Here is a 288,358-nt window from a genome sequence, read left to right as displayed (position 1 = left end):
ATCTTGGGGTTTCCCCTTTGCCTGGGCAACGGGGAAACCCCATCTTCGGCTCCTCGCTGCTGCCGCGCTGCGGAGCAGATCAGCTGTTGGGTGGCTGAAGGAACCTTCCCTGGGTCTTCCCCGGGTCTTCCCCGCCGCCCACACGCAAACTCCACCATCTGCGCATGTGCGGCCATGGAAAAAGGGGCGCGCATGCGCAGATGGTGTTTTTACTTCTGCACCACTACATCCCGAAATATCGATTATCGCGAGGGGTCTTGGAACGGAACCCTCGTGATAATCGGGGGATCACTGTATTAGATTTGTTTTGCTATAATATTGTTTTTATTTTTGTTGTGAGCTGCCCCGAGTCTTCGGAGAGGGGCGGCATACAAATCTAATAAATTGTTGTTATTATTATTATTATTAAAAAGCATTATGTGAAAACTTCAATTGATCGAATTGTATGAAGGGAAGAAAAAGTTAAAGCATATGGAAGATTGCAACCTGGTGTACAGGAGAGACATGACATGAGTTAATTCATAAAATAAAAATTTAAAAATACATTGTATGTGAAACAAGAGGTTGCCCATCCTCTCCCTTTCAGGTGGGCGTGGCTTGGTGATCAGGTGTCTGGTGGGCTTGGCCAACTTGTAAAACGTGGTGACTCACTTAACAATGCTCTTGCTTAGCAAACAAATTTTTGGTTCAATTATGGTCGTATATCCTTCTTTCTTTCTTTGTATTTTCTTTCTTTTTCTGTCCTTCCTACGATCTTTTTTTCTTTCCTTTCTCTTTTTTTCTGTCTTCCTTCCTACCTACCATCTTTTTTTCTCTTCTTTTCCTTCCTCCCTACCATATTTTTCTTTTTCTTTCCTTTTTTCTTCTTTTTTCCTCCCTCATTCCCTTTTCTTTCTTTCCATTTCTTTTTTTCCTTCTCTTTCTCATGCAGTAGAAAGTTACCACCCGTCCCCAAGGCAAATATTTTGTGACAGCAGCTATGAGATGCTTGCAAAGTTCCAAAATACTCACCTACTCCCAAGACAGGGGATTCCTGACATAGAGTTTATGGCTTATAAAACACTTCCATGTGGGCAGGTATATCTGGAGGAGGGAGTGAGGGCGTCCCTGAATGTGTGAATGCATGAGAAACACCCATGCCTTTTCCAATCTTCTATCTTTCTCTTTCTCTCTTCTCGGCAGTGGGAGAAAGAGAGGTGTGGCCGATTGTCTCGTTCACGGCAACATGAGGCAGATGCGCTGGAAGAAGCGTGATGTAGTGGGGCCGGGGCAGCATAGTCTATTTTTGCCTTCTCTTGCCCCATTCTCCATCCCGTAGGGCTGCGCATCCCCCCCACCAATCCTCCGTACAAACTGCCTGCCCTCTATCTACAAATGCAGAGCCCTGCAGGGAGATCTCAAGAGAGGGTGATGCTGTAGAAAAAGCCGCCATCCATCCGTGCCTCTTGTGCCAGCTCTGTGGGACTTGGGCTCCAAAGCAGCCCACTGGCTTACAACTCGGTGCCGTAGGCCGACATGAGTGGAAGGCATCCTTTTCTGGAACATCCCCGTCCCTTCTTTGGATCGCCCTGCAAGTGGGAGGGGCTCCACCTTTGCAGAAACAGGACATGTGCAGTAGTCCCGGGACATCAGCTTGCCCTTCCACCATCCCTCTCAGCCTCTGCACCAAGGGCTTCCTACTACCCATTGGCCAGGCCAGATGCCGAGCTTGGAAGGCAAGCAGGCATGGAGACAGCTGGGAAGGCCACCAAGCAGGGTAGGGCTGCGGGAAAAGGGGTAGGCTGCTATCTCCCTTTCCCACCACCAACATGTTTTCCTGCTTTCCACATGGCCTCCTACCGTCTCCCGGCTGCCCTCCTTGCCTTAGTACCCCCTAAATCATCCCCTACAGGGGGCAGTATCGCCCACTTTGGGAACCACTGATGTAATAGATCTGAATTAAGAGAGTTAATTTTGTGGAATGAAGCTGAATACAGACAGGAAAGTAGAAATATATGAATTGTTATGAATTAAAAGATATGTCAAAGATTATCAATGGGATGATTGTGGGTTGATGCTCAGGAATGGCTTTATTGGAAATATTTGTGAAAAAGTTGTGCAATACTGAGTTAATGCAATCGACATGAAAAATATTCTAATAGGTAATGTGAATGATGAGAAATGCAAGTAGAGAAGTGTGGCAATTTTAAGCCATTTAGAAACATCTTGGCGAATATCTACTTAAACACGATTTTCTTTATGCTTAAACCTAAAAAAAGGTGTAAGCATAAAGGAGTAAACACACAGCAAATCTGAAAGCCGATTGAATAGTTGAATGTGATGAAAACCATGTTCCCCCGACAAAGTTTCCCCATAAGGCCAATCTGGTTTTTCACTGTATATTTCTGCAACCCAACAAGACCGACACAGACTTCAGAGGATGATCAGAACTGCAGAAAAAACAATGGCTGCCAACCTGCCTTCCATTGAGGACCTATATACTACACGAGTCAAAAAGAGGGTGGGGAAAATTTACTGACCCCTCACATCCTAGACACAAACTGTTACCCTCAAATTGTCGCTACAGAGCACTGCACACCAAGACAACTAGACACAACAACAGTTTTCCCCCGAACGCCATCACTCTACTAAACAAATAATTCCCTCAACAGTCAGACTTTTTACTAAATCTGCACTTCTATTTCTACTAGTTTTTCTCTCTCTCATCATTCCTATCATCCTTTTCCTCCCACTTAGGACTGCATGACTGTAACTTGTTGCTTGTATCCTAAGAGTTTTATTAATATTGATTGTTTCTTCATTGCTTATTTGACCCCATGACAATCGTTAAGTGTTGTACCACATGATTCTTGACAAATGCACCAAGACAAATTCCTTGTGTGTCCAATCACACTTGGCCAATAAAATTCTATTCTATTCTATATGCTGAAATAATCCTCCCAATAATCCCCCCCCAGCTACTTTCTGGGGAAAGGGGGGGGGATGTGCTGAGAGCTGCTCTTTTTGCAGTCTTTTGTCTGGGAGAGAGCAAGCAAGAGGCGGGTGCCCACATACCCCGCGGAATTGGCTCAACTTCTCTGGCCTGTTTCTGGCGGCATTTTGAAATGCACTCCTGCTTGTGAGGCAACGAGGTAGGGATCGAGGCTCACCTTTTCTTCCTCCCAGGCAGGAGCGCATTTCCTGAAAGGAGACCGGTCAGGTACAGCAAGCTCACAAGCGCAGGGCTTAGGCAACAGTTGGGGACATCCAGCCTGTCCCTGTCGCCGTGCATACAGCGGCTGAGACTTTCTGGCATGTTCCGTAGTGAGCCATGTGCTGGCCTGGAGCTGCTGCTGCTGCATCAAAGGTTCTGGCGTATCGCAACTCTTGGGCACTCGCTGCTTCTGCCTCTGCAGGTACTGATGTTGCAGAGGCCTGCAGTCAGCTAGAGTGCCTGGCCGCAGGTTAACAATTGTCGCTCCTTTGGCTCTGCCTCCTGCCCCCCCTCGCCAGTTCGGGCCATTCATCCTCCACCTGCCTTCCCCGCGTCCTTCAGGTGGAGGATGCAGGCAAGGGCTGTGTATGGGAATCCCCAGAAAGAACAGCTATCCAGCGCACTCACCTCTCACTTGCTTTCTCTGAGGAACGCAACGGAGCTACAAGTCCCAGGTAGGACACGCATCTCATGGCCCACCCCACTCCACCTTATCTGCCACACCCCACCATGAGACGCATGTCCTATCTGGAGCTTGTAGCTCCATGGCATTCCTGATTGTTGTGTCCACTGACTCTCCTCCACCTCCGGCTCTTAAGCAAAGCAGAAGGGGGAGGAAACTTTCACGGGCTGCCTTCCCTTCTCTCTCTCTTGGCAGTGGGGGGAAGAGTGCACGTAAGACACAGCTCTCAAGGAACCTTTTGGCTGCATGCTGCATACAAGAAATCTTTCTCTCTTCCAAACTCTGTCAGAAATGAGTGTCATGAGATTCATCGCGCCTGCACAGCCTTTTGGAGCGAAAGGGGAGGAAGATTTCTTGGTGCAGCCAAAAGGTTCCTTGTCGTGGTGTTGTGTCTTATGTGCATTCTCTCCCCCCGCCCCCTGGCGAGAGAGAGGGGGGTAGGTTTGGAAGAGACAAGGAAGTGCATGCACAGCTGCTTTTGTTGCTGAGCCCAGCTAGAAGTTTGGCTCGGCTTCCTCAGGCAGCCTAAAATTGATTCTTCCTCCCTGGCTTGTTCGCCATCACGGATCTATAAGATCTTGAAGCTAGATTGGTTAGGTACATGAACATACAATAAATATTTACACTAACTGAGATCAAGACGTGAAAACAAAGCTAGCCTGCAAATTGTATAAAATTCTATTATACAGTTGACCGTTTAACCTTTATTGAATTATTTGTTCAGTCTGTGTTTTTTTTAATTTTTTAAATATAAAAAATAACATTCAAAACAAATATATCTGCTGAATACGTCCTCAAAATAATACACGTAATATAAAATACTCCAATCTGTATTCCACTGATATCTTCAGGTGCTATCATGGATTTCCCCTTCTTCCTCAGAAGAATTTTCCTTAATCATGTCTTCGTTAGATGTATTGATTTCTAAAGGGGGAAAAATATACAGTATATATATTTATACAGTTTTTGTTATTTACCCAATTTAGTTGCATCTGCCACTAATGTGCCTATCTATAAGCACATTTTATTTGCTATAAAATTATAGTCCTCAAAATGAGGTAGTCCTCATTTAGCAAGTGCCTTGTACAACAACGCTTCAAAGTTACAAGGGGTGATGAAAAAGTTACGTTGGGATCCATCCTTACATATAAGCCCTTCTTAGGTCTGTGAAACAAAGGAAAGCTGAAGTAGCATCATAAGCACAGTCACTGTTTCATTTAGCGACCACTTCACTTAACCACTGAGTTGCTTGTTCCAAATTGTGTTTGGTAAATTAGGACTACCTGTAAAAACATTGCTAACAATAAAGAAAAAGGTTCCGTTATCCTCTGATCAATTAAGATAGTTTCAAACCTGTAATTTAGGGGAGCATTTAATTAATTAATTAGATTTCTATGACACCCTTTTCCTCAGACTCAGGGTGGCTTACAACAAATGAAATACAAAACATGTAGAAATCTAAAGTTAAAATACATTTCTAAAACCCCAATTTCTTGAAACCAATCATCCACATTCATTCTATCGTACATATAAATTCATTCATCGGCCACGGCTAGATGTTAAACTTTGTGGCCGTGCCGGCAAAGATGAGTTTTTAAGGCCCTTTAAACATTTCTTAAAACTAAGTAGGGAACAGAAGAAAAAACCAGAATGAACTATACAACGAATTTGGATCAGCTAAATAATAATTGTGCACTAGCCCCTCTGGCAACATTTATTTATTTATTTATTTATTTATTTATTTAGATTTGTATGCCACCCCTCTCCTTATGCCCCCTCCCTGCCCTATCCCCCTTGATCTATATTGCATCCCCGCCATACTTTTCAGGTACCCCCCGCTGACTCTATCCATTGCGCACCCTTCCCAATCCTTGTCACACTTCTTGTGCACTCCCTTCTTCCCTCCACTACATGGCAGCCTGCTGGCTTTAGACTTGCAATTTCCTGCAGTCTTCCCCACTGATTTTGCCCGTGGAAAGCTTGCAGGAAAAAAGTCAATGAGGAAACTGCAGGGAAGGCTTGGGTAAGTCTCCCCCACCTGTACATCATTCCCCAGTCCCCCTACATTCACGCTGGCCACTCACAGATTTTCCTGCACTGTCCTGACCCACAGGACATCCATGCGCACTTCTCCAACCTGTGCTGTACCCTTGCTACACTTCCCAGGCTTTTGAAAACTTGCAGGGACATCAGCGATCACAACGGAGTTTAGACTTCCCAATGAATTGTGGAATACTGTAAAGTAATCTGCTCTGGCTTGTGGGAAGCCACCACAACTTTTCAAAATTTCAGTCCCAAGATTTTAGACACATTATGAAAGCAAGCCACTTAAAACTAGCTTGGTCCAAAAATTGTTGCTCTATGATGCACTGTTTTGCTCAATTGAAAATTAGACACACAGGAGTTTTAGCAGTCGATAAATACTATATGTTAGTGATGGCAAACTGTTTTTTCGTCGGGTGCCAAAAGAGCAAATGCCCAAACCCATAATTCAATACCTTGGGAGGGCAAAAACAACCCCCCCCCCCCCCGAAGGCTGGAAATGGCATGCTTCCCACCTTTTGGTGGGTCCAGTAGGCTCATGTTTAGCCCTCTCCAGGCTCCAAAGGCTTCCCTGGAGCCGGGGAGAGTAAAAATGCTCTCCCCTCATCCTCGTGGAGGCTGTCTGGAAGCCAAAAATGCCCTCCCAGAGCCTCTGTGCGAGCCAAAAATCAGCTGGCTGGCACACACATGCGCGTTGGAGCTGAGCTAGGGAAACGGCTCGTGTGCTAGCTGATATGGCTCGTGTGCTATATGGCCACAGGTTCACCATCATTGCTATATGTCAACCCCATCCCAAAATCAAATCTTTGCCAAATGTCCCTAATTATTGACAGCAGTTCCTTAAGAGCTGATTTCTAGGGACCCACTCATCCTCTATTCCCGTTATGGTGGACCTGTGGCATGCAGAGCCCTCTGTGGGCAAGTGTGCTGTCTCCAGCTGTTCTTTTAGTTTCTGGCGTGCACATGAGCACTGGCCAGCTGGTTTTGCGGGTCCAGCAGCATTGGAAAATGGTCAAAATCCAGTCCATTTCTGGGCCTTTTTCCAAGCCATTTTCAGGCTGTTTTTGAGCCATTTTCAATCTCAAAACAGCCTGGAAAACAGCTGGAAAACTGAAAACAGTCTGAAGAAAGAGCCAGAAACAGCCCAAAAACATCCTGGAAAAAGACCTAGAAGATGGCCTAAAAAACAGGCACGTGCATGCTGTCCAGTTGGTCTTCAGATTTCCGGTGCTCCGGCACACGCACATACGCAGGCGTTTTGGTTTGGGCACTCGGTGCCAAAAAGGTTTGCCATCACTGCTCTACTCTATGCATCAGAATGCTTCTGGAACTGCCAGAAGGTAATAACACCAAAGTAGTGGTAGATATTTTGTGACCTTGGTCAGGCTCCATGAAAAGGATATCTATTTTTGATAAAGATCAGCATACCTTTTTAAATTTGATTTAAGTTCCAAAAAAATATTATACAAATATTATACATATTATCCATGTATGCTGGAAAGGTATGGGCAGACGTCCTGAGAGATATAGTTATGACATTTAGGACAAAAACTAAATACAATTACTATGCCAAAGAAAACCTGGTATTTCCTTTTACTGCAATTTATTCAGATAATCTGATATTTGGTGTCTGAACTCAGGCTTTAATGTCAAAAACCTCTGTGACGTGAATCCTAATGATTGGAATTTCATAATCACATTGAATTTCAATGTTAGCCCCAGATGGAAGGGTAATTTGGATCATTATTCAGAAAATGACCTTCCATTCATTTGAGATTGATATTTGTCTATTTAGTCTCCTGGAATTCTGTCTGCTCAAGAAATGGAAGCTGTAAAGGCTTGCTGAAAAAGATTAAATATGTTGATCTGATATTACCTCAGAAACGCTTTTCTTTTCTTACTATATATTCTACTGGCAGAAAAATGCCTGGAAATAAAAATATGATATCGCTTCTTGGCAGTGATTTTATAAACTACCTTGCCTAATTTCAAAGTGGTTTAGCTACAGAAGCCTTGAAATCTTGGAATACAAAAAAAAAGGGAGAAGACTTGATCAGAGTGGCTTTAAAATGTTTATCTAGTTCAGGAAAGATAAGCATTTTGAATTTCATGGCCCAATCAGAATCAATTCTGTTCTCTATTTACATTATTTCCTGATTCTTCTTGCAGTGAGGCATGTATAAAATATACACTTCTGTTTCAAGAGATGGAGAAGCTCTGATCTCTGTGCAGAATCTTTGTAGAATAAAATCAAAGGACCTAGGACTGTGATGGAGCCATATGTGCTGGCACACAAGCCATTGGTCAGCTCCAATGTACATGTGCATACTGGCCAGCTGATTTTCGGCTCATGTGGAGGGCTCTGGGAGGATTTTGGCCTCCAGAGGGATGGGGGAGGGCAGTTTTGGCCCTCTCCGGGCTCCAGGGAAACCTCTGGAGCATGGGGAAGGCAAAAAATGGGCCTACTGGGAGTCGGGGAGCGGGTGAGAGGTCGTGTGGACATGCGCAGTGGTAGCGGGGGGTTGTGCATATGCAGTGGGCATGGTGCATGGGTAGCATTGAATTATGGGTGTAGGCATGTGTATGTGCACAATAGCGCGCACACACACACTTTTGGCACCTGAGGTAAAAAAAGGTTCGCCATCACTGACCTAGAGTATAGTTGTACATATGGGTAGTCCTTGACTTTTGACCACAATTGAGCTAATCTAATGCTAATCAAGAAAGTTGTTAAGTGAGTTTTGCCCCATTTTACATTTATTGCCCGTTAAATGAATCTGGCTTCTCCATTGACTTTGCTTGCAGAAGGTCTCAAAAGGTGATCAAATGATCCCAGGACACTGGAAACATCATAAACACATGACATTTGCCAAGCATCTGAACTTTGATAATGCAATCTTGGGGATGCTGCAACAATTGTTAAGTGTGAAAAGCAGGCATATGTTACTTTTTTCAGTGCTGTGAAAACTTCGAACTGTGACTAAATGAATGGTTGTAATTCAAGGACTACCTGTAAATAAAATGGAGAACCTGAAAAAAAACCTAAATAAATTTGATGTGAACATGAAGGTAAGTCTTTATGACATTGTGTCGATTATTTGCAGCAGAACAAAATTATGTTTTCTCATCTGAGTTTCCAATAATGAAGGCATAAAAGAATGCACATTATCAGAATGATAAATTATTCAGAGATACTGTAAAAATAAAAACCTTCCCTTTTGTTTTTCTAAAATGATTTATGGAACAGCTGAATAATTGCTTCCAAAAATCTGACGGGAGCTTCAGCTTCCATGCTAATCTTAAATAAGGCTTTCTAGAAGTGTTTAGAGAAAATGGAGCATTTCAAAAGAATTAACTTAAATTATGCACTTCACCACATAATCAGATAACTCTATTCTTTTTGGCCACTATGGAGGCTACATATCCACTTCAAGGGGAAGGATGTCTACTGTGAAAAAAGCAAACTGGCCAGGACAGTTGCGGAATAGAAACTTTTTGAGCATGCCTTTCCTTTTTATTTTCCCCCTAACCTAAGGAGTGATAGAGAACAATTATTTAAAGGGGTTCAGGGCTCTGCCTGTCACCAGAAAAATCTTTTGAAAACCAAACGGAAACTTGGTTTGGGGGCAGAATTCTCCAAAAGAAAGACTGAGTTGAAAATGGGCCAGGTCTGTTCAAGTGCTGGAGGAAAAAAAAAAATCAAAACCATCTTCTAATGCAGTCTTACGGGAGAAAAAAATGGCCCAGCATATTGGAATGTTGCCAGTTCATTCATTCTAAGCCCCCTCCTCCCCACCCAAGTCATGTCACTCAAAGGAGAGCTATTATACAGAAGTCAAACCCAGCAATGCTTTCCCTGTTCCTTTGTCTAAAGAACACTCACCCACTCACTCACCCACCTACCCACCCACCCAGTCTGTGTGTGTGTCTGTCTGTGTGTCTGTCTGTGTGTCTGTCTGTCTGTGTGTCTGTCTGTCTGTCTGTCTGTCTGTCTGTCTGTCTGTCTGTCTGTCTATCTATCTATCTATCTATCTATCTATCTAATTTAATTTAATTTAATTTAATTTAATTTAATTTAATTTATATGCTGCCCAACTTCCAGAGGACTCTGGGCGGTTTTCAACAAAGAAGCAACATCTAAAAGAAACAATTTAAAAAGACAGTTTAAAAACCATTAATAAAATCATGCATTTCTTTTGTGGCCAGATCTAAATGATGTAACATTTGATCAATGGCCCCAGGTCTTTCCGGCTTTCCGGAAGGCCAGGAGGGTGGGGTCAGTGCAGATCTCAGGAAGTAGCTGGTTCCAGAGAGCTGGTGCCACCCCAGAGGAGAAGGCCAATCCTATGGGCCCTTATCGGTCTACCTTAATAGGACTATAGGTAAACACAGGCTTTCAAAGCAAAAATGAAACTGGCTGTTTGTTTTTTACTGCAAGGAGGTAAGTCAATTACCTTTGTGGCAAAAAGTGAGAAATTACGACATGACTGTTTCACTGCAAGTATTAAGAAAGAAACATATGCAATTTTTATAACAGCTAATAATACAATTTTGTCAGGTGGTATTGCATTAAGGCTTTTCTCAGATTTCTAATTCATGCAGAAAACTGTTGAGTCCTGACATCTTTGCACATTTTAATATTTCAACATAATGCTGTGGAATAGGAGCCAAAGCTATTATAATCAGGACTGCCTAATGCCTGGCTGTTGATGTCATAGTGGGTTCACTCATTTCCTCATGTGCTCATCACCCGGCTCCATGTGCATTCCAGATTACCCCTATTCTCCTTTCACAGCATTATTAACTCTTCTCAAACGAGGTCAAGTAATTTTACACGCAGAGAGGAATCCACACCCCCTAATAAGGCCCTTATTTTACTGAAGCAGAACTAATGAAAAACTTACAGAGAATTATGAGCACTGAGAAGCAGAATAAAAACTAGAATGTCACCAACATCTGTATAATTCTACTAAGAAACATCTTCATAACTAGACACCAGAAATGTACTGGATTGATCCGAAAAAGAAAGGCATACAAGGGCTTTTTTTTTTTGAAGCGAGTCAGGTGGGTTTTTTTTTTAAATGCATGGATATCAAGAATAAAAAGATTGGTTTTTCTGTACAATTTATTATTTCAGCTGGATAGCAACACAAGTGGGGTTCAGCATCCAAACCAAATTTAACTCTCCCTTATCTTCTGCTGCCAAATAATTTATGAGAATTCAGAGATTCACCATATGCTGGCAGCAGTTGAAATGACTGAGCTTCCCCTAAAATATATTTGCTGTTAAATTTTTCACAGTTAATCAAGAATTGTCCTTAAAGCTTACTGGAAATCTCTTATAGTTAGCATAACTTTTATCTTTTTAGTGCCTTTGCATCTTCTTCTTTACTCTGAATATCTGTGCTGATTAGATAGATATTAGGCTGTACCATTTTCTTCCTTTGCATAGTGGTATTTCACCTTTATTCCATAAGGCCAGAAGTGTATTTCAGGAAAACAATGAAAAATCCATAAAATTTACTCAATCCTATCAAATTCATAAACAATTTGCTGATCTTTTCTGGTGCTCTTCAGTCACCTTGGAATATACACCTTATTTTTTGGACTATAAGATACACCTAGTTTTTTGGGAGGAATACAAGAGGGAAAAAATCTGCCTCTGCCTCCCAGCAATCTGTCTCCTTGAAGCAAACAGCAAACATCCTGGTCAACTTCGGCAAAGCCTGATTTAGCATAAGCATCTGATTTAGCACAATCAGATTATTGGATTGAATACTGACTATCTGCTGTTCAAGGCTGTGGGGGTTGCTACCGCCCATTGCCACTGCCACTATCACCGCCTCCACGTGTCCCATTTTTGGCCTCTGCATGCCTTGTTTTCAGCCTCTACACGCCCCATTTTTGGCCCATTCCAGGTGGCTGAGATAGGCGGCAGAACTACCTGGAATGGGCCAAAAATGGGGTGCGTGGAGGTCGAAAATGGGGTGCATAGAGGTGACAGCAGCGATGTATAGTGGTGGCGATTCCTGCAACCTGGAACAGCTGTTGCTCATGCTAAATCAGGCTGTGCTGAAGCTGACCAGACTGTTTGCTGCAAGGAGGCAAATTGCTGGGAGGCAGAAGTCAGCGGATGGGGGTTGGCAGGTGGGGTTTCAGCAACATTAGATGTATAAGACGTACAGACATTTCTATCCACTTTTTTGGGTGGTGGTGGAAAAAGTGCATCTTATACACTGAAAAATAAATGAACTCTTTAGCAAGTCAAGACTGCTTATTTCTTTGTGTCCTAGCCCCATGACTCACAAACTGTGCTCTATGGTGAGTTGGAGCACTGAGGAAAATTCACAGGGGTGCAACAGAATAGCCTATAAAATTCAATTACTTAGAAATTAGAACTGTAATATCTTGGTATATTTCCCACAAAATAATGAGCAAATAGGGGGGAAATGTTCTGGTAAGTTATTGCAACAATTAAGTTACATTTATGCAGAAAGAATAAACATACCATATTTTGGAGTATAAGACGCACCTTAGTTTTAGGGAAAGAAAATAGGAGAAAGAAAATCTACCAACCAGATATTCATCTGGCTATCATCCTTAGTCTGGTCAGCTTCAGCACATCATTTTAGTCCCTGGTTAGGGCTAGAAAAAAACTTTGCAGTAGCAGTGACAACAAGCCTGCAAGTTGGGAAGATTCTTAGCACTTTGTTAGCGCTGGGGAAAAAAGGTGTCATTCGGAGTATAAGACACACCCAAAATTTCAGCTGCTTGGGGGGGGGAGGTGCATCATATACTCCAAAAATGCGGTATATGCCAATCATGTATTTACTGTACATGATGATGATGATATTCATAGACAACTAGCTAACTACATGTTTTATTCACTGCATCAGATATTATTTAGAAAATGAAAGAAATACCTCTGTTTACATTCTGGCCAAGAATCACCATATCTGTTGTGAGTTTTCGTAATACCACATGCAGGGTTGGATATTCAATGACAACTTTTCCTTTCAAATTGTCTACAAGGCTTTTATTGGCATCCAATTCTTGATACCTTTTGTAAAAAATAATAAGCATAGTAAGTATTATATAGAGATTTGATTATTCCAACATAAACAATATGACCTTTTTCGAGGAACAAATATTCACTTGTTCTCCATCAAGTGTCAGCCTTAAAAAAAGTTTACAGGTTTGCTGACCAACCTTCAGCTTTCTAGGACATGTGAAAATATGTTTAGTACTTTGGTGAGTTGCTTTCCAAGACATATTTTAAGGCAGTGCTAATTCACCTAATAATCCATAGAGAGGCGTGTATTTCAGACTATCAATGGAAATTCCCTAAAACTTATTCAAATATGAGGTAATAAGAAATCTCTTACAGCTCAACATTCTGTTGCAATGTGCAATTCCATATTGTTGGCCTTTATAAACAATCCATTTTTAGGATGTTCCAACATTTTTTTTTTCTTTTCCAGCTACAGGAATACCTAATTTGGGCTTTGCTTATGATGTTGAAATAGCTTAGCTATGTAGCATTGTCTGAAAGAAAGGGGAAGGGAGGGAGGCTTACAACTATTTTATTTAACATTTCTTTAGTAAAGAGAATGTCTTTGAGTAAATATGTGTCATATTTCAGATTTCAGGCCACAAAGCCTTAATAACTGGATTTTAATTTTGAAAAATGTCTCTCTCTCTATTTTTTAGGATTTTTCAAATAGCAAGAAATTTTTTAGCATTTTTATTATAATTCATGCCAAATTTCAATTCACTTAGATGAAAATATCTTGAAATAGTAGGCTATTTCTTTCTGACCACGATGTAGAGATGTTCCAATATTTAGTTTTTGTTTAAAACAAAAAATTGGAAAGTAATTTAGGTGATAAAGTCCAATCCCACTGCCCAGTGCAGGAATAAAATCGATTTGTGTGCATAAAAAAACATACATCCATATGATTGTATAGCTAACATAACAAATAATTTAGCCATTTTAAAATACAGAACATTTATTTATTGATTTGATATTACAGATTTTATAGGCTGTCTAACACAGAAGACTCTGGGTAAATTGCAATATGCTAAAATGATAAGCAGCAGTAGAAATCAAAATGATAAAAATAACAGTTTAAAGACACCCCCCATTTATGTAATTTCATTTCATTTCTAGAGCTTATTGAATCTAATAGCTCACCATTATTGGCAGCTTATCGGATCTTAACAGCCCACCAAATAAGAAAAATTAATCTTTATGACTTTGATTCTGTTAGGTCTAATCCCTTGAATATCGAAGCAAAATGAATGTTACTGCCTTAAAAAAAATTGCATGGTGGCCATACAGCTGAAAACATCTTTTAAAAAGGTTTTATCCCTTTATCTCACTGGATTTTCTAGAGATAGATGGACCCATGTTATATATACCATTAGAGAAGCAGAAAGAAGATGTGATAATTATCTCAGTATTAAATAGCTCTTTCAATTTCCCAATAATGATCTAGCAATATTCAGCAAAACATTCTATGCACCAAATTTTGAAAGTTTAATTAATATACAATAAGGTTCACAGAACACTGTTACAAAGCAAAATCATACTGCTGGGAAGAATTAATGGTTGTTTCTGGAAGCAGAATTTAAATTGCAACAGTGTAACTTAGTTTAATCCTGAATTTCTTGTACTAGCAACTGCAAAGAAAAATTACACGTACAGTATTTGTGTTTTTTGGAATTATCCAAATGACTTGGATCTAACACCAATTCCATATACCAGGTACCTCCCCCCTACACCGGATGATGAACAGCATTAAGTAAACAATAGAATATTTCTAAATAATTGTAATAATTTGCATTTAGCCACTTTTTTTTTTACAATTACCAATGTATAAAATAGTACACTTCAGAATAAGCTTTGTATAGGAAAATAATGAGAATGCCAATGCCCCAAACTCCAAATGAACAGACATACATTCCTAAGTAAAATTATAATTATTAAATGACTACCATGCTTTTAAAATCATTGTGGGAGCAGAGTGACTGAGGGATCCAGAAGGCTCCAGGTTGTCCCTTTCAATGTCAAATATGCAATTACCCTAATCTGGACTTTCATAGAATTCCTTAACAGTAACGACAGGGCATAGGTTAGTATTTTTGATAAAGTTCACAGAGTTAGGCTTTAATGGTCCAAATTCAATTAAAATACAGTAATGCAACTTGCATTTCCTGGTTTGGAAAGAAAGAACTTTATGCAAGAGTTACTTCCTTTCACTCCAACTTCAATCATTATGAAAATAATTTTGTTTTATTTATTTTTACCTCAAGTAATTATGACCAGTTCTTCCTAAACCCATTTTTTTAAAAAAAGGATAAGAATATTTTAAATTCAAAGAGCACTTTCATAACATTTGGAACAGCATATGAGGAGAAACATATTTACTGATTTATTTACAGTGCTTTAATACAAAGTACGGCGGTACCTTTCCACTGGCAAGAATCTCCATGCATTCTTTTCTGGTTAAGCAAACATTTACCACCAAAAGGCTAAAGTCATTCACATGCCACAATACACTTTCCATTATCTCATGTTTTAGACAAAACATCCTTAGCGTCCAGCTTGGCAGAGCATAAAACATTTGTACTTTAAACTATTTTATGATAGTAAATTATTCAAGTGTTAAATCACCAAGGCCTAGTTTTAAGTAAACTTCATTGGTTGACAGACAGGGACAACCAATTCTGGCTAATACCCAAACCTTTGGAAGAGTGTGAAGCACTAAAGAATTATAAGAGAAAAGTGTTTCCTTACAGTAATGTCACTAACTAAACTTATTGCCCTGTTTTGTTTTTAATTCCTTGGTTACCCCTCTTTCCACTAAAAGATACTACAGTATTCTGTTTCCTTGCAATATAAATGTATTCAGCACTTAAACAAGCCTTGAAATATCTTGTTTATTCAATTTATCATTAATTATACCTCAGACTTTCAACACAGCTAAAACAACTATTTATTTATTTATTTATTTATTTATTTGATTTATATGCCGCCCTTTTCTGAAAACTTGCGGCGGCTCACAGGATACAATGTAAAACGAAGCGTACAAAACAAATCTAATAAGTTTAAAAACCACAGCTAAAACCCAATATGTTAAAATCAGTCAACCAATTCAATCAATAAGCCTAGGTTAGGTGTTTCAAAGTAAACTATAGGGATGACAATGTCAGATTTGACCGTTTTTCATAATAGAAGAAAATGCCTCCACCTATTCACAAAGATTTTATAACAAAGCTTTATCTCGTACATTATTGTTGACATCTAATTTCCATGATCAGCGGGAAGGAAGTGATAAAAGGAAGCTAAGAAAAGACCAGAAAGTTATATATTAATCTTTACCTAATCATGTTTGGCTAAACATGACAATGGCTCAAAAGATAGGATGCAACAAGAATTTACTGCTGTACTCTTTAGTCTTGTGCTAGCCCATTTGACTCACAGCTTTGTCCTTGTTTTCTTTTAAAGCTATTGCTTCCTTCTCTCTGATGCCCCCCCCCCTCAAAAAAGCAGGTTACCATCTGCTCTGTCTCTTTCAACCTGGGTTTTTAAAGCTTCTTAATCTTCTCCCAATTTGACAGACAATTTTCTGAGATATATGAAAGATTCAAAGGTGTTGTTTAGCTCACTTCAATCTCTCCTAATTTTAGTTTTCACACTACCCATGGTAACAAAGGTGCATACATTAGTTTCTAATATTTTACTATATAGACCAGTGATTGTTCAAGAGGGTCGGGGCCGCCACAGAGAAGGCTCTTCCCCTGGGCCCCGCCAAACGACATTGTTTAGTCGACGGGACCCGGAGAAGGCCAACTCTGTGGGACCTAACTGGTCGCTGGGATTTAATGCCTGGGGAGGGTGAAAACAGCTTCCCCCACCCCCCGGAGGCCCTCTGGAAGCTGGAAACGGCCTGTTTCCCAACTTCTAGTGGTCCCAGTAGGCTTGTGTTTCACCCTCCCCAGGTTCCAAAGGCTTCCCTAGAGCTGAGGGAGGGTAAAAACGCTCTCCCACATCCTGCCGGAGGCTCTCTGGAAGTCAAAAACACCCTCCCAGAGCCTCTGTGCGAGTCAAAAATCAGCTGGCCGGCACACACATGCATGTTGGAGCTGAGTTAGGGCAACAGCTCATGTGCCAGCAGATATGGCTCCGCCTGCCACCTGTGGCACCCGTGCCATAGGTTCACCATCACTGATATAAATGATGCTTTTCTAGTAAATTTTAAAAATACATATCCTGCCTCCTGTCATAATGATAAATAGGTAATTATTTTAAAAATAGTTTTAATGAAGCTAAGACTCTGAGCTTGTCGCTCAGAAAGGTCGGAAGTTCGAATCAGCAGTGTTGCTTAATGGAGAGAGCTCCCATTACACCTGTACCAGCTTCTGCCAACCTAGCATGTAAAACTGCAAGTAGAAAAATAGGGACCTCCTATGGTGGGAAGGTAATAGTGTTCTGTGTGCCTTTGGCATTTAGTCATGCTGGTCACATGGCCATGGAGACGTCTTTGGCTTTAAAATGGAGATAAGCACCGCCCTCTAGGAACAACTAGCATATACTGCATGTGCGAGGGGAACCTTTACCTTACTAATGAAGTTTTTAGTGACTACAGTAAAAACAAATCCAAAACAAGCCACAAGAAAAAAGGAAAATTCAAGGTGCCTGGGCGGGGGAGGGGGGAGAGTAGAAAGGAAGTAAAAAGTAAACACAATGGTAAAGAAGTAGCGTCCAAACTTCAGCATACCAACCATAAGCTAATATAGCTTATATTTCAACCCATTTTATAATTACAATAACAGACCCTTTCTTCCCATAGCCTAACTTTTATCTATCAACTCATACATTATCATCTTTTCAATGCTATGTCAATAATAGGTCCAGTAGATGTTACTAGAAAGATTATACAAATTAGCGATAGCACTAGCATTTAGACTTCACAGGGCTTTACAGCCCACTCTAAGCGATTTACAGAGAGTAAGCATATTGTCCCCAACAATCTGAGTCCTCATTTTACCGACCTTGGAAGGATGGAAGGCTGAATCAATCTTGAGCCTACTGAGATTCGATCTGCCAAACTGCTGGCAGCCGGTGATCAGCAGAAGTAGCTTGCAGTACGGTACCCTAACCACTGTACCACTTATCAGGCTCTTGTTATTTAGCTCTGATCAAATAGCACAACTTTAAATTCTTCTTCTTTTTTGCTCATCACAAGCCTTTCCAATGGCACTGCAGGATTTCATCTTTCATCAATATTTGGCATTCAACAGTAGACTGTGATAGATAATAAAGATAAAAATCTTATGGAGTTGCTTTTTATCTCGCAGAATATTCAGATGAATATTAAGTATTTGTTTATTTCCTTACTTGCTATATTTTTATCTCAGTTTTGCCTTAGGAATTCAAGGCAGCATACAAAATTCTTACAATTCTTCCCTCAAATAGCCACTATAACCCTTTGAGTAGGTCAGGGTGAGAGAAAATTACTGCTCAAAGCCACTCAATGATCTTCCATAACTTTATTTATTTATTTGATTTTTTTTTTATGCCGCCCTTCTAGTTAGACTCAGGGCGGCTTACAACAGTTTAGCAATAGCACTTTTTAACAGAGCCAGCATATTGCCCCCACAATCCGGGTCCTCATTTTACCCACCTCGGAAGGATGGAACCTTGAGGCGGTGATGAGATTTGAACCGCTGACCTGGAGATCTAGCAGTCAGCTTTAGTGGCCTGCAGTACTGCACTTTACTCACTGCGCCACCTCGGCTCAATATGAATATGAAGAAGGCGAATGAACTTGTGTCTCTCTAGTGCAAGGATTATAATCGTATTACACTGGCAGTCAAAAGCAGTGCATTGCTAATAGAATATGGTCTAGTAACAATTATGTAGAATATATGTATTCATTTCATGAAGTAGGAGGGTAGAAGGAACAAAGAATGTGTGTGTGTGTGTGTGTGTATTACAATTCCTTTCATGTATTAATTCAGAGGAGCTGCATTACAGCAGAGATAATAACTAACAGATGGACATTCATTCCAAAGTGGTGAACAAACCTTCCTTGTGGTTATGATTTCTGAACTAGAATACATCAAGATTTACTCCTCAGTTGTACAGCAAGGGAAAAAATTACACACTGGAGTGTAAATTTAGTTTATACAATTTATTTGAAATTTTGGGTTTATGTTTGTCTCAATACTAATTTAATAATTCAGAGAGGAAGAATTAAGATTGTCAATCATTTTCAAGATGATTTGTAAAGAACACCGGCACCTGAATGATTCCCATAATAATCCCCATAAAACCCTAAATAAATTGCAATTTCCTGAAAACACAGACACTTTGTCAACTGAATTATCAACTGTTCCCCTCAGCTAACCTCTTTAACCACTTCCATACTTCTCAACGGAAGATGTAAATCGATACAATTTTTTTTTTGGGGGGGGGGGGGATCATGTAAGTTATCTTCACTGTTAAACAATTCATTTCTGTCATATAGTATATATTACCATAATCTGAAGAAAGGCACTTTTAAACTCTCTTTTATAAAGGATTGTGCATATGTTTATAATGCAGTAAACCATGAACTTAGTATTTTATTTAGGTAAAGGACAACATTTCTTAAGAAAAAGGTTCCCATACAAGTACTATATCTAGATTTGTAGACATTTGTAGAACAGATGTGTGTTGTAAAACATGCCATGAATGTATTCTTAAAACATGAAAGTAGTTGGCTATGCTACTTCAGCGACTGTTTAACCCAATTTCCGACACACAAATACACTTTGAACATTTAAAAAATGTGACCCAGAGAAGGAAAATGTTGAGACTTGGCTTTGACTATCGTAACCACAGTGGCTTGAAAATTCAGTTACAGAAAACCATCCTAAAACATTCATTTATGCAATAATTCCATATTTAAAATTGCTGAAGACAATTAAAATTAAGGCACCTCAAATATGTTCCTTTTACAATTATAAGGACAAGATATTTTAAAAGGAAAAATAATAAAAAAAGAAAGAACTGATCCTCCTGGAAAGATGTTGCTCAATAAGGAGGCCATGTTTTGAGTTTCAAAGGTTGTACAATACATATGGGAGAGACAAACCTATTAAGATTGACTTACTTTCTTCACTTGCTACTTGCCAGGTAAACAAAAGATCCTTCTCTGAAATTACTACTTATGGTAAGCAGCATATCGCAATTGTATTCTGAATTAAGTGCAACTTCTGACAATATTCAGAATTAGGCTCAGAGGGATTGATGACAATAATTTAATATGGATATCAGTGAAACATATCTTTTTATAAATGTGTCATTCTTTTTCAGAAAATTTGGGGGGGGGATTTTTGCAATGAATGGCTACCACTAAGGAGCTTAATATTCAAGAGTAACACTGAATCTAAAGATATACAAACTTAGTCTTAACATGGAATAGAATTCCATGAAATGATTGAAAATTAACTGCCAATTATACTACCAGTCAGATTTTCAACAGGTTGTTAATCATATATTTGTTGTTCATTGACTCAAGAATTGCTTATCATATGCCTTAACATGGCTGCTTGGGTTACACATGACATAAGCCTTTCAGGCATACAACACAGTGCAAATAGACAAGTTACTACAAACCAGAATGAAACTATACCAAACTGCTGACTGTCCTTTTTTACATCAAGATTTTAAACTCATTGCTACTTTTCCCCAACCTTCCCACATTACAGCTGATTCCTTACAACTTCCCTTCTTGATGCACCAAAGGGTGGGGAGGGATAAAGTTTAATGCAAGGTGCAAAGTACAGAAATGTGACCGGATTTACCTGCAAGACATACTGTATGTACTTAGATAGTAGCAATTCAGGCTACTATTGAGAAACTTGAAAAGGATGAAAATAACTCAGGCCATCTGCTACCTTGTTGTAAAACACAGAACTATAAAAACTACAATGAATTTTAAAAGTCACTGACCAGGAACAGGTAGAGGCAGCAAGGCTAGGAGCAAAAGTTAGAAGAAGGAAGGATAAACAGTACAGCATCCAATATATGTATTTTAGAGCTGGGATCTCCAACCTTGGTAACTTTAAGACTTGTGGAGTTCCAACTCCCAGAATTCCTCAGCCAGGAATTCTGGGAGTTGGAAGTCCACAAGTCTTAAAGTTGCCAACGTTGGAGATTCCTGTTTTAGAAACATAGAAACATAGAAGTCTGACGGCAGAAAAAGACCTCATGGTCCATCTAGTCTGCCCTTATACTATTTTCTGTATTTTATCTTAGGATGGATATATGTTTATCCCAGGCATGTTTAAATTCAGTTACTGTGAATTTATCTACCACATCTGCTGGAAGTTTGTTCCAAGGATCTACTACTCTTTCAGTAAAATAATATTTTCTCATGTTGCTTTTGATCTTTCCCCCAACTAACTTCAGATTGTGTCCCCTTGTTCTTGTGTTCACTTTCCTATTAAAACACTTCCCTCCTGGACCTTATTTAACCCTTTAACATATTTAAATGTTTCGATCATGTCCCCCCTTTTCCTTCTGTCCTCCAGACTATACAGATTGAGTTCATTAAGTCTTAGAGAGTAAGACAAGAGTCCATGGACAAGTTCATTCAGAAGCCAATGAGATAATAAAGAATAGCACCAAGAATACTATTTCATTCATTAAAGGTTGTTTTAATGAATGCAGCAGGGCAATGGGACTGAAATTCAGGAATGCATACAGTAGGAAAATATGCGAAACTGAGACACAATAGGAGGAAATTCAGCAAGTTAGGAAATCCCAGAAAACAACTATCAATTATTCATACATATCTCTTCTCAATGTAATAATACATGATAGGGCTTGCAGAGACCATAAAGAATTTTAAAAAGTAATGGGAAACAAAAAGGAATAGAGAAGGTTCACATCTTCTTAGGAAAAGTTAAAATGATTGAATGGATAGACTGGAATTAATTATTCTAAAAGGCAATAACACTAATAGAAAAAAAAAAAAATGCATTCCAAGCTAACTTGTTTTCAGCTGGATATGTTCAATTTTGTTTTGCATTTACTAAAACCAAGTACAGTGGTACCTCTACCTACAAATGCCTCTACTTACCAACTTTTCTAGATAAGAACCGGGTGTTCAATTTTTTTTTGCCTCTTCTCAAGAACCATTTTCCACTTACAAACCGGAGTCTCCGAAACTGTAACTGGAAAAGGAAGGGAGAAGCCTCTGTGGGGCCTCTCTAGGAATCTCCAGGGAGGAAACAGGGCCTCCACCCTCCCTGTGGTTTCCCCAATTGCACACATTATTTGCTTTTACATGGATTCCTATGGGAAAAATTGCTCCTTCTTACAAACTTTTCTACTTAAGAACTTGGTCACAAAATGAATTAAGTTTGTAAATAGAGGTACCACCGTATGGTATTACACTAAGGCTTTTTAGCACAGAAGCATTTTCCAATCTGGCAATTTCCATAAATTCTGGTTTGACAATAACCAGCATTCCCATCCAAGATAGTTGAAACCTCTGGAGGTCGTAGTACCAATAGTAGATTAAGAAAGGAAGAAACTAAGTTAAGAAAGGCACTATTAGGGCAGCGGTCGTGAGGATTCAGTCAAACCTGTTGGGCCTGCCCACCCATCCCTATTCTATGTTATCCATTTATAACTTGGCTAGCCTAGTTGCGTTCTGCACCACCCTGCTGTTTTCACTGGAGCTACCTGAGCTGGTTAGGAGCCTGTTTGAAGTTCCATTTCTCTCCCAAACTCCCAAACCTGCGTGCAAGTGAAGTGAGTACACATGCACTCCCAACCAGCGAACCCCTTGTTAAAGAAAGTGCAACCCATCTCTGTATTAGGACATAAAGTATAGTTTTTGATTATTCCAGTCTTTATTATTGCTGTATGCTCTGAATAATCAGTAGGACAAAACTTTTGCACATGTGGTTACATAACCTAAAACTGCCGTGAAGTACATTTGAGGTATGACATCACCACTGACTAACACAAATGTCTTGGAAACACTCCTTTAGTTAGAAGTCCACAATTTTTAATTTGTGCAGCTGGCTATCACTATTCCAAACATATATACATAGCAAAGAAAATTGTTTTGTTTGAATGCTGTAGCCTTAGCAATTCCTTATAGCTTTAAGTTTTATTTAAAAGTTCTACTGATGTTTGCTAAAGAATACATTCAGATCTTATCCAGAAGCAAGGCAAGATAAATTAATTCACACTTTGCTTTCACACAGATGTCTTTAAATTATAGTTTTAACACCCTTCAGTTATGGTTTTGGAATTTAAAACAGGGTGGAAATGGTATCAAAGACAGCACTATAAACATACCGATTAATCAATCATTGTCAAATAATTCATTATAGCAAAAGAGTCTCTAGAACAGTGGTTCTCAACCTTTCTGATGCCACAACTGCTTAATACAGCTCCTCATGTTGTGGTGACCCCCAACCATAAGTCTAGCGCCAATTCTCCCACCAGAGCTTTAAGCTGATTGGCAGAAAGGTTAGAGGGACACCCCCACTGGAAACGCCTGATTGGTTGGATTGTAAAAATACGTTCCAATAGAAGTTTAGTTCCTAACACCATGGGAATTTTGTCTTTTCCCTTGGTTTTAGGCGACCCCTGTGAAACAGTCGTTTGACCCCCAAAGGTTGAGAACCACTGCTCTAGAACTACACGTTTTCTATTTAGGAGTAGTTGGGTCTTACTGATTTATTTAGCTACTCAGAACTTTAGCTGAAAAAAAAATCTGACACAATGGCTTCGGCAGCTGGCAAATTCATGCAGACAAGCTTAGGTCTATACCACGAACTCCAAACCTGCAAGTGGTACATTTCACTCCACCTACCTATGTGCCCTTTTCTCACTCCCAAATAAAATCTTCTAGGTGGATTTTAATTTAGATAAGATAGATATAGAAATAGTCTGATGTCTTTGCCAAATTATACGTATGATGAATTATGAGAATATAAAACCGATGCATTAGAAACTGTGTACCTTTTATGATGAAACAGGGTGGGAAAATAAATCAAATATATCAAGTATTGCATAAATTTTAGTTATTTGAGACAAGGACATTTAAAAGAACAAAATCTCTTTATTCAAAGTGCTGTTAGGCCATGTATTCATCTTACCTGGGAAATGTTCCTTCGTGAATAAAAGTCTTCAATTAATATACAATAGATTACATTAAAAAAAATCTTAAGTTCCACATTCCCATAAGGTTTTTGCATTCTTACAAAGTTTTTATTTGCTGATTGCCTGCCAAAAAGCCACTCACTTTTGAAAACAAACATATTCCAAACGCTCTGCCAATGAAAGAAGGTCAAGCCTCTCATGACAAGGTCAGGAGAACAATTCTAGTTCATTTCTGTCAGTAAAAGATAAACAAGAGGGATTCCCTTTTGGCAAAGAGAAGTGAAAATACTTTCTGCAGGTTCACTTGGACAGTAGCACACAAAATTCCTACCTCAAAACGGAGAAAGAAACGATTCAAAGTATTGATCCCAGTCCCAATTATTCTTCCACTTTTATCAGTTCAAATTCTACAATGTCTATATACATGTAGCATTTATCTTCTTACAGGTATACACTGAAGATAGCTTAAAAGGTGTGGGGCTCATATGAACTTTAAAAAAAAATCTGTCCCAGAGTCATGGTAGAATCAGCTTGGTACAAAACAATTCTTGAAATTTTTAATTATTTATATGCTAATAAGTAATTGCTTGTAAAAAAAAGACTATTTTGTTTTATTGTCAACCATTTGCCGTTTCAATTTCCCTTTTCAGAATATGAGGGATTTTGAACTAGTGCTGGGAACTCTCAGGTTTGGAAAAAAAAATTACTGGCATGTACTCACTAGACCAGGAGTGTCAAACTCGATTGCATTAAGGCAGTGATTTTCAACCTTTTTTGAGCCGCGGCACATTTTTTACATTTACGAAACCCTGGGGCACATTGAGCGGGGTGGGTGGGGGGTGGCTAAAAAAAGTTTGGACAAAAAAATTCTCTCTCTCTTCCTCCCTTTTGCTTTATTTCTCTCTCCCTCCCTCTTTCTCTCCCTTCCTTCCTTCCTCTATCTTTCTCTCTCTCCATCTCTTTCTTTCTCTTCCTTCCTTCCCCTCTTTTTTGCTCTCTTTCTCTCTCCCTCCCTACCTCCCTCTATGTCTTTCTCTCTCTCCTTCCCTCCCTCTTTCTATCTCTTGCTTTCTTTCTTTCTCTCTCTCTTGTTCTTTCTCTCTCTCTCGCTCTTTCTCTCTCTTGCTTTCTTTCTCTCTTTCTCTCTTTCTTGCTTGCTTTCTCTCTCTCTTGTTTCTTTCTTTCTCTCTTTCTTTCTTTCTCTCTCTCTTTCTCTCTCTGAGCTTCGCGGCACACCTGATCAGGTCTCGTGGCACACTAGTGTGCCGTGGCACACTGGTTGAAAAACACTGCATTAAGGGACTCATCAGGGTTGTGTTTGACCTTGGGAGGCTGGGGTAGGTGTGGCCAGCTTGTCACCACTCATGTCAGGGGCGCCTATTGTGGCCCGAGTGCCCTGCCAGAGAAAATGGGCTCCCGGCTTTCGTTTTCAGCTGCAACAGCCTCTTGCAACCCACTTCCGGTGAAAATGGCAGACACATGGTGGGCTAATCCTTCCCTGTTTCCAGGGAGGCTCCGCAAACCAGATCTAAGTACCCTGTGGGCCGGATCTGGTCTCCGGGCCTTTTGAGTTTGACACCCATGAACTAGAATATATGTTAAGGTATTTAAATTTAAGAGATGCCAGCTGTAAAGCTGATGCAACTGTAAAACCGATGCAATGAAGACGGCTCAGCATTAATTTTGCCAGTTTTAGACTATGATGGTTTTTACCCCATTTAGCGGTAATATTTATATAAAGTAGCTAGGAGATGGCATATTTTCCTTGAGTATTCTCATTCTCTTCTTGTGTCCGGTATTTATTGCTGAGTTCTCCGTATAGAATCAAGAAGATTGCTTGTAAGGTATTTTCCTACCACGTATATATCTATATATATCTTGTATATAAACCACTGTTAATGTCTAAGGCTCTGAGTGCTGAGTTTTGCTCAATTCTAAAAATCCTTCTTTTTTCTCTTTTTGGGAGATTTTTTTTCCTGAATTTATCAGCAAAGAACAGCCTTGATTTCTAAGTAATCTAGCAAACTTTTTTATCTGATGGTATTTAGATAAGTATTGTTGGTACACTGTCCTTTGAAAATTAGATACAGTGATCCCTCGATTATCGCGAGGGTTCCGTTCCAAGACCCCTCGCGATAATCGATTTTTCGCGATGTAGGGTTGCGGAAGTAAAAACACCATCTGCGCATGCGCGCCCTTTTTTCATGGCCGCGCATGCGCAGATGGTGGAGTTTGCGTGGGCGGCGGGGAAGACCCAGGGAAGGTTCCTTCGGCCGCCCAGCAGCTGATCTGCTCGGCAGCGCAGCGAGGAGCCGAATTGGGGTTTCCCCTTTGCGTGGGCGGCGGGGCAACCCCGATCTTCGTCTGCTCGCTGCTGCTGCGACCGCCCAGCATCTGATCTGCTCGGCAGCGCAGCAGCAGCGAGCAGACGAAGATCGGGGTTTCCCCGCCGCCCACGCAAAGGGGAAACCCCGATTCGGCTCCTCGCTGCGCTGCCGAGCAGATCAGCTGCTGGGCGGCCGAAGGAACCTTTCCTGGGTCTTCCTCGCTGATGCCCCCGCTCGCCTGTCCGCCCACCCACTGCCCGCCGCCCGCCAGCAAGAGGGGGAGATAGAGAAAGAGAGAGAAGGAAAGAAAGAGATGAGAGAGGAAGGAAGGAAGAGAGTGTGAGAGAGGAAGAAGCAAGATAGAGAAAGAGAGAGAAAGGAAGATGAGAAAGGAAGGAAGAGGGTGACGTCATCGGGTGGGAAAAATCGCGATATAGCGTTTCGCGAAGAACGAGATCGCGAAAATCGAGGGATCACTGTATATTTTTTTTGTAGGCTATATCCACACAGGTGTGTAGATATGGTGACTAGCACGGTTGGATTCACATGGATATATGAATTAATAAGCCCTATCCAGCATGGGTATGCAAATCATCCATTCCCCAGCTTTCCAAATGTTTTGGAAAGCAATTCAGCTATTACAGTGGGATAAATACAGGATGTCCTATTTCAGGATTAGAATGTCCTATGTTAGAACATTTTTGCATGCCTTAAATATCCAGGGGTGACAGGAAAACAAAACAAAATCCAGATTAAAATTCAGAATATTCAAGTACCAGAACTCATTTTGTAGTTTTTAGTAATTTCCTTGTTTAGATGCAGAAAATGAGATGTGTATCTGAATGTAAATACTACGGTACCTACTGCTAGCATTCCACTTTTGATATTCAAGATGCCAATCTACAATCTTGTGCAATCTAAGGAAACATAAGGTATCTTATATATAGTACAATGGCAAATGGAAAGAACGAGCACTGTTTGTTGAATGCATTTAATGACTGGTTTTCACTCAAGAATGTAATGGATTCTTACTAACTTAGCACATTAAAATATATTAAAATACATAAGAAAGTATATCACTGAGCCAATGAGGCAGAACAGGCTCTCAGCATAAAATGGAAATACTGATAGCATCTTCTATAAAAAAAGAGAAATATGAATAAGGTTCCTTTTTAGCTATTCATAGCTTTGTAGCAATACAAAACCTGTGTAATTCTTTAAAAAATACTGTAAATAAATATGTAGTTCTTACAAGTTTCCTCAACAGATTAGTTTCAAAATTGCAGGTGGCTTAACTATCACTAAGTATTTACAGAATTCTATGATGGTAAGGTTCATTAAATTCAATACTTAATGACACATTAATTGCAAAATTGAAGAATGCCCACTACTTAATAACTGTGTCAGGGTTCCAAATAGCATCCAAAACTGAATCAGAGTCCAAGGCAAAGCATTCCTCAAAGTTCCAATTTATTAATAGAACTATGTTAGCACATCTGGGAGAAACCCAAATCTGAAGTCCCAGAGGTTTCTCCAGCCAGTTGAAAGTAAAAGCTCTTGTCCTCACACCCCAAGTCCATCAAATTGACCAATCTTTATCTGCCAACTTGGCAGAAACTCCCATCTCCTTCCATGCAGGTGCAAGAGTGCAAAGACAAAGGATGACCTTGACAATCTAGAAGGAATTTGTTATGGCTACATGCAGACATCCCCTGTGCAATTACCCCTCCCAAATTTCCACAGCAAAGAATACATTTTAAAATAGCATAAAGTGTGGCAGACCAAAGACCCTAACTAAAATGACTTCAGCCTGACAAATTGGTCATTTAGTGGGAGACAAAGCCAATACAGTGGAACCCCGACTTACGAGTTTAATTGGTTCCGGAAGGAGGCTCGCACGTCGAACAGCTCGTATGTCGAAACATTGTTTCCCATAGGAAACAATGTAAAAGCGATTAATGCGTGCAAGCCCGAGGGCTGAGGGGAAAAGACGTCGGCTGAAGCGGGGGAAGTTGGCCAGGAGTCAGCAAAGAAGCCCCGCGTGTGTTTTAAAACATCGGAGCCGGCATGGGGAGGCTTTTAATCAGCCCCCGAGCCCCCAACCCGGACTCCGGGGTTGATTGAGAGCCTCCCCATGCCGGCTCCGATGTTTTTAAAAGACACGCGCGGCTTTTCTGCTGCCTCCTGGCGAACTTCCCCGCTTTAGGAGGCAGCAGAAAAGCCGCGCGTGTCTTTTAAAACATCGGAGCCGGCATGGGGAGGCTCTCAATCAACCCCCGAGTCCGGGTTCGGGGCTCGGAGGCTGATTAAAAGCCTCCCCATGCCGGCTCCGATGTTTTAAGTGTGTTTTAAAACATCGGAGCCGGCATGGGGAGGCTTTTAATCAGCCCCCGAGCCCCCAACCCGGACTCCGGGGTTGATTAAAAGCCTCCCCATGCCGGCTCCGATGTTTTAAAAGACACGCGCGGCTTTTCTGCTGCCTCCTGGCGAACTTCCCCGCTTTAGGAGGCAGCGGAAAAGCCGCGCGTGTCTTTTAAAACATCGGAGCCGGCATGGGGAGGCTCTCAATCAACCCCCGAGTCCGGGTTCGGAGGCTGATTAAAAGCCTCCCCATGCCGGCTCCGATGTTTTAAGTGTGTTTTAAAACATCGGAGCCGGCATGGGGAGGCTTTTAATCAGCCTCCGAGCCCCGAACCCGGACTCGGGGGTTGATTGAGAGCCTCCCCATGCCGGCTCCGATGTTTTAAAAGACACGCGCGGCTTTTCTGCTGCCTCCTGGCGAACTTCCCCGCTTTAGGAGGCAGCGGAAAAGCCGCGCGTGTCTTTTAAAACATCGGAGCCGGCATGGGGAGGCTTTTAATCAGCCCCCGAGCCCCGAACCCGGACTCGGGGGTTGATTGAGAGCCTCCCCATGCCGGCTCCGATGTTTTAAAAGACACGCGCGGCTTTTCCGCTGCCTCCTGGCGAACTTCCCCGCTTTAGGAGGCAGCGGAAAAGCCGCGCGTGTGTTTTAAAACATCGGAGCCGGCATGGGGAGGCTCTCAATCAACCCCCAAGTCCGGGTTCGGGGCTCGGAGGCTGATTAAAAGCCTCCCCATGCCGGCTCCGATGTTTTAAGTGTGTTTTAAAACATCGGAGCCGGCATGGGGAGGCTTTTAATCAGCCTCTGAGCCCCGAACCCGGACTCGGGGGTTGATTGACAGCCTCCCCATGCCGGCTCCGATGTTTTAAAAGACACGCGCGGCTTTTCTGCTGCCTCCTGGCGAACTTCCCCGCTTTAGGAGGCAGCGGAAAAGCCGCGCGTGTCTTTTAAAACATCGGAGCCGGCATGGGGAGGCTTTTAATCAGCCCCCGAGCCCCGAACCCGGACTCGGGGGTTGATTGAGAGCCTCCCCATGCCGGCTCCGATGTTTTAAAAGACACGCGCGGCTTTTCCGCTGCCTCCTGGCGAACTTCCCCGCTTTAGGAGGCAGCGGAAAAGCCACGCGTGTGTTTTAAAACATCGGAGCCGGCATGGGGAGGCTTTTAATCAGCCCCCGAGCCCCGAACCCGGACTCGGGGGTTGATTGAGAGCCTCCCCATGCCGGCTCCGATGTTTTAAAAGACACGCGCGGCTTTTCTGCTGCCTCCTGGCGAACTTCCCCGCTTTAGGAGGCAGCGGAAAAGCCGCTTATTTTTTCTTGCTTATTTTTTCCCGCCACTCGCAGCGAAAGTGCCCCGGTTTTTTTGCCGCCCCCCCCCCCCCCCGCCCGCCTCTCGCAGCAAGTGCTTGTCCGGGCGTTTTTTTTTGCCCCCTCCCCCCCGCCCGCCTCGCAGCAAGTGCTTGTCCGGGCGTTTTTTTTGCCGCCCCCCCCCGCCCGCCTCTCGCAGCAAGTGCTTGTCCGGGCGTTTTTTTTTGCCCCCCCCCCCCCCGCCCGCCTCGCAGCAAGTGCTTGTCCGGGCGTTTTTTTTGCCCCCTCCCCCCCGCCCGCCTCGCAGCAAGTGCTTGTCCGGGCGTTTTTTTTGCCGCCCCCCCCCCCCGCCCGCCTCTCGCAGCAAGTGCTTGTCCGGGCGTTTTTTTTGCCCCCCCCCCGCCCGCCTCGCAGCAAGTGCTTGTCCGGGCGTTTTTTTTGCCGCCCCCCCCCGCCCGCTTCTGCACCCCCAGCAGAAGCCAAGGACTCACCAAGAGCTGGATACTGAGAAGAGCCGGCCTGGCTTGCTTTGCTTCCGAGCTGATGCAGAGCCGAATAAAGCGTCACGCCCCCCTGATGCTTTTGGCGGCAAAAGAGCCCAGCATCGCTTCGGAAGCCGCCGAAAGCGTCAGAGGGGCGTGACGCTTTATTCGGCTCTGCATCAGCTCGGAAGCAAAGCAAGCCAGGCCGGCTCTTCTCGGCTCGTATCCCGAATGGAAGCTCGTGAGTCGAACAAAAATTTCTCTACTCTCCCAGCTCGTATCTCGAGTAGCTCGTAAGTAGAGCTGCTCGTATGTCGGGGTTCCACTGTACCACTGACAGAACTGAAATCAAACTAAGTTATAACAAATACCTTTGGGAACAAAAGGGTATGACACAAGTTAGTTCTGAAAGAAAACTCTGAAACTATGCTTATATTGCACTTTCTCACCAGAGAAACATCGTGGAAAAGATTATAGTAGGAGTAGAAATTTGAAGATTGTAAAAGACTGATGAAAACTATTACCAGTTTAAAAAATGATTTTTTAAATACAGTGGTACCTCTACCTATGAATGCCTATACTTGCGAACTTTTCTAGATACCAACCGGGCATTCAAGATTTTTTTGCCTCTTCTTACGAACCATTTTCCACTTACGAACACAAGCCGGGAAAAATTCCCCCTTTAATCCCGACCATCTCGGGCTTTTCTGGGCTGCCGGAGGAGCCTTTTGGTGGCACTTATAGAGGAAGAGAAGTAGAAGGAAGAAAGGGGGACAAGGAGGAAGGAAGGCAGCCGAGGAAGAGCGCTCGCCTTCTTTCCAGCCATGCACGCCAGTGAAGGCAAGTGAGCAAGCGACCAGCGGAGGGAGAGCAGGGTGGGGGTGTCGTTCGGACGCCGGTGGAGGAGGAAGAGAAAGAAAGGAGGAGGAGGAAGAGGATAAAGGGAAGAGAAAGAGGAGAAGAAGACAGGAAGAGGAGAAGAAAGAGGAAAGGAATCCTGTAACCAACTTCCTCTTCCCAAAGCCCCGTTCTTCCTTCCCCAAGCTGTGCCAGCCCTCACTCACCTTCACTGGCGTGCTGTTCCCCAACTGTATCTTCTGGAGGGCTGCAGGGCAGCGCTGGCACAGCTTGGGGAAGGAAGGAAGGAAGGGGTTTTGGGAAGGGGGAGGAAAGGTTGGTTGCAGGATTCCTTTCCTCCTCTTCCTCCCCTTCTCCTTCTCTTCCTCCTCCCTTTCTCCTCTTCCTTCTCCTCTTCCTCCCACTCCTCATTTCTTTCTCTTCCTCCTTCACCTCTGCTGTCTCCCCCCCCCCGCTTCCTCCCCCCACCCCCAAACAAGGATCAGAATGTCGGCGGTAATAAGGCAAAAGGGGTGACTTTTGGGATGGGCTTGCACACATTATTTGCTTTTACATTGATTTCTATGGGAAAAATTGCTTCTACTTACAAACGTTTCTACTTAAGAACCCAGTCATGGAACGAATTAAGTTCATAAGTAGAGGTACCGCTGTATTGGTAATAGTTCACACTGGCATATAGTGACTGGAAATCTTCAAGACAGATTTGGCAATGAAAGAAAAAATAAACTCCAGTACTATGGTTCAGCTATCCAAAAGAAGATAAAATTAGCAGTTAGCTAAGAACTAGCTCAATAGTTAGAATTAGTAATGATATTTAGGTCTGTAAAACACAAAATAAGGAAATACACTTCACAAAAAATATGTGTGGGCCTAAGAAATATCAAGATGTGGTACAAGCCAACACTTTAGTCATCATTCCTAACAGACAGGAAGCAGCAGGTAAAGCTAGGCAAAAATCACATCAGATACCTGTACAATTAGCACAGCCCCCCCCCCCCCACCCCGCTGTGTGCTCTCACTTCTCTTCTCTCTATATACCAATGAATACATATCAAATGATCCATCTGTTAAAGTACTGAAGCTTGCAGATGAAACAACAGTGATTGGCCTCATTTAAGACAACAATGAAACCGCATACAGATGGCAGGGTTGAACAACTAGCCTCATGGTGCAACCAGAACAATCTGGAATTGAACGCACTCAAAACCGTAGAAATGGTGGTAGACTTTAGGAGAAACCATCCCAACCTAAAGCCTCAAAAGAGGAAGAAATAGCAAAATCTGTAAAGAAGGGGGATAAAACCTTCTTCAGATATATTAGTGATAGGAAGAAGAAAAACTGCAGCATCACAAAGCTTAGTACCGGGAATAATACATACATTGATGGGAATAAGGAGATCGCTGACCATTTCAATAGCTACTTCTGTTCAGTTTTCTCAAAAGACACCTTACAAAATAATAATAATACTATAGAGGGATATAGCATTGCTTCCAGCTGTACGGATTCAGCTCCAGTGATCTTAGAAGCCGATGTCTTAGAAGAACTTGAAAGATTAAAGATAAATAAGGCAATGGGTCCAGATGGCATCCACCCCAGAGTTCTTAAAGAACTCAGATCTATCATTGCTACCCCCCTGACTGATTTGTTTAACAAATCCCTGTTAACAGGAGATGTTCCTGAGGATTGGAGAATGGCCAGTGTTGTGCCTATCCACAAGAAGGGCAGTAGAGAAGAAGCTGGTAACTACAGGCCAGTTAGCTTGACATCAGTTGTAGTTAAAATGATGGAGACTCTACTCAAAAAGAGGATAAATCAGCATCTAAAAAACAATAACTTATTGGACCCAAATCAGCATGGCTTTACTGAAGGCAAATCGTGTCAGACTAATCTCATTGAGTTCTTTGACTATGTCACAAAGGTGTTGGATCAAGGTGGTGCCGTGGATATTGCCTATCTGGACTTCAGCAAAGCCTTTGATACGGTTCCACATAAAGAGCTGATAGATAAATTAGTGAAGATTGGACTTAATCCCTGGATAGTTCAGTGGATTTCAAGCTGGCTGAAGCATAGACATCAGAGAGTTATTGTTAATGGCGAGTATTCTGAGCAGAGTCAGGTTACAAGCGGTGTGCCACAAGGGTCTGTTCTGGGTCCTATTCTTTTTAATATGTTTGTGAGTGACATAGGGGAAGGTTTGGTAGGGAAGGTTTGCCTATTTGCCGATGACTCTAAAGTGTGCAATAGGGTTGATATTCCTGGAGGGGTCTGTAATATGGTAAATGATTTAGCGTTACTAGATAAATGGTCAAAGCAATGGAAACTGCAGTTTAATGTTTCCAAATGTAAAATAATGCACTTGGGGAAAAGGAATCCTAAATCTGAGTATTGCATTGGCAGTTCTGTGTTAGCAAAAACTTCAGAAGAGAAGGATTTAGGGGTAGTGATTTCTGACAGTCTCAAAATGGGTGAACAGTGTGGTCGGGCGGTAGGAAAGGCAAGTAGGATGCTTGGCTGCATAGCTAGGGGTATAACAAGCAGGAAGAGGGAGATTGTGATCCCCTTATATAGAGCGCTGGTGAGACCACATTTGGAGTACTGTGTTCAGTTCTGGAGACCTCACCTACAAAAAGATATTGACAAAATTGAACGGGTCCAAAGACGGGCTACAAGAATGGTGGAAGGTCTTAAGTATAAAACGTATCAGGAAAGACTGAATGAACTCAATCTGTATAGTCTGGAAGACAGAAGGAAAAGGGGGGACATGATCGAAACATTTAAATATGTTAAAGGGTTAAATAGGGTTCAGGAGGGAAGTGTTTTTAACAGGAAAGTGAACACAAGAACAAGGGGACACAATCTGAAGTTAGTTGGGGGAAAGATCAAAGGCAACATGAGAAAATATTATTTTACTGAAAGAGTAGTAGATCCTTGGAACAAACTTCCAGCAGACGTGGTTGGGAAATCCACAGTAACTGAATTTAAACATGCCTGGGATAAACATATATCCATCCTAAGATAAAATACAGGAAATAGTAAAAGGGCAGACTAGATGGACCAAGAGGTCTTTTTCTGCCGTCAGTCTTCTATGTTTCTATGTTTCTAACCTGCCACCTCCTAGAATATTGAACAACACAGTACCAACAGTAGAGACCTTCAAATTTCTAAGTTCTATCATATCTCAAGACCTAAAATGGTCACCTAACATCAAAAAGCACAACAAAGAATGTTCTTTCTGTGCCAACTCAGGAAGCTCAAACTGCCCAAAGAGCTGCTGATACAGAGGAATCATTGAGTCTGTTATCTGCACCTCTGTAACTGTCTGGTTTGGTTCCGCAACCCAACAAGACAGACACAGGCTTCAGAGGCTAATCAGAACTGCAGAAAAAACAATTACTGCCAACCTGCTTTCCACAGAGGCCCTGTATACTTCATGAGTCAAAAACAGGGCCGTGAAAATATTTACAGACCCCTTGCATCCTAGACATAAATTGTTTCAACTCCTACCCTCAAAACATCACTATAGAGAACTGCACACCAAGATGAGACACAAGAACAGCTTTTTCCTGAATGCCATCACTCTGCTAAACAAATACTTCTCTCATCACTGTCAAACTATTCACTAAGGCTGCATTACTATTACTATTAGTTTTTCTCATTGTTCCTATCACCTATCTTCTCCCACTTATGACTGTATGACTGTAACTTGCATCCTTACGATTTATATTAATATTGTTTCTTGACTGCTTATTTGAACCCTATGACAATCATTAAGTGTTGTACTTCATGATTTTTGACAAATGTATATTTTCTTTTATGTACACTGAAAGCATATGCACCAAAGAAAAATTCCTTGTGTGTCCAATTACATTTGGCTAATAAAGAATTCTATTCTATTCTATTCTATTTCTATTCTATTCATCATACAAAAGAACTTAAGTTCAATATTACTCCTTCACTGATATCGTATTATAAGTGCTCGTATAACATCTCTGAAGGAATATTGGAAACCATACACATATAAGAAATAGTGCATAGGAAAGTTTATTCAGGTATCAAACAGCCTTATTAATTACTTGAGATTCATGATGAGGTAAATATATATATTAGCCCAAACACATGTTCTATTGATTACGAGAATTTCTTTTACTTTTCTGGAAAGTCACTTGAGAAAATAAGATGATGTAGTTCCTTAACCAGATTGAATTATTTGGCAATTGGTCCTTCCCTTCCCTTACTAGGAAAAGCAATAATCCTACCGTATGAAATAATTACTAAGGCATTCCAAGCATATTCTGTTGGACAAAAGGATTAATTCTGACAAAGACAAATAGCTCTATTTAGCAGGAATTTAAGAAACTGCAAACGTAATCAAGGAACAGTAGTGTATTCTTCCTGCTCTGAACTGTTAATTATTAAGATACTTGTAACTCTCATGCAACCCTTATCTGCACAATCAAGTATCTTCCCTTCCCTTTGACCATATCCTTATGAAACATTAGTCTTCTAGACCAGTGATTTTCAACCTTTTTTGAGCCGCGGCACATTTTTTACATTTACAAAATCCTGGGGCACACCGCCAACCAAAATTGCACAAAATGACACTCTAACGCAGTACATATTATACATATAGTTAATAATATAGTTTCTAAATGTATTTACACTCACTTAGTGTGAAACCTGGGCCTATTTCAATGAACACAAAAGGGATATCCTGGCAGGGATGGTAGTTTGGGGACCCATGTTTAATTTCCCCACGGCGCACCTGACCATGTCTCACGGCACACTAGTTGAAAAACACCGTTCTAGACAATCTATGCAACAAATGAAGGGAGGTGCAGTTCATGAAAGAATTTAATAAACACATTTAATAAAATGTGTTAACTGTAGTTAAAAAGGCACTGCAAAATTGCTTCTGATTTCTATGCCAATTAGGAGTAATATAGCAACTTCACCATTTCTTCTAAAATCTGCCTGCTGTCTTTGAAACCTCCATATCTCTTTTCCTTTTGCCTGACAATGAATTAGTTTTTTCTAATGCTGCACATTTTGATTGTGAGGATGAGTAAGATGAATCATTTGTGGTTTTTCCCAATCTCGGGAATCATTTATGAATTTTGCCCTCTATCTCAGACAAAGAAAAAGGGGAAAGGGAGATAAAAAGAGAAAATGCTCTATGAATAGATGGCACTTTTATAGATTGAATTTATTTGTCATCTGTCAAACAAATTTGCTTCTAAAATGTTGATTGTGTTTTAATGCAGAGGTGCCCAATTCCTGTGCCACTTGCATGGAAAACAACCTCTCTCCCCAACCAAGACCCACCAAGCTAGAAAGACCACTGTTTTAATGTGTTCTGTGTTCTTAACTATCAGTCAGTTTCAAAAAAAGAACAGAGAAGCTGCAAAAACTATTGTTTTTAACCAGAGGACTATTAAACTCATTTCTGAACTGCGTAAACAATTTCTGAGATGACCCAATATGTTCAATAACATCATCCTCACCCCCACCCCCACCATCCATTTTCCATGGAAAAAGAAAATATTATAATTGACCAAAAGGAACTTCCAAAACTATGGATGGAAGAAGGAAGTAATTTATTCTCTAGTCTACTCTAGCATAGACCAAGGTGAAGAGAAAATAAGTTTCTTTCACCATCCACTACAACCAGAAATACATTTTCTGGATACATGGAGTTGACTTACACTGATTAAGACCGTGTGTGTGTGTGTGTTTGTGATTTTTTTTGTCGAGTAACCCCGGTATACCCAAATATGGGAAGAGCATACAGCTTCCTTTTTGCCTATATACTGTATATACTTATTAATATGAGGGTCGCCCAGAAAGCAAAGCACCATGTTTTTTTTCTCAGCCTACAGTAATGGTACAAATGCAAAACTTCAGATATACATTATTTGAATTGTCAGGAGTGCATGTGTAAATTTTGCGTTTCTTCAGACAGATAGCGTAGCTGCAGCAGTGTTTTGAAATGACGTCTGTAAGTGATGTACCTTACAGTGTGCCCCTATTGAATTTCTCACTGTTGGGAACATTTGCAAACATTTGTGTATAGTTTATGAAGAATCTCAGTCGACAGAAGTACGCTCAGTCGTGGGGCACAGAGGGTGAGGCTATTAGAAGAATAGAACAGAAGAACAGAGGGTGAGGCCATTAGAACAAGGAGTGGTACTGACAGGACATACATGCCCTTGTGTCTAGCTGGAGGAAGGCCACAGAATGGGGCGGAGATTACGTAGAAAAATAGAGAGTGTAGAACAAAAATCATTCTTTCTTATGTGTAAGTATCATTGTGTTCAATAAATAATTGTTGAAGAAAAAATGTGGTGCATTACTTTCTGGGTGACCCTCGTATATAAGATTTGCAGTCATCTTTATTTTTTTTAAAAATAGTTCCACACAAGTGCTTTTTCAAACCCAACCTAGAGTCCCAGGTGGTTTATGTATTCTGCAGAACCTGTAGACCTCCTTTGAAATGTTACAATTTTGAAGAAAGAAAAAATTAAGTTTATACAGTCCTGAATTTCTCTCTCTCTACAAAATCCAATCTCTAATAGAAACATAGAAGTCTGACGGCAGAAAAAGACCTCATGGTCCACCTAGTCTGCCCTTATACTATTTTCTGTATTTTATCTTAGGATGGATATATGTTTATCCCAGGCATGTTTAAATTCAGTTACTGTGGATTTATCTACCACGTCTGCTGGAAGTTTGTTCCAAGGATCTACTACTCTTTCAGTAAAATAATATTTTCTCATGTTGCTTTTGATCTTTCCCCCAACTAACTTCAGATTGTGTCCCCTTGTTCTTGTGTTCACTTTCCTATTAAAAACACTTCCCTCCTGGACCTTATTTAACCCTTTAATATATTTAAATGTTTCGATTATGTCCCCCCTTTTCCTTCTGTCCTCCAGACTATACAGATTGAGTTCATTAAGTCTTTCCTGATACGTTTTATGCTTAAGACCTTCCACCAGACCATTAAGACCATTCCATCATTCATTGTTCCCTTTAATAACAGTAAGATTAAAATTCTTACCTGATAGAATTATTTGGCCTATTTTCTACTTTCATCAAAATTTGTATGTCTGACTGGGGAGATATTGTATAGATTTTTAATCTGCAATAAAAATGTAACATTTAAGAAATCTTATCACATAACCAAAAATACACTTTACAAAATTGTTGATTCAGCAAGAGAAACCAACTGAAAAAATAATAATATATTGTACTAATGTACTGAAATAATAGAAATAATAGAACATACAACTATTTTGTAAAAGAAAATACCTTTGCTGCTTGACAGGATCAGATTCTTGAGGATCAATATAAGTCTTCAAAATATCACACAATGGTTTATCATCTGGTACCCTTTGTCCAGAAATACAAATTATGAGTGAAGATATTCATAGGAATATATAAATCAGTTAGCATCACATTAATATGTACTGTATGTAGTTGTATTAATTACTCTTTTTTAGCTAGTTAAGGTTCATTCAGAGATATATACAAAACATTTAGGAATTCATATCCAAGACACCAAAAAGACTGTCCAAAAAGTTTTTTCTTTCCAATTATTCATTCAAAACTGAAAAAAATCTTTCATATGTTTAAATTTTAAATAAGTTTTAATAGTACATCCATCTTCCTGTTGTATATTCTGGTCTAGATAAGAAGTAGATGCTTGAGGGATGATATTTAATATTTACATACCAAAATTGTATAATAATGAGTACAACCATGTAAGAAATATGTAAAATAAGACCAGGTTCTTAAGTAGAAAAGTAAGTAGAAGCAATTTTTTCCCATAGGAATCAATGAAAAAGCAAATAATGTGTGCAAACCCATTAGGAAAGAAATAAAAGCTCGGAATTTGGGTGGGAGGAGGAGGAGGAAGAAGAGGAGGAGGACAGTCGCTGCTGAAGGAAGAAGGTGAGTTGACAGGAATAAATAAAAAATCCAAAACTTTAAGGCTTAAAAAAAAAGAGGGGGGGACTCTGAGGCGGCGAGGATGAGCATACGCCTCCCATACACCCGGCGCGAGGCTGCCTCCCGTACACTGCACCAGAGAGAGGAACCCCGGGGGAATGGCAGTAAACTGGCCGGGCCTTTGTGCCGCTCTCAAATTTCCTGGGAAATTTTTCCGGGCTTGGGTTCTTAAGTAGAAAATGGTTCTTAAGAAGAGGCAAAAAAATCTTGAACACCCGGTTCTACTCTAGAAAAGTTCTTAAGTAGAGGCATTCTTAAGTAGAGGTACCACTGTACTTTCTCTATTTAAAGCTTCCAAGATTACACAGCTAGAAATACCGTGTTTCCCCGATAGTAAGGCAGTGTCTTACTTTCTTTTTACCCCAAAAAGCCCCACTGTGTCTTACTTTGGGGGTATGTCTTATATTGTCCCGGGCACCGGGGTCGGCTCATCTTCGGGCAGCCTGGTGCCAGCTTTCTCTTTCCGCGGCGGCGGCGGCAGGCTCCGGAGGGAGCTCGGGTGGTGGCGAGAAGACGGGATTCCGGGTGCCGAGCGCCACCTGCCCGCCGTTCACGCCAAGGACAGGCAGCCCCAGTTCCAGCGCCTCGGCCTGCTCGCCCAGCGGGGAGAGCAAAGGCGGCGGCGGGAGTAGCAGAGGCGAGGCGGAGAAGAAAGAAGCGGCGGATAGCTGGCGAGGCGCCGGCTAGAGGGCTGGACTCCGCCGCTTTGCCGCCGCTCCCGCCGCCAGCTTTGCTGGGGTCGAGCGCCACGCCCGGCGGCAGGAACTGCGGGGGGTAGCCGGCGTACGCTCCGGCTAACGAGCCCTTGCCGCAGCTATCTGCCGCTTCTTTCTTCTCCGCCTTGCCTCCGCTACTCCCGCCGCCGCCTTTGCCTCTTGCCCGGCGGGGAGAAGTACAGAAGGGCCGGGTGTGCCACGTAGATGGCAAAGAGCCCCACTGCCAGCCCCGTCAGCGAGCTGCGCCTCGGCAGCATCGCTCCCCAAGACTAGCACCGCGGCCGCCACCGGCATCGACCACCCCGCCACGGAGAGCAGCGTACGACACCGAGCGCTCCGAATCCCGGGGCCGTTGCCCGAGACGAGCGCGATCACCTCCCCGGCCGCTTCGCTTCTTCGGATCTCCCTTCTTTCGGCAACGGAAACGGAGGCGGGCCGCGCGGAGAGTGCTGGGAAATGTAGTCTCTTAGAGAACAACGGCATATCATGGCGAACGCGTGCAGGAGTAAGCTGGCTGCAACGCGAGCGCTAGAAGTACATCAGCAAGGTAACAGGAATGCTAACCTTAACAAGCTACCGTGTTTCCCCGAAAGTAAGACATATGTCTTACTTTAGGGGTATGGCTTATATTAGCCAACCCCCCTGAAACCCCCCATGTCTTACAATCGGGGGGGGGTCTTACTATCGGGGAAACACGGTAGGTAAGATATGTAATTTTAAAACAGCTCAAATGTAATATCCCAATAGTTTATTCAGAAACTGATGCATTCTTTCCAAACAAAACCCAAATGTAATTGTAAAATATAATCCAGCAATTATTTAAAACAAATAATTTAATTGCATAATTATTTAAACTTCATGTGAAAGTAAGTTTGCTGGCAAGTTTGTATGAATACCTTTGTTCTGTGAATTTAGCATGACTCTGAGGAAATATGAGCTTCAAGTGCCAATAGAATTTTTGTTCCCTGAAAATAAGAAAACAGAGAAAATTCAAAACTAGTAAGAAGTAGGAGAAACCTGTCCAAGTCTTAAATTGTTCCCACTTCAGATTTATTTACACAACCAAAATATAACCCAACAGGCAGGAAAATCAAGTACTACCCTATGACTCCAAGTGCAAAGTTTCTTCCACATTTTAGTATGGCTTAAACTTAACTGCTGCTTTCATTGTATTTAAGAATTGATGTTTCTATTCCTAGTCCATGTATATGTATACCTGTTTCCCTGAAAATAAAACAGGACTTTATATTTTTTTGAATCACGAAATATGGCCTTGAATTATTGAAGGGGAGGTGTTATTATTTTGAGGGTGCAGTAGCTGGTGAATGTGGGACTGGATATCCCATTGCCACCGCCTCCCCTCCCTGTTCTTGGCGCTGGCTGAGTGGCTCGCCCTCCAGTACCGCCTTGTGCACAAACTGCAGGTCTCCCGTGAGCTTCATCATACAGCACAGCTGGGGTTCTGCTACCATTCGTGTATGCAACAGCACAAGCCTTGCAGAGTCCTGCTCCACAAGGCAATGGTGGTGGTGTGACAAGTCTCAGAGACCTGGGACATGTTTATTTATTTATTCAATTTTTATGCCGCCCTTCTCCTTAGACTCAGGGCGGCTTACAACATGTTAGCAATAGTACTTTTTAACAGAGCTAGGCTATTGCCCCCACAATTTGGGTCCTCATTTTACCCACCTCGGAAGGATGGAAGGCTGAGTCAACCTTGAGCCGGTGCTGAGATTTTAACCGCTGACCTTCAGATCTATAGTCAGCTTCAGTGGCCTGCAGTACAGCACTCTACCTGCTGTGCCACCCCGGCGTGTGTCCTCTATCCATCTATCTTCTTCAGCTCCAGGGTGATAGGATTAAGACCTTCACTCTTAGGACATGATAGGATTAATCCTCTACCCATCTCAGCAATGGTACCTGGGAAGATTGCATCAGCCAAACCTGGGACGCAGAACAGCCCTACATCCCTCCCAGCATGCCCTGGGGAGTCTGACAGCCAATGGGATACATTTCTGTACAGGAACAGGAAACTCTGAGGTGGGGCTCAACAGAGGGTATAAAACAGGCAATCTCAGCATCTCAGGCCCTTTTCTCTTCACCCAACATCTGGAATCATGTGATCCACCTTTTCTGTTCAGGAGCTCGTGCCATGTCCTTCTGTCCTCCATTAGACCTTCTTTCCAAGCAACTTCCACAAATCCAGTGTCTTTTTCCCCACTTGGAAGTGGACCCACAATATCCCTTACAACCGTGATGAAAAATCTATGGCATGCGTGCCAGAGGTGGCACATGGAGATATACCAAATAGCCAGCTGATTTTCGGCCTTCGGAAAGGCCATTTCACCCCCTGGAAGCTTCCTTGAAGTCCCGAAGTACAAAAAAACCACCCAACGGGCAAACCAGAAGTAAATGGACTGTTGTGCTGTTTTTTGTACTCCGGGGCTTTAGGAAGCCTTCTGTGAAGGCTCCAGAGTACGAAAAGCAGCACAACATGCAAATCAGAAGTCCGTTTTCCAGAACTTCCGTTTTACCTGTTTTTTCACTGTCACAGGCTTCAGTGAGGCCTATGCATATGTGCAGAGATGGAGGGGGGGATTGTGCGCATGCGTGGGAGAGGAAATGCATGTGGGCACGTGCGCACATGCGAGCATATGCACACATACACTTTTGGCATACGAACCAAAAAGTTTTGCCACCACTGCTTTTCAACAACTTGATGCTTTCATTCTATTAACGCACAGGAAAACTGTCTCCAGAAATTCTTAGCATTATGCAATTTTGTCAGTAATATTAGAGCCACAATAACTAAATTTCAGCAGTAAGGATGGGAATATAGGAAAACCCCCCATAGAAACATATTTTATAGAAACATATTTTTCATTTTCGAGATATTTATAAACTAGACATTAAATCAGGGATGTAGCTCTGCAGATGTTTAATGCTTCCAGTCATGAGTCGGGGGCGAATAATGTATGAAAGGCTTTACACAGCCTACATCTGATAATATAAATTCTGGTTTAAACTGTAGAATCTTTCAAAAGTGAATGTTGACATCCTGTAGTAGCTCTTCCTTTCAAGGGCTTTGTGGGCATTAGTGAAGCATGTGTGGATTATCACACAGAAAGACAAGAGGGGGAAACATTCAGGAAACATCCAGAGGATGCAGTGACTAATACTTGGGGGAGAGAAGTTTGGCTTGGGTTTTACCCTTTATGAAGTTTCCTTTGGAATGTATGTTTCACCCGATTTGTTTTGTTTTTTGCCTAGCGCCACAGTCTCCATTTTTCTCAGAAGAAATTTGGCATGATGGAAAAAAGTAAAATAAATTGAGCATTTCTTTACCCAGGAAACTTAATTAGGCCATTACAATTCACAAAATTATGGAACAAATTTAGCTGTTTTTAAAGTAAGAACAATTATAAAATTATTTGGCCCAAAGAAAAAAAGAGATGAAAACATGTGGAAACTTTAACCAGAAATTATCTATGTCATTTATTTTTATTTACATAGACAGCAGCTTAAGTAAGAGTTAAGTCATAGTAATTGCGAATGGGGTTATTCTTTTCAATTACTAATCGGTTGATGTAAGCATGAATCATAAGTTCACTGAACCTAAGCAGTTTACATGCTAAGCTTCTTTCTTTCAGCCAACTTGATTGTGTGTTTTCTGGGAACTCTATGACATTGCAAAAGCTCTATCTACCTACCTACCTAGATTTATAGGCCGCTTTTCTCCTCGCGAACTTAGGGCAGCTATTGTGGTTCATTAAGACAACAATGAAATTATAGAAATGGGAAGCCATAATAATACTCAAACATAAACTCAATCCTTAATTCTATTTAAAAAAAAAGGACCATTAAAAAAATGGCAACATTTTTCAAGTGACATGACTGAGGACTCAGAAACTTGTTGCTGTATATTTAAGAAGTATTTCACAGTATTTCTGTGGACTCTGCCAATGGAAACCAATGGGGAGTAGCTGCTCAGGGCGAAATAAGCAATGAGTAAAGTGACTTCCATCCCTAATTCCAATTCATCAAAACTTATTATTAAACAAACTTATATGGCTGGCCAACTCCCACATGGTGACTACAAGCAGCGTGTCAACCTCAAAACGACTTTCTCATGCTTCGTTTTTTGCTTGTCATTCATGAGTGGGAGGAAGTTTGGGGGAACTTAGGAATGTGATGCCTCAGCTACTAGTCAAAACCTGCGAACCAAGGCCATGTCAATGGACACCTGTTGGAACTGAACGGGAAACTGTTGGCCCATATGACCTTAAAAAAGTCATATGGGGGGGAAATCCCATTCTTTTAACTATCCCTAAGCGCGGGAACTATTTAGAGCTAGCTTCCACCTTTCTAGGTGCCAAGATGATGACCTCAATAAAGGGTTTCTAGAACCTGAACAAAGTATCAGCATCCCAACTTCCTGGAGTACTCGGAACGAGGACAGAGCATACAGCAGTAAAAAGCCACAATTACTTCAAGTCCCCCCAAAACATTATCTTTTATGTTGTTCTAAGATTCAGTAACCCTCGTTCAGCCTCACTAAGTGATTATGGGGCATGACAAACTTTCAAAAATCTTTTCATTTTGTTAACACTACAATCCCTGGAGTATAAATATGATAGGTGAAATTCCAAGACCATAATCATTATTAGAGGGGCCCCATATCAGTTTTGCATGTGACTTGTGTTTTTGGCCATAGAGAGTTTTTCCCAGAGAGAGGGGTGGATTAGAGACCGTACAGCTCATAGCTGGATGGGAGAGGTGGGAAAGAGGTTCAGGGTAGCCACGTCCTAGAACCTCTTGGAATATACCTAGTAGATTAGGTTATAGCTTGAGTCGAGCAAGGTTCTATTCATTACACATAAGCGAAAAGTATTGAATCCAACTGTGTCATTTCTGAGCTCAGGCCTGACATCAAACTTGCCAAATTCGTGGTATAACCGTCTAACCTATTAGATATATCTTGAGAGGTTCTAAGGCAGTGATGGCAAACCTATGGCATGGGTGACACAGGTGGCGTGCAGAGCCATATCTGAGGGCACGCAAGGCATTGCCCTATGGCAACTCCAGCATGCATGCGTGCGTGCGCTGGCCATCTGATTTTCGGCCTTCTTTTCGGTTGTTTTCATTCTCCAGGCTTCACAAAGAAAGCCTCCTGATCCCTGGGGATTGTGAAAAATGGCCCAAAGGGCCAACTGGAATTCTGGAATCTTCAGCGAGGCTTGTGCACATGCGTGGAGTGCAGCATGAGGGTTGCGCGCATTCGCAGGGTGAAGGGCAGTGATGGCCTGCTACTGGAATGGTCAAGTGCTTCGCTCTGGTAGCGATTTTTGGGATATGCATGCAGCTGTGCGTCACCGACATGCGCATGAAATTTGGCTTCTGCACATGTGTAGCACGTGAACTCTCATGTGAAGACGCTCGTGCGATTGAGATTTCTGTGATTTTCACTCATTTTTTGCTTCTGCGCAGGTATGGAAGTAAAAATATCTGAGAAAATTGCTGAAAGCTCGTGCGTGCATCCTCACACTGTGCATGCGCACAAGTCAAATCTCACGCCAATGGGTGCCTGCATGTCCACTGGTTGCGTGCGCACCCACAATGGCCTCCAAGAGTGCATTGGTGCTGCCAAAGACGACAGTCCTTTGCCGGTGAAGGGCATTGCATTATAGGTTTGGGCATGTGCCCACACACTATTGGTATCCAAGTCAAAGATGTTTTACCATCACTGTTCTAAGGTATGGCTACCCTGAACTCTTCCTCCTCCTCCCCATTTCAGCTTAGAAATGTACAATCTCTTAATCTGGACCTCTCTCTGGGTAAAACTGTTTCCTCTTGCTTCTTTAGGTGCACATTTGTACCAGAGTATTGAACAGAGGAAACGTAGTATTAAAAAAATGTTAATAAAGATTTGTCGTCTCTCTTCAACAACCTGTCCCCCAACTGCCATGTTTCTACCAGGATACTGAGTTTGTCAAGTTCTTTTAGATTGTAACATTCTGATGAGGAAATTAGTTTATTATTTCAACCTGTTTTGGGGCAATGTGAACAACAATGGTTCAAATTGTATATCAAAACAGCTATGAAGCCTGATTAGATCTAGTTACATAACATTCTGATATAATTAGACATAAGTCAGATTTTTTTTCTTTTTAGCAATCAACACTACTATTTTAGGAATTGATCAATTTTTTTCTACTAAAGCAGCATCTGAAATAAATATTTAAAAGATTTTAAGTTGCACAGATTATTGCAAAACCTTTTAGAAGTGATTACCTTATTGCTACAATGATCTGTATTAACTCACTGAATTGGATCAGAACAGTATTTGACCCATGTCGCTGAAAACAGGAGCAAGATCGGTACATTTTTATTATAAAATTTACATTTTGGGAGGCAAATTTTAATATGACACTCTCTTTGGTCACTAAAGTTGGGTTTTTTGGCACATTTTTGTGATTACTTAGAGCATAGAAGTATATTGTCCAGTATATTAATTTCTTCTTGCAAATGCCTTAGAGTAACACGAAATATTTGCAAGAGAGCCATCTATTGGTTTCCAGAATTATAGCCAATTTAGTCTTTGCAAGAAACAAAGAGCCTCGTGCATAGGCTTTTGTGGATCACCTTCAATTTCATCAACTGAAAGAAAGGTTATTAAAACAGACTGTGCTATGGTGACAGATTCCAAGATATTTAATAATTTATTATTTGTATTTATATGCTTCCTACTTCAAAGAGGAATCAAGGCGAGACATTATTTATAGATAAACAAATATAGCTCTCTATTGTTAACACAAAAGCTCTTCCTCCTATCTTTGTCCATCATAACTTTTTTTATTTTTTTCTCCAACACAAAGTTAAAAACAACACATAGTTCCCTCCTATCTAATTCACAATTATAGTCAATGAAGTTGTTGGCTGAAAAATCATCTTTCTTTTCTATCATTCTCTGAAATAAATCTAGAAAGCTTATATCATTCTGTTATTAATATCTTGATGTAATTATTACAAGATTAAATGCATACATAGACAGTACACACCGAGGAAGCAACATAAATATAAATCAGTCAAAGGGGAAGCATATTCAGAATGACAAAAAGCAATCAGAACCCCTGTGGGTCAATGAGGAAAATAATTCAAATGTTACAGCCAAATGATGTCTTTATTCATATGAGGATGAATCAAGAAACCCTTTCAGACTCATGTTGTGAGGCTGTGCACCAAGTTGGTAAATGGCAGAATATATCAGACATTGCAATGAATTTTATCGCTTGCTCGCCTTAAAGACACTCATATGCAGAAGCCATAATTAGAAGGAAGGGTTTTGCTAAGCTAACATCCAAGCTAAGAACAGCTAGAAACTTACTTATTGCTATAGAATGTAGAATTCTCTCGTCTCTTTGTGAAGCCAATTGGTAAAGTTTGTAGGCAGATCTTGCACCTCCGAGCTCGGTTTCTCAGAAAGTTTACCTGATGGAAGATAGAAGTTTTCAAATGACAAGCATAAGAATTATTTTAAAATATGAACTACGTACTTTAAATAATTATTTTGACAAACTGTGGGTTAGAACTACAATGGTGCCTCTAGTTATGAACTTAATTCATTCCGTGACCAGGTTCGTAAGAAGAAAAGTTAGGTAGAGGTACCACTGCATTAGGCTTCAAGCTCAAGACCCCCCCCCCTTTTTTTTTGAGAATCATGGAATCTTTTGCATTCATTTAGTTTGTCATCATGTCTAAACCTTGTTTAAATAAGCCATGTTGAAAATTAAGCTTAAATGTTAGTCACTAACATCTCCTCATGGCCCAACTATATTTGTTCTTACATGCTTATTTTTTTAAACAGTAAACTATAATTGAATGTTATTTTGAAACAGATGTATTATGTTTCACAGAATAGATGAGACACTAAAAATCACTTATTTGCATTCAAGAATATGTGGGGCTCAAACACTAACGGCAAACAAGATTGGAAACATATCCAGATATGTACTGCCTATCTGGGTGCATAAGGCAAAACATAGCAAGTCTCCTATACAAATAAAAAACAAACCCTTGAAAACTTATTGCTATGTTGCTATAATTGCATTTCTAAATGAAAAATTTCCATTTTGCCACTGTCATTCCCATAAGCTGTCTTTAATCAACTACACTGACGTTTTACTTGTGCCTTCAATGTATTAGGTAGTGCTCCAAATAGATGCTTCCAAGTGAAACCAAACAGCTTAACGATTTCCCTTTTTACATTCATTTAGCCTAATCATTCTGCAGACACATTTCCTGCTGTTCCCATGCAGCAATTATCAAAGGAAAAAAGAAGGTGGAAAAAACATATTTCAAACTATAAAATGGTTCTTCCATGGGACAATGCTTTCTGCTAAGTTCTTGTGCATCACTTGTTTTATGCAGAATGTGGGGTCATTTATAACTCTAGAATTTTACAACTGCAGCATGAAAATATGCTCCATTAGCTCCTTCAAGGACATGCTAATAATTTCTGTGATTTCTCTTTGCTTTCCTTTCTATTCCTTCAAACTTAACAAAGATAATAAGGGCTTCCAAGCAGGGATATATGTAGTCCTTCACTTATGACTGGCCACTTAGCGACTGTTCAAAGTTGCAATCAACCTGAATAAGGGGACGTATGACTTATGATCTGGATTTGAAATTCCAATGGTCAGGCTTTCTTCATAGTCATGTGCCCAATCTTTGGGTTCTGGGCAATACAACTGCATTATGGTTGTTTGCAATGCCATGCAGTCATGTGGCTGTGTTTTACAAAGATTTTGCTAAAAACTTACAAATCGATTACTTTTGGGTTTATGAGAAATAGCATCTCGAGCAGCCCGGTCAGTCATTCTCCCTCCATCTTCTAGAAACCGATAGTCTGAAGAAGAAAATCAAGGAAAAGATAAGGAGACATTATACTCCCGGGGTAGGGACGGTCTTAATTAGGACTAATTTTGTGGGTGGGGCTTCATTTGATCACATGTGCTCAAAAAAAAGATAGGGCTCTTTTCAAGATGTATCATCTTTTTGGAGAAACACGATAATATTCAAACACATTTCATCTCTATTTTCAACTGTGATTGAAATATGCTATGCATATCTCTATATGAGCTAGGATTATTTTTCAGTTAAGAAATATACTTACTTTGCCTCATTTCAGTCCAAAACATTCTCAACCTATCTTTGTATTCTATTGTGTTTATTTTATGATACTAGGACAAACTACACTATTAGTACAGTAAAAAAAAGAGCTTAGTATTGGCAGAGTAGCAAGTGTTTATTAAATAAACCAGTTTTAATTTTATAATTCTTATACTTTAAAAAGCAAGCAAATTACATAGCACTGCACTAGTCTAGATCATTGCTTGTTCCAAGTCCTACAGTACACCGAGTAGTTTTATTGGACTAATACTCTTACCACTTAGAAGAGTTAAGTTGCTGAACTCATTCACTGAAACAAAGGCAGCCTTTTCTCTGATTCCATTACAGCTGTATAAAGTTTTATGCTTTTTTACACAAGCCAAACTGAAAGCACAAAAGCAAAGAAACACTGTTATTTTATTTTCAGCATCTAAGTTTTTTTTAAAAAAAAAATCTTTGGTTTATACCTACCTGCATGAATATTTCATACATCGAGGGCATCTGTATTTTGCTATTTCTTTATTACAGAGTTCACATCTAAAAAAAAGAAAGAAATTTGAGATGCGACACTTATAGGTAAACAGCACAGAGAAAAGTCTCTAGAAAGGGGAACACTGGAAAAGACAAACTAATGAAGAAAAATTATCAGAACTTTTCACTTCTGTTTAAGCGCAAATTCCCATCAACAGCCTTGCCTATCTCCCCAAAACTGATTTATTACAAATTAATAAACTCTCTCAGGATGTCTTTGCAATGACAGCATTCCAAATGCATTTCCTGCAAAAGGTGTTAAAATAGTGCTACTGATAATCTGAGCCCCTTTTGAAGCTTCCAATGAGAATCAGCACAACAGGGTTCCACATCCTACTAATGGTCGCTTTCAAAATTCTGTCTTATCGTTTGTCAGCAGCATCCTGGTAAATGTTGCTTTGTCATTTCTTGCCAGTAGAAGCAACTAAACAATAGAAATTCTTTCCCATGGTTTGTTTAGCATGACATGTAATTGAGTAACTTGGACTGGTGCCCCCATCAGCTACAGATGATGCATCAGAGCTCCAATTGGCACATCATACTAAATCAAAAATACACAAACTTGAAGATCAGCACTTTGTGATCTGTTCTACAATCAGCTCCTGGCTGGATCTTGTAATTGATGGCACACCTATATTAATTTTTTTTAAAAAATCAAACCCTAATGGTGGGTTTCTGCATCACAAGAAATCAACGTGAGCCTAGGCATTGGGATGCCACTATTCTAAAAATCTGTATTTTTTTAAAACACCGAATTCACGTGATTTTGTGTCTTCCTATTTTAAACAGTATCTGATTACCATATTTTTTGGATTATAAGACGTAACTGACTATAAGACTCCCCTAAATTTTGAAGAGGCAAACAACAAAAAAGTTTTTGACCTCTATGAACCCCATTTTTGGGATTTTTAAAGCCTTTTTTCTGCCACTTTTTGAGGCTTTTTCTGCCTCAAACTCAGCCCCCAAACCCTCAAAAACGGGCTGAAAAAGGCATTAAAATGTCCCAGAAAAAGCCCCCAAAACAGACTGGGAAAAGGCCAAAAAAGAGCCAAAATGGGACTTGTGAAGCCCAAAAAATACCTGTGGGGGAGCAGGGCTTTAGCAATATTCAGTCTATAAGATGCAGATATTTTCACCCCCTTTTGGAAGACAAAAACAATGTGTCTTATAGTATAAAAAATACGGTACTTAAAAATACAACAAATTCTAGATGGCTACAGAGAGGTACAATAACTCTAATTTCTTGGAACCATCTAAATTTTCCAGTTTTTGCAGCCTAGATACGGTAGCCTTTCCCCTCCTTGTTATATATCTATCATCTTCTAACTCTCTGACAGATGATCACTAATTTTTTACTTATTATGTAATTACATTAGAGTTCCATTTAATTAAACATGATTTTTGAAAGTCTAAATGTATAAATGGCCAAACAAATATTTCAGAGCAAAATAAGCTTAATCCCTTTCTTTTATGCATTGCTTTATCAGAGCATGATGATTTTGTTTATTGGCGCTAACTCAATTTTTAATTTTAGTTGCTGTGGGGTTTTTCCTTTCAGAAAGGCCAAGTGTCAGGTTGCTGACGTAGGCTTAATTTAACAGTAAATTCTGAGAAACCATTTTTAGATATAGGGAGAACAGGACATCTTCAGGATTGTCACTATAGAAGCAGGGACAGTCCTAAAAACGTCCTGTTCTTCTTCATATCTATAAATGGATTAAATGGATTAATTGAATTTCTGTTGTTAAATGAGATATTTGTTAAGTGAGTTTTATGAGTTGTCTTGCCATAGCTGTTGAGCAAAACACGGCAACTGTTAAACGTTAGTGACATAGTAGTTAAGTGAATCTGGCTTTCCTATTGACTTTGCTTCTCAGGTGACAAAAGGTGATCACAATGACCCCAGGACACAGCAACTATCATAGATAAGAACCACTTGCCAAGCATCTGAATTTTGATCATGTGACCATAGGGATGCTGCAAAGATCAAAACAGTGAAAAATGGTCATAAACTGTTTTTTTCAGCACTGTAGTAACTTTCAGTGGTCACTAAACAAATTGTTGTAAGTTGAGGCCTATCTTACATAGCCAAGTTTTTAAAGCTTTGTGAAAAGCCAATAGGGTCATTATATTTGAATATTCTAAGTCAGGGGTCTCTAACCTTGGCAACTTTAAGACTTGTGGGCTTTAACTCCCAGAATTCCTCAGCCAGCAACGCTCAGCCAAAAACTTTAAGATTTGTGGAGTTGAAATCCACAAGTCTTAAAGTGGCCAAGATTGGAGATCCCTGTTTTTAAGTGAATAACCTAAGGGTTTAATCCAACTAGCACAATCATTCTATACTTAATATGGAGAGCTGATTTCTTGAAATAAAGCGAGATCTACTTCCCTCTATAACTGTCTGGTTTGATTTTGCAACCCAACAAGAAGACATAGACTTCAGAGGATAATCAGAATTGCAGAAAAAAACAATTACCTGCCTTCCATTGAGGACCTGTATACTGAGTCAAAAAGAGGGCTGTGAAAATATTTATAGACCTCTCACATCCTGGATATAAACTGTTTAAAATCCTACCCTCAAAATGAGGCTATAAAGCACTGCACACCAGAACAACTAGCCACAATAACAGTTTTTTCTCAGATGCCATCACTCTTCTAAACAAATAATTCCCTCAACACTGTCAAACTATTTATTAGCTCTGCACTACTATTACTATTAAGTTTTCTTATCATTCCTATCACCCATCTCCTCCCAACTTATGACTGTATGACTGTAACTTGTTGTTATTGATTGTTTCCTCATTGCTTATTTGACCCCTATGACAATCAATAAGTGTTGTACCTCATGATTCTTGACAAATGTATCTTTTTCTTTTATGTACACTGAGAGCATATGCGTCAAAGACAAATTCCTTGTGTGTCCAATCACACTTGTCCAATGAAGAATGCCTTGCTAATTCTATGCTATTCTACTCTTTCAGGGAAATATTCAAAACAAGACGCAACTCCCGCCTCCCACAACTGGCTTATAATAGCAGCAGAGCAGCCAAAGCGAAGCTACAATTGAAAGGTCCCACGCCTGGAAACTTAAGAGTCACGAGGTTTGTTTCTCCACCCTCCATGCAGGGATAGGCAAAATTGGTTCGTTTATGACTTGTGGACTTCAACTCCCAGAATTCCTGAGCCAATCATGCTAGCTCAGGAATTCTGGGAGTTGAAGTCCACAAGTGATAGAAGAGACAACTTTGCCTTACCCTTGCCATCGGGATTGCCCCGAATTTCCGTCTGAATAGCTCGGGCCGCGCCGTCCGGCGAAGCAAAGTCGTCCAGCCGGGCTGTGGCGAAAAAGAAGTTCGGAGGAAAGGGAAAATGAGGCCGGGGCCTACCTCTGCAGCGACATCTTCCGCTGAAGAATCTCCTCCGCCCCACTCGGAGCGGCTCCCGTAGCGGCGCTCGCCATGCTTGACGCGCTTGTCTTTGCAGCCTAGACTGGCGCGACGCGGCTCGCGGGAGCTCGAGACACCGCCCCCTAGCGACCGCGCGAGAAAGAAGCCCCGCCCTTCGAGGGCTCTGCGCGAGTTTTAGGGTTGCTTAGCCCCCGGGCTGAGATTGTTTGGAAGCGGGAGCGAAGGTTGTGGGAATGGGGAATCGTTCCTGACAGACCCGTTGTGTAGGGAAAAGTAATGGAGGAGTGCAAATTGGGTACTCTGGGGTGGAGCTCCATCTTCGCTACCCCACTGTGACCCCCCACCCCCGTCCGTACCCCTGACTGTAGGCAGAGAAGAGACTAACGTGTAGTAATGGTATTGGTCTATTGCTTCCTGTGTAGCTTGCCCTGCCAGTGTTGGTGAGTGTGGTGTATTATTGGCAGAAAAACAATAAGTCAATATCCATGAAATCAGTAATCAAACAGGAAGAATAACAGTTGGAAGGGATCTTGGAGATCTTCTAGTCCAACCTGCTGCTCAAGCAAGAGACCACAGCACCACCCTCATTAATATTTCAGAATACTCTAATGCCACCAACGTGAACATGTGAAATAATGTAATTCACCAACTGATGGACCATTATATCCAATGATGTAAAATTATTTGTATAATTGCAGAAGTCTTTCCAGAGTAGGAATAATATGACGTGGTTCCATCGTGTCTCCTAATTTTAAATAAACATAGCAATAACAAAATGAAGATTTCTATGTATTTAGGGGATAAGGTTTTTTTTTCTGGAACAAGAAATTTAGAACTATTAAAAATTATCTATCTATCTATCTATCTATCTATCTATCTATCTATCTATCTATCTATCTATCTATCTATCTATCTATCTATCTCAGTGTTTCCCAACCTTTTTGGAGCCGCGGCACATTTTTCATATTTTCAAAATCCTGGGGAACATTTGGGGGGGGGGGGCGCTAAAAAAAGTTTGGATAAAAAAAATCTCTCTTCCTCCCTTTCGCTCTATTTCTCTCTCCCTCTTTCTCTCTTCCTTCCTTCTTCTCTTTCTGCCTCCTTCCTCTCTCATCTCTCTTTCCTTCCTCTCCCTCCCTTTCTCTTTCCTTTCTCTCCCTTTCTGTCTATCCTTTCTATCTCTCACCCCTTCTCCCTCTTTCATTCCCTTTCTCTCCCTCCCTTTCTCTCATTCCTTTCTCTCCCTCTTTCCTTTCTATCTCTTTCTTTTTCTCCCTCCTTCATATCTTCTTTCTCTCCCCCCTTCCTCCCTCTTTCCTTTCTCCCCCTCCCTTTCTCTTCCTTTTTCTCTATCCTTTCTACTTCTTACTCTTTCTTTCTCTCCCTCCTTCATTCAATTTTCTCTCCCTCCCTTTCTCTCTTTCCTTTCTCTCCCTCCCTTGTTCTCCCCTGGGGCTGCCTGTGCCTGCCCTGCACCACCCAACACGGACGGACAGCCCCCGGTCGTCGGTTCGTCGCCCCCCCCCCCCCACACGGAGGGAGATCAGCCACTGGAGGGAAATCGGGCTGGAGGGGGCGGCGAATCCACCTCCCCACTCGGGTGGAGGGAAATCGGGCTGGCGGGGGCGGCGAATCCACCTCCCCACTCGGGTGGAGGGAGATCGGGCTGGCGAGGGCGGTGGATCCGCGTCCCCAGCCGCGCGGAGGGAAATCGGGCAGGCGGGCGGGTGGCCGCGGCTCCCTGCGCGCCCCTGGAAAAGAGTGCATGGGGGGGCATTTTGGGGTGCGTTGGCGTGCACAGCCTACAGGGAACGGTGCCCGGGGCCGCTGCAGCCGGCAGCCTGTTTCCGCTGCCAGTGCCCTCCCGCCGGGCCCCAAAGGACACTTGCCGCCGACGCCATTGAAGGCGGGAAAAAGGCACGAAGAATGAAGCTCTCCTTCTTCCTGCCTTCCTTCTTTGGGGCGCAGCAGGAGAGCGCCAGAAACCGCGGCATCGGGCAGGAGCCGGGAAGTCGGAGGCACCGGCAGCTCCCCGCCCAGCTGGAGCTGTCGCAGCACACCGGTTGGGAAACGCTGATCTATCTATCTATCTATCTATCTATCTATCTATCTATCTATCTATCTATCTATCTATCTATCTATCTATCTATCTATCTAGCTAGCTAGCTATCTAGCTATCTATCTATCTATCTGATCTATCGATCTAATCAGAAAAATCCACTCACACGTTAAACCTGAAATCTCCAGAACCGTAAAGCCTACAAATTTAAAATTCACCACATGTTGTTCTTGGCTTCTAGGTGCTCACTAAGAAAGGATTTTTCAAAATGACCATTGGAGCATGAATATTTCTTATATTATTATTAAAAAGCTTTGATGTTAAGTAGTTCTACTCCCCCTACCCACCTGAAAATAAATGTGATCCAAATGAACAGTTGAACTAAGCCACACCCAGGCTCCTTCCTATCTCCTTGTTCACACAGCAAATGCTGTTTGACTTTTCAAACCCCCTTCAACTCTCTCACATGCTAACAGGACTCTAGCCAGATGAATAGTAATGGATGCTGGTAGGCAGAGACAGATTCCCCCCATCCTTATTTTCCTCCACAGTTCAGACAAATCTGTTCCTTCTACTGTAACATGGGTCACATAGTTTCCTAGCAAAGCACGGGTATCCACTAGTATTTTATAAATCACCAAAATCTTGTGATAAATGAAAACTAAATAAGGATATATTTGGCTAGTAAAAGTTTTTTTAAAAAGTTTACAAAAGTTTTATATTTAAAATTATAACAAATGAACGTTGAACAACAAATCTTTGATTCTATATCATCCATATATATATATAGCAGGACTAATCAACTTGTGCTTTCCCCCTCTAATTAGTCCCTGTGGATCCAATAAAGCAGTTGCTCTAGATTTGCAAGTGATCAGGCTGCGTATAGTAGAAGTGCACCTATGAATTCATGGGTAACGATGTCTGAAAAAGTAGGAAATCAGAGAAACTGGTGTAAAGATGTGTTTCCTTTCTGTGGTCAAAAAGATACTCTAAACCTTTAATCTTTCCCACTGCTTGAAGTTATACATTCTAGATTTTATTCTGCTGGCCATTACTATTTAGTAAAATGTTTCAGATTAATGCTGCAGTAAGCTTATTTAAATGGATAGTGTCATAATAAATCTATCCCATCCCATGTAAGATAAGCAAAATTGGCATATTTTCTTTGAAGGGTATCTCATATTTATATAAACTTTGTTAAAAAGCATTTATGAGAAGTTATAGTTAGGATTATGAAGATAAATTATTTTGGCACAAAAGCACAACATTTCCAAAGTGACTTATTTAAGAGTATAATTTAATAGCCATTTAAATATATGCTGTATTAAGATTTTCAACAGTTACAAAATATTTACACAAGATAGAATTATAGATTGCCCTGGAAAGTTAACATCTTTAAAGATCATTGTACGTAGTCCTTCTACAAGTACAAAATCCTGTTCTTTTTATAAGCACCAGATATGTCTGTCCCATCCATTTCATGTTACAGACAGAAATATTTTCAAAACAAGATTTCCACATAAATTAATGTTTTCAGTCATCATGAACGATGTGATCAAATATTTTTAAGACACAATTTTACAATGAAGAGTTCCTTTGATGTAACCAGCACATACAGCCTAAAAAAAAGTAAAGAAAATAACCCACTTTATGTTATATATGGAGCGCCAGGCCACACAAACAGAAAACACAAAAGAGGTAGTGGATCATCTGTGAAGATGTTTGTGTCCGAAAAGGACCATCATTCAACTAAAGTGTTTAAGGGATTTTTATGGTGGCGTAACTCATTGTCAGTATAACATAAGCTATTGCACATTTGGGAGCATAAACCATACTGCTCCTTTTTACTGCATTCTTCCATCTTTCTTTAAGGTGTCCTGGACAGTGCTATTAATAAAATCAAGAAGAATTTCCATATATGTATATTCTTTGGTTCAGAGAATATCATAAAAAGCACCAACCAAAAATTAAATATTTTATTAATGTTGTCAAAAGTTTCCTTTTGAAGCCATTTCTCCTTCATAGGAGGAAGTCTTTTTCTTCCTGAGATACTTTAAGAAAGCACCAGCATGTTGCTGTACAATTGTCCCACAGTTTTGTAGTTATTTTTTCTGTCCTGTATATGGCGATAGGAGGAGGTTTCCTCAAAATTCTAGAGAAAGCACACCAAGCCACTTTCTATGTATCGTTGTTGTCCATGATCAAGATGAGAAAATGGATGAACCTGAACAACCGGAAGTTGATTGGTGTCTTGAGTGTGGAAAAAAAATTGGGTTTTATGCCAGTTGCTGTCCTGAATCTGCAATAAAAGAAAACTTAAAATCATACAAGATTTTAATTCTGCATAATCTTTACAGGGGAAATCAAGAAAGCTGCAATAGTTATCATGAAGGTTATGCAGATGGTCTGTGCATAAACTATTTTGGAAAGGGTGTTTTAACAAAATATCTATTTTAAATATTTTGATCTGACCTGCAAATAAGTTTTTATTTAATTACAAAGTAAAATGTTGTTAATGGATGGGAGAAAAGAATTGGACAAAGTTGGACAGACAATTGGACAGAGCTATTCCAAGTTTCCATGCATTGCCATGAGCATTTTAATTTAAAACACAACAAGTTTTATTTTTAAAACATTATTTTATGATTGTCTTCATCTTGAGTATATATACATAATAGCAATAGGCGTTCATAGCAATTATGAATTTGGGCAGAAATAACTATGAGCTGGTGTAAAAGAATCAGATCTGCATTCTTGCTCATCTCTTGTTCCTTTATAGAATTAGAGTGCAAATGTCTAAAAAAGTTTTGAATATATAACAGACAATGGAATCCTAATAGATCTTGCACATTGGAATCAATCCGTCAAACATAGACTGCAAAAATTAAGCAGTACAACATGTTAGGCTTCTGTTTAAAAATATCCAGATTTTAAATCATATATAATCCCTAGTGTTAATCTCAGTTTTTATGATTTTCTAAATTCATTTTCATCTATAATATAGATATTTAACATTTTTAGTTGGATGTCCATATTGTTTGTGGCCAAAATGCATATATGAAGAAAATTGGAAAATATTCTGTGTATTACATTTTCAGTAATGACTACTGTACATATGTCTTACCATGCATTCATCCATAAGAACTTTTGGCTCAAGCAGTGTGTTTGCTTAAAAAATATCACCATTCCATCCTTTGAAGATCAGGGAAGGTTTCTGATCATGTAGTTCATTAGTTTTCCACACTGGGGTATTTAGGCAATGAACTGTAATAGTGTGGGTTGCTTCTGAACTAAGTAAATGAAGGAAGTTCATCTGTACTTTTCCAATGCTAAATTCCAACTATTTAACAAAAATAAACAATATTATAGAAAATATGGTAGCAGTTCATAACCACAAATCATACTGACAGTTTAGATGTATTTAATATATAACTGTTCATTAAAAATTCCATTGCAATAACAAACTATTGGGTATTTAATCTGTTAAATTGTTCAGGCGCCATAAGCATATTCCTTCCTTTTCTTACAAAACTGGATTTACACAATATAAATATGAGGAGGAAGATTACATAATGGGGATGGAAAAAACAACACTGCATACTTTGCTTTTCAAATTATTGTTTCCATATGGACCTTATTTAGGCCCTTACTTTGACATTTGGCTTGAATTTCTAATGGTTCTTCAACTACAAAGCCATCAATTCCAGGTCTAGAACAATACTGAGAATCAGACTTTATTTTTTTAAAGGCCATTTTCATCTTGTTTTTCCTCTTTGTTTCCACTGAGTTCAGTAAATGTTTTAGGAAATGTAATACAGGGAACAAAAATTATTAAATAATCATACCACTATACTAGAAACGAATAAGGTATTGTTCTCCTTGAAGCATGATAAGGCCCTTATCTAATCTTGCCAATTTTTAATAATTATCTGTAAATTATTTCTGAATAAGAATGAATAGGGCTGAGGGGTTATGCATTGACGTAATTGCTGATCAGTATACTATAAATCATAGCTTGCCTCTTTTTTCTTTAAACATTTAGCTAAGAACATGTATACTCATGATTAAATATTGCAAAAAGCCCTTATTACATAATTTCCTATGTGTTAGCTGTCTCTACCTATGAGAACTAGGTTCATTTGTTTTGTAAATATGCAAAAGGGAAGATATTTGTAATGATTGGGTAGCCAAATTCCACAGAAAAATCCCAACTCTTATAAATAAATAAAACTGAAGACAAGTGTATGGTTGTTGTATACAAGGGTATGGTTGCAGAAATGATCTACCTTTGTGACAGATACAGGAGATAAACATGTCTGGCCACCAGCAGTGAAGTTGCAGAAAACCTCAAAAGCATCTGAAGGGCACCCAATATTTGGATCAATCCAATATTTTCCTGTCAGTTGAGAAAATAAAAGGCAGACAAATTCTAAAATATGTGAAAAACATGTGAAAACCCTAGTTTCTTAAGTCTTCAGTCTTAATTTTTCTTCTGCCCATATATATTTTCAGATTCCAAAAATAGGGGAGAAAGAAAAGAGCTAGATATACAGTTAGTCTTTGATTACCAACTATTCAATGACCAAAGTGAAACGGATGTCCATGTGCCGCCTCTATGTTGGTTGAGGCAGGCAGGATTCCCTTGAGTACCATTTGTTGGGGGTAAAGGGAAAGGGGGGGGGGTTGCCTTCTCTTTCTGCTAAAGATCCCTGTGTACAATTGGTTGGCCACTGTGTGACACAGAATGCTGGACTCGATGGGCTTTGGCCTGATTTAGCATGGCTGTTCTTATGTTCTAAAGTTGCAATGGCCCGGCACTGAACAAAAAGTACTTAAAACTGGTTTTCAAAATTCCAGCCATCACAGTATTCCCCCAGTTACGTGTTTGTGATTTGGGTGCTTGGCAACCAGCTCTCACTTAGAATGGTTGCAGTGTCCTGTGGTCATATGATAGTCAATTGCCACCTTTCCTATCAACTTCCTACAACCAGAGTAGGGGTTTGTGGGAGCTTTTTAAAAATATATATTATGGGGTTTTCTTGTTCTGATTGTTTAAACATCTGAACTAAATCAGACTCTGAGTATTCCTCAAAGCTCCAATTTATTTCCGGAGACATTCTGGCACCTATACAGGGAAACCTGAATCTGAGTTTCCCACTCTGTTGAAAGTTCACATCCCTTGTCCCTCACCCACAAACTTGTCACATTGCCCAGTCAGATTGTGCCAGCATGGCCAGTCCTTTCCTCATTTCCAGCCCTGGTGATTGCCTCACAACTTGTTTTAGTAAGTCTTCCCTGCATACCACACCCTCCTCTTCTTGATCTCTGCTCTTGGACACATCCACATTCTCCTCCCCTCAACACTGCACTTGCACTATCCTTCCCTTGACCTTCCTCTGTTTGCATTCATCTGTGGGTCTCTTGCTGCTCCTTAATAACCTATGCATGGTTCTTGATGTTTCAAAGACAACTGGCCTGGATTGTTGTCGCCAAGCAATGTGATCATGTGACATAGCGTTGTACAGCCATAGTGTTTAGTGATGGCAGGCCATGGCCTAATTTGCTGCGGTAACCTGAGGACTATCTATAACTATACTGTGGCTCAACTAGCTCTAATTGAGTTGTGAGAAAAAGATGTAGATTAGATTAGATTAGATTTATCGGATTTATATGCCGCCCCTCTCCGCAAACTCGGGGCGGCTCACAACAAGGTAAAAAACAATACATAATAACAAATCCAATACCCACCAATCCAATTACAATTTAAGCTAAAAAATTCATAAAAAACAACCCCAGCATAGAAAAACAAAAAAACCAAGCACACAATCAATCTAACCGCCCCGAGTTTGCGGAGAGGGGCGGCATATAAATCCAATAAATCTAATCTAAATCTAATCTAACACCAAAACAACATGGGCAAGGGGGAGATCTTTCAGTTCCCCCATGCCTGACAGCAGAGGTGAGTTTTAAGAAGTTTGCGAAAGGCAAGGAGGGTGGGGGCAATCCTAATCTCAGGGGGGAGCTGGTTCCAGAGGGTCGGAGCCGCCACATTGAAGGCTCTTCCCCTGGGTCCCGCCAGACGGCATTGTTTAGTCGACGGGACCCGGAGAAGGCCAACTTTGTGGGACCGAACCGGTCGCTGGGATTCGTGCGGCAGAAGGCGGTCCCGGGGATATTCTGATTCGGTGCCATGAAGGGCTTTATAGGTCATAACCAACACTTTGAATTGTGACCGGAAACTGATCGGCAACCAATGCAGACTGCGGAGTGTTGGAGTGATATGGGCATATTTAGAGAAGCCCATAATTGCTCTCGCAGCTGCATTCTGCACGATCTGAAGTTTCCGAACACTTCTCAAAGGTAGTCCCAGTAGTCGAGCCTCGAGGTGATGAGGGCATGAGTGACTGTGAGCACTGACTCCCGGTCCAAATAGGGCCGCAACTGGCGCACCAGGCGAACCAGGGCAAATGCCCCCCTCGCCACAGCTGAAAGATGTTTCTCTAATGTGAGCTGTGGGTCGAGGAGGACGCCCAAGTTGCGGACCCTCTCTGAGGGGGTCAATAATCCCCCCAGGGTAATGGAAGGACAGATACAATTGTCCTTGGGAGGCAAGACCCACAGCCACTCCGTCTTGTCTGGATTGAGTTTGAGTTTGTTGACACCCATCCAGGCCCTAACAGCCTCCAGGCACCGGCACATCACTTCCACTGCTTCGTTGACTGGACATGGGGTGGAGATGTATAACTGGGTATCATCGGCGTATTGATGATACCTCACCCCATGTCCTTGGATGATCTCGCCCAGAGGTTTCATGTAGATATTAAATAGCAGGGGGGAGAGGACCGACCCCTGAGGCACACCACAAGGGAGAAACCTCGAGGTCGACCTCTGACCCCCCACTAACACCGACTGCGACCGACCGGAAAGGTAGGAGGAGAACCACTGGAGAACAGTGCCTCCCACTGCCAACCCCTCCAGCCAATGCAGAAGGATACCATGGTTGATGGTATCGAAAGCCGCTGAGAGGTCAAGGAGCACCAGGACAGAGGACAAGGCCCTGTCCCGGGCCCGCGAGAGATCATCCATCAACGCGACCAAAGCAGTTTCCGTGCTGTAGCCGGGCCTGAATCCAGACTGTTGAGGACCTAGATAATCGGCTTCTTCCAAGGACCGCTGGAGTTGAAGAGCCACCACCTTCTCAACAACCTTCCCCATAAAGGGAAGGTTGGAGTCTGGACGGTAGTTATTAAGCACGGCTGGGTCCAGGGAAGGCTTCTTGAGGAGGGGGTGCACAAGTGCCTCCTTATAAAGGGCCGGAAAGGACCCCCTCCCCAAGGAGGCGTTGACAATCTCCTGGACCCAGCTCCGTGTCACCTCCCGACTGGCCGAAACCAGCCAAGAGGGACACGGATCCAGTAAACAGGTGGCGGAACTCACAGCTCCAATGGCCTTGTCCACTTCATCAGGTGTCACCAAGTCAAACTCCTCCCAGACAGATGGACAAAGACGTTTAGCCCCAGTCACCTCGACTGACTCGTTGTCAGTCGACTCTGTTTTACAATTGGAGTCGAGGTCCGCCCGGATCCGAGCGATTTTATCAGCGAAAAACGTGTTAAAATCCTCAGCACTGCTCTGCAAGGGCTCCCCAACTCCTCCCTGATTAAGAAGGGAGCGGGTTACCCTAAACAGAGTGGCCGGGCGGGATTCCGCTGATGCAATCAAAGCGGCATGATACGCGCATCTTGCCGCCTTGAGCGCCACTTTGTAAGTCTTAATATGAGCTCTTACAAGTGTTCGATCGGATTCAGATGTAAGGACTATATACTATTCTTTTTTGGGGGGTAATTATTATTTCCTGTAACTGTAGTCAAAGATACTACAAATATCTTGTGTTAATAATGAGAATATTTTTTATTTGTGTGTTTGATTCCATATTTAACAACATTGGCAAAATAATTCATACAATTATAGAATTGGAAATTTTGAGAACAGAAGAGTCCTTTGGATTTACAAGGCCAAAGATCTTAGGCCAGCTAGATGATAGGTGGTATATACTGTGTATATCTTTTACAGAATAAACTTTGCATGTACAAGCTATGCAATTTTGGCCATAGCATCTGAAATGAAATAATATATGAATCTAATGCAAAATATTTCTATAATAAAAAAAACAAGAGTTCAGTTGCTGTGGATCTTTGAAATCAAATAATTTCTGAATTCTAAACAAAGCAAATGCTGTATAAAGTTTACGACTTATTTAATTTTTAATGTTATTGGAAACTTACCATTAGACACTTTACGTTCACAGTTGAGCAAATCTCTACAGATACGTGCTGGATTATCTCGGGTTCCCAATGGGTTTTTGATGCTATAGAGTAAATTGCTCAGATAATGTAATGTTTTGAATATTTTGGCACTGTGGTCTAAGAATGTCACTTCAGTGTTCTGATAATTCTGCAAAGGAAAAAAAATAAAATTTGTATTATTGCAAAGAAATGTCATGGTCAATTATCAATCTAAACACTGAAACTTTGGATTTTCTGATAAGATAACTATCTCTCAAAGTGATTTAATTTGGCTCCCTCCAAGGAGGAAACATGAAGATTAACCTAAGTAGTTCCTTCCATTTTTATAATTCTATGATTTTGTCATATCATGTTTGGTTCCAATCCCTTTTTAATCCTTTTATATATTAAAGTGTCCTAATGCTATAAAATTTCCTTATGAGATGAGGTCATGTCATCTCTTTTTTTGTTTGTTTACACCAGCATTTTGACTAAAAGGCTTGTATATCCTTTTCTAGTTTGCCATTCAATGCTTTTCACCTCAAATTAATTTATTTGGAAATCTGTAATAAAATAAAGCCTTTAAAATTATGCATATCTTGAAATGATTATTTTAATGTGTATAATTTATCAATTTCAATGTGCAAATATTTTACCTCCAATTCTAAGGCAGCATTTGATTCAAGCAAGGCTTGAATAGTGGCACTCATGTCTATTTGTTTCTGCATAAAATCAAAATGTTTCTTATTAGTAATATAATTGTCCAGAAATGCAAAAATCAATCACATAGCTCTTTCTACATAATTAAGAACAGTTATTAAATATGCAAGGACACCAAAATCTCATTATATTATTTACATTTGATGCTTTAAGTAAGGTCCAGAGCACTCAAGAAAATTTGCAGTGCTGAACTGCAAAAGCTACAGGAAAGTGCTTGAGATATTGAAATAATGATGGGAAACTATAAAAATGGGAAATTTTATTTCATAAGAATAATTATTTCAAATACAGGATAAGCAAAAGAAATTTATATTTTTCATCATTCAAGTATTGTGATATATCTACATGCGCATAAACACAGCAATTTTATAAAAGTAACAAGAAATATGAAAAACAAGAAATGGTATCACTAATCATAGATATATTTTGAAGAGGCAATTTGTGTAGTGACTGTACATTTCCTTGATTTAAATCAGTCTTATTTCCAAGATGATTTGCAGATATGCTGTTCTACATGTTATCTGTACAATGATCATATTTATTTATTTATTAAATTTATTTGTCACCCATATCATATCAAAAGGACTCTGGGTGGCTTTTAAGGTAATGAAAATGGAAGCAGAACTGTAGCAGGATTAAATCATTTCCATTTAAAGGGTGACTGAAGAGAAAAGCTTCGAAGGTTAGGTTTGTTATTCTAATAAATAAATAGAACTTACTCTTGGTCCAGGTGCTCCTGGTGGACCCTAGATATAAAAGGGAAAAAGAGAGTTTACAACATTTTATATTACATAAATTGGGCGATATACAATCATGTCTTTTGATAATACTTTGATTCCTTACAGGCAGACCTGGACGACCGCGGGGTCCTTGAGGGCCCTGAATAAAAAAAGAGATAACAAAAATGTCTCAGTAAGATTACTTTAAATCTTCATTTATTACTTTATAATTAAATGTAACTCAATTAAAATATTAAGCTAAATGTAAAAGAGATGAATTAAATAGGAGCTATATTTGTGACTAATTCAAAGATTTTCAATACACTGTAGGCCATTTATCTAAGTTCCTAAAAGTACTATGTATTTATAAAGCTATTCTGTACCATTGTTTTTAAATCTACAATCCCTTCTAAAAGATGGCAACCCAATACGATTGGATAAGTAATATTATTTTATTTTTCTTTCTTTGTATATATTTACAATTGATTAATTAAATTGTACCAGAGACTCAGGCAGCAAGCAGTTTGTATAACTCCTAGTCAGTTGAAATGTTACTCTAAAACAGTGATGGCAAACCTTTTTTCCCTCAGGTGCCGAAAGAGGATGGACGTGTGCTATCGTGCATGCACAAGTGCCCACACCCATAATTCAATGCCTGGGGAAGATGAAAACAGCTTGCCCCACCTCCCAGAGGCCCTCTGGAGGCCGGAAATGTCCTGTTTCCCAACTTCTGGTGGGCTCAGTAGGCTCGTGTTTCACCCTCCCCAGGCTCCAAAGGCTTCCCTAGAGCTGGGAGAGGGTAAAAACGCTCTCCCCCATCCCCCCGGAGGCTCTCTGGAAGCCAAAAACACCCTCCCAGAGCCTCTGTGTGAGCCAAAAATCAGCTGGCCAGCACACACATGCATGTTGGAGCTGATCTAGGGCAACAGCTCGCATGCCAGCAGATATGGCTCCGTGTGCTACCTGTGGCACCTGTGCCATCGCCATCACTGCTCTAAAACAATACCATGCATAGATAGATAGAGCTAATCCTTCCACCACCACACCCAAACATTCGGTCGGAACCTATGAAGATTCTTGGATGAAAAGCGAAATGTCTTCCTCAAGGAAAAAACATAGTCCAGTTGCCTTTTGAAAAATCACTTTTGACATCACTAGTATGCCATGTGTATGTCAAAACAGGATGCCTTTAAACGATTTGTCTTTCCTTTTAAAACTAGCTCTTTCTTCAAGAGCTGAAAGTAGCTGACATGAAGCTTTCTTTTAATATTTCACCCAGAAAATCAGTTGTGAGGTCAGGATGAGAAAGAGCAAGGGACCTTTTTCAAAAGCTGAGCTCTAGGGTCAGAGAAGGAACTGAACCTGGTTTTCTTTGTTTGCATTAATTTTGCATTAATCCCAAAATTTTCCCATCTCTAAAATGTAAGAAAAAAATAACTCTAGAAGGCATTATTAATTGATTGTTTGCCATTAATTCAGTGTGAACTCATGACTCATGAACAAATAGATTTTTCTCATGACAATGTGTTACTAATCTGGTCCTTGAGGTCTCCCAATGGTATACTCATAGCCATTGGTAATGGGGAAGGTATATGGGAATGTTGTGCTATAAGGATGATAAGGGAAATAAACAAATTTCAGAGTAACTACTAAATTATTCTGAAATCAGCCCTTATGCCAACTATTCCTTTTTAGTGAAGTGCTAAGATGACAGGGTAGAAAGATACAATTTTCCTCTTAAAATGTAAGGTGAAAGGGAAAAAAAGGTGATCCTGAGGTAAAAATATGTTTGCAACCAATAGATGTAATAACAGGCTTCTTTCAATGTATTTTATTAGCTTAGCAGAGCTATATATTTTTTTTTAAAAGGCATAAACTTAGTAGAATACTTAATAATATAAAATGTGGAACGTGCAGGAATCTAGAGACTCCATTGATGAATGTTCTTATTTTTCAAATTCCAACATCAGACTGCTGCATGCATTAACCTAAGATTAGAAATATTTTCCTGCTATGTGCAGGATTGCTTTTATAAATCTGTTTAAATTCTGCAAGGACCAAAATAAAAATTGTTGGCAAAAGAATTAAATATGAATTTTAATTTTCAATATAATTATGAAGATAATAATACTTCAATTTCATTCGATTGTCCCAGAGATGCTTTTTCAAAAGCCAACTGGATTTTCTTTGTTTTTCCTTGGAGACATTTCACTTTTCATCCAAGAAACTTCTTCAGTTCAGAATAAATGAACTCAGAAATGAAGAAGCTCCTTGGATAAGAAAAAGGTGCTGAAAAAGCATATTTCGGACAACCATAATCTGAATGACTGAAAATTTCCATACACAACTCATTTGATTGTTAGCACAAAAGCCTACAATTTTTTTCATATGCTTCTATCGGCAGCAAATATGCTTTACTTTAATTGTGTTACATTCTTTTTATTATGATAGGTAGGTAGACAGACAGACAGACAGACAGACAGATAGATAGATTCTGGGCCTAGAGTAAATAATCTCAGTTCCTCAATATGGCTGACTTGTGGAAGTGCAAATTGCTTTCATTCTCACCCTACATGAGAAATGTTCTTTGATTTCCTATCAATTCATAAAAAATAAAAGGAAACTGTTTAGAAAATATTTTTCTGCACCACTTTAAGAAAATAAAGCTTGTTCAAAAGTAAATAACAAAAGGATCTAGGAAAGATGCCAATCTTTCCCCCGACCCACAGAATAATACAATCAGATGTACAACGGAACTGAATGAAATTCTCTTAATGGTTTTCAACATAATAGGAAATAAAAGTTTCTGCTCTTGTGAAGGCTAAACTAATTGCTTTGTGCTGCCAAGAATTTATGTGTAATTCTTCTCTGACAAGTATCATGCAAAGAATGTCAAGATGGAAGAAAGCATCTAATTGCCATGACCAGAAGATTAAATCATACTGATGCTGATTTTCCCCTGCAGCTCACTGGAAATACCATTAGCACAAAGTTAGGAGTTTATGTCAGAGTAAATACACTACAAAAATATCTTTAGACACTGAATACAATAAAATGAAATCCCTAAAGCTCCAATCCCAAATGGGTGTAGTAAAAAGAAATACAACTGACAATAATGGGCTTAAGCCATAGGACAGTCTGGTATCATCTAGACTAGAAAATAATAAAAGTCTGTGCTGACCAATTGGCCCCCATCTTCACCCAAATCTTCAACAAATCACTAGAGGTGTGTATGTTCCTTCTTGCTTCAAATGCTCTACTATCATCCCAGTGCTGAAGAAGTCCTCCATCAAGGGACCGAATGACTACAAACCAGTTGCTCTAACATCTGTAGTTATGAAAACCTTTGAAAGGCTAGTGATGTCCCACTTGAAAACCATCATGGCTCCACTGCAATTTGCATATAAAGCAAATAGATCGACAGATGATGCTTTAATATAGCTCTGCACTACATGCTACAACATACCAGGCATTCTTAAAACTAAACTAAATCAGTTACCAGTACCTGAACACACTTGTAAGTGTATCACAAGCTTCCTAACAGACAGGAAGCAGCAGGTGAAGCTAGGCAAAATCACATCAGATACTTGTACAATTAGTACAGCCCCCCCCCCCCAGGCTGTGTACCCTCACCAATTCTCTTCTCTCTCTTGACTGCATGTCAAACAATCCATCTGTTAAACTACTGAAGTTTGCAGATAATACAATAATGATTGGTCCCACTCAAGACAACAATGAAACTGCATACAGACGGGAGGTTGAATAACTAGCCTTGTGGCGCGACTGGAACAATCTGGAACTGAACACATTCAAAACTGTAGAAATGGTAGTAGGCTTTAGGAGAAAACTTCCCACCCTACCACCTATTACTATACTAGACAACACAGTATCATTAGTAGAGACCTTCAAATTTCTAGGTTCTATCATATCTCAAGACCTAAAATGGTCACCTAACATCAAAAATGTCAACAAAAAAGCACAAAAAAGAATGTTCTGCACCAACTCAGGAAGCTCAAACTTCCCAACTGCTGATACAGTTCTACAAAGGAATCATTGAGCCTGTTATCTGCACCTCTATAACTGTCTGGTTTGATTCTGCAACCCAACAAGACAGACACAGACTTCATAGAATAATCAGAACTGCAGAAAAAACCTCCCTTCCATTGAGGACCTGTATACTGTATGAGTCAAAAAGAGGGCTGTGAAAATATTTATGGACCCCTTGCATCCTGGACACAAATTGTTTCAACTCCTATCCTCAAAACTTCGCTATGGAGCACTGCATACCAAGACAACTAAATACAACAAACAGTTTTTTCCTGAATACCATCACTCCACTAAACAAATAATTCGCTCACCACTGTTAAACTACTCACTAAGGCTGCATTACTATTACTACTAGTTTTTATCATTGTTCCTATCACCCATCTCCTCCCACTCATGACTGTATGACTGTAATTTGTTGCTTGTATCCTTACGATTTATATTAACATTGATTGTTCCCTGATTGTTTCCTTATTTGAGCCCTATAACAATGATTAAGAGGTGTACCTCATGATTTTTGACAAATGTATATTCGGTATATATTTTATGTACAGTACACTGAGAGCATATGCATCAAAGACAAATGTCTTGTGTGTCCAATCACACTTGGCCAATAAAGAATTCTATTCTGTTTTGTTCTGTTCTTTTCTACTCTACTCTACTCTATTTTAGTATTTACAGGATCAGTGCTTGTTTTGAAAGTTCCATGAGTCTGAACATGATTAAGATTTCTAGTTTTCTCTTGCATGCGAAAAACATTATTGATCATATCTAATATCTGAGAGGCAATCCCTTAAGGAAAGTTTAAAATGAGCTTGTGATATATGGGTTTAAAAATCAGAAAGGATAGTACAGTATATGTAAAGAACAAAATTATGATGTAATTTTAAAAGAGATATAGATTACAATACAAATGTATTTATGAACAGTATCAAAAATATTGGAACCTGTTTTTATCTTTTGATATTTTCTTTTTCCATTTCCATCCTTATTTATATTAGTCATTCTTTTAGTTTCTTGTTAATATTTGTATTGTTTTTTTTCTTAAAACTTCTTCAGTAAAAAGCATATTAAACAATAATATATTAAAAGCATGAAAAGGTTGCTTTGTTGTCAACTAATTATCAACTTCCAACATTTAGAATTGAAGGTGACAGATGTGACATATGAAATATATGCATTATTTGTCCATAAAAGATATAATAATAATAATAAACAGATACAAATAAAGTTACTTCATCGGGGTTGGCCTAAAATATTGGGATAGGTACCAAGCATATGCTGCTTTCCTACTGATATGCATTCCAAAATTCTTTGCAATTTAGTCGTGCGCGTATTCCAATGATAACTCACCCTTTCTTCTAAGAGGTCATGTAGGGATCTTGCCTCATTTTATCCCCATGACTTTGAGCTAGCTTGGAGTGAGACTGAATAATAAAATTGGCCACAAATTACCCAATTCGCTGCATAGTCCAACACCTTCTATGCTGTTCTATATTGGCTTGTAGCACACTGCACACATTTTGATGATTAGCAGGGTTTCATTGTTATCCCAGCAAATGGCTTACATTTTGTGCACTGTTGCATTACTCTTAATCTTTAGATTGAGTGATTTAAAATACTGCAATCAGTCAATGATTAAACCATCTTTGTCCAGTAAAATCATTGCAGTAAGGGACATAATAAGTATTGGAATTAAAGCCAGAATTTTTACTTTTACTTTTTTAATGGTTTCAGCTAAGAAAGCTGAGAAATGAAAGTTTATTGAGACCAAAAAAATGTAATTTTCTACATTAGGGATATTTAATTTTTAAGGTTTTCTAAACAAAGGAGGAGCCACTTACATATTCATGGGAATTAGGCAGAATGTAGCATTTTAGATTATTCCTGCATAAATAGAAACACATTTTCCATTCCCAAAGCTAGTGAGTTATTAGCAGGAAGGCCTACAACTCATAGAGTACATGCTTTATGCAAGATCCAATCTGGGTCAGTAAACGGGACCAGAGGTTTTTGCTCCTGAGCTTTCAGACTCATACTGGAGCCCATCTTCAGGGAACTTCTCTCTAGCAGAGTGTGGGGCATTCATAGTTCCTGTTGTAAGGCTTTTTAGATGTTCAAATATAGATGGGCTCCTTTGGCCCTGGTGACTAACCCAGATTGGATCCTGCAATATTATCCTGGGACATGTATATTCTTCTTCATACATGCTTTATCCTCAAAAGGACCCAGAGTCTGTCAGTTTTAGGAATGAATAAAAAACTCCTGTCCAAAAATCTATAGCTGCTACTAATATATTCACCTAAGAACCAATAGTCTGACTTTGTACAAGTTATTCTACATTTCCTATGTTTCTTTCTTTTCATGAGTTTCAAAATGTAAACAAAAACCAAAAAAACACCTCAGCTCCATCTCTCTGATTTTTCTAAACAAGAATAAGTGAATTTTATTGGCCTGGCTAATATGCTCTGATAGAAACGGGATTGTTCTGTATTCTTTTGCACAGGACACATCATCACCAGGAAGTATAGATAAGACATTTTCAACTATTCAACTATAGTACCTGGATATTGGATACATATTTCATTCAGAGTTGATAATGACTGTAACAATATATATAAAGCCAGCCAACAAGCCAACCACCCAGCTATTCAGTGGTAAATAACTCAGTCCAAACTTTTTGTTTAAAAATTTGCTCACAATCAGTGAAAGGCTACCATACTAATAACATGCATACCACCTGTTGTGCATCACTCTAATTTTTGCTTTGGTGAGCCAACACTACTAGACAGGAGGCCATGTACTAGTATAAAGTATCAGCCAGCCAAGAGACAATTTAGAACCACAACATTATAATACAATCTGAAAACATCTTTCAATGCTTTGCTCATCACCCTTACATATATCCCTAATCCTCTCCACAAAGAATGAGTACTGTTTTTACTTACAATTTCACCTCTGGATCCCTTTTCTCCTCTGTGTCCCTGAGAAAAAAATGGAATTAAATTAATATTTCATGTCAGCCATCATTCAATCATACTGAGATGTACTGATATCTAAGCACTTAGATGAATAAATACATCAATAATAATTCTGCTGTATGAATATTCACAGAAAGGCATTTACTTTTTTACTGAATGAAAATTAAAAACTTTGTAAAAAGTTAGCACATTATACTATAGTTCAACTAATTAAAACTAGCTACGAATTTACATTGCATTTTTTAAAAAATAAACCTTTCTGTTTTAGTTTCCATGTACAGTACCATATTTTTTCAGAGTATAAGATGTATCTTTTTCCCCTCTAAAAGAGGCTAAAAATTGGAATGTGTCTTATACTCAGAATGTAGCTTTCACTAAGCTTTTTTCCAGCCTTAACAAGATGCTAACAAGTTAAGCGATCTTTCATGCTTTGCTAGAAAAGCGATCTTCCCTTTCCTTGTCTTTTACAAAGCTGCTCCCTCTTGTCACAGGTGGGCTTCTGTGCTTTAGAAGCTCCTTTTCAGTCCTAATGCCAGTAAAAGTATCTTCCCTGCTTTGCTAGCAAGCAATCTTCCACCTTTCCCCCCCCCAGTCCTAACGAAGTGCTAACCAGCGAAGCAATCTTCCGTGCTTTACTTGCAAAACAATCTTCCCTTTGCCTGCTTTTCCCATCTTTGAAGAGAGAGAGGTAAGGCAAGTGTTTTAGAAACTGTTTTTTATCTCCAACCAGAGGATAAAAAGCAAGCACATATGCTCAGCAAACTAATGCATTGAAGCTGTCAGAATAAGCACTAGCCAGATGAATACCTGGTTAGGCAAATTATTTTTCCCCTATTTTCTTCTCCAAAAACTAAGGTGCATCTTATACAACCATTTATGAAATTTCCATTTATTTCAACTTTTAAAATCAATATTCCTTAGCATCAAAAATGTTTGTGTACTAAGAACAACATATCTTAGGAAAAACAAAGAAAGCATTACATATAAGAATAAACAACAAAGGCAGATTTCAAATTGTGATGAGCTGCACTTACAGGTCTGCCAGCTGGCCCAACAGCACCGTCATAACCTGCAGGGCCTTTGTTTCCCTGAAAACCAAAAGGAAAATAATTTGTAGACCAATAACTGAATGCAAATCTTCTTATGTAAATGTCATGTTATGTCATACTTTTATTTGCATTCCATAACCAAGCGTATAATAATTTTAAACTATTTTCTGGGTACAAATAAATGTACAACATAAATTTAGTTTATCTCATTTTTATTTTCATATTTTGCTTTGCATTTCAGAGAGGCATTTATGAAATTTTAAATAATGTACTAAAAGTAAAAGAATTTGACTTCTGTTTATTTAAAGCAGCGAGCAAGTATTAAATTTCATGTATACATTTTGTGTTTAGATTAGCAGAAATCTCATCTAGTATACTACAAGCTGTAATTTAAGTAAATAAGTAACATTACCACTATTTTTTTCTAATGAAGTTATATTGCTTTACCAAGCAAAAATAATACAATTTTATAAAGTTATTTTGATTATTTCTTTCACTCAAATATTTTTGCTTGAATGGAAAGACAAAGATATGTACTGTACTTTATTAGGTTATTGCTGTCTAACTATTTTCCTCTAAAATGAATTTTAAAAAAACCACAAATTAAAAAATCAGTAAAACAATTCTGAAGTAAATGTATAAAACCAATAATAAAAACTAACATTAGTCATACTGTAATAAAGCTTTAAAGCCTATATATAAATATTCAAGGAGGAGGTCAAGTTTATTTTGTGCAGGAGGAAAAGATTGGTCTATATAAGGAAAATCTTTTTCCCCCTTAATGATATATTTATTACTAATAATTGTTTGGGAAAGGCTCAAAGTTATATAGCAACATAGCTTAGACTTATATACTGCTCTATAGTGCTTTATAGAACTCTCTGAGCAGTTTACAACTTCAGCATATTGCCCCATATGTGAGGTCAACAGTGGATAGTCTAAGAGTAAAATTTTTGGTGATGAAACTACAGAGTCAGGTAATGAATTTCAGGCATTAACTATTCAATTGCTGAAGTATTTTCTACAATCAAGTTTGGAGCAGTTTACTTTGAATTTGTATTGGTTGTGTGCTTGTGTATTGTTGTGTTTGAAGCTGAAGTAGTTGTTGACAGGAAGGATGTTGTAGCAGATGATTTTATGAGCTAAGCTTAGGTCATGTCGAAGGTGATGTAGTTCTAAGCTTTCTAAGCCTAGGATTTCCAGACTGGTTGCATAAGATATTCTGTTGCGAGTAGAGGAGTGGAGGGTTCTTCTGGTAAAGTATCTCTGGACACTTTCTAATGTATTTATGTCCAAAATGTGCTGTGGGTTCCAGACAGATGTGCTGTATTCAAGCATTGATCTGGTGAAAGTTTTGTATGCTCTGGTTAGTAGTGTGATATTACCAGAGCGGAAGCTACAGGTTAACAACTCCTGAAGCCTTTTTGGTGATGTTGTTGCAGTGGGCTGTAGGTCATTTGGTATGAGTATTCTAAGGTCTTTTACAAAGTGTGGGTTGTCTGCAAGGTCTTGTCTATTCAGCTTGTATTTGGTGTTCTGATTCTTTTTGCAAATATGTAGGACAGAGCATTTGTTGGTTGAGATTTGTAGTTGCAGGATGTTTGACCATTCTGACACAAAGTCAAAGTCTTTTTGGCAGGTAGCAGTGTTATCGATGGGGCTGAAGAGTTTTACCTCATCGGCGAAAAGAACACAGTTGCTTGTAATGTGATCGCAAAGGTCCTTTATATAGAGTATGAAGAGTGTTGGTCCTAGTATGCTGCCTTGGGGTACACTGCTATTAACAGGAACAGGATTAGATAGGGAGTTCCCTATTTTGACCACTTATTGTCTGTTTGATAGGAACACAGTTATCCAGTCATGTAAAGGTCCAGAGATGCCGTAGGATTTCAGTTTTAGAAGTAGTTTATTGTGAACCACTGAGTCGAAGGCTTTACAGAAGTCCATGTAAATTGCATCTATTGATTTGCCCTGATCAAGATGGATAGTCCATATGTTTTTCCAGTATAGGAGTTGCAGGTTACAGGATAATTTTTTTCTGAAACCAAATTGTTTGTTAGAGAGTAGGTTGTTAGTTTCTAAGTGGAGGGTAATGGATAGGTTTATGATTGATTCTATGACTTTGCATGTGACGCAGCATAGAGAGATTGATCTGTAGTTTTCTATTAGAGTGGGATCTCCTTTTTTGAAGATGGCTAGCTGACCTTGGCTAGTGACCATAGGTTTGGTAGGGAACTTGTCCTGAAGAATTTTTCAAAAATTATGCTTAGTGGTTCAGCTATGGCTGTGGAGAGCTTTTTTATGAAGTATACACATAGTCCATCAGGCCTGATTGATAGAAAAGGTTTTAGGCCATGTAGTGCTTTTTCAACGTTGTGAAGTCTATTTGTGTTAAATCGTTGTGATTATTTGTGGTACGACAAGGGAATTTGGGGCATGAGTCGTTGCTGTTTACAAAGATTGAGACAAACAATGTGTTGAAGAGGTTAGCTTTGACTGTTTCTTGTAGCATTGTTTGTTGTTGGGTCCTTTTAGTGGCGGGATAGGTCTCAAGTCCTTGAGTTTGTTATTTACAACAAATACAGACTTAATACGAGTCTGTTTTTTCACTATTATCTTTATCACTCACAGCTGCCGAGGGGAGAAGAGGAAGGGAACAGAGGTCAAAAGCAGCGTGGCTTAGTTAGCTTCAGTCAACTATATCAGTTCTGATCTCCTGGACTTTGCCGAAGAAAGGGTTACTAGATCTAAGATGGCAGTAGGGGCAGCAGGAGTGGCGGTACCAGCCAGCCGTATTGTAGCGATGCACTGGATGTTTTACTCACGGATTTCACCATTCTGATCCCCTGGACTTTACCAAAGAATGGATCTCCATGGTTCCGGGCAGTGGTGGGCAGTGATAATTGTTTCCTGATGAATGGAATTAGATTTGGGACTTACTTCATGTACAGATTTGCTAAGATGTTCTCCTATTTATGTCTGAGCTCAATAGCAGAAAGGAGAAGCTTCTCAAGACAGATGGACCTCTTTATGTTTACATCAACTGATTCAGGAGCGTCCTTTTATTGGACTAACTCCTGAATGCCAATCAACCTCCTGCTTCTTCACAGTCTTACAAAACCTACACCTGAGACAATAATGGCAAGTGGAGTTTGACTTGTGAGGAACACTCTCATGTGGTATCTGCAAAAATTAAACTCTGATGGTATAGAAGGAAAACCTGAAACTTTAAGTCATGCTAAACTATCTAGAAAACATACAATCAGATTCAAAAGATAAAACTTATATACCTATATCTTATCCATATCAAAGACAGCAACTTTAGCAATTTATCTTAAAACCTGGGGATGAGGTTCAGGTACCCATGATTTTAAAATAACTGTGATTGTTTATTTTGGTTTTAAGCATACCGAGGATAGCTTTATCTGAATGTTTTTTCACTTTTCTTTGGAGAGTCTCAACTCTGATCAGCAGGCGCTCTCAGGACCAGAAGTTGCCCATTGAAAAGCCTTGATCAGCTGTCTAAAATATTACAACTTTTTAAAAAATATAGTAGACATTGCCATCTGGTGGCCAAAACTAATGTTTGTTTTTTTTCAAATATGAAATTAGGTCAGCTATTTAGATTCTACACAGGGGTTGCCACCAAACCTGGCAACTTTAAGACTTGTGGACTTCAACTCCCAGAATTCTCCAGCCAGAATTCTGAGAGTTGAAGTTTAGAAGTCTTAAAGTTGCCAGGTTTGAAGACCTCTGTTCTACAAGAAGAGGATATTTGTAGCTCGTGGAGTCCTCAGTGTTCTATGAGCTTGACAAAATCCAGAAAGTGGTTGAGAATTCCTGGAAGCCTGGAACTCTGACCAATCAGCCATCAACAAGCACATAAGCAACATTTACATATCATTCATAAGGGACAAACAAAAAATATATCAGCTCAACAATCATGCAGTAAACAATAAACCTGATCAAGGATTTACTGACTCAGATAATAAAACCGTAAACAACTACCTAATCCAGGAACTATCAAGAAGAAAACACTCCCACTAATGCTCACTGGGCAAATTACTACATATAGAGAGTAAAACCAGGGGTGGGCTACTGCCTGGACAGGGGGGAACTCAGTGGTGTAGCAAAAATGGAGCTCCATCTCAGAGCACCCAATTTGCACTGAAAGATGTTGAAAGAAAATGCAGGGCTTCCTGCATAAAGCCACGCCCATTAGTAAAACTTTTGGCAGCCCTTCACTGAGTAAACCCCATTCCCTTCTAGCACTGAAGATATATTCTAGTTGAAAAATGCAACATCTGCAAGGAAACAACCAAGCTAAGAGAGCACTAAGGCTCTACTAAGATATTTTAGTCAACTACAGCAAGAGCAATCACCATAGGTCCATCTTGCATTAAGAACACTTGAGCTCATGCAAGGCTTTGGCAGAGCAAAGCTGCAATATGATAGACAACAGCTTTGGCATTTGATTTGTGTCACTGCAGCTAATTAAGTTGTTTATCTTGATTTTAGATATGTATTGATATTTATTTATTTATTTATTCCTTCCTTCCTTCCTTCAATTTTTATGCCGCCCTTCTTCTTAGACTCAGGGTGGCTTACAACATGTTAGCAATAGCACTTTTTAACAGAACCAGCATATTGCCCCCACAATCTGGGTCCTCATTTTAACCACCTTGGAAGGATGGAAGGCTGAGTCAACCTTGAGCCGGTGATGAGATTTGATATGTATAGATATGACTGTAACCTACTTACAATTGACTGCCCTGGTGTGATAGCTGTAAACAAACAAATAAGTCTTGATATTCATATAAATAGGTAAGAACTACTTACTATTTCACCTATTGGGCCTTTGGGTCCCAAAATTCCAATTAAGCCATAATCACCATCAGGGCCCTAAAAATACAACACAACACTATTTATTTGTGAGTTTCTATTTATTTATCATATGCACAACAATAGGATAAAAACCAGAGATATAAAAACAACACATACATACACACACACACACACATACACATTATATTATTCAGTGGCCTCATGTACATGTTAAAAAAAGATGAAAAAGCCCTGAGCCCCCACACAGTATGGGCCCAAGAAGTGGACTTCTCATTCCATGTAATCTTTGATCTTCCATTTAATTCCATATGTCATAAAAGATGTTTAATATTTATTTAAACTGGTCGCAAAGAAACCACATACCTTGGGTCCTGGAAATCCTTGAAATCCCATCAAACCTTGATCTCCAAATTCTCCCTGTAATATTTTTAGACAAAAGGATTAATAATTTGGAATGACATCTTAATAGATACTTTACGTACCACAGCAGATACATACAGCGAGTCCTTTCTGGCCAGGAAGTCCTGGTGGGCCTTGATCACCTTGTGTACCTGGAAGTCCTCTTCTACCTTGCTTTCCTGGATGTCCCCGAAGCCCTTGTTCACCCTGCAGCAAGCCACAATAAGAATGAATACATATTCTCCAAGAAAGAAAGGAAGCCACCAGCCTTCACAGCTATACTAGACAGGAAACGGACCAGATGAGCTACTTCTACTCTGCTATAAACTACATTAACAGAATCTTGCAAGACTAAAATTTGTACTTATTTTGTATATGATTATGTCTATACATATACTTGCTATCTTGTATGTGTTTGACAAACAAATCTCCCACAATTTCCTTTACAACCTGAGAAGTTAGGGAGGGTCCCTTTTGTGCTTCTTTCTGCAGTCATTATGCAGTTATGGGTTGTATAGTCTCTTATCTGATCACTGTTCCCTAGGTTACAGGTTCAAGTCCCAGTATCTTTCTCGCATACCATTACATTACCAAAGAATCTTCTGTTATTAATAAAAGCAATTAAAATAATTTTTAAAAGTTTATGCACAACTTGGTTTTTACTGTATTATTTCATAAGCCACTCCATATCATATTGGAGTGTCTTATAAATGTATTTATTTTATTTAGTATGTTTAGTATATCCTTCTGAGGTGGGTAAAATGAGAACCCGGATTGTGGGGACAATATGCTGGCTCTGTTAAAAAATACTATTGTTAACATGTTGTAAGCCATCTGGAGTCTAAGGAGAAAGGCAGCATAAATATATATATGTCACATGTTTTTTTGCTGAATTTGAAAATTAAGGGAGACTAGGATAGATCTATTTCGGCCTTATTTTGGCCTCATCAGCTAGCCATACCTACTGGGACTTGAACCTGTAACCTTTGCCTTGTATGGCAGAGAATTATCCTCTGGGCTACAGTATCCAATCCCTTCAGCTCATATTCCCTTCATATATATGGCATACAACACAACAGCAGTTGCAAACTCCATAAAACATTAAAAAAACCACCAAAGTACCTTTAGTCCTGGGAGACCAGGGCTTCCTGGCACACCTGGTAAACCTTTTGGTCCATGACTCCCAGGATATCCTGCCATTCCAGCTATTCCTGGGCTTCCTCTAGTACCCTTGACAAACAAAAGGCAGTTAAACAGAGTCCCTTAAGTCAGCCATCCCCATTTGTTTTTTAAGCAGAGGACAAATACAAGTTTTAATATATTCAGAATAACCACTATTATTTTACATATAAATTTGACTAGCCATAATCACACACTGTGATGCTATACTCCTGAAATAATCATGCCATTACAATAAGTACCACATACAAAGATGATGCTAGCTAAAGTATCAGATATGATAGCATAAATAATGCAGCATAAATGAAATCTAACTCCATAACTAAATTCTAATTCAGAAATCACTCACCACATTTCGCAAAACTGCAAACATCAATATCAAAGTAACTACCTATACTGGTCAGAAATTCCACCAATATAACAAGATAAAGGTGGCTCCAATTAAGACAAAAAGGAGTTCTTGAAGATGACCATCTATTTTATTGGGAAAATGTTGTGAACATACGGAAGGCACTGCTTGTATTCCCATTGAAGCACATTCTGTTTCTACATTTATTTATTTATTTATTATTTGGATTTGTATGCCGCCCCTCTCCGAAGACTCGGGGCGGCTCACAACAAGTGAAAAACAATCCAATACATAATCCAATTAATTAAAATATTTAAAAATTTTAAAAAAAACCTATACTAACATACACACACACAAGCATACCATGTATAAATTCAACGTGCCCAGGGGGAGATGTTTAGTTTCCCCATGCCTGACGGCAAAGGTGGGTTTTGAGGAGTTTACGGAAGGCAGGAAGAGTAGGGGCAGTTCTGATCTCCGGGGGGAGTTGGTTCCAGAGAGTCGGTGCCGCCACAGAGAAGGCTCTCCCCCTGGGGCCCGCCAACCGACATTGTTTAGTTGACGGGACCCGGAGGAGGCCCACTCTGTGGGACCTAATCGGTCGCTGGGATTCATGCGGCAGAAGGCGGTCTCGGAGATATTCTGGTCCGATGCCATGAAGGGCTTTAAAGGTCATAACCAACACTTTGAATTGTGACCGGAAACTGATCGGCAGCCAGTGCAGACTGCGGAGTGATGGTGAAACATGGGCATACCTGGGTAAGCCCATGACTGCTCTCGCAGCTGCATTCTGCACGATCTGAAGTTTCCGAACACTTTTCAAAGGTAGCCCCATGTAGAGAGCATTACAGTAGTCGAACCTCGAGGTGATGAGGGCATGAGTGACTGTGAGCAGTCCCGGTCCAGATAGGGCCGCAACTGGTGCACCAGGCGAACCTGGGCAAACGCCCCCCTCGCCACAGCTGAAAGATGGTTCTCTAATGTGAGCTGTGGATTGAGGAGGACGCCCAAGTTGCGGACCCTCTCTGAGGGGGTCAATAATTCCCCCCCCCCAGGGTAATGGACGGACAGATGGGATTGTCCTTGGGAGGCAAAACCCACAGCCACTCCGTCTTATCCGGGTTGAGCTTGAGTCTGTTGACACCCATCCAGGCCCCAACAGCCTCCAGGCACCGGCACATCACTTCTACCGCTTCGTTGACTGGGCATGGGGTGGAGATGTAAAGCTGGGTATCATCGGCAAATTGATGATACCTCACCCCATGTCCTTGGATGATCTCACCCAGTGGTTTCATGTAGATGTTAAATAGCAAGGGGGAGAGGACCGACCCCTGAGGTACTCCACAAGGGAGAGACCTCGAAGTCGACCTCTGACCCCCCACTAACACCGACTGCGACCGGCCAGAGAGGTAGGAGGAGAACCACTGAAGCACAGTGCCTCCCACCCCCAACCCCTCCAACCGGTGCAGAAGGATACCATGGTCGATGGTATCGAAAGCTGCTGAGAGATCGAGGAGCACCAGGACAGAGGATAAACCCCTGTCCCGGGCCCGCCAGAGATCATCCATCAACGCGACCAAAGCAGTTTCCGTGCTGTAACCGGGCCTGAAGCCCGACTGCTGGGGACCTAGATAATTGGTTTCTTCCAAGGACCGCTGGAGCAGGAGTGCCACCACCTTCTCGACAACCTTCCCCATAAAGGGAAGGTTGGAGACTGGACGATAGTTGTTGAGTACGGCTGGGTCCAGGGAAGGCTTCTTGAGGAGGGGGCACACAAGCGCTTCTTTATAGAGTGTTGGAAAAATTCCCCTCCCCAAGGAAGCGTTGGTAATCTCCTGGGCCCAGCTCCGTGTCACCTCCCTGCCGGCCGAGACCAACCAGGAGGGACACGGATCCAGTAGACAGGTGGCGGAACTCACAGCTCCAATGGCCTTGTCCACTTCATCAGGTGTCACCAGATCAAACTCTTCCCAGACAGGTGGACAAGTATGTGCCCCAGTCACCTCGACTGACTCATTGTCAGTCGACTCTGTTTTACAATTGGAGTCGAGATCAACATAGGTTGATCTTATGCTACAATATAAAGTAAGTAAAGAGATGGAACTTGCATTAGTGAATTTTTGACAAAGTTCCTTCCCAAAGGAAAATGGCTGGCATTATTTGAGTGGGAAGTGATATCTGTAGCAAAATACTGACATTCTATTCTTGTCTAAAGTTTGCTAGTGCACATTACTGATGATGCAATTTTTAAAGACCTACGCCATCAACATCAGAATAAAATTAGTTCAACTGTTACTCACAGGAAGGCCCTGTTGTCCAGGTAACCCTGCTTTTCCAGGATTGCCAGGTACACCTTCTGGTCCAGGGTTGCCAGCTACACCTTTCTGACCAACAGGACCGGGTTCACTCTGAAATAAATGTGAATTCTATTTGAGAGGCCCACACCATCTAGACCAGATGTTGTCAACCTTTCTAATTCTGCGACCCTGTAATACAGTTCCTCATGTTGTGGTTATCCTCGACCATAACATTATTTTCGTTGCTACTTCATAACTGTAATTTTGCTACTGTTATGAATTATAATGTAGATATCTAATATGCAGGATATATTTTCATGTTACAAATTGAACATAATTAAAGCATAGTGATTAATCACAAAAACTATATATATATTTATATATTGGATGCATTAAGTCACTATAGTTTCTGGACCTGGTGAGTTATTATTTTTTTGTTTGTGGATTCGGACATTGTAATTTCCTCATTTAGAATTTCTTTTTCCATTTCAGCTATCTGTTCTATATTTGTGTCTTGCAGATATTTTTGTACATCCTTTTCTTTTCTTTTATTTCATCTTTACTATATAAGTTGCCATAATATTGGATTATAGTATTTTTTTCTCTATTCCTAATAATAAAATAATATAAACTAAACATATCTATATCTATATTAGTAACTACTTAAAGTAGAATCACTTGATTGATCAATTTACTCACAGGCATTCCAGGTTTCCCGGGCTGACCACTTGATCCTTTTTTGCCAGTACCACCCTATAAATTTCAAAATATTCATGAGCTCACCAACAAAATCTATCACTTAGGATTCTGAATTTTTCCACCATATTTTTTATTGTTTATTTATAAAATTTATAGGCTACACATCTGACCTGTGAGACTTACAGTGATAAAAAATAAAACTATATAAACTAAAAACAGAAGTAATATAAAATATAGAACATCACAGGCCAATTAAAAGATGACAGGATGGGAGCAGGATGGGGAGGATGTGGGATTCATTGTTAAGCAATCAAACGTCCACCTCCACTGTGACAATCCCCCACAGGGCAGAGAAGGCTCTTCTCCTGGATCCCCCCAGTCAGAATATTACGCTAATGGGGTCCATAGCCCAATAAGAGGAAGGGATGGCCAATCCCAGTGGGATGAGATGGCCCCTCAAGTAGCCTAGACCCATACCATGGACCCATACCATGAGGGGCTTTAAAGGTGATTACCAACACTTGAATTGCATTTGAAAGTAGACTGGCAACCAATGCAGTTCATGGAACAGTGGTGTTACATGAGCCATTCTTAGGGACCCAAGAACTACCGATGTCACCGCATTCTGTAACACCTGTAGCTTCCGAATGCTATCTATAGCCCCATGTAGAGTGCTACTTTCACCAGTCTATCCATAAAATGATTAAGGTCGGAATGATGGAGTTCATTCTTGGCACTACTTCAAGATTATGAACTGACTACATATTCTTTAAGATGTTTGTCCATTTACCACAAAACATTTTTCTATTGAGAGACATGCTATTGAGCTATAAAGACATGCAGCTTAATAAAATGTGTTTTTTTCAGTCTCAGATTGTGACATATCTTCAGAATACAATTCTACTGAAGCAAAAGTCAGTTTAAAGTGGGAGTTTGAGAGTACAATTGTCATTATAAGAGCAAACACAGTATCATTACTTAAAAATCAATTGAAGTATTATTTAGAAATTAATTGCTTAGATTTTTTTCATTGGAATTTGCCCAATAGACCAAGCAGAGATGAATTATGCTACAATCCATATTTTCTCTCCAAACAGAATCAAGTGTATATTTACTGTAGTCATGATCCAGAGAACACCAGTGCCTTGTAAGATTACAGATAATGCTTAGCAATAGCAAGAGCCGAGGTGGCGCAGCAGGTAGAATGCTGTACTACAAGCTGACTGTAAATCTGTAGGTCAGTGGTTCAAATCTCATCACCAGCTCAAGGTTGACTCAGCCTTCCATCCTTCTAAGGTGGGTAAAATGAGGACCCAGATTGTGGGGGCAATATGCTGGCTCTGTTAAAAAGTGCTATTGCTAACATGTTATAGGCCGCTCTGAGTCTAAGGAGAAGGGTGGCATAGAAATCGAATGAATAAATAAATAAATAAATAAATAAATAAATAGCACTTAGACTTATTTTTCCATTGTCAATCCTTTTCACTTTTCTTCTTGCTTTAGCTACACTCGAATATTAACATTTGATCTGTATTGCCACTGGTTTTGTCTCTGTTGGCTCAGCCCCATCCCATACTCTGACCTAGGCACTTCTTTCCTAGATACCTTTTCCTGGCTCTAAGCAGGATATCACTGATGATAGTATTCAGCCTGTGGCAGTTCAAAAAAAAATGTGGTGGCAGTGCTCTATCTAGGTAAGGGGTGTCTTTTTTATTTATCCAGTCACATGGATTCATGGAGATAACTTGAGTACATGGGGAAATGAATGTGTGTGAGTTATTATGCAAATGATGCCATAATTCATTTTTTTCATTTTGACATCATCACCGCTTATTTTGGATGTAGCTGAACTCAGTAGCTTCATCAATACCGTTTATATCACCCTACCCTTTTGGGATGAAAATAGACTTACAACATAGCAATAAAAATAACAAATAAAGTGCCATATTTTTCAGAGCATTCGCACCTTAGTTTCTGTCTACCAGGTATTCATCTGCCTAGCCTCTTCAATCGGGTCAGCTTCAGCGCATAAGTTCATTGGTTTTGAGTGTGCATGCTTTTTATCCCCTGGTTGGGGATAAAAAACAGCTTCTAAAGCACAGCTGATCTTTGGAGAGGAAGCAATGAAAACAGCAGGCGAAGCGCGGAAGATCACTTCACTCGCTAGCGCCTTGTTACGGCTAGAAAAAAGTTTCGAAAAAGCTACATGCACCCAAATTTTCAGACTCTTTTTTGGGGAGGGATATGTCTTATACTATGAAAAATATGGTATTTATAGTTTTAAAAGCAGGGGTCTCCAACCCCTGGGCTGGGGACGAGTACTGGGCTGTGGCCCATAGAGAATCTGGCTACACAATTAGCAGGGCAAATGTGCAAAGCTTTATTTGCACAGGGTTAGATTATGTGCATAAAAACATTCCCTGCCCTCCCCCTTCCTCTGCTCTTACTCCCGCCACCTGTCTGCAGAGCCAAAAAGATTGAGGATTGCTGCTTTAAATCATTGAATAACTTTAATTTTGAACTTTTTTCCTAAATTTTTCTACTTTCTACTTACTTGAGATCCTCTTTCTCCTTTTGGTCCTTGCTCACCCTGTTCACCTGGCTCACCCTTTGAGAGAAGAAAACAGTGATATGGATAATGTTTGTATCATATCTAACCTGAGGATAAATGCAGATTTTCTCACTTTCATTTGGGGGGGGGGGGGGGATGCAGAATTACAATGTAATTTATTAAAGACTTACTGGGGGCCCTTGTTGTCCAATAGCACCTCTAAGTCCTGGGAGTCCTGTGTGACCCTAGAAACAAGAGAACCTATTCTTGATTAAGGAAGTCTTCATTTCTTTCAAGAGTGTAAATTCTAAAATGCTAAGTCTTGCTTTAATTAACTGATGGCGCAAGAAAACAGCACCTCACTGAGATAATTTTCATATATATATCTATGTTACAAGAGAAGGGTAGAAATACAAATCAAAAGGCAAATAATGCCATTCAAAGGGGGTGTTACAAATACATACACACATAAACATATTCTTTGATGTAGTATGTTAAGATCTATTTACACAAACACACACACACTCTTCTTAAAAATCTTGTATGCCATTTTTGCTTGTTTATAAGTCTAAAATCTATTCTCCTAGATGCCTTGTGGTATCTGTAAGATCTTGCTGCTTTTTATTAAATGGATGGAAGCCCCTTTGTGGCATATTCTCTGCACTCTTTAGCTGTAAGGGTGATGTGAAATCCAAGCCTGTTCCTAGTCTAAGTTCTGTAGGATGCTAACATGAATATGATATTAGTTATCAAAACAAAAACAAAGAAGTTTTAACCTTATTTATTTCCCAGTGCCCAAATCTTTTTATTTATTTTCCAAGTTTTCATTCTGATAAACTGATCCTGAATTTCCTTTAGGGTTTAGTTTTTATGTACAATTAGTTCTTATGCTTTCCATTTCCCCCCCCAAATAATCAATGTTTGTCCTGATTTTATTTTTAAGAGATGTTCAGATATGTGTACAAGAGAGTCATGTTGCTGTAAGTTCACTACAAGTAGCATGTACATAAACACCAAAATAATTTTTACCATGTAACCTATGTCACCAGGTTCTCCTCTCTCTCCCCGTTCACCAGTCGGACCCTAGAGAAATAACCATAAAGAATCCAGACTGTTTAAAATTTCATTTGAAATACAGTTACTGCATTTTTTTTTTTTACAAAATATCATATCTCAGGGGAGAAAGGAAGGAAAAACAAGATGTTAGCAAATTCCAAAACACTGCAAAGCATCAGTGAAATTTAATTTGTTATTAGTTCTACAGAGCTGAAAGAATATATAACCACACGAGTTAAAGTGCTGTCTAAAAATACTTAGGTTTTGAATCATTCATGCTTAAAACCTAAACATTTCAAACTGTAAAGCAGAACTGGTTAGAGTTTTTACAGTAGATGCTAGAAAGTTTAAGGAAATGACTCCTCATAATAAAAATTTGAATTTACATAGAATGTTAAAGCAACTACTTAAGTGATTCACACTATTTCATACAATATATTTTGGCTGTCTAACATCTTTATATACAGAGTACTATTATGCTTTCATATGGATGGTCAAAACCTTAAATGGATTAGTTAAATCTGTCCATGCATTTATTAGTTCCTACATCAGTGAGATAGCTCCTATCTCTTCAGTGTTTTCCTTTATTATTTTCAATCCAGATTGAAAATTAACCCAGTGTATAACTAATATTACTATTAACCTCTTAACCATAGTCTAAGAACCAGGAATTCCATCAATAGGGTGTAGTGCAAGCATATACATGCAAATTGTATCTGTTTATACAATGTTGACTATAATTTTCTGGCTAAAGAAAGACCTACTGGTTCACCTAGGGGCCCAGGTGGTCCTAGCATTGAGCTGTCTTCCCCAGGGTAACCCTATAAGGAAAATAAAATCAGTCATTTATTAATCATGAAGTCTATTTTTTGTAAAATACATAAATTATGCATACTTTCTTTAATACATGTCATAAACTATTGTGCAATTTATATAATGGGTTGAGTTTGTGACAGCAATCTTCAACATAATGAGTTCGTAACTCTTTGTTTTGAAGAACTATGAAGTTACACAAACAGTTAGCTACAATACAATTATATGTACAGTATGTCTTTTTGAAAGTAAATCTCATTAAGATTGATGAAACTTACTCTCAGTAGCATACAACAATATACATTTTATAATTTGTCAAGTCCTTTGATGTAGAATGTTAAAATCTATTTACACTATTAATAAAAAAGTCATAACTTAGGTTTTTTTTAACATTGATTAAATGTATTTTGTATTTATTTGTGAAATTTATATGCTGTCCAAAATAACTGGCTTACAAAATAACGACGGTTAATAAAAATACTGTAATTGCCTTATACATTAGATACAAATATTTTCAGCAACAGCTGTTTTAGTTAGCTAAATGCTAGCTTTCAGTCTCCAATGCTAAATCTTTGTAAGCAGAAAAACCAAACTTTTGATTCAGAGTTCATATGCTTTCCAAGTAAAGCTGCTTATCATTAACGTCAACATGTTCAGGTAAATTCATATGTTCACCCCTTCAACAAGCCGCACTCTTTGAAGCTACACTTTCTCTTTTAATGTGGGGATCTTATCAAAGATCCATAAAAATTTATGAAGTTTTTAAAAGGTAGGAATTCCATATGCAACCTGGAAATAACATGGCTCCTCGCTGCTGCGGCGCTGCCAAGCAGATCAGCTGCTGGGCGGCCGAAGAAACCTTCCCTGGGTCTTCCCCGCCGCCCACGCAAAGGGGAAACCCCGATCTTCGGCTCCTCACTGCTGCCCGCCCGCCGCCCGCCCGCCGCTCGCTCGCCCATCCGCCGCTCGCCCGCCCGCCGCTCGCCCGCCCGCCACTCGCCCGCCCGCCGCTCGAGAGCAAGAGGGGGAGAGATATAGAAAGAGAGAGAAGGAAAGAAAGAGATGAGAGAGGGAGGAAGAGAGTGTGAGAGAGGAAGAAGCAAGATAGAGAAAGAGAGAGAGAAAGAAAGATGAGAAAGGAAGAGAGTGACGTCATCGGGTGGGAAAATCGCGATATAGCGTTTCGCGAAGATCGAGATCGCGAAAATCGAGGGATCACTGTACTACCTTTTGAGGGCAATATGGTCTAAAACTGTGGTTTTCAACCTTTTCTTGAACATGACCCCCTTTAAATCCTTTTTGGGTCCATGGACCATGTCTATGGACCCCCAAGACTTAAGACTTAATTTCAAGCCTTCATAGACCCCATCTAACATCACAGTCCCCAGGGGTCTGTGGGCCACAGATTGAAAATCACTGGTGTAAAGATATTGAAAAATCCCTTTAAAGCTATTATAAAGTATTGTTATAGAGCTAGTCTGATGTGGTGGAGAGCCTGAGTTCTAGTCTTGCTTTGGGCATGAAACCAGATAAATGACCTTGTGCCAGTCACTTTCTGTCAGCCCTAGGAAGCAGTCAATGGCAAATCAGTTCTGAAAATCTTGCCCAGAAAACTGAGGGATTTGTCCAAGCAGTTTCTGAGAATCTGACATGATTGAATGGAGAAAAAGCAAACAAATCTTAATTTAGAAAAGTTTAAATGTAATAGTTTCTACTAATATAGCACCTAACAACAGGGGTATCATGAGAAATTGAATACTGATGACCAAGCCTATTTATTACTTTGCAAGACAAATAAAGACAACAATCTATTCACCCTGCAGTTGGGTACCCTCCTAAGACTTCATGGGCAGTAGCTACACAGCCAGATAAAGTTGACAGCTTTAGACTTCCACTGCTGTAGTGAATGATTAAATGATTAAATTTATCGATTTCTTCAGTTTGTATTTTTAATGAAATGAGAAAAATTAAGGCTCATGCAACAATACAGACAATATCTGTGAATCTTCATAGTTGCTAGCCAACAGAAAAATGCCAGTTTCATCTTCTCCTTACTTTCTCTCCTTTGGGTCCTGAAGGGCCAAGTGCTCCTGGTGGACCTTGGTGACCCTAAGAAAAATATGTGTCATGCAATATCTGCAGTTAAAAAGAAAAACACAACTAACAAAAGAAAAGTAACAAAATACTTTTCTGCATAGAGTGATAAAAAGTAATCATGATTTGTATAATCAGAGTTGCCTTGTGGTGAGACAGGAGACAAATACATTTCATTAATAAAGAAAATAAATTTACCTGGACAGATTTCCCCCCAGCGGCTGATGGAAACTGAGCAATTGGCATGAAATTATTGATATTTTATAGTTATATTTATCTGTTTACTTATTCAATTTATATAGCTGCCTATCTCACCAAGAAAGCCACTTGGGGATGCACAAAAAATGAAATAATAAATACTTAAAACTGTCATAATTATTAATTATTAAAACATTAAAACCATAAAAAGGATTTAAAAAACCGAACAAGAAGAAATATCAGAGAAAAGGATATTAATGACTATGGAGCCACCTAACTAGTTCATCCATTCCTTGGAGAACCTAGGCCTGCTGGCCTAACCAGGACTTAAGGGATTTGGGGAACTCGGAAAAGATGAGGCCACCCTCACCTCAGTGGAGAAAAATTCCACAGCACAGATGCCACAGTAGAAAAGTCCCACCACCTAGGCCCTGACAAATCTAGCTCCCTTGCCAATAATGATGAGAGTTTAAAAAAAATCTAAACATTTCTGAGAAATATTCTGAAAAATTATAACATGATCTATAATATCCAGAGCTATTTTCAAATGAATACACTTATAATTGTTGAAAGCCAGAGGTGGGTTCCTTCTGGTTCGGACCAATTCTATAGAACCAGTAGTAACATGGAGGCCTGGGTTGCTAGAACTGGAAGTGAGCCAGGCCTGCCACGCCCCCAAATTAAGGGGTGCGCATAAGTACACCGGAGTGCCTTCCGTCCCCTATCCTAATGTTTCTCTTTTACTAGTAACGTATATATAAATATTATATCTTTGTATACCACCAATACATACTTGACAATAAAATAAAATAAAATAAAATAAATGGCTCTCTCGGTGGTGCTATTGGCGGCGCCATCTTGGTTTTCGCTTCTGTGCATGCACAACTTTGTTTTAGCACTGCGCCCGCCTGCCTGCAGCCCCACTGAGCGAATCAGTAGCAATTAAAACCAGAAACCATCCCTGTTGAAAGTCATAGATGCTTGAAAAAGTATGGACTTTTTAGCACTCTCAAGAAATTTAAGAAATACGGAACCAATAAACAGTAGCCAATAGCCGACTGTCAATACATCAATCAACCAATAGGAAGGCACCTGAAGATGGGTTCCAGCACAAGTCTGAAAGCTCGGAAAAGTAAAACTCTAGTCCTTGGGACTGACCCAATTTGGATCTTGCAACATTATCCTGGGACATGTATATTTGCTTTCATTCATTAGATAACAATTATCATAAAATTAATAGAATAGCTGGATATACTAATGAACACATTTCAGAAAGGTATCATACCACATAACCTGGAATTCCTGGTTTTCCTGCTGCTCCCATTGCTCCTAAATGTCCCTGTACAAGGAGAAGTAGCAATAAACACATTTTAATACTTCAATAATTTTATTAGCCAAGCTATCAGTTCACATAGTATTTCTAATTGGAAATACTCACAAACATGGAAATAGAGTTAAGCACATTACCTACTGGAAGTAATACATTTGAAATATGCTTAATCCTGCTTAAAATCATAATAATTCTTTTAAAAAAGTAATGCAAAACAAGCTTATAATATATTAAATAAATATAACTGAATCAGAATATAACATATATATAAGGGGGAAATCTGATAGTTTTGTCCCTTAAAAAAGTGCATAAAATAATGCAGACATGTAAATATCCATGACCAGTTTAAAAATCAATTCTAAAAATGTGCTATTGAACATAAGCATTCAATTTCAGGATACAATATTTCAGATATAAACAATCCTGATATATATACATAAGTGAAGCACATATAATAAATTAGCCCAGTAAAATATTTGTCTGCTTTTAAATATTTCAGTGAACCCATGAGAAAAAATTCAGATTTTTTTTCTAAAATGAGCCACATGGACTTAAAAAAAATCAGGGCAGTTGAAGGCCTGAAACATGTCAATCGTGTGATAGGACAAGAAGATACAGTGAGCAAATGCAAGTTAGTAAACTCAAGAGAGGAAGTTTTATTGTCTACTCAGAATCCGCCTTTCTGTTTCAGCCTCACCACTTTAAGTAGCTGTTAATAGAAGGAAACGAAATATATATACATATATGCATACATACATACATACATACATACATACATACATACATATATACATATAAAGATAGCACTGGATATGACCATAATGCTACCTGCCCATTATGATCATGATAGTCATAAAGCAGATCAACACATGACCAACTTGATTTATAATCTTTTTCTTTGTAGCAGGCATTAAGCAAATCACCATGGTCATTACAGTTGTTAACTGAATGTTGTGGTTATGTGAAGCCATGTTTTCTATAGGGTGTTTTTGCTGAAAACTGGAAGTCAATGCTGGGTCTTGGCAAAAATGTTATAAATCATGTTCATATGACTGCAGGACAAACAGACACAGCCATGCAGAGTCACTTTGGATAGTGAGATTGGTGGCATATAAATTTAGTAAATAAGAAAATGTGGGTAAATTGCTGAATGCCCCAAATGCATTAATGTAACTGCGGGGGAGGGGGAAAGTTAGAACTTTAGAACTGGGTAATAAGATTATTTTGGGGATAAATTTGTCTTAACTTTGACTGGTCACTAAGTGACAAGTTGTAAGTTAAGGATGACCTTTTCAAATTGTAGTTCCTTAGGAAGAAATCAAATATAGTTTAGATAGAATGGATAAATAGAATGAATTAACCTGTCATATAGAGATATAGTGATACCTTGTCTTACGAACTTAATTGGTTCCAGGATGAGGTTCGTAAGGTGAAAAGTTCGTAAGATGAAACAATGTTTCCCATAGGAATCAATGGAAAAGAGATTAATGCGTGCAAGCCCAAAATTTATCCCTTTTGCCAGCTGAAGTGCCCATTTTTGCGCTGCTGGGATTCCCCTGAGGCTCCCCTCCATGGGAAACCCCACCTCCAGACTTCCGTGTTTTTGCGATGCTGCAGGGTAATCCCAGCAGGGGAATCCCAGCATCGCAAAAACACGGACGTCCTCGAAACCCCACCTCTGGACTTCGGTGTTTTTGTGATGCTGCGATTTTGCTGAGGTTCCCTTCGCTGGGAAACCCTACCTCCGGACTTCCGTTGCCAGCAAAGCACCCGTTTTTGCGATGACTATATAGCAAGTAAATAGTACAGATTAACAGTACAGATTTTGAAAGTGGCTTCTAGATAATAATATAAAAATTGTTACTTACAAATAAATTACTCAGCATTCTCACCCATTTTGTCTACATATCAAGAAAGGCGATCAACGGGGATAACTTGTTAAATTATATATGATAGTTTTTTATGGATGCTGTGAATTTTAGATAACTCACAAATCCAGACAAACCAGTCAGCTTTAAACAGGCTCTTCACTTGCATCAAAGTTCATATAAAACTACAGAGGATTGTAAAGTTTAAATTAATACTATACCAACCACTGGTCCTCTAGTTCCTCTTGAACCCTTTGGACCAATTTGCCCAGGCTTTCCAGGTTCACCCACAGCTCCAATTTCTCCTGGGAAACCTTGTTGACCCTTTTCTCCCTATTTGGGAGGAGAATAAAATGGACAAAAACATTACACCAATATAGGTATAGGTAGTTACTATGATCACAACTGAGACCAGAATCCATTAATTGGGGAATTATATGACTGGTGCTCAATGACCGCAATCTTGGTACTTAAAGTTGTGGGTAATTTTGTGGATTATTAAATGGACAGAGAATCAGGTAAAGAGCAATGGGTGCCCTGGGGTGGGATGGGGTAGGACCTGGGAGGCCTAATGCAAGCTATGCACAAGTGTTTCCACTCAGAAACTGAAAATCCTTCATGTGCAAACAAGCAGACAAGATTTCAGCTCTGTGCAAGCAAGGAAGGAACTGAACACCTTCAGCAGGCAGTTATTTCCTCCAGCGACGAGAGGGAGTTCTTGGCAGCAGCAATAGAGCTTGCTTGACTTTCTATGAAAGCTGTCAGAGAAGACTAAAAATGGTGAACACATGATTGTGGACTAGTCATAAGTGAGAACAGGTTTCCAGGCATCCAGATCACAATTACTTGACCATGAGGGTTGGGAGCATTGATACAATGTTTTGCAATGGTCAGAAGTGCTTTGCAGGTCTCAAAGCACTCCTTCTGCGGCCATTGTTAATTTGAACTGTTGTTAAGCGAATAATGTAAGTCAAAGGCTATCTGCAATAACAAAAATTATTTGTTATTCTATTTTTAAAATCGAGCGGCATGGTGGCCTAATGGTGAAGACACTCAGAAATTTAAGAGTTCAAACCTAGGTAGCAGAAGATATTTTTCTTTCAGGGCGCAAAGAAGAAATATCTGCTGCGAACTCCATGTAGGTGTTAGGAATATGGCAAGTAAATGCTCAGCTCCATCCAGTTGCCTCAACTCTTTCCCAAATTAAGGGATTACAGGGTCATAAAAAGAAAAAAAAATTCTTGAAACTAGTACTTTTTTCTTTTTACGACCCTGTAATCCCTCAATTCAGGGTAGAATCAGGGTGACAGAATGGAGCTGAATATTTACTAGTTGGATGCCCTTCCTGATGCCTATGTGGACTTTGTAGCAGATATTTTCTCTTTGCACCTCAGAGAGAAGCATCTGCTACTGCCTAAGATTGAATTCTCAAACTTCCAAATGAAAGTGAGTGTCTTCACTATTAGGCCACCACGCCACTCTATTCTTAAAATGAATAACATTTATTAATATTGAATCATTAATGTAAAATAATTTGTTTTCTGCCCAAATTCAAGATAAAAGAGGAAGACCACTTACTTTCTTTCCTGGACGACCCCTTTGACCTGGACCTCCTTGAGTTCCCTCAGGACCCTACAGTAGTTAACATAAAGGGAAATAAATCTGATGCAACATTTGTAGATTTACTCTATCCAGAGTTAAAGGTGAAGAGTTATCAAAATGAGACACTTGGTCTTGCCAGATTTTTCATGAATAACTTCATCCGTCAGTTTTGTGTAGATATTAAATAGAACTTGAGAGAGTTGAGCCTTTAAATACCCTCCCCTATTAGAGAGGTCTCTTTCCCCCACTCACATAAACTGGAAGGAGTCTCAGAAAAAACAACCACTCCAGAACAATGCTGCCCATTTCAAGCCCCCAAAGTCAGTCCAGAAGGTTATCATGGTCAATGGCATCAAACGTTACTGAGGGATCTTAGAAAGGCAGAGATAGATGCATCATCCTTCTCTTGAGCCTTTCGGAGTCTTCGACAAGTGCAACAATACAACATCAGTATATTAACTCAGTTAGAATCCTAACTGGAAAGGGTCCAGATAATCCATTTTGCCAGAAGTTGTCCACTCATCATCTTCTTCATATCACTGGGATGTAAAGGACTAAGTGAGAGAAAATACGAATCTGAAAACATGGATGTATATTCAAGTGAATGATTTGCAGGGTTTGAGAGTTATTGCTTATCTGAACAGGAAACTCTTCTTGTAATAGATCAGGTTCATACCTTGGGAGACTTCAAAGACAATGGTATGAGATAAGCTTATCTTGCTAGAACAAAGAGACCAGTGTTGGTGATTGAGGCCCCTTTGGTGGAGTATCCTTGAAGATAGTTTGGAAAGTAGAATCAGTGGTAAGTGGGTGCTTCCAAAACGATAGTATCATCTCTAAATTGAAATGGTTTTTCTAAGCTTACTCCAAGCTTCTTACTGTGGCTTATAAAGTCCTATGCAAATCTGTCCAATTATTTGCAGTACTGTAGTGCTAATTCCACTCAGATCATCTTTTCCCCACCTTTTATGCGGTAAGATCTGTCAAACTAGTGCCCTGCGGGCCAGATACCTCACGTGCAGGCCATGCCCCCTGGCTCCTCAAAGGCAAAACGCATCTCAATATGTCACAATCTGGCCAGTGACTTGGTCAAGTTTGATACCCATGATCTAGTCTATAACTATCAAGTGCTGAAGCTGTGTTGGAAAGGTTTAGAAACATTTCTTTTTACCCAGACTTTTTAGATGCCCTTTTTAAAGTTGGAGTTTGTTATTTTTATTCTGACTCATTATTTGGTAGAGCCAAAACTAGGAAGAACATTTTTAAACACATGCGAGCATATGTACATAGACACCAGATTGATTTACTTATCTTTCCCACTGAAACAATATAAAGTAGTCTTTGAAGGAGCAGATGACTATTGTCTTTCTGCATTTCCATGAATCCAATAAAATTGATCTCTCTCAATGCCAAACAGTTACTGCCTAAAACTGGATCCATACTTCCTGAATAAATATATTCATACTTGTCTGCCCTTTCCCAACCATATGGCAGCATCCATTCCACACAGTAAAAAAACCGCACTGAAAATCTCATATTTCATCTTAGGAATTTTTAAAAGCTATGTTGATAACTTTTCGATTACTTGCAATTCAAACTGTATTCCATTTCTGACCCGTATCACAAGATTTTCATGGCTATATATAATTTTTAATCACACAAAAACTAATGACTGTCATGTTAGAAAAAACAAATACTGCAGAAAATAATAATAATAAAAATGTTTCCAGCAGACCCATTTTTCTAAACAATTAATGACTGGGTTGGAGTTGATAGTTGCTTCATAAGAAAACTCTGCTATTAAACGTCTTTGCTACAATAATAAATAAACAAATAAACAAAGTATGCAGCTAGATAAGGGTGGTTTTTTTAAAAAAGTTTTTCTCTGCAATAGTTTATTCAAAGAAAGCACAGCAGAATGTTTCTGGTTTTTATTAAACTGTGTCATGTTATGAGATATCAGCCAAACTTACTGACAAATTAGATGAGGTACCACTTCAACAGCTACAAATCAGAAGGCTGGTTGTTAAAAATCAAATGGAAAATACAGGATTTTTTTCCTGGACCACAACTTTGGCTTATTAAGAATATGGGAGGGGAAAAAGTTTTGGGCCCTACAGCGGTCCCATTCAATTGCTTTGTCTCCCAATACAAAGTCGGCATAAGTCATCTATAGCTAGCGTATGCCCTAATAGAACCTGGACTTACTGTTGTATGTCATGATGATCATAAATCAAGACACCTATGTGATCAACTAGGTTTTACAACATATTTTGCAGCAGTCATTAAATGAATGTAAGGGTCGTTAAGTGAATATTGCATTGTCTGCGATGTACAATTGGTGGGCCACTGTGTGACACAGAATGCTGGACTCGATGGGCTTTGGACCGATTCGGCATGGCTCTCCTTAAGTTCTTATGTTCCTATGGATAGCTTTTGTTGGAAACCAGAAGTAAATGCTGTTAAAAAACATATGCCACAAATAATAGCAAATGTAAGCTGGTTGCAGAGCACACAAAATGCAATCATGTGACATGGTGGGAGGAGAGCAAACATTGGAACTTCAAATCCTAGTTGCAAATGCTTTTATTGGGGGTGGGATGTCCATCATAACTTTAAACATTTGCTAATCTGGTCATAAGTTGAGGACTATCTATACTGAAAACCAATGGTGGGTTCTAAGTTACCTCGCTGCCGATTTGCTTCCTTTCACACGCAAGTAAAATAATAATAATAATAATAATAATAATAATAATAATAATATTAATAATATTAATAATATTAATAATGAGGATGATGATGCCCAAAACAAGGTGGCAATGCACGCACAGTGCCATAAATTCAATTTTGCACTTGTGCAGAAGAAAAAAAATTCAAAAAAAGATGGCGGCACCCATAGACCAACACCGACCAAACCAGATCGGTGATAACATTGTGACGTCACTAGCAGGTTGCTACCAGTTTGGGCAAACCAATCCGAACTAGGCGGAACCCAACTCTGCTGAAAACCCACCACAGGTTACCCACTATTTGAATCTACATCCAGAAGATTTCCTCACCCAACTCCAACATGTTTTAAGCCACTAAGATACAATTTCTAATTGTTTAACTAGTGTTTCATTTAATTTAACCCTAAATCTATTAATTTGTTATATCCTGACTTTTCTCCAGATTAGAACAAAAAAGGGCAAATGGCCAAAAGACACTCATGACTTCCATGGCTAAGAATGGACTGAAACCTGTTTCCAAGGTATAATTTTTATAATAACATTATTTTTATAACATTTTTCCATTTGGGAAATAGTGGAATAGTATGGACCAGCTCTCAAAAAATAATACCAAAAGACAAATCAAGGAGACAATTTTTTGTGTATAAAGACGCCCTTAAGCCAACATCATTCTTTATTATGGAAAGTTTTATTTTGAATACTATCTTAGATAGGTTTTTTTTGGGGGGGGGGGTGTTGTTGCTGCACATAATTGTTAAGAATTGATCCTTTATAATGTCTGTGTTTGTGCATATATCTTTTCTCATATCATTACTGTTCACATTTAATTTTACTATGTTTTTCATTTTCCATATATCCTGTGTCTGGGTTTTTTAAATTATTCCCTGAGAATAAGGGTAAGGTATGTTTTCAACCAACAAACCAATCAATAATATTTCACAAAAATTAGAAATGGACCATAATTGATACAGTTTGTAGACAGAATCATTATTTGTAATCACTCTGGCTTTTTCTTTATAATAGAAAATATAAGGCGTACTTACGCATCATGTTATGTAACATAATACAATGATGACATACCATATTTTTTGGACTATAAGATGCACCTTTTCCAAAAAAAAGAGGCTGAAAATTTGTGTGCATCCTATACTCCAAATGTAGTTTTCGTCAAAGCTTTTTTTTCCTAACAAGGTGATAACAATCTTCCCAGGTCTTCCCGGCTTACAGGCTTGTTTTCATTGCTACTCCCTCCAAAAAAGGTATTTTCAGCTAAAGTTTTTTTTCACCTAATGAGTGAGGTGCTAACAATCTTTCCGGCTTGCAGGAATTTTTCATTGCTACTCCAAAGTTTTTTTCTAGCCCTAAAATTTTGAAGGCTTGTTTTCATTGCTACTCCTTCCGAAGATGATTTTTTTCCAGCCCTAACCAGGAGATAAAATAACATGCTGAAGCTGGCCAGACTAAGGACACTAGTCAGATAAATAGTTGGTAGTTATATCCCCCCCCCACTATTTTCCTCCCCCAAAATTAAGATGAATCTTATACCCCGCTGCATCTTACTTATACTTCGAAAAATACGGTAAGTACTAATTATTATTATTATTATTATTTATTAGATTTGTATGCCGCCCCTCTCCACAGACTCGGGGCAGCTCACAACAGTGATAAAAACAGTATATAATGACAAATCTAATATTAAAAGTCTATCATAATAAATCTAACATTAAAAGTCTAAAAAACCCCATTGTTTAAAAATCATACATACAACATACCATACATAAAACTACATAGGCAAGGGGAGCTATCTCAGTTCCCCCATGCCTGACGGCAGAGGTGGGTTTTAAGGAGGTTTACGAAAGGCAAGGAAGGTGGGGGCAATCCTAGTCTCTGGGGGGAGCTGGTTCCAGAGGGTTGGGCCACCACAGAGAAGGCTCTCCCCATGGGTCCCGCCAGCCGACATTGTTTAGTCGACGGGACCCGGAGAAGGCCAACTCTGTGAGACCTAAATGGCTGCTGGGATTCGTGCGGCAGAAGGCGGTCTCGCAGATATTCTGGTCCGGTGCCTTGAAGGGCTTTATAGGTCATAACCAACACTTTGAATTGTGACCGGAAACTGATTGGCAACCAATGCAGATTGCGGAGTGTTGGTGTAACATGGGCATACCTAGGGAAGCCCATGATTGCTCTCGCAGTTGCATTCTGCACGATCTGGAGTTTCCGAACACTCTTCAAAGGTAGCCCCATGTAGAGAGCGTTACAGTAGTCGAACCTCGAGGTGATGAGGGCATGAGTGACTGTGAGCAGTGACTCCCGATCCAAATAGGGCTGCAACTGGTGCACCAGGTGAACCTGGGCAAACGCCCCCCTCGTCATAGCCGAAAGATGGTGCTCTAATGTCAGCTGTGGATCGAGGAGGACGCCCAAGTTGCGAACCCTCTCCGAGGGGGTCAATAATCCCCCCCTCAGGGTGATGGATGGACAGATGGAATTGTCCTTGGGAGGCAAAACCCACAGCCACTCCATCTTATCAGGGTTGAGTTTGAGTCTGTTGACACCCATCCAGACCCCAACAGCCTCCAGGCACTGGCACATCACTTCCACTGCTTCGTTGACTAGACATGGGGTGGAGATGTACAGCTGGGTATCATCGGCATATTAATGAAACCTCACCCCATGTCCTTGGATGATCTCACTAATGCTTCTTACATAAAGAAAAATCCTTATTGTGAAGGCCAAAAATTGCCTGGAGGAGATATGATAAAACAATCAGTTCAAGACTTTTAAAAACCCATTTAAAGCCCTACTTAAAATTTTGAGGCCTAACACTTCATTTGTCTGCCTACATCAGATTCCATGCATATGTTGAGTGTGACAGATTCAATCAGAAATGCAAAACCAAGAAAACTGGAACAGCAATATGAATGCTCCTGTTTTATATCTCAAATCATTATATGACCTATATAAGTGTTGAAAATAATCCATTCCATGTTCTTACTACTATGCCAGAAAATAAAATTATTCATTGCTGTTTGAAGAGAGAACCCCATCCAAAGACAGAGTTCAACTGGAATCAGAATTCATAGTATTAGTCATGCCTTTCAAATCTTTTAAGGACAATTTTCTCTGGGTAAGGGTGGCGTTTACTTGAATGTAATGTTTCAAATATCTTTTTCCATTATCTTTTGTCGTGAAAAATATTTTTGTATTATTCAGATCATGATTTATTTCTCCAATTTCATTCTTCCAGATAACGCTGCAACTTTCATAGTGACCATATTATGTGATATATTCCTATAAGTACTGTGGCATCAATTTAGTAGCGCAATTGACTTCACAGCTTATGTACAGTGTACATTTATTTATGAACTTTGGGACGCAGCTGGGCAAAATATTAAATCTAAGATTCTTCAGAACAATTGGGTTTATATTTCTGTGAAACCTATAAAAATTTTTGAATTTACTTACTGGAATGCCTCTGATTCCAGGTTCACCTGGAGGGCCAGTAAGACCTGGAATTCCTATTTTTCCTTTTTCACCATCTTCTCCAGGAAGGCCAGGGTCTCCTAAACTGCCCTAAAGCATAGATATAAATAAAAAGCATCAAGTAGGATGGCATTAAATTATTGAATATTACAATTATGCAACAAAGGCTTGTTAAAATGTTTTCTTTGGATAGGTCTAGAATAGGGATAATAATAATAATAATAATAATAATAATAATAATAATAATAATAATAATAATTTATTAGATTTGTATGCTGCCCCTCTCCGATAAGAACTAATATGTATATATATAAAAAGCATGACATCAAAAACACCATTTCCATATAATGTATCTGCAAAATGTTCTTTAGTTTTGCTGTACCTTTGATTGCAAAAGCCTTTTTCCAAAATGCTTCAAAACTGTCAATAGGTAGCTAATTTGCACATAAACAGCTCAGGTAACTTAAAATGTTAGGAAAGAAATAGGTGCAATGCTCTAGGAATATCTTATGTGGTAGAAGTTTAATAATGTTAGGGAAGGAAATGCAATACAATACAGTACAAATAAATAATGGAACTTGTAGGCGACTAGAGGATAAATTAGAAAATGAAAAGAATGCTTTTCTGCCTTTTCTTTTCTTACGTTTCAAAAAGCAAGAAGTTGGCTAGAGTAGCACCTTGGGCCATGAAAGTTCTGATGAAGGTCACTTTAAACAACTTTTAATTTAATGTTTAATTTATTTATAAGGCCATGATTTTTAAAATATTATTCTGTGGGGTTTTGGTAATAGCAAAATCACCTCCAATTAATAAAATAAAAGAGGGGGGGGGAATCTGCTTATAGAGACAAATCCAATCTAAAAGCATAAAATAGGATAGTGTAAGACAGGATTGAATAGGGTAGGGTAGGATCGGGTAGGGCAGAGTAGGATAGGATAGGATTCTTTATAGGTGGGAAAGCAAATAAAAAAGTTATTACAACATGTGAGTTTCAGGGACTTTCTTATAGTTTTTGGGATTTGGCAAGTTGTTGGAAACAAATAAGTACCTTAAGTTTTGAAAATACCAACTAGTCTGGATTTTAAAAGACGTTCTGGAAGTCTATTAGCTGTCAAAATAAAGACAGGGCACTACTGTGGAATGTGGAAAATATTTGGGTGAAACCATTACCCTTTAACCCAGTGTTTCTCAACTTCAGCCACTTGAAGTTATTTGGATTTCATCTCCCAAAATTCCTAGCTGAAAATAAACTCAGACAAACCTGCCTTAAGTTTATTTCCATTTACCTGTTAAAATAGTCTTTTGAACAGTTGTCTGTGTATTCACATGCAGGATTTCTCCCACCCATAGCGAGGTGTTTTAACCCTGAACCCTGCCTACAAACTCCAGCGCAGATGTGTCATTTTAAATTAAGACAAGAAGATTCAGGAGAACATGAACAGCCCATTCATGCATAAAGCCTGCGCACTTCACAAAAACTGTTAAAAATCAGGATGGGTGAGTTTCATAAGGCATCAAGGATTATAGCTCATGGTTCCTAAACAATAAAGTTCATCTTAAAGCTGGGTTCATTATTTAAGCTTGCCTTAATTTAAAAAAGCCACCTATGGGTAATTTGTAAAGTTTTGCTATCCTGAATTTTTTTACCTACCCATGTAAGAAAGAAAAGCAAATAAAAGTAAGTTTATGAAAAATAATTTGATTTGTGGACAGTATCTTTAAATTTCCTCCTGAAAACCTATAGAGATCCTATTACTTGCTAGAAATACTGAAACAATGATTTGTAGACCTTATCTTCCTTTTTCCAAGTGAGGTATAATTTACTTTATGTAAGTTTTTCATAAACTTATTTTAATTTGTTTCCAGGTATAGCGACACATCTTTATCTTTTAGCTGTTTCATAATAGGATACAGAACTAGCCTGGGCTCAGAAACTGAATAGGGTTGGGTGTGGTTATTAGCTGAATGGGCCCATAAAATAGATTAGGAAGTTCAAAAACATCTTAGAGCAGTGGTTCTTAACCTGGGGGTTGGGACCCCTTTGGGGGTCAAACGATCATTTCACAGGGGTTGCCTAAGACCATTGGAAAAGACAAATTTCCCATGGTGTTAGGAACTAAAGCTTCTATTCTGGCGCTTTGGAATATATTTTTTACAATCCAATCAATCAGATGTTTACAGTGAGGGTGTCCCTCTTACCTGCCTGCCAATCAGCTTAAATCTCTGTTTGGAGAATTGGGGCTAGACTTATGGTTGGGGGGCGGGCACCACAACATGAGGAACTGTATTAAGAGGTCGTGGCATTAGAAAGGTTGAGAAGAACCGTTGTACCTACCTGAACGGTCTTCTCGATGCTCTGGAAGGAGAGTCCAGGATGGTTAACCCTCAATCCTATTGGTAGAGACTGAGTTATAAATTAATAAATTAACATGTTAATTAGGCACCGCCCCTTGCCTGCCCCCAAGGGCTCAGTTTCAAAAAACGAAGTCATTATAATTCAACACAATTTTATTGAACCCTTATCAAACACAACCAGCTAAAAACTGCAAACCCAATCCCTTGAATCAAACGATTGCTTGGGCGGGTCTGGACTCTCCTTCCAGAGCATCGAGAAGACCGTTCAGGTAGGTACAACGGTTCTTCTCCACTGCTTCTGGAAGGAGAGTCCAGGATGGGATATACCCCAGTTCTAGTCCAAGGGTGGGAGAGTGCAGATTCAGGGATCAACAGTAGAAGAACAAACCCTCTGCAAAACCCTTCTCCCAAACGAAGCCTCAGCTGAGGCGTACATGTCCAGTTTATAATGCCGGATAAATGTAGAAGGAGCAGTCCACGTTGCTGCCCGGCATATGTCCTCAGCCGAAGCCTGCGTCCTCCAGGCTGCTGATGTGGCCGCGCTGCGAGTGGAATGAGCAGTAATCCCTTGAGGGAGAGTGTGAGGGGTAGTTCCGTAAGCCTCAGCAATACACTCTCGGATCCAACGACTGATTGACCTGGGAGAAACCCCAAGCCCCGATTTAGTCTGTGAGAAAGAGATGAACAACCTTTCAGACCGTCTAAATGACTCTGTCCTTCTAATATATATCTTGACCGCTCTCCTGACATCCAGTTTGTGCCACCGGAGCTCTAACGGATGGTTCCCATGCGTACAAAAGTCAGGTAACACTATCTCTTGTTTCCTGTGAAACAGGGAATTGATTTTAGGTATAAATGTTGGATCTAGCCTTAAAACCAGTCTGTCAGGGTAAAATATACAAAGATCTGGACGTATAGAGAGGGCTGATATGTCCGAAACCCTTCTAGCCGATGTAATCGCGACCAAGAAGGCCGTTTTAATAGTAAGGAGCCTAAGTGCTATGGACCTTAATGGTTCAAATGGTGGACCGGTCAATGCCTTTAGCACTAACGAAAGGTCCCATGATGGGAAGCGATGAATTGTTGGGGGATTAGTATTCGCAGCACCTTTAAGAAAGTCCTTTATCCAAGGATGGAAAGATAAGGACCTAAACTCTCCCGTTCTAATAACAGTTGACAGAGCTGCGACCTGCCTCCTGAGGGTATTCGGAGCTAAACCCCGCTTCAAACCTGCCTGGAGGAACCCCAATACCTGTAACACTGAAGCTGACTCCAAGTCCATGCTGTTCTCCTGACAGAATTTACAGAAGGCCGACCAGGTAGCCTGGTATATTCTTGAGGTAGATGGCCTCCTAGCTGCCTGCATTGTTGAAATAATGTCATCAGGCAAGTTATGTTCTCTCAATCTGCCCCGCTCAATCTCCAGACGGTCAACTGGAACCACTGGGGTTCCGGATGTTGAACTGATCCTTGGCTGAGGGATATTCTCGTGTCCGGAATCCTCCATGGCGGGGAGACTGAGAGGGACACTAGGTCCGAAAACCACGGTCTGCGCGGCCAGTACGGGGCCACCAGAATCACTTCTGCCTTCTCCTGCAAAATCTTGTTGACGACCCTTTGCAGAATCTTTGTCGGCGGGTAGGCATAGAGGAGACCCTGTGGCCAACTGGAAATTAAGGCATCGACCCCCTCCGCATTGTGCGAGGGGTAGCAGGTATAGTATCTGGGGAGTTGCGCATTGTTGTGCGTTGCGAACATGTCCACCAGAGGCGTGCCGAAGCGCTCCGTGATCATCTGGAACAGTTGCGAGTCCAGCTTCCATTCCGTTGGGTCGAGCGTGGTTCTGCTCAGCCAATCGGCCTGAGTGTTGTCCACTCCTGCGATATGCTCTGCTGATAACGATTGCAGATTCCTCTCGGCCCAGGTGAAGAGGGCTGAAGCCTCCTGCATGAGGCGTCGTGACCTGGTACCCCCCTGATGGTTGAGGTAGGCTTTGGTCGCGACATTGTCCGTCAAGACTAATACATGTTTGTTCTGTACTAGAAGGGTGAAGTGTTGGAGTGCCAGAAAGACTGCCCTTAGTTCTAAAAGATTGATGTTCACCGGGTTGAGGTCCTCCGTGGACCATAGTCCTTGTGCGCATTGTTGACCGATATGCGCTCCCCAACCCGATAAGCTGGCATCCGTCGTCAGTGTGAGTAAGTCGTGAGTGCGAAACGACAGCCCTCGGTACAAGGCTGGGGAGGCCCACCATGCCAGGGAATCTTTGACATCCCTTGGCAGGCGGACTCGCACATTGGAATGGCTTGTCCTGACCTTCTGTGCCGGTAGTAGAAACCATTGAAGGCTTCGGATGTGGTGTCTGGCCCATGGAATGATCCCTATGCAGGAGACCAGAGTTCCTAGAACCTTGGACAAGAAGGCCATGGACGACTTCCTGTCCCTCTGAAGGGAGGAAATGAGCGAAATGATGTTCTTCCGCCTGTCTTGGGAAAGGTACACCGTACATGAGGTCGTGTCGATGATGGAGCCCAGGTGTAGGAGCGTGGTAGATGGAATCAACTGGCTCTTGGGCACATTGATGGTGAAGCCGTGCTCCGTCAAGGTCCTCATCGTTAGGGCGAGATCCTGCTGGGCCTGGGCCTGAGATTTGGACAGGATCACAATATCGTCCAAATAGGCCATCAGGCGCACTGATTGTGCACGTAGGCTCGCCGTGATGACATCCAACAGTTTGGTGAAGGTTCTTGGCGCCGATGAGAGGCCGAATGGCATGGCCTTGTACTGATAATGGACGCCTTCGACGCAGAAACGCAGAAACCTTCGGTGAGGTGGGTAAATTGGCACATGCAGGTACGCCTCCTTCAGGTCCAGTGATGTTAAAAGGTCCTGGGGGCGGACTGCCGCTAGGATGGTTTGCAACGAATGCATCCTGAATTTCCTGTACAGAATGTACAGATTTAACTGCTTCAAATTCAGGATCAAACGGCAACCTCCCGACGACTTTGGAACTGTGAAGATCATGGAATAGAAACCGGTCCCCCTGGCGTGCTGTGGAACCGGCTCTATAGCGTGAATATGCAACAGATGTTGTATTTCTTGAAACAGTTCCCTCTTTTTGGTTGTATTCCTTGGTGTCGGGCACTGGAGGAAACGGTTGGGTGGGGGCTGAAGGAACTCCAACCTTAGGCCTCCAGACACCGTGGCTATTGCCCACCTGTCCGAGGAAGTGGCACGCCAGTAGGCACTGTAGAGGCGAAGCTTCCCCCCTAGCGGTTGATTGCTGGCGAAGTCATTTGGGGCGCTTGAAGCCTCTCTGGCTTGTACCTCTAAAAGGGCGTCGAGCCTGCTGATAGCCTCTGGTTCTATCCTGGAAGCCGGCCCGGTCATTCCGAAAGGAAGAGGCTTGGGTGAAACGTCCCTGAGAATATGGCCTCTGGGTCTGACCTGTTCCGGAAGAATTGTCCTGTTGTAAGGCGTAGACCTCCTGTCCTGCCGTCTGTTGGACCTGGGCAGGACCTTCCGTTTGTCCTTATCCTCGACAAGGACCTTATCGAGAACTTCTCCAAACAGATCAGCTCCGCGGAAGGGAGAGGAAGCCAGGCGCCACTTCGACTTAGTGTCAGCTGGCCAGCTCCTAAGCCACAATAAACGTCTTGAGGACAAGTTGGTGGACATCCCCCTTGCTGAAAATTTTGCAGAGTGGAGAGTGGCATCCGCCGAGAACTCCGCTGCGGCCAACAGCTTACTTAAGTCCTGCCGCATCCTGCCATCCTCCGGTCCAAGGCGGGACATCATTTCCTCAATCCAAACGATGGACGCTCGATTGAAAAAAGAAGCAGCGGCCGCTGCCCGAAATGCCCAGCCGGACATGGAATGTGACTTCCTTATGAGGATCTCTGCCTTCCTGTCTTCCGGCTTCAAATTGTCCCCCGATTCCGCTGGAACCATGGCATTTGACACCAGATTTACCACTGGATGATCAATTGGGGGAAACTGAAGAAGATTCTCCACCTCTTCATCAAATGAATACAGCTTGCGTTCCAGCATTGATGGGCCTTGAGCAGCCGCTGGATGTTGCCATGGCCTTTTTGCGTTTTGAATAAAAATATCTGATGCCGGAATGTGGTCTGTTTCAGGCTGAGGTTCTTTGAGCAATGTAGTTGATCTGGGTGTCTCTGCGGGCTTTGCGATCCCCGGCAGGTCCACCGCTTGTTTGGCCTTGTGTAGCAGTGTGCGAAACAAGGCGGGTTTAAAGAGTCCTGGAATAGTTGGTTGCTCAGGTAAAGTCTCATCGTCAGAGAAGTCGTAGTCCTTTTCACTACCCTCCTGCCAGGATGGTTCCTCTGATAACCCCATACCTGAAAGGGGCGGTGCAGACCACAAATTCCGTTTTTGAGATTGATCTGGCTGTTGATGACATTGCTGCACCCCTGTTGCTATGCCTTGTGAATAGGCATTATTAACCAATTCTTGGACAGCTGGTGACAGGTCCTGCCAAGTACTAGGCTGAGATCTGAGCCCAGCAGCAGTAGGGGTGAATGTAGCTGAAGGCCCTGCCTTGGCTTGGGGTGAAAAACCCCACAGAGGCCTGGATAAAGTTGCAGAACTTGGCCCACTCAGGGGATGATGAGCCTGCTGGATGGCCTGGCGATCTGGGGACCAATCCCTTCCCGGTAGGAAACCCTCTGGAGCCACAGAATTGGGAGTCAAGTGCCCTGGTAATGGTGCAGGGCTTGGAGACCTTCCAGAGGCTAGAGAAGGAGCGTGGAGAGCTGACTCCAAACGTTGCTCCAACGCCAGGATACGTTTTTCAGCCTCCCTGAATGCTGAAGTGGATGGGCCCTGAGAAGACTTGGGCTTAGATTTCCCCTTGTCCTTAGCCTTGGGGGGAGGGGCTGATGACACTGCTTGCTCCCCACCAACTGTTAATTGATCCATGGTACTCACAGAACCGATCAAACTCAATGAATTAGAAGAAAACAGCCGAGTGCTTGCCTATGTGATATACACGAAGCTTTTCCACAGAATGCAGCAAAAAAATGGCTGCCTACTGCTGACGAGACCTTGCTCGTCGCTCCGCCCCCTCAGGCGATAATACGTCACTGACAGGCCTATGAAGGCCCAAAGGACGGAGGGGGGGGTGGTTTCCCGCCTAAACGGGTGCAACCGTTGCCTGCCCCAAAATGGCGGCCGCGAGTAAATGGGGCGGTAATATGCGTCGCCCTTGCCCCATCAGTGAGGAAACTGGCTTTCAGGAGAAACCTTAGGTCCCCGAGCCACAGTAAGGCCAGCCGCCGCGACATCCTCCCTGGCACAAAGGAGTTATTCCACCGGCAATCCCAGGGGACTGTGCCCCGAGTGCGCGCGCGCGTAAAACAAATAAGCCGGCAATATGCTCGGCAGCGGCGGCGGCTTCGGCGGCGGCGGCTTCGGCGGCGGCTCGGCGGCGGCGGCTTCGGCAGCGGCTTAGGAGGCCTTTTCCTCTGCCGCCGAACATATGGCCAGAATCGGCTGTCATTCTTGCTGAGCCGCCTCGATTTCCTCCGCTTTTCTTCTGTTGAGGGGAGAAAGATCTCTCTGGGCGACTCCCCTTCAGCCTCCCAGTGAGGGGGACGGACCCCCTCACCTTCGGCTGCAGCCGGGTCTGGCCACGGAGGCCAGTGACCCATGGCTGAAAACCCCCTTCATAAAACTGTACCCGCTGAGGGAAGAGGTTTCCCGGGGGAAAATGATGGGGGTGTTGCCCACGGAGGGCAAAGACCCCGTCCTGTCTGGCAGTTCCTGAAAAACAAGAAAGACAAAGAAAACAGGTTAATCAAAGAATTTACACATGTAATTAACTTTATTCTAAATACTTTTACTACACAACAAACTCATATGTCTCTCCAAAGACTGAGTTTTTGAAACTGAGCCCTTGGGGGCAGGCAAGGGGCGGTGCCTAATTAACATGTTAATTTATTAATTTATAACTCAGTCTCTACCAATAGGATTGAGGGTTAACCATCCTGGACTCTCCTTCCAGAAGCAGTGGAGAACCACTGTCTTAGAGGAACATAGTGACAAATCACTTCTCTATGGTTTAGTTTTATCCAACCAGAAGCTGAATTCAATTTGAGTGTTTCTACAAGAAATATACTATCAATAAATCCACAGACTATTTTAAATATATTCCATAATATGAGAACCTGAGAACATGCAATGCCAATGCAGCAGAAATGTTATGCACTGACTTTAAAAGATAATTTAAATTTAGGAATCAGAATAAAATGCTTTTTTCCCCTCATGTAAGTGTAAATTCTGATTTTAAAAAGTACCTTTAATCCATCTTTTCCTTGAACACCATCTTCTCCTGGTGATCCTCGAATACCCTAAGTTTCAGAAGAAATATCAAAATGCTATTATTACCAAAAAATCTTGTGTATTCAAACTCAAGCAAAAGTACATTATCTCAGCAAAGCAGCAAATAGATCAGAGTAAAACAGTGAAAGATACAGCAGTTTTATTAGTGGTGTTTGAAATCACATATAGGACCAGTATACAAGGATTTGTTGGATAGTACTAGATGTTGTTACTGTCACAGATATTTCTTTTTCTTTACCCTTGGTCACTCTGGCCCTTCCAAATATACTGAGATGCTGAAATGCATGCATTTGCAATGATTCATGATTAGCTTTTTTCTCAATTTAAACATGGTTCTGTTTTAATACTGAAGGACACAGCAGCTGTCATAAGCAAGAAGTTATCTGAAAGTGATATAAACCAAGCTGCACTGAACAAACAACCAGAATGAATGCTGCATGACAGGGAGATGTAGATTTAGGCTTCCTGATATTGGAGTGAATGTCTGTACAGAAAGGTACAGGAAGATAAACTGGATTTCAACTTTAAAAGAAGGGCTTAACAGACACTAAATAAATGGTACATTTCTATAGCACTACCTCATACTTTTAAATGCATAAGTTTGATTTGAAAAGGAGTATCTTCATGCAAGCAAATATTCTTTTCACCTTTCTAAAACAGTTTAGCATTCTGGAGTTGATTAGTTTCATGACAATAAACCACAGATATACTCAAATATCTCTTAGTTGGCTTCCATTATATTATCTAGTGGGTAGTTGTTACTGTATGTATTATTTATAAACTCAGTTCACATTAGAATATCATATTATTGCCCTCACTAAAAATTTAACTGCTGTGTCTTTTTGAAAAAGACAACATATTGATCTAAAGAATCAGGAGCTTGCAACCCTTTGGGATTCAAGCACAATCTGAAGTTGTGAGAGCACCACAATTTAACTGAAAGACATTGAAAGAAAATGCAGGGCATCCTGCATAAGCCACGCTCACAGTGTGGTAGTAAAAATTTTGGTAGCCCTTCACTGCCTAAGACACTGGAAAAGGCAAAACTCCAATGGTGTTAGGAACTAAAGTTTCTATTCTGGTGCCTTGGAACATATTTTTACAATCCAACCAATCAGGCATTTACAGTAGGGGTGTCCTTCTGACCTTCCTGCCAATCAGCTTAAAGTTCAACATCTTTCAGTGAAATTGGGTGCTCTGGGGTGTATCTCCATTTTCTCTACCCCACTGCGTTCCCCCTGTCCGGGCAATAGTCCAACCCTGGTCTTAGGCGACTCCTGTGAAATGGTTGTTCGACCCCCAAAGGGGTCTCAACTCCCAGATTGAGAACCACTGATCTATAACATCTCACAACTTCAGATTGTTCTTGAATGGTGCTAGATTTATGATTGGGGGTCCCCACAACACGAGGAACTGTATTATGGGGTCATGGCATTAGAAAGGTTGAGAACGATAAACATTGAAATGGCTATGAAACTGGAGGCTTACCCATTCGCAAGATCACTGTCATAGTTACGTAATCATTTACAAGCCACTAATTTATCAGACCTGTTGTGCTCTGTAGAACCTCCCTCTTGGAGGATGATCAGTTCCATTCTTGCTTACCTTTTAATTTTCTGGTAGCGCATTTCAAAACAAAATATTCTTTATAATATTAAAAAACTGTGATTTGACTTCATATAGGAATACATAAGCATGCTATTAAAAATCATTATAAAAATATGAAAAAGATAGCTGCCAATTCCAAGTGTCCACCTGGGTTATTGCTAATGTTCTGACTTCAAGTTGTTATCTATTCTTTGAGTACTATTGATTTACTCAGTAGTTGCAAATGTATATGCAGAAAGAAATTGAGACTATTAGAGGAGGCTGACTATCATGTTCAACATGAAAAATCTAACTTCAGAAAAACATATGTTGCAACTCTTATAATTCAGACTATCTTGATCTATTGTCACTTTGTATCTATAGTAGACCTATTTGCTATTGTTTCAGAGTGAAAGACACAAAATAATAAAAGTTACAAAATGACAGATGTTGATTGTTATGAGAAAAAAAAATCCTTTCTTGCAGCAATAGTTGTTCAATAGTGGAACCAATTAACCAGAGAAGTGATCATATCCCTTTCACTGGATGAGTTTAAATCAAGGCCATACATCTGGATACTTTAACTTAGCCTGAATGCTAAGTTCAAGAATCCTGACCAACTGTTTGATTCTATATTAATAGAAGTTTACAAACCTTTAAGCTACATAATTAAAAACATGCTATGTCTTATGAAAAGAAGTGCTAGGAATGACATGGCAGCTTGCTGAGGGTTCGCAGGCGTTTGGGAAAACCTCTAGTTAATATTCTGTGCAGTTCAGAGAACTCCCAAATCCCACTCCTGGCTGGTCCCGCCCACCCCTCTTCTTTCCTCCCAGGACTCTCCATGCAGGCTGTTTGGATGTAGGTAAGTGTAGGGCGCATGTGCAAATTGTGGGTGTTCCATCACTGGGGATTTTAAAGAAAAGATTGAAAAGCCACTTGTCTGAAATGGTGTAAGGTCTCCAACTGGTTGGCTTAGAAGACCTCCAAGGTCCCTTCCAACTCTGTTATTCTTTCTTTCTCTATCTTTAAAAAATTATTTAATCAAACATGATATTGATAGTTTTCCAGATATAGCAAAGAAGCCTTTTCATCTCTCACCTGCTTTCCTAATTTACATAGCCCTTTTACATTTACAATATAATTCTGACCCTAGCAACAAAATATGCTACAATATTCAGTACTTACTCTTACACCTGGTTCACCTGGTGCTCCAATATTTCCAACTGGTCCAGGATCTCCCTGTTACATGCAACAGAAATATCAAGTGAATCTTATTCTGATCAACAGAACAAAACACTAAGTTTGCTACAGTAGTTATCTAATGTTTGCTCTTTATAAAACAAACTCATTTCTGAAATATAAATTAAATTAAATAAATTAACCTTTATGTTGTTTTTTTCACCACAAATAAAGTGGAAATAGAAAAGCAGTTTTTCTGCAAATACAAATGTCAAGTATAGTGGAAAGATAAAAATGTCTCATTCTTAACTAAGCCAGACACCAGATAATTAACATAGCAGAATTGAAATGAATGATGACAGAACTCTATGTTTACAAAGATGAAGCAATGAGAGGAACAAGAAATTTGCTAGTTCCTGAAGACCCACACTTGAATCCTTCTTGCCTGCCTTTCATTCTTGTGAAGCTTGGAGTGCCTACTCTAATTCCAGAAAGGACTCTAGTCATGAACCATTTGTTGACTGGAAAGAGAAGCTGGGAAGGCTTGAGTAGTGGGTAGCTATGAGTTAGAAAAGACTTGGACTTTTCTTCTCTGAATCCATATTTTCCAGTGTCACCAGGCTTCCTGTATATCTGTATCTACCTAAGTGTGACTCCTACCATGGGTCTTTGGTGCTCTCAGAGCTTGGTTGTTTTCTTGCAGGTGTTACATTACTCAACTATATAACATCATCAATGCACCAATGACTACTACCTTGTTTTGGATTCCACTTCCCCATCCCTATTATAAAAGTTTTTGAGTTATTTATTCTATGGATAGGAATTTGAAAATGTTGTAAGCAGTGAAGAGAAACCAGAAGTGTCACAGTGCTAATGGCTGGAAAATAATGGGGTCCGAGGAGCTCCATGAAAATCCAGACTGACAAATGGTGGTGGTGGGGTGTTTTCAGACTGGAACAATCTTGTAGGGACAGTGAGAAGGAGAGGCATCTCAGACAACTAAGAAAACAGGCAAGTTCCTCAACAGGTCAGAGACAGAGCTTCGGACTGGGGGCGGGAGGAGGCAACCGGACTACGTTTTTGTGCAGGAGCGGTGTCTGAATGGAGTGTTGGAACCAATGAGTAATTGGCCAACTCACAGGTAAAAGAAAATTTCGAATTTGAATATTAAAAGGTGTCCCAGAGGTGAAATTAGTGGATAATTGGCAATTGGGAAATTCTCTGGATGGTTAAAGACAAAACTGAGATTAAAACACTAAAGCCCAAGAAGGTTACTACATTTTAACAATTGAATTTGGAGAAATTTAAAAATGAAAGAAACAAAAGAAAAGAATCTGAAGAAAAATATTTTTATGTGGATTTAAAGTATTTTTGAGAGTTTTAATAAACAGCTGATTTGAGAATATTGTGGATTGGACGGAGCCATCTGCTGGTGGAAAAAGAGCATTGCAATACTAGATGGAAGACAGAAGAGAGCACAGCTGTGTAATTTCATCTTGACTATTGAAAGGTAATTTGGAAACTGAGAACTTTTAAGGAGTGTTTGTTTTTCTACATTGCTTGGCTTCAATTGTTTATGACTGTGGAACACAATAAACCTTTGACAGAATGAAATGAACGTTAGAATCTGAAAATTAAAAGAGATGATACGGACTTTAAATTTTAATTAAAGGTGATGTAAAAAGTTTAAAAAAACTTGTTACATTGGTAACACGCAGTTGTGAATGTATGAGGAATTATTTAAGATGTTAAAAACATGTGTAAAATTTTAAAAGGTAATAATCAATCAGAAATTTGTTGGATTATATAGAGCAGGAAATAGGAGAGAAGGTAGTAAAAGAGAATATAAATGAGGAACAAGAAAATAATATTGAAGAAGGGGCTGAAAGCAAAAAAAGTCTGATGATTTCACTGGGATTTACAGTGGCACAAAAAAAGAGTAGACAGAGGGGAATGTCTCTCAAAAAAGAATCAATCAAAGGGTAAAGAGGGAAATAATGGGAAGAGACCAGGGGAAATTGTGGGGAGAACCACTCGAACAATATATTCAAGAGCGAAAAAAAGGACTCAGGAGAAAAGATATAAGAAACATGAAAAGAAAAGAAAAAGAAGCTAAGTGAATCGGATAAAAGGAGAGATCTAAAGAAAATGGTTAAAGAGGGAAAGGTGTTGCATTGTGCGTAACAAAATAAATCAGAAGCTTCACAAATGACTGCATTTGCTGATTCAAATAACCTTTTATAAGGTTATAACAAAAGATTTCTATAATATCACGTTTTTTCACAGACCACATGGCAAGAGATGTTTTCACCACAAAGTACTGGCTAAACCACACCCTTCTTCTTCTTCAGTCTCTGGACATGCTCATTCAACATGATTGGCTCACTGAGTCACCAGACAAGATTCATTGACCAACCATGTTTTGATTGGCTCTCCCGGCGAGGAACAAATCTCAATAAAAGGTTAGTGGAAAGGAGGAAGGATAATAGGGATTAAGGAAATTGAATCAATATTATTAATTTTGCATAGTTGATCAAGTTAAAGGATTTTTAAATTGGATTTGAATATGATGATATATATTGTTTATAGCAAAACAGATTAGCAGAAAAAGCGGGATGGGAAATTTAAAATATTATTAATTGTAGATAGTCAATTAAGTTAAAGTTTTAATGCAAAATTTGAATATGATGATGTATATTGTTGATAGTAGAATACAACAGCAGATGGAATGTGAAAAGGTAATTTGGTTTAATTTTAAAGATAATTTAAATTAAGAGATGAGGTTGAAATGTAGTGGGATAGGAAATTTGAGAAATATATGTGATAATGGAGGAATAAGACAACTAATTGATGTTATTGTAAGAGATTGGATTTAGGATGACTAGTAATATTACTTATGTATTAAGAAAAAAAAATTGAGATAAAGAAATATACTATTATGGCCAAAATGGAAAACAGAGATAGGATGTAAAATGGATTATGTATATGAAAAGATATGTAAAAACAATCTGGACAACACTTTGTTCATAAAATATGTATGTTTGGGGAGGGTGGGAAGGACAAAAAAATTGTAATAAAATTGATTTTTTAAAAATAAAAGAAAATGTTGTAAGCAGCTTTCATATGTTGTAACCTGCATTAAAAATGGCTAACTTTAATCATGGGGGAAAATTTTTAAGGGTTAACTTCTCCTGAATTATTTTATTTGTTTTATATGAACAACAGTTTTAGGATAGATCTCCTATATACATATAAATAAAATCTTGCTTGTTTATAAAACTTTTACTGAAATTACGATTGTTTTTTAATGCATGTTTAATTATAATTAACATTTAATTCAAAGTATATTCTGATGCTAGCAATTATGTTTAGTATAAATATTATACATACACATTCCATCTCTCTATCCTATGCTCACTTCTATCTTTGCTTGGAAACTACAAGCTAAGTCGAAGAGAGGGGTTAAGAGGAGGTCTAGCTTGGAGTCATTGCACAGCTGCAAGATGCATAAGATTGAACCCTGATCCCCAAGATACATGAAGCTTTATGTGGTTGTTCCCAGGGAAGGCAAACAATCTTTGAGATTCTTGTAACATAAATGGTAGATAAATTGCTGACTATAATTATTCACAAGTGGCTCTGATTGCTTGCACCTGACAATATCAGTTCCCTTAATACCAGATTATTTTTCCCTTTTTGTTTTGTTTTCCTACAAACTTCTAACTAATGAGCTGTGGTGGCTGGAGTGCAGTACTGCAGGCTATTTCTGCTGACTTCTGGCTGCCTGCAACCTGGCAGTTCAAATCTCACCAGGATCAACATAGAGTCAGCCTTTCATCCTTCCTAGGTGGGTAAAATGAGGATCCAAATTGTTGAGGGCAATATGCTGACTGCATAAACCGCTTACAGAGGGCTGTAAAGCACTGTAAAGCGGTATGTAAGTCTAAGTGGTATTGCTAATATATATGCTCACCAGGGGTGGGTTCTAACTTACTTCGCTGATGGTTTGCTTCTTTCCGCGCCATGTGGGCGCACGCACATGCGCAGAAAGTAAAAAGCTGCTCTGTGTGTGTGTAGAAGGGAAAAACAAGAGAGAGATGATTTGGGGGGGTGGCCAGCTAGCTATCGCTCATAAATTCCCACTACTGGTGCTAGAGAACCAGTTTGAACTGGGAGGAACCCACCTCTGATGCTCACCTATTTTATAAAATTACTCATGATTTATACATGAGTAGTGCAGAAATGACATCATCAAACAGGACAAAATGAACTGAAACATCATGATTTACTTTCAGACAGAATGCTTCCAGTGGAAATAATAAATATTTCACGTATAATAAAATGAAAAGTATCACCATGAAATATCTCAAATATATATGTAGAGAAATAGCTGCCTGTTTTTCCTCATCATTCAAACTGCACCCCAACAAAATTATTCCAACAATCACCTTTGTGCCTGGTTCTCCTGATGGTCCTGGCTCTCCCTCTGGGCCAGGTGGTCCCTGCATTGAAAACATATAAATGAAGTTATCCGTTGTCCAGCACTAAATGCTTTCCAACATGATGAAGCTCACTAGGAGGTTCACAGGACTTTTAAAAAAAAGTCTTATTGGGGTGATGAATGAGATACTTGTTGTATAATATCTTATTCTACTATGGTGCAAGATCCCATTTTTAAATTCCTCAATATTTTTTATTTTAATGCAGCAGGATCTTCAGTTTTTCTTGTCTACATCATTTGCTGAGATAAAGGACTCACCTCAAAGCCAGCTTCACCTACAGGACCAACATCACCTTGTTCTCCCCTCGGTCCCTTGTATCAAACAAAAATGTATGTGAGCAATGCATTGTTATTATAAAAAAACCCCACTTTTATACCAATACTGTACTGTACAATAACATCAGTTGGCCAGGTTTTTGAAGATATTTTTTTCTCACAGCTGGATATTTCCTTTTTCCAGGTTCTATTACTTCTGAGAGTACAATAATTTAATATGGTCCTCACTCTTAAAGAGGATTTGCTGCAACAATCCAATCATCATCTGACAATGGAATATTTATCAAGGCTTACTAGGCGTAACATTACATTTGAACCTTCGAAACAAGTAGCTCCATATTCAGTAACATGCTCACAGCACAAGTTTAGAGACATGACACAGTTGTATTACAGAGAAGAATGTCGTTGTATACAAGTAGAACCTCTACTCTCACATAACTCAATCTATCTGTATATCTCTATGATCTAGGGTTTAACTTCTAGGCTTTCCTCCTGACTTTTAAAGACAAAAACTTGACCATTCTCTGCAGATTAGGTGGAATCCATTCAGTGATGATTTTATAATTTTATATGATCTGCAAATTGTCTTGCCAACTTCCTTCATTCTTTACACCTTTCATGGAAAGTATATAACTTTGGAGATTTATAGACTTCTGGACTACAGTACAAGACATAATTAAAGATAAGAATTGTCTCATGGTAAGGCTCTGAAATATTTTTCAGAAGCTCATGAAAGGAGATAAGTTATTAAAAAAATCTCAGTCATGTTTGATAGAGTAGCCTTAGCATGAAAGCTGATGTCTACTAAACTTGAGGTTTCTGAATGCCTTGAAATTTCCAGTTTTGGAGTCCACAACACTGTTTCTGATACCATTTACAGTATATCAGCAAAACCCAGGAACTCTGCTAGATAACTGTGGCAATATCTATGTAATGTTCTCTGGGATCAAATGCTAAGCAGACTCACACATGGCTTGTTCTTACATTGGAGGCTCTATGGGTGTACTAGCCTGGATTTTAAAAAATCCCAAAGTTAGCAGAAGCCTACCATTTCCATAGTATCTCAAAAATTGGTGACTGCAGACATGGGCATATCTCTGTAATCACCAGGAGCTGACCTTGATTTAAAGGAGACTACCTTTAGTTTAATATATTGATTTTATTTCAAATTTCATACTCTTTTTGTTTCATGCTCTATAATTTCAACCAGCTTTTGTTAAATACATATGAAAGAGCCTGAATCTTGGTTTTGTTTTAATGGGTAAATTAAATTCTGACAACAGAGTCTCTAATTTTTAATGGAGAAAAGAAAAACATGCACAGTAGGACAAATAAATGTGGCACAGAATTCTTAATCTAGGTAATGGTTTATATCTGTAAATCTGTAAATTTATGTAAAGTATTAATTATCTTACACAAGCAAAACAATCATTTGAAATATCAAACCAATTATTCTTAATATAGTACTGACATATAATGAAAAATGCTTGCATTTTAAAACTGTTTCAGTAGTTTTTCTCATGTTAACAGCAAAAAAAGTGAAATTTTTTTTGAAATTAAAAGTCAGTAGAGATATGTACTTTTTTCTACTGGTCTCCTCTTAGATTGGTTTGAACAATTAGCAGATAATACTTGCCACCTGCCACCAACAACTAATAGTCTTTTTGTCTAGCCTAGAAAATTTAGATGCTTCAAACACTGCTTATTTTGTCATAAAGACTGTTTTGCAAGCTGCCACTCAATTTATATCAGTGATTTTCAAACTTGGCAACATTAAGATGCATGGACTATATAACTCCCAGAATTCCCCGTGCTGGCTGGGGGATTGTGGAAGTTGAAATCAATACAATTTAAAGTTGCCTACTTTGGAAAAATACTGACTTAAATAATCAGCTGAAATTCATTGTCAGTTTTGTATTTATATTTATATTAACTGGCAGGTGAGCTGTTGCTCAGAAAAACAGTTTACTTTCTATTCAACTTCTTAGAAACTTAATAAAAAGTTACATAATCTATCTCAGACTAAATTAAATATACAATCACACCAGCTAACTACAGTAATCTGAGTAAATCCTCAACTGATCTTGGACAGCATATATTTGTGAACTGATAAAATTGCAGCACAGAAGATACGTGTTTTATTATTTATACTTGATATAAATGTACTACAGTTGGGTAATCATTTGGGAATAAAAAAGGGAGTACCGTATGGGTTCTCTATAACCACTATCTGAAAAGATGAGGCAAAAGCTGAACAGAAAATGCCAGAAAAAGAATTTTTAAAAAATTGAATGCTAAATATCCTCTCTTAACCACTTTTATGATTTTCAGACTTTAATGGACACATTTAAAGAAATGAAGAAAAAATACTTTATTCTGTAGAAGAGAGACTTACTAAGAGTCACACAGTTTCAACCTAAATATAAAAGTGTTTCTTTAATATAACTTTAATTGCAATATAACAAGACACGTTTTCCAAGAAATTATATTTCACATTTCAAATGAAAGGAAATGAAATGAAATCAACTTACTGGTTCACCCGTAGGACCTCCATCTCCTATACTTCCAGGAAGGCCAGGCAAACCCTAAAAACACAAAACCAAAAAGCTACTTAAATTTTACATCAAAACTTCATAAATTGATCAAAATGCAATTCATAAAACATCTTCAATGACATTTTTTTAATACAATAATTTTATTTCTACAATATAAGGACTTGTGACTGGCTGATTTATGAATTAGTAAATTTTTCATTTTGGTGAGCTGCATCCTAAATCATATTTGAAAAGTTAAGATATACAAACTAAAGATAAAATCTTTTCCTTATCTGTGAAATAAACTACAATGAATGCAATGATGCTTACTTTGTTGTAGTTATATGAAGACATACTAAAAAATATATATGAAAAATGGCAGATAACCAGGGGTGAGCTGCTAGCCGGAACGTCTAATTGGGCTCACCTCTGCGGCTCTGGAAGTACTGTGAGTTTGAGTGGAATTACGCTTCTACACTCATGCAGGTAGCAAAATCACACACGGAGACACAGATGCGCCCATGTTCCGGCAAGGTTTTTTGCTTCCGCGCATGCAGAACACATTTCCACACACAAATCAGAACACATTTATTTTTAATGTCAATTTTTAAAAAATTACTTACATTAACAATTAAAAAATGTAACATAATGGTTGTGTTCATATGGTCCACCTGGCTAGGGAAGTTAGTTTTAACCCCAAACAACTGTATGATTATTTCAGTGAAAACTAGACTAGCTTCTAATAGAGGTCCTCTTCATTTAGTGACCACAATTGGGACTGGCAATTTGGCCATTAAACAAAGTGGTTGCTTTAAAATGAAACTGTGACTGTGCTCATGATCTTACTTCAGCTTTCATTTGCTTTATAAACCTGCACAAGTTGTAAATGTGAGGTTTGGTTGCAAAGTTACTTTTTCATCACCATCGCAAATCTTTCTAAATAAGGCAGTCATTAAACAAGACTTACTTGTATTTGCATGATACTTTAAATTTCAGCTTACATTAGGTGATCTCAACTACTATAAACTCAATGTATTATGTGAGAAGCAGAATGGAATTATAAAAAAATAAATCTTCCACTGATGCAGGAAGGCTACCTTTGAAGAGTGTTCGAAAACTTCAGATCGTCCAAAATGCAGTCTCACAAGCAGTTATGGGCCTTCCAAGGCATACCCATATTTCACCATCACTCTGCAGACTGCAGTGGCTGTCAATTAGTTTCTGGACACAATTCAAAGTGTTGGTTATGACCTACAAATCCCTACATGGCATCTCCTGTTCTGGTTTAAGGCTCATACAGGTAATAATTGGAATAAATGATTGCTCAATGCATCTCATCATAAAAACACAACTTCTTTATTTCTCCTTATTCTTTTCAACGTTGCATGCAGCGTTTTCTTTCCTCCTCTTCATCCTTAGCAATTAAGTAGATTAGCTTGGGAGTAACATAAAAACCATTCCACAAGTCATTCTAAATTTATCGGCTACTCAGGGCCAGCCAGAAGTCATAAAAGGAGGCAAATAAATCACACAATGATTAGCTTACGCTCCGGAGCTTGTCATGGACGCCCCCATCTTAGAAATACAAGATTGATGAAATCAGCTTCTCTTCTGTTTCACACCCGTACGTGAGGTAATTGATTAATTAATCCCTCCTTCTTATATCTCCTCCCCCTTTCTTCTAAGCATTTTTGAATGCATCTAAAACGAGCATCTCTCCATCTCCTATCTTCCCCATTTGATTCATCTGAACTCATGTGAATATCATTAGCTCTGTGGTCTTTATTAACTGTGCCCTCTGTGGCTAAATCTGGCAAATTTACGATCTGTAAATCTCCCCCCTCCTCTGAGTCTAAAAATTCCTCAAGCTGTAAGGAAGTATACACAACACTTCTGAGACCGCCTTCTGCCACGCGAATCCCAGCACCCGTTCAAGTCCCACAGAGTTGGCCTCCTCAGGGTCCCGTCAACCAGAAAATGTCATTTGGTGGGGCCCAGGGGAAGAGTCTTCTCTGTGGAGGCCGCAGCCCTCTGGAACCAGCTCCCCCTGGATATTCGCACTGCCCCCACCATCCTTGCCTTCTGAAAATTTTAAAGACCTTTTTATGCCACCAGGCATGGGGCCATTAGATCTTAGACCCCGCCCAATGAGTGTTTTAGTGTATTTATGGAGTGAATGGTGATGAATGTTTTTTTAAATTATATTGGAGTTTTTAAGTTCTTTTAGTCACATTAATTGGATTTCTTGAGATGCATACTGTTTTGTACTTTTTGATATGTTGTGAGCCCCCCGAGTCCTTGGAGAGGGGCGGCATACAAATCCAATCAATCAACCAACCAACCAACCAACCAACCAACCAACCAACCAACCAACAAATAAGAACTTACTGGTGCTCCTGGAGTGCCTCTTCCTCCAGGGATTCCAGATTTTCCCTGTATAAACACAAAGAAGGTAATGTGTCCATTCTATTTCAAAAATATTGTCACAATTGATGCCTTAAATATGAATGTTAAAAAAATGCCACATACAATGAGACCAGGAATGCCTTTTTTCCCAGCATCACCAACTTCTCCCTGGGAAAAAGGAATCAATAGGGTTATTTTAATGTACACTGTATTCAAATATGACAATTTTTCTTCTAAATCCCAAATTATTGACATTCTTTTTAGTGCAAATTATTGGGAAATTTGTCATCAACCACAGGCACAAATGCAGGTACTATTTATTCCTTTTTATACCACTTCCTAGAAAAAATGTCAAAGAAACTCACTAAAATTAAACGATCACTTAGTCAAAATTACAATGAGGTCAGTCTTTATCTTAATCTAGGTGATGAAATGAAGACACTATAAGACACCAAGGAGGAAATGGCATAACATATAACTCAGAGACAAAGAATCAAGTTCCCAATAAAAGAAAGGTTATATGGTACTGTACTTCACGCATCTAACAGCAACATGGATCATTTTGGGGACAAAGGTAAAAAAAGTTAAGTTTACCTTGATACCTTCTGTCCCTTGTTCTCCCAGAGGACCATCTTGGCCTCGTGGTCCCTTATGAATTAAAACAAAAAACAATCAGGAATGATGCAACTGTTCATGTGTATGCATCTAAGGATTCACAAGACAAAACTGAAGCACAAAATCTGTAACTGTTGCCATGATAATTCATAGAATTTAATTGGATCCAAATGAGGACATTTTGTAATTTTTTCCCCTATCACTTACTACATTTTCCCACACACATGCATACAGAATTCATTGGGGATTTTTAAAAAAATTGTATGAGATAATAAACATCCTCAGTCACCACCTTTGAATAAAAACTTGAAAAATCTGTCTCTCTGCAAATTTTGTCAACCCTACTAGACTCCTTTTTTTCTTGTCCATTACTTTTCTATTTGACCTATGAACACAATCACCTTAAGATCCGTCCTCCAAGATATAAATTGTTAGAGTGCAATTCATTTCTAGAAGTTCACAATTAATTGTTCAAACTATTTCTCAAGATCTTTTCTTTTTCCAATAAGTAGACTATAATGAGACTGATTTTTCACAGCCTTTAGCTACCTTAACTCTGTAAGAGAATAGGGATGTGTTATACATAAACGATCAATTTCGAAGTAAAATTATTCTCACTTCTGAGTGAGGAAATGGCAAACTAGATGTCTCCATAGGGTGGGAAATGAAATGTGGGCAGGAGTGACAGACAATGACAAGCCCAGTCTAATAGAACCTCTCGAGATAAAGGAGAGGATGAGGGATTGCCCAATTGTGCTCAGGACAGCAACTCCTTGTAAGGAGACCAGAGACCAGTTGTTTCCCATGGATTTCAGTGCCAGAAGATGAAGAAAGATACTAAGCTCTCAACCACACTTTTAAGAAAACTAGATTAATTAATCCTAATACATTTCAAAAATATTTGAAAAGCATTTAACGTTGAAAGAGAAATTCAAAGCAACAAGCATGAAAAACCATCTTGTGAGTTAATCTTTGTTCCAATACAAAGGACAAACTAATAGCTTAAATAATGTAAAGAAATTGAAATAAATGGCAAAAAAATATATAAGAAGGTCTTAATTTAAGAAAGTTGCAAATGAATTCAAGGACCAGAGAATTTTGGGATATTAGGACTTTGCTAAAGGGTTTGGCAAATAATAAAACAGTATTTTTAGGGTAATATAAATTGTTTAGTCTATTGGAAAATAAATTATAGAACCTGGAGGTTTTGCAGTTTTAGAAATAAAGCACCACACGAGAGTAACAATTAAAATCAGGAAAAAGTAGAAAGGGAAAAAAAGAGACAAGCCTGTTTTCTGTGGTTCCCATAAAATGACAGAAAATGGACATATAGATATTTCAGGAAGTTTTTGAAAAATAGAATCAGAAACTAAGAGCTACAATGTTAGTACCAATGCTTGCTGATATGGATTATTTACAAAAGGTTTTTAAAAAGAAATGAAAGATGTGAAGGATAGTATTCTGGAAGACTGATAAATGAATGGGATAAATGACAATCACCTGATGCAGAAATACTAGAAAATAAAGAATTTTTTGGATTGTAAGACATATATGACAGTCCAAATGGAAATACAAATAATAAGCCAAGATATCTGGATAATTTTACTGGATTTAAAAATGAAGGTTATTAAAAACCTAAAAAACCTTGATGGCAGAAAGAAAAATTGAAGGGAGATTAAATTCTATGAGAGCATCTCAATGAATTAAAGACTAAGATTATTGATTTGATCATGATTAAAATAAGACATATCCTTATAAAATTCTGTGACTCCCTTAGGATCATTTTGCTAACATTTGGATAGGAAGGTTAATTATTTATGGGTTTGTGAATGGATAAGCGATAGATTATGGGAAAGATGTGAACTGTGTATGAATTGTGGATGGAGTGGAAAAACAATTAATTTTGTTTATACCTGTTGCAATGATCAGAAATCTCTTATTTAAACATTGTTTTTCTCCCCTTTTTCTTTTTTCTTCTTTGCACATCTATCTATCTACCTACCTACCTACCTACCTACCACAGAGAGAGAGAGAGAGAGAGGGAGAGAGAGACACACAGAGAGAGAGAGAGAATACTTGAGGTCATAAACATACTACTTACTCTTTGACCTTTAGAACCCTGCAGTCCAGGAGGTCCTCGTGCTCCTGGAGGGCCCTAAATAATAAGTAAGAATGTAATACATATTTATCATAGAGCAGTAGCAGTATCATATTTTGTTACCAACTTCCTTCCCAAAAGGTCACTCATTTTTCTCCTTATTGCCCTTTTCTGAAATTTCCCTGAAGTAGGCTAAAATTTCTCTTCAGCCATTCAGCAGTTTTAAAATTAATCTACCCTAGTCCCAGTCCAATACTCTATCAATTGCATCATAATTGTAGATACGGAAAAGTAAAGTTGCATGAGAGACAAATTATTATATTAGCAACTTGAAACAGGTAACATATCAGTCATGGCATTACTTTCTGACAGATAGGACTTAAAAAGATAAATTAACAGACATATATGCTCACATAGGTACATGTTAGATTATCTGACCTCTATGTCAAAAAACAAAAATCACTGGACTAGATTCACTGGGAATTATGTGGAGATTTCACTATGACAAGAGAAGTGATTCATGATCACTCACCTTTCTTTCCTGCTGCTATACATAATGTTCCAAAAAGTCGTACTTTCCCCCATAATAGTTTTATAGCTTATAGGGAAAGACTGCAAATCAATTTCTCAATTTCAGAAATTAAGCCTGGTTTAAATATCTTATTTTGAAGTCACTGGGTATAAAAGCTTTCCAAGGTTAGACTCATGCCTTTAATATTCCTTACTTTGGGCTGAATAATTTTTCTCTAAAGTTACACTGCCTATTAATAGACTTAAGATTAAAAATTAATAGATATTTGACTCATGTAGAGATGCACAAAAATATAATATTTTATACTTACAGGTAGCCCCTGTGGCCCTATATCACCAGGGCCCCCTGGTGGACCTGGGTATCCCTGAAATAGAAGTAAATATAATATGGCTGATGCATGGATACATTGTTACATTTGTTCTGAGCCGTGTACAGAATTCTTATGTACTTTATTAGTGAAGAAAACTTTTACTGGGAAGCCCAGCAAGCTGATTTTCTTAGAGAGGCTTATATGTATATGCATTTGTATATACAGTATAATTGATTTTTTTTAATGGAAAATAATGATTTTCCATTAAAAAAAATGAAATATATATACAAATGCAAATACATATAAGCCTCTAAGAAGTAGTATTCAAGTAGTAGTATTTAAGTAATAACAATACTAGTTCTGCAGAAATATATCTGTGTGGTCAAAGAATATGCCTTTGATCTAACTTCCAGATTATGTTTCGGAGAATTTTATAACATCTTGTTCACTATTTCAAGCTATCTTTTTCAGATACTTTCCTCCTCAAACAGAAGTTTCAAAGTCCTAGCTTCAAAATATTTTTGCTTGATTTTCAGTGAGTAACCAAAGCTACATTTTTGCTGTAAAACTATTTCTTTAAAATAGTTAATTCAATTAACATGATAAGCAAAAACTACTGTTGAAAAATAATACTGAGTTTCAAATATTTAAGAAAGATGAATAATATTAAGCCCAATACCTACAATCTTTGATGGAATAGATACTCATTTTTCTTACAGACTGTTTCATACAAATGTCTCTACATGTAAACAGGATTACCTTTACTTTAATATTTAGTAAAGGCAGGAATTTTCCAGTAACTATTTAAGTATATACTTTCTACTTAAGATTTGTTAATGTAAGATAAATAAATAAAATTAGGCAATAGTTTATGACATAATCCTGGATTTACTTACCACGACACCTTTTTCTCCAGGAGGGCCCACTGGGCCTGGATTACCTCTGTCTCCCTTAAAAATAAATAAACAGATACATACATACATACATACATACATACATACATACATACATACATACATACATACATACATACTGTTCATACATATAGTAGTTTATTTGATTTTTGACAGTAGAACTGCATACCCAGTTTTGAAATATGTTTAATAATGAAAATACAACTTGTATACCTAAATAAATATTCAGTATGGTGGTGTGAGTGAGTAGTAACTCCTGATTCTAGGGTTATTCCTAAGCTTCTCCAGGAATGGAAAACAAAACCAGTAGGAGCTAAGTATTGTAGCTACATTTATGCCTACATGTGAACCGTTTTCCTTTCTCCATTAATGGATTTATCACTAGAGTCCCCTACCCCCCCCCCCCATTCTGGGATGAATATATATGATTCAAAACAGGTTTTAATTAATCCAGAAAGGACAAGATGAATGCTTTCTTCCCCATGAAAACCATACTATTGATTGTCATTAAAAAATTGGGATCCTAACAGACTGTGTGACTTTCAACCCAATTGTATCATTTGATGACAGATTCTATCAATCGTCTGCTTGGCACATATTCATTCCATTTAAAAAAATCTGCTGCAGTTTTATTATCAAGTAACATTTTTCCAAGCAACTTGAGTAACTTTTACTGTTTTGCATGATTAAATTCCAACACAGATTTAGAGAATAAACATGCTGTTATGTTTACATATGAAATAAAAATTAGAATAATGCAAACTTTCCCAACTAGAAAATGAGTACATTTGTAAAAAAAAACTACAAAATCTAGTAGTCTATAATAGACTTCCATCATGACAAATAATCGTAGCTCATACTGAACAAAATTTAGAACACTAGTTGTAAAGCACAGTATGGGTACATATTACTTGTGCTACTCTTGTTACATTAATTATCTGCTAGGATCTTACAGTATACCTTCTCACCAGGTCCCCCAGAAAGTCCAATTTCACCAGGTGAGCCAATAGGTCCCTAAAGAGCAGGAGAAATGGAAAAGCAAATATTTATTTGTTTGTTGATTGATTGATTGATTGATTGCATTTATTTGCCGCTCACTCCAAATGGACTCTGAACGGCTAACAGGTATAAATACGATATAATAAGTAAAAAATCGATGAAAACATCACTAAAATCACATGTATTATAAAACCATACTTGCAACAATCAGTAACCTATCATTTATAGTCAATGTTTATTTGCAATAGCATTTAGATTTATTTACCACACATAGCGCTTAATAGCACTCTATGGGCAGTTTATAATCTAAGAATTATTTGCATATGCCAACAACCTGGTCCCTCATTTGCCTGCAATACTGCACTTTATTATGCCATTAGGGATCTTATAATTAATCTCAGAAACGTTTATTTATATATATGACCATATGCAAATATGAGTCCAGTCAAATTCTATGAAATATCTGGAAACATCTGTAGACAACCTATGTCAAATGTTCACAATTTATTGTACACCTGTTAAGGAGTGTGCAGAACCCTTGAATTATCAAGGACATGCACAGAAGAAAACTAGGATTCCAGCAGATATCCAGGAGATATGAGTAATTATTCAGTCATCCAAAACAGATACATTAAAGTTTATGAAATAATGTTTACTTTAGAAATAGCACAGTAAAATTAAACAGTCCAATCATTCACAGTCAAATCAGTCAATATATACAATAATACAATAATAAGATTACACGACTGTCTTTGTCTTACATATCACACATACATTACAGCTTACAAACACATCAGACTATCATCAAACACACAGAGCTTACTATATCAGTCACAGTGAATCAGCAGAAAGAGCATAGAGCAGAGAGAGAGAGAATCATGCTTTCTGGCTCCCTCCTATGGCAATTTGCAACACTAGCTCTTAAAGCTATAGTACTTCAATACATACAACTATTCATTGTTAGCTTGTTTATATATTGCAAACCCAACTGTTTTGTACATAGTGCTAACAACACCATATATTCCACTTTTTAGTTATATGAAGGCACAAATGTTGCTTTTGCAAATCACCAAAAATCTTAACACCATTGCCTGCAAATTTTAAATAATATTTTTAAGGATTCTTAAGAACTAGAAAAAACAATATATATACAGAATCCTTAAAATTACACAGCTCTGATTGCACTAATATGCATATTTATAATATGAACCTTCTCTATTGGCATTACAATTATGTTTAAAGATTATAAAGCTATTCTCATTATTGCCATTCAGAATGATACAATTGTCCTTAGAACTTGTTCAAAACTTCCTTTTCTTTCTTCCTATTTGGCTGCTACCCATTCAGCAGAGTTCTGATGAGATATACATTTGAGGATCTGCCTTTAGTGATCAAGCTGCTGGCCTAATTATTATGAATCAGATATCCTGAAGGATTAAATCACAATGTCAGTGCAGTAAATACTTGGAACTTGGCATTATAATTACGGTACATCTATCTTGGTGAGTTCTTATTTTCATTTTAAAATGTGTGAAAACTCTAAAATGATTCTGCATTCAGCTTCAGGACTTTTGTATCAGGCAGTTCCAATCTTATAGGCTTCAAATGTTTTCACGGAACAGTTCAAAGAGCTTTTCCCATGGTAAATATGGTGGATGCTAAAGAAATTTAAATATGATATGATTACCAGTGCTTAAGACCAAATTGTACTCCTCTGTTAAATTTTGTCAATTCCCATGCATGCTAGAAGGCCTCTGGCATAATTGCATCACTTTTTAAATACAAATTAAAACTAAAAATAATATATTCAAATAAAGAAAAGAAACAACATAGAAGAATGTCTACATAAAATGTTATCTGTATAATATTAAAAAAACCAATTAGAAGCAAAAAAAAATATTCTTGGGACACATGGGTCAAAATCAGGAACTGAGAAGCAACCTTCTAATGCCATCACAAAGAAACAAATAAAATTGAGGATCCCCCAGGCATGAAGAAAGAAAAGTGTGAATATATGAAACTGGAAAACAGCTTATCCTAAGTCAATATCCTAAATAATGAGCTGTTTCCTTCTATTTTGTGGCAGGAGACCAATGAGCTGAAAATAGCCTTCCCTAGGCCAATAGATGTCAGATGTAGGAATTATAGCTGCAATAACTCTTCAGCCAGCATGGGAATTATGCTGCAGAGTCAATAATCCAATTGAAGTATCACGCTAGAGAGACTACTGAAAGACTGAACCCAAAAATTGTCCTAAATAATGAGCTGTTTCCTTTAATTTTATGGCAGAGGACTAGTAAACTGAAGTGTCAGATTACTGTTTAAGATTATTTTTTAACATCTACATTATAGACAAGAGTATGTTAACAATATCTCTTCTTTTCCTCTTGTGTAGAAGAAGAAAGCAATTTGATAGTTATTATTTCACAATCCTGTATAGCAGCTGTGGGCCACTATGGCAACTTCAGGATCTGTGGAAAATTCCTGAGCCAGCATGGACAATTTCAGATATTTGTCTTTCTAACAATAGTCAACATCATGGTACTGACAGGTTTATTTATGGCCCTTTAATGTGATATAATGCAATATCTCAGAAAATTGCAATATTTAATATCCACAAATTGTGTAGATTGAAGTGACATTTATGTAATCAGTTATCTGGTAAATGTTTACCACTTTGGCAATGAGTTCGAATGCTTATAATTATAATAATATCCCTTTTATCAACCAGATTATTTTTAGGGCTGAAAGAATATAACATTCTGATCTTATTTTTTTAATATTTAAAAACATTTTTGTTTTGATTTATATTCAGCGATAGAAAAGTTTTGCTTATAATATAATGTTGTTTAAAAGTTTTGGCAGTTAATATTTTTAAAATGTTAAACTTAGCTGTGCACGCCAGCATACAGTAGCTCAGAGAGAAGCATTTTCCCCAGTTTTTTAAAAAGTGTTTTTCTTGGCATCACTTCTAAAAAAACCATTTTCTCTCATTTGTTGTACAAATTTGCTCTATGGAACTCTTTTTATTCTAATTAAATTAACTAAATATTATATATGTAGATCTCCTGATTCTGTATGAACCCCCTAATTGTACCAGCAGGATAAAACCCCATTTCAATTGTAAGATGTTAACCAAAGTAATGCATTACCAATATGTTAAATTAAAATTGTTTCTTCAATTGAGAAAACCCCTTGACTGTGTTTCATGTCAACAACCAAAAATATAATTTATTTAGTAGGATCTTAAATACCAGATCCTTCTAAACAGATATGAGGAATTTTTACCATATGAACAGATTTCAGAAAAAGGAATTATAGTCAAATGCACAATATCTGTAGCACCTTCCAACAAAAGGATTGAGATTTTTCATGTATTAAATAATCTGTGTGAAGATTTAAATAAGAACTAAGGCACTGAGAAATTATACATTTGTTTTATTATTGTTTTTATTTAAAATTTCTTGCAATTCTTGACTGAAAATGAACAGCAGAGGATTTGCCATAGAACCTCATTATTTTCACAAACCATGGTTTCTTAGGTCAGGCAAATGAGGGATTAGAGAAACCTAGATTAAAACTAAAAGTGTTTTATTTAGGAACATTAAATTTTAACAAACCTAATTGCTTCTTGATATTAATGACTGCTATTATCTTTAATGAGATGTATACTAAATTTTCTTCAGTAAAGGGAGTAAATAGAGACTACAGATGTATTTTTATATAGGAAGGTGAAAAGTAGTTCTTCTGTGTATAAACTGATGGGATATATAAATATTAAATTTAATATTAACATGTAATAATATATTATTTAATATTTAATAAATATTAAATAAATACTGTAAACGTCTCTAGAGACTAAAAAGAACATAATAAATCTTTAATAAAACTATTTTCGGAATGAGTGCTTTTTAATTCATTACATTAATTAGGACTAAGCAGTAATCTGGTTTCAAAGTGGAAAAGTTGATTCAAATATTCAGAACATGATGGTACTCACGTAACAACTATGTAAAAAACCTCTAACAAAAAGACATGTTTCATTTAAAGATATGTAGAGTGTGAATCCATATAGCTTATTAATTTTATCTCCGGCCTTATTATATCCAGCAAGCATAGAAGCTACTTTGAAGATGGGCAGTAATGATAACATCATTTAAAATCTTATATAATTGTAAAAATTACTTATGGTACCCTTGGAATAATTTTTCAGCTTATTGAGTACCTATGCACAATATATTAAGGCAACCAAACTGCTTAACCGGCATTCGTGTGCTTCCATCCTATACTGCTTCTGCATAATACCATGACTTTAATATGATTAGATGTCCTATTCAAATCCATAGGGACTGCCATTTCCGATTAGCAAAATACAAAGTTTGAAAACATCACATTCCAGTTTATTAAGACCAGAAATGAAGCACACCAAATTTGGAATCTACCCTTAGCAACAGGAAAGTTAAAAATCATGAAGGCTGATTGGAATAAAGGTGACAGCTAAGGCATTCCTTTAACTTAATCTTAGCTGGATTAACATGTGGTATGAACCAGGTCATTCAACTCTATGATAAAACTGTATTACATTCATTAACATAGACTATTGCTAGTTTAATATCACAAAAAATATTTCTAATTTTGGTACTATATAATACTCTTTATTCAAAAGCCATTTACAATAATAACTTTTCAGCAAAAAGGTTTTTATCTCTCTCTCTCTCTAGAAAAAAAGGATTAATAATATAAGTGGGATGCATTCCTTTTGGGGTACACTATTAATCCATCTTCTGAATGAATGTAGTGATGCATTCATATCTAAGATCTTCGATGCCTCACTAATATGTGGACATACAGCACAGAGGAATTCTAAGAAACCCCATGTCCATTCAAATACAGATGAACATTCCAAGAAGATAATTTACACCTGCATTCTGAAACCTGAGGCTAACCAATTAGGCAATGCCAAAAGCTTTATATAAGTGAAAACAGAGTTAGTATGTATGATTTCAATGTCAGTTTTCATATCAGTGTTTCTCTAATCTTATAGTATATATCAGTGATGGCAAACCTTTTCCCCCTCGGGTGCTAGTGCAGATGCGTGAGTGCCCACACCCATAATTCAACACCTGGGGAGGGCGAAAACAACTTCCCCCACACCCCGGAAGCCTTCTGGAGGCTGGAAATGGCCTGTTTCCCAACTTCTTGTGGGCCCAGTAGGCTCCCTCCCCAGGCTCCAAAATCTGCATGCCACCTGTTGCACCTGTGCTATAGATTCGCCATCACTGGTATATGTCTCTGTATTTTTATTTCTAGTTAGATTTTGCATTTCAAGACAACATAAGAGACAAAAGAGTTTTATAGGATTTTAACGATGGAAATATGTATTCATTGAATAACCTGTACAAATTGTGTTCTAATTTCTATGGTGAAAAATGTATTTCATTGAACAGGGTGATATAATGAAATTAAAACCAATATACTGTAAAGAGTGTTCCATCCAGTGTTTCCACTGGGTTCACACACATGCATTTATTTTTCTCACTTTAGTGCAAATTATATGAACTCTAATTTCTTATCTGTGAATATTAAACAAAGTTTGAATATTACTGAGGAGGATATGGAATTCCGCAAAGATGCAGCTGAATTTTGATAGGAATATCAAGCTTCAATTAAATTAATAGCATATCTAAACTAAGGAATTATAGAAGAATTAAATTGCCTCCATGTAGAAATAGAAAATAGTATACTCTTACTGTTTCACCAGTTTTCCCAAGAACTCCTTGGTCTCCTGTTTCTCCCTGTTATTTTAAAAATATAAGACTTTATTTTAAATACAGAAATTTAAATATTATCCATGTATATATAAATTACAATGTTTTCTGTACTCCAGAGCATTTTTATCAACAGTTAGAAAAAGATTATTTGCTTTTCTAAAATCTTTCCACGTAACATATTAACTCAAATCTTTTTCACAGTCTCACCTTTCCCTGAAGGGCTGAAATGTCATTTATTGTCTTTTATCTGCTAATAATTCTTGCACTTTTTTGCCAGTATTATTTCTGCTTTTCTCTACAACTATGCACAAACCAACCATTTACCATTGCTCAGAATCCCTCTGTGAGGGAGATGGGTGATGTCTAAATTTGACATCAAATTTGAAAAATTCAAATTCTGACTATTTTTAATTTAACAAGAGAAAATATCAGAAATAATTTTAAGTCATACCTTCAGGCCTTCTAGTCCTGGTTCACCTGCAAAACCTTTCCTTCCAGGTTTCCCCTATATTAAAACAAAGAAGTTCACTTTTTAAAGCTTTTAAATAAAGATTAAATCACTGACAATTAGAGTTGCATTGTGCTTGATACAACCCAATAGAGTGACTGTGGGAAAAATATATGCCATCTGTATATATAAAGTCCTTTTGCTTTTTCTTTCAACAAAAACAACTAGAGAAAAATTGCAGTTATATATTTTAAGCATTTCACCCTTGGCATTAACGTTTGGACCAAATTTGCACCAAAGTAGGATTTCAAAATATGTTTTGATATGGTTGAAGAAATTAAGACATTAGATAATATGCTCTTAAATGTTGAATAATCTCCAGAGTTTATACCACAATCTTTCGACTCATTCTTGTTTTGTCTATTTCTCTTTCTCAGCATTTTAAATCTTGCACCTTACTCGCCTTAATTAAAAAGTAGATAATGATTTCAAAATAGATTATTTTTTTAACTGAAAGTCATGGGCTTTCTCTTTAATTTCTCAGAAATTAAAAAAAAATTAAAAAATTAAAAAATTAAAAAGAAATTAAAAAAAAATTAAAAAAAATCACTGTTAGCCTTTCAAAGGTAAGTGGATAGAATTTATTATAAAACATTTAAGTTTTGTTTGATATTCCTAATTATAAGAAATTAGGTTCATTTAACTGACAATGGGAGCAGATGCACATACATGGACTAAATGTTTCCAAAAATAACACTACTATTAATCTGAAAAGAGAGATCATGGAAAGCCACAGCAGTGAAGGAATCAAATTTTTTTCCAACTTCACAAATGAACAAACATCCATTACACTAAATAAAATCTCACTTCAGTTACTGCTTTACATGTCTCAAATTCATTCATTTTTCAAAAATATAAATTGTTTTATATTAACCTTTAAAAAATGAAACATTTTAATAGGCAATCCTTCTTAGTCACATTTGGGGATTCCAAGAACACAGATTAACTGTAGTCCATACTGTATGTAGTTCATAAAGATTAATTGTAGTCCTTTTTTTTTAACCTGACAGAAGCCTCAAATAGGAAAATACTAAAAAGTAAATGTTTAAGCCTGAACTAAAATTCATTTTGTGTCCTTAAGAAAATCCCTTTGTAATTAATTATGTTTATTTCTTTTAATATTTCTAAATATTTAAGAATGTAACAATATAAATGAGTGGAGAAAAAGTAACTCCAGTTAAGGAAAACATCTTTTAGATAAATGGAAACTCATTCGTATATGAGAAGCTATATTAAAATGTCAGTATTTTAAACCTGGACTGAAATTCATTTTGTGTCCTTGAAAATATCCCTCTGTGATGAATTATCTATTTTTCTTTTAAGTATTTAAAAGTATTTAAGTATTTAGTATCTAAGTATTTAGGATCATTTGAAATGTAACAATATAAATTAACAGAGTAAGGTAACAAAGAAAAAATAAGAAAAACATCTATTATTTAGTTTTATAAAATATCAGGAAAAACATACGTAAGAAAAATAAGTAATTCTATGCCAGGGACAACTAAATTCTACAGTACAAATAAATTTATATACTGTCTTAATAAATTAAATTGCACAACTTTCTTTGAGAAAGAATCTGAGTTCCAGCTGAGAGCATTTCAGTCATGGGCAGGAAGAAGGGAAGAGAACTTGAGAAGAATATTGATAATTAAGTCAATTGGGATAGTTATTTATAAAATTATATGCTTTTTGAAACATAAATGAATATGAAAATAATAGGATAGCAGGTTACCAGGAATACATACTGGTAATATTTTTACAAAATGTATAGTTCACAGTAAGATAGGAAATCCTAAGAGGAAAACTGGGCTGAATATATTTAATAAAGTAAATAAAAGTAAAATCAGTGAAACATATAATTATATTCTATTCTATAACAGACTAGGTAAGCCAATTTCCTGTGAATAATTTAGATTGCAAATACTAGTAGTCAAAAATTCTAAGATTAAGAAGTAAGAAATTATGGAAGTTAAGCATAACATCTAGTCCTGCAAAAACACCTGATATATTTAAAAAATGAAAACCAGAACAAATTGATTTGATATCAGTTTGAAGGAAGGACTTCAAAAGTACTTTACAAAAAACTCAGGAATTAATTTTACAACGGTAACAAGATCCGAAATGCAGTGATTCTGTATTTAATGTTTAAAATAATTTCATATACCATGACGAGGCAATCTTCTGCAGTAATTTGTATATTGCATGCAGAGAACATTTTTGCAACAACATCGAAAAAAATACACGCCATCTAAAATGTGAGAAAAAAGGTGCTTAGTCTGTTGCAGGACTGTAGATGTGGTAAATGTCACAGAAGGGACCCTCCCTAGTTTGTTGGGCTCTAGAGATTTATTTATTTATTTATTTATTTATTGGATTTGTATGCCGCCCCTCTCCAGAGACTCGGGGCGGCTAACAGCGACAATAAAACAGTGTACAATAGTAATTTGGTATTGATGATTAAAAATCAATTAATATAAAAACCAAACATACATACATACATACATACATACATACCATGCATAGAATTGTAAAGGCCTAGGGGGAAAGAGGATCTCAATTCCCCCATGCCTGGTGGCAGAGGTGGGTTTTAAGTTGTTTACGAAAGGCAAGGAGGGTGGGGGCCGTTCTAATCTCTGGGGGGAGTTGGTTCCAGAGGGCTGGGGCCGCCACAGAGAAGGCTCTTCCCCTGGGTCCCGCCAGGCGACATTGCTTAGTTGACGGGACCCGGAGAAGATCCACTCTGTGGGACCTAACTGGTCGCTGGGATTCATGCAGCAGAAGGCGGTCCCTGAGGTAATCTGGTCCGGTGCCATGAAGGGCTTTATAGGTCATAACCAACACTTTGAATTGTGACCGTAAACTGATCGGCAACCAATGAAATTTCAGACTTGTAAGATTTTGTTAATGTAATTTTACAATAAAGTAGATTCATGGGCACCACAGTGATTAGACTGTGGGTTAGTGATTAGTGATTAGACTTCGTATTTCAAGATCCCGACTGCAGGCTCATTCCTGCTCATGGCCACTGCTACGTGCCTAACTGGATCAAGGTTGACTTGGCCTTCCATCCTTTTCACTACTTACCCTTGGTCCAGTTACTCCAATTGGCCCAATAGGTCCTTCTTCTCCCTAAAGCAAAAGACAGGCAATAATTTTTTCTTGAATATTGCATTTACTGTAGATATATTTGTAATGTAACACTGAACATCTTAATGAAATTATGTATTTACTTAAATTTAAGAGATTACAGAATAATAATTAACTCATAAGTATATACAGTGGTACCTCAAGATACGAACCCCTCGTCTTACGAACAACCCGAGATACGAACCCGGGGTTCAGAAAAATTTTGCCTCTTCTTACGAACTTTTTTCGTGTTACGAACGGCAAACCCGAACTTCCGGGTTTGGCATTCCGGAGGCTGCTGGGAAGCCCCGCAGCCCGGCTGTCATCTTTTAAAACAGCCAGGGGGCTTCCCAGTTGCCTCCCGGAGCCAAACCCGGAAGTTCGGGTTTGGCGTTCAGGTTGGAAAGGCTGCTGGGAAGCCACCCGGCTGTTTTAAAATGCGACAGCCGGGCTGCGGGGCTTCTCGGCGGCAGCGCCAGTCAAGCGAGGCAAGGCGGGGAATGTTGGGGGAGTGAAGGAAATTTAAACAGATTACGAAAAGCTCGGTGGTGGTGACTGCACTCCTTTTAGAAAAACGCCTCCACGGGGGCTGGGCTGGGTATTTTCCTGGAAGGAATGCCATCCACCACCGAGCTTTTCGTAATCTGTTTAAATTTCCTTCACTCCCCCAACATTCCCCGCCTTGCCTCGCTTGACTGGCCAGAGGACATGACATTCACTGCCTCCCGTGCCTCCTTTGGCTTTGCGATTGGACGTGCCTCCCGCCGCTCTGCCCAATCACAAAGCCGAAGGAGGCACGGGAGGCGGTGAATGTCATGTCCTCTGGCCAGTCAAGCGAGGCAAGGCGGGGAATGTTGGGGGAGTGAAGGAAATTTCAACAGATTACGAAAAGCTCGGTGGTGGATGGCATTCCTTCCAGGAAAACGCCCAGCCCAGCCCCCGTGACTGGCCAAAGGACATGACATTCACCGCCTCCCGTGCCTCCTTTGGCTTTGCGATTGGGCAGAGCGGCGGGAGGCGCGTCCATAGGCTTGGTCGGGTCGCCGCAGCACCCTCCCTTCGCCAACCCTTTGGCGGTCACCGGTGGGCTTAGGGTGCCTCGGCACCGACTTCGCTGCCCCTTCCTGAGCCCAGCCCCGTGACATTCGCTTTCCTCCCGCCCGCAGCCGACTGATCGTGGGCTCCTTCGCAACCTCGGAGAGCTTCCTGGTTTTCGTGAGCTTTCATGCCCTGGAAGCTCTCCGAGGTTGCGAAGGAGCCCACGATCAGTCGGCTGCGGGTGGGAGGAAGGCAAATCCCCCGTGGGCTCCGTTACACCTTCCCTTCCAGCCAGGCCATGCTGGCGGCAGCGGAACAATCGCCTTCCTCCCGCCCGCAGCCAACTGACCGTGGGCTCCTTCCCGAGCTCCCTTCCTGAGCCTCCCGTTTTCTCTCCCCCCCCTCGCCCCTTCGCCTCCCTGTGTTCCTAGGAGAAGTGCTGGGGATTGAGGCAAGACAGACCTTCTGCTCCTCACCAGCACTTCTCCTAGGAACACAGGGGGGCGAAGGGGCGAGGGGGCGGAGAGAAAACGGGAGGCTCAGCATTCCGTCAGCCGCAGCGCTGGCTGTCAACTTTTCTTTTTAAAACTGGGCAGGAGCTGACTTGCCTCCCCAGTGTTAAAAAGAAAAGTTGACAGCCAGCGCTGCGACTGACGGAATGCTGAGCCTCCCGTTTTCTCTTCCCCCCCCTCGCCCCTTCGCCTCCCTGTGTTCCTAGGAGAAGTGCTGGGGATTGAGGCAAGACAGACCTTCTGCTCCTCACCAGCACTTCTCCTAGGAACACAGTGGGGCGAAGGGGTGAGGGGGCGGAGAGAGAACGGGAAGCTCAGCATTCCGTCAGCCGCAGCGCTGGCTGTCAACTTTTCTTTTTAAAACTGGGCAGGAGCTGACTTGCCTCCCCAGTGCTAAAAAGAAAAGTTGACAGCCAGCGCTGCGACTGACGGAATGCTGAGCCTCCCGTTCTCCCCCCCCCACCTCGCCCCTTCCGGTTTCGGCGTTCGGGAGACCGCTGGGTTCCCAGCTGTCTCCGAACGCCAAACACCAAAGCCCCGCGTTCGGTTTCAGGAGACAGCTGGGAAGCGGCGCGGCTCTTTTAAAAGATGACAGCCGGCCTGGGGGGCTTCCCAGCACCCCCGAACCCTGTGCTGGGAAGCCCCCCAGGCCGGCTGTCACCTTTTAAAACAGCCGCGCCGCTTCCCAGCAGTCGCGGAAAGCCGTTTTTTTGCGGGGGTTTTTTGCGGGGGTTTTTTGCGGGGGTTTTTTGCGGGGGTTTTTTTGTTTCCTATGGGAAACAATGTTTTGTCTTACGAACCTTTTGTCTTACGAACCTCCCCCCGGCACCAATTAAGTTCGTATCTTAAGGTACCACTGTATTTATAAAGGAGTAAATCTCAATGGATTCAGTAGGATTTATTTCTGGTAGAAACATGTAATATTTCTTCCTGCATCAATAGTTGCAAATTCAGGTACATAATAGTACATGTCTAAATCTACTTAATTTGACATTAATTAATTGTAAATTGGATTTTTAGGTAAACTTCAATGAATTCAGTTTTAAAAGAAAAGATGCCTCCTTTTTCTGATAGATTTTCTCTTAATAGATGGACATTAAAATATACAATCAGCAACACAACTTTTATTTAATTTACACATTAATATATTTCTTCTATAGAATGTAAAACATAGTCCTTCCCAGTGTGTGTAAGATACCAGATTTGGTTCATTTAACATTACGTATACAGGTGCCACAAAAACAAGTAAGTTATTGGTGGGTCACAGTTTATATTTCACATTTATTGGAGAGAAATTTAGTAACTTTTCAAGTTAAAAATAAGATCAATCATAGAGAGCTGATCCTAGTTCCATTGTTCTTTTGAGAGAACAATCACCTTACCTCAACTCCTTTGGGACCAGGTGGACCAACAGGACCTCTATCACCTAAAAAGCCCTAAGTAACACAAATCATAAAATTAATGATCCACCATACTATGGCAGAAAGCATAGAGTATGATGATTAAAGGGTAAGAAACGTAGCTTTAATTGATTTCTTCACTTTATGTTGCAATTGTTTCTCTTAAGGAAGCCTTAACTATTAAATCAATAGCCATTTGAGCTTCTCTGTAAAAGTACAATATGCATATGTACACGTGCATTCCAATTATCTGCTAAAAGCTCACAAGGGAAAATTACTTAAATGGAGATTAAACTGTAATCATTTCCTGCTTAAACCATTAATCTTGGATTAGGCATATGCATTAATTTTTATTTTTCATAATGCAGGTGGGAAAACAGCTGCAAAGGGCGGATTCTGATTATAAAAACAGCAACAGATAAAGGATTAATCATCTCCCACTAGCAGCACTTCAGCAATAACATTTGAAGTCAAGACTGTATATCATAAATAAGTAGGCTGAGCAATCACAGATGTTTTAGCATCCTATAACAGTTAGGCTTAAATGAAATTACATTTTCTTTATTTTTATTTCTTTTTCACTTTTCTACAACTGTTTTCTATTTTCCATATCTTAAAATTTGTATTGTTTTTACTCTATGGAAAAAACTTTAATAAGAATTATAGATGTAGGGATGGGTGCACTGATGGATGATGGATGGATATAGTCTAAAAAACAGGAAGGTATACAATCTTGTCCCACTCCTTTGCCAACCTGGAACCAGCATTTGACTAAATTCTGTCCGTATTGTATTTTCCTGACCTGTATAAAACTTTGTCAAGAGGACCATAAAATATTCTGGGGTCCCCATTTTCCTAAGTAGATGTTACAGTTTAACCTGATTTATATGCGTTTTTATAATCACTGAAACTAATGGAAAATGATCAGTTGAAATGGATTGTTTTTTCACTTAACCAATGAGCTATCCTTTATTCTTTCTGCTTCACAACGCTTATTTTAATAAATGTCTGAATAACTTAACTGCTACCTCTGTGAAAGTTTCTACACTCACATGTGAACTGAAAAGTAAACACCATGATATTCAATGGTTCATTTTTTTTTCATAAGATGTAGTATCTCCGAATAGAAATATCTCTCTGTGACACTAGTGGCATGAAGTGAATTAAATTAAATTAAATTAAATGTTCACCACATAACAGAGATGGAAGAAAGTAGGAAACTCTGATTACTGCATAATCCAAGCAATGTAGATAGCATCTCATCTGTAGACGGGTCTTTTGGCTCTAGCAGAGATTTAAATAGTTTTTATACAACTCAGAATGCATTGACTCAATGTTTGGATATTATAAAATGGAAAAATCAAATCACTTCTATCCATTTACATTAGAAACTTTATTAGTTCTATTACAAAGTTAATTGGGAACTTATATAACATTGTGGTGCATATACTGCATGTGTCATTTGTAGAAATTTGGAAAGAAAATCAACAATCATTTAACAGAAGTTCAAAGCTAGAAGCATCTTTCTGTTCTTGACTAGTACCCATTCAATCACTAAATCTATATTTTAGTGGAAATTATTTAATAAGATTTTATTTCAAGCACTCTTCTGTCAGTCTCAATTCATAAATAAATATATTTTAAAAGAAGTGAAAGGTGTATTGCATTGGTAACAAAAAAAATAGATGCATTATTTATAGAATGTTTTGTAATTATTACAAAGGTTGCTTTTCTTCTTTTTTGATAATTTAAAATAGGAATAAAATGAAATGCCCTGCTTGGAAAATAACACACAGGAGTTTTTAAAACATTATTTTCTTGAATGAGAGAAAATGGCTGGCCCAAGGTTATCCAGCTGCCTTTATACCAAAGTGGAACTAGATATTCTAGCATTGCTTTTTGTTTATCCCACATTTGTCCTTCTTTCACTGAGCCACGATGGTGCAGTGGTTAGAATGCAGCACTACAGGATACTTCTGCTGACTACTGGCTGCCTGCAATTTGGCAATTCAAATCTCAACAGGCTCAAGTTTGACTCATCCTTCCATCCTTCCAAGGAAGGTAAAATGAGGACCCAGATTGTTGTGGGCAATATGCTGACTCTGTAAACCACTTAGAGAGGGCTCTAAAGCACAGTGAAGCGGTATATAAGTCTAAATGCTAGTGCTAATCCTTCACTTCAGTCAGCCAGATAAATCAAATGATGCTAATAGATATTCATCAATTTGATACATGTAGCATAACCAAGTACTTCAGAACGCACACACAATAGATTTGACTATACAATACCAACTAAATTATTTACACAGCCTTTTTCATCCACTCCACCGAGCAAATGGATCGCTGTCTCGGTTTCTGCTACAAGCGGAAGAAAGGAAATCTTGCAGCAATTTCCCAGATCACCGATATGATGCACAAACCTGTAACAATGACCAGAGCCCCTCTTTGCCCTTCTAAAATTTCTTGATTTCTAAAATAGTGCCTTTAACCACTGCATCTAACTGGTTCCCTGACGTAGAGAACCAGTAGAAAAAGCTATCTGTAGATCCACATGCTCAATTCCAATCTATAGTAGATCTATGAGTACCCAGATTCCCAGACCTCTAACACTGAAAAGAGTTTGTAGAAACCGTCTGCAACAAAGTTACCAAACATTTAAAGTATGTTAATGGCATGCTTTGAATGAATTACAGTAATCTAATTGTTAAGATATACAATCCTAATTCCACAAAGTTTGTTACAGAATCTGTAAGATGCTTCATTATGATATTGCTCTTGATATAGAAATCAAGAGATATTAAGCACAATTGGGGGGGAAGGGAACAGATAAAGCCCAAATAATATTTTAACAATTAAATAAATTATAATACATTAGAGGATTGATCATAAAAGAGCTAAACAGTTTCCCAAATGTTCTTTAGAAGGTGAATTGGGAACTGGAAAGACAATGATGGAAAGAAAATGTCATTATGAAATTGTCTCCATGCCAAGACTCAATATTAGTGTTAATATAAAAGGCTTTGTCATGCTTTCCTGGCAGCTAGAGTATATTTATATATAAATTTCAAGGGAGAAGAATTAGGGGAAAAAAGAGTTTAGCAAGACAGTCTTCCAAGAAAAAAAGAAACTCCACAAAATCTCAGTCAGTACGTGACATCTGGGAGCACTGAAGCTGAACAATTTCAGTTTCACAAAGGCCTGGGCTCATCTGATTATGGACTCTGCAAAAGCTTTTCCATTTAGGTAATGCTCATCCCAAATGTAAGCCACCAATTTTCTCTAATTAAAGAACATATCCCCCATTTACGAGAGCCAAAATGTTACATAGAAAAGACTCATCCTTGCATCCAATACAAATTTCAGCTTCCAGCTAAATAATCAGCATTCTGACCATGATCTTTGATTAACAATCAACCAGCATAGCAGGATTTGGGAAAGGATATTGAATATTTAGTTGGGAACTAAATATTCTGTCACATCCAGAGGCAATAGCAAATTGTCTACTAAATGTATAGTTGGAATAGTACTGAAGCAGAGGTGGGTTCCTACCAGCTCTAACTGGTTCTTTAGAACCATTAGTAAACTGGTGATGACCTGTGGTGGGCAGAAGCCAGTGCGGTCAGCTGCTCGGTCTCGATAGGAAATTCCGTGATGTGCACACAGCTGCATGTCTCTGGTGCACACATGGAAGCCCCTGAAACCTTGTGTGAGGACGCTCGTGCAAGCGGGATTTGGGCTATTTTCACCAATGTTTTGCTTCTGCGCAGAAACAAAAATATTGGCAAAAATCAGCAGAATCTTGCTCACGCACACGTCCTCACGTGAGATTTTACTTGCTGTGCGTGCGCAGAGGCCAACTTTCACACCAACGGGCTTGTACGCGCCCACCAGATGCATGTGCCCCCCTGGGGGCATCGGAGGGCGCACTGGTAGTGCCAAAGATGAGTGGCCCTTCTCTGGTGATGACATCATGGAGCCGGTTCTGTCAGTGTCGGTCCATGGGTGCTGCCATCTTGTTTTTGGCTTCTGTGCTAATTTTGGCACTGCACATGCGCGCCCTTGCCCCTGTAGTGTGGCAATGCGGTGTGCAATTCACACAAAGCCACGCAGCATGGGAGGAAGTGAACCGGCAGCAAGATAAATTAGAACCCACCACTGTACTGAAGGGTCTATAATTCATAAGATAGTCTCCTCATGATGCAAATGGGTTTGTAGAAAAAAACAGTAAAAGGTAGCAAAAATTTCCAAAATAACAATGAGTCTTATTGAACATTATAAGTTATCTTTTCCTCCCAGCAATGTTTGTACAGTCTTTTTAAACGCAACACTCTTTAGATCAAGGTCTCAAACCCAGGCCACTTTAAGACTTGTGTACTTCAACTCCCAGAATTCCTCAGCACCTCACCTCAGCAAAGCTGGCTGAGAAATTCTGGGCGTTGAAGTCCACAAGCCTTAAAGAGGCCCGGGTTTGAGACCTCTGCTTTAGATGTACTGGCATATAACTCATATCATAGCTTCATAGCTGGGTAGCCTAGCAACCTACAATGGGGGGGTTGTACTCCAACACATTTGGAAGGAAGTGACTTAGATAATAGTAGTCTAACAAGATCCATCTGCTGCTTTTTCCCATATTATATAAAGATCAGCAATTTTGCAATTTCTTTAAAGTTGATTTCTCAACTCCGTTGAAGCAACTCTTTCTCAACTCCTTTGAAGTAGCAAAAAGATTTTAAAATCAGTAAAACATGCTTCTACGATTTTACTTGCTGCATTTAATTACAAAGAATTTATAATCAAATTCCACCTTGATTTTATTCTTACCTTGGGCCCCTCTGGACCATTTGGACCTGGTATACCAATATCTCCTGGAAAACCCTAGGCCCAAATAAATAAACAAAGAAATGCAATTACCATTTCATTGAAAAACTTAAGGAAAACTGAGACCTTAGTTTTCTATTATTTCCCTTTTGTTTATCTGCAATGCAAATAGTGAGGGAAAAATCCACCAGTTTTATTGTAGAAAAGCATCCGATCAATCTTGTAATGCTCCAGATGCTGACCTGCAGTTTCTCTGAGTGACAGTAATGTATGGGCCATTGTGGTTACAGATTTCTTGGGTTCACACATCCAAGGTCCTTTTTTAGTAACTTCTTCTCACTAACTGATAATTGGCTACATCAAATATTGCATTTAAATCCCTGATTATAACATCTCTCTATGATTTAGAAAGTAATTTAGTATTAACACATCTCCTAATTACATTAAACTCTACCCAAGAGATTTTGATGCTACTAAAAAAAAGTTTATTAAAAAGTTTTATCCGAAAGTAGAATTGCAAAATGTGGCAACTGGGCTATATGTAATCTTCAGTCACCAGATATGTCTTTTTTTTAAGGGAATATGTCTTATTTCCTAAAGTGCATTATTCCCATGGTATTTGTAATTACTAAAATTTCAGTCTGGCAACCATGCAGAATAAAATCCTATCTTGGAAACAACAAGAATTCTAATGAATTAAGGTTATATTAATATATCATATACTATGATATAGGTATATGAAAATCACAATATCTTTATAAATATTCATATATTGATTGGTTCGTACAATCAGTAAACTAGTAATAGATACTATGCCTATAGTATATAAAAAATACCTAACACATATTATTACAACACAATAATTACAAAGCTTGCAACACTTCATCAGAACTTCCAAATATGTCAGTATAAAATACAGCACAGTTGTAAAGGAAACCTTTTTGGAACTAAATAACACAACTTAGCTAATGACTCATGTTGAGAGACCTGCACTTCATTATTCCTAACTTTTATTCATATCAAACATCACTTCCCTACATAATTCTAGACTTCTTTTGTATGCAAAACATATGGCAGAAGACTTCCATATGGTTTATTGTCCTAAGGGGATTCTGTGCTCAATTACAAATCAAAACGATTTACAGATCAAATGAAGTTCATGTTGAAAATAAAAACTGTTATTTTATTTTCTTTTTTACTCTAAGAGCATTCTGGAGAGAAAAGCTTCCCAAAGAAACAAGAAGTTTGTACAATGCAATAGAGGGGCCTCCACGCTAAAAGAGAAAAATGGCTTAAAGATACGGTGTGTTTTATCTGAGATACGGTGTGTTCTATCTGACGAGGGAATAGTTCTCACAAGCAGTTTTGGGACAATTACTACTACCAGAGAGTTTAACAACAGAACATTTATAATAACAGAGACATAAAGCTAGTTTCACAAAACTCATCTGAATTACAAATAATACAATGGCTTAAAATATTTTTAGTTTCAAAAGCATTTTTAAATAAACTTTAAGAGAGTCTGGGAATATTTAATTTTCTTCCTTCAAACAGCTGTCCATCAATATTATCTTAAAAACACTTCCAAAAAATATCCATAACATTACATATCAGCCAGTTCTTTGAGAAACATAAACCCTCTAAACCTGTTCAGACACATTAAATTAGTTTTGTCTTTCTGACCCATGATATGTTTTGCTGCACATAAGCAACTTAGTTCTATTTACTGCTCATGAAATAAATCTAGATCTTATATTCAGAAGTATATTTTGGCTGTATTTTAGCCATACCATAACAATAAAATTGTACTGTATTAGTCACATCAGCCCTGTACAATTTCAATAAATATATTCACATTTCCTGGTGGCAGATACTGAACAATAATTTATTCAGAAAGTGAAATCAATGAGAACAATTGATTTATTATATTTAAAATTATCCTGAAATTAGTTCCCAAGAAATTTTCAATGCAGACTTAGGTCTGTTTATTTATTACTAATATTTTACTAATCAATTAATGATATTAATACAGGTTAAGCCTCACTTTCTGATTGTCTCATTTTAATGAACACTCAACGTTATGACAAAAAAGCTTTGTGACCAATAGTCACACTTACAATGTTACATGGTTATATGATCGCCATTTATTTATTTATTAGATTTGTATGCCATGCAACTGGGGCACATTTAAAAACATTGCTGCATCTCATAATCACATGCTCACAATTTGTGTGTTTCACTTACAACAAGCAGAATTAATAGAGAAGATAGAAGTAAAATTGTAAAGTTATGGTTAATGGTGTTTCACTTAATGACAACGGTGTCTTGCTTAACCAAAGGGAAGAGAAATTGTTAAGCTCATTGCGGTTATGTGATGTTTTGCTTAGTGACTACAGTACTTAGTGAAAGACTTGAAAGTCCCAATTTGGTCAGTAAGTAAGGACTGTCTGTATGCAAGTTTGAAAGATTGTAGCTTGTCAATTACCTCTGGTCCAGGCGGGCCCAATGGTCCTTGAGGTCCTGCATCTCCTATTTGTCCCTAAAATTAGAACCTATATTATGAATCCATGTTTTTCTTAAGAAGTACAGAAAATGAATTAATATGTTATATAATAATGTGCATTTGAATCGTGTTGATTTTAATAAGAAAATTATTTGACTTTTGGAAATTACTGCTGGATTAGCAAGAAAAAATTACAAAGAGTATTAGTAGTGGTAATAATACATTTTAAAATAATAATATTATAGTATATTATATTATAAAAAATAAATGTTTTAATTACATATGTCATGATTAAATTTAAGATTGTACATATATAGATGAATTTGAAACCAATAAACTAATTTTGTTGGATTAAAACATTCCAGAGAAGGTCTGATTTGTCAATAAGAATTGACACCAACCGGAAGGCACATGACCAATCAATTTGATTAAAATTGACTTATAAAAATTGATTTTCAAAATCCATTACCAAAAGCCAAATCATGAAATATTAAGGTTGCCTGTTTTGTTAAGTGGCTGTGCTATGGGTCCAAAGGTAAGATGGGCTCAGGAAAAGTATTATATGATCTGTCCTCAAAGGTACGACTACCGCAACCCGAGCAGTCATGTGTTCACAATTCAAGAGCTTGGCAACCGGTTTCCATTTACAACAATTGCAGTGTCTTGCAATCATGTGATCATGATTTATAATCTTCCAAGTTGGCTTCTAACAAGCAAAGTCAATTGGAGGAACCAGATTTACTTAATAAATGTGTAATTCACTTTATGACTGCAATGATTTGCTTAGCAACTGAAACAATTTGCTTAATGATCATGGTAATAATGATCAATAAAATCAGGTCCAGTCATTATGACTTGCTGAACAATCTCACTGCTCAGGGACTATGGTGGAGTGTAGTCCAGATTCTCTGGAGGGAGGAAGTGAATTCCAAAGAATATAACAGACAACGAAGTTTCAATAATTTAGGTGGGAAGAAGAGGATCAAATCAGTTATTACCTAGACCAGTGATGGCGAACCTTTTTTTTTGTTTGTGTGCAAAAAGGGGGTATGTGGGTGTGCTAGCATGTGTGCGCATGCACACATCCCTTCCCTCCCCCCATGCCTGCATGCCCCCCCTGGGTACACACACACATGCCAACAGGCCTTTCTAAAACCGTATTGGTATGAACCCACTGATTTTTGGCAATTTTTTTTGCGGCGTCTCCGTGTCAGAAGACGCCCTCCCGCCCCGCCCTCATCTTAATGCTGACCTTTAAACTTCCTCTGAAGCACAGCTGGGGGCTTCTTCCACACAGAGACGCCAGAAAAAAAATTGCCAAAAACCAGTATATACAGTACAGCTCTATCCTCTCCCCGCTGTTAGGTTAAAAAAAAAAGCCCAAGCAGAAAAACCGGAAGTGCATTTTTCTATACTTCCTGTTTGTCTGTTGAGGGAGTTTTTGTCTCTGGAGCTTCAGGGAAAGTTCCCTAAAGTGTCTGGAGGAGGAAACAATTCAAAAATCAACTGGCATGTGCACTGGAGCTGAAACACAGAAAAGTCTCACATGCCCTCCCATATGGCTCCGCATTCCACCTGTGGCATGCATGCCATAGGTTCTCCATCATGGTCCTAGACATTTTCAGAGTATATGATAGTGCAAGGACTGGTAATTCACTATTAATTTGGCAATATAATGTCTATATGAACAATAAAGGAAAATGCTTAGAAGTAATTCTGCATGTTTTTCTTGGTTTTTAAGTCTGAAAGTGACTAAAATTCCAGTCTTAACTAAGGACTACCTGTTTTGTCATCATTTTCCATTTATGAAACCTTATGCAGTAATAAAATTGATTAATGCATAAAATGGAACAAAGGTTTTCATTGCAGAACTAAAATGATTTCCTAGGTTCTTCCCCACTTATTTTCTGTACTGCTGTGGTTGTAATAAATTATTTTTAAACGTTTTCCAAATTTTCAACATTCCTTCTAAGAGATGTGTATAGTTATTTATACATATATAATGTAATTCAACATGACAAATATTATAACAATCAGAATTTCACAAGTACTGATTAGGAAAGACATTTAAAAACTCTTACATAAATTCAGTTCATCAACTTACAGATTTAATCCTTTGCGTGTTATTTACATTTCTTTTATGATATATGCCTGGTAAGATTCAGTTTGCAACAGTGACCCCTCGATTTTCGCGATCTCGATCTTCGCGAAACGCTATATCGCGATTTTTCAGAAAATATTAATTAAAAAATACTCCAAGTTTTTTTTGCTATTTTTCCCCACCCGATGACGTCACTCTCTTCCTTCCTTTCTCATCTTTCTTTCTCTCTCTTTCTCTATCTTGCTCCTTCTTCTCTCACACTCTCTTCCTCCCTCTCTCATCTCTTTCTTTCCTTCTCTCTCTTTCTCTATCTCTCCCCCTCTTGCTCTCGAGCGGCGAGCGAGCGGCCGGGCGAAGGGCGGGCGAAGGGCGGGCGAGCGGCGAGCGAGCTGACATTCTTCATCAGCGGGGGCAGAATTGCACAAGCGTTTTGTTGAGGGAAATTGCCTCAGTTTTAAACGCGAGGCTGCAAAAGAGGGAAGCCTCCGGCGCACCGTTTCCTAAACCGCGCACGCACGGAGGCGCCGGAACACCCGGGTGGCTCCGAAGCCGAGGCGCCCAGGAACCCACCCATCAACCCAGAGGGCCCAAGAAACCCGGCCCGCTTAGGCCGCTCAGCGGAGAGGCCAGCGCAGCCGAGGCGCTGCGGGGAGCCGCCTCCACCTCCGCTACTACTACTACTCCCGCCGCCGTCCCCTCCCAGCCAGGCAACACGAAGCAGCAATGCGGCTCACCAGGCTCGGTCCCTCTGGCACTCGCCGGGGTACGCCTGAGGGGGCTCCCTGAGGAAAGCGCGGAGAGAGAGAGAGAGAGAGAGGCAGGCGCGCTTTCAGCTGCCACCCCCTTAAAATCTCTTCTGCACGGAACGACCCTCCTCTGAGAGGAGGAGGCGCAACTCTTTCCCTGCCAGCGACACCCCCATTTCCCCGAGGCGGCTCCCCTCTTCTTTCTCCCACCCCCTTCGAGCCGAACGGCCGAGCCGCCCCCTTCTTCTAGTTTAAAGAGAAAGCAGAAGACATTATTACAGCCCAACTTCGGATCAGTTCTTCGCTGCCCCCTTCCCATTCTTCCTTCCCCTGCTCTAGGGAACCGCACACCCCTCATTCAAGGAGCAGCAGACAACCAGACAGACGCCTGTCTCCCTCCCTTTTCGGGTGCCTGTCTCCCTCCCTTTTCGGGTGCGGAGCCCCTCAAGTTGCCTCACGGGGAGGCGGCGGGAGAAGGAGAACTCCGGCTAAGCCAGGCTGTCTCTCTCTCTCTCCCCCGTTTCCGTCTTCCCGGCATCAGTGCCTTCGCCTTCCTCCCCCGACAGCGCCGCGCGCAAGCTCGGGTTATCCGACAGCCGGGAGCATCCCTCTTACTACCCACCTCTGAAATAAAAGTGAGCGAGCGGCCGGGCGAACGGCGGGTGGGCGGGTGCCTACGGGGAACGTGGTGGATCGGGCGGGCGGGCGGTAGCAGCGAGGGCGCCGGAGGCGCTGGGGGGGCAGGGGCAGCCAAAAATGGTGTTTTTACTTCCGCGCCGCTACATCACGAAAAATCGATTATCGCGAGGGGTCTTGGAACGTAACCCTCGCGATACTCGAGGGATCACTGTATTCTTGATTACCAACGTGCCAATAAAGTGATTCCAACTAAATATTTAAATCCAAAGCCATTAAAACATACCAAGGGTCCTGGTTTTCCTCTATTTCCTGGAAGCCCTGGCAAACCAACATCACCCTTTGGAAAAAAAGAAGAGAGTTGGAAGTTGCTAAAATTAAAATAACATGAATAATGGCATTCTGCCATTAAAAACAGAAGGAAAGTGATGCTATTGTTCTTTCTAAAGAGTATTTTTATTCAGTCCTTTCATTTGAAAATCACAGTTCAGGAAAATATAATGATTGCTTTGGTTTTTTCATAGATACTTACTTTTACAAATATATAAATGGAATCTAAATAAAATAAGATTTTGATATTTCCTTTTTTAAAGATTTGTTTATTTTTTATTTATTTAGCCTGTCATACATGTACAAGATAACAGGTAAACATGAATATGAACACAGTAAATAGATAAGGATAATGGGGATAGTAGGCAGGCTGATGCGCTTATGCATGACCCTTACAGACCTCTTAGGAATGGAGTGAGGTCCACAGAAGACAGTTTAAGATTGAAGCTATGGGGGTTTGATGAAGTAACAACGGAGTCAGGTAGAGCATTCTGTTGTGGCGCATCTGCATCTTGCACAGCTGGTCACAGATCCTGAGGATTGAGAGATGGTTGTGGCGCAGTACCATAGGCCCATGTACCTGGCACCTGAATCCAATAGCGAAGAGATCGGAGAGAATGTGGTGTCAGAGGCTGAAAGCCAACGAGGGCCTGCTGCACCTCCCAAGGTGCACAAAGTGACTCGGGAGAAGAGCTGCACTTCTTGATGCTAGGGCACGCAGAATGCTAGAAGGCAGGAATGGTTAAGCCAGAGGAGGTCTCTGCATGAATAGATCTGTAGAACAATTGGCCACGCCCTTAGACTATACAAGGCTTAATCACAGCATGATTCAGTGCGGAACTCAACTTTTGTGTTGCTACAAGCTGTCCGCTCGGACTTCTCTCTTGGATATTATGTTTCAATGATGATTTACAAACTGGCAAGTTGGATTAATTATCTGCGGGCTTCCTGCCAACTCAGAGTAAGTCTGTGAATGAGATCTGTGTGATCAAAGAAATGAGTCTGTTTGTTTTGGTTTCTGCTTGGACTCTGGGCCATTGTGGGAATGCTAATGAGCAGCTGGCACCCAACAAACTTATTTGCTGAAGTCGTATTTTCTGCTATGGAGTTTAGAATGGTTTACCTTGAGTTTGTATCTATTGTGTGCTCGTGTATTATTGTGGTTGATCCCTTGGTAGGGATAAAACTAATTTAATGCAAACATTTTAAAGCAAAGAAAAATACTTTTAGCTCCCCTTCTGCTCTTACTTAACTCTATTCTGTTAAAGGGACAGATATACTGTAGGTCGGAGTAATAAATAGCTGGATTGGAGTGCGTGATTTCTCTCTCCCTTATTATGTCATTCTTAGAAAAAAATCAGATCATATTAATCTAACCCTGTTTTTCTTTTCCTTTCATACATCCTCCAAGAGAACCCAGGACATAGAGATTTTAGGTTATATCTATAGTGTACTGTTTCTAAATATGCCCATTTCATTAGAAAAGGTGCAAGGTAGGCATATGATAGGAGGTATTATGCAAGATAAATTTACTTCTAAGAAACTGGTACTATGTGTCCCCATAGTAGCTATTTGTGGATGGTATTTCCTTCATTCAGCAGTGTTTTTGCAATAATGCCAATAATTTTTTTTTAAGTGCTCAGGTCAAAAAACCTGAGATCCATGGATATTTTAATCATTAATTAATTAATTACATCACAGTAATCAGAATGATAAAAGTGAAAAGTCCAAAAGATTTCATGTTCTTCTTCTTGATGTTTATCATCTTTAAAACCACTGTGGGTCAACAATTTTAGTGATGATGTGGATGATCTGTTTCAGAAACATGCCTCTAAGTGTCATGGTGCTTCAACATGAATTTGAGTCATTCTCTAGTCCTTCCTTTGCTATCCACTGACTTTAAGCAGTTGCCAATATCAATAGGTCCCAAAGCAGCCAGTCGCCACTTATTCAATCCTTGCCACCAGCTGATTGGATGCCAGGAACAGAGAGAAATGGAAAGCATAAATGAGTTAGGGCCCTCCTTTCTTCTCTTGCACCATACAATCTTCAGGTTTCTGGGAAACAAAGTTAGAAGGCACTGAAGTGGCTAAAACTTTCCTAAATTTCATAGTCCCAGCATTCTGTAAGATAGCCCATTTGGCCTTGTTTCAATAATTGTTACCCTATGCCAGTGATGGCAAACCTTTTTTTGGCTTGGGTGTCAAAAGGGTGTGTGTGTGCGTGCACTATCATTTGTGTGCATGTGCCCACATCCATAATGCCATGCCCTCCCCCTGTACATGCACACAATTCCCCCGCGTCTCTCCATTCCTCCCCCCTCCCCCCCATGCATGTGCACAGGTCTTACTGAAGCTTCTGGTAGGCCTGTTGGGCCGTTTTTCATCATTCACAGGCTTCATGTGGCATGCATGCCATAGGTTCGCCATCACTGCCCAACACTTTCCAATTGCACCCAATTGTAGGTTACAGACACAATATAGACGATTATAGCACTCATGAATCAATAACTTGTATGTTTGGTTTTTATAATAAGGGGTTTTTTCTAGTTATTTTAGTATTGGATTGCATTGTTACATGCTGTTTTTATCATTGTTGTTAGCCGCCCCGAGTCTACAGAGAGGGGAGGCATACAAATCCAATGAATGAATGAATGAATGAATGAATGAATGAATGAATGAATGAATAAATAAACAAACTTGATGAGACTGAAACAATGAACATTACAGAGTACATATTGTACATATTTCCTGAAGCCTGAAGATGACAAAAAAACAGCTCAAAGGCCCATTTTTAAACTTCCAGTTGACCCAATGGGCTGTTTTTCGCCATCCCCAGGCTTCAGGAAGCTCTCCTGAAGCCTGGGGAGAGAGAAAATGGCTGAAAAAGCCAAAAATCAGCTGGCCAGCATGCCCATACGCACTGGAGCTGACACAGGGCAACATCTCATGTGCCCTCAAATATGGCTCCACGTGTCATTTGTGGCATGCATGCCATAGGTTTGCCATCACTTCTCAACACTTTCCAATTGCACCCAAATGTAGGTTACAGACACTATATAGACGATTATAGCACTCATGAATCAATAACTTGATAAGACTGAAACAATGAACATTGCAGAGTACATAGTCTCAAAATGGGTGAGCAGTGTGGTCAGGCGGTAGGAAAAGCAAGTAGGATTCTTTGCTGCATAGCTAGAGGTATAACAAGCAGGAAGAGGGAGATCCCGCTATATAGAGCGCTGGTGAGACCACATTTGGAATGGTGGAAGGTCTTAAGCATAAAACGCATCAGGAAAGACTTAATGAACTCAATCTGTATATTCTGGAGGACAGAAGGAAAAGGGGGGACATGATCGAAACATTTAAATATGTCAAAGGGTTAAATAAGGTTCAGAAGGAAGTGTTTTTAATAGGAATGTGAACACAAGAACAAGGGGACACAATCTGAAGTTAATTGGGGGAAAGATCAAAAGCAACATGAGAAAATATTATTTCACTGAAAGAGTAGTAGATCCTTGGAACAAACTTCCAGCAGACGTGGTTGGTAAATCCACAGTAACTGAATTTAAACATGCCTGGGATAAACATATATCCATCCTAAGATAAAATACAGAAAATAGTATAAGGGCAGACTAGATGGATCATGAGGTCTTTTTCTGCCGTCAGTCTTCTATATTGTAAAGTTTATATAAATTTTACAAAATGAAGTTCTTTTGAATTTACCTTGTCTCCTAGATACCCCACCTCTCCTTGCTCTCCTGTAATGCCTTGCTCACCCTACAAAGGCATGATAGGATATAATTTTATCAATACATTATTATATTACAGTACATTCAAAAATATAAGGGAGTTCTAAATAAGACATTTTATAACATTTAATGAACACAGAAATAATATGCTTGCTATTATTTTAGAACAGGGGTCTCCAACCTTGGCAACTTTAAGACTTGTGGACTTCAACTCCCAGAAATCCTCAGCCAGGTTGGAGAATGGAGATCCCTGATTTAGAGACTAATATATTGTCCTGGTCTCTCGTGCGCACTCTCTTTCTCTCTCTTTCCCTCTATCTCTTTCTGTCTACATTTATTTCTGTATCTGTGTATGTGCCTATATAAAACATCAGTGTCCCTAATAATTAAAGCAGCAAATAAAACAGATAATTTTAAGCATAAAAATTTTAATTCTAGATGTGATCAGCAACTTTTGGCAAATAAAATTCAGATATTTTACTAAAAAGGTTCTTAGAGATAAGATTCAAGGCTTTATTTTTTTTATATAATGAAATGATTTAAATCACCTTATCACCTTTCAATCCAGGTTGCCCCTTACTCCCTGGAAGACCCTATGGAAAACAAAGAAAAATTGCATTTTAAGGCTCTTTGACTGATTACAGTAGCAACAGGGCTTTGCAATAGCTCTACAGTACTGTACCAAAGGTCCAGGAATCCCAGGAAGTCCAGATGGTCCAGCTTTTCCCACAATACCCTAAAATATAATGAATAAAACAAATAAACCCCAAAACAAATTAGCGGAAACTTCCTTGCATTATTTTGAGGGGATACTCTCATACTTCACAGGTTTGCTCCCCCCCCCCCCGATCCATACTGAATTATCCTAAAGTTAATTTAGAAGAGAATATCTCTAGTTCAGAGTTGAGTCCTTGGTAGTCTTGAGTGTGATGGTTTGCTTACATATGTTACATACTAGGGAACGAAATAATATCAGTATCCCCTCTTGAAAAAGCACCTTTGGGGCTTGTGTGTGTGTGTGTGTGTGTGTGTGTGTGTGTGTGTGTGTGTGTTTGTTTGGATTTGTATGCCGCCCCTCTCCGAGGACTCGGGGCGGCACACAGCATATACAGAAAAACAAGAATAATAGCAATCCAATTCATACATTAAAAAACAGTCTTTAAAATTCTAATTAAAATATCATTAGTATCATTCATTCAACAATCAAACTAAAGCATTCATTGGTCAGGGTGGAAGATCTAAGGAACCCCAGGCCTGGCGGCAAAGGTGAGTTTTTAAACTCTTCCGGAAGGCGAGGAGGGTGGGGGCAGTGCAAATCTTCGGAGGGAGCTGATTCCAGAGGGCCGGGCCCCCCACAGAGAAGGCTCTTCCCCTGGGTCCCGCCAGCCGACATTGTTTGGTCGACGGGACCCTAAGGAGACCAACTCTGTGGGACCCCACCAGTTGTTGGGATTCGTGCGGCAGAAGGCGGTCTCAGAGATAATCTGTTCCTATGCCATGTACCATGACCTGGATAACTGAGAATCTCATAGACATTTTAGCTATGCACTTTGGGGTGAACACCTTTCTAATGCGCCAAGAGTATGAATGGATTTCCAGAAAAACTGCAGACTATAGGAAACATTTGCACTTCAGTTTGAGATGCAGATCACAGACTCATCCCCAACATCCTGTGCCTGTCTTCAACAGTGAAGGGACACAGCACAGAAAATTTTCTGCAGAAAGCACAGCTTCAACTTTTCAATGACTCAAGTGACCCTGAGGACACAGGCCAATCTCCAAGTGGTCTCAACAATTCTGTAAAATGCAAATAACCAGCGGCCTGCAAGGAATATAAATCCTTCCATTCCCCATTAGCTGAAGAAGCTCCTTGGATGAGAAGCAAAATGTCATCCAGTTCAAAAGTCCAATCGCCTTTTCAAAAAGCACCTTTGAGATACTCACCCTTACGTTTGGCCCAACTACAATTTTAATAACCTTACTTTCTAACCCTCATCCAACCCTTCTAGTCCAACCCCTTGCTTGAGCAGGAAATTCTATACCATTCCAGATATGTTGAATGATAGCTGACACTTCTTCCAGCTTGATGGGAAGCCATACAGTCAGAACATTATTATTATTATTTAATTGTTTGACAAATTTGTCCATATAGTCATATGGTATACGGTTCTTATTTATACAGGTCTTGCTGAAAATTATGCAATTTTAATAAGACAGAGGGCCTTAATCACTGGAACAGCTGGACAGAAACCCAGCTTTATAATATGTATGCATTATAGTAAACTTAAATGGCCAAGATTCAAATTAGTGATTAAGTCTAAATAGCCAAACAACTGCATGAAATTATAGAAAATATCTTTATAGAATTATGTAAATAACTATCATTTGAATATAACATGTACCTATACCAAATTGTAGGAATATTTCACCTAAGCTTAAGAAGAGCGTCCTCAACCATTTATACTCACTCTAAGTCCAGGAAATCCAGGAGGACCAACGCCACCAACATTTCCCTTTGAAAAAGTTAAATTATGACATTGAAAATAAATACATTTTTTCATAGATGAATCAAATAAACACAGAAACAATCCATTGCATTGTTAAAGAGTTGTACCCTATTATCTACAAATGCTTCATTTCCTTCTGTGTCTTGTCAGAAATGCATTTTCTGACAAGACACAATACATTTTTATTTCCTTAAGTTCAAAGGGAACGTTTGATTGGCATGGCAGATAACACTCTAGATTTAAGAAGTAAAATGGGGGGGAGGAGGGTTGTCGTGTCATACCTCTGCAAGCCCTCAGCAATTTTTTAAAATGCAAAACAAACAGAAAAAAGCCACATGTATGACCCCATTAATATCTGAAATTCTTTTTAAAAAATTTCTCTACAAATTCCATTTATATATCAATACACACATACCTTAAGATATATCAATAACATAAATATACAGTACATACATTTTATATCAATCAATCATAAGTCAGTGTCTTATTTTGCACCTATTTTTATCTTATTCTTCAGCCTGCCTTTCACACTCCCCTCCTTCTACTTTCATCTCCCCTCCTATCTTCTTACTCCTTCTTTCCTCCTCACCCTTTACTCCATCTTCACTCCAGTTTCTACTTCCATCTACTTCTTCTCCTCTCCCTTCACTTTCTACTTGCTCTTCTTCCCTCTTTTACCCCCTCTTTTTCATTCTGAAACATCTGGATAACATCTGAAATTCTGAAGGGGGAAAAAGTTACAAACTAGGTTACATTTTGTACCCTAAAGTTTGTTTTATTAAGCAGGTTTTGATGTACGGATTAAGATCCTGGCCTAGCAACTGAAAAATTGGCTGAATGACTTTGGACCAGCCACTCTCTCACTACTTCTACCTCTTTCTCCCTCTCCCTCTCCCTCAGACCTACCTACCTCATAGGATTATTGTGAGGAAAATGAAAAAGGAAGAAGTATTAAGTATGTTTGCCGCTGTAATAAAGACAGATAAAAATCTAATAAATAAATAAATAAAATCCACTTACAGGGCTTCCATCAGGACCAGGAGGGCCCCTGCTTCCAAAGTCACCTGCCAATCCCTGGTTAAAACAGCAACAGAGTATTGTAATATTAATAAAAAAATTATCTGGTAATAATTATATTCTTATTCTCTGGCATCTTTTTTTTTCAGGAGAATGTTGTTTTTATTCCAGCAGCTTCCCATAAAATCTGACATGCATGAATGGTCATGCAACTCACTAACATTTGTATCATCCAACATGAAATGCTTTTTACCGTAACTGGTTTGAAGTTTAGCTGCTGCTTAAGTATATTTTTTAAAAATTAGGGTTAGCCATATAACCAGCCATACATTTATGCATTTCAAAGCAGCTTCAGGATGAAACTCTTAATATGCTTGATTCATTACAGTAACTTAATGGCCGAAGGGATGTGATAGCTCAATGAATAAAGACACTGAGCTTGTCAGCTGGAAAATTCGAGACCTAGCTCCATACAACACAGTGAGCTCCAGTAGTGGGTTCTCTATTGGTATGGTAGAGGATAGTCCACCAGTAGAGAACGCTGCACTTCATGTGCAGCTTCAGTTCTCTTGTGTGCGTGCATGTGTGTTCCACCATATATCGAACTGCCAAACTGCTGACCTTTCTGATTGGCAAGCTCAATGTCTTAGCCACTGAGCCACCTAGTCAGGCTACAGCAGTGGTGAGATTCAGATTTTTTTACTACAGGTTGTGTGGGCATGGCAGGGAAGGATACTGTAAAATATCCATTCCCTCCCCACTCCAGGGGAAGGTTACTGCAAAATCCCCATTTCCTCCTGATCAGCTGGGAATCGGGAGGCAGAAATATATTTGGGGGGGGGGGGGGGGGGAGCAGTCAGACATGGTATTTACCACTTCTCCAAACTACTCAAAATTTCTGCTGCTGGTTCTCCAGAACTGGTCAGAACCTGCTGAAATCCACCTCTGCTACAGCCACCTAAGTCAGGTAACAGTGTTCTGTGTGCCTTGGCATATAGCCATGCTGGCAACATGACTAGGGATGTCTCTTTGGACCACACTGGTTCCCTCAGCTAAGAAACTGAGATGAGCACCACGCTCTAGAGTGAGACAAGACTGGACATGGGAAACCTTTATCTTTAACTTAATGAAGCATTCAGACAACAGCCATCCTTTAGCCAAATAATACATTCTGGCTGGGCAAGTCTATCTTTTGGTAGCTGAGAAGTAGTTCTAGCATTTCTGGCAGACCTGAGTGCTGTGGTTGCTGTGGTGGTCATGGGACTGACGATGATTCAAAATAGGTGGAATTATATCTAAATAGCCAGACTTGGAATTTGCTGGGAGACATCTGCTTTTTATTTCAACACTAGCAGCAGTGCTGAAGTGCAGAGGTCCTATAGTCTTTAGTTGCTTATCTTTTATTTAGCACACTTTCAAAAGCATGGATATTGTGTAAGATGGGCCAATTCCTCATCTCCAAAGTAATGGAGACAGGTAATCCCCAGGTAATGTCCATTCATTCAGCAATCATTCAAAGTTACAATGGTAGTGAACAGGTGGCATTTACAACCACTTGTTCTCGAAATTCTAGATAGCCCAGCACCTACATAGTCACATGATTATGATCCAGGTGCTTGATAACCGGTTCACACTTATGACAGTTGCCTCATCCCATGGTCACATGATCACCAAAATTCACCTACCTAAAGAAACATCGAAAAACCAAGAGAACCCATTTAACATGGTTCTAAAGCTAGCCAGGTTACAGTGACTTACAGCTCTCCTGCCACTCAAACAAACCAGGAGGAAGAATTTCAAGGTTATTCAAGTCTTTTATAGAATGTTAATCAAATACAATATAAGCATCTTCCTACTATAGCAGAAAACCCAGAATGCAGGTTTACAACAGATAACAAAATAGGAGCAAAAGTGTGAAGACCACTACACACTCATGCTTTGAAATCTATCGCAGCAGCTTTTATATATAAATTTTTGTTAATCTAGAAAGCTGACACTTTTACTGTGGAAAGAGGAAAGAGATAAAAGGGCATCCTTTCCTTGAATCTGCTACTTAGCTAAAAGCATAAATTGTCTAAAGCGTTTGAATCACTGAAAACACAGGGACAGTTTTTGAGTATAGTGATAAAGATTGATTTTGAAAGCACTGCCAATTTGCATTCATTGAATAGGAAATCTGTGTCCATGGGAGCAAGGGTTAAAATAGTACCAAAAATATCAAGTAATTTCACCAGTTGTACTTCAGGGTCAGTGTTCTCTCTGGCTGGCTGACACTAATATATCAAGGCAATACTTTGATTATAAAAATTAACTCATTTAAAAAAGCTAAGAAAGCAATGTTCCGTTCCCCAAACAGCCACAATTAATTCCACATGTCCAAATGCTTGCTATGTAACTTCACAAGCACACACAAACCCACATATATTACACACTCGCACATAAATTACTGTTAGAATAATTTACAATTGTTTGAGGAAGTTAAATGCCACCAACTTTAATGCTGCTACCCAAGAAAGAAGCCTATTCACATTTTACTATCATGTTTCACAGAAAATAAGACTGAGTCTTATTTTCTGTTAGACTTGAAAATAAGCATTTGGGTTTATTTTTGAGGTGGTCTCACTCTTTTTGAGGTGCAGCAGATCAAAATCAGTGAGTTGGGCACATGGAGGATGCACCGTCGCCTACATTCCGAACCTTCAACATTCGGGGTGGAGCCTCCCCAAAAAAGGGAAAAAGCAAAGCAGCTGGCTGCGGAGTTGCCAGCTTCAGGGAAGCGGTCCAACTCGCAGAAACGCTGCACCCAGAAAGAGAAGGGTAAAAGCAGTATTTGCACTGCCCCAAGAGGCCAGCAGGCTGCAGCTTGCCCCCCTGCGCCTGCGCCACTATTCATGCTGGCCATTCCCCCCACAGGGTTTATTTTTGGGGTAGGGGAAATATTAGGTCCATCCCCCCAAAAATATGGTTGGGCTTATTATTGGTGTGGACCGTGTTTTCAGAGAAACACAGCAGAAGTAATAATGCATTGTTTTTGTAATTACAGCAAAAAGGTAATGCAGAACAAAGAACATTTAAGCTGCAATAGGGAAACCAGATCTGGGCTACAAAAATCTGAACAACTCATTAGTTGGCAGCATTGAGTTACAGCTTTCTGCTGCCATCCAGAATTTTGGAAAACTTACGTTGTAATCCACTAATTTATCTGCAGGAAGCACTATCACTAGTTAGCGTTCCGGCTTCAGAAGACAGCTGCAAAGCGGCGCGCGTGTTTTAAAACGTCAGAGCCGGCCTGGGGGGCTCGGGGGCTTCCTCCCGAGCCCCCCAGGCCGGCTCTGACGTTTTAAAACACGCGCGCCGCTTTGCAGCTGTCTTCTGAAACCGAACGCGGAAGTTAGCGTTCCGGCTTCAGGAGACAGCTGCGAAGTGGCGCGCGTGTTTTAAAACGTGGCAGCCAGCCTGGGGGGCTCGGGGGCTTCCCCCCGAGCCCCCCAGGCTGGCTCTGACGTTTTAAAACACGCGCGCCGCTTTGCAGCTGTCTTCTGAAGCCGGAACGTGGAAGTTAGCGTTCCGGCTTCAGAAGACAGCTGCAAAGCGGCGCGCGTGTTTTAAAACGTCAGAGCCGGCCTGGGGGGCTCGGGGGGAAGCCCCCGAGCCCCCCAGGCCGGCTGCCACGTTTTAAAACACGCGCGCCGCTTCGCAGCTGTATCTGAACGCTAACTTCCGCGTTCGGCGGCAGCGGTTTTTTTTGTTGTTGCACGGATTAATTGACTTTACATTGTTTCCTATGGGAAACAATGTTTCGTCATACGAGCGTTCTGACTTATGAGCCTCCTTCCGGAACCAATTAGTCTCGTAAGTCGGGGTTCTACTGTATGTAGAAATAAATCTAACCTGAATATACTGAGCTGTCAACAGTGAAGGGCTACCAAAAATTATACTACCACACTTTGGGCGTGGCTTATGCAGGACACACTGCATTTTCTTTCAACATCTTTCAGTGCAACATCTTTGGGTGTTCTGGGGTGCTCTGGGGTGGAGCTCCACTGCATTCCCCCCCCCCGTCCAGGCAGTAGCCCACTCCTGGCTGTCAATCAATACATACTATGAAATAAATGTTTGCCACTTACTATTCTCCCCTTTATACCTCTTTTTCCATGTAAGCCTGGAATACCCTGAAAAAAATAATAAAATTTAAATTTTCAATAGAAGTTTTACAGGTTTACTTAGATATAGTTTGCTATCATTGTTCCTTCATTTTATTATTGTTTGTGATTATTCATCATTATCATTACCATTACTAAACCAGAGTTACACTTAATTTCTTTCAACAATAATAGTTTCAGTTGAGCAAATATGACTCAAATTACTCACAATTGTTTACACAAGTGTTGATCACTTTTTCATTTTGCCCATTTTGGACTGTTAATGATATTCAAGACGGCATTTTTGAAGCTCATTCTTAATTCTTAAGATTTACCCAACTCACTGTTTAGTCAATAGCCATACTGTGCAAAGTAACTCAGGACATCAAAGATACTCTTAGAAATAAGATCACAAGGCATCCCATTTGTATCAGATTAAACAATTATATGGCTCATGATGATTTATTTAATTAGATTTACACTTCAATAAGGATTATGGCAGAGGAGTCTTTCAGAGAAGAGAAGCTTCTTCATATGAGTTGGCTCTAAATTGTTGAAAGCTTTAAAAGAATTGAAGTCTGAATTGATCTGGAAACAGATTGGCAAACATGGGTGGCAACACAATGGCATTATAATATAACTATTACAGCCAGTTCAAATAATAAATCTATCTCAGGGGTCCCCAAACTTGTCAACTTCAACACTTGTAGACTTCAGCTCCCAGAATTCTCCAGCCAGCTATGATGGCTGGAGAATTCTGGGAGTTGAAGTCCACAAGGTTGCCAAGTTTGAAGACCTCTGATCTATCTGTTCATTTTATACACCTTTTATTTTATATACATTTCATTCAGACTGTTTCCATGCACAGTGAAATCATTCAACAGAGTGTCACGCAGCGCCCTCTCCGGCATCCCAGCTCAGCTCCGCTGTGTATGTACACACCTCCCGCTAGACAAATAATTTTCGGATCTCTGTCTCACATTTGTGGGGGGTGGGGCACATGTGGGAGGTGCATGCGCATGTATGGGGCAGGAGTTGCATATGCATTTCCGTGGGATCGTGTGTGCATGCACAGCAGGTGAGGGGAGTGGTGGTGGGGGTCATATGCATTGCATTATAGCAATTACATCTTTCGGCACACAATGACAAAAAGGTCACTGCTATATTCTATAAAACCTACTCTTTCTCCCTCAGGTCCAGGACTCCCAGCCACTCCCGGAGATCCAATGAAACCCTTTGGAATTATAAATAAGAAAAAGAAGAACATGAGAAACCTCTTCCCGAACACATTATATACAACTTTTAAGCTTACCAACACAACTAAAACATAAATTTAATGACTTCTGCGGTCCCAGTTGTTCCCAGAATGTTTGGAAGAGGTCTAAGTGGTCCAGAATGTCAGGCAAGCTGTGCTGCTGAGATGAGTTTTTAAAAACTGAGATGCATTGTTTATCCTGGACATCATGGTTTATTGTTGTAGCTGTTGTTTATGCATTGCTCAAATTCACTCTTGCATGATAGGCAGGCATGTAAAATAAATACGTAAATGGCCCAGATATTTTTGCTTGATTAGCAGATTCACTATTCAGGGTGACAGTTAACTCTACATTTGGGGAAATGTACAGGCACAAAAAGTCATTTTCCCTAATAAGTGCCTGCCCTGTAGCTTGAATTTTAAATTGGGGAAAGATGTGATAACAGGCTTTATGTCAGAGACCCAGAAGTCTGTCCTCAACTTATGACTGCAGTAGAGCTTGCCTTTCATAATAGTAAGTTGTGATGGTCATAAAGGAGGTCACCACATATCAAACCAATTTTATGATCTTTTTACAGTAGTTGTTAAGTAAACACCACAGTAAACCAATTATTCACACTGGGCTCGTTTTGCAAACAAAAAACAAAAAAAGAGAAGGTTTTGGCCAAAACATTGTAAAACATGGTGATTTGACTATGGGATGCTGCAAATGGCTATAAAAGTGGACCTATTGCTGAGCACACAAAATGTAGTCATGTGACTAAGGGGGGGGGGGTTCATAACTTGAGAACTTGGTGAAAAGTAGTCTATAAATCAAGGACTATCTGTACAGTGATCCCTCGATTTTCGCGGCTTCAAACTTCGCAAAACACTATACCACGGTTTTTCAAAAAATATTAATTAAAAAATACTCCACGGTTTTTTTGCTATACCACGGTTTTTCCCACCCGATGACATCATACGTCATCACCAAGAGTCACTTCTCTGTCTCTTTCTCTTTCTTTCCTGTCATTCTCTGCTTCAATCATTTTCTCATTTCTCTTTTTTTCTCCCCTTTTTTCTATCATTTCTCTCTCTCTTCCTTCCACTCTTCGCTCTCTCTCTTTCTTCCTCTCTCTCACTCTCTTCCTTCCTTTCTCATCTTTCTTTCTCTCTCTCTTTCTCTATCTTGCTTCTTCCTCTCTCACACTCTCTTCCTCCCTCTTCCTCCCTCGAGCGAGCGGCCGGGCGAGCGGCGAGCGAGTGGCCGGGTGGGCAGGCGAACGGCGGGCGGGCGAATGGCGGGCGGGCGGGTGCTGGGGGGGACATTCAAAGCAATCTTTGTCGGCTTCCGCACTTTCGTCGCTCCCCGCCTCCACCTGCAAGCCCTTGCGCAGCCATGGAAAAAGGGAGCGCATGCGCAGATGGTGTTTTTACTTCCGCGCCGCTATATCGCGGAAAATCGATTATCACGGGAGGTCTTGGAACGTAACCCCCGCGATAATCGAGGGATCACTGTACTTCTGATTTTACTTGACTTTAGAGGCAGAGTCTGAATAATGTCATCTAGACCAGTGGTTCCCAACCTTTTTTTGGTCATGCCCCACCCAAGCATCTCTAAAACCTGATGCCCCCCCCCATGACATATAATTTTAACTATTCAAAAAGTGAACTACTATACATGAAGAGGAAGCCTAAAAGACAACTAACACTGTCTAAACAAGGTTCCAATTGCCCCCATTAAAAATCAAATTGCCCCCCTGTGGAGCGTGGGCCCCACGTTGGGAACCAGGGATCTAAGCACACCTTTATTTATGTAGTCTTCTGATATAAAACTATGGTAGTATATCAGGATTGACTATAAACCCAATATCTCAGACACAAAAAGGTTTCCATGAACAAATTGGACACAATGAAGATGAGAATAAAAGCCATACATTAATGAAACTCATTTTATGATTCAGAATCAATCAGTGAGTAGAGAAAGAATGACTCTGCATGAACTATCTCTAGCTCTTTAAATTATTAATTTAATAATATTTAATTAAATCATTAAATTATTGAGCAAATAAAGCCATGAATATAATGCTTACTTACTCTTACACCTTTAGGGCCTGGGTTACCTTCAGGTCCTGGTAAACCCTAGCACAAAAACATGTCTTTTATATTATTTTTCAAGCAAGAAAACAATACATATAAAAGATGTCAAATTTAATTTAATTTATTTGATCTATATGCAGCTTACCACAATAAAATAATACAACGGTACAATAAAAGGTCAAATATAAAAACAATAAAAACAATAAAATCCCGATAAAACTAATCAATAAAAACCCCTAAACTGCACTATGCAAAGTTATATAAACTTATTAATTTGTAATTAATTGGTAACATACTTTTTGAAATCATGTCTCTGAAAGTCAACATTTGGTACATATAATATGGCTCTCAGAGGGCTTGTAAAAGATACATAATTCCTTTGGTATGGGTACTATTTCCTTTTTTGCTATAGTCAAATATACATGAAAATTGCACTCTTACTTCAATAAAATATTTGGCTTAGTAGGATTTTACAAGAATTTTTAATAAACTTAAACTTGGATGTGAATCCATATATTTCCCAATCAATATAATTCCAGCATCCCCATCCCAAATCTTTTAAATTCATGTTCCTTAATAATAGCTAACATATTGCTATTGAGTTGTGGAAACAACTATGAAACAGTATTATAAAGTTTTAATTCTGTATGTCCATCACAATAGTTTATTATTTAACTATTGCTAGAGAACAGGGGTGAAATGCTCCCGGTTCACTCATACCTGTGGGTCGTCGCAGAAAGGGAGTGCAGAGCTCCGCCCACATGCTGCCATTTGGGGGGTTTTACCCTCTGCGCATATTCAAAGTGTTCTGTGCATGCACAGAGGGTAAAAGAACCCAAATGGTGGCGACTGGAAGGGTGGGCGGAGCCTTGCGCTCCCTTCGCACCCGGCTCTCTGACAACCCACAGGCAAGAGCAAACCAGGAGCATTTCACCTCTGCTACAGAAACCAAAAACAAAGCTGAAACTAATCTGGGTATCTGAATGAGAAAACTTTGTGCCTTATTTTATAATGAATCCAGACATTCCTTACTTATCCTTATTTTTAAAAATGTCCTGTTCCTCTCTATAAAGATCAGCTGGAAGCTAATTTCCGGACTTTTTTCTTACCCTTGAGGACAGAGCTCTGATGGACTCTAAATATACTTAAGGTTGTTTTTGCAGAACCATAACAAAGACATCACCCAATAAGGCAGCTGTTAATTCCTATGCATTTGTCTCTCGTCTTCTATTCATTGCACTTTTTTTAGTTCATCACTGATATTACTGAAAAAGTAAAAATCACTCCAGTGCTAATTCTTATTTCTTAAATTCTTTTTGTTAAATAGCTACTGTACGCCTGTGTCAAATCAGCACTGATTTCTGATATATATGTATTGAAGACTACAACTCTGATATACCTTTTCCATTTTAAAACTAGAAAGGTTTTGGGTTTTTTAGAATGAAATCTTGATCAGTAAGAGCAAGGTTTTCCTTCAACTGTACTGTTCTGCATAACCTAGTGAATAGAAAAGTGTCTACTGCGTAGTTTTTAAGTTCTGGACTGAAGTCTCTGTTTGTGAAAAGGAAATTTTATGAGACTTCTATAGTTTATTAGAGAGAAAGTTCATTGTTTTGTGAAAAATACAGCCCTTGAGAACAGATTTTTTTTTTTTAAATAGTGTGGATTCAGGATTCTCTTCTTCCATTAAACAAACCTGTTTTAGATTAAGTGACCAGCATTCTGACTAACATTTTGCTTAAGAGAAGTGCCTAAAGTTAATTATCGTTAATATTCCACTCAGCTTCTGGAAATGTTATTATGATAATAACTTCCTCCAATCAGAATGATTATCTGAAGCTGAAAAAATAGGATGCTCCTCCAATGACTTTGAAGCTGAAAAAAATAGGATGCTCCTCCAATGACAATTATAGGATATTCTGGCTTTATCAATCATTCACAAGTTTTACATACCACCTGGCCTTGAGACTATCTAACAAGCCAGGAATTTGCCAATAGCGGTGGGATGGAATTCCTGACTTGGCCTAACCTTATTCTTGCTTGCTCTTCACAAAGCTCAAATCATAGATCATGCAGTATCACCTTGGTTTATGATTCCGATATTTTGGGGTAGCTATAAACTAGGAATGCCAGTACAAATAATATAAAGAGCTGTGGCAGCGTAGTGACTAAACTGCAGCATTGCAGACAAACTCTTTCCACAGCCTGTAGTTCGATATGATGGGATTCAAGGTGACTTAATTTTCTATCCTTCCAAGGTCAATAAAATGAAGACCCAGATAATTGGGAATTATATACAAATAATACTTCTCCATTGTAAGCCATTGAAAGAGTTCTCTAAAGAACAGTAGGGGCAGTATATAAGCCTAAATGCTGTTGCTATAAAGCGTTAATTGTGGGTGGAATGAGCCAAATACAAGCAATGGATGCCCCAGCCAGTACTCTAGAATTCTGACTAATGTTTCTTCTAAAAATGCATCCTGTTTGTTTCTTTGATCATTAGATATAATATCCAATATTTCTATTATAGGATTAATTCTATAAGAACCCTATTCTTTTTGATATGTGCAATAAGTATATTTTTGAAACAAACTATACAAATTAAATAGGATACAACAAATTAAATGAGAGAGGTATATCTTGATGTATTTTTAAAAATTATTATTTCTGGTAATTTAGGTTTCAAGTACAGTTACTGCACCTGCCTGCCAGGGTAACCAAGAGCCCCAGAGTTGCCCATCATTCCTAGAATTCCCTAAATTGGGAAGAAAAAAAATACAATTTAATCATCTATGTAAGTATGAACTATTCATTACAAGTCCAGTCTTCATTTAAGCATACACTAATGGAAAATGTAACTCAAAAGCAGTGAGGAAAAGAGCATGGGCATTTTGTGGGGTATTGAAAAATAGATAAGCCTAGAAACGTTTGGACTAAAGTATAGGGGGAAAATAAAATAAAATATATTTCTTCTTTAAAGAAAGGAGAAGGATTTGTAAAGCAGAGTGCACAAACTAATGCTGACTATGGCTATAGGACCGCTACTTAGATTGAAATGAAAGTAGCAATGGGTTGTAATAGCAACTGAATGCTATTAATTTCAACTCTCGTCAAATATCCTAATGAAATAATCCCAAACATGAGGCTAATGCCTATTTTTAGTGACACAAAAGTCTCTGGAGAGTTGGAGTAATGACAGATTTATGAATAGTGATATAGTTATAATTCTTCTAGTTTTCTTAGAGATTTACTTAGTACATTATTTTTACATAAATTCTATTATTCCAAAAGAACAATTGGACATTTTAGTAATTTGCAAATGTTTTTAAATGTAATGAATTAACATATGTTTTTGTAGTTGAAATCAACAAAAAATCTGTAACAGTTGAAGATGTTTTCATTTAAAAAAAAAATACTATGAAACTTTACCGTCTTCTGAATCATAAATATCTAAGCATTTTAGTAGTGATGTACAGTGGTCCCTCGATCATCGCGAGGGTTCCGTTCCAGGACCCCTCGCGATGATCGATTTTTCGCGAAGTAGCGGTGCGGAAGTAAAAACACCATCTGCGCATGCGCAGATGGTGTTTTTACTTCCACCGCAGCAGCGAGGAGCCGAAGATTGGGGTTTCCCCGCCGCCTCGCTGCTGCCGCTTATCCGCACGCGCGCCGCCGGGGCTTCCCCCACCCACCCGGTTAGTGTTGTTGCTTCCCAGCTGGGAAGCGGGCCTCGCGCGCGCGCCGCCGGGGCTTCCCCCACCCACCCGGTTAGTGCTGTTGCTTCCCAGCTGGGAAGCGGGCCTCGCGCGCGCGCCGCAGGGGCTTCCCCCACCCACCCGGTTAGTGCTGTTGCTTCCCAGCTGGGAAGCGGGCCTCGCGCGCGCGCCGCAGGGGCTTCCCCCACCCACCCGGTTAGTGCTGTTGCTTCCCAGCTGGGAAGCGGGCCTCGCGCGCGCGCCGCAGGGGCTTCCCCCACCCACCCGGTTAGTGCTGTTGCTTCCCAGCTGGGAAGCGGGCCTCGCGCGCGCGCCGCAGGGGCTTCCCCCACCCACCCGGTTAGTGCTGTTGCTTCCCAGCTGGGAAGCGGGCCTCGCGCGCGCGCCGCAGGGGCTTCCCCCACCCACCCGGTTAGTGCTGTTGCTTCCCAGCTGGGAAGCGGGCCTCGCGCGCGCGCCGCCGGGGCTTCCCCCACCCACCCGGTTAGTGCTGTTGCTTCCCAGCTGGGAAGCGGGCCTCGCGCGCGCGCCGCCGGGGCTTCCCCCACCCACCCGGTTAGTGCTGTTGCTTCCCAGCTGGGAAGCGGGCCTCGCGCGCGCGCCGCAGGGGCTTCCCCCACCCACCCGGTTAGTGCTGTTGCTTCCCAGCTGGGAAGCGGGCCTCGCGCGCGCGCCGCAGGGGCTTCCCCCACCCACCCGGTTAGTGCTGTTGCTTCCCAGCTGGGAAGCGGGCCTCGCGCGCGCGCCGCCGGGGCTTCCCCCACCCACCCGGTTAGTGTTGTTGCTTCCCAGCTGGGAAGCGGGCCTCGCGCGCGCGCCGCAGGGGCTTCCCCCACCCACCCGGTTAGTGCTGTTGCTTCCCAGCTGGGAAGCGGGCCTCGCGCGCGCGCCGCAGGGGCTTCCCCCACCCACCCGGTTAGTGCTGTTGCTTCCCAGCTGGGAAGCGGGCCTCGCGCGCGCGCCGCAGGGGCTTCCCCCACCCACCCGGTTAGTGCTGTTGCTTCCCAGCTGGGAAGCGGGCCTCGCGCGCGCGCCGCAGGGGCTTCCCCCACCCACCCGGTTAGTGCTGTTGCTTCCCAGCTGGGAAGCGGGCCCCGCGCGCGCGCCCACGCCTTTGCTCGCGCCACTTACCGGGCAAGAGGGGGAAGACCCAGGGGAAGCCGCTCAGCCCGGTGGGGAAACTCCACCATCTACGCATGCGTGGCCATAGAAAAAAAGGCCACGCATGCGCAGATGGTGTTGTTTACTTCCGGGTTGAAAACTCGCGATATAGCGTTTAGCGAACATCGAGATCGCGAAACTCGAGGGATCACTGTATCTCTACAGCTCACCGCTTTTTGAAATGTATTTGAACATTAGTAGCTTGGGTTGTTAGTTATGTTATTGGTTTGAGCTCCAAGCTTGGAGATTTGGTTGCAAACGTTTCATCCTCATTCAAGGAAACATCTTCAGTGCGCTTTGGATTGTGCTTGTCTGGGGAAGTACTGTACTGACCTTTAAATTTATTTATTCATTTATTCATTCGTTCATTCGTTCATTCATTCAATCAATCAATCAATCAATCAATCAATTTCTAGGCCATTCTTCTGCAGAGATTCAGGGCAGCTTACAACATAAAGAATAAATACATAGACAAAGCACAGTACCTTTCTGAGTCCTAGTCTGATTTCAGATTGTGTTAATGTCTGGCTGTAGTTGCTGAGTCATAGTCCTTGGTTTTAAGTGCCATCTGTGTGATGTAAATTAGTGCTAGTGTTGTTGTTTAGATGCTTCTGATGATGTCATCGTCTGGTTTCAGGTTGATTTAAGCCAAGGTGGCACAGTGGTTAGAAAGCAGTAGTGCAGGATACTTCTGCTGACTGCTGGGTTGACTGCAGTTTGGCATTTCGAATTTCACCTGGCTCAGGGTTGACTCAGCCTTCCATCCTTCCAATGTTGGTAAAATCAGGACCCAGATTGATGGGGCAATAGGCTGACACCGTAAACTGCTTAGAGAAGGCTTTAGAAGCACTGTGAAGCAGTATATAAAACCATACAGCTCGCCTGTATGGAACCCACATTGCATATCTGACATCAACACAATTGAGAGAGTCCAGAAATATTTCACAAGAAGAGTCCTTCACTCCTTTTCTCACAACAAAATACCATACTCCACCAGACTTGAAAGTCTTGGTTTAGACAACTTACAACTCCGTCGTCTCCATTCCGACTTAATTATAGTTCATAAAATCATATACCAAAATGTCCTACCTGTTAACAACTACTTCACCTTCAACCACAACAACACATGAGCATGAAATCGATTTAAACTAAATGTCAACTGCTCCAAACTTGACTGCAAAAAATACGACTTCAGCAACAGAGTAATCAATGCCTGGAATGCACTACCTGATTCTGTGGTTTCTACTCCTAACCCCAAAACCTTTAACCTTAGACTATCTACAATTGACCTCTCCCCCTTTCTAAAAGGTCTGTAAGGGGCGTGCATAAGCGTACCACTGTGCCTACTGTCCCTGTCTTCTTTTGTTACTTTTTATCATTACTTATCTAATGTTTTATTTGTACAAATTATCACCCTATAATTGTTTCACAAAATAAAATAAAATAAAATAAAAAATAAAAATAAATGTTAGTGCTATTTGATCGGCTGTGTGTGATATGGCCTGATTTCTTATGATCAGTCAAGTTATAACTTTAGTTTGCAGTGTGGCTCTTCGTTGGCCTTTAAGTACTGCCTTTAGGATCGTGGTTGATGTTGTTCTTTCATTCTAAGTGGTCAGGTTGATGTCAATGTGTCTGTTTATTGATTTATTGGTGGGAAATAAGGCTTCCAAGAATTTACTTTCTTTCCTTGACTTTGCCTGGGTTACAACAGTTGTAAGTTTCACTTGGAACAAAAGAACAACATCAACCATGATCTCAAAGGCAGCATTTTAAAGACCAACGAACAGCTGTGCTGCAAATAAAGTTATAACTCAACAAATCACAAGAAATCGGACCACATCACACACAGCAGATCAAATCAACCCAAAACTAGACTATGATATCTTCAGAAGACATATAAACAACAACAACAACAACACTAATTTACATCACACAGATAGTACTTAGGGACTATGACTCAGCAACTACATCCAGAAAGGTATTTAAAGGCCAGTGCTCTCCCAGACAAGCACAATCCAAAGCGCACTGAAGAGGTCTCTTCCAATGGGGACAAAACGTTTGCAACCAAATTTCCAAGCTTGGAGCTTAAACCAACAACATCACTGCTTTTTATTTTGATTAGCAAGAGTTGTCCAATATGTGAGATTTTAATTGGTGTGCAGGATTAAACATTGGCCGGTATTCACACAAAATACATTTGACAACCAGCCAAGCAAGCATGAGGAGCTTATTAAATATTTGGGGTTAATACATGGCATATCAAATCATGATTGTTTTACTTACTTGCTCCCCTTGTATCCCTCTTGGTCCTGGATATCCCATTAAACCCTGCAGGTATTAAAAAAAAACAACAACAAATGTTGTACTGAAGTCTAAAACAATCCCATATGTCCCCATATAAACAGAAGCAAGTGCAATTCTTTTTTAAAAAAACTCTCCCATGAGAATTTTGCCAAGTTTAGTTTTTAGACTTGGCAAAATTTAGCAACATGAAGTACGGACAGAAAATATTACTGATATATATAGAGAGAAATCCTTATCTCAGTATAATTACTTACTAAAATTTCTAATATGTCACCTGGAAGATATCAAATATAGATTTGTTTTATGTAACACATTATACAAACATAATACAAATTATACATTTATAATTATTCAAATTCGTATATAGATAAAGTAGTTTTCCAAACCCAAATATTTTGCAGAGCATCTTGAGAAGCTAATTTGATTATAGTTGATACAATCTCCACAGAGATGTAAGAATTTAGCTAGAAAAAGAAATTTGCTAAAAAAAATTTATAGGCTAAAATAAATATTTTGTTCTTATTTCAATAGAAACATCTCAGTTAAGATAGCTAATGTGAACTTTTTGGATAACTTACAATAATTTTGTTTTGCATGTTTGACCAGAAAGTTTTGGGGAAATTTCTAATTAAACATGCTGTATATTATGGGAAATATACTCTACACTGTTATCGGGCAAATCAAATAATATGGAGTATATTAACTGGTGAAAGTGTAGTGTAATGGTTAAGGTGCGGGACCAGATGTGAACAACTACAAGTTCCCTTAGGAATAGCTGGGTGACTGCTCAGTTTTAGCCTGGAAACGAAGAAACAACCGTCTATAACCCACATTGTGTGAGCGTAGATAATTAGATTAGATTTATTGGATTTATATGCCGCCCCTCTCCGCAAACTCGGGGCGGCTCACAACAGGGTAAAAACAGTACATAAGGTAATTGCAACAGAAATATAAAAAGGATAGCCACCGCAAGATCACAACACACATTTAACCATTTTCCCAGCCCCTACAGAAGGCCATCTTGAAATCATGCATGTGTACAGTTTGATCTGGAGGAGAGTATTTTGAAAGCATCTGAAAATATTATATTACCATCTTTTGGATATTTTTGGCAAAATGAATAGTGATAGTAACTTGACAATACAGAGGTAAATAGTTACTTGTTTCTTAAAATTCTGTATCAATAAAATAAGGAAGGAATGAAGCAAGGGGTTATCTGAAGAGCAGGTGCAAATCCTTCACACATAAAGTAGGTCTGAACATAAACAGGCATTCTTGCGGTTCCTAAATTAATATTCTTCCAGTGTCCATCAGCACATTTCACTTCCTAATTGGCTACAAAAAAGAGATCTAACTCTTTTTTTGTGGTAGTTGTTCTAAAGGGTTTTAAAGCTAACAATGGAAGAACATGCTAGTGATAATTTCTCTACAAAGGTATAGACATTGCAACTGATAGAGATCCTTGCTTATCAGGCAGATGAAATACTTTTATGTGGCCTGCCCCATTTTTTTGAGCTTTTAAGAGAAGTGTTGGGCTAGTTACTGATGATTTCAGAGATGTATACAAATGAGGAAAAAAATTGACAAAATGAACAGAATTCATTCTAGTCATTGTATAACTATAATTTCATGCAGCTTTTTTGAAAAACATGTGTGCTTATAATTTGTTTTAATTACAGGTAGTTCTTGACTTACATTCATTTAGTTCTGAGTTACAGGGGCATTTTAAAAAGTGACTTAACAACTGGCTCTCATATTTACAACCATGGCAGCCTTGTCAAGTCATGTGACTTGACAATGTGGTTGCTTGGCAACTGGCATGCACTTACAATGATTGTGGTGTGTAGGGGGGCTCATGTGTTCGCTATTTGTAATTTTCCAATCTGGCTTCAAACACGCAATAGAAAAAACTGGATTCCCTTAACCATTGCAGTGATTAGTTTAAGAACCATGACAAAAAAGGTGATAAAGTCGGACACAGCTGACTTAGCAGTCTTGCTTAGCAATGGAAATTCTGTCCTCAATTATAGTTGTAAGCCAAGGACTACCTGTATTAGGCTGAATTTTGGAATTATAATGCTTCTATGGAGATTCTCAGTCATCCAGGTCATGGTTGTCCCAAAAGTGCTTTTTCAGGAGACAAAAAAAAAATAGCCAGAAAGCTTGCCTTATATTTATTTCTCATCCAAGAAGTTTCTTCAGCTCTGACTGGATGGTGGGGAACAGAAAAATTATTATTCACCGCAGACAGTTGGTAATTTGCAACCTTTTAGCAGAGTCGTTAACGCACTGTGCTATCCACAAGGCTTATAAATCCTTCCATTCCCCACCATCCAGTCAGAGCTGAAGAGCTTCTTGGATAAGAATTGAAACATGTTCAAAGAAAAAACAAGAAAAGTCCAGTTGCCTCCTAAAAAAGTCCCTTTGGTATAATGCTTTTTAAAATTTTTCCCCTGGAATAAATTAAATAGTAGTCAAATATAAGGCAAGTTTTCTCGCTATTGTTTAAACCCCATTTAAACCCCATTGAAAAAAACTTTAGAATCTAAAAATTTTAGTATATTCTTTTCTGAATTAAACTTTGGCTATAAATACAATAAATGCAATTTCACATTTGCCTGCAATGTGTAATAATTTTCAGATGAAGCATGCTCATGTGTCATATCTTGTTTACATCACTGGTGAATCTAACATGATATTATTATTGTTCTATTATTCTTGTTCTCTAGAATACACTCCAGAAGACACAATAATATATTACATGTTAAACCCATTGTTTGTCTTAATTAACAGCCTCTGCATATTTTAAAAATTTGGTTGGCAATTCTTCAAATTAATTAGCTATCCTTTAAAAAACACCATGCTTGACATTTTGTACAAGTAAAATATCATTTGACTGTTATTTCCAATTATATAAAAACATATGCCTTCCACATATTCTATTCATTTACAGTAGTTACTTCACATTTAGATTTTCTCTTGCTCAGATCTCCGGAGTGAATGGCTTGGAATAACACAGGGGTCTTGCTGTGGGATCACAAGCTCCTTATACAGAAACCTCAACAGCTGTCTGGATCCCAATTAAAATTTGAACTGAATTTACCTCTCTGAAATCCACTTTGCTATATTAATACATTTTTTCTGTCTCTCTTCTTACATACACGTTTGTTTGAAAGCAACAAAAACTATATACTATAACTGTTCACTGCTGGTGCACCCTCATATGCAGAAGATACAAAGTTGGAATAGTCATTATGAATAAGCTAGGCCCGTGATGGTGAATCTATGGCATGTGTGCCACAGGTAGCACACAGCACCATATCTGCTGGCACACAAGCTGTTGCCCTAGCTCAGTTCAAGCACGCATGAGCATGCCAGCTAGCTGATTTTCGGCTTCCGCAGAGGTTCTGCAAGGATGTTTCTGGCTTCCAGAAGGCCTCTGGGAGGGAAGACATTTTTGCCAAGGGAGGGCAAAAAACAAAATGGCAGCGCAGGGGAGTTGTGCATACATGCGGGGCAGTGCAGGGGTGGCGGTGTCACGATCGCATGCACAGGGGTGTGTGGTGCAAGGGGGGCACTGAATTATAGGCGCGTGTGCACTTTTGGCACCTGAGGGGGAAAAAGTTCGCCATCATTGAACTAGACCATCTAGGAAGGAAAAGAACAAATTTGATGGAATTGCAGATTTTGTGGGGCTTATTTGTGGAAAACAAGTTTACTACTCCCACTCTGCCTGGATATAAGCTGACAGTCAGCTTTATCCTAATCAAGCCCAAAACATGTTCTGACAAGGTTCCAGCACAGCGTTCAGAAGACTGATAGGTTTTGCTTTGACAAGATGGCTGTCAGCTTGCTCAGGCAAGATGGGAACAAGTTCTAACAGCAATCTTTCTTTCAACGCACAAACAATATCTAATCCTTTGGTGCACAAAACTGGATCAGTGACTGAACTTGTTTCAACTCTGCCTAAACAAGCTGACATCAAAATAAGGATTAGTTGCTACTAAAAAAAACATGCAGCCATGAAAAATAAATTTGGAACAAAAAATGAGAATATCTTCCTCAAAAATAAAGAAGGAATGATCCAAAAAAAGTTTATTCTTATTTAAAATACGTTTTTTAGATTGGGTTGCTTTATTGTGTTTTTTTCAGTGAAAGGTCAACTTTATAAAGCTGCAAATTTATTTGGAAATAAAAATATAACAATTTATTTCTTGTTCAACCTTTATTCATGAGGGTGGCTTTGTTGTCAAACAATTCATTTATATTTTAGAGGCTTATGACATCACAAAGTTTTAAATCTCTTATATAGACCCATACATCTTGGTTTTTTTTAAAGGTTGGGTTTTTAAAACATACAATGCCAAAATCAAACAAATTACATTATAGCTTCACAAAATGTTGGTCATGCAATAAATCTTAACATCACATACATATTGTAATGCCTGCCTGTATCGAATTCATTTGACTGCAGAAGGACGGAACTGAATGGATGAATTGAACCCATATTCAGTGATAAAATCTGATAAACAATCAAACAACGTAATCCTAACCTCAGGCAGATAGATTTTGATGTCATGGAAGTATCGCAAATTGTAATTTTTAAAATTTGTTATTATAGTATTTTACAAAAACATTTTGTAAAGGTTTGTGATTCAATCCAAAGCAAGAAAGTCAGGTTTAAATAATTAGCTCTGAATTAGAGGCAGGCAGTCTGTGGAGATTCATCGAGGTCATGGTTGTCCCAAAGGTGCTTTTTTAGGAGGCAACTGGACGCTGTGGGTTTTCTGTGAAGACGTTTCGGTTCTCATCCAAGGAGCTGAAGAAGCTTCTTGGATGAGAAGTGAAATGTCTTCAAAGAAAAACCAGAAAGTCCACTTGCCTCTTGAAAAAGCACCTTTGGGACAGAGGTAGGCTGGTTTGGATGTCCTCAATGTACGGACAGAGAGTTCTTACGAGGGCAATTAGAACCAGAATTTTTTATTGTGACATTTGATTTCCCAGAACAATCTGCATTTAACATTAATCAGTTTTTTGTTGTCTCTAGCTTGACAAATATTAAACATTGTTTAAGGATATGAATAACTTTATGAATTTTAGGCACCTGTAGCACAACAAGGAATCCTCAATCTAACTATTGTATTGGCAGTTCTGTGTTAGCAAATACTTCAAAAGAAAAGGATTTAGGCGTAGTGATTTCTGACAGTCTCAAAATGGGTGAACAGTGCAGTCAGGCAGTAGGGAAAGCAAGTAGGATGCTTGGCTGCATAGCTAGAGGTATAACAAGCAGGAAGAGGGAGATTATGATCCCGCTATATAGAATGCTGGTGAGACCACATTTGGAACACTGTGTTCAGTTCTGGAGACCTCACCTACAAAAAGATATTGACAAAATTGAACGGGTCCAAAGACGGGCTACAAGAATGGTGGAAGGTCTTAAGTATAAAACGTATCAGGAAAGACTTAATGAACTCAATCTGTATAGTCTGGAGGACAGAAGGAAAAGGGGGGACATGATCGAAACATTTAAATATATTAAAGGGTTAAATAAGGTCCAGGAGGGAAGTGTTTTTAATAGGAAAGTGAACACAAGAACAAGGGGACACAATCTGAGGTTAGTTGGGGGAAAGATCAAAAGCAACATGAGAAAATATTATTTTACTGAAAGAGTAGTAGATCCTTGGAACAAACTTCCAGCAGACGTGGTAGATAAAACCACAGTAACTGAATTTAAACATGCCTGGGATAAACATATATCCATCCTAAGATAAAATACAGAAAATAGTATAAGGGCAGACTAGATGGACCATGGGGTCTTTTTCTGCCGTCAGACTTCTATGTTTCTATGTTTCTATATCTGGATTCATAGTTACTTCTTTTTTAAAAAAGGGATCAACCTAAACTTTCAAACTGAGCCCTGTTTTATCTTGGTGGAACCTGGGCTATTAATTTATTAGAATTATTAAGAATGTTGGACCTCCTAATATATGGACTTAAAAAAATAAAGTACAACCAAGCATACAATTTTATACAAAGAATATTGGCACAATAATTCAAGATTTGGTGCTTTTTTTCAGCCGATGAAAAAAGTTCCACTAATGAACAATGTTAAAGTAATATTTAATTTCTGGCCAAACATATTCATTTCTTCCCTTCTCAACTGCAAAGGCTGTTTTCTATTTACTGTATTTTTTGGAGGATAAAACACAGCTTTTTCCTTCCTAAAAGAGGCTTAAAATTCAGGTGCGTCTTATATTCTGAATGTAGCTTTTTTCAAAGCATTTTTCCCCAGACCTAACTAGGTGCTAACAATCTTCCCAGCTCTTACCTTGCAGATTCTTTCATTGTTGCTCTCTGCAAAGAATATTTTCAAGCCCTAAGTCTTTGCAGGGTTTTTTTCAACTTATTGCTCCGAATAAATTTCTTTTCAGCTCTAACCAGGTGGTAATGATTTTCCAAGCTCTTACTGGTTTGCAAGCTCTTTGTTACTCTCTCCAAATAATAGTTTATCAATGAAGGAAAATATTTGTAACTCAGGGCTGAAAAAGGGGGTCTTTATTTCAGCTCTGAGCTACAAGCTTGTTTGTTTTCTTTCAGACATTTCATTACTCAAGCTAGGTAACATCATCAGTGCTACTAAAATTGTTTATATCCGTTGAGCATCAGAGATGGTGTGGCTAGCATGTTAACCGGTAGGAAGACATAAATAATACTAAGGTCGCCTAGATAGCTTTATGAAAACATTTTGTCATTTACATTATAATAATTTAATTAATAATTTATTAGACTTGTATGCCACCCCTCTCCGAAGACTCGTATATTTGTCTTTTTCTTTTTCTTGGCTTTCCAATAATATACAAACTATGGCACCTTTACCACAGCTCCACAACAAGCTGCCAATGCTTTTTGAAAAGCCCAGCATGTACTGTGTCGCTTATATGCCAAGTAAAATTGCAATACCCATGATGAAAGCTGCAAAGCTCTATATTTCACACAATTGGATTCATAAGAGAGAGAGATTTGGCTACATAATGTAATTGTAACACAGGAGGCATTATGCAAATGAATATGTTTGATCTTTAAAATGAAAGAGGAAATCAAATTTCCAAAGTACTTTTTTTGTACAGACTTGCAGCTTATTATATGAATGTTAAATAATTACCAGTACGTAATGCTTGTTCAGGTTCCCTAAGAATCTCTTGGCAGTTTATAAATATTAGATACTGAATTAGCCTAATCAACTCTGATCTCTCTAATAGATTTGGTAAAATTCTCTGCACCAAATCATAACTCAGAAGAAACACAGTACAATCTCAACCTATATACTATTTATTTCTTACATAAAATATGCTTAATTTCCTACAAATAGCAGAATTCCAGTCAAAGAAGGAGCACCTCAATTGCCACAAAATTACAATTAATTTGTAAATTGCTATAGTTTCCAAGGCATCCAAATGTTGGTATTCAAGTAATTTATATTCTTGTAACAGGGCTTTTCTTGGAAATTCTTTAAAAACAGATTCATGTAAACAATGTTTTACAGTGCTGGAGTCTTATTGGCTATTGAAAACTTTGTTTCCTACATTTTCAGTACCAAGAGAGTGGCTCTGATGATCAATTGCAACCTCAGATTCTGAAATTTGTAATAAATTCTTTTTACACATGAGTATTATTTGTAATTATGAATCTTAATAATGAACTACAAACACACATACAAAAAATAATAATCTTACCTTTTCACCTCTGAGGCCCTCCATGCCAGGTAGCCCTGTTAGTCCTGCATCACCCTATAAATTTAGTATAACGTTAACGTAGCATGATACCAGATCAAAGAATGACCATATACTTTAGAAAGACTCTGTTCCTCACAGACCTCAAATTAATGCAATATGACCCATCATCATCATGGCATTCAGTGAAGGGCTGCAAACATTTTTACTACCACATTGTGGACATGGCTTATTTTGTGGATGTGGCTTATGGGCCATGTGACCAGGTGAGAGTTGCTTGACGATCATGTGATGGGGGATGGCTTAAAGGTCACGTAACTGGCTTAAAGGTGGCCAACTTGACATCACTTGACGTCACTGGGTTAGGGTGCCTGGCCTCTCCTCACCTCAAAGAGATACAATTTCCTTATTTACTATTACCGAACATCCAAAATATATTATTTAATTCTATGTTTATATGTACACATATTTTATTTATTTATTATTATTTATTATTTGGATTTGTATGCCGCCCCTCTCCGAAGACTCGGGGCGGCTCACAACAAGTGAAAAACAATCCAATACAATCCAATTAATTAAAATATTATAAATTTAAGAAAATCCCCTATACTAACATACACACATACAAGCATACCATATATAACTTCAACGTGCCCAGGGGGAGATGTTTAGTTTCCCCATGCCTGACGGCAAAGGTGGGTTTTGAGGAGTTTACGGAAGGCAGGAAGAGTAGGGGCAGTCCTGATCTCCGGGGGGAGTTGGTTCCAGAGGGCCGGTGCCGCCACAGAGAAGGCTCTCCCCCTGGGGCCCGCCAACCGGCATTGTTTAGTTGACGGGACCTGGAGGAGGCCCACTCTGTGGGACCTAATCGGTCGCTGGGATTCGTGCGGCAGAAGGCGGTCTCGGAGATATTCTGGTCCAGTGCCATGAAGGGCTTTAAAGGTCATAACCAACACTTTGAATTGTGACCGGAAACTGATCGGCAGCCAATGCAGACTGCGGAGTGATGGTGAAACATGGGCATACCTGGGTAAGCCCATGACTGCTCTCGCAGCTGCATTCTGCACGATCTGAAGTTTCCGAACACTTTTCAAAGGTAGCCCCATGTAGAGAGCATTACAGTAGTCGAACCTCGAGGTGATGAGGGCATGAGTGACTGTGAGTAATGAGTCCCGGTCCAGATAGGGCCGCAACTGGTGCACCAGGCGAACCTGGGCAAACGCCCCCCTCGCCACAGCTGAAAGGTGGTTCTCTAATGTGAGCTGTGGATCGAGGAGGACGCCCAAGTTGCGGACCCTCTCTGAGGGGGTCAATGATTCCCCCCCCAGGGTAATGGACGGACAGATGGGATTGTCCTTGGGAGGCAAAACCCACAGCCACTCCGTCTTATCCGGGTTGAGCTTGAGTCTGTTGACACCCATCCAGGCCCCAACAGCCTCCAGGCACCGGCACATCACTTCCACCGCTTCGTTGACTGGGCAATATGTACATACATATTACACACAGGCACACAGAAATATACATTATATACTATATAAACTGTATGTGCATATACATATACAGACACGCACGCACAACTCTTCTAAAATTATACATATTTAACCTCATTTACTGCAATAGGAAAAACATACCCAGGAAAAAAAGGGGGGGAAAGAAAAAAAAATTCAAACTTTTTCTACTGGTTCTGCATACCTGACCATACCTGTAGGAGCCTATCACTAATAGCATTGTTTCTACCATTATCAGATTTCAGTGACTTTAAGCCAAAGATTCAGAGAATCTCCTGCAGAACTTTGTGTGAACAGTTTAGTTTAGTTTAGTTTAATTGGATTTGTATGCCGCCCCTCTGCGAGTACTCGGGGCGGCTCACAGCATATAAAAAAGGCATAATAATACAATTGATCGAATTAATATAATTAAAAATCTTTTAAAATTCTAACTTTAAAACATTCATTAACATTCACTCAATAAAACAGCAGTGAACTAGCAAGGATTCCTGATTTTGATAGTACAGCAATAATATTTGTATGCCACCCCGAGTCTTCGGAGAGGGGTGGCATACAAATCTAATATTATATTATTATTATTATTATTATTATTATTATTATTATTATTATTATTATTATGTCAGTACAACACAGCAAACGAGATCACTATGCTGGATTTCGTATTTCATCTTCCCAAGCACCTAGGACTGTGTGATGTAGCGGTGAATTATGTTTGCCGATCCCAGTAAAGTGGCCTTTTGCAATTGACAGATGGAGATTTTGTCAATTCCGATGGTTTTCAAATGTCCACTGAGATCCTTTGGTACTGCGCCCAGAGTCGTTGATGATTATTATTATTATTATTATTATTATTATTATTATTATTATTATTATTATGCCTTGCTGTTCTTAAATTTATATTTCCGAAAGAAATAAAAACCTGGAGTGAATTTTTGTGGATTAATTATAAACTCTGCTAAGTGTTGGTATTAAGAACGAAGTCCAGGAAACAGAAACATTTAAATCTAAACACAGGTAGGTAGCTGATCCTTGCGGAATTTGGGATGTACATTTAACACAGATTATTTTTTTTTTAAATTAAATAGCATCATGCCTGATTTTGATGGTAAACCACCAGGAAATACAATGGCAGCACACTGAAAATATACTGAAGGAAATGATGTGAACTCCATATTATCTACAAGAAAGCTACACAGACATGTCCATGAAATCATCAGGAATTAATCTGAATTCAAAAGAGATGATACCATTTACATATTACTCTTTTGCATAAAACTCTGGATAGTGAATCTTATAATAACAATAAAATTGCAAGGTGATCCCAGTTAGATTACCTTGCCTAGTGTGTGTATCAATAGCACAATCTTCAATAAATAGAGACAGTCATAGAATATTTTTAACCTTTTTTTCAAATGCAAAACATAGAATATCCGTTTTTATTCATCTTTCTGTTAGTTTTCAACTTAGTAATGTCAATCAAAAGAACCTGCATATGTACTAAAGAAGTCTTTCAAAAAAACCTAATTGGTGAAATAGATTGTTTCCAAACGAAAGTGAACAACAATGCAAGAGCACATTATATGGGCCAATGTGGCATTCTGAGATCCATATTTTCAGCAATTAGGCAAACCCATCATTTTATTACCCCTTTTGTTTGTGTATTGTGAGTCACCCTCCCCACTAAAGATCAACTGCTTTGATCATTTTGACGAAAGCAGGGAATTTCTGTTGATGCCCATGCTTTAACAAGAAAATGTTTGTATCTCTGCAAACTACAATTTCATTTGCCTACATAATCATTCCTCCTCTAATTTTAAATTGATCACAAAAACATTAATCATAAAGTAGAAATAAGAGTATGATAAATATTTCTATTAGATAGCTCTAGATTATAAATCATTTACTTTTTCTCCACGCTTTGCTCGTCCTGGAGAAAATCCTGGATCACCTTTGGGGCCCTGGGATAACAAAATTAAATTAATATATGGGACATAGGTATCATTGCTAAAATCACTTAGAAGAGAATATGTTATTTAGGAGAAGGCTATATAGATTCAATGAAATATACAAAATAACACTTTAATTAAGTGAATAATTTACATTATATATTGGAGATATTAACATGCAAAACATTATCTCTTCTAGGAATTTGTATAAGTGACTTAGATCTAGAAAGAGAAAAAAACAGTTTAAATAGTCTAGTAGGTATATTTTAGAAATATCTGGTAGTTTAAAGTATATAATTCAAAAAGGACAAATTAAATTACCACCATCTTATTCCAATAAAAAGACACTATTGTTCAAAGCTACATCCAAAAATATCCCCAATAACTCATAATAATCTCCTTTCTTAAGTTCCTTTCCTCTTATTCTAATACAGTGGTACCTCGGTTCTCGACCACAATCCGTTCCAGAAGTGTGGTTGAGAACCGATTTGGTTGAGAACCGAATTAATTTATCCCATAGGAAATAATGGAAATGGATTTAATTGGTTCCCAGCCCATTGACGTGCTGGGAACCAATTAAATCTACAGTATTTCCTCTATTTCCTATGGGATAAGGATCTGAGGGGACGGGGTGAGAGGGAATGGGAGTCGGAATCCTGACACGCCCCTCCTGGCCGCCCTCTTAACAGCCTCCCAGTCTCTACCTTGTAACTGCTCCAAGCTGCAGGAAGGGTAGGGCTGGCTGCAATACTGGGTGTTTTGGGGGGCTCCTTTCCTCAGCGGTTCAGTTCGGTACCTCCAGGCAGCTGCACCAACTTTTTCCTTCCCGGCAGCGACGGCTCCGGCGGCTTACCTTCATCACATGACGTTCCTGACGCTGCTCCTCCTCGTAGGGAAGCCGCCGGAGCCGTCGCTGCCGGGAAGGAAAAAGTTGGTGCAGCTACCTGGAGGTACCGAACTGAACCGCTGAGGAAAGGAGCCCCCCGAAGCTGCCGGTATTGCAGCCAGCCCTACCCTTCCTGCAGCTTGGAGCAGTTACAAGGTAGAGACTGGGAGGCTGTTAAGAGGGCGGCCAGGAGGGGTGTGTCGGGATTCCGACTCCCATTCCTTCTGACCTTGTCCCCTCAGATCTTACATTTTGGATAGTAAACAAAATTTTCTGTTCAGTATCCGAATTTTTGTTTGGATACCGAAGCAAATTTTTGCAGAAAAATTTGGTTGAAATCCGAAATGTATGAAAACCGAGGCGTTTGAGAACCGAGGTACCAGTGTATCTGTTTTATCCTTATTTCTTTTCCTTAAATTTCCTCCTAATTTTCTTTTCTGCATTTATTCGGCTTTAGCTTAGTTTGATCCAATTTAACAAACCTCTGAGGCAACGACAGAGAAAGCTTCAAAATTTTATCACCCAACCTCAAGTGAGAAGGCTTGTAATGAACAACTCCACTTGACTTCAAGATTCTTTTGGGACAATTTCCAAAAATTTCATAGAATAGATGTTAAGTTCTCATGGGTGTTATTAGCATACTGTTTTAAATATTTTTACTTAGTTTGAGAGGTAGGCAAATGGTTTATTTGTTTGATTAATTTTGGCATGTGTGGGTATGGCGCCCAGCACCCACTGCCCCATTCCCAGGCACACCAACCTGGCTGCCCAGCACTATCTTCCAGATAGGAGGATGAAGCTGAGAGGAGCCAGGGCAGGGGAGGCGCAGGCTGCTGCAGTGCCCAGGAGGGTGGGTGGGCAAGTGAACTAAGAGGAGTGAAGTGGAGGGCAGTGAGGACCTGGCCGGCAGGAAATGAAGGAAAGAGCGTGCAAGGTGCAGACGAAATACCTGTTGGCTTTTAGTAGTTATCCTGCCTTGATTTTGAGTCAGGTCAAGGCCACATACAGGAGACTCTGGATTATCTAACATTTTTGGCTATTTGACTATCAGCCCACCTGTTTATGTCGGATAATCAAGACTCTACTGTACTATCAATTACTGAATTATTTCAAAATTTTACCACACTAAGTTTGTTCAGAATCTGTAATGTGTGGAACATTTCTTCATTTCCCTTTTCTTAATGACCGTTAAATGATACAATATTAACCCATGTATCAATATTAACCCATTTTTCAATCTTATCTGTTTTTTCTAAAACTTGAAGAGGTGGAATTTTTATTATTTCTTTTTTTACAAGCAGGCATTAATAAGAGATTAAGTATTAGGTGTTCTGAGAGCCCACAGAACATTTAAGCTTGGGATTCATAAAATAAATTTCTTTTGGCTGCTTGCTCAAACTTGTTGGTGACTATTGATGTAGGCTGACATGATCTTGGTAAAAACAACTGTTCATGCTAATTAGAGAAGCTGATGAAGTTCTACTGCGCATAACTTTGAAAGGATTAAACCTGTCTTGAAAGTGATGGAAGTTCTACTAATTCTTAAATTATTCTCTGGCTCCAATTGAAGAATTGCCATTTCTCCGGCCTCACTAGGTATCAAAATTATATTTTTACTTCCTTACACTGAACAGGAGAAGATTAAGAAGCTTAAAGTGTAGGAACAAGGAACCACTCCTTGTCAAAACTTTATTCACTACATTTGCTGCTGCAGTATTCTCCTCCTTGAATCAATCTTCTTTTTCAACTTTCAGGAGAACGTGCAAAAAAACAACCACCACCAAAATCTAAATTTCCAAATAACCCAAATATCACTAATCCAGATTCATATTCTCTATTTGTTGTTCTAAATACTTATAGTACACTCAAAAATTATACTGTACATGTCTTACATTAACCCGTGCAAAGCTTATCTAAAATATTTAAATGACCAGGAACAGTTTTTAACACCTGTCACCCAAAGGAACTATATTAGAACAAATGGCTGTAGTAGTTTTTATCCTGTAACTCATGTATCAAGGAGCTCTAACTAAATTTGAGTTGAAGGTTTTTCAGAATTCCATACGGCTGTCTAGACTAGAGCAATCTAAATAGTTTCTGCTTCTGCAGCTCCCTTTTAAATTGCCTACTGGGTTTGACTCTATCAAAGTACAGTATTTTACCCTTTAGGTAACAAAGCTTAGGAAGTTGCTAAACAAATAAAAGAGGAACGCTGAGGCAAGACTTTTATTTCAGTATTCAAATATTTTCTTTGAATAATGCATGCATGAAAATAAAATTAAAAATGGCTGTTTGTTCACCCATACCTTTTAAAGCATAAACCACCTTTTAAATAATGGCTTTGCTTTCCCAGATAGTCCTCACTTAAGAACCACAACTGGGATGAGTAAATTTAGTTACTAAGCAATGAAGTTTTTAAGTGGAAAATGATGGGCACACTATATTATTTCCTCTTTAGTTGTTCAGCAAACAGATGTGGTTGCTAAGTGAAAAATCACCATTATAATATTAATGTGTAGCATACCTTTGAACCAGGCAAACCTGGTAGCCCAGGATTTCCATGTGGGCCTGGAATACCCTATGGAAAATATAAAATACATAATTACAAAGAACAGTAAGAATAAAACTTCATTTGTACAAGGACACTTCTTAGGGATTATTAACCTCTTTATGTTGGGTGTCATGAACATTGGTCTAAGGAAATTATTCAGGAACAAAACTTAGTTTAAAATTTGTGCTCCCCCCCCCCAAAAAAAATCCGAAACAAAACAGGGAATGTATTAGGAATAGATTCAAGAGAGGCTTCTCCCTGGCAGTCTCAGTTCCTGTCTTTAATTGAATCCCACCAAGTGGCTAGGTAAGAATTGACCCCAATCCAAGCCATTCCCAGCTTGGTCCCTCCCAGCTCCAAACCTCAATAAGATAAGGGACTGCCTCCCCTTCAACTCCCCCTACTCACCTACAGTCTCTCTTCCCTATAACTGTCCTTTTGGCTGCCCTGTGCCAAAATCCCTCCACCACCTCTCAAGTAATCTTCACCTTTTTAGAACTGACTAGATGCACCTGTCTTGACCCTTGTGAGACAGCTTCTGCTCATTCCAGATCCTCTTTCCAAGACTGTGCACAGCCTTGTCCAAATCCGGATGCAGCATTCTCACAATGCTTTGGAAAGCTTCATAACCTTGCAAGGAAGCCATACATTATTTGGGCAAAGGCATGTGCGATTTGGACAGAGGCATCTGTGTGGCTTTGGGAAGAAAGTCTGGCTTGGATAGCAGCTTTCAGTACCACAATAAGCCACATTGCATGCAACTCTTTAACATTAGGAAGAAGAAGATAGGAAAGGTCAGCAGGGTACAGCAGGACTGCAAAAGGACCAGTGGAGCATAGATCGAAGGTTCAGTGAAGTGCAGAGTGGCAAAACTAGCAGGACAGCAGGACCAGCATAGGTGGCAGAAAGATAAGGGGGGGGGAGTATTCCTAAGTATAGGACAGCTGCCAGGTGCCTGAATTTTGAACATATGACTGCAGTGGCATTGTAACAGCCATAACGTCAGGGACTGGGCATAACTTCGGAGAGGGGCGGCATACAAATCTAAGTAATAAATAAATAAATAAATAAATAAAATAAACTACCACCTATTCACTGCCACATAGCTCTGAACAGTAACTGAGTAGCTGTAGTTCTATTTTTTCTGTTTCTGATTTAGACAACTTTGAGGGGCTGGCAATTTCACACTATGAGATTTTCTTCTCTACACCCTACAAACTGAAGGCTTTACCAATCAATATAGAGAATAAGTCATTCAGCATTTCAAATACTGATTTAAAGTTATTTCTGTGCTGCTTCAATCAAATTGAGTAGCACATAGAAAAAATCCATACAAAACATATCTGGTACAAAAAATAAAAAATAACAATACAAAGAAAACTGAGTAAACTAACTTTAATTCAATGAAGAATATCTTCATTAACACAATAAATGGAACATCTGAGTAATCAAGTAGCAAGGCTACAAAGAAGCAAACAGTAAAATCCCACTCTATCAATTAACATGATTGATCTTTTTCCTAAAATAAATTTGAGTTTTCAACTTTTCCAAATATTGAGCTGTAAAACTAGTTTTTGCTTTGTCCGGTACTGTAGCAAATGACCTGACAATTCCAGCTTTGCCAACAAGGATATTTTTTTATGATGTATTGTTGGATTATCATTTCTTCAATACTCAGTCAATCTTGCTAACATCAGAGTCCTAATCTAAAATATCTGGAGAGCACTAGAGAAGATAAACATTTAGGAAATTTGATAGTGGGATTTGGGAAAAGCTGAAACTGCTAAGGAAGGTGACTCCGGAATTATGATTGAAAGGAAACTTTCAATCATATGTTGCCAATGTAAAAAGCAATCTTCCTACTTGAAATCATTTGATAGTAAACTGAAAATAAAATAGCCAATATAATAAGACTTTCATACAAAACTATTATGTGACCGCAGGCTTGGAATTCTGGGTAGAGTTCTAATTATCCCACCTCAGAAAGGATATTGACAAGATAGAAAAACAGCATATAATGCAATCAAAGTGATTATAGGGTTAAATTAGGTCCCGGACCAAGAAATTATCATGAAACAAAGGTGAGTGAAGGAAGAGCTCATACAGGTACAGGTATATAAAATAAGACATAAACTCAAATATACAAACATATACAGTGTTTCCACTAAATGGTGAAGAACTACAGCCATAAAGTAGAATATTCCTTCTCTGACCTTATATGTTATTAGCCACTAATTTTGACAGATTAAAAGGAAATTGGAGAAATCCTTGAGTCTCAAAGACTAGTAGTAGTATGGCTACATTTGGAATCATAGCCAGCAATAGAACAGGAAAAAAACACACTGCCCTCCTCTGTGTTGAGAATCTTGAAAGCATCCTGTTGGCATAATGAGTCACAGGATGCCATTTGACAAAGAGAGACTAAACAATATATTCATCACATATTTTTCTCAGCTAAAACATGGGTGGTTTTAGTTATATTGACCACATCGGATATACACTGTGTAAAAATAGAGATTTCCTCCCCCTTTTTCAGAGAAGGGGATGGAAATCATGTAAGACATCCTACACAGAGACATGACAAAACGTAACGGCTACGTCTTCCTACTATAAAAACTCAAGAGTATATGGATAGTTATACCATTCTGACAGACCCCTAAAACATGGAGGAGGCAAGTATTGTGGCTCCTACTAGAATGGAGATTCGTGGTTGAAAAAAGGTATTCTTTTTATGAAAAGAGATAGGGCGGAATGCCTGTATCATATTTTTCAGAATATTAAAGACTTATTTAGATATGTTTAAAGGCATAAATATAGTCCTCAACGTACAACAGTAATTCAGTCCAAAATTACTGTTGCTAAGTGAATCAATGCAGTTGTTAAGTTAGTAACAATTTTTGCTCCATTTTAGAACCTTTCTTGTCACAGTTGTTAAGTGAATCATTGCAGTTGTTAAGTAAGTAAAACGGTTGTTAAATGAATCTGGCTTCCCTACTGGTTTTGCTTGCTTGTCCCAGGACACTGCAACTGAGATAAATATGAGTCAGTTCCAAGCACCTGAATTTTTATCATGGAAATGCTGCAACAGTTGTTAGAGTGGAAAATTGTGGTAAGTCACCTTTTTCAGTGACATTGTAACTTCAAAGAGTCACTAAATAAACTATGATTTGAGGACTACCTATATCCCAGCGGCCGGTCAGGGACCATGGGGTTGGCCTTCTCCAGGTCCCGTCTGTCAGACAATGACATCTGGTGGGGCCTAGGGGAAGAGCCTTCTCTATGGCTCCTCCCGGCCCTTTGAAAGTAGCTCCCCCCAGAGATTTGTATTTCCTCAACTCTCTCTGCCTTCCGCAAAGCTTTGAAGATCCATCTTTGCCACCAGGCTTGAAGCCATTGAAACTGACATCTTGTCCCACTCAATGAATGAATGTCGAATGTGTGATGTGTGAATCTGCTTAGTTTTAACTGTGGATTTTTAGAATATTGTTTTTATGTAGATTTCTAATATGCTGCATGCCACCCTGAGTCTCAGGAGAAGAGCAGCATAGCAATCGAATAAACAAACAAACAAACAAACAAAGAAAGAAATATATTCCTTTCTGCATGGCTAATTAATGAAAACAATACAAAATCAATTCCATGTGCTTTTACTAATCAAAGCCAATATAGCAACACTTCATTTGCAAACATAGGTTTCATGCATAAGTTACTTATCAGGAATGAATTTTGTATTCAAAGGAATTCAGTATAAATGTCATTATTTTTGTGATTTTGAAATATAGCCCTATCATTTCTGTTAGCATTTCTATTCATACATAACATTAAACAAGAGTTATACATTATTGCCAGATTTGTCTTAATGGACTTGCTGACATTTTACATGAAGCCGTAACGGGTGGATTGAAACAACTTCCTTAAGTATACTGTTTGTCACTTGACAACTTGTCACTTGACCAGTGATATAAAATTAGTTTTACAGAGTGGGTGGGAAATAATAAACGGACACTGTAGAAATTTCTCTTTCTTCGATTGGTAAAAAGACATGCCAATTTTTCAATCATCTGACAGGGAAGACTTTTGCATGCTGTCTGCCAACACATATGGAATCTGCATCAATGCAGTTAACTTTAATATAAGCCAGGCTAACATGTTTTTGATGAGTTAGCTTTTGTTCATCATAACATGCCAGAAATTCCTTAATGTCTCAACCAATGTTTAACAGAAAAAAGCTAAAATCTGTTGGCATATTATTATGTAAATATTATTAACATATATCTAACTGACAAACAAAAAATACAACATGGGTGAACAATAAAATTTATAATAACCAACAGGTAAATTCTGGATTTCAGATATTTATCTTATAGAAATTTTGTTAATTTAAATATATATATATACTGCTCAAAAAAATAAAAGGAACACTTAAACAAAATATAACACCAAGTAAATCAAACTTCTGTGAAATCAAACTGTCCACTTAGGAAGCAACACTGATTGACAATCATTTTCACATGTTGTCAGCACATTCAACTTTGTACATAACAAAGTATTCTATGAGAATATTTCATTCATTCAAATCTAGGATGTGTTATTTGAGTGTTCCCCTTTTTTTGAGCAGTGTATATAAGTGTGCATTATTACACTCCTGAATACAATTCATTGCTGTACCAAGAGACAGAAATTCCTTGTAGTCATATCATATTGTTACTACACTAAAAGAGTAAAGAGGCATTATATGATTGCAACTTTAACAGTATCTTCACTGTTGGCAGTTTTATGCTTAAGGGTTTAGTGGCCATGACCTAGAGAACACATTTCTCAATGTTTTACCAGCAACTAAAGGAAATATGATGTTTAAACCACAGTCACTAAACCCTGAGTTCAACATTGTTGAAGAGATATCAGCAGTGAAAGCCACACCAATTTCTTTACGGCTTTCTGCTTTCTACCATCAAGATGTAAAATTCTAGGAAGTCCATTCTACCTCACTCTAAAAAGGAAATAAACTTAGACACTGAGCTTCAGAGACATATTTATGAGAGGAATGGGGGAAAAAATTGAAGATGAGCAAAATGTAGCCCAATATATTTTTTGTAATCACATTAGTTCAAAGTTTACATTCAGTTGCAGACAGTGTAAAACACAATGCACTGCTTAATTTAAAACATTTCATTTTTTATGCATTAAGACAGTTCGGAAAGAAGTACGGTAGTCTATTTGGTTTTGAAAAGGTGTATTTATGGAAACAGATATCTATCTCTTACTCACTCTTGGGCCTCGCTTTCCTGCTGGGCCAGGTAATCCTGGAGGACCCAGGGGTCCCTAAAGAGAAATGAAAAAAAAAATACAAATGAACACAAAAATCCAGCATAGAAATGGCAATCTTAAATTATGTCTTTCAGAAATTGAAATTATTCATTAGTTTAGTTTCCCTACCTACAATAGATTGACTAAGCACATAGGATTTTTGAAATTGAAAAAAAATGCTTACTGGTACATTAAATACCACAATGACTAACATGTGTCTTAGAAGAACAGCAACAGTGGTGAAATGGCTCAGGTAGTAACTTGCAATGAAACCCAATACTTATTAATATAAAATAGCAGTTCAAGCAGAAAACTTCAGTTAATGACCACTGCAACCTGGTTTGGATTGTAACGAAGTCATCAAGGCTTGAAAATAAGGAAATATAAATATATTGATAGCCGTCGGTCTTGCATCTATTTATTTGTACTGGAATAATATAAAAAGGAGAAGATCATGTAAACTGCAATCCAATAGCCTTTATGACAGCCATCTATATTCATGGCTGTTTGGTTAAGCCAAGATAACTTTCTAGCAGATAAACAGTCTTAGGATGGGTTGGCCAACTTTGGAACATTTCTTAATTTTATACATATCCTTATTGAAAAATGCACTTAATAAAATTAGAAATGCTTTTGAATTCCTACAGATACAGAGAGGGGATCAAATGTATAAACTGTCTAATCATTAGTGATGGGTGAACCGAACTCGCACAATTCAGGTCCGTACCGAATTTTACGGTGTTTGGTATCCCGGGCCCGAACCCGAAGTTTTAAAAAAAACCATGCCAAAGTTCGGGTTCAGGTTCAGGCAACGTGGCGAAGCAGCGAACCAATGGACAGTCTTCTTCTTACCTGAAGCCATGCGGTCTCCAGACATCAAGGTAAATGAAAGGCTGGCATTGGACATATGTCCTGCTGACCACTCATTGGCCAGCAGTATGCATGGCTTGCATTGGTCGCCAAGGATACCTGACCTGCCTCTATAAAAGGCAGCACCTTGCTGTCCAGCCCCATTGTAAGAGATACCAGCTAGCGAGGGAACGTCTGTGTTACTTTTACTGAGAGGGAGAGATAGATTAGCTTTCACTTTGTTTCTGCTACAAAGAAAGAGAGACCTCAAAGACTCTTCATACAAGTTGAAGAGACCAGAAAACTTTGGTGAGTAATGCATCGGGGCAGGGAAGGGCAGGGCTGAAGAAGAAAAAGACAGGGGGAGGCAGGGGGCCAGTTGCTCTCTGCTACACTTCCACTTTTACATTTTTAAAACTTTTTTCCTTTCATTCATTTTGTGTACAAATGCATGGAAGGGCACAACAATATTAATTTGTGGGGGGTTTGGGGGTTATTTATTTCTCTAGCCTATACTTCCACTTTCAAATTTTTAAACCATTTTTTCCCATTCATTCATTTTGTGTATAAATGCATTTTAGGGAACAACAATATTACTTTGGGGGTATTTTTGCAGTTATTTTATCTATCCTATTCCTATATTTCAAATTTCAAATTTTTAAACCATTTTTCCCATTCATTCATTTTAATTGTGTGCGGCAAGACTGCCACTCAGTAAGCCAAAAAAAAAAGGTTGCTGAGTCTGAACAAGCCTGCTGTTCCTGTCTGAAGAAAAGGTCTTCAGTGCGGTCTGGGGTCTTTCTAGTCTTGGAAAGCAACACCTGCTTCCAGGGCGAAAGCTATTTCCTGTATCCAGAGGGAGGGGGACTTGTCCAATGTGCAGATTGGTTGGGTGGAAAAAGTTTATGTAGGAGTGATAAATCGAGCCATTTCAGTAATTACAAAGTACAATGGCTCACACGTTGAAGGCCACCCTGACTCTTTTGAGAATCACGGAATAATAATCAAATAAATAAATAAATACATAAAAAGAGGTGGACGGACACTTTTGTCTCGCTACTGACCGCTGGCACTCATACTTTTGGGTCCACCTCTGGGCCACTTTCTTTCAATTTCTTTCTGTGCATTTCCTTTTTTTCTATCTATAACAAAAGCCACTAGAGCTCTGTCAATTTATTTTTGGGTAAAACAAGGGCCAATTCCTATCTCTGCATCTCTTTCTTTTATCTAATCTGAAGCCTCTAGTGCTCTCTGAAATTTAATTTTGGGTCAAACACGGGGCGACTTCATATATCTGTGATTTTGATGTTTTTCTGTCTAATGCAAAGGGTCTACTGCTGCCTGGGCATTTAAGTTTTACAAGGCATTTTTTCTCTAATTCTAGTTCCACCTGAACGCCGCACCTTCATCTGTTCCTTGGACCAGTGTCACCGCAGGCCTTCAAACATGAAGAAAGCCGCGAAAAAGGGACATGTCCATGCTGCTGCTGCTGGTGATGGAGCTGGTGCTGCAGGGGCAGGTAGAGGGCGTGTAACATCTGCGTCTCCTACCCCTTCCTCTGGTGCAAGCAGGCGCCGGGGTTTGATGCAAGAAGTTGGAGATAACATGGCATGCAGCGCTACCTTTTCCTTGGTATTGCCTTCTACACACTCCACCACATCTGTGTGTTCACTGCCTGAGTCATCACCCCTCTCCAAAGCAGCAAGGCTGTCTCACCCAGAAGCAGCGGAGTCTTTAATGCTGTTCTCTGAAACTTGCAACTGGGATGCCATGGGGCGTCCACCTGCCCAATCCGCAGTTGCAGACCTTGGGCTTCCGGATAGCCAGGAGCTTCTGCTGGAGAAAGAGAAGGTGTCCATGGCATCATAGGGGAAGACCACGATCGATGACAATGAGACCCAGATCCCCGCTCCTGCAGCTTACTGCAATGTAGTCTGAGAAGGAGGCTAGCGGGGAGGAGTCGGTGGAAGAAGATGACGAGGTGCCAGATCCCACGTGGACCGAAGGCCGACAGAGTTCAGAGGAGAAAGAGTCTGTGGTAGTCCCACAGCCCCAGGCAGCCAGCAGAAGCAGAGGGAGAAGGCTGCAAACCCTCAGCGCTGAGTATGCTGGTACCCACCGTGTCCAGGGGCCGAGCACGCCTCATGTGTCACAAAGAATCTCACCAGCGTGGCATTTTTTCAAGCAGGTAGCAGAAGACAAGAAAAAGGTTGTTTGCAATCTCTACCACCAGTCCCTGAAGCGAGGGAGAGATCTTAATAATCTCAGCACCAGCTGCATGACCAGGCACCTGATTTCAAAACATGACCTTCGGTGGGGACAATACCTTAAAAGTATTCAAATGCCTGGGTCTTCCTCTTCTGCTGTGGCTGCCTCGGCCATTGCCAATGCCCCCCCCAACAACAAGATCACCTGTCTGTCCCCAAAGGGACAATGATGGATCATCAACAACATCGCCACCAACAGCAGCACCGGCACCAACAGCAGCAGCACCACCGGCAGCAGCACCACCATCACCAAGCATGTCTACACCGTCCCAGGGAAGCATTCATCAGCTGTCCATCTCTCAAAGTTTTGAGAGAAAGCGGAGGTTTGGGCCATCCCACCCACGAGCCCTGGCGCTAAATGCCAGCATTTCACAGCTGCTTGCATTTGAAATGCTACCCTACCGCCTGGTTGAGACACCAAGTTTCAGGAAATTTCTTAAATTGGCTGTCCCACAATACTCCGTTCCCAGCCGCTATTACTTTTCACGCAAGGCCATCCCTGCCCTGCACCAACATGTAGTGGAGAAAATTTGGTGTGCACTGCAAAATGCTGTCAGTTCCCGTGTCCACCTCACCACTGACATGTGGACCAGCAAACATTGCCAGGGATGGTACATCTCTCTCACTGCCCACTGGGTGAATGTAGTGGCGGCCGAGAATGAGGCGAGAAGCAGTTCAGCGCATATCCTTCCACCACCCAGGATTACTGGACATCAGTCGATGCCTGCTGTTGCCTCCTGCTCCTACTCTGCTTCCCCGTCTTCTTCCTCCACATCCAGTAAGCGCAGCCCGGCAAACTCCTACTTCAGAACAGCCATGGGTAAATGGCAGCACGCGGTGCTGAAACTCATCTGCTTGGGCGAGAGACCACACATCACCCAGGAGCTATGGACCGGCATCCAGGGGCAGACAGATGAGTGGTTGTTGCCGCTGAACCTGAAGCCAGGGAAGGTGGTGTGCGACAACGGGCGGAACCTTGTGGCAGCCTTGGGCCGAGAGGGGTTGACGCACATCCCTTGCATGGCGCATGTGGACAATCTGGTGGTGCAGAAGTTCCTGGCCAATTATCCGGGCATGTCAGCACTGCTGGGTAAAGTGCGTGCGGTGTGCGTGCACTTTCGACGTTCCCACCCTGCTGCTGCTCGCCTATCTTTCCTGCAGAGGAACTTTGGCCTTCCCACCCACCGCCTCATCTGCGATTTGTCAACCAGGTGGAATTCCACGCTGCATATGCTTAAAAGGGTGTGTGAGCAACAGCAGGCAATAGTGGATTACCAGTTTCATAACCCCCAGTCAAGTAGAAGTGCAGATCCACAGCACTTTACCCCCAATGAGTTAGCCTCCATGAGGGACATTTGTTCCGTCCTGAATGGCTTCCAGTATGTCACGAATATGGTCAGCGCTGACAATTCCGTCGTCAGTGCTACCATCCCCATGGTTTGCCTACTGGAAAAACCCCTTCAGGCCATGCAGGTTGTGCGACAGGAGGAAACAGAGTGGCAGGCGGAACAGGAGGAGCAAGTGGAAGAAGGCCCATTTTCCAAGCAAATCCATGTCTCGCAGGGTGGGGGGGCTGTGCCGACAGCAGCCAGGAACTCTGCTGTCCAGCAAGCGTAGAGTTTTGGGGCAGGAGGAGGAGGAGGACTTGCAGCAGGGCGGCCCCCAGTGCAGCTCACCGGCACCAATGGACCATGGCTGGAGGGGGGAGCAGGAGGAAGAGGAGGAGGAGGAGAGACCTATTGCTGAAAACATTGCTTTGACTCCGGGCAGCCTGGCTCACATGAGCCACTACATGCTCCAGTGCCTGCGGAATGACCCCAGGGTAGCCTGCATCCTCAACTCGGCCAGTTACTGGGTGGCCGCCCTGCTGGATCCCCGTTATAAGGACCGCATCACCTCCTTCATACCAGCACCCGAGCGGGAGCACAGAATACATGAGTACAAGCGTGCGCTCGTGGACACACTATTGGAAGAGTTCCCACAGCAATTGGAGTGCCCAGTGGTGGCACACAGAGTAGGAGTAGGAGCAGGACGCAGTCAGCAACACAGCGGGAACACTGGCAGCACCGCAGGGGGGGGTCATTGGAAGACATTGCAAATATCTATGAGACCATATTCAATATCCACACAGATGCACCACCCTTGGATGTGATGTCCCATAGCAGAAGGCATCACGTGACCCGCATGGTGGACGAATACCTGTCCATGCTCATGATGGTTCTTAGCAATGCCTCCACCAACTTCAATTTTTGGGTAGGAAAATTGAACATGTGGCCAGAGCTTGCCTTCTATGCCCTGGAAGTGCTGGCCTGCCCTGCGGCAAGCGTCCTGTCAGAGCATGTGTTCAGCACTGCAGAAGGGGTCATCACTGACAGAAGGATCCGCCTATCCACAGTCAATGTGGACATACTGACCTTTCTTAAAATGAATCAGGCATGGCTCACAGAGGACGTTGCTGTGCCACCACCTGAGTGAGTGGTTAGAGCGTTCGCTACCACCAACACCAATACCACCCTCACAGTTGTAAAATTCAAGTTATGTATGTATATATATATAGTCAGTTATATTTTTTGGGTGAAAGTTTGAGTATAGTTTGTGTTTGACTAAAGTTTGTGTTCAATAAACCTATTTTTTGCACAGATTTGTTCTGGATAGGGTCTTCCTTCCAAGTTGTGTGACCTATTGAAAATCTTTGATATCCATGTGTATTTTCATGGGGAAACTTTTAGTGTGTCCTGAGTTCAAATCCAGTCAATGGCTGTACTGTGCACCTGGCCAGGAAGAAAAAATTTCTTTTGGAAAAATGGTTGCAGGGAGCCTAAATGCAGGGAGTCTTTGGAGAGGGGCAGCATACAACTCTAATAAAGTATAAACTATGTCCCCTCCCAGAACTGTCACCATTTGTAAATCTGAAATATGCAGACTTATAGTAATGGGATGTAATGGTCTGGTTTGGGTTTGGCAAACATAGTTTGTGTTCTCTCTCCACCAGTTGCAATTTGCCATTGTGCCACTCTTGTCCAGTGTGCAAAGCCATCCAGCCATGGCAACAGAACAAGAGAAAGAGGAGGTGTCCAGGGCATCATCTAGAAAGGATGATGATGAGACTCAGATCACCGATCCTGCAGCTTACTGCAATGTAGAGTCTGAGAGTAAGGCTAGCATGGAGGAGTCGGTGGAAGAAGATACCAGGGGTGATGACAAGGTGCTAGATCACTAGTGGACTGAAAACCCTCAGTGATCAGTTTGCTGTTATTACTGCCCACAGCAGCCAGTGACCCAGCGCGCCACATAGCGCATGCCCTCCAATCACACAGGATTGCTGTGCAAAATCTGGTGAGTGGCTGCTGTTGCCTCCTCCTGCTACTCTGCGTCCCCGTTAACCCTGCTGCAAATTTAACTTGTGGGCAACCACAGGGCTGCCTTCCGCGGCTCTATTTTTTAAAAGTTCAAAGTTTGGTTCAAGTTCGGGTTCGGTGACGTCACCCGAATTTTTTGCAAAGTTCGCCCAAATCCGCCAAACCCGAACTTTGTTGGGTTCACCCATCACTACTAATCATTTCTAGAATACCTACAGAAATTACAAGAAGCCTGAAAAACACTCATCATTTCTATTGGAAAGAAGGCCATCAGTTAGCCAAAAGATCACTGTAACAGCTGGCAAATAGGCAGGACACCAAATAAACAAGCTAAGCTATAAAAGTATTTAGGGATAGTTGTTCAAAAAAAGAGGGACTCTGAGGCGGTGAGGAGGAGCATGCGCCTCCCTCCATTCGCCCCTTACTGACCTCTTAGGAACCTGGAGATATGAATCCCTCCATTCGCTCTGGGCTACCAAAGCCTCCTTAAGCGCCACTGAAAGGCTCCTCTGGCAGACCAGAAAAGCCTGAGATGGCTGGGATTAAAGGGAGAATGGCAGGAAACTGGCCAGGCCACTCTCAAATTTCCTGGGAAATTTTTCCGGGCTCAGGTTCTTAAGTAGAAAATGGTTCTTAAAAAGAGGCAAAAAAATCTTGAACACCTGGTTATTATCTAGAAAAGTTCTTAAGTAGAAAAGTTCTTAAGTAGAGGCATTCTTAGGTAGAGGTACCATTGTACTAAGTTAAGCCAGAATTCTGCTGGAATAGTTGAAATAAACAACTGAAACTCATTTTGCGGTTGATTTAATTCCCAAATAAGCAAGGAATTATTTGGCACCTAATCATGGAGGGAAACCTACAGAGTGTCTGGCATATATTTTATTCAAAACATACTATGAAAAGAGCTTTATAAATACTTAAAATTTATTGTTCAGATACATCTAGCATTATACATTCCCATAGCCAGTGGACATATTTCAGGTCTTTTCACCAGTGTAAGGATTGTGTTCCCCTCATATTTTTTCTGGGACAAAAATCATTTTTTGGAATATAAGATACCAATATAGAGATTTTTTTAGTTTCTGGTTTTGCACTGAACAATTAAAATTCATAATTATTGATGTACATGCTAAATATTCCACAATGGATTTTTTGGTCCAATACTGATGCAACTTTACTTTATAACACCTTATGATGTGATACCTCTGAAAACCGAAGCTGAAAAACAATTTTGGACAGTAACTTACTTGAACCACAAACATACAAGAAACCACTATAAGAATTCCATTACATAAAATGTTTGTTGTATCTGCATATTGAAAAGGTTCTGTTCCTCAGATGTATCCATGCAGACACATATATACACACATATAAAGATACATGAAGCATCCCTCATGACTACTATGATAAATATTCTAAAGTTTTGTTTGTGCAGAATGGAAAAGGAATACAAAATAAAAGCTCATTATGGAACAAACAAAATGTTTAAAAGTTATGATACTTATGTAGTTAGTTACTTACTAAACATATCTAAATTATATTAAAGTAATCAAAATATCTCTACCAAGGCATGTCCCAACTTTTGAGTAGCCCATTGAAGTTTCTGAACTATAATGTATAGCTTACTGTATCATATGAATTAACTTACTGTGGTTTATTCAATTATATATGGTTAAAAGAAACCATAGTTTGGCATTGTATGTAAAACCAGTCACAGAATCTTATGGCACCAAAGAGACTGACAACTTAAAAATACACAGATTTAAAAGCCATATAAAATAACAAACCTAATGAAAAGAATACAGTTGAAAGCAGCCTATATCAGTTACAATAACATCAGTAGTTCACGGAACAAAAATATATTTAGATGATCAAACACTAGCTACGTATATATGTTCATATAACATGCTAACCCATAATCAGCTTAACTTTGTTTTATGGACTAAATCAAAATTAGCTGTGGTCACACAACTATGGTTCGCAAACCACTCTTCTTTCCGTCCCTCAGGAGAAATGTTTTTTGCACTACCTATGCATTTTTTGCTATTAGAGATATCACCTACAATCTCTTGACTTCCTCCCAGGTGCACAGCCTTAGAAGCTTGCTTAATTTTTTTTTGTCCTCTTCCCTTTTTAAAAAAATTCTCTTTTATTTCCTCTTTTACAGTAATAACTGGATTTTATTTGGCTTTTTCCTTCTCAACAGCAAAGTTTAAAAAAGAGATTTCGTCCAAGCAATGACAGAAGTCTTGCCCCAACCTTCTAGCTACAAAAATAAAGTTAGGCCTTTCTTGTCAGTTACTTCTTTAATGACTGAGAAGAAAAAAGATCTAAAAGGTTTCAGAAGATTAATTTGTCAGCAGCGGTGGGCTAGGAGCCAGAATGCTAATTTGTGCTCGCTGTTGCGGCTCATAAGTTCTTGCGGGACCAGCGCGATTTTGCTGCTGCACCTGTGAAGATAGCAAAATTGCGCATGGAGCCGCAGGTAAAACCTCGCTGAAACATGGGCATAATTTTGCTGCCTCCACAGGTGTAGCAGCAAAATCGCGCTGGTCCCGCAAGAACTTACGAGCCGCCGTGGCGAGCGCAATTTAGCATTCCGGCTTGTAGCCCATCGCTGTTTGTCAGCATTAGTTCCCCAGATATCCAATAATCAGGTGCGCTAAATCTGGTCTGAAATTATTTTGTTGCTTTAATTCTGGCACCATTTACAAGTAGGCTACATTCTTCTTGCTTTTGAATTTCATTTCTTCAGCCTTTTGGATGAGAAGCGAAACATCTTCAAGGAAAAACAAAGATTGTCTAGTTGCCTTTTGTAAAAACACTTTTGGGATAACTATGGCCTGGATTATTAAGAATCTCCATAGACATGAGGCTGGATCATTTTAGATTTTTTCTAAAGTATCAGTTTTCCAGGAAGGTGTGTGCATTTATGAGCAAACAGTATTGTGTCCTATCCCCCCCCCCCCCAAATATTATTCCAGATATTATGCCCCATAGGAAGCTTTAAAGAAGTATGAATCTATAAACATATTAGGTAGGAATTCAGGAGATGAGTTGAAAAATTCCCATTTTGCTTTCATGTAAAGAATATTTCCCTGGCCTAATCCATTCCATATTCACAATATACGTCTACCATCACAAAGTGAACTAAGCCTGAGAAGTAGAATGGATTCAGAAACTTTTATTACTTGAACATTGGAAACAAGGGGGAAACAATCTAATCCAGTTTTACTTAGCCTTGTGATCTCCAAACTCTAATAATTTTAGAGGCCAGCAGTCCCTACATTTGGTCCTTCATGCTATATATGTATATCTAGAATTTCCAGGAAATTTATCTACAACAAAATATTCATTGTTATAAAATACCAAAAGCCCAGGTTATTGCTCATATTCTCACTATTAGCATAGAAAACTGAAATTACAGAAAGTGCCTGCATTATAATAACCTTGGTAAATCCCTGTAATGTGACCTGAGAATTCTTATATTTTACAAGATATCATAAATGAAAGCCACTTACCACCTGTCCAGGATCTCCTTTAGGCCCCTTAAGATTTTCCATGTCAAGTAGTCTCTCCCATTCTTCATAATCATAAGCATAATAATCAGCATCAAATTCATAATTGCCTTCTGCATTATAAATGTCATCAGTCTGAACTGTATGCTCATCCCACGAGCTAAACCGGTTAACTAAAGGTTCAGAATGAAAATCCTCATACAATGTTGTATTTAAAAACTGATGCATATCCATTAGTTCATATAAATATGGCTTTGATGTATTTTTCATATGTTTGGCATTAGGCTGCTTTGTGGAAAACAGCAAACTGGAATTCACTTTTATTTTTATATTTTCTGCCATAGAGTCCGTATGATTTAAGGTTAATTTTGTGAGAGGCAAGGAATCCCCTTTCCTTTTGCTGACATATTGTTGATGTTCTTTGGAGACAGTCACAATTTGCTCATCATTTGGTTCTAAGGAGGCAGTAATATTCCCTAAGTGGAGAGGAATCAAGGAAGAAGTTGTGTCCATCAATTCTTTGACCGATGCTGACTTACTGACATGAAGATTTAGTGTATCTTTTCTTTTACTTAATGGTTGAGTTACTTCATCCAACAGTTTGCTTGAGTCCGCCTCGCTTGGAGAAATTGTATGAGATCGGAATGTATCAGCTTGGCGGCACTGTAGTTTCACATACTTACAATAGTTTGTCAAGGCTTGTGCGGAGGGGATAATATCCAGCTGACATAACACACCTTCAAATTTGACTGACTGGGGGTTCATTCTTCCTAAGGTAAATAAGCTATGTGAATCAAACTGTACTTTGGAAAGAATCTCCTTGCTGAAGTGTTTCCTTCCACATTTAGTATAAAGGGAGACAGATTTTTCTGTAACATCAATAGCAAATGTGTGCCATTGCTCGTCGTGAACCCGATAATCAAAGTATACAGAGTGCTTCCCTCCAGTGTGCACCATTATCTTCCTTGGTAGCAACTGTATACCAAACTGCAGTCTATTTTTATTCCTAATACTGAACAGAAAGGCATTGTTTACACTGTAAGAGCGTAAGCTAATTAGAATGGCAAAATTGGAACCTAAAGCTGCTGCTCCCACTTGAGAGACGGGAACTTCAATGGCTGTTTGAGTGGATAAAAGAACTCCAAATGAAGTTAGGTGAATCCCTTGAGGTGATGAAGCCCGTGACAAATCTATCGTAGAACCTGTTGTTGGATGATGCGTTGCTTGCCCATTTAGGCCTAAATGATGGAGAACATCTATGCCTAGAATAGAAAGAAAAGGAGGTAAGAAAAATAACGCTTGCTTAAATTCACTCCTGCAGTTTATAGCAATTTTTGCAAATTGCTGCACCAGTTTCATTTAGGACACCTAAAAATGGCACTGTTCAGTAAAATTCAAATCTGTCAAATGCAGGTTTGTAACAGGGCTGATTCCCACCAACATAGGAAATAAGAATTGTGCAGATACTAGTATCAACACGCATCAGTTGTGTATGACATAACTTTAGAAAATGAGATAATAGGCTCTTACATGGGCTTGCATCCCACTATAATGTTATTTCCAGATGGCTGACCATGACTATGACCTTTAGATGAGGATAATAATTCCCCTAATGACTGCCAGAAGAAAAGCTGTGTTAAGACCGCTGCAGCAAAAACAAGAGCCTTAAATTTGAATCAATATTAAACCACAAATCTTTATAAATTAGAGTTTACTTCAGTAGAAGCAACAAACCATTCAATTTATTTCCCAACAAGCTTTACACTGATTTCCCCCCTCTAATTTTAAACTTTTTAAATGGGATAACTTATCCCATTCATTTCCACAAATTTTGTAAATTGTGCTAGTTTTCGATCTATACTTTTATCAAGCTTCCTTATTGATAAAATCTATATTTGAGAAATAGGAATTTAGGTAGTCAATTGATAACAGAAGATTAAATTTGAACAAATAGTAACCAACAATGATTTTGACAGATTTTAACATTGCTAATCATAAACCTTAGGAAATTGTCTGATTTTGTGCAAAGTGAATATGTATATATTATATTTTGAAGTTTTAAGTATTCCTCTTTATACCACTAGTAAATTTAAGATGTTTCCCAAAAAATAGATTTGTCTATCTCTCCGAAGCAAACTAAATAAAATTCAAACTTTGTTTTTTTCAGTTATTGAAATGTTAATTAAAGTCAATGCCAAGCAAAGTACTTTTCCTTTGTGATGCATCTACATTTAAAAAAGCATAACAAGCTCTGAATCTGTCCCTTTTTATGATATCAGCTGTCTCGATGCTGTTACACTAGAACAAATGCCAGCTTTGAAGTTCAAAATCACTGCCTATATAAAATAATTGTTGCTGTTGCTGTTGCTGTTGTTGTTGTTGTTGTTGTTATTATTATTATTCCCTTGAAAAGTTTCAGATCTGCTTCCAGGTATTCTGCCCCTCTATTGATAGTTCTCTGGTCATCCCATTTCTAACCTTCATTGCACATGTGGATTCCTACCGATTCGGAATGATTCACTAGAACCGGTAGCAGGAATTTCCCCCCCGCTCGCCAAATCGGCAGCAGCAGCCAGCTGGACATACCCCCGAACCGGACTTCTGGCTTGAAATCTCTCCACTGGGGCCAAATGCATGTCAAAATAATTTTCTGCGCATGCGCAAAACCTCCTGTGCATATGTAAACCACTTTAACCTGGGAGTGATGGGGACACACATGTGAGTGTAGTGCGTGCCTGTGTGCAAAACACACACTTCCCCCGCAACCCTGAACAGGTAGGGAAGGTAAGTAAAACCCACCCCTGCCATATTGGTAAGAACCCTTTATCAAAACATACATTCCAGGATAGATTTTCTTTCCCCCTTCCACTCTACGTTCATACATCAGCTTGACTTGACAATGTTTTGGAGGGACAAGGAAGTGGAAATCCTAAGTGCCCATCACCAAAAATCTCAGATGTCTCTCTCCGTTCATATAGGATGACAACAGAAGCTGAAAACGTTACACAATCTCAAAAGGAAGTAGTCAATGTTTTTAAGTACAAGATGAGCAGAGAAAGGAAGTTGAACTCATTGTCATGCCTGGTTTGTTTTGATACATCAAAACCTATGTGGAATGGGGAGGTTGTGAAGAAGTCCCACAAATTATGCAAAGCTACTTATTAAAACCACATTAAGACTTAGCATCCAATCCTGTGAGTTATGATAGTTTAATAATAATTCATAGGCTCAATAAACAATTTAGCCTGAAAAGTAATTTGCAAAATTACTTCTTACAGTCAGGCCAGGAATTTCAGAACATACCATTTTAGCTTTTTTATACTAAAATTATGAAAAATCAATTATTCATCAGTATTTACAAGTTGAAGCAAAAGCCAAAACTGAATAAACAGAAGGATTTCCACAATCTTTTCCAAAAAATTCAGCCTAATTTCTGAATTTGACTTTCTTCTGTTTACCAAAGATATTACTAGCAAATGTTAAGTACTGAAAGAATGGGGAGATGGCATTATATTTTTTCCAATTCCTTGGGATGTTTAGGCATAAAATAAATCAATTTAAGCCTTATTTCGTGAAAATTACATCATGCTGTAATTCAAAGCGTCATTTTTCCCTTATTGGAAAAAAACAGATTAGAAATAAAGCCTGGAAACTAACAACATAATAATGTTTTAGCTTCCTATTTTTCAGCGGGGCCTCATATTTATCACAGGAAGCCAATTTGATGCTAAGCCATTAGGCCAGAAACCAAGAGACTGTAAATTCTAGCCCTGTTTTAGACACAAAGCCTGCTGGATGACCTTGTGCTTGTCACTTTCCCTTTGCCCTAGGAAGGAGACAATGGCAAAATGCTTCTGAAAAAACTGGTCAAATTGCAGGACTTGTACAGACAATATTTCAGAATTGGACATGCATAAAAGAAAGAAATCTCACAGGATTTTCAGAGTTTGAGGGACAAATCACTAGATAGGAAATTTCTGAGTGGAAAATAAGCACCTTTTACTTTATTTTATTCAGTGCTCTGAAAAAAATAGAATGTGGATTAGACAATCTTGGGGGTTTTTTTATTTCTATGGTAGTAGTAAGCTTGGTATCTTAGCAATTGTTTACTTCTTTTTAACCCTCTTTCACAACCTAAACTTACAGCTAGGAAGTTATAACCACTCATTCATGCCTTCTTCAAATTTCCCCTCTAAATATAATACTGTTTTTGTTTTCTTTTTGGTTTGGTTTGTTTGTTTTTGTGCCAATGAGTCAGTGTTGACTACTGGCAACTGTCTGGACTAAGTCTCATTGGTTTCACTGGCAAGATTTCAAAACTGGTTTATTTATCACCCACTTCCTAAGACTGAGAGAAAGTAACTGGTCCAAGGTAATACAGTTGGCTTTGTGCCTAAAGCAGGACCAGAATTCACAATCTCCCAGTTTCTAGTCTGGTGCTTAATCCACTACATCAAACCAGTTCTCTATAATAATTCTCTTAGAAGATGTTTTTTTAAAAAATAGATGCTTTTAGAACATATAATCCAGTCCAGGTGCTTTGACTTTTTAAAAAAAAATAAATCCATTAAGGATCTATTCTTTTTCTTTTCTCTGCATAGATGTTGGCATCTGACTTCATTTACTCTCTACATTAAAAAGAACAAAAAAACTCAAAGGAGATTTGCAACAAATATTTATGGTTTGTCGTCTTGAAAATGACTTGTTTCAACTTCAGACGACTAATGCTTTCTTCCTTGTTTGCTTGCAGACTTCATTAATCATTTTCTTACAGCGTGGGGGATAAGGGTAACTTTGCTGTGTTTTATCCCCCTGACACATCATTGCCAAGGAAGCATAGTTAGAAAAGCCAACAAACTTTTCTTCCCCCTATAGATACCACATGTCTTCAATTTATTCTATATTTTAAGTGAGTTTCTGTTCTAAGAAGCTGAAGAGAAGCTAATATCAGACAAGCCAGACAATAAATATCTTTAGATTATCTCATCTCAAAGCTCGGGGTAAGCAATGCTGTTTGAATGTATCATAGATACATCTAATGCTCAAAGAGTAAATACATAACACAAAGGCTCCAATAAACTAGATCTATATTTGGGCTTTGCGTTTAGGTTTCTTAAGCAAGAGTTTCACTATAAGCATAAACAACACTGCTCCAATTTTTTTTCTTAACTAAACAAATCGATTGTTTATACCCAAATCCAAAAACAGCTCTTTAGAGCCTAGATACATCTTCTGAGTATATTAATGATTTGCAACTATGAAAAAATCCTTAGAAGATGATCCAGTTAACTCCAAAGTCAATAGGCCTGAAAATGAGTACATTTTGCACCTATCAAATTATGCTCATCCAAAACAAAATACATGATGCTTTAACACAATATGTGAATTTACTAATCTCTCAACCTAACTCACTTTGCAGGATTGTTGGAAAGCAAGTATCAGGTACAAAAAAATCAAATCCACACCTGAAGGTACAATTACTGTAAATTCATTTATTGTTAAACAGTCTGCACTAATCAGCTAGTGATTAGCTCCTGCTTGGAGTTAGATAAGAGTTCATAGAATTCAAGGGGAGCTTGGACTTAGTCTGCTTGTGGCTATATAGAGATTCCAGGCTGATCCCCATTTTAACTCCACCTCTAGGTGTTGCCACTTCTACAGTAAGATAGAAGAAAATGCCACATAAATATTTCCTTGGGCTTCTTTGAGAAAAGAGCAAGATTAGAGCAACGTATTACATGAATGGATATATACAAATCAGGGATGGGTTGCTACTTGTGTGGTAGGTGACCGCACCAGTAGTGGCTGCCAGATTGTGCAATTTGCGCGCAACTGCTCCAGTGCCAGTCCTTCAGGAGCCGCCATCATTTTTTCTATAACTGTTCATATTTTTTGCTTCGTGCACATCTGCAGAAGCAAAATCTCGGGAGGGGATGCTCGCGTGTGTGAGATTTTGGTAAATTTTTGCTTCCGTGCATGCACAGAAGCAAAAAATTACTGAAATCTCACACACACATGCGTTCCCTTACGATATCTTGGTGCATTTTTGCTTCCTGCGCATGCACAGAAGCAAAATCACACTGGGGACATGCACGCACATGCACGCATAGTATGAGTGCATACAAGAAGGCACAAGCTGCATGCGCAGCACACCAGTAGCAGCATGTAAGAGGAATCCGCCCGGATACAAATGTTTTAGATAAATAAGAATAACAAACCTATGAAACTTAACATTTGTTCATTTAATGACAACAAAAAATTATCTTCTGCATAATAATAAAAAAAATGATGCAAGAATTACTACTTGTAAGTAAATTGACAACCAAAATATGAATATCATAAATTTCTTTACAAGTCTTTACTTTTTTCTCAGTAGCTGAGAAGTATTTGTTCTGTTTTCTAAGTTCTGAAGGAGAAGGAAATGGCTTGGAAAAGTAGAGCCCCTTCAATTCCTAAACTAAATGTTTTTATCCATAACTAGGATAAAAATATATTAAGATATCATATCTTGTTCCCCATGAAGAGCAAGCTGAGCTCATAAACTTCACAAGAGGGAAATCAGGCACTTTAGCTCCAAGACTTCCCCAAAAAGTCAATGTTGTATGTTACCCACAGTCACTCTTAAGAGGAGCATAGTTCCCTCTAAGCTGAGCAGTGAGCAATGGCTCACTTAAAAATCATCATCAACTCAGAGTTTTTCAAACCTGCCCAGAAGCCGAGAGGGAAAGAGTGAGAGGGAAAGAGTGCCGCCCAGTCCCGAAGGGACTGCCGCTCAGACACTATACTTTTCTGCCCACCCCCCAAAAAAATTAGAGGGAACACTGAAGAGGAGGGCAATCATATTCAAATTAATAAAATAAATATTTTATCTTGCAAATTTTCCAAAATTGACGAGAGGAATGAAATAGAAGAGCCCAGACACATAGGTCATAAAATGGATATAATGGAGACTATAATTGCTACGTTCCCAATTTAACTTCCCAGAGCAAGCATCTATCCATTTCTCAGTAGTCTAAATACAAACAGTAATGTAACATAAACATAGTTTTCAACTATTTTCAGCACATTAAAATGTAATAAGAGGAAGTTAAATTTAAAAATAGAACTACTTCTGTTGAGCATTTAAAAAGTGTTTAATAAGCATCCAAAAAGTCTCCAAAAGTACAGCTTCAATTTTTTACTATGTTCCACCTAATACTCACATTTGGAAAATCAAAGTAAGTAATTCAAGACTTTTTTTTTACAATTTTTTCCTAAATATGTAATTCCATAGGAAGCAACTGTGAGTAATCTCAAAAAGGTCAACATTTCTAAATTGATTTCCTTCAACCTCCGCATCCATTTCAACTCTGTCTGATATTTGGATAAATGATCAGTCAAAAACATTTCAAGGTAATACTAACAAAATCCAAACTTTACCCTTCTCTTAATAGATCATTCAAAATGTTCTACAAAAAAATCTTTCTTACCTTCTTGCTGTCTTTGCACACAACTCACAGCTATACATAATGTAAGAAGGAGAAGGGTCTTCCTATAAAAGACAGAAATTTCATTAGTCTTTACAAACACACACAAATATATATACAATACAACACAACACAATACGTGTTAGAGTTCCAAGTAACAAACCCAACGGATGTTCTCTACCTAGGTTTTTCTCAAACCACAAAATAGACTCTTCATCCCATTAAAACCTCTTTTTCTAATGTACAGTGAATTTCTCTCAATGAAGTCTTTCCTCTCCCACAGTCTTACAAGATAATTCACAATTGCTAACCTTTATCAGGCTTGGAGAGTGGCCAGGCCGATATCTTTCAGACACCGTAATACTTGGCAAGAATGCAGGAATGAACTAATTAAGCAAACTAATTGTCTTCTGCAAACTCTCCTCCCCTTTCGCTTTTCTTTTATTCCCTATGGCAGGGTTTCCCAACCGGTGTGCCGCGGCACACTAGTGTGCCGCGAAACACGGTCAGGTGTGCCGAGAAGCTCCTCGGGACGAAAGCGCTCCCAGCCAGGGGGCTGCGAGAGGGGCGGGGCGGGCTTTCCCGAAATGGACGGAGAAAGCCCTCTCTCGCAGCCCCCTGGCTGGAAGCGCTTTCGCTGCGAGAGAGGGCTTTCTCCGTCCGTTTCAGGAATGCCCGCCCCGCCCCTCTCTCGCGCGCGCCGTTCCCCTTTTCTCTCAGCCCTCCCTGGCTTCGCTTCTCAATCCCTCCCTCCTTCCGTCTTTCCTTCCCCTCAGCCGTTCTGTCTGGGGGTCTCCCGCTCTTCCCTTCCCCGCCTCCCAGGCTTTGCCTTCGCCACCCCCACCCCTTTTTTGGTTGGCAAGGAGTCCTTTGCCGCATCCCGCAGTTCACACTCGGCTCGAGGCCGCTTTCCCTGGCTGCGCTCGGAACCGACAGGGCGCTGCTCTTTCTCTCTCTCTCTCTCTCTCTCCCGTGAGGCGGGGGAAGGGAAAAAAGCAAAAAAAAAACCTTCTTGCAGCGGGCCCACGCGCGCGCTCATCCCTTCAGAAGCAAGGGAGGGAAGTCAGAGGGCGAGGGAGCGAGGGAGCGAGGGAGCGCTCTTGTCCTCGGTGCCCTCTGCAGCCTGCCTTCCTTCTTCTTTGCCGCCGCTGAGGGATGGAGAGAAAGATAGAAAGGAAAGAGGGAGGGAGAGATAGAAAGGAAAGAGGGAGGGAGGAAAGAGGGAGGGAGAGATAGAAAGGAAAGAGATAGAAAGGAAAGAGGGAGGGAGAGATAGAAAGGAAAGAGGGAGGGAGAGATAGAAAGGAAAGAGGGAGGGAGGAAAGAGGGAGGGAGAGATACAATGGAAAGAGGGAGGGAGGAAAGAGGGAGGGAGAAATAGAGTGAAATGGAGGAAGAGATTTTTTTTGTCCAAACTTTTCTTTAGCCCCCCCCGCGCCCTCCCCGCCCGAGAGAGAGAGACAGAGAGAGAGAGAGAGAGAGAGATAGCAAGAGAGAGAGAGAAAAAGAAAGAAAGAGATAGCAAGAGAGAGAGAGAGAAAGAGATAGCAAGAGAGAGAGAGAAAGAGAGAGAAAGAGAGACAGAGAAAGAGAGAGAAAGAGATAGAGAGCGAGAAAGAAAGAGATAGCAAGAGAGACAGAAAAAGAGAGAGAGAGAGAGAGATAGCAAGAGAGACAGAGAGAGAGACAGAGAAAGAGAGAGAGAGAAAGAGAGAGAGAGAAAGAAAGAGACATAGCAAGAGAGACAGAAAAAGAGAGAGAAAGAGAGAGAATGAAAGAGAGATAGCAAGAGAGGCAGAGAGAGAGCGAGGGAGAGAGAAAGACATAGAGGGTGGGAAGGAGGGAGAGAGAAAGAGAGCAAAAAAGAGAGGAAGAAAGAAAGAAAGAGGGATGGAGAGAGAGAAAGAAGAGAAGGAAGGAAGAGAGAGAAAGAGGGAGGGAGAAATAGAGTGAAAAGAGGAAGAGATTTTTTTTGTCCAAACTTTTCTTTAGCCCCCCCCGCACCCCCCCCCCGCACCCCCGTTCAGTGTTCCCCAGGATTTTGAAAATATGAATAATGTGCCGCGGCTCAAAAAAGGTTGGGAAACACTGCCCTACGGAAGGAGCCATTCATCATCCATCTGTGGCCTTACTCCCAAGTCGACCCTTGCTCCTCAGCTGTTCCCTTCATCTGGCAACTCTGCACATGCGCACACTGGGAACAGGCTCCAGCTGTTCATCTGCCTCACTGATGTCTGACTTCAAAGGCAACTCATAACTGTTGTGTTTGGCTCTGGCCCAGCTCCTGCCCCAGGGAATGTGGAGGTGGAGGCAGGGGAAAGTCAAAATATCCTAGGCCTGTTTTGTTGCCGACAGAGTCAAGTAGTGCAGTTTCCTCGGACAAAGAAGAAGGTGGGGGTGACTTGGAAGAGGGGGGCTTGGCACACAGCCCAGGAAGACAATTGCCATTATCTTCGGTCGATTCGGATGACGAAGTGTTAGACCCACGCAGGCGCAGACTTATGCATCGAAGAGACCAATTGAGGAAATATTACAGGAGATAAGAGAGGCCACCTGTGTTTGGGTGGGCTCCAGTAATTAGAGCTGCTGCTATAAATAGCAGCGTGCTAGTTTGGCCATTGTGGAAAATTATCTGATCGCAGTTTTTCAGGATTGTGCCTCGCTGTTTCTGAACTTTGTTTGTGGATTTTTCACGCCTTTGACACCAAAGCAGAGTAAAGTGAGTGTATGTTTCACTTCGTGGGAAGAAGGAGGGCTGTGATGTTTCTTCACAGCTACTAGCTAAGTACTTAAGAACTGATTAAGGGACTTGTACAGCCGACAAGGTTGTTTTGGGGAAGAGTGCTCTTTGCAATACAAAAAGGGTGCTTTGTTTCTTTTGAATTTCATAATAAAGGACATTGTTTTGAATTTTCAAACATGTGTGTGTCTGAAATTTGTACCCGTGAATTTTTGGGAGGCTCATACCAGAGAGCCCAGCAGAACAATAACTATCACACTGCCCTGGTCCCATCTCTGCCTACAATGCAGAGCACTCATTCGAGCCTTCCCCAAACTCCAGGACTGGTCCATGTTCCTCCCCAACCTCCTCGCTGTCTGAATCTGCTGTCATCTGCACTAGCCGCTGACGGGCCACAACGGCAGAATTAAAACTCCAAGGCAGGCACGTTCTTCAAAATATAGATTTGTTAAGCACGTCATATTGGCACATCTGGGGAAACCCAATTCTGAGCCCCCTTCGGTTTCCCCCTAACTAAAAGTAGTTTTCCATCCCCTGCCTATGCAGTCCATCACATGGTCCAATCAGGTAACAGTCCAAGGGTCACTCAATCTTAGACCCCCCCCTATTTGCACCTGGTGGGAAAACTCTTGGTTCTCAAGATAAACAATTTTATTATGGCTACAATCCCCCAGCTATCTCTTCCTCCTCCATCCAGCTCGACTTCCATCATTGTGGCAGCCTAAAATGCCAAGGGGGAAAAATGGTTCCAGGGCGGACAATAGGCATGGTGGCCTAGTGGTGAAGATACCTGCCTTCCACTCGCCTCCCAATCCTAGACAGCAGTAGATGTTGCTCTAACAGGGCACAAAGAGAATATATCTGCTACAAATTCTAAGTAGGAATCAAGAAGCCTCCCAACTATACCCCAAGTTAAGTGATTACAGGGGGGTAAAAATGTTACAGTACAGTACAGTATAATATATAATATATAATCCAGTACAATTAGGGGTGGGTTTTAACTTACCTCGCCACCAGTTTGCTTCTTCCTGTGCCACGTGGGCTCAAGCCCATGCACAGTGCCAAAAGCCAAGTTTCTGTGCATGTGCAGAAGCCAAAAACAGCTTCTGCATGTGTGCAGAAGCCAAAAACAAGATAGCACCAACTATAGTGCCACTGAGAGCCAGTTCTGGGAGTGGCCAGCTGACGATTGCTCCCGGTTTGGCGAGCAAGGGGAAATTCCCATTGTTGGTTCTATAGAACCAGTTCGAACTGGAAGCAACCACCTCTGAGTACAATACTGCAATGCAGGGGGGTCGAACTCAAGGACGGGGGCTGGATCTAGTCCACGGGATGCTTAAATCTGGCCCGCAGAAACAGCAAAGGACTGGCCTGCAGTACCTTTGCCAGTGAAAACTGAGTTTGGGAGCTCCATTTTCACTGGCAGAGGGTTGCAGGAGGCCATCGCAGCTGAAAACAGAACTCGTGAAGGCCTTGGGCAGCACCCCAATTTTGCTGGCAGAGTGCTTGGGCCACCACAGGTGACACCAGTGATGCTGACCTGGTCAGACCCATTCTGGCCATGCCCCCCAAGGTCAAACACAACCCTGATGTGGCCCTCAATTAAATCAAGTTTAACACCCCTGTTGTATTGTATTGCTAGGGATGAATGACTGTTTAATATATGTCACTACATCAGTTAACCCTTTGAATCTATTATATACTATGCATTATAGTCAACATCTGTCATTTGATGGGTGATAGTCCAGATCTCCAAAAGTATTTTATATTTTCTTTTTCCCAATGTATTTCATTTTTTTCTCCAGAACTTGTTGGCTGGCCCCTCTAGGAAGAATGCTTTGCTATATAATGCCTTAGTCTAATACAGCATAGTACCTCTTATGAGTAGACTGACATCTCCTAGATGTCTCCATGCATTTATCATTTAAAATCTAATGCTTTAAGTATCCTAGTTTCTTACAGTTAAATGTGCCTAGAAACAGAGTGAATTATTACAATTCATGGCTAGGAGGTAAATTTGACTATGTCATGGCGCCACTGAAGAAATTATATCTCATTGACATACTCACTATCAAAATACATCTACCCATAACTACTTAATTTTTATTTTCCATGCTTATCTGAACATCTCCCACAAGAAATGATACAGTAGCAAAGCACTCTGACTTGAAAAAAAGTTTAAACAAGAGATAACGCTAGACTATACTTAATCTCAGAATTGACCTCATCACTATAGCTTGAAAGCAGATGTGAAGTGCGTCTGCAAACATTGGTTATAAATGAATCTGCTTAGCATTAACTACTGTCAGGCTAGAGCAGATTTAATATTCAGCTATGATTAAAACAAGTCTGGAATGCGTAGTAATTTTTACATTTATCACTAGATGGGTATTAGGAGCACAATCCTTTTCATGCATACTCAAAAGAAATAAAACCTTTTCTGCCAATGGACATTTTTGCAGTCCATCATACTCTTAATTTTTTCGTATTCAGGAATAAAACAATAACAACAACAACAACAAAAAGACCAATCTTATGTAAATTGCAGAGAAGGATCTGGAGTGTACTTGTTAATACATCAAAATGATGCTGGCTCAAACAGTCGAAGAGCAGTAGCAAGAAATGCATAGATTTTATTCTTTTTTCATCCTTTTTAAAAAAAAAAAAGTATTCATGGAATCCAACAGGACAGAAAACACCCTACACCAATCCTGAACTAATCCAACACATGCCCAAATGCTTCATCTGAAGCAGCAATGGGTTGCAAATCCCATCGCTACCTGTTGATGTGCAAGCTCATGTGAGACGGTTCTGTGCATGCGCAGAAACATCCAAGGCGGGTGGGCGGAGCCTCCCACACCACGGCCACTGGTTTGATCTAGGCTTTACCAGTAGCAACCCACCGCTGATCTGAAGGCTTCCTGCAGACAAGAACATAGGAATAGTGATCCTTGATGCCAATTTACTATAGGCATATTGTGAATTTAGCTGGCAGGTGTAGTATCTCACTAAGAGGATAAGAGTTGCTTAGTTTTCTATTCATAAACTGTAGGCATATAAATATCACTCTGAATTGTGATAAGGACCACAAACTTTTGTAAACATCTGACACTTTCACAAATGAACCACGAATAGATTTATTGTTACACAGAGAGATCTCCAGTATCTTTCTCACTGAGAAGGAAATCTTATGCTGCTTTGTATAAACAAACTGAAACATATCCAACTAAAATTAACATCAGAGAAAATGTAAAAATTTAAAGAATACAATTAAAAATCATATTTTTCATCTAAGCAATGGGGATTTTGGAGAATATATAAAAAAATGAAATGGAATATTTAAATGCCAGCAAATATATATATTATTTTTGATTGCAGAGTCAGCCAGATGTTCAAACTGGATTTGGCATTTTATCCTCTGATGGATTCCTTCCCAAGGAACTGGAATAGGTAAATGTGGGTGTTTGTTGGTATTAGAGGTATGGTCGCAGAATGTAATATGTTCTGAATAAAGCTGTCTGTTACAATTGACTGATGACTGGTACAAACTTTGCTTTCTTTTGCCATGGTTGTTCTATTTCTATTTGCAGGGCTTTGTATTTTGATATCTTTTCCAGTTCTTTCTATTCTGCTCTAGGTGTTACCTCTTCCACTAGCCAGACTTTCTTCGTCCCGCTTGTTGATAATTGTTAAGTCCAGGGTGTCATGTGGCAGATGTTTTAATTTTTTTATGATTTTCTCTATTTTATCATCCCACCAGTTCTCCCTTGCACGCAAATGATATTTCTTGCAGATCTTCCAATGCACCATTGTTGCTACTTTATCATCCCACTATGTATAATCAGTCTGTGCAATTTTCTTGCAGCAGCTACCCAGGTGATTCACTGTTTCTTAAGCTTCTTCATAGAAGCAGCACTTGTTTTCTGGTACTATATATGATTATGATTATAATTTGATGATTTTTTTTCTAAAATGAAAAATGATATCTGGAAAAATGACAGATAGTTGGGAGCCACTAAATAAAATGTCATGTGGATGGAAGCTCAGTTGTACATCTCCACCCCATGTCCAGTCAACGAAGCAGTGGAAGTGATGTGCCGGTGCCTGGAGGCTTCTTAGGGTCTGGATGGGTGTCAACAAACTGAAACTCAATCCAGACAAGACGGAGTGGCTGTGGGTATTGCCTCCCAAGGACAATTCCATCTGTCCATTCATTACCTTGGGGGGGGAACTATTGACCCCCTCAGAGAGGGTGTGCAACTTGGGCGTCCTCCTCGATCCACAGCTGACATTGGAACATCATCTTTCGGCTGTGGCGAGAAGGGCGTTTGCCCAGGTTCGCCTGGTGCACCAGTTGCGGCCCTATTTGGACAGGGAGTCATTGCTCACAGTCACTCATGCCCTTATCACCTCGAGGTTCGATTACTGCAACACTCTCTACATGGGGCTACCTTTGAAAAGTGTTCGGAAACTCTAGATCGTGCAGAACGCAGCCTTGAAAGCCATCGTGGGGCTTCCCAGATTCGCCCATGTATCTACAACACTCCGTGGTCTGCATTGGCTGCTGATCAGTTTCCGGTCACAATTCAAAGTGTTGGTCATGACCTTTAAAGCCCTACATGGCATTGGACCAGAATACCTCCGAAACCGCCTGCTACCGCACGAATCCCAGCGGCCGATAAGGTCCCACAGAGTTGGCCTTCTCCGGGTCCCGTCGACTAAACAATGTCATCTGGCGGGCCCCAGGGGAAGAGCCTTCTCTGTGGCGGCCCCGGCCCTCTGGAATCAACTCCCCCCGGAGATTAGAACTGCTCCCACCCTCCTTGTCTTCTGTAAACTACTTAAGACCCACTTATACCACCAGGCATAGGGGATTTGAGACACCTTTCCCCCAGGCTTATTATAATTTATGTTTGGTATGTATGTGCTGTTTGGTTTTTAATTATGGTAGGGATTTTAGTTTTTTCTTAATATTAGATTTGTGCCTGTATAATATTGTTTTTTATCATTTGTTGTGAGCCGCCCCGAGTCTTCGGAGAGGGGCGGCATACAAATTATTATTATTAATTATTATTAATCTCAGTTGACTGGCAGGCTGAGATGGCAAGCTGAGATGGAAAAAGACAGTATTTTAGATAACATCATCTCAAGTTGGATAAGGATTTTAAAACAAACACTTTAATTATCATAGTACAAAATACAAACCCATAATATTTAATTAGCCAATTTTTCCAGGTTTATATAAAATCTGAGCTAAAACAGCTATGTTCACTCTACACAGTTCTTTAAAATTATTGCTTAAGTTATAGTTCAGCATACGATGCAGAGTTTGAATTTATCACTATTTTTTTTATTTAGTTTCCTATAATTCATACAGAAGCATATCTTTCCCTCCAGCTTCAGGTTCAGGCCAGATTAAAATGCTCTGGCTATGCTATGAAGAGATCAGCATATGTCTGACATAACAGCAAGCACTATCGTTTTGTTTTAATATCAGGGAGGATCCCACACAATTTGTTTCCTCTGGCAAATTCCCAAATAGATATAATTTGGAATTCCCTTATTGTCCACAATGATATTAAACACAACTGACTCCCTGGAGTGCCAGGCCTGAATATTTTCACACACTACAATCTAGATTCCAGCCTTGTTCGTGAAAACTTCATGTCATTATTTAACTGCCCCACCTTTTTTTTAAATAGATAAGGACTCTTCCTGGCTGTTTGAGTCCAGTTGATGTACACTAGTCTGAGGACGAATATCTGATCTGCTGGATCAAAGGTGTGTTCTCAAGCATACAAATTATATCAGATTTTCTGTTCAGTTTCAAAGTACTTTTCTATATAATGCTGTATATCTGACACATCAGTTTTGAGCTTGTTGCATGTGGGTTGCCTTCTACCTTTTTACAGATACTGGACAAGCTCAGATATTTCTCTTGCTCTCTTATGTTTTGTTCCTGGCAAGTTTCGTCCCCTACAAGAACTCTTTTTCCCAGAGGATATATTTCTGTGGTGTTCTGTTGTAAAAGGACGACTTGAAGGGCACAGGGGTTCCTCCCAGGGATGGGCTGCTAGTCGGAACACTAAATTGCACTCGCCGCTGCAGCTCGCGAGTGCTAGCAGGGCCAGCGCGATTTTGTCTCTGCATCTATGGAGGTAGCAAAATCGCGCATGGAGCTGCAGGTGCACCTATGTTTCGGCATGCATGGAAGCAAAAAAAGTCTCCAAAACATGGTCGTCCCTACACCTCTGTGCTTCTTTCTAATTGTTAGGTCTGTTCCTTCTTCCTTCCCTCAGTCTCTTTAATTCCAGTAACATTCATTTAAGGTAGAAGAATGCCATTCTTTTCCTCTTCTTTTTTAATTCCAGTTTTTCGTTCTATCTAGGCTTAGATTCTTAATATATTAAATACAATATAATTAAACTCCGTGCTGGCTTCCACAATCTCAGGTACAATACTGTACTCTCAGAATCTGAGACTATGAACTGATTGTTCATAGTTGACTATGAAAAGCTTGTTTACATGATTTTCAACAGTATACAGGGGGGGAAACCCTGCTCCTTTAGCAAATCTAGTTGTGCTACTGAAGAAGTGAATATAATTTGGGGACATGGAAGATTGCTTTAAAAAAGATAAGGAGAAAAGGGGGAAGGAGAAAATTGCCTACTTGCTTACCTATCCCAGATTAGATGCCTTTCTCAAAGGAGAAAAAAATTATGGGCTCCCCTTTAGGATATATGTTGTTCCTCTGTAGGAAAACTGACTTATCCCAAAAGATAAGTGGCTATAAATCTCCAGACTGCTATCCAAGAAGACATCTAGATTTTCACCCCTTGTCCCTATGTCCCACTTTAGCAATTTAGTTTTTCCACCGGTCATCTCCTATCTTTCTTAAATATCTCAGCCAGCATCCTTCCTCTAACCCTGCTACATTAGAGAAATAAGGCTCTCACCTCCTATTCTGCCTTTTTGGTGATTAAAAGGTAGAAACTTCAAATAAGTGATTTCTATAGGGGCACTTCCTATAATGTTGAGGATGAAACAAGTTTTCAGCCCTCCCATGGCAGATAAATCAATCACAGAAGAGATAAGGAAAAATCATACATTTTTAAGTGAAAGATAAATTGTTTTTAAAATACAAATGTAGCCCATCCCTGCGGAAGAAGAAACGTATAGAGTTGCTTCAATAAAACATCTAAGTGGATTAAAAAGAAACAATTCTTATGCAAAGTGCAGTGCTCCAAGCAAACCACAAGGTGGCTACAGAGCAACTTAATGTAGAGAGTAGAGGTGAAGAACAAATACTGTATACTGTATTTCAAATTGCAGGATAGTCCAAAAAGAAATTATTTAATCTTATTTATTTTATCTGATATGTATAAATACTAAAGTACACACACTGGACAGACTCATATAGGATGGTAAGATGAAGATTAAAATTAATACAACATTCCTGTCTTTCCAGCAATACCTATTGCCTGAGTTATTCCCATTGTCTGTATTATTCCTGAATTTCCTGCTTCTTGGGGGTTCCAGCAAATTAATCTGGAAGCTTCGGAATACTGAAAAATATATCTGTCTTTTTCCTGACCTGTGTCTGTAGCTCTCCCCCCCCCTCTCCCCCCACAGTTCAGGAGGAGTTGCAGTATCACTTATACTGTATCACATATACTACAGTATATGAGGAAGAGTCATTTCTCTTTATTTATTCCTGTCTGATTTCTCCTTCATTTCTCTGTTTCTGCTGCTGTCTGGCATGCAGTCTGGCCAGCTGTGGGGCTGAGGTCTGTCATTCACAATAATCCCAGAAGCAAATAGGGAAGCCATGTAGTTTTTGTTCGATTTTGTTTCACCTGCACACACACTAGAGCAGGGGTGGGCAATTAATTTTGCCATAGGGCCGCATGAGAAATTGGGACGGTTTTAGAGGGCTGGACTAATATAATTAACTCAGTTCTATCCAATACTATATATTATTGGGTAGAACTGAGTTAATTATATTATGTTATATGTTATGTGTTATGTGTTATGTGTTATGTGTTATATGTTATATATTATATTATATTATATTATATTATATTATATTATATTATATTATATTATATTATATTATATTATATTATATATATTATTATATATTATATCTTGACTACCCGGTTCTTATCTAGAAAAGTTGGAACGACCTCTACGGGCCGCTCACAGACAGCAGGCGGGCCTCATCCGGCCCTCGGGCCGCATCTTGCCCAGGTCTGGACTAGAGTAATATTCCCAGTTTGTTCTTGCTGTCAGTCATCGGAGAGCCAGTCACAAAGGGAGCGTGAGGCTCCGCCCACTGGCCTGGATGCTGCCATTTGGGTTCTTTTACCTCTGTGCATGCACAGAATGCTTTCTGTATGCACAGAGGGTAAAAGAACCCAAATGGTGGCATCCGAGTAGGAGGGCGGAGTCTCACGTTCCCTTCACGACCAATTCTCCAATGACCGACAGACATGAGCGAACTGGGAGCATTTCACCCCTAGAGTAACACATAAATGTCAACAGAATATCATTTTGCCATCTACATGTCATATATATGTAAACCGCCTATTAATTCAAGAAAGACATTGTTCCATAATTGCTAAACAGATGCATGTCTTTTTTTTTAAGATTATCTTTCCTTCCTTTATTATTTTTATAAATAATTCAATGTGGCAAAGATGTCTAATACGTCTTCCTTCACCTATTGTCACCATAACAATTACCCTGTGAGGTGAATTAGTCTGAGAGAGAGTGACTGGTTCAAAGTCAGCTGGGTTTTATGAACAAGGTGGGACCAGAACTCACAATCTCCTCTTTCCTCTTTCTTCCAGAAAAACATTGGTTCAGCCAATTTATTAGAAGTATGCTCAACGTGCAGCACTGAATCATATGACAAAATGTTAATAAAGAAAACTAACATTCTTTATTATACAAACGATTATGGGCTTTTTCCTTCTCTTTGTATAGATAAAATTGAAAAATAAAAACACAAGAAACAAATATTGGAGCAAAATGTTTATGAGAATGCAAGTTTACCCTTCGTCATGTAGACCTTCCCTCCCAAGCTAGCACTTTAGAGTTACAAGTTTTTTCAGCAAGAAAAGATGTGCTAGGAATTGGTACACTGTTTGCAGCAGTTAAAAGTAATAGTCACCTCAAAAGTTACATTTCATTCTCACACTGATTTTGCAGTTCTGAAAAATACTTATGACTTCTTTCTCTTCATTCTTTTTTACACCCATTTCAAAATATTTTCCTTCATCTGGACTCAATTTACAAGTCCTCAAACTAGCCAGGAAACTATCAAAAACACTATGAAGAGAATGAGGAAACAGTATGAAAAGATAAATGGTAAGTAAATCCACCCACTGCTACTTGATAAGTAAGCAGATGGCCATATCTACTGACTCTTGAATAATTATCTTAAGTTCCAAGCACAGAAATTGCACTTTAAAATAATAGTATATTGTACAAAATATACAAACTTCATCTTGCAAATCCTACACAAGATGTACCAGTATGTTTTTTCTTAAAGAAAAATGAAAATCAAAGGTTTCTCAAGATAATGGCAGGGAAAGGTAGATAGGGAATTTCTTAAGGATCAAATGCTTCACATGACTGGAAGATCCCTGGGAGATTTTCTGTAGAAGAAAATTAGCCTTACAGTTTACACTGGATTCATGGAAACACTATGTAAACATTTTTTGCCAGGATTGTGGGATAAGAGTAGAGAAGTGTTTGAAGTAAATTCTCCAACCTTAATGCTTGTAACATATGTTGGTATGTTTACATACTCTCTCACATGTCAAGTGAGTAGCAATCTATTCAAAGAATAATTGGAACAAACCTTGGGAAGAATTCCTATTTAAAATTGAAAAAAACCCTAGCATTTGTTTTCACACACTGGTTCAATCCCACTATAAGTCACAATGTAAAACTTTATAGTTATCCATTCCAAATCCCAGTTTCTGAATTTCAATTTAAAAGAGCTAGTCCAGCTAGGGTATAGACGATAAAAATTCTCTAAGAACCTACAACACAAATCACTAGGTATTGCTGTGATGCAAATATATTGTGACACTTTCGTTTACATTGCTTTATGGGTAACAATGAAAATAAAAATGTCCCAAGTGTTTCTTTCACTAACTCCCTAATATAAAAAGAAGTAAAGATGAAGCACATTACAAATGTGCTTGTATTACTGTATTAGTTCCAGTGGTGAGTTGCTACCGGTACGGCCCAGATCCATGAACCGGTAGCAGCGGTGGCGAGAGGTTCCCCCCACCCAGCCCAGATGCTTCTGCGCATGTGCAGAAGCAGCGCACACGTACGTGAGTCAGTAGTGACAAGATTTGCAATCCATTACTCATTAGTAATGACCTCTTAGGAATCTGGATAGGTCAACTGTAGATAATCTAAGGGTAAAGTGTTGGGGGTTTGGGGATGACACTATGGAGTCCGGTAATGAGTTCCACGCTTCGACAACTCGGTTACTGAAGTCATATTTTTTTCAAACTTGACTGTAAAATACTGTATATGACTTCAGTAACTGAGTTGTTGAAGCATGGAACTCATTACCAGACTCCATAGTGTCATCCCCAAACCCCCAACACTTTACCCTTAGATTATCCACGGTTGACCTATCCAGATTCCTAAGAGGTCAGTAAGGGGCGAGTACAAGTGCACTAGAGTGCCTTCTGTCCCCTGTCCTATTGCTCTCCTATATCTCCTATACCTTTCTTCTATTCCTATATCTCTTTTTCTATTCTTTCATTGATATGTTCTATTACTATATCTTCTTTTCTATTATTTCTTAGATATATTTTACTATGAGTATCTCCTCTATAACCTTCATCATGTATTTTACTATGTGTATATAGATATATACCCACTAAAACCCTCATTGTGTATTGGACAAAATAACTAAATAACTAAATAATAAAATAGTTCCACTGAAATTATGAAAGCAAGTAATTTTATATGCAAGTGCAAGGCCTGACATCCACATTATTGTATCATCATGTGAGAAGGTATGATTATAGTATTTATAATCAGAGAAAATAGATGGTAAGCAAATAAAAATCATTTTCCATAAGCAAAATATCCAGTAATTGTATTTATTTATTTAGGCATCTGCCAACCCAGACAGATCCCATAAGGCAGAAAGCAAGATGGTGTTAACCAACAGCATTCAGATACATACAAATTTAGAGTACCCAACAAAGGATCCCAAACACCTTAGCACTGTATATGCATTATACTGCCTTTAATTCCCTTATTGGTCAATAATGGAATACTTTTTGAACTTCAGACTTTCTTTTTTTGATGGTTAAATGCTTATAATATGAATATTTTTCCAGGGCAGAATAAAAATGGTATTACATGCTTTTAGCATATGTTTTGCATAGACTTTGAAATGAATGGATCGTGCAATTTTTCTTATCAAAGAGGCAATATTAGCCATACTAACTTTCAGGAGTATTTTCATTCAGTCGTAATGCCTAATTTCTCCTGTAATATATGGATCTTAGGCATATACATCGGTGCTTAATTGAAGTATCATTTTCTATATGATATCTAACTCATAGATGCATATCTTTTTCAGAAGGGAAAAGGTATACCTGGTTTAATTTTACCAGAGACAGACCTACTGCATCTTCTGGTAAGATTTATCATTTCCATTCAACAAAAACAGTCCTACCATTGCTTCAAGTGATAGGCATCAAAACATATTGGCAAGGTAGAAAAATCTGGGTATGTCCCAACTTACAATATATGCCTCTCGGGGAACTATATAATAAAGAATATTGCACTGTTATAAGAGGTCTTCTATGAATTAATTGCTAATCTCCCCAGTCTCTATGCATGGAATAGTAGTTCTTTCATACCCTTGAGCTAGTTCTGGTATGAGAGATAGTGTCTAAGCAGGCTAGCATACTGAAAGTGAAGGTTTAAAGTTATCATGTTAGGAAAGTACGCTGATGATACCCAACTGTACATCTCCACCCCATGTCCAGTCAACGAAGCAGTGGAAGTGATGTGCCGGTGTCTGGCGGCTGTTGGGATCTGGATGGGTGTCAACAGACTCAAACTCAACCCTGATAAGACGGAGTGGCTGTGGGTTTTCCCTCCCAAGGACAATTCCATCTGTCCGTCCATCACCCTGGCGGGGAACTATTGACCCCCTCAGAGAGGGTCCGCAACTTGGGCGTCCTCCTCAATCCACAGCTCACATTAGAGAACCATCTTTCAGCTGTGGCGAGGGGGTCGTTTGCCCAGGTTCGCCTGGTGCACCAGTTGCGGCCCTATCTGGACCGGGAGTCACTGCTCACAGTCACTCATGCCCTCATCACCTCGAGGCTCGACTACTGTAATGCACGGGGCTACCTTTGAAGAGTGTTCGGAAACTTCAGATCGCGCAAAATGCAGCTGCAAGAGCAATCATGGGCTTCCCTAGGTATGCCCATGTAACACCAACATTCCACAATCTGCATTGGTTGCTGATCAGTTTCAGTCACAATTCAAAGTGTTGGTTATGACCTATAAAGCCCTTTATGGCATCGGACCAGAATATCTCTGAGACCACCTTCTGCTGCACGAATCCCAGCGACCGGTTAGGTCCCACAGAGTTGGCCTTCTACAGGTCCCGTCGACTAAACAATGTAATCTGGCGGAACCCAGGGGAAGAGCCTTCTCTGTGGCGGCCCCGACCCTCTGGAACCAGCTCCCCCCCCGGAGATTAGGATTGCCCCCACCCTCCTTGACTTTTGCAAACTTCTTAAAACCCACCTCTGCTGTCAGGCATGGGGGAATTGAGACATCTCCCCAAGGCTTATATAGTTTTATGTATGGTATGCTTGTGTTGTATGTTTTTAAAATAATGGGTTTTTAGATATTGTTTAAATATTAGATTTGTTTATTATATACTGTTTTATTGTTGTTGTGAGCCGCCCCGAGTCTGCAGAGAGGGGCAGCATACAAATCTAATAAATAAATAAATAAAGTTCAGAAACAGCAACTACGCATTGAATAAGTTTGAAAACCTTCCCAACGTATTTATATTTTATATTTGTGTAACTTTCTCACACAAAAGTAGAACCTGATTAGCACAGATTCTACACCCACCCACCAAGTCCACTAACTTCCCAGAACCCTTTTCCTACACTTCTAAATGCGTAGTTGAAAGACACATCATCTCTGGCTAACCTGTCCTACAATTGCCATTCTTATGGTTTTTAAATATAAGGAAGTTAACGTGACCATATCTACTACATTATACCAATCATACTGTGATTGTCACGCAGTTATTATTTATGGAGACTAATGAGAATCTGTTTCCCTACTAGAAGTGATGACATTTCCATGTGGATGTCAAATATGTCAAAATGCTTGAATTTAACAAATTTCTTCTTCTGATATGAGCATGCAATCAAACAAGGTTAGGACATTTAAAAAATAGGCACCGATGAGAGAGTTTCTGTCTTTTCCCTGACCACTGCTTCTTAGTTTATCTTGGATCAAAAAAATTTGATCCAAGATAAACTGGATCAAGATCATGTGAATACTCACCTGCAAACAAAATGTCACTGCACAAACAGGTTTAGTATCTCAATAAAAACTAAAACTTAAAAGCAGACACACATCTGACATATACAAATTAATTCAAACCAGAGAGGTACAAAGGAACGAAACCAACCTTGCAGCTTACAGCTCTTGACAGAATAGTCACATTACTATTTCGTTTATCCATGGAAAGATTACCTAGCATGCTAAAATATTTACTTATAGAAAGCTGTACTATATTTTAAAAAATTGGCTAGCCAATAGAAACAGTTCATTTTCTAAATAGAAACAAAAGCAAGGCCTAGGATAAATCAAACTGCTTCCCCCACCCCTCCAAAAAAAAATCACCTGGAGTTTTATGCTTGAAATCGTGCCAACATATCAACCTGCTGCAACTAATTATAAATGCTTCTTTGCTTCTGTTGGCTTCAGGGAAGAAAAAAGATAATTACTGAAGATGAACTCTAGAGAGAAAAACTATAGTTACGGTTTGGCAACCTGACCACTGAAAACAGCATCTACCTGTAAAATGGGAGAGACAATATGAGTTTGGTGAAAAATTCCAAATAATTTCCCTCTTGCCTTTCATATCTATAAACAATAATCTTCAGAAACGTTTTCTTTCTTACACAAACACGGCTGGCTGCAAGGTTGGGAAAATAAATGCTATGGTACCATGTTCATGCCTGAGGCTGTTTAATATTTACAAATCACCTATGAAAATGTTTATTTTAGACAAGCTGAAAGGAAATTTTGTGCATACCAAAGTCTTGAAAGCAGCATTCTCTAGCATGCAGTTAAATCTACTTAAAAATCAAAAGATTTCCTCTCTTTAAAAATATACACAAAGAGGGTCTTCCTGGTGAAGAAAAAAGCCTGAGAAAGAATTATTATTTTCAATAGATGTTAAGGGTGTCCCATAAGAATCTGCAGTTTAAGAGATGCAGCCTAAGATAGAGCCTATCTCTTTACCTCAAAAGACCTTTTATTAAGTACTAGAAAGACAATACAAGAACCGAATAGTTTTTGTCTCAATGTAGACTGTCCTACTAGAAATTCAAAAGTAAGAAAACTCACAAAAAATGATGTTGAATTTTACTGAGCTTGAATGTTCATTAGGAACAATTGTGTGTGCTGACAGTGAAGGACATGGTGACTTGTTAGATTAAGTAGCATTGAATAAAACACTCAAGTTCCTCTTCCCTCCTCCTCCTAGTACTACTACTACCATCAGTACTAATACTAATACTACTTATCAGCAGTGCTCTCTCTAAATTTCTTTTGGGGTGGGCGGAAAAGTATAGTGTCTGAGCGGCAGTCCCTTCAGGACTGGGCGACACAGAAATAATAATAAAATTTCCCTCTCGGCTTCTGGGCAGGTTTGGAAAACTCTGAGTTGATGATGATTTTTAAGTGAGCGATTGCTCACTGCTCAGCTTAGAGGGAACTATGCTTATCAGTACTACTACTAATACTACTTATCAGTACTACTACTACTATCAGTACTAATACTACCCATACTAAGAAGAAGAAGAAGAAGAAAAAGAAGAACCATCAAAGGTTCTCGAGAACTACAGATATGGTATGTAATCTAAGATACTGTTCTTTCTTTTGGTCTGGATTATAATTTATTAAAATGAATTATCAATCTGCCCCATAATTAATATACAGATCAAAGCAACATTTTTCAACATCTCACATTGGAAAGCAAATTTGGAAAAATTATAAACAAATGCAAAACTTTTTTTTTTTTTAATCCAGTAATCTCTCCTTTTTCTCACTCATCCTATCTCTGCAGATAAAGCACACCTCCTAATGTACAGCTGGGGACTCCTTTCTATCTTATGCAGGATTGGGAAACCCGCCAGCCAACTTTTTCTTCTTCCTTTTCCGCCACATGATTGTTTTAAACATCAACGAACAGGAGAGCCCAGCTTTTCCCAAACCACCAGATGCCCTCCAGATGTGCTCCTACTCGATGATGAGTCTTGTAAGCTATCCAGCACATGGAAAAGGGCACTGCACTGGGAAAAGCTGGATCAGCTTCTGAGGACATCGATACCAAAAAATGAGAAAAAGTTGATGATGATCATGGTGCACATCTTCTTCATCATCATCACACTGTGATCATGATTATTTATTTACTGTATTTATTTATATTTCTATGCTCGGTAGGGACTCAGGGCGGCTCACAACAAAAATGAACATGAATCAATATAAAAACATTTAAAATAATTGCAGCCATCCATACATTCATGGGCCGACTTCGGTAGTCATTCCCCACCCAGATCAATGGCCCCAGGCCTGTCAGAAAAGCCAGATCTTTACAGTTTTCCGGAAGGCCATTAAAGTGGGGGTAGTGTGGATCTCGGGAGGTTGCTGACTCCAGAGAATGGGGCAACCACAGAGAAGGCTTTCCTCTATGGACCCACCAGCCGACACTATACAGTTGACGGGACCCGAAAAAGACCAACCCTGTGGGATCTTACCAGTCGCTGGGAGATATGTGGTAGAAAGCGGTCTGGAAAATCATGATGGTGTTAATCATGAAATAACCACATATGGTGAGGGAGGTGCGATGTTATGCCTACCCCCATCCTTTAGACTCCAAAAGACCTGTGGGAATACAGTGGTCCTTATTCCCAGCGAACTATTTATTTATTTTTGTCAAGTACGTAAAATATGTATTGGTAGTATACAAAGATACAACTATGTCCCATGGACCACTGCCTTATTTATCCCCTCGATTTTTAACTCCCAAAGCGGCTCATCCATAGACAAGGGTTCGCATATATATATCTCAAAAAAATAAAGAGAATACTCAAAGAACACATCCTATATCTGAATGAATGAAATATTCTCATTCAATACTTTGTTCTGTACAGTCGAATGTCGACAACAGCATGTGAAATTAATTGTCAATCAGTGTTGCTTCTTAAATGTAGTTTGATTTCACAGAAGTTTGATTTACAGTACTTGGAGTTATATTGTGCTGTTTAAGTAGTGTTCCCTTTATTTTTTTGAGCAGTGTGTGTATATATATATATATACACACCCCGCCACCTCCTCCCTCCCTCGGGTGCCCTTTCTTCTACTCACGTTTGTGCCGTGGGAGAGATGCTTCCACTCCTGGTCCTTTCAGCTCCTAAATGCATTTGTCTGCATTTGTCCGAGCAGCGAAGTGCTAACCGAAATCAAGAAGCCAACAACACTCCCGGACCTTCTCAGGGTTTCAAGTACTGTCCATGAAAACGACCTCCGGAACTTGGGGAGTCGCTTCTCTCTCTCTTTTTTTGGCTTTTGCCCAGCGGGCGCTTCTTCCCTTGAGCGTTTACTTCCACGGTAGTTTACACTACGCGCGGCCAGAACGTGAGGAGGGAATTCACGTGTTGCTCAGGGGGAAAAAAGATGTCCTCTGTGCATGTGTGTATGTGTGGGTGGGTGCGCGTGTGGTTTGGAGAAGGTTGCCTTTGTTTTGTTTACTCGTTTACAAAAGTTGCTGCGCCCGACTTGCTTTGCAATTGGACTTGGGGAGCTCGTCAGGCGGGGACAGACCTTGGCGTTGCAGCCGCCCCGAGGAAGAGCCGTCGGAACTGGGGAAGAGGCGGCAGCACCTCCAGAAGACTAAAGGTTTAGCAAGGGGGGCGAGGTGAGGCGGGGGTGGGGGGGGCGCGGCGAAGAGATTTCAGATTTGCTCTTTAGTGGCAAGAGCGCCAGGCATTCGGCGCTGAAAGGCGAGAGCCTCTGGCTGCGGAGCAAGCCAAACCCTCCCCCCCCCCCCCCCCCCCCGAAAGCAAAGCAAATCCTCCCCACCGCGGCTCGGTGTTGAATTTCAGCGCTCACTGACTTGCGATTACATCATCAAACCCGTCTTGAAAGGAGAGCGCGCGCTGCCTCCGGCCCCGCGCGCTTCTCTCCCGTCCCCCCGTCCCCCCCTAATTCCGGAAAAGACAAAGCGCGAGAGAGGGCACGCGCGGGACCGGCCACGGTTTGGCGCGCTCGCCGCGACCGCTGGGAGTTGTGTGTGGAGAAGTTGAGCCGACGCCGACTTTGGTTTTGTGGCCCGCGCGAAGTCCGACCGCTGTTCGGTGGCTGTGCGGAAAGGGGCCTGCATAAGTGCACCAGCGTGGCTTCCGTCCACAGTCCTAATGTCTCTCTCTCTCTCACACACACGTATCATGTATATAAACATTGTTATATCTTTGTATGCTACCAATACGTGCTTGGGATAGATAGATAGATAGATAGATAGATAGATAGATAGATAGATAGATAGATAGATAGATAGATAGATAGATAGATAGATAGATAGATAGATAGATAGATAGATAGATAGATAGATTAGACAGACAGACAGACAGACAGACAGATAAAAATAAAGCGCCATTGCAATCGTTGGAGGCACTCATTGCCCCGTGTTTCTACCTAAAAACAACACCGAAATGGGCGCTATTATGAGTGCCGCTGTTGTTTCTTTTTTTTTTAAAGGTCACTTAGAGGCAAAGTTTGGTCAGGGTGGTTAAGAACCTTCGAGAATGAGAATTTGAAGTTTTTTTTAAAAAAAGTTATCTTTCTATTGTTGCTTTTTTACTTAAGCTTATACAAGCTATTACTATACAGGTTTGATAAATAAATAAAATAAATGAATAAAAGTCCTGTCATAGTCCTTGCCAGCACTGTGGTGAACTGTGGTTTCCCCCAAAAGAAGGAAGGTCCTGACAAAAGCAAAGTGGTTCCAATAAAACGTATAAAATCTTTATTAATGTTATTAAACTCTGAAGGTCAAACAAAGCTAATGTGCAAGCCTTTTCCAAAACGTTCATCAGACAGGATTATTTTAAATAAATCAATAAAATCTGCTTTGCATCACACTTGATTGCAGTAATGTCTTCTGGGTTGTTAGCAACAATACAGAAGTGGCTTGCCATTGCCTCCTCAAAAAACCAAAATATTTCTCAATTGAACCTATAGCTCTTAGACTATATTTTGTTATAGCCTTCTATCCAAATATTCATCAGTATGCTTTTGCTTAATCTTGTAAATCAACTGCCAACTAAGCCTGGCAGGGTTCCAACAAAAAGTAGCTGATTGCTATTAAATGAACATCTGATTATTTTCAAATATGTTTTTGGAATAGCTTACAGATATAAATAACAGTTTTTGTTTTCCATTTAAATTTTGCTATTGGGGTGACTTGGCTGGGATTCTTTCAAGCAACAATGGAAAAGAACATTCAACTAAATCAATATAGGTTAAAATCCTCACAACTTATAGAGGTTTCCACCTTGAGTCTAACATCCAAAGACTGTATATCAACCAGGGAGAGCACTGATGGGAGTGTCAAAGCCACTGCCCAAAATCTAGAACATCTAGGAGTACATCTAGAAGATGGCACCCAAAATGAGTTGCTGAGACAGTGCTTGACACAGGAGCAGATATGGGAGGAAGATCAAGCAGAGGAAATGCCATGAGAAGACAAGACCCTGCATGGCGTGAACCATCAGCAGATAGCTGAGCTGGCAGACATTGGGAAATTCTATCAGTGGCTGGAAAAGGTTGGACTGAAAGACAGCACTGAAGCACTGATCATAGTAGCACAAGAACAAGCACTTGACACCAAAATTATAAAAGTAGGAGTCTACCACACTCGACAGGACCCAATATGCAGACTCTGCAGAGAGGCCTTAGAGGCAGCCCAACATATAGTGACAGGGTCAAGATGGGGGCAACAGTGGTATACACTGAACAGCACAACCAAGGAACTGATATTGTGTACAGGAACATCTGCACAGCATATGGGCTAGACCAGGGTGGGTAACTAATTTTTCCAGAGAAATGGGCTGTTGTGGAGGACTGCCCCTGATACACCCTGCCCCCTGGTGCAATTGTCATAATCCATTGGTACATCACATTACACGTTGGCATATCACATTACAAGCTACAAGTATTAGTCAACTGTAGTACAAAATGATTGGGACCAATACCAGTAGCTACGAAGTTTTAACAACAGTTATGCAACATAAAACTACTTAACAAAAATACTTCATTGTGCTAAAGGTAGACCATATTGAAATAAAGGACCATATTAATGCCAACTTCTGTGACTTAAAAATCTTCCAAAACAGTCTTATTTTATCTTATTGATGTGAGTTTTTATAATACTGGGCACAAGTGTTGTAGCCAATGATACTTGTAACCAATCAGGGTTATGGCCTCTACTTTGAAGTTATTGAAAGCATTTTTCTGATTATTAGGGAATATTCCAAGAAAACTATATGAAGGCCATTAGTCTAGCTTCCCTATTGGCTTTAACCATCATAAATAAAAGGACTAGTTTGCCTTTTACTGTGACCAATGCTAGCAATGCAGAATCTGGGTGGGCATAGTCTGAGGTATTGTTAAGGTGCCAAAGAACACTTATATCAGATTAGTGAATTTCAATTAAGTACATAAAATATTATTTTAGTACTGTATCAATTTCCTTTTGTAGGCTTCTTAAGTAAACCAGTCTGAGGAGGTGACACAGCAGGAAACAAAAAGACTGGGAAAAGACAAGACGGTTGCATAAACACAGTGCAGATGTTATCGGTGGTCCAGATTGAGAATGGGATGCAGGCAGACTGTCCCAAAAGGAAGGTGGGAGAAACTCAGATCATAAAAACTCCATTTCCCACACATACACACAATCTTTAACACAGACTACATATGGCAGTATGCATGTATTAGTATGTGTTTGTCCTTAGACAATGTAAAAGCTAATCATTATCACAATAATCTGTAAAAAAATGCATTCTGTTTCTACTGCTATCTTAAGGATGATAACAGTTTCTACTGCTATCTTAAGGGCGATAACAGTTGACAACAAGTGGCTAATAATGTTCTCTTATATTATATCTATAAGATATTGTTTTATCAAACATATCCATGCTTTCCATATCTGTTCAGTAATGTTTTCACTGAGATTTGTTTTGATCATAGTGTCATTTGGATCAAAATTTCGCTGGGACGTGTGTGCGCGCATGCTGGATACCCAAAGTAGCAGAACCACAGTGATGTCCCATGCATCCAAATGTCATTGTACAAAAGATAAAAATTACCTAAATTACAGTAAATCAATTGTGTCATGATGTGATGATGCACAATCTGCCATTTGTGTCATTTTTGTGGTGATGTGATGTGCACAGTGTCACTTGCCCCTTCTTGCTTCCTGCAGGTGGTCATGATTGTATGGTATATCTATGATATATTGTTACATTTATTCCCACATTGCTTTTAAAGTACCACAAATCCGTCAATGTAAATCTTATTTGTAAGTTATCTAAGTTGATCAGCAGTACTGTTTTAGCCAAAAAGCAGAGACAAGGCTTAAAAATATAGCTTCTCTATTTAGTATGAATCTACATAATTGGCAACAGCAGCTGAAATTCCTAGTGGGTACAACAGCAGCCAAGCCTTGGCACTAAAATGTAGGTAATAGTTTAAAAGATGAGGGAATGAGGGGTTTATATTGAATACAATTAAGTAAAATCTAGCCATACTACTTCTGGAAAATGTTTGAAGAACAGATGTAATTTGGAAGCAGGTTTTTGCCAAAAGAAATACTATACTCTTCATTCCATTCTTCCTTTTCTGCTGTTTTCAACCGATTTTCCAATGTTTTTGTCCTGAATGAAACACTATAAGTCTGTCTCAGAAATTTATCCCAAGTTGTCTCCTAAAACATGCATAAGAATATGTTAAATTGTACAAGCCGGGGCCCATTTATAGTGTAACAGGCAAGATGTATATATTGGTTATATGCCCAGACATCAGGTGCTAAGTATATGAAGAGCCCTTTTACTTGGTTATATTAACATCTATGGATTACAATAATCTTCAGATGTTATATGTATTCTTCTGTTTTTATTGTGATTCAAATTGGTTTTAAAATAATTTTTAGATTGTTTGCTACAAGAGTCACTTGTTTGAGATGGGCAGCCATATAAATAGAATAAAAAATAAATAAATTGATGTTCAGATGACTATCTAATTGCTGAAATTTATAAAATGTTACATAAGATGAATCTAGAAGATGAATTTATTAAAGATTGTATGATAAAATGGGTGAAAATTTTTGGTGACAATATACAGGGTGCGTTCCAAAAGTAATGCAATTATTTTTTTAAAGTAATTTATTGAACAGATTTGCACAAACATTTAAAATTCTTCAAAGTACTGTCCTTGGGCCTCTACACATTTTTTCCAGTGACTCTGCTATGACCGGTACATGCTCTAGAAGACTTCTTCGGGGACCTCTCACAAGGTCTTTGTCACGGCTGATTAGATCTCTTCTATGGACGAAAAATGGGTTCCTTTCATGGCTGCCTTAATCCGAGGGAACAAAAAGAAGTCTGCTGGGGCGATGTCAGGACTAGGGGGGGGGGGTGTCACCCTTGGCACCTGGTGTTTGACCAGGAAGTCACAGACTTGTAGCGCGTTGTGGCAAGGCGCGTTGTCGTGATGCAGTTGACAGGTAGCGGAGATGTCTTTTCTCATCCTGATTACCCTTTTTATCAGTCTTTCCAGCACATCCACGTAGTAGACAGCGTTAACTGTCTGTCCTTGAGGAACAAACTCCTTATGGACCACTCCTTTACTGTCAAAAAAGACAATGAGCATTGTTTACACTTTTGATTTGCTCATTTTTGCCTTTTTGGGCTTGGGGGACTGGTCGGTGTGCCACTCAGAGCTTTGGCATTTTGTTTCTGGGTCGCATTCAACAACCCAGGTTTCATCACCAGTTATGATGTTGTCCAAATAATCAGGTTCAATTTCTATATGTTGCAAAAGTTCACTTGAAATTTCCACTCGTGGGTCTTTTGGTCATCTGACAACATCTTGGGCATGAGCTTGGCACACATTTTCCTCATCGCTAAATCTTCAGTAACAATGCAAAAAACAACAGTAGATGACAAGTTCAGTTCATTGGCAATCATCTTGATACTCACTCGATGGTCAGAGTCCAACAATTGTCGAACACAAACCACATTGTTGTCAGTTTTACTGGTTGACGGCTGCCCAGAGCATTGTTCATCATGAACCTCTTCCCAACCCTCCTTAAAGGCCTTTAACCACCTCAAAACTTGTGAGTAGGACAGAGCAGAGTCCCTGTAAGCCTCACAAATCATTTTGTTAGTCTCCTCAAGAGATTTTTTCAGTTTAGCACAAAACTTAATCACATAACGTTGCTCGATCGTTGATTCCACTTTTTTCATGACACGGTCGGCACGCAGAGGTTTACAATAACTGACGTCCTGCCGCTTCCACAGCTTGGAGAGCACTGGGACCAGTTTTGCAGTGAGAGTGAATTAAATTAGTTTTTTAAAGTTTTCAACATTAGATTTCTATTTCTATTGTATTGCTGTTATGTTGTGAGCCGCCCGGAGTCTTCGGAGAGGGGCGGCATACAAATGTAATAAATTACAAAAATGACAATAAAGCTGTTATATAAGACCCCTTTATAGATTGTTACCTTGTAGAAATAGTGAAGGAGCTTATGGGTCCCACTGATCCTATAAGATCAGCGATGAAGGTTCAGATTTAAATATTGGGAAAAGAAATGACAAGCCATTCCTGTATTCTGGCCAACATAACCAAATGGACATACACAGCCAGGATAATATCAGCATGATTCTGGAAGATGAGGTCTCAAGTTGGAAAGTATCCAAAAAGCTACTGGGGAAAAGCAGAAGGCAAGTACGAGCAGCACTGGTTCTTATGTTGTGGTGGGATTAAAGCTGAAAGAACATCTAGCTACTGATGTGGCCAGAGGGAAATTAAAATTTGATACTGTAAAGATATGTATGCCATGAGCTTGCTAGAATCACAAAGTCAATCTTGTCAGATCAGAAATGTCAAGACTTAATATGAACAATCTGAAAATCAGCAAACTGAGACAAACTGCACTTGTTCACTTCAGAGAAGCCGTCAATCTTTTGTGACAGATAGGAAGATCAAAGAAGAAATGGACTGGTCAGACATAAAGGTGTATCCACACTAGTGCTTATATAGAAGTCAAACATGATTGAATAATCTCTATTCAGACTCAATGTAAGATAACATTGCAATGATGCAATATTAGAATATGAAAACATCTACAGTAACTTCAATAGCATATCAACATAATAGTAAAGAAGACATTTCATTAATTATTATTATTATTATTATTATTATTTATTAGATTTGTATGCCGCCCCTCTCCGCAGACTCGGGGCAGCTCACAACAGTGATAAAACAATATACAATGACAAATGTAATATTAAAAAGTCTAAAATAATAAATCTAACATTAAAAGTCTAAAAGCCCCATTATTTAAAAATCATACACACAAACATACCATACATAAAACTACATAGGCAAGGGGAGATATCTCAGTTCCCCCATGCCTGACGGCAGAGGTGGGTTTTAAGGAGCTTACGAAAGGCAAGGAAGGTGGGGGCAATCCTAATCTCTGAGGGGAGCTGGTTCCAGAGGGTTGGGGCCATCACAGAGAAGGCTCTTCCCCTGGGTCCCGCCAGCCGACATTGTTTAGTCGACACGACCTGGAGAAGGCCAACTCTGTGGGACCTAACCGGCCGCTGGGATTTGTGCGGCAGCAGGCAGTCTCACAGATATTCTGGTCTGGTGCCATGAAGAGTTTTATAGGTCATAACCAACACTTTGAATTGTGACCAGAAACTGATCGGCAACCAATGCAGACTGCGGAGTGTTGGTGTAACATGGGCATACCTAGGGAAACCCATGATTACTCTCGCAGCTGCATTCTGCACGATCTGGAGTTTCCGAACACTCTTCAAAGCCCATGACTGCTCTCGCAGCTGCATTCTGCACGATCTGAAGTTTCCAAACACTTTTCAAAGGTAGCCCCATGTAGAGAGCGTTACAGTAGTCAAACCTCAAGGTGATGAGGGCATGAATGACTGTGAGCAGTGACTCCTGGTCCAAGTAGGGCCGCAACTGGTGCACCAGGCGAACCTGGGAAAACGCCCCCCTTGCCACAGCCGAAAGATGGTTCTCTAATGTCAGCTGTGGATTGAGGAGGACGCCCAAGTTGCAGACCCTCTCCGAGGGGGTAAATAATTCTCCCCTCAGGGTGATGGATGGACAAACCCCTGTCCCGGGCCTGCCAGAGATCATCCATCAATGCAACCAAAGCAGTTTCCGTGCTGTAACCTGGCCTGAAACCCAACTGCTGAGAGCCTAGATAATCGGCTTCTTCCAAAGACCGCTGGAGCTGGTTGGAAGGTTGGAGACTAGATGATAGTTATTGAGTACGGCTGGGTCCAAGCAAAACTTCTTGAGGAAGTTATAGTAGACTAGACTAGAAAAGCTGGAGGTAGAAATAGCTTTTGGAATAATGGAAAAAATTGGCCTTGATGAATGAAACAAAGAAGAAAGTAGACTAATAATCTGCCAAGAAAATTCAATGTTTATACCAAATACCTCTTTTCAATAAACAGAAACTCTGCTCATAACTGGATAGAGAGTACCAAAATCAAATTCAGTATGTATTCTGCAATATTTTAATCATATATTATGTAATTAAATCAATAAATGCTTAATATTATAGTAAAATTGTCAGTCAACATCAAAGCAGCCTTACTAGAGAAGAATGCAGTAACAGTTTCTAAAGGACAGTTTCTAAAGGACAGGGTAATCAGAAATTAAGATGACTGGTTTACTAAAAAAAAAAATACAATTTTTTTAAAAAAGAGGAAATATAGCCTGGCCATAGAAATTAGAATAGAAATTATTACCTATTTTGACTTATTAAAATTAATATTGTTATTGTTCTAAATTACTTTAAAGGTCAACAGTATATCAAGATTCATTTATAATGTATATATATTCCCAGGGCCATCCATCGGTATTTATTTATTTAATTCAACTTCGATGTTGCCCAATCCCGAAGCACTCATATAAGGGCTATTTAATGTATATATAATGTATATAAAATCTATGTAGCACTTGGAATTTGCTTCAACATCAAGAGCTTCCTCACTTATGCCAGTCTTCATCATCACTGGGAGAGTATTAATTACATCAAGGAAACCCACATGGTAAGCATATTTCAAATATTATTTATTATATTTGCAATCATATCTTTCTCTGTTGGGGTTAGAATACATGTGGCTGTCAGGTGTTTTACAGTATAAGCCTACTAATTGTTAGCAGCAGAAGAGCAGCAAGTGTTTTTAAGGTCACATACAGGCAAGGATTAAGTACCATATTACAACCAACTACATACCAGTGGTGGATCGCTCCCGTTTCAGACCAGTTCTAAGAACCAGTAATGCCAGCAGCAGGAGGTTGTGACCAGCTGCCCAGGATGCTGCACATGTGCAAAAGTGTCTCATGCACGAGCGCATGCACAAACCAGTAATAAAGGGTTTTAGAACACACTATGCTACATATATCTCTTCCTATGATGCTGCTCATGTTCAAGAGCTATGATAAGTCATGTCCGTCTCACCAAGGCAAAGGTGAAACCACAGAAAAGTTTGTGCTTGACTTTGGAATAGTCAGCAATTGTAGACATTCCAGTTCCCCAAGGGCAGAATCTTTTGGCTTATGATTCTTGAATTCAGGGTAATAGTTACTCTCTCCCCACCCTCTTAGATCTTCTCTGGAAAATGCCTATTTTGAGACAGCCATTCAAAAGAACTAAAACAGCAGCATTATCCTTTGAGCCAACCCAAAGAAGGATAAAACATTTTTACTGCAAAGTGTCAAACAACTCAGGTCAACCCTGCCTGTATTTTAAAGTAGATTTCTGCAGCCTGCCTACCTTGCTTAGAATTTATTGCTCTTACTCCAGTCGCTACAGTAGCGCCTATTTATGATTTAAGAAACATGAACGTAACACTGCCAATACTTCATTTTCAGTTCCTTTTTGAAATAATGTGAGAATGGCAAGGCAGTTCCATTGTTCCTTTTTTTTCTTTTTCCACTGGTCATCATGCCTTGCTTTCCATCAAAACACATGGCAGATGCATTAGTAGTGGTTAAATTCTTTTATCCCATCCTTCTCTGAATAGGGAATTTTGGTTTATCCAGGACCTGGGGAATTGCATTTCCCCACCCCCTCCATTCTCTAATGGCTGGCTTCTGAAAATGTTTGCAGGTTCCCTGTATTTCAGACCAGGCTGTAATGTAGAAAATCACAGGACAGTTTCAAACAGTTTTGGAGATTAGAGTGAAAGCAGTGTTAGTGTGAAAGTACCCTGAATTGCGTATTCAGATTGTTGTCTCCCAAAAAGCACTTATTTGGTGCGTTTTTCAGTAAACTCCATACAGGTTATTAAAGCATCTTTATGGACTTGTGGACTTGTGGACTTTTAAAGTTGTGTGTGTGTTTGTGTGTGTAATGATATACAATATGATATGATATATGTCCAAGGGTAGGTTCCGTTTTTTGTTGCTGCTGGTTCAATGAGTATAGTGTTCCCTCGTTTATCACAGGTGTTACGTTCCAAGACCACCCATAATAAATGAAAATCCACAAAGTAGGATTTTCTGTGACATTCTGGGTAGGTGGTTGCCCGCTTCCTCCAAAAGTCCCAGGTGGGCCAGGCTTCGGCTCCTACTGTTCCAAGCCCCAAGGTAGAGGCCCATGGGAGTTGGAGTCTGGCACATCTGAAGCGATGAGGGGGAGACCATTGGCTTACGAGTCCACCTAAGCACGCTTTGCATTTCCCCCAAAGACAGTCAGGCAAGAGAGAAGGCGCCTCTCCGCCACTAACCATGTGATGCCCATGGCTGCCGCAGCCGCATCCTTGAAAGCACTCAGGCATCTGGAGGGGAAGAAAGGAGATGCCTGCCTTGCTTCCCCTCATCCCGTCCAGAGGAGAAAAGCCACCAAGGCAGAGGACGGTAAGCCTTCCGCTTCCCCCTCGGCTCCGCCACAGCCTCCTGACCCCTCGGCAGCCCTAGAATCCCATCCGCTAAGGCCTCCCCCCACCCAGCCACTCATCTGCAGTGGAATCCCACCGCCAGCTCTGGCAGACCTCGTGAGCCCCTTACCACGCATGCATACATGTATAAAATATAATATATAAAAAGCCACCATGCATCAAATCCGCGAAAGGTGAACCGCGAAGGGTGCAGTTCAGAGTGAATAGAACTTCTGTATTGCAAACTAGGCACAGGGCACAGGAAACAGATGCAGAGTAGCAATTCAATCTGCCAGGCTTCCGAAGCAGAGATCAAGGTCAGTATAACCCAGGGGCAGGCATGCATGGCCAGTTTCACACACACATAGAACGGGTTCTCTCTCAGCTTGGAATCAGTGCTACCAGTTCTAAAGAACCAGTCCAAACCGGCAGCAACCCACCACACACACACTTGTAATTTTCCATATATAGAAAGTCAGATCAGAAACATGGACTTAAAGAAAAATCTAGAATGTGAATAAAAGAAGCATCAACAAAATTGGGTCATGCCAATTGTCAGTGTCAAATGAGAGGAATGGAAGGACAAGAAGCAGATTGTAAAGCCACAAATAAATTGAATACATAATAAATAAATATATAAATACTTTATTGTCACTGTATGTTTATACACAATATACTTAGGCAACGAAAATGATACACAGAATCGTGAAAAACATTCAAAGAACTCAATAACATAGGGTCAAATACTTTCCACAGTTCTGTCTGTCACTTTCTTAACTTCTTAGTGTTAGATTTAGTGATGACTAATACAATTATTTTCTCTATATATCTGTATCCTTATGGAATAAAACTTCATTATTTCTCTCATGTTATTTGTAATGACAGCTCATACAACATATTTTTACTGGGAGAAGAAATTGCAATAGGAAATTATAATCAGAATATACCATAAACATGCTGTTAAAATGCCTTAATTTCTTTTTTATCACTACAAGATGAAAAAGTGATATACGGTACTTCATAATTCCAAAAGACATTTCCTAAAAATTGGACATTTGGAGAGACAAACAGAATGAGTCCACATGCCTGGCAGAAACTCCATGAAAAATCTGAAACTACTTCAAAAAATTATTTCCTCTATACCCCACAAAATACAGTGGTAGGCCATGTATTAAAAGTTGCTGGAAAGCAATGCATGGAATTGTTTATTTTGATTCTGCAACAGACAGCCAAATTTTACATTTAATTGCTCTGGTTAAAGAAAATATTACTGGTCTATCTAACATGGATTGAGGAAATCCAAGAAATGGAAAGATTTACACCATGTCTTTTTTGGCAGCTGACAACAATTAGAGGGGATCCCAAAATCAACTTACTGCTTTATAGAAATAAAAGGACTGAAGTAGTTGAGGAGTGATATATACAGTCAGAACAGTTTTGTGGTACAACTTTGGAGGGTTTTATAAAGCTTTAACTGTAGGTGAAGACTGGTTTTGTTAAGTACACTGGTTTTGTTTTGTACACTGGTAAAAAGCAAACTATCCATCAGTGAACGTTCAGTTGGAAATTATGGGAGATTCTCCAGCCTCTACTTCATTCTTCTCTCTTCAGCCAGTGAAAAACCTCTAAGAATCTCCCAACTTCTTTTGGGTTATATCATTTTCATAGCCAAACCTTCTATCTGCAGCATTGCATGTAATCAGTATCACAACATACCTTGTATTATAGCCATGGCAGCTGTATTAATACACTTTAATTGGCTCATTGGAGACTTTCCTTGGCCTGCGTGGATGATGGACTTCTAACTCCTCTAAGAGTTTGTGTACTTCCCTCTCCAATTATTCTGCAGCTGCAAAGAGTTCAAAAGTTTTCACTTCCAGTGTTAATTAGTCACAGTTTATGCATTAACTTTAAATAATGGTTAAAGTTAAATTTAACTGGTTAAAATTAAAGTTAAATTTAAATAGTTAAAATTTAATTAAAATGAGTCTGCTTCATGTGCCAGTGAGATGAGATAACAAATTATCAAAAACAGGACCAAACTAAACCAGTGAAGGCGAACCTTTTCCCCCTCGGGTGCCAAAAGAGTGTGGGTGCATGCTATCGTGCTTATGGAAGTGCCCACATCCATAATTCAATGCATGGGGAGGGCAAAAACAGCTCCCCCCACCCTTCAGAGACACTCTGGAGGCCAGAAACAGCCTGTTTCCCAACTTCTGGTGGGCCCAGTAGGCTCTTGTTTCACCTTCCCAAGGTTCCCAGGGCTTCCCTGGAGTTGGTAGAGTGTAAAAATGCCCTCCTCCATTCCCCTGGAGGCTCTCTGGAAGCCAAAAACACCTTCCCAGAGCCTCTGTGTGAGCCAAAAATCAGCTGGCTGCCACACACATGCACGTTGGAACTGAGCTAGGGCAGCAACTCACGTGCCTGCAGATAGGGCTCTGGGTGCCATCTACAGCACCCAAGCCATAGATTCGCCATCACTGTTCTAAACTGTTCATGGTTGTGCTAAGAGAGGATGACAGACCCACTTGTGTCTCAAGAGAGACTAGGTTCTTGTTCTGAAGTAAAATAAAACTTTTCATAATGTACAATTGCACTCTTAAATGTATGCTTCCCCATTTACAGCTGCAACTAAGAATCCATAATGTAAGCCTGAAATATAGAAATTCAAATACAGGTAGTTCTCGACTTACAACCACAATTCAGGTCAAAATTTATGTTGCTAAGTGGAATATTTGTTAAGTGAGTTTTGTCTCATTTTGCAACCTTTCTTGCTACAATGGTTAAGTGAATTACTGCAGTTGTTAAGTTATTAACACGGTTATTATGTGACTTTGGCTTCCCCATTGAGTTTGCTTGTCAAAAGGTCATCACATGACTCTGGGACCCTGCAACCATCATAAATGGTTATTGTAAATCAAAGATTACCTGTAATTATGCCATAATATTAGTTTGAGAAAATCTTCAAAAACCTTCCAACAGACAAAGAGTGAGAAAAATCTAATGGGAAGAGAGTGTCTGCATTGTAGCGATGCATTTATTATATATGACTGAGTTGTATGTTTTTTTTAATGATATGGGTTTTAGATGATTTTAAAGTATTGGATTTGTACATTGTGTATTATTGTTATGAGCCGCTCCGAGTCTTCGGAGAGGGGCGGGCATACAAATCTAATAAATTAAATTAAATTAATATTTATTTATTTATTTATTTATTTACTTACTTACTTACTTACTTATTGCATTTTTATGCCGCCCCTCTCTGAGGACTTGTGGGTGGCTTGCAACATATAATAAAACAATATATAACATTTTAGATCCAAATAATTAAATCTAAAATCTAAAAACCCAAGCCATAAAAAGCAGTCATTCCCATTCAATCAACTTTCTATTAGCACATTCATCAGCCAGAGGGCAAGAATCAAATAGCCCCAATCCTGGCGGCATAAATGAGTGTTAAGACTCTTGCAGAAGGCAAGGAGGGTGGGGGCAGTACAAATCTCTCCGGGAAACTGATTCCAGGGGCCCAGGGCCCCCACAAAGAAGGCTCTTCCCCTAGGACCCACCAACTGACATTGTCTAGTTGACGAGACCTGGAGAAGGCCAACTCTGTGGGACCTGACCAGTCACTGGGACTCGTGCGGTAGAAGGCGGTCCTGTAGGTATTCTGGCCCAATGCCGTGTAGGGCTTAATAAATTAGTTATAGAGCTTCTAGACCAATCCAATCTATCAACATAGAGATTAAAGAGATATACAATTCCTCAGCACGTAATTAGGTTTATAATCGTACAATCAGTTAAGACAACTGTTAGAATGAAGAGTTGCTAAATTAAGATGCTAGCAGTATCTGGAATATATTTGTGGAACAGAATATTTCAAATGTCATTGGAAAGTTTTTGTGACTTTCTTCTTACCTCTCATCTCTCCAAATACCGCAGAGCTAATTAGCTAGCTAGCTGGGGACTAGTCACAACATTTCCAGTCTGTTTGCTGAGTAGTATTTCATTTCAATATTTCTCATTCCCTCTATGAGTTATTTTTTAAAAAAATCTGGCACAAATATATGTGGAAATGGTTTTACAAAATTTGCAAAAGCAATCTTTAGTAGCAGAGACTTCAACAATGAATAGAATTCTCTAACATCTGTTGTTGTCCTATCATAATAGAAGAAGCTGAATTATTTGTATGTAGCCATTAATAGCGTTCCCTGTTTCTTTGGATACCTTCCAGACTTTTTTCCTCCTTTGGGGCAACTAAAACAGCACAATCTCTAGAGGAAAGCCTTTAAGCCAAATGTTTCTTCATTTGGGAAAATTCAGCAAGATGGACAAAAGCAGCTCCTTAAAAGCTCCCCATCAAAAATTGAAATTCCATTTCATAGCATAAATGTAACAAAGAACAAGATTAGGAAATTTGTGAATTATGCTAAGGATTTCTTAGATAATTTATAAAACAAAGCTTTATAGATTATGGAATGTTCCAAATATCAGTGAGCATGTAGGCAGTCCTCAACATAGGACCAGAATTGCTAAGCAAGGTGGTTGTTAATAATAATAATAGTAATAGTAATTAATAATAATAATAATAATAATAATAATAATAATAATAATAATAATTTATTAGATTTGTATGCCACCCCTCTCCGAAGTTAAGTGAATTGTACCCAATGTTATGACCTTTTTGCCATTAAACAAATCACTGCAATTGTTAAGCAAATCTAGTTTCTCCTACTGACTTTTGGAAGCCAGTTCAGAAAGTTGTAAATGCTGATCACATGAACACTGCAAGCATTTGTAATTACCAAGCACCCAAATTTTGATCACATGACTGTGGGGAAGCTGCAACAGTCATAAACATGAGGACTGGACATCAATAACCTTTTCAGTGCCATTGTAACTTCAGACAATTGCTAAATGAAAGCCTTCCTCTTTCCAAGGTCAGTAAAATGAAGACCAAAATTGTTGGGAGCAATATGCTTTTATTGTAAACTGCCCAGAGTTAGTGATGGACTCCTATGGGTACGGTCAGGTATGCAGAACCAGTAGAACAATTTTTATTTTTTATTTTTATTTTTCTTCCCTTCTAGGCTCTGGGTATGTTTTTCCTATCACAGTAAATGAGGTTGAATGTGTATAATTTTAGAAGAGTTGTGTGTGTGTATGCACATACACATACAGTTTATATAGTAATATATATTTTTGTATGGCTGTGTGTGATATGTATGTACACATATGGCATATTTACATAGAATTAAATAGTATATTTTGGATGTTCAGCAATAGTAAATAGATAGGGAAATTGTATCTCTTTGAGGTGAGGAGAGGCCAGGCACCCTAACCCTAACCCAAACCCTTGATGTGAGTGATGTTAAGTTGGCCACCTTTAAGCCAGTTGCGTGACCTTTAAGCCACCCCGATCACATGATCATCAAGCCACTCCCACCTGGTCACATGGCTAGCAAGCCACTCTCCAAAATAAGCCACTCCCACAGTGTGGTAGTAAATTTTTTTGCAGCCCTTCACTGCCCAGAGTGTGCTGTAAAGCACTATGAAGCAAGATATAGGTCTAAATGCTATTGATATTGCTATATTCCTATTCTTCTCCAAAGGCTTTGCTTGTTTTAAAAATGTTCCACTGGAAGACATAATGTACAATATTGATGTTTTCATCAGTTTTATCAGTTTTCTCTTTTGCAAACTGCACATGGTTTGGCATCATGCAGCAAATAATTCAAGCTTGGCTTTTGAAATGAAATGTGAGAATGGCCTTGGAAGAATGAGAAAGTGGACAGAGAGATGATGCTGAGGGAATGGTCCAATAAAAGGGGGAGGAGGACCCCACAACTCCAGAGTAAAAAACTTAGGAATAGAATAGAATAGAATTTTCAAGTTTTCGAGTTTTCGGAGAAGGGGAGCATACAAATCTAATAAATAGAATAGAATAGAATAGAATAGAATTTTATTATTGGCCAAGTGTGATTGGACACACAAGGAATTTGTCTCTAGTGCATATGCTCTCAGTGTACATAAAAGAAAAGATACGTCTGTCAAGAATCATAAGGTACAACACTTAATGATAGTCCGGATACAGATAAGCAATCAATCATATTAGGAACAATATTTACCTTTGCCTGCCCGCATGCGCTGAGAGGCATAGACCATTTTGATATCATTCCAAGCTTTCAGCTTCTTAAGTAGGACAACAGCTTCCTTGGTTTTTTTGTAGCCTTCAACTTTGTCTTCAACTACCAGAGAAAGTTCTGGAATCTCTTCAGTGCAGTGACCTTTAGACATGAGTAGAGCCGGGAGGGCAGAAACTGCCAGAGCAGAGCAGAGCAGATGTCACAGCACTTCTGAGTGATGTTCAGTCTGCGGTGCCAGCATTGCCAGGTTTTGGTTGGGGCGAACATGTGATCTCCATGACACATATTGCCCAAAACGTCCTGGCTAGATTGATGAGTTTCACCCCCACGAACCTTTGGAATACGAGCAACTGACCTTTCAGTACCCCAGTATTCAGCAGTGGTCTGCTGTCCTGCAAGTTCATTGATGGCATAAGGCTGCATGCTGTTTTTCTTCAAATTAGTGTGAACAAAATTCACAACGTCTGAGAGAATCAGAGCTTTGAATACAGCAGGCATAAATTGTAAGGATACAAGCAGCAAAATTACAGTCACACAGTCATTAGTGGGAGGAAATGAATGATGGGAGCGATGAGATTAATCATATTAGTAAATAGCTTGACAGTGTTGAGCAATGTTCCCTCTGATTTTTTTTCGGTGTGGGCGGAAAAGTATAGTGTCTGAGCAGCAGTCCCTTTGGGTCTGGGCGGCATAGAAGTATAAATAAACAAACAAACAAACAAACAAGAAAAAAATCCCCTTTTTTATTAAAAGAAATTAATAATAAAACAAAACCAAAATCTATTACTATTATTACTATATTCTCCTCTTTTTCTATCCCTGTCTCCTCCCCCCTTGTGTGTGTGTATGTGTGCATGCGCGTGTGTATGTGTGTGTGTGTGTTTGTGTGTGAACTCTTGAACCATTTTCAATAACAGGTGAGGGCTATTGGAAATGGTTCAAGAGTTCACACACACACACACACACACACACACACAAACGGCTGGGGTTTTTTTCCTCTGTTATTATTTGGGTGCTTTTTACCATATGCTTTAAATCAAGAGTCATTTCTCTCTCTTTCTCTTTCTCTCTCCCCCTCTTGCTCTCTCTCTCTCTTTTTCTCACTTCCTCTCTCCCTCTATGTCGCTCTGTCTGTTGCTCTCTCGCTCTCTCTCTCACTCACTCTTTCTCTCTTGCTTTCTTTCTCTTGTTCTCTCTCTTCCTATCTCTCTCTCCCCCCCCTCTTTCTCTCTCTCTCTCTCTTTCTCACTTACTTTCTCTCTTCCTCTCTCTTTCCATCTTGCTCTGTCTGTTGCTCTCTCTCTGTCAGCGAGGGGGCTGCGAGAGCGCTTTCTCCGAGTGCTTCGGGAACACCTGTCCTGCCTCTTCTGCAGCCCCCTTGCTGAATGTCTGGGACGAAAGCGCTCTCAGCAAAGGGGCTGCGAGAGGGGGGCGGGCATTCCCGAAATGCGTGGAGAAAACCCTCTCTCGCAGCCCCCTGGCTGGGAGCGCGGATGAAGAGGAGGAGAAGCTGCAGCCGCTACAGCAACCGCTGCAGGAGAAGAAGAGGAGAAAGCCGGAGAGGGGGCGGATCGGGCGGGCAGTGGGCAGCGCTGTTAGGCGAGCGGCGCGAGGGGGCCGGAGGCACCATGGGGAGGCAGGGGCAGCCGCTGCTCCCTTTCCTTCCACCCATGTCTACTGCCGGTGCCTCCCTGCCCCCGCCCTCCTCCGTGGGATGGCACGGGGATGGGGAGCATGTGCCCATGGAAAAGGGTGCGCGGGGGGTATTTTGGGGCACGCGGGTACACACGCGCGCAGCTTACAGTGAACAATGGTGTTGAGGGAATTATTTGTTTAGCAGAGTGATGGCGTTCAGGTGAAAAACTGTTCTTGTGTCTAGTTGTTCTGGTGTGCAGTGCTCTATAGCATCGTTTTGAGGGTAGGTGTTGAAACAGTTTGAGTCCAGGATGTGAGGGGTCTGTAAATATCTTCACAGCCCTTTTTTTGGACTCGTGCAGTATACAGATCCTCAATGGAAGGCAGGTTGGTAGCAATTTTTTTCCCTGCAGTTAGTAGATTTATAGTTTCAGACTTGCAAGATTCTGTTAATGTTGTCTGTTAATTCCAAAGTAGAATTAGCCCATTTATTTATTAGAGTGTTTCCTGTCTGGTTAACTTGGGAGGCTGACAGCTTTATTTTTCCTAGGTAACTTCTCAGAATCTGGCACTCTCCAATATTATGTGATTTGTTTTTGGATCACAACTTCCAGAATCCTTAGCCAGTACTGCTTGGAATCCCAGTTCTTCTGGAAAACAACTGGCTAAGGAAAATTACTCCAGACAAATATAGGATTCCATTAAGAATCAATGAAAGAAGCAGAAACATCTCTCTCTATTATACAACTTGACACTGACAGCCATAAAGCATCTTTCTCCTCTGCCAGCAGTACCACCCAAGCCTTCCTTGAGTATGGTTGTTATTTAGAGATCAGCTAGTTAGTGGGTGGGTGTTTCTGTATCAAATTTATGGGTTAAGCAAGGTTTGGTTTCAATTTAAGGATCAGTTAAATACTTGTGCATGTGTGTATGCAATTAAACAAAAAGTCCCCGTTCCTATTAAGCTCTGGTATGGTGGTCTATCGCCCAGCTGTCAGGTGATTTATGTCCTCCCACTTTTGACATGATAGCATCTTGAAATCCCAAATACAGAGGTACAGTAGTGTAGATGTTTGAACTTGAAGAGACATATAGTGCAAAATAAAAGGCTAAGCCACAAAATAACTATGTAGTTTTGAAGTGCTGGAAGAGAAGCAACTATAAAAAATAAAGGAAGATAAATTGGAAAGTATTTGGTAAAATGGATAAGTTAACTGGGAGATGGAATTAAAGACTTTTGGGGTTGTTTTAACCACAAGGTTTCAGCATCTCAGAGTGACAAGGAAGCGTTATATTTTACCACAATGATAATATATGCTGTTCTTAAAATACACTATAAATGCACATCTATACAAATCTATGATAATCTCAGGGAAAGTTAATTGAAAGTTTACAGAACTGGCTCACCAAAATCCAAAGGGCAAATAGATGACAGCAGATAAAGTAGTCTATATTTTCTGCTGCTAGGTAATGGCCATTTCAGGGGTAGGTTCTACTTACCTTTCCCATCAATTCGGATCATGACGGAAATAATGTCCCATACTATTGTTGTTGTTTTTTTAAAAAACCCAAGATTTATTTTATTTATTTATTTATTATTTAGATTTGTATGCCGCCCCTCTCCGCTGACCATGATGGTGCCATAGAGCAGTGTTTTTCAACCAGTGTGCCATGGCACACTAGTGTGCCGTGAGACATGGTCAGGTGTGCCGCGAAGCTCAGAGAGAGAAAGAAAGCAAGAGAGAGAAAGAGAACAAGAGAGAGAGAGAAAGCAAGAGAGACAGAGAGAGAACAAGAGAAAGAAAGCAATAGAGAGAAAGAGAGGGAGGGAAGGAGAGAGAGAGAAAGACATAGAGGGAGGTAGGGAGGGAGAGAGAAAGAGCAAAAAAGAGAGGAAGGAAGGAAGAGAAAGAGGGATGGAGAGAGAAAGAGGGAAGGGAGAGAAAGAGGGAGGGAGAGAGGAATAGAGCGAAAGGGAGGAAGAGAGAGAGAGAATTTTATTGTCCAAACTTTTTTTAGCCCCCACCCTCCCCCCGCTCAATGTGCCCCAAGGTTTCGTAAATGTAAAAAATGTGCCGCTGCTCAAAAAAGGTTGAAAATCACTGCCATAGAGAACCAGCTCGGGGGTGTGGCAGACCTGGGTCACTGCCCGTTCCAGCAACCTAGGTCGTCATGTTACTACCAGTTCTATAGAACCAGTCTGAACCCACCTCTGGACCATTTGTATTTTTTTAGCCCATATTTTTAGCCCATTTGTATTTTTAGCCTATATTTAACCTATCTATCTTAATGCAAAATTTCATGAAGGAATTTTATGCATAAACAGGAAACAGATATTTCTTAATGGATAGCATTGAACCTTAGCAGAAATCTTTAAACAACTAGATGAGCACCTTACAAGTTGCAAAGCAAAAGAAGGGAAAGTGAATCACAGGATATTAGTCAGAGGACAAGCTGATAGATATTGGTAGAGAAAAAATGAGGGCTTAGTCAATCAGTAAAACAGGCCCCCAAACTTATTTAATGATTACAGGAAAGCTGCTTTTTCATGCAACACGTTTTATTAAGTTCAGATCCAACAGACAAGGGTTGGGAAGGAATAAAGCTTGATAGTCTTCTAGCTATACAAACATCCTGGAGGAAAAGCCTAAAAAACATTAAAATTCACTGAGTCAAAAAGACCAATTTTTCTTGAAGCAGCTCAAAGGAAACATTTTGTTTACAGAGAACGATGGAAACAGTGCTGACAGGATCCAAAAACCTGTGTTCTTCGTAAACCTAAGGTTTGGGGGCAGCTGCTCAGGGTGCTCAATGAGATCAGGAATGAAAATTAGCTTTACCCATGTTTACAGTATAGAGTACTTCTTGTTATGCTCCATCACTTATGACTGTATGACTGTAACTTGTTGCTTGTATTCTTAAGATTTTTATTAATATTGATTGTTTCCTCATTGCTTATTTGACCCCTATGACCAGTGATGGGCTACCAAAGTTTTTACTACCACACTGTGGGCATGGTTTATGCATTTTGTTTCAACATCTTTCAGTGTAAATTGGGTGTTCTGGGGTGGAGCTCCATTTTCGCTACCCCACAGCGTTCCCCACCATCTGGGCAGCAGTCCACCCCTGATTATCTACTATATAAAATGTATGTACACACACACATACATACACACAGCTCTTCTAAAATTATAAACATTCAACCTCATTTACTGTGATGGGAAAAATATACCCAGAGCCCAGAAGGGAAAAAAAGAAAAAATATCAAAATTTTGCTACCGGTACTGTGTACCTGACCATACCCATAGGAGCCCACCACTGCATATGACAATCATTAACTGTTGTACCTCATGATTCCTGGCAAATGAGAACATATGCACTAACGACAAATTCTTTGTGTGTCCAATTACACTTGGCCAATAAAGAATTTTATTCTATTCACAGTGTGGGTAAAAGAATGTATCATTTTTAAATCAGATTTTGTTGAATAAACCAGTTAGCTAGTTTTGCACACGTGGCCATAAAATATGTTTTATAAGGGCCGGTATTGGGGTTTACATAATATGCTAAATCAAAGTCAAATAAACCTTGTCATATCCAATAGAGATGTATAAATTAATATAGAAACATAGAAGACTGATGGCACAAAAAGACCTCATGGTCCATCTAGTCTGCCCTTATACTATTTCCTGTATTTTATCTTACAATGGATATATGCTTATCCCAAGCATGTTTAAATTCAGTTACTGTGGATTTACCAACCATGTCTGCTGGAAGTTTGTTCCAAGGATCTACTACTCTTTCAGTAAATAATATTTTCTCACGTTGTTTTTGATTCCCCCCCCAACTAACTTCAGATTGTGTCCCCTTGTTCTTGTGTTCACTTTCCTATTAAAAACATTTCCCTCCTGAACCTTATTTAACCATTTAACATATGTGAAGTCTGAGCAATGGCAAAATGTATGAAGTTTGGGCATAGTCCATATAGCCAAATGATTGTTTGATATAAATGTTGAAAATTATACCTGATTTAAAAGACGTTCTTTTATGAACAGAATGCATATGGTGTTCACTCTCTTCGCTAGCTGAATTCAAATATTTCACTAAGCTATGATTTGCATCTCATATCATTGCAAGGGCTATGTTCACATACCGTGCCAAATTACAAATCATCTACCTCTTGGGTCCATATGAAATCTGAATAAATAAACTAAGGTAGGAGTCAACCAACTTAATCGGCATTAAATGGGCATTCTTCATCATATATATATATATATATATGAAAATTCATCAACATCTTCCAGTCACTGGAAAGCTATATAACTTTATGCAGTAATTGTGCAGTGTGTACATCATACTATTTGGAGAATAATGGACAATATAGCCAACATATCTGGAGTGAGGAGATGTCTGGTTTGAATTTCCTGCTACCTACAATTGGTTTTCATTATCTGTTTGTGCTGGTATCCTTCTCCACATCTGTATGGAAGCACAGGACATAAACTCTATCCAGATTCCAAAGAACAAATGCCCAGCTCTGTTTCAGTGGCTTCTGTCCAACAGCCTCCCTTCACTGATAGAAAATTCTTTGATCCAACCGAGGGAGAACTGAGAATTGAACAAACAATCCCCTTTTCATTCCTCAGGTCCATAACTAGAGATTTGGATGGCTTTGCCCAACTGTAAGGAGGCAATACAGTTAGCTGTTGCAAGAGGAGAATGGGTAAAATATCTTATCTCCACATTGTACGCATGGATAGCCTAGCTGGATGAAGGAATCTTGTACCGATTTAAGGGGCAATATAATCGTCATGGCCATTTTTGCTTTATTTATATTTCTCTACCTTGCTTTTGACAGAGCAAAACAAGCAAAATGGCAGATTCCTTTTCTGAGAAATGGACACTTACAGAGAGAAAACAAAAAGCATATGCACAAGCAAACAATGACTGGGAATAATTATAATAAACAAACAAAGCAATAGAGCAGTGAAATTACTGCAATATACAGTGGTACCTCTACCTAAGAACTTAATTCGTTCCATGACCAGGTTCTTAAGTAGAAAAGTTTGTAAGTAGAAGCAATTTTTCCCATAGGAATCAATGTAAAAGCAAATAATGAGTGCAAGCCCATTAGGAAAGAAATAAAAGCTCAGAATTTGGGTGGGAGGAGGAGGAAGAAGAAGAGGAGGACAGTCGCTGCCAAAGGAAGAAGGTGAGGTGAGGGGAATAAAAGAAAATCCAAAACTTTAAGGCTTAAAAAAAAAAAGAGGGACTCTGAGCTGCCCAGAGTGAAGGGAGGTTTATTCCCTCTTCAAGTGCCCAGAGAAGGGAAAATGCTTCATTCGCTCTGGACTGCCAAAGCCTCCATAAGCACCACCAAAAAGCTCCTCTGGCAGCCCAGAAAAGCCCGAGATGGCCAGGATTAAAGGGGGAATGGCAGGAAACTGGCCAGGCCTTCGTGCCGCTCTCAAATTTCCTGGGAAATTTTTCTGGGCTTGGGTTTTTAAGTAAAAAATGGTTCTTAAGAAGAAGCAAAAAAATCTTGAACACCTGGTTCTTATCTAGAAAATTTAATAAGTAGAGCTGTTCTTTGGTAGAGATACCACTGTGTGGGGCTTGCAACCATATGAAATCGGATTGTTATTTTCATTTGCTGGATTGGGAACTATGACTTTAATATAATTCTTGATAAGGTTATACAATAGTTATTAGGTGTCAGCCTTTCCCAAAGAGGTACTACACTGGTGGGTTTGGGATGATGGGAGTTATAGTCCAACACATTTGGAGAGATTTACAATCCAAATAGAAACTACTGTAGCTAGTTTGCTTGATTTCTTGTCTTGTTAAACAACTTGACTGGTATTAAAGAACTGGTATTTTCAGAAGTCAACCAATTCATACTTAATATTGGAACATCTTAGGAAAATGGAATTTTGAACCTGTTAATGTATTTGCTATGATTACATCTGTAAGCCTATCGATATAAAAATCAGTTGCTTCCAAAGCGCAAACAGATTTCGGAGCTGGCTGTACATCTCATTTTTAAATTACTTAAATTTTCTAAGAAACAGATCCATTTGTTTGTAAGGCAGAAAGAATAAATCCTGAAAGCAAGTTGCTGTGTTATGCATTTCAGGTGGTAAGCGTAGCCATAAATGAGTTTCAAGTGGTTTGACCATTCACTGACCTCACAATAGAGGAAATGCTGTCCACATTTTGGAAGACTTAATGAGTTTCCCATATTTTACCAAGCTGGTTATGGGCCAGCATGTGTCTCTACAATATCAGAGCTCAGCAGATTAACTTTCAGTCCAGTTAAGGGTACAACGTTTCTTTTTCTTTAAAAAAATAGTTTCAATTGAAGTTTTCCAGTTAAGAACAAAACAACACAAAACACAAATAAATAAAATATAAATTTTGCTTAATTTTCTTCCAAACCTATTTAATGCATCTCTTATTAGATGCCTTTGAAAATAATAGTGTGGTTTGTTCTTTCCCTCCCATAAAAATGTGTGCCAGTCTTGTTGTAGATCATGTCTTTCAATTGCTAACATTCTTTTGTTTTTTAAACATTATTCATTCTTTTATCCATGTTGCGGCAGCTGCCTCATAATACAATCTGGTAGGCCCAAACCCCCTCTCAGTCTAGAGTCCTGTAAATGTTTACATTTAATTTTGGCCTTTTTTCATTTTGGACCAAATGAATTTTGACATTATTTTATTTAGTTCCAAAAAAAATGTTGTTTAATTTTATTGAAATTGTTTGGAATAAGTATAAAAATTTGGGTAAAATATTCATTTTAACGATGGAGATTCTTCCTATTAGCAATAATTGTAATTTTGTCTAATTTTCCAAATCTGTCGAGTCTCAGTTTTCTCTAACTTGTTTCAGTAAAACTTCTACTGAAAGTATGAATAATTGCCTTTATTTATTTATTTGTTTGTTTGTTTGTTTATTTATTTACTTACTTATTTACTTATATAAAAAATTAATCTTTATTAAGTATTCTAGTTAAAAATGACATAACAACAAGACATACAATAATACATAAATACATAAAATGCAAACAAACATGGTAAAGGCTAACCACTTTCATAGCTATTTCATTTTTTCTTTTGGGCCAAACAAGATTTTATTTAATTCCTGATCATTTTGGAAACCAAATTGTGTTGCGTCTTTCTTGCATCAAGATTGAATTTGTAGGTAATGCCACCAATCCAGTTCTATTGCCACAGATTTAAGTTCTTGTTTAGATTTTAGATTATCTTGGTTGTCTAGAAGTTGTTTATAAGTTATTATTCTTTCATAATTCAGTAGGTTTGGATAGATTATTGCTTCTATCGTCGATAACCATTTGGGAATTTTTGGGTAGTGCTTTTAAAAAAAAAATTGAGCCAGGTTTCTAATAGGGAGCCTCTTGGGAGTGTCTTTGAAAATAGGCATGGTGTTTATGTCCCCCCCCCCCCCCAAATAAAAAGTCATTCCAGCCTATTTGGAGGTCAAATTCTTCCAATGTTAAAATTCTTTTATTTTTGAGTGTAATTACACGTGGGCACTCTGCATGCAGTTGCCATCTTGTTTTTAGCCTTTTAAAATTATTTTTATTTTATTTATTTATTTATTTTTATTAATAATTTTTTCAGCACTGCGCATGCGTGCTCACGTAGCATGGAAGGAAGCAAACTGGCAGCAAGGTAAGTTAGAACCCATCCCTGGACTGTCAGTACCTCTTGAGAAACATAGCTCTTCTGGTTGTCACATTGGTCATTAAGGGATCATTTAGTAAACTACTCTTATTGTGTAAGACATTTCACTCAGGGGTGGGTTCTGCCTTTCTGCGCTGCTGGTTCATTTCCTCATGCGCCACGCTGGTGCACTGCATGGGCGCATATTAAATGCAAAATTGCCAAGAGAGACAATTTGGGGGTATATCCAGCTGGCCTTTGCTGCCAGTTTGGTGAGCGGGGGAGGGAGTGAATTCCCGCTACTGGTTCTATAGAATCAGTCTGAACTGATTTCACTTGAAATTCAGGCTGGAAACTTGCATCTGATAACTTAAATACATATTAGGTGGGTCTGTTTTCTAGTAGGCAGGTTGCCTTCTCAGTTTCCCAAACATAGCCCTTCAAACATTTGAATTAATAAAATGTATCCCTGTGGAATCTTCCCCTAATGATAAACTCTGATATGTTGTGAATGAAATAAAAGGGATTGTATCGTTGCGTGTCAAACATGTGTGTCAAACTCGACACACATGTGTGTCAAACTCGATTTCATTGAGGGCTGCATCGAAGTTGTGTTTGACTTCAGGGGGCTGGGGTGGGCGTGGCCAGCTCAACGCCACTTGGGGATGTCTGTGGTGGCCTGAGCACTCCACCAGCGAAAACAGGCTGCCCAGCTTCATTTCTGGCTACAATGGTTTCCTGCAGAGACACCACGGGCGGGTCCTTCACTGTTTCCAGGATGGCCCAGTGGGCCAGATCTAAATATCCTGCAGACCATGGGCCTTGAGTTTGACACCCCTGCTCTACAAACTTGGACCTGAGTGGCTGAACAATGGGAGTTGTAAGTGATGTGGAATTTGTCTTTCTCTTGATGCACTGACTTTGTACTCATCAAAATTAATTTCTACTGATTTCTAGTTCTAGGATCTCTCTGCTTAATTAACCTGGATTAAGCCAATTAAACTTGTTAGAACTTAACTTTTGAAAATATGCACATAGACTTGGGCTGTTAGCAGGTCTTTGATAGTTACATCTGCTCACCACTCTCCCTGTGTAAGATGAAAAACCTATTAAAGAAGTATCCAGAAATAGAAAAACTTATTCATCTCCCAACATTTACTATACAAAGAAAATGCCATAATTGAAAAGGGGGGAAAGTTGCAAATATTCAAGCAGAATATAGCCATTGCTAAAATAGATTCCATATGGTAGATTTATGAGAAAAGCTAAAAATGGCCTGAGAATTCTGGTTGAAAGTACTTCTGGTTGAAAGATGAGATATAGCTGAATATCTAGGAAGGCCTGACTGGAAATGCCTTCTTTCACTATAAGCAGTTGTTTCATCTGCTACAAAATATTCAAAAAAGATGTTTCCACACATAGTGAATAGAAATATAGTGGCTTATAGGTAGGTCTTACAATTTAACAAATATGATAAATACTGTATAATAATTGCTTGCAAACAGATACTCTTCTTCGAAAAAAAAGTTTAATAGTCTCTGTTATGAACGGCCTCAGATTTTTTTTAATAGTTGTTGAATTAATAGTATAGTTATTAAGTGAATTTGGCTTCCCCATTTACTTTGCTTATCAGAAGACCACCAGAAGTAATCACATGTTAACTACCCAGAATCTCCTTTTTTCACAACCCTGTAGTCTTTATTTGGAATAGAGTCGGGTCGACTGGATGGAGCTGAGTGATGCCCTTCCTGACAGCAATGTGGAGTTCACAGCAGATATATTTTCTTGGAACCCTAGGAGGGAAATGTCTGCTGCTACTTAGGATTGAAATCTCAACCTTCTGAGTGGGAGGCAAGCATCTCACTCACTTGGTCACCACTCCACTCTTAACTGCCTAGAGAAATTATGCTTAAATGGAGAGAGTTTAAAATTATTCATTCATTCGATTTTTATGCTGCCCTTCTCCTTAGACTCAGGGCGGCTTACAACATGTTAGCAATAGCACTTTTTAACAGAGCCAGATACTGCCCCCACAATCCAGGTCCTCATTTTACCCAACTTGGAAGGATGGAAGGCTGAGTTAACCTTGAGCCGGTGATGAGATTTGAACCTCTGACCTACAGATCTACAGTCAGCTTCAGTGGCCTGCAGTACAGCACTCTATCTGCTGTGTTCTATATTTGAAAACCCCAGGTTTAGGTTAGCCTCAACACGGTACCGCCATGAATCTGACTGTGGCTCCTTGATCCTCAGTGAAAATGGACATGCTGAGATTAGAACTGGTCACTCTATTCATGCCTCGCACAAAATTAGTGTTAAGCTTTTCTTTCTCTGTTGATTCGAGTGGGTTCCTGTTTGGCTACAAACCCTTTGTTTTTAATCTTGCTCATTTGTACACAGCAAGTTGTAGGAATGCTGATGTCCTTGGACTGATATTTCAAAGCAAGCTGCAACAATAAACCATTTGTATGTTGTGGGTGGTATGTGTTATTTATGAACTCATCTGGAAGTTCTTGGTGAGCAAGCAATTCTTGAAGCATATTAGAAACATTGCTACTGAATGTTTTAATAGCTAAGCCAAGCATTAGTTATATAAAGGGCAGTCTCCTGCTTTAATTCTATTCCCTATATCAGTCATGGCAAATCCTTTTTTCCTCAGGTGCCGAAACAGTGTGTGCACACGCTATCATGCATATGCGAGTGCCCACACCCATAATTCAATGTCTTTCCCCCCCGGAGGCGCTCTGGAGGCCGGAAACAGCCTGTTTCCCAACTTCCGGTGGGCCCAGTGGGTTCATGATTTGCCCTCCCCAGGCACAAAGGTTTCCCTGGAGCTGGAGGAGAGTAAAAACTCCCTCCGCCATCCCCCAGAGGCTCTCTGGAAGGCAAAAACACCCTCCCAGAGCCTCTGTGCAAGTCAAAAATCAGCTGGCCAGCATACACATGCATGTTGGAGCTGAGCTAGGGCAAAGGCTCACATGCCAGCAGATACAGCTCCGCATGCCACTTGTGGCACCCGTGCCATAGGTTCGCCATCACTGCCCTATGTATTAGTAACCTTCCTTTAAGATTCCAGAGTTGTCAGTTCACTAACTCCTGTGACATTAACCAATGAGTAAGCTGGCATACCACAGAAAGTTTCATCTCATAGTTGCAGTAGATTAAGAAGTGATTAATAGGTCTGGAAGCTAGATTAAAAATTAAATTTGTTTTTAAAAAACTGAACAAAATATGCCCCAAATCTTGTGAGATTTCCGGTCTGAGCAGTCCCACTCATCAGCTTCAGGCTGATGCTTTCAGCTTTGTACTCAGGTGAACAAAGCGTGATCCGAGCTGCCATCCCTCTATAAATATTGATGGGTGGGTGTGGAGTACTGGCTCAGCTGCTTGCTGCAAGCTGTGTTGAAACTTCCTGGTTAGTTGGTGGGGTAACACCTTGAGTAATTGATTCAATTGCAGATCACGCTTTGTTTGCCCAAGCACAAAGCTGAAAGCACCAGCCTGAAGATGTAAAGTGGGACTGTGTCAAAACATCGCCAGGAATCTCTGAAATTTACACGGGAAGAAACCCGAATATGCCAAGACCTCTGCACTGTTGCATAGAGATTTACTCCATAAATGCCTTAAAGCAACAGCAGGAATGCTTGGTTCAACTAAATTTGCATTGTATATGCATGGTCCACTTCTCAAATCAGGTTAAAACTTTGCTTAAGCCTTGCAGTTTTTTTCTGTGTCTATTTTTTATTTTTATTTTTGACAAGCAGTTAGTGGGGAAGCCAATAGGGAAAGTTACAAATCATGATCACATAATGCCTTGCTTATCAGCCATACCATTTAATGATGAATTTTCTGATCCAACTGTGGTTGTAAATTGAGGGTTGCAGTCATAAATTGAGAATTGCCTGTTTCCCCCTCCAAAGGTTAGCATGTAACATTTATTAATTTGCTTTGCTCATAGTTCTTTCTACCGCTCTTGGAGTCAGATGCTTTCATTTTCCCTTTTTCTGTGTATTTTCCCCTTTAACATACTACTTTATGTGAGGTTTTTTTAGCCTTCATTGTCCTTCTTTTCCATTCTCCATTTTATTTGAACTTAAATATAAGGTTTTAAATAAGCACTTTATTTTCCTATAGGCATTTACACTTGTAATAACTTGTTCTGTGCTTCCATGCACAAATACAATTAAAAACAAGTAGACAGTATATCTTAATCTAGATTTTAAAAGATATATTTAGTAATTTCCCGCACCAGCATGTTGTTTGTCTTCATCTGGGCCATTAATTTTTAGTAAATGGAACTAATCTGATGATAGGTTCCTATTATAGGGAATAAATTAATGTAGAGTATATTTTTGTTATCCTAGAAATATAAGGTTAAAATCAAAATTATAGAATAAATGTATGTCCAATATGGATCCAAAACTATAGTTAGTAATTTTCATGTAGTATATTACAGTTACTGATTTTTTAATGAACAGAAAATTTTTCTGTGTTGTGGAATATAATCTGTGATTATACCACATGCAAATATTTCGGGAGAAGGCTGGTAAGTTATTGGTTTCTAAATTTAACTTAAGCAAGTTAATACTGAGTAATTATTCAGGATACAATAAGAAAATGTTTACATAGTCCAGATTAATTAATCACAACTTTAGAAAGTCTATTAAGGATAAGAAATATTTTTTCATCTCTCCTCTAAAAAGTGAAATTGCCACACTTATCAGAGCCCCATATCTGCGGCCAGAATTTGAAAACAACATTTAATACAACACAGTACTTAAGCAAATGGTTCAGTTGAGATTGGCATGTATGGGACTGATTGGGGTAGATTGTAGGAGTGACCCTGAAATATAATGTTATAATTTTTTATTTATCCATATATTAAATTATTGCATTTTATTCCAATCTCATTTTAAATGGTATATTTATTCAAATTTCATTTAAAATTGTATATTATTTCAATTCCATTTTAAATTGTTTTTCTAGGATTTTAGTAATTATTTTTGTTTGGAGCTCTGCCCATGGACTAATCAATAAAGTAAACTAACTACCAGTAACTAACTAACACATGTTCTAATTCAAAACTTACAAAAGCAAAGGATGGATTTTACTCTTTTTGTAGATTACAGGGTGTTCTTTCAACTATTGTATAACTACTCCGGCTGGATTTATGATCAAGCTTTTGATAATATTAGATTTTTCATTGATGTTCTTGTTTTAACTCAAAATAGATGATGCCCAGCAGCTATAATTTCTTTGGATGCTTAGAAAGCCTTTGATATAGTTTCTTGGGAGGTTTTGAAGTGGGTTTTGACTTTCTTTACGTTTTCCCCTAATTTTATACTTTGGATTAGTATGATTTATTCAACTTAAGTTATGGCTGTTTATTATTGTTACACCCTTTCCTTGGTTACGCTTCTTTCAAAGTATATTCTAAGGAGTTCCTCTTTTTCTCCTTATAATTTGGTTTTACTAACTTGAATGTATATAATTAGAAATTTTGAAACATTAATGCAATTAGAAGATGGAGAAGATACCATAAAATCTGCTGTGTCAATGATATCATGTTTTATATTTCATTTCATTACTGCTTGAGTTTGGAACAATGTCTTGGTGCTCTACATAAAGTGGGTTAAATCAGATACGATGCCATTAAGTAAGGCTAGTAATATACAAAAATATAAGGATGGGGCTTTTTTGGAATTGCTTTTATTCATCTTGCTCCAAAAATTTCCAGAAACTCTTTTGAGATGGTCAATTGAATTGATTCTAATCAACCTTCCAACGAGAGATAAACCCAACTATATATTCCAGGTCATCTAGCATGATTATTATGGATGAAAAGTATTGGAATCCATCCTTACTGACCTGTGTAAGGTTGAGTCAAGTTGAAGATAAGAGATGTTTGTGCATGTTTGTTTTACAAGGGAGAATCATTCATGCTAGTCAAACAAATTGTAAAAGAGATTTTTTTTGGGGGGGGGGTCCTTGTGTTCCTTTCCTAAATTGATGCAAAAGTTCTTAGCAATTGAAAATGTAGTCTATATTGGCATCAGAATTTGGAGAGAGGGAACTTTGGGCAAGATAGTCTAAATATTTTTATGAGTTGATTAAAAAGGGGAATACTGTAGTATATTTAGAATTTTAAAGTTGGAAAGGGCCATTTAATCTAATCTCCTGTTCAGTGCAGGAATCCAAATTTATTTATTTATTTATTTATTAGATTTGTATGCCGCTCCTCTCCGAAGACTCAGGGCGGCTCACAACAGCAAAACAGTACAAATCCAATAGTTTACAACAATTTAAAACCCTTAATATAAAAAACAATCATACATCTCAGACAAACCATACATAAAACGGAAACGGCCCGGGGAATCAATTTCCCCATGTCTAACGGCAGAGGTGGGTTTTAAGAAGTTTGCGAAAGGCAAGGAGGATGGGGGCAATCCTAATCTCTGGGGGGAGTTGATTCCAGAGGGTCAGGGCCGCCACAGAGAAGGCTCTCCCCTGGGTCCCGCCAGATGACATTGTTTCATCGATGGGACCCGTAGAAGGCCAACTCTGTGGGACCTAACTGGTTGCTGGGATTAAATTAAATTAAAGCATTTATAATGGTAGTCTAACTTCTGCATGAACACATCCAGTAAAGGGAAGTTCCCAATTGCCCTTAAGAACAAGATCATTGTCTTACCCTTAGGAAGCAACTCTTAATGTTCAATCACAAAATGTAACTTAAAACCATTCGAAGCCCAGTAATAGGTCACAGCCTTCTATGTAATATTTCTTTACTTCTTTGCCAAGATTTGTTTTGCCTTAAAAGAGGTGGCAGATCACCCATGGTCATCTTCTTTTTAGGAGAATGTACCCTTGAAAAAATTGTGTGTACGCATTGTGGGGAATAGCAGTTGCAGTTATAAAACCATCAAGGTATCATTTTCTTGAAAGATTTGAAATGTGGAAATTGGAAGATGGTGTAGAACAAAAGTTTCAGTAAACATTGAAATACACTTTTCTTACAAAAGCAAAAGATGAGAACTTCCTAGTAGGATCCTTCTTTGAAGGAGTTGCTTAGGACAGTGGTCTCCCAACTTTTCCAGCTCTGTGGATCAGCAGCAGCAGCGAGTGAGAGAGGGGATGGTTTCGCACATGCACCCACTACTTGGTACAATGGAGCTTTGCACACTCACATGCTTGCCCATCGCTTGCACAGCCCGGTTTCCAATGGACCACAGCCTGGTACCAGGTTGTGGGTCAGGGGTTGTGGGCTCCTGCCTTAGGAAAGATGATTGACTGTTACAAATCAGCTAAGCCCCTTTCCTAGACTGTCCGGCAAGAGTATTCTTGCACTTTTTACCACCACTGATAATACTGCTGCCCTACGAAATGGCCTTGACTATGTGTCACAATGGTTAAACAATTGGCAACTTCAAATCTCAACCAACAAATGCCCCCTCTTACATATTGGCAACAAAAATCAGAACACCAAATACAAGCTGGGTGGATATGACCTCAAAGATGACCCTCACTCTATCAAAGACCTAGGAGTACTCATCTCAAACAATCCAAGCCCCAGAGCTCACTGTAATAGCATTGCCAAAAAGGCATTAAGAGTTCTTAACCTAATTTTGTGAAGTTTATTCTTCAATAATACTGTTAACTGGGGCATACAAAACCTTCAATAATACTGTTAACTGGGGCATACAAAACCTTTGCCAGACCAATCCTCAAATACAGTTCATAGAATTCACACTGTATATTAGGCATTAATACAATTGAGCGGGTCCAGAGGTATTTCACGAGAAGAGTACTCCACTCCTCAGCTCACAATAGAATACCTTATGCCATTAGACTTGACATTTTGGGCTTGGACAACCTTGAACTTCGCCGCCTACAGTCTGACCTAAGCATAGTACACAAAATTGTCTGCTACAATGTCCTACCTGTCAATGGCTAATTCAGCTTCAACCACAATAATACATGGGCAAACAATAGATACAAACTCAAGATACAAGCTCCAAACTCGATTGCATAAAATACGACTTCAGCAACAGAGTGGTCAATGCCTGGAATGCTCTACCTGACTCCGTTGTTACTTCCTCAAACCTCCATAGCTTTAAACTTAAACTATCTACCATGGACCTCACACCATTCCTATAACGTCTCTAAGTGCCCCAGCGTGCCTACCATCCATGTCCTAGTGTCCAAATTTATTTGTACTCATTTAATGTGCTCATGTCCATGTTTATACTTACACCTCTTACCTGGTACATGTTTGACTAACTAAATAAATAAACATATCAAGGGGGGGATGAAATTAAATAAATAAAAATTTCTCCCTTTAGCACATCAGTTGGAAAACAGAAGGGAAGATGCTTTTCATTGCCCTGAAACAGGGAATTTAATAAACTTATGCTACTCCTGAAACACCAGGTATAATTATATAATCATTAGGTAGGAAATAATTTAATAAAACATTCCTTCTTAAAATTAATAAAGACAAATCTCAATCTCTAGATATTAAAATATATTTGTTGAAGAAAAACTGTTTAGGGGAATCTAGGGAAAGCACCAATGTCATAGGCATAGGAGTCCAGATAAAGTGTTTAAATAGAGAAGAAGTAGACTGTAAATCCTTTGTACCTTTTTTCTTTATTAGTCCAAGAATATTTGGAAACATTGTTAGCTCACTGCTAAAACTAGAATCATGGGCCAAGTGTGATACTTAGAAATGCTATTTATTTTGGGCAGTCTGCATATATTTATTAGATGTGAGCAAAATTCAGTCTATGTGTAATGAGTCACTCATTTTTTTTAACATGTTTTAAGGTTCATAATCTTGACATACGTTTCAAAGTTAATATTTGGCGTTGATCAATGGAGCATAAATTGGGGCCATGTTTGGCTGCAGTGAATCATTCCTTTTTGAAAGTTTCTGTGAATGGATACTTCTGGAAAAATTTTGAAGAACAAGAGTGACATCTTTTATTAATAAACATGCCACTATAATTATTTAAGGGAACTACTGTATATAACAACAATGTTGGCCTCTATAGCAATGTTTCTCATCCCTGGTAACATTAAGATGTCTGGACTTCAACTCCCAGAATTCCTTTGCCAGCATTGAAATCCACACATCTTAAAGTTGCCAAGGTCAAGAAATAATTCTCAACAACATACAGAAATTAATTCAGACATACTACATTAACTTGGCAGAATGAGCTGATTGTCTCGTTAAGAATAAGGACACTTTCATATTACCAGTTTTCATGGAACAAACCATATGGAACAGTTTAAAACTGACCCAGATGTTTAAGTAACATTGCCAACCTTAAAATGTTGAAAACACCATAGGAGACCTATTGTACCCGAAGAAAAATAATGTACTCAGCTGCCCGTCCAACATCCAAATATTTAATGTAGTACAGGGTTTATGTAGTCTGGTTTTCAAATTTAACAGAAAAGCGGTGCAAAAAATACACTTAAAGTCAGGGGGGGAAGAAACTGAAAGAAAATGCAAAAAACAAAGGCAGTTGATGATTTTTTTAAAAACACAAAAGAAAAATATATGCATAGTTTGAAAAATTGTAGACCCAGAGATAACATGTACTATTCTCCATGGATGATTTGAAATTATGTGTAAAATGATATAGAGAAATACAATCACTTTTAATTAAATTCAAATTTTAATGCAATCAAAATAGATGATTATTATTATTATTGTTGTTGTTGTTGTAGTTGTTAGTACAACACAGCAAACGAGATCACTATGCTGGATTTCGTATTTCATCATCAGTTGGGCGCTTCCCAAGCACCTAGGACTGCGTGATATAGCGGTGAATTATGTGTGCCGATCCCAGTAAAGTGGCTTTTTGCAATTGACAGATGGAGATTTGGTCAATTCCAATGGTTTTCAAATGTCCACTGAGATCCTTTGGCACTGTGCCCAGTGTGCCAAGGACCACTGGGACCACTTTCACTGGCTTAAGCCAGAGTTGTTGCAGTTCGATTTTTAGATCTTCATATTTCACTAATTTCTCTAGCTGCTTCTCCTCAATTTTGCTGTCTCCTGGGATTGCAATGTCGATGATCTATACTTTCTTTTTCTCCACAATCAGCATGTCTGGTGTGTTATGCTTCAGAATTCGGTCAGTTGGAAGTCAGAAGTCCCACAGTAGTTTTGCTTGCTCATTTTCGACCACTTTTTTGGGCTTATGATCCCACCAGTTCTTTGCCCCTGGTAGATGGTAGTTCTGGCATAAGATCTAGTGGATCATCTGTGCCAGAGCGTCGTGTCTATGCTTGTAGTCAGTCTGTGTGATCTTTTTGCAGCAGCTTAGTATGTGATTGATTGTTTCATCTGTTTCTTTAGAGTCTGCATTATTATTATTATTATTATTATTATTATTATTATTATTATTATTATTAATTAGATATGTATGCCGCTCTTATCTGAAGACTCGGAATGACTATACTAATATCTAATTTATCTAATATTTAGATTAGATATGATTACAACACTGAAATTAAAAGGAACAAAAATTTATATTCAGTTGGAATTGAATCAAGTTATAGAATGATGCTAAAATCAAGGCATTGACTATTGAGCAAAGTAAATAATCTTTTGCATGCTGAATTGACAAAGAAAACCAGCTCCAGATATGTAAAACAATTTAGAAATATTTAAAAATCTGGTATGAAAATCTCAGTCTTCGGAGAAGGGCGGTGTTATGTCCAGAAAATTCTACAATATTCTGTTACTGGGGAAAGCTAAAAAACTTAGAGTTGTTAAGCAGAATAAGCTGTATGTATTGAAAGTTGTTTACCTGCTCCTGATTGGCTGCCACGGTTTGGCACCAAGATTGTAGTGCTGTCAAGCGTCGCTTGTTGCCGGGGTAGAAAGTATAAAAGGAAGAATGCCACCGGTGTTACGTGCTCTTCCCTGGCTCGTGTCTGAGTGAAAGTGTATCCGCGTCTAGTTAGAATCCTGCAGAAATAAAGATTTGAAGTTAACTACTGTGTTCCAGGTTATTTCAGGCAGCATACAAATCTAAATGATGATGATGATGATTATGTATAAAATCAATCCATTAATGCATAGGTGTACACTATACACAACAGATATTTTTGGCTAGATACAATCTACAATCTATGGTTTAGATTTCAGAACTCCCAAATATATTGTAACATGTCATGTACCACACCTTCAAAGAGGCATAGATCACTTGAAACAGCCAAAAGATATGGGACGGTTGTAGTTTGCTGCAATATACCAGAGTGATGAAAATAGAGGTCGTAATATATAAAAGCAAGCAGGAAGATGCTTAAAAATATTTGCAAGGAACACAATTTGAATCAAAGGCAGCATACAAAACTGGACAGCAAAAAACAAAACAAAACATATTGACTCTGCAGTCAATATGTGAAAAAACAGAAGGTGCGTTCTTCAATAACAAAACTTGGCAATGGTTTCAGAATGGACCATCAAGAAGGAAATGGAAAGATTGCTAATTGTAGACCAAGAACAAATTATAGCAAGAAATGCCATGAAAACAAAAATTTAAGAAATGGAAAACAACAGCAAATGTGCAAAGAGCAAAGAGAAAAACAAAGACTGTGATCACCTAATAAGCAGATGTGGCAAAATTGCCCAGACAGATTATAAAACAAGATATGATTATGTAGCAAAAATTGCACATTGCAATTTAAAGAATGGGTTTGATTTTCTAAAGTATTGGTATGACCATAATGTTGACAAAGTGCTTCCAGAATGACTATGTAATTATTTTATGCGACTTTGTATTTCAGAGGGACCAACTTCTAGGACATTGTAGTAGTTGAAAAAATAGGTGCAGCAATATGAAGTTAGAACAGTGTAGCTAAATCAGAATCAAAAAATATTGCAAATATTGGGGCTTAATTAATGAGATACATAGATTATAAAATAAACTAGCAAATGTTTCCCTATAATTTCTCAATCAATAATAGAAGCTACAACGATTGAATTGTCAAAACAGCCAGAAAAAAATAGAATAATCTGATTTCACAATATTTGATTTAGGAAAAATAACTGCTTGGAACCACATATATATTGTGACAGAATTTGAACAATTTGTAAGTTTTGGAACAAAGCTGGAAATTTAAATTTCCAGCATTTGCAGGCCATTCAGAAGAGAATATATATGTAATAGCCAGAAATAAATAATGGTGTTTTATGACGTGACATTGGTGCCAACAAATCTTTTTTCCTTACTATTCTTAATTAAGATAACCTCTCCCCCCCTCAAGGATATGGTTAGCTGGGAAGATGAAATTGGATGGAAAAGGATTGGGTGAACATCAGTGATGTATTGCCTTCCAAGCGTGTTATGGTTAAAACTCCAAAACCAGCAAGATTAGTGAGGAATTCTGGAGGACTGTCAGCCTTCCCAGGGAAACCAGACAGGAATCACAACTAGATGAGCTAATTCTACTAATTTAAGGCTCATTAACAAAATCTTTCAAGTCTGAAAATAGAAACTTCCCACAGCCATTTTTAACCAACCTGATTAATTAGGCTGGGCCCTTCTGAAGTTTTTTCCTCTGGCTGTTAATCCATTATCACCTCCTTCCTTTCTTGTTTCCGTACAGTATTCTATCCTTTCGTCCCCCAAGGATATCCTCACTTATATCACTTGCAGAAAGGTAGGCAAGAGCACAATATTTGTTTATTTTTATTTTTTACTTTATTAGATTTGTTTGCCACCCGTCTCATCATGTGGTACCTTTTGTTGGAACCAACCTATTTTGCTCAACTACATTCTGAATAGTTATATCTAATGCCTTAGTTCTGAGACAGTGAACAGGTTCCCAGTAAACTCTAATGTTCTCATTTTGGAAGTTTCTTATATATTCCTGGAACATGGATCTAACTGGCTTCCTCTATTTGTATCAGTGGATTGCCAGATGCTCCAACACAAAACATGCTCTTGCCAGATGCTCCAACACAAAACACACTCAATTATAGCAACGTTGGGATTGCTATTGTGTAATTGAAGCTGAACAGTGAGTTCAGTAAACATATAAAACAATTGTCCACTGGAATGTTCAATAATATAACTTCCCACAAAGGCTTTGGTATGCTCAGCAAATTAGTTTTCCATCTTTATTGCTCTGCTGTTAAAATGAATGGGTTTATCTTTCTGATTTATTTTCCAGCTTTTTCTTCTAAGGGGAAATGGAAAATTATGTGGTCCATCCACTGAAATAAAAGAAATAAGACGCTTCTATTTTCTCTCATTCTTTTTTTTTTTAAGTAATTGCCAACCAGCTCTCTTGGAGGAAAAAATTTATTACCTTCCAGAATAAAACACACAGAAAGAAACAAAGGGCACAGCCAGGTGGCCACCTTAAAGTACTTAGAGGACTCTCCAGATTTCAAGCTAAAGTATTCTGGCATAAGTTGAACTAAGCTTTTATTCTTTCTGTCATAGGAACAAGAATGGCCCCTTATTGCTTTAGCACAGGCTAAATTAAAGAATTAATGGACTATCCTGACTTATTTTCTCCTCCCACCAAACATTAAACTGGGAAGGGGGAGGAAACCCACCAATCTTTCTTCTTAATATGCAATAGGCCTAACAAGAGACAAGTTTTGAGGGATGGTTAGCCATTTGTTAAAACCTAATACTTGAGCCAGATGTGGGGTGGGGTGATGTCTGGCAGAGAAGTAGGGTGTCCACTCTTTACTAACCAGGCCTCCAATCCTACCCAGATGGTTCATGAAACTGGATCTGATGGAAGTGATGAGTTTCTTTGGATGCTGCTGAATCAAAGCATCTTGGTTAAAATAAAAACTGCCTTAAACAGGACTTGGCAACTGTGCTTGGTTCTTTTTGAGAAGCTCTTGATATATTTTCAAGGAACCCTGGCTTTCTGAGAACATACTTTGAAACTATTGTTGAATAGCCAGTGAGTGGGGAGATTTTAAACGTATAATCTTATTAATTTTTCCAGTCAAAAAAGAAGAAGTTATTAACACAATCCGAGTTTCCACTTTGAAAATTTAAACTATTATCCTCAATTATATGATCGGCTGTCTTCTTTAAATCCATAGGTACTAGAGAATAAATAAATAAATAAATTCAACTTCTGTTGAATCCCAAAGTCTATATGCTCTTCTATCCAATGCTCTTCTTGAATAGTCATTTAGCACAAATCAGGAGTGACTGTTAGGTCATCTTCTTCTAATCAGAAGTAAAAGAGTTCCCTCCATTAGCAAACCCTACCTGGCTTAGGACCAGATTATCTTCAGGACCGTCTTCTGCCTCATGTATCCCAGTGGCATGTTAGGTCCTACAGAGTCAGCCTTTTCCAGGCCCCATTGGCCAGACAATGTCGACTGGTGGGGCCCAGGGGAAGAGCCTTCCTGGTCCTCTGGAACAAACTCCCTCCAGAGATACGTATCGCCTCCTCGCTCTTGGTTTTTCGTAAAGCTTTAAAAACCTACCTTTGCTGGGGGGCATGGAGGGCATGAGTGATGAGACTGTCTCCAGACGATGTGAGATACGATTGGATTGGATGAATGTGTGTGAGTGTACATGGGGTCTTTTAAAATGTTTTAGTAAATTTTCATATTTTATAATTATTAGATTTCTTATATATTGTTATATTTAATGTTGTATGCTGCCCTGAGTGTACCTTGAGAAGGGCGGCATAGAAATCTAATAAACAAACAAACAAACAAAAATTAATTGTTCTTGATAAAATAAAAAAGATGGAAAAGAGGTTGTTTGTTTGTTTGTTTGTTTATTTACTTACTCATTTACTTATTTATTTATTTATTATTTGATTGATTTGTATGCCGCCCCTCTCCGAAGACTCGGAGCCGTTAGATTTCCAGGAAGCCTCTTCCTGCCCATACATTCAATGGTTTTGTTTTCTAATCAGCAGCATTTTTTTTCTTAAAATGAAGAATAAAAATTTGCCATCGTTACAAACAATTATAAATAAATAAAGTGGCAACAGCTACTTTGAACTCCACCTCAGACTCATGTTGTCCTTTCTTCCAAATTATTTACTGTCCCTGAAATACATTTGGCTGGATATCAACAGCTAGGAAGGTGTGAAATGAGAAAGAGCTGTCATTATTTTAAGACTTTGTTCACAAGCAGTTCATCTTTATTCTGATAGAGACATATTGTCTAAAAAAAAAAGGCAGGAAAGATTTTTAGTAGTCGAGGCAATCACTGGTTGCAGTCAGTCCTGAAGAATAAATAATAGTTAAGCAAAATCCCCAAAGGATTATGCTTTAATGGATATGACAGACTTAGTCTATTGCAGATCCAATATATCCAGTGGAGAGATGGATTTCAGCAGGTTTTGACCAGTTCTGGAGAACAGTTTACGAAAATTTTGAGTAGTTCGGAGAACCGGTAGAAATTTTGAGTTGTTCGGAGAACAAATAAATACCATCTTTGACTGGCCTCACCCCCATTTATTCTCTGCCTCCTAAGCAATGTTCCCTCTATGCTGCGCTGCTGCGCAGCTGCACAGCTACACAGCCATGTACATAACAAGAGAACAGCACATGGCAGTTTCCAACTGCTGCACACCATTTTCTAATATCAGACGCTGCTTGACTGCATGTCCATGCACATGACTAGAGAACAATGCGCAGCAGTTTCCAATTGCTGCACACTATTTTCTATTGGTTAGGGCAGTGTTTTTCAACCAGTGTGCCGTGGCACACTAGTGTGCCGCAAGACATGGTCAGGTGTGCCGCGAAGCTGAGAGAAAGAAAGCAAGAGAGAGAGAAAGAGAACAAGAGGAAGAAAGAGAGAGAGCAAGAGAGAAAGAAAGCAAGAGAGAGAGAAAGAGAGGGAGGGAAGGAGAGAGAGAAAGACATAGAGGGACGTAGGGAGGGAGAGAAAGAGAGCAAAAAAGAGGAAGGAAGAGAAAGAAAGAGGGATGGAGAGAGAGAGAAAGAAAGAGGAAGGAAGGGAGATAAAGAGGGAGGGAAAAAGAAATAGAGCGAAGGGGAGGAAGAGAGAGAATTTTTTTGTCCAAACTTTTTTTAGCCCCCCCCCCCCCCCCCCCCAATGTGCCCCAGGGTTTCGTAAATGTAAAAAATGTGCCGCGGCTCAAAAAAGGCTAAAAATCACTGGGTTAGGGGGACCATTGTTTCCGAGTCCCAGTTGATTGGGATTTTGCAGTAACCCCCCCCCTGGAATGGGGTGGGAATGGAGATTTTACAGTATCCTTCTCCTGCCACGCCCATCAAGCCACAACCACCAAGCTATGCCCACAGAACTGGTACTGGTAGTAAAAAAAATTGAATCCCACCACTGATCCAGTGGCTAAATCTGATGGTCTTTTCAGTGAACTGAATCTATTTATGATTAAAATGGAGAGTACATGCATAAATCCCTTGTGGAATTGTAGTATTGAACTAAGCACTTCTTGCACTTCAGTTAAAGTGAAAATATTTTACATATGTTTCTTTTCTTTACCTGCATCTGGGCATTAACAGTAAACTAGAATGAAAATTGTTCATCCAGGATTTTATAAAACTACTATTGCCTAAAAGAGCATGATATAAATTTATTTTAGTACTTTTCTCTTTCTTCTATTGCAGTGGTTCTCAACCTTTATAATGCCGCGACCCCTTAATATAGTTCCTCATGTTGTGGTGACCCCCAACCATAAGTCTAGTGCCAATTCTCCCAAGAAAGCTTTAAGCTGATTAGCCGGAAGGTCAGATTGGTCGGATTGTAAAAATATGTTCCGAGGCACCAGAATAGAAGCTTTAGTTCCTAACATAATGGGAAATTTGTCTTTTTCCAATGGTCTTAGGTGACCCCTATGAAATGGTCATTCAACCCCCCAAAGGGGTTCTAACACCCAGGTTGAGAACCACTGTTCTATTGGCTAGTTACATATTTATGTAACTATTTCCCACTTATCTGATTTACTCTGGTTCTGAGGTGTTTGGCATAACACAGACACTACTTATGTATTATGGATATTTTAAGAGGGAATTCAGAAATGATGAAATGGTAGGGGGACCAGTGCATAAAAAAGTAAGCATGGATATATTTGTCGCATGGGTATTCTAACTAAATTTTATTTGTTTGTTTGTTTTGTCACATATGTATTGATGGTATGCAAAGATATAATATTTATATACATGATACTAGTAAAAGAGAAATATTAGGACAGGGGACTGCCCCAAATTTCACCAACAAATGTAGTAAACAGAATGGAAAACAAATTAACCTACTCTTGATTATTATTCAATCAGAGGTTTGTCCTAAAAGGCAAACGCTTGATCTTGTTTTGACCTTCCGTAGGACTACAGGAACTTTCCCAGGTTGCAAAGAAACATTCCTGGATGGAGGGGGGGGGGGGCGTCAAGGATTGGGGCATCTATGATCATGTGCTACTAGCACACAAGATAGTGTTTATTGTGGAAGAGCAATGAATGGGGTCAATTACACTGTACAAAGATAGCCAAATACAGTCTTTGAATGTTTTTATCTTGAAGACACAGCAAGAAAGTTAATCTTAAAATAGACTAAGAAAAATAAAACATTGTTGAGTCAGCTGTTGAAAATACATGTAATTGCCAAGTTCCACTACTTGATTTTCTGAAAATATAGCCTCTGCATACAGTATCGCTATGTGGTTGCTTCCTGTGCAATGCCTGCAGTTTGATAGAATCTATAGGCAAAGGCAAGAGAAACATATGCTAAATATACCATCCATGCCTCTTCCATAGTAGCAACAACCAGCTTTTGATAAAGAACAGTGGCCAAAGGTTTGCTTCTCACTTGATAACCTGTAGTCCTGAACTTACGAACACAAGTGAGCCCAAAATTTCTTTTTGCTCACTCAGTTACGTTATGTTGGCCCATTTACAACTATTACAACTTTCTTGCCAGAGTAGTTAAATGAATCACTTCACTTGTTAAGTTAACATTTATTTATTTATTCAACTTCTATGCCGCCCAATCTTGAAGGACTCAGGGCGGCTTACAATAATAATATAAATACAAATACAAATAGATACAGAACAATAAGAAGAAGTCAAATATAATATGTAGAACTATAAAACTCCATAATAAAAAAGAACCCATTAATTACAAAACAGTCATAATCACATCATACATATCATTCATACAGTGTGGCCCTGTCAGTTGTTAGTTCATAGCCCCCCAGGCCTGTCGGGAAACCAGGTCTTAGAAACATAGAAACATAGAAGTCTGACGATAGAAAAAGACCTCTAGTCTGCCCTTTTACTATTTTCTGTATTTTATCTTAGGATGGATATATGTTTATCCCAGGCATGTTTAAATTCAGTTATTGTGGATTTATCTACCACGTCTGCTGGAAGTTTGTTCCAAGGATCTACTACTCTTTCAGTAAAATAATATTTTCTCATGTTGCTTTTGATCTTTCCACCAACTAACTTCAGATTGTGTCCCCTTGTTCTTGTGTTCACTTTCCTATTAAAAACACTTAGTTTAGTTTAGTTTAGTTTAGTTTAGTTTATTTAGATTTGTATGCCGCCCCTCTCCGCAGACTTCCCTCCTGGACCTTATTTAACCCTTTAATATATTTAAATGTTTCGAGCATGTCCCCCCCTTTTCCTTCTGTCCTCCAGACTATACAGATTGAGTTCATTAAGTCTTTCCTGATACATTTTATGCTTAAGACCTTCCACCATTCTTGTAGCCCGTCTTTGGACCCGTTCAATTTTGTCAATATCTTTTTGTAGGTGAGGTCTCCAGAACTGAGCACAGTATTCCAAATGTGGTCTCACCAGCACTCTATATAACGGGATCACAATCTCCCTCTTCCTGCTTGTTATACCTCTAGCTATGCAGCCAAGCATCCTACTTGCTTTCCCTACCGCCTGACTGCACTGTTCACCCATTTTGAGACTGTCAGAAATCACTACCCCTAAATCCTTTTCTTCTGAAGTTTTTGCTAACACAGAACTGCCAATGCAATACTCAGATTGAGGATTCATTTTCCCCAAGTGCATTATTTTACATTTGGAAACATTAAACTGCATTTTCCATTGCTTTGACCATTTATCTAGTAAAGCTAAATCATTTACCATATTACAGACGCCTCCAGGAATATCAACCCTATTGCACACTTTAGAGTCATTGGCAAATAGGCAAACCTTTCCTACCAAACCTTCCCCTATGTCACTCACAAACATATTAAAAAGAATAGGACCCAGAACAGACCCTTGTGGCACACCGCTTGTAACCTGTCTCTGCTCAGAATACTCTCCATTAACAATAACTCTCTGATGTCTACGCTTCAGCCAGCTGCAAATCCATTGAACTATCCTGGGATTAAGTCCAATCTTCACTAATTTATCTATCAGCTCTGTATGTGGAACCGTATCAAAGGCTTTGCTGAAGTCCAGGTAGGCAATATCCACAGCACCACCTTGATGCAACACCTTTGTGACATAGTCAAAGAAATCAATGAAATTAGTCTGACATGATTTGCCTTCAGTAAAGCCAGTAAAGTCTTCGTGGCCTTACGGAAGGCCAGTAGGGTGGGAGCAGTACGGGCATCAGGGGATAGTTAGTTCACATACTATCTGTTTTAGTCAGGGGCGGGCTACCATTCTCCCCTGCACTGCTCGGAGAGTCCAATGTGGGTTGTTCTTCAGCCTCATTGGCAGGGACTGAGTTAAAAATTAACATAATTATTATGTCCCGCCCACCTCTACCTCCCTAGGTTCAGTCTTAAAAACTCAGTCATAGTGTAGGGACTATGAGTTTTCTTCTCCAGAAGGAGAGGATTTTTCTTTAAGGTTTTTAAGTTTTCCTAACTAATGAATTTTTTTCTCCCTTTCTCCACAGGAGGAAGACTTCTAGCAGTGAGAGCCACTGCCCTCCGGGGTATTGCTCTCCGACTCTTCAATCCCTGAGAGGCCACTGCTCTCTGGAGTATTGCCTTGTGGACAGGGTTTGCTGGTTTGGGGTCCCTGACGTCCGCGATCAGACCCCCCCCCAACTAATTACCAGCGCAATGAACCTCCGAGCATCGGTACCTACCGATCAGAGGAGCTGCCAGCACTTAGTTATTCCCCCAAAGGGGGAATCAGCTGGAGAGGCGATCTCGACGACTCACAAGCAGCAAAATGCTGATCGCATCGGCACTGAGGAGATCAGCTGTTCGGCGGCGTTCTGTTATTGCGCCTAGCTAAATTACTGATTGCATTGATAAGGAGGACACAGCGATCGGAGAGCTGAAGGGGGGGGGCTAAAAAGCGAGATTGCCAACTGCCATTTTGGTGCACAGCAAAGCCGGCTGGGGCCTCTCCAAGCCCTTTCAGAGGCAGAGCTTTTTCCCGCCTGACGTCACGGCCGCCATATTGCAAGGGCTGACAAGGCAGAATAGCTCGGTTCCTGTAGCCTACCTCACAGCCGCCATATTGAATCTGGGCGTTACCACGGCAACTGAGGCCAATTTGAACCTCTGCCTGGCTCTCAGCCACTCACGAGCGAGGGATTGATGACACGTTATTTAGGGGACACGAATCTCACCAGTCCTCCATTTTGCTTGCATTGAGCAGCAGCCTCGTGTGATTTCTACTGTGAGTGTTTCCCCAGCTATGTCTCAACCACCCCAAACTAGCCCCGGCGCTCCTGTGGCCTCCTCCTCCAAGAATAAAAGTAAGGACAAGGGGCCCAGCACAAAATCTAAGGGGAAGAGCTCTCAGTCCTCCAATGCCCTAAAGGAGGCTGAGAAGAAAATAAAGGCCCTCGAGGCCCAGCTGGAAAAGGCTAAACCGAGACAAGGGCCTAGCCCCTCAGCCATGGTGATTCCACCCATTTATCAAAGCCCGCTGGGTCCTCCTCCCTTGCCAACAGCCACCTTCGAGGGGCCTACCTTTCAAGGCGTTGGGGGTCTTTCACCAGACCGCCCATTAAGTGCCTCCCAACCTCCAGCAGCTGCAGCTACCTTTACACCCACGGCAGCAGGACTCAGGGGGCCCACAGATAACTGGCAAGCCATATCTCCCTCAGTACAAGACATGAAAGCTTCTAGCAGCGGGTAAAGTGCCCACATCCTGGCCAGCCGTCTTTTGAGCATTTGTCAAAGTCAGTGTGGTCCTGGCCTTGTTTAGGAGAACCCTGAAAAGGGATGCCTTGAATAAGCCTGCTAGTACAGGCTGTTCTGGTAAGGTGGCTTCATCCCCTGACAGTTCATTCTCTGGATCTGAAAAAGCCTCTCTGAACTCCTGCTCCTCCTGAAAGGAGTCATGCAAGGAAGGGGCAGGTGCAGGGGCTGACCAAATATCCTGCCTGCTGGGGCGAGGTGGTAGTGGGGATTGCTAGACTCATTAATGAGCCTCAAAGGGAATCAGAAAATATCCCTGCAGTGCCTATATTTGCAGAAAACATAAAGAGGCCCTGGCAGCAACCAGCAGCAGCTCTGGGTCCCTCAGCCTTGGACAAGAAGTTTTACTCCTTCGATCCAGAGATAGAGGACTTGCTCCAATACCCGGCTGTGGATACCCCGGTTACCTCACTAATATCCAATGCCCTGGTTCCATCGGAAATGGCGGATGGCTTGCGGCCCGACGATAGGAAGGCCGAAAACCTGATCCGGAGAATGCACCAGCTCTGCGCCTGGTCCTTGAGAGCAGCGATGGCAGCATCCTTCTTCAACCGGGCCTCAATCCTTTGGCTTCGAGACATCCTCCCCAGGCTTGGCCCGGAGGACGCTCGCCTTCGCCAAGACATTAATAAATTGATCGCCTCCACAGAGTTCTCCGCCGATGCCACCTTGGCTGCTTCAAGGTTTTCATCCCGGGCGATGGCTACCAACCTTTCCACTCGACGCCTAATATGGCTCCGCTCCTGGCAAGTGGACGCCAAATCGAAATGGCGCCTAGCAACCGCGCCCTACCAGGGGACCAAGCTCTTCGGAGAATCATTGGACAAAGTCTTAATCGAGGATAAAGACAAGAAAAAGGTACTGCCAAGGTCAGCGAGGAGGCAAGACAGGAGGGCGGCCCCATATTACAGAAGGCAGCCCTTTCGAGCGGACACGGCCGCGCCCGCGGCCTCAAGCACCAGGTCCTATGGACAGAGCTCCTACACGCAGCCATCCTTCAGGTCGGACAGAACAGGTTACGGAGACAGAAACCGACAGTTCCAGCAGTCCCGCAGATCCTTTCGGGGCGGGAACAGAGGAGGGTACCGCAAACAAAAATGACTCACCCATCGAGGTACCCATAGATGGACGCCTGCAGTCCTTCTCAGGCTCTTGGGCGGCTATTTCCACCGACACTTGGGCGCTAGATACCGTGACAAACGGTCTGCGCATCAATTTCCTACAGACCCCTCCAGACAGATTTCTGCAATGCCCAACGCTATCTCAACCAAGACGTTCCCTGATTGCCAGGGAAGTACAACACCTGTTGGACATCGGGGCGATAGAACCGGTGCCAGTACGTCAGCAAGGGCACGGGTTCTACTCTATCGTGTTCGTGGTCCCCAAGGCGTCCGGCGGCTGCCGCCTGATTCTAAATCAGCTGAACATCTACGTTCGCTACCAACGTTTCAAGATGCACTCCTTGCAGTCAATCCTGGCATCCATCCGGCGCCACGACTGGATGACTTCCATCGACCTCAAAGAGGCGTACCTGCACGTACCAGTTCATCCGCATCATCGACGTTTTCTCCGCTTTTGTATACAGGACCAGCATTTCCAGTACATGGCAATGCCCTTTGGACTTTCATCGGCCCCCAGAGCTTTCACCAAGCTCCTGGATGTGTTGACAGCCGACCTGAGAACCAAGTCCATTCGTCTCTTGGCCTACCTGGACGACGTAATCATCTTGTCCAGCAGTCCTCAACAGGCCAGGCTAGATCTACAATGGACAATACAATCTCTAGAGACCTGTGGCTTCACGATCAACTATGTGAAAAGCCACCTGAATCCAACCAGACAGCTTTTACATCTGGGAACTCTGATAGACTCTGCAGCCGGAATCGTTTACCTGTCATCAGAGAGGCAGCAGAGGGTGAGGACGCTGATAGCTTCCATTCAGCACCGCACCAGGGTCCCCTTGGCCCTTCTATCCCAGCTGCTGGGAGTCTTCATTTCCTGCATCAGCATCGTCCCATGGGTGCGGCTGCACACCCGCCCGCTTCAATGGCTCCTCCTCCCCTTCCAAAGAGCACGCATGAGCCACTCCAAACACCTGGTACGTCTCACGTTACCGATCCATCACTCTCTGCCCTGGTGGACGTCCCAAGCGCGAACCAGAGGCTCTCCCTTCCTACACCATTGGGAGGTGACGATTACTACAGATGCGAGCCTCTCCGGCTGGGGAGCACATTGCAGTTCCAGAGTGGCCCAGGATCTCTGGACAGCAGACGACCTGAGGGACCCCAATATAAACCTGCTGGAACTAAGGGCAGTCTTCAAGGCACTCCACTCCTTTTCAGACTGGATAGAGGGACAGCACGTCCTCGTCATGACGGACAACGTAGCGACGAGGGCCCATATAAATCATCAGGGAGGTACGAGGTCGGGCCGTTTGATGGAAGAAGCTCATTCCCTGATGTCTTGGGCGGAAACACACCTGGTCTCGATCCAAGCAGAACACATCTCAGGATCAGACAACACCCAGGCGGATTGGTTGAGCCGCACAACAATCGACCCGGGGGAATGGTCATTGAACCCGGAGGTTTTTCAGGACATTATACATCGTTACGGGGAACCGGTAGTGGACTTGTTCGCTACCCACCTCAACAACCAAGTGGCCTGATTCTATTCCCGGTTCCCGTGCCCGGGAGCCGACCGTATCAATGCGCTCCTCTCCCCATGGCCAAGGGGTCTACTCTATGCCTTCCCTCCGACTTGCCTTCTACCCAGGGTAGTCTCCAAGATACTCTCAGAGTGGGCGGAGGTGATCCTGGTCGCCCCATTTTGGCCCAGGCAACCATGGTTCGTGGACTTGATGGACCTCTCAACCTCCCCTCCGTGGAGGATCCCATACCACAGACTCTCCCTCACCCAGGGGTCGTTAGTGCACCCAGACCCTCAGTGGTGGAGACTTGCCATGTGGAAATTGAGGGGGACCGCTTGAGGGCGGAATCTCTGTCGGAAAAGGTCATTCATACCATCCAATCGGCTCGACGGCCATCAACAACTCGCATTTATCAAGTGACATGGGCAGCGTTTTGTAGATTCTGCAGAGCTTGAGAGATCCCCCCTCACTCATCCTCCGTCTTACATCTATTGGACTTCCTACAGAAGGGGCTAGACGAAGGGCTGACCCCAAACAGCCTTCGCAGGCAGGTGGCAGCTATCGCCACGGTCTTAAGACCAGACCCCCTTCACCCAATCTCCCATCATCCATGGGTTAAAGACTTTCTCCGGGGGGCCTCGAATCTCTCTCCTCCGGTTATCCATCACTTCCCATCCTGGGACTTGACTTTGGTCTTACAGGCCCTTACAGGACCACCTTTTGAACCACTGAGAGAAATCACGCTTCGCCTTCTATCAATCAAAGTGGCGTTCTTAGTGGCCATCACATCTGCTCGCAGGGTGTCGGAGCTTGCGGCATTGTCAGTCCGGCCGGACCTTTGCGTGTTCCACCCAGATCGGGTTACTCTTCGGTTGGATCCCAGTTTTCTGCCGAAGGTCAACACAAGATTTCATAGGTCCCAGGACATAATATTACCGGACTTTTGTACCCACGGCTCACACCCGTCAGTCTTACGCTGGCACAAAGTGGACGTCCGTAGAGCGCTAAAGATTTACATTCGATGGACCAGCTCTTTCAGGAAATCAGAAGCATTATTCGTTTCCTTCTTCCCAGGATCCATGGACAGCAAGGTGTCTTCGAAAACTATCAGCCGATGGATCCGGTCCTGCATCATGGAAGTATACAGGACACGAGGTACACCTTTGCCAAGGACAATCACGGCTCACTCTACCAGAAGTGCAGCCACCACAGCTGCCTGGAACACACAGGCGTCGATCGATGACATCTGTCGGGCCGCAACCTGGGCGGCCCCCACGACTTTCATCAGACATTACCGTATAGACACGTTCGCTTCATCGGAAGCGGGATTCGGTCGCAGAGTGCTGCAACGGGTTTGTGTTCAGACACCCCTGGTCCAGCCTATCCCGCCCTAGTTTGTTTGCTTGGGTATATCCCACATTGGACTCTGCGAGCAGTGCAGGGGAGAAGGACCGTTGAACTTACCTAAACGGTCTTCTCGCTGCACTGTGAGGAGAGTCCAAACCCTCCCGGCTTCTTGGCCCAGGGGTTCAGTTCGTTCACAGTTAACTTCTTAGTTAATAAAGTTCGTTTGCTTACACTATTCCTTCGTTTTTCTTGACTGAACCTAGGGAGGTAGATGTGGGCGGGACATAATAATCATGTTAATTTTTAACTCAGTCCCTGCCAATGAGGCTGAAGAACAACCCACATTGGACTCTCCTCACAGTGCAGCGAGAAGACCGTTCAGGTAAGTTCAACGGTCCTTCCCAGCCCTACCGGAAAGTGCTGGGAGTGTGCGTGCCCCCCCTTTGCACCCCCACACCCTGCGTGCATGCACCCCCACATGGGATTCAACTCCTGCACATGTGCAGAAGCCTAATCTCACACGAGGGTGAGATTTCTGGGGGGGGGGTTGTTTCTGCGCATGCGTAGAAGCAAAAAACCTGGTATTTTTTAACCGGAATTGCTCCGGCTGCTTGTGCACGTGCGTGCACAAGCAGCTGGAACCAGAATGGGCCTACGCGCTCAGCTTTCCATAGCAGAACGATGGTTCTGGGCATTCTGGCTGGAGCCCATGACTGGCTCTAGTTCAATACTGATTAATATTACTATGACATTAGTTCCCAAATCCACCCCTTGCATGGGTAGAAATTTTATAGCGAAAGAATCAAATCTGAACCAAGGATGAATTTTCTCAAAGGACTATGTAAACCAGTTTACCAGGGGTGGGTTCTAACCTATCTCACTGCCGGTTCACTTCCTTCCACGCCGTGTGGCCACGCATGCACAAAGTGTGTGGGAGCATGTGCACTGCCGAAAAATTTTAAAAAAATATTAAAAAGCCAAAACCCAAATGGAGATGCATGCGCAGTGCCAGAAACTCAGCTTCTATGCATGCACAGAAGATAAAAACCGGAACCCTGATCCCAAATTTCCCCCCCCCCAAAATATCCATTTAAAAAAAAAAAGATGGTAGCATCCACCAACCTGCACTGACAGAACCGGTTTTGTGACATCATTAGGACATCACCAGCAGTTTGCTACAGGTTCTATAGAACCAGTACAAACTGGGAGGAATCCACCTCTGCAGTCAACACATTATCAGTTTTGAAACGTATCTACTAGCCCAAATCATTATCCACAACCTGTGAGACTTTTTATAATAATTTTTATTAAATTTCTTCATTAAAAAACACATAACATACAATTTTTTAAAAACCTCATACAAACCTCACCTGTGAGACTTTTATTGATTTTTACGCTCTGCATTGACAAGAAACAGATGTCCTTTCAATCGATTTGAAGTTCTTCTGTTCTTCCATAGGTATTGTGGATTATTTTACTCATTTAAATTAGTGACGGGAGTGGAAGGTGTGGGAAAGACCTCTACTCCACTCCTAGCTTTTCCCACTAAAAATTGTCTGAGTTTTGAAAAACTGATTGCTTATCACTCACTCTCTCTCATCTCAACTTAAGAACTGTAGAAAGCATGTAGTCCTTGACTTATGACCACAATTGAGTCCAACATTTATGTTGCTAAGTGAGGCAGTTGTTGGGTGCATTTTGCTCAAATTTAACGCCTTTCTTGCCACAGTTGTTAAGTGAATGTCTACACTAGTTAAATTAATAACCCGTTTAACTTTGCTTGTCAGGTCACAAAAGGTGATCACGTGATCCCATGCCACTGCAACCCTAATAAATTTGAATCAGTTGCCAAGCACCTGAATTTTGATCATGTGACCATGGGAATAATGCTCCAGTGTGAAGTTACTTTTTTTCAGTGCCATTGTAATTTTGAAAGGTCGATAAACAATCTGTTGCAAGTATCGTACCATGCAAGGCATGCAGATAGGCCTTCAAAGAGAGATATCTACTAGCAAGGTATGGCTTATATAGGAATTAACTGGGTTAGCAGAGTTAATTGATGGTCCCAGAGAAATGGATGGTTCCAGAGAAATTCAATGTCCTTTTTATTCATTTTAAAAAGACTCCAATTGTTTGGAAATTTGAAATAGTAACCTCAGACTGCAACTAGCTCCTCCACCACAAAGATACTAGCCCTTCCATGTCCATTTGGAAGAACTTTAGTTCATGCGGTTGCTGAAATTTTGGTGTTAGATTTTCTTTCTAATAAAAGCTATCGAGTTGGATTCATCATTATGGATTCCTAATGAACAGAAAAGAATATATTACCTTTCACTGACATTTAAAGGTCTCACACATTAGAAGAACATGCTGTGTACAGTATCTTAATTTTAGACCTGAAAATGTTTCAACTACTACTTTGAAAATATATGAAGTAGGGGACTTCCGGGGCGGGGCTGGGGCCGGTGCGACGTGCAAACTTGGGGCTCCAGGTTTGTAGTCGAAGTTTTCGCTCATTAGCCGTGATAACGGAGATAGTCTCTCACGGTCGAGGGTGCTAAAGAAAGGGGAAGTCCTAGAGAAGGGGGGTCTCGCAAAACCCCCTGGAAATAGAGACAAATCCCCGTGAGTGGGCGGAAAAAAAGTTGTGGTTTACCTCATCCCAAAGGCCGAAGGGCCCGCGGCAGATTACCACCAGGGAGTCGAAACTACAGGCGGTTTATTCAGTGAGAATTTAGTTAATTTCTAATAGTTAATCAGGTGTTGAGTTTACCTTTACATCAAGAGTTGTGTGTCTCCTGGTGTGCGATATAGCGGCAATCGTTGTGTGCGGAGCATAAGTTTAAGAAAGCAAAGTAAGTCGGAGTGTGGGGAAGGAAGTGAATGGCGGAGGAGCGGAAGTGAAGGAAGTGAGGAAGAGTGAGAAGATACGGCCAGACTTGACTTCTGTGCGTTTTGCTGACAACTGAGAACTGAGAACTGATTCAACAAGCCGAAGAACAGAACGGAGGAGTATTGTTTGCAGCGTAGGCTTGGAAGAAAGAGTGGCGAAACAAAGCTACACAGAAGAGGAGAAAGGCGTGGTGGAAGGAGAAAAACGAAAGAGACATTGCGGCGGAGCGGCGGAGCAGCGGAGAGGTGGTCGAACGGCAGCGTGAGACAGCGTGAGACAGAAGGAGAAAGGAGAGAGGAGCGGTGTGGACAAAGCAGAAGAAGACCTGTCGGTTTGCCGATTTGCTGATTTACTTGAGATGTCATTCTGCCTCGTTTGAGGTTGGGAGAGCAATCGGGGGGTGGTAAACTGGTTGTGCAGCGAAAGAAGTTAGAAGTGACGCAGAGGGAACGAGAGCCGACACCAGACGCCGAAGAACAAAGTGAGACGAAGACACGGAAAAAGGAAGGCTAACACCTTAACGCAACCCGGAAAGTGGACTTTTGTAAACTATTTTAAATTACCTTAGATTACTTTAAGCTAGCTCTTTATTTTGTAACCTTTACTCCAAACTAGTTTTTTTTTTTTTTAGTTAGTAACTTTTCTTTTCCTCCTCTCCTATCATCCTTTTTCTCCCTTTTGTTGTTCCTATCCCTTAATTACTATCAAAACCTGCATACAATAAACTTGCCTAATTAATTATTTCATAGTACATTTTAAATAATCTATCTATTTTGCATGCATCTATTTCATAGTTTAAATATATTTCAAATATTGTAGAGTATAAAGCTTCTGAACCTTATCCCCATACCATTAACTGTGATTTAACTGTGATTACTATTAACTATTTAATATTGATTATTAATTATCGGTAGACTAAACAGACTTAAGAGACCTGAGAGACTCAATGAATTGTATTGGTATTTGGTAGAATTTTATGTTTAGCATTTAATGGTTGATATTTAAGAGTTAATATTTAAAACATAGTATTTAATATTTAATATTTAATATTTATTGAAGATCAATTATATAAGTTTATCAAATATATTAACATAAGTATACTAAATATATTAGCACTAATAGAATTTTTAACCCTACAAAATTATCTTTAACGCTAAAAAGGGCCATACAAAGTGTTATACAAGTCTTTTACAATCTATAATATTTGGTACTTCAGCTGAAATCTAATTAATTGTTTTTATGTAATCAACCTGTTTATAATATACGTTGTATAACGAAAAGACTTGAAAAGATAGAAGTGACTGGGAATTGTGGTCTAGTGGAAAGCAGAGGAAGACTTATTTATTGATTGAACCAAAACATTTAAACAGTGTTAAGACACACTACACATAAAATCATTCATTTAGTAAATTCAATAAGAAACAGATTTAGGTCTTTTTAGCAGTAAGATATTTAAACATTTTAGACAATTTACGATGAAATAAAAAAAAAAAAGCTTAGGTAGATGGTCTGAGGGCAAAAGAAGAAGTGGCTTAAATTTGTAAACCCGCTTAAGAGAAAAAGAAGCAGACTAACTATCAACTAAACACTGTTAGAAAACGGCATTATTTAACAACAAACCTTGTACTATTAATTTTATAAGTAATTTCCCTCCAAACATGTCAACCACCTTTACCAAAACAGCCAAGAAAACAAACATTACAGGAAGCCCGAACACCCTCAACTTGAAACAGACTACAGAGATGGCCTTGACAGAAAAACAAAATCAATTACCGACATTACAGTCAATCCAAGCCTCTCTGGATTTGATCCAAGAATTTATGGCTAGAAGCCAAGAGACCTCCATTGCAACACAAGAAACGATGGTTAAAAACCAAGAAGAAATCAATAAAAATTTTGAGAAGATGGCTGATAAAATCGAAGGCCTAGAGGCAAAAATGGGATCAATCCAGGAAACGGTCAATAACCATGAGTTGAAAATCAGAAACATGGAAGAAAACATAATAAAAGCAGACAAAAACACCGTTCTTGTCGAGGGAAGATTAAGGGCGGAAAATAAGGAGTTGGAAGGGGCTGTGGCGGTCCTAGAGATGGAGAAAGCCTCCTATTATCTTCGTTTTCAAAACGTCCCCGAGCAAGCGGACGAAGATCTGACTTCCAAAATGGTAAAAATCCTATCAGAAAATTTGCAGATAGACGAAGAAGAAGTAAAAAATCATATAGACGAGGTCTTCAGGATCCAGACAAACTATGCCAAAAAAAACAAAGTCCCAAGAGAGGTACATATCCGTTTCACAAAAAAACCCGCAAGGGATGCGATCTATAGAAACACAAGAAACGAGCAAATTCTGTTTAACGACAGAGAAATAACTATACTAAAGCAGGTACCCAAGAGAATTAGAGAGGGACGAAGGGAGTTTCACTTCTTGACTGCTAAACTGATGAGAAGGGGAATCTCATATAGATGGCTGATCCCAGAAGGCTTGTTGGTGACATGGAAAGGAAGAAAATATAAGATCGATTCTTTCGAAAAAGCAGACAACTTTATTATACAAAATCTAGAAGGAGAAAACACACTTGGCCCTGAAGGAGTCCCTCAGACCAGACCAGAAGAAAACGAGCAAGGACAACAAAGTGCAGAAAGCGAGAAGGATCTTAATTTTAGAGAAGAAAACAGAGTAACAACAAGAGCAACAGCAAAGAGGAAGTAGAAAGGAAAATACACAATATCAACCATAATAGACCATACATTTAGATAAATAACACACAACAGGGGAGTCCCTCGGCGAGCAAGCAAATTTTTTCTACTCCCTCCCTCTTTCTTTTTCTCTCTCTCTCTCACTCCCCGTATCCTTTATAAATAAATATGAAATTATTAAAAATTTTCTCAGTTAATATAAACGGACTAAACTCAATTATAAAAAGAAAACAAACGATGATTAAATTGAAGAAGGAAGAAGCAGACATAATCTGCTTACAAGAAACGCACATTAGATCGCAAGATCAAAACCTACTTAAGAATAAAAAATTAGGGAAACTGTTTACGGCGCTAGCAGAAACAAAGAAAAGAGGCATAGCAGTGTATGTAAAAGAGAGGCTACAACCAGAGCTAATTTTTGCTGATCCCGACGGAAGAATACTCAATTTGAAAATCAAAATTGGTCAAAGTCTTGTAGTCTTGATGGTGATATATGCCCCAAACTCAAACCAATCAGAATTTTACCAAAAAATAAAGGATCAATTAATACAATTAGAAGCGAAGAATGTGTGTATATTAGGAGACTTCAACGCGATCACTGATAAAAAAAAAGACTACAAAACATCTAAAAAAAAAATTCAGGATAGGAAAATCCTACCTAACAAATTTTTTGAACTAACAAGAGAATTTAATCTTTTGGATCTATGGAGAGAAAGACACCAGGGGAATAGTGAATACACCTTTTTTTCAAACCCACATCAATCCTGGTCAAGAATAGATATGGCCTGGGGTGACCTGAACATGGATAAATATACAGAACAAGTGGAGATTGGTCCCAATATTTGGGCAGATCACCACCCAATCACAATCATGATAAAAGAACCAAGGAAAAACTTTCAAAAGTGGTCTTTGAACCAATTATTACTTAAAGAAAAAAATTACACTGACCAGGTTAAAAAAGAACTAATTCTATTTCTAAAGGATAACTGGAATGATGAAACTTCTGTACAAAATCTATGGGACACCTTAAAGGCATATCTAAGAGGAATCACTATATCATACTCCTCTAGAGTAAAGAAAATTAAAAATCAAAAGATTAAAGATTATCTAGTTAGAATTAAACAATTAGAAATGGCAATACAACAAGATCTCTCGAATGAGAAACTCACAGAGGAAAAGGATAAATTAACTCACCAAATCAATCTAATGGCTCAGGAGGAGTTAGCAGGGAAAATAAAAAGAGCTAAATTAGACTACTTCGAAAATGCAAACAAGCCGGGCAGATGGCTTGCCCACAAACTAAAAAAAGAAGAAAAGGAACGATATATTCAGTCGTTAGAAGATAATAGGGGAGAAAGACAATCCACTCTAGAAAGGAAAAAACAAATTGCTACTGATTATTATATAGAATTATATAAAAGGGAAATAAAAACCCCAGAGAAACAAAAGTTGTATATAACAAAATCGGAACCGGGAGAATTGACGGACAACGAAAGGGAAAGATTAAACAAAGAAATTACGATAACGGAATTGGAGGAAACAATTAAAAATCTAAAAAACAATAAAGCCCCAGGCCCAGATGGCATTATTTCTGAATTCTATAAAGAATTCTCCACTGAGTTAGGAGATCTCCTACTAACACTCTATAATGAAGTCCTAGAGAAAGGCCTAATGCCCAACTCATGGATGGAGGCATTCACAAGTCTGATTCCTAAAAATGAAGAAGAGAAGCATAGAATTCAAAATTATAGACCTATCTCCCTGCTAAATGTGGATTATAAAATTTTTATGTGTTTAATGGCAAACAGACTAAAAACAGTTTTAAATAATAAGATACATTCTGACCAAAACGGCTTTCTACCCGGCAGGCATATAAGGAATAACACGAGGATAATATTAGACGTATTAGAATTTTATGAAAAACACTCAGACAAACAATTAGCTCTTATTTTCCTAGATGCCCAGAAGGCTTTCGACAATCTAAATTGGGGATTTATGATAGAAGTAATAAAACATATGAAATTTGGTGCCAAATTTATAAGAATGATCGAGACA

General features: G+C 39.7%; 2 protein-coding genes and 1 pseudogene across 2 annotated transcripts; all 3 read right to left on the bottom strand.

Annotated features, from left to right (window-relative positions):
- Positions 1-4,327: 4,327 nt before the first annotated feature.
- ZNHIT6 (zinc finger HIT-type containing 6) lies at positions 4,328-53,113 on the bottom strand. Its single transcript, XM_070749035.1, has 10 exons — positions 53,021-53,113; positions 49,575-49,640; positions 49,381-49,487; positions 48,755-48,840; positions 47,320-47,423; positions 40,832-40,900; positions 38,521-38,601; positions 38,270-38,350; positions 12,623-12,759; positions 4,328-4,580 (listed from the first exon to the last, which is right to left on the bottom strand). The coding sequence occupies exons 1-10, from the start codon at positions 53,092-53,094 to the stop codon at positions 4,504-4,506; spliced, it is 882 nt and encodes a 293-aa protein (XP_070605136.1). The 5' UTR covers positions 53,095-53,113; the 3' UTR covers positions 4,328-4,503.
- A 3,267-nt stretch (positions 53,114-56,380) lies between these two features.
- Positions 56,381-229,518, bottom strand: COL24A1 (collagen type XXIV alpha 1 chain). The gene is made up of 60 exons (XM_070746621.1): positions 229,297-229,518; positions 209,877-209,938; positions 202,411-203,669; positions 192,376-192,429; positions 187,081-187,134; positions 183,629-183,682; positions 180,220-180,273; positions 172,466-172,510; positions 168,004-168,057; positions 165,300-165,344; positions 163,149-163,202; positions 161,954-161,998; positions 157,830-157,883; positions 156,771-156,815; positions 154,985-155,038; positions 154,851-154,895; positions 154,277-154,330; positions 150,508-150,561; positions 146,721-146,774; positions 144,239-144,292; positions 139,400-139,453; positions 136,426-136,470; positions 133,285-133,338; positions 132,813-132,857; positions 127,024-127,077; positions 126,046-126,099; positions 125,150-125,203; positions 124,311-124,364; positions 122,189-122,242; positions 121,718-121,762; positions 121,577-121,621; positions 119,186-119,239; positions 116,637-116,690; positions 116,326-116,379; positions 111,884-111,937; positions 109,063-109,116; positions 100,373-100,480; positions 94,155-94,208; positions 92,802-92,909; positions 90,664-90,717; positions 89,142-89,195; positions 87,038-87,094; positions 86,247-86,300; positions 85,409-85,462; positions 85,221-85,274; positions 82,667-82,720; positions 81,971-82,078; positions 79,265-79,372; positions 78,242-78,349; positions 78,107-78,160; positions 77,738-77,800; positions 72,884-72,937; positions 71,817-71,852; positions 64,949-64,984; positions 64,825-64,851; positions 64,042-64,107; positions 63,386-63,554; positions 59,387-59,496; positions 58,225-58,440; positions 56,381-57,399 (listed from the first exon to the last, which is right to left on the bottom strand). The coding sequence occupies exons 1-59, from the start codon at positions 229,350-229,352 to the stop codon at positions 58,270-58,272; spliced, it is 4,839 nt and encodes a 1,612-aa protein (XP_070602722.1). The 5' UTR covers positions 229,353-229,518; the 3' UTR covers positions 56,381-57,399; positions 58,225-58,269.
- Positions 229,519-235,010: 5,492 nt separating this feature from the next.
- On the bottom strand, positions 235,011-246,769 carry LOC139165388 (large ribosomal subunit protein uL4 pseudogene; annotated as a pseudogene).
- Between the last annotated feature and the right edge of the window lie 41,589 nt (positions 246,770-288,358).

Source organism: Erythrolamprus reginae, chromosome 3 (assembly GCF_031021105.1).
Source record: "Erythrolamprus reginae isolate rEryReg1 chromosome 3, rEryReg1.hap1, whole genome shotgun sequence".
NCBI lineage: Eukaryota > Metazoa > Chordata > Lepidosauria > Squamata > Dipsadidae > Erythrolamprus > Erythrolamprus reginae.
Note: the sequence above shows the minus strand (reverse complement) of the source record. Positions and strands in the feature narration are given on the sequence as shown.

What these genes read in the sequence shown, in the direction of transcription:
- ZNHIT6 (XM_070749035.1), bottom strand. Translation starts at nt 53,094, where the DNA reads ATGGCGAGCGCCGCTACGGGAGCCGCTCCGAGTGGGGCGGAGGAGATT. An exon ending in GATCCTGTCAAGCAGCAAAG is followed by an intron (nt 38,351 to 38,520) that starts GTATTTTCTTTT and finishes TTTTTATTGCAG; the next exon opens with ATTAAAAATCTATACAATAT. An exon ending in AGGCCAAATAATTCTATCAG is followed by an intron (nt 12,760 to 38,269) that starts GTAAGAATTTTA and finishes TTTTTACAAAAG; the next exon opens with GTATCAAGAATTGGATGCCA.
- COL24A1 (XM_070746621.1), bottom strand. Translation starts at nt 229,352, where the DNA reads ATGCATTTAGGAGCTGAAAGGACCAGGAGTGGAAGCATCTCTCCCACG. An exon ending in GAGCAAAGCGTGGAGAAAAA is followed by an intron (nt 180,274 to 183,628) that starts GTAAATGATTTA and finishes CTAAATTTATAG; the next exon opens with GGTGATGCAGGACTAACAGG. An exon ending in AAGGAAAAGATGGATTAAAG is followed by an intron (nt 100,481 to 109,062) that starts GTACTTTTTAAA and finishes TCTATGCTTTAG; the next exon opens with GGCAGTTTAGGAGACCCTGG.